At 48.0% G+C, this 239,216-nt stretch overlaps 9 protein-coding genes across 19 annotated transcripts; 4 read left to right on the top strand and 5 right to left on the bottom strand.

Moving 5' to 3' along the window:
* Nucleotides 1-5,067: 5,067 nt before the first annotated feature.
* Celsr2 (cadherin EGF LAG seven-pass G-type receptor 2) lies at nt 5,068-30,250 on the top strand. Of its 2 annotated transcripts, XM_057793093.1 has the most exons (34): nt 5,068-8,899; nt 13,814-14,461; nt 16,549-16,771; nt 17,133-17,248; nt 17,424-17,512; nt 18,065-18,222; nt 18,571-18,734; nt 18,891-19,016; nt 19,357-19,523; nt 19,813-20,100; nt 20,192-20,366; nt 20,578-20,719; nt 20,871-20,991; nt 21,378-21,561; nt 21,712-21,813; nt 22,494-22,588; nt 22,796-23,005; nt 23,490-23,673; nt 23,799-23,927; nt 24,028-24,208; nt 24,326-24,493; nt 24,593-24,719; nt 24,826-25,026; nt 25,350-25,524; nt 25,746-25,858; nt 25,991-26,070; nt 26,157-26,283; nt 26,371-26,493; nt 26,881-27,008; nt 27,203-27,291; nt 27,396-27,578; nt 27,720-27,887; nt 27,987-28,221; nt 28,569-30,250. In XM_057793093.1, exons 1-34 carry the CDS (start codon nt 5,587-5,589, stop codon nt 28,594-28,596), a joined length of 8,760 nt encoding a protein of 2,919 aa, XP_057649076.1. In that variant the 5' UTR covers nt 5,068-5,586; the 3' UTR covers nt 28,597-30,250. The 2 variants fall into 2 exon arrangements, with proteins under 2 accessions (XP_057649076.1, XP_057649077.1); XM_057793094.1 differs by lacking the exon at nt 27,396-27,578.
* Nucleotides 30,251-32,642: 2,392 nt separating this feature from the next.
* Psrc1 (proline and serine rich coiled-coil 1) lies at nt 32,643-36,777 on the bottom strand. Of its 3 annotated transcripts, none has more exons than XM_057793603.1 (8): nt 36,706-36,777; nt 36,296-36,345; nt 36,158-36,215; nt 35,103-35,541; nt 34,286-34,400; nt 33,951-34,193; nt 33,354-33,447; nt 32,643-33,170 (listed from the first exon to the last, which is right to left on the bottom strand). In XM_057793603.1, the coding sequence occupies exons 2-8, from the start codon at nt 36,312-36,314 to the stop codon at nt 33,167-33,169; spliced, it is 972 nt and encodes a 323-aa protein (XP_057649586.1). In that variant the 5' UTR covers nt 36,315-36,345; nt 36,706-36,777; the 3' UTR covers nt 32,643-33,166. The 3 variants fall into 3 exon arrangements, with proteins under 3 accessions (XP_057649586.1, XP_057649585.1, XP_057649587.1); XM_057793602.1 differs by having other exon boundaries at nt 36,665-36,725; XM_057793604.1 differs by lacking the exon at nt 32,643-33,170 and having other exon boundaries at nt 33,350-33,447; nt 36,665-36,725.
* Nucleotides 36,778-41,118: 4,341 nt separating this feature from the next.
* On the bottom strand, nt 41,119-55,577 carry Mybphl (myosin binding protein H like). Its single transcript, XM_057793962.1, has 9 exons — nt 55,385-55,577; nt 47,563-47,651; nt 46,832-47,027; nt 46,503-46,642; nt 46,214-46,373; nt 45,811-45,947; nt 44,119-44,305; nt 42,368-42,411; nt 41,119-41,166 (listed from the first exon to the last, which is right to left on the bottom strand). Exons 1-8 carry the CDS (start codon nt 55,530-55,532, stop codon nt 42,401-42,403), a joined length of 1,068 nt encoding a protein of 355 aa, XP_057649945.1. The 5' UTR covers nt 55,533-55,577; the 3' UTR covers nt 41,119-41,166; nt 42,368-42,400.
* A 2,865-nt stretch (nt 55,578-58,442) lies between these two features.
* On the bottom strand, nt 58,443-140,885 carry Sort1 (sortilin 1). 4 transcript variants are annotated; one of them, XM_057793087.1, is made up of 21 exons: nt 140,521-140,885; nt 114,281-114,340; nt 111,565-111,638; nt 96,565-96,667; nt 95,169-95,333; nt 93,254-93,327; nt 89,635-89,684; nt 87,247-87,377; nt 84,212-84,356; nt 83,174-83,329; nt 81,607-81,713; nt 75,238-75,340; nt 74,348-74,516; nt 73,407-73,597; nt 71,215-71,404; nt 67,850-67,966; nt 65,479-65,587; nt 64,180-64,278; nt 63,405-63,511; nt 63,047-63,158; nt 58,443-62,444 (listed from the first exon to the last, which is right to left on the bottom strand). In XM_057793087.1, exons 1-21 carry the CDS (start codon nt 140,818-140,820, stop codon nt 62,430-62,432), a joined length of 2,577 nt encoding a protein of 858 aa, XP_057649070.1. In that variant the 5' UTR covers nt 140,821-140,885; the 3' UTR covers nt 58,443-62,429. The 4 variants fall into 4 exon arrangements, with proteins under 4 accessions (XP_057649070.1, XP_057649071.1, XP_057649073.1 ...); XM_057793088.1 differs by having other exon boundaries at nt 87,247-87,374; XM_057793090.1 differs by lacking the exon at nt 64,180-64,278 and having other exon boundaries at nt 140,521-140,883.
* Nucleotides 140,886-144,070: 3,185 nt separating this feature from the next.
* On the bottom strand, nt 144,071-171,866 carry Psma5 (proteasome 20S subunit alpha 5). Its single transcript, XM_057793806.1, has 9 exons — nt 171,720-171,866; nt 168,354-168,420; nt 160,699-160,825; nt 157,733-157,800; nt 156,520-156,627; nt 156,330-156,388; nt 154,974-155,076; nt 152,394-152,480; nt 144,071-145,738 (listed from the first exon to the last, which is right to left on the bottom strand). Exons 1-9 carry the CDS (start codon nt 171,746-171,748, stop codon nt 145,661-145,663), a joined length of 726 nt encoding a protein of 241 aa, XP_057649789.1. The 5' UTR covers nt 171,749-171,866; the 3' UTR covers nt 144,071-145,660.
* Nucleotides 171,867-197,648: 25,782 nt separating this feature from the next.
* Sypl2 (synaptophysin like 2) lies at nt 197,649-211,313 on the top strand. Its single transcript, XM_057793805.1, has 6 exons — nt 197,649-197,914; nt 198,099-198,173; nt 206,155-206,279; nt 207,575-207,776; nt 208,547-208,738; nt 210,572-211,313. The coding sequence occupies exons 1-6, from the start codon at nt 197,861-197,863 to the stop codon at nt 210,716-210,718; spliced, it is 795 nt and encodes a 264-aa protein (XP_057649788.1). The 5' UTR covers nt 197,649-197,860; the 3' UTR covers nt 210,719-211,313.
* Nucleotides 211,314-214,705: 3,392 nt separating this feature from the next.
* On the top strand, nt 214,706-223,264 carry Atxn7l2 (ataxin 7 like 2). Of its 3 annotated transcripts, XM_057793289.1 has the most exons (12): nt 214,774-214,867; nt 216,125-216,303; nt 216,742-216,807; nt 217,190-217,294; nt 217,660-217,870; nt 218,156-218,442; nt 218,993-219,075; nt 219,399-219,649; nt 220,390-220,588; nt 220,696-220,817; nt 221,281-222,076; nt 222,967-223,264. In XM_057793289.1, exons 3-12 carry the CDS (start codon nt 216,771-216,773, stop codon nt 222,979-222,981), a joined length of 2,106 nt encoding a protein of 701 aa, XP_057649272.1. In that variant the 5' UTR covers nt 214,774-214,867; nt 216,125-216,303; nt 216,742-216,770; the 3' UTR covers nt 222,982-223,264. The 3 variants fall into 3 exon arrangements, with proteins under 3 accessions (XP_057649271.1, XP_057649272.1, XP_057649270.1); XM_057793288.1 differs by lacking the exon at nt 216,125-216,303 and having other exon boundaries at nt 214,706-214,867; XM_057793287.1 differs by lacking the exons at nt 214,774-214,867; nt 216,125-216,303 and having other exon boundaries at nt 216,382-216,807; nt 222,967-223,210.
* Nucleotides 223,265-223,346: 82 nt separating this feature from the next.
* On the top strand, nt 223,347-229,536 carry LOC130889508 (probable transmembrane reductase CYB561D1). 3 transcript variants are annotated; one of them, XM_057793290.1, is made up of 3 exons: nt 223,347-224,736; nt 225,169-225,206; nt 225,566-229,536. In XM_057793290.1, the coding sequence occupies exons 1-3, from the start codon at nt 224,589-224,591 to the stop codon at nt 226,067-226,069; spliced, it is 690 nt and encodes a 229-aa protein (XP_057649273.1). In that variant the 5' UTR covers nt 223,347-224,588; the 3' UTR covers nt 226,070-229,536. The 3 variants fall into 3 exon arrangements, with proteins under 3 accessions (XP_057649273.1, XP_057649274.1, XP_057649275.1); XM_057793291.1 differs by having other exon boundaries at nt 223,891-224,603; XM_057793292.1 differs by lacking the exon at nt 223,347-224,736 and adding an exon at nt 224,947-225,050.
* Nucleotides 229,537-230,160: 624 nt separating this feature from the next.
* Amigo1 (adhesion molecule with Ig like domain 1) lies at nt 230,161-238,997 on the bottom strand. Its single transcript, XM_057793570.1, has 2 exons — nt 238,697-238,997; nt 230,161-238,271 (listed from the first exon to the last, which is right to left on the bottom strand). The coding sequence occupies exon 2, from the start codon at nt 238,170-238,172 to the stop codon at nt 236,691-236,693; it is 1,482 nt and encodes a 493-aa protein (XP_057649553.1). The 5' UTR covers nt 238,173-238,271; nt 238,697-238,997; the 3' UTR covers nt 230,161-236,690.
* Nucleotides 238,998-239,216: the final 219 nt, after the last annotated feature.

The raw sequence follows: 239,216 nt of genomic DNA, 5'->3' as shown, positions 1-239,216 counted from the left end.
CAGAGACACTTAGTTGTTTTTTCTGTGGGTTCTGGGCTTGGAACTCAAGCCTTCGATGCAAGGCAAGCATTTTACCTACTTCCCTCCCGGCCCAGCTGCTTCAGAAACACCCTGCCTAAGTTAACATTAGAGCCAGGGCCATGCCTTATCCCAGTGTGTACTTGCCACTGGCCTAGAGACTAGTCTTCAATATAGTTCCCAGCACACCACACACACACCCTTTTGAGTTAGGGTTTAGCTATATTGTATGGGCTGACCTGGGACTCCGATTCTTCTGCCTCAGCATCCTACCTGAGCCTCCAAAGTAGCTGAGATTACAAACATACAGTATATTCTCTTAGGTCTGTCAGACTTCATTGGACCTGGGTAGGAACAGGTAGGCAGAAGACCCAGAGTTCCTTATACCTGAAAATTTCCATGAGGCAAGCAGCCCTTCTAGGGTGCTCAATACCAGGGCCACCCCATTTTGAGTCTCCTGGTGATGCATATAAGACTTTCAATTTTCCCTCCTGTTCCAGGAAGGTGGAAAAAGCTGAGGGGTGAGAGGAGGCAGTTGTCTGTCCCCCTAAGGGAGAGATTGAAGCTAGGGGGAGATTAAGTACTATTTGCCAGCTGTGTCCAGAGATGAAAGAAGGGTTCCTTACACACCCCAACCTGTCTTCCTTGAGCAGAAAGGCCACTTACTTGGAGGAAGAGCTGGAGGCCTGAGCCTTTCCTGGCAGCCCTGGCCTCCTGGCTGGGTTTCAGAACCATGGCCACATTCCAGGGTCCAAGTTGCTCTTTCCTCTACCCGAAAGCTCATTTTGGTAGCACAGGGAGCCAGATGAGCAAAGAGCTACAGTTTCTGCATGTGTTGGCTTGGGCCTTCATCAAAAATGAGTCTCATTACCCAACCCCAATTCAAAGGATAATTAACAGACGGTATAATTTCCAAGCATTCTCTGCACCACATGGCTATTAAATGAAAAGCAAAATGCCCACACAATCCCTGGATCCTCCCAAACCAGAGTCTGAGGAAGTCAGGAGAGGCAGAACCCTGGGCAGATCACTTATGCTAATCTGGAGGGACTTTGTCCAGGGGAAGGAAGTTCATCTTGGGTCAGAGTGTAGGTTACTCCAAGGGTCCTCCTCCAACCCTACCCACCCACCACTCCCAGGAAAATAGTCTAACACAGCCTTCTACCCAGCTTCTCTTGTAGTCCCTGCAGAGGAAGGAAAACTGGCTTGTCATTTTTGGCATGGCTGTGAGGCCACATGGGGGTTCTCTGGTCTATCTAGAGCAAAGGTGGGGATCCTTTACTGTGACCTTGCTGTGACCAGAGGGCAACCATGGAAGATGGCATCTGAGTCAATGCTCTTTCAAGCAGATCCCTGAGGATCCCAGAGCAGTCCAGGGATTCTCGGTTGGAGAGGCAGGAGAAGGGGAACACACAGGCTCCATTCTTTATCCCAGGCATCTGCTTCCTAGCTGAAGACTTGGGTCAGAGAGATGGCTCAGGGGAAAGTGTGTTCTGCGCAAGCCTGGCACTCAGGGCCCAAGGCCTGAAACCCTCCGTGGAAGGAAAGAAACAATTCTCAAAAGTTGTATCTGGTTATGGCACATGCCTTTGATCCTCAGGGGCAGAAGAAGGCTGATCTCTGTGAGTTCAAGGCCTGCCACGGTTACAATAGTGAGACTTTGCCTAAAAAAAAAAAAAAAAGAAAGAAAGAAAGAGCCGGGCGGTGGTGGCGCACGCCTTTAATCCCAGCACTCAGGAGGCAGAGACAGGCAGATCTTTGTGAGTTCGAGACCAGCCTGGTCTACAAGAGCTAGTTCCAGGACAGGCTCCGTAGCTACAGAGAAACCCTGTCTCGAAAACCAAAAAAAAAAAAAAAAAAAAAAAAAAAAAGAAAGAAAGAAAGAAAGAAAGGAAAAAGAAAAGAGAAAACAAAAATAAGAAAAAATCACACATATGCAATAAAACAAATCAGTGAAAAATTCAAAAACACTACATGAATACATCAAAAAAATTTAATTGATTAAATTAAGTAGGGTTTAAATGAAACAGAGATTCACTATGCAGCCTTGGTTGGCCTCCGACTCACAGAAACCCACCTGCCTTTACCTTCCAAGTGAGTACTGGGATTAAAGGTGTATGCTACCATGCCTGGCTAAAAACATTTATTTTTTTATATATAGGGGTATTCTGCCTGCATGTGTGTCTGTGTGCCATGCCAGTGTAGGCCAGAAGAGGGGATTGGATCCTCCAGGAACTAAAGTTACAGCTGGTAATGAGCCACCATGTGGGTGCGGGGTTTGAATTAGGATCCTCTGGAAGAGCAACCAGTGCTCTTAACCACTGAGCCACTCCAGCCCCTAAAGTTTTTTGTGAGAAAGATCTTCTGCTATAGTCCATCCTTCCCACTCAGTCCAGTACTAAGATAGAATCAAGAGCTTTGAGTAGCTAGGCAAATACTGAGCGCTATTCCCAGCTTGCCAAATACACTTTTGTTTTTGTTTCTGAGACAGGATCTCCTGCAGCCTCAATACATAGCCAAGGATGACCTGATCCACCCGCCTCTGCTTCCCAAGTGCTGGGATCTTAGGCCTGAGTCACCAGACTCAACTTAAACCTTTTATTTTATTTTATTGTGCGTGTGTGTGTGTGTGTGTGCTTGCTTATGGAAATATAGCAGTTGATATTTGTTTGATGTTGTTGTTGGTTTATTATTTGTGCTTTGGTTTGGGGGTTTGTTTTTGTTATTGTTTTGTTGTGCTTTGTTCTAGCTATCCTGGAACTAGCTCTTGTAGACCAGTCTGGCCTCAAACTCATAAGAGATCCACCTGCCTCTGCCTCCTGAGTGATAGGATTAAAGGTGTGTACCACCACTGCCCAGCTGGTATTTGATATTTTTGAGACAGAATCCAGTGAACCTTCACGGCATCAGTTAGGCTGACCAGCGAACTCTTAGGATCCTCCTGTGTCTGTTTCCCTGACACCGAGAGGACAGATGTGCACTACTGTGCCCAGCCTTTTAATTAATTCATTTCTTTTTATTTTAGAGACTATAATGTAATTACATAACGTCTCCATGTCTTTCCTCCCCTCCAGCCTCCCTGTATACCCTTCCTTGCCCTCCGACAAGCTCAGGCTTCCTTTTTTCACTGTTGTTGCATGCATATACACATTTATGTATACATGTATGTTCCTATAAACTACCTGCTCCATCTGTATAACGTGACTTGTATTTTTCAGGGCAGACCATTTGGTATTGAATAAGCACTGGTACTCTTCCCTGGCAAAGACCATTTCTCCCACTTGGAATTCCTTAGTTGCCTGTAGTTCTTTGTGTAGGGCTGAGGCCTCCTGGTCCTCTCCTGTCTACTTTGGCGTGTCTACTATTGTCCTCGTTCAGCTCGTGTTTGGGCAGTCGTGTTGGGGCTACTGTGCCCACCTTTTTATGGGGTGTTGGGAATCCAACTCAAGACCTCGTTCTTGCACAGTTGTAGTTGTTTGATGTTAAGCTCTTAGGACTCTTTCGGGGGGCCCACCACCCTGCTCCCAAATGAACCACACAAGACGTCATTCTTAGTTACAAACATCCAGCCTTAGCTTGGCTTGTTTCGTGCTGCTTTCCTTAACTTAAATTACCCTGTCTACCTTTTGTCTCTGGGCTTTTCCCATTCTCTTACTTCTGTAAATCTTACTCTGACTCCATGGATTGCTGTGTAGCTGGGTGGCTGGTCCCTGATGTCCTCTTTCTTCTCTAGCTACTTCTCCTTCCCTCTTCTCCCAGATTTTTCCTCCTATTTGTCCTCTTTGCCTGCCAGCCCCGCCTATCCTTGCTTCTGCCTCACTATTAGCCATTCAGCTCTTTATTAGACCATCAGGTGTTCTAGACAAAGTATCACAGTTTCACAGAGTTAAACAAATACCACATAAACAAAAGTAGCACACCTTAACACAATATTCCCGACACAGCAGTTTCTTGGCTGACTGAGCCATCTCCTGGAACCCGGATCAGATCGCCACCTACTCTAAGCTTCTGGAAATCAATTACTTTACTCACGTCTCATTCTGCGAAAGGGAAATTGACCAAGGTCACATAGCTAGCATGTGAGGGTTGGGGACAAGACTGGAAACCCTCAGTCTCCTTCCTCAGACAATCTGACACCCTCATTTCTCAGGGTGTGAGAGGGAGAGAGGCTCTCTGACTTGCCCTGCCTTACTTCCTGACTCTTTGGGACCAGATTCTTGTATGTACGCCTCTCATGGGTTTTTTTTATACCCCTTCTGGAAGAAGGTCCTTGGTCCTGTTCCATGAAGGGCTCAGAAATCCTGCACAATGTGAGTCTGTGTAGTCACAAAACTGAGGTAGAAGGAGGACAGAAGTTGGACATTGATCTGGAGGACCAGGGGGGTCTGACTATAGATAAGTGGAGACACATGTCCTAAGACCCAGGAAGCCGGGTCCTCTGCAACCAACTCTCGCTGGGCCTAGAAATCCGGTAGTGTTAGTGTATTTGCTGTTCTGGAGCTCCTCGTTTACCTCTCCTGAACTGCCCAAGTGGTACCCAAGATGTATCCAAGATGTGCTTTTCGGAGGCATCCAAGTAAGATTACAACTTCTGGGATCTGGGGGAGACTTTGTAAGTGTTGAACGAAGCCTTTTTAGTTCTGTCTGACCTAGGACCTGTAGGATGAGGCAGCAATGAGAGTTCTCATGAGTAGTAAATACTGGAAAGTCGCCTTGTGTGTCTGTCCCCCACCACCACCACGAAGGCCTTCAGAAGATTTTGAAAGCGCACTAGCTATAGAGTACGACGTGATTATCATTCCCTGTGTGGTTTCTGATTGCTCATTCCTCTTTAAGCTGTGGTAAGGATCCAGGATTGGCCGAGAGCATGTCTGATGAACTGGGAAGAAAAATGCTACCAGCGGCGGGAATCTTAGAGCATCTGTGCAGAAGAGGGCGCTGGGTGGGACCCACCTCTTCGGCGCGTTGGGCGTCGCCGCTTTAAGACGGCGGCGGCGCGAGCAGGTCTATGGTAATGAGCCGCCGCCACCGCCGCTCTGCAGAGCTTACCCGCCCGCCGGGGAGGCAAGGGAACGCCGGTCTGGGCCCGGGACCGCGGCGACCGGCAGTAGCCGCGGCGAGGACGCGGGGAGCGAGAGGGTGGCGCAGGGCGGTCGTTGGCAGCCAGGCCCGGGCCGGAGCGTGTGGCTCCGCAGGCGCAGGTGGGCGATCTCGCGCGGGCAGAGGGGACACCCTAGGTCTCGGGAACCGGGGACCCGGCAGAGCCGGGGGTCCTCGCGGCCCGCGGGAGCAGGTGGAGAGCGCCCAGAACGCAGGTGGAGGCGCAGCGTGAGCCCGCAGTGTCGCGGTGACTCGGGAGCCGGGCGGGCTTCGAGAGTAGGGTAGCCCGGCGCATCGTGGGGCACAGCGCGCGGCGCCGCCGAGCCATCTAGGTGCAGGCCCTGCGGGACGCACAGGTGGACCCCAGGGACCGGCGCCCTGGCCCGGGCATGAGGCGCGGCGGGGCCGGCAGGAGCCGGAGGAAGAGCCGCCGCGGCTGTTGACCCGGCTGGCCGGGAACAGGGAGAGATGCGGAGCCGGGCTGCCAGCGCCCCCCTCCCAACGCCGCTGCTGCCGCTGCTACTGCTGCTGCTGCTGCTGCTACCGCCGTCGCCACTACTGGGAGATCAAGTGGGGCCCTGTCGTTCTCTGGGGTCCGGGGGACGCGGCTCCTCGGGGGCCTGCGCCCCCGTGGGCTGGCTCTGTCCAGCCTCCGCTTCGAACCTCTGGCTTTACACCAGCCGCTGCAGAGATTCGGGTATTGAGCTTACTGGCCACCTGGTGCCCCACCACGATGGCCTGAGGGTCTGGTGTCCAGAATCAGGGGCCCATATCCCTCTTCCGCCATCCCCTGAAGGCTGCCCCTGGAGCTGTCGTCTCCTGGGTATTGGAGGACACCTTTCTCCACAAGGCAAGCTGACCCTGCCTCAAGAACACCCTTGCTTAAAGGCCCCACGGCTCAGATGCCAGTCTTGCAAGCTGGCACAGGCCCCAGGGCTCAGGGCTGCGGAAGGATCACCAGAGGAATCTATGGGTGGGCGCAGGAAAAGGAATGTGAATACAGCCCCCCAGTTCCAGCCTCCCAGCTACCAGGCCACAGTGCCCGAGAACCAGCCAGCTGGCACCTCTGTTGCGTCCTTAAGAGCCATTGATCCAGATGAGGGTGAGGCAGGTCGACTTGAGTATACCATGGATGCCCTCTTCGATAGCCGCTCCAACCATTTCTTCTCCTTGGACCCAATCACGGGTACTGTCACCACAGCTGAGGAGCTGGATCGTGAGACCAAGAGCACCCACGTCTTCAGGGTCACTGCCCAGGATCATGGGATGCCCCGACGGAGTGCCTTGGCCACACTTACCATCTTAGTTACTGACACCAATGATCATGACCCTGTTTTTGAGCAACAAGAGTACAAGGAGAGTCTCAGGGAGAACCTGGAGGTTGGCTACGAGGTGCTTACTGTCAGGGCCACCGATGGGGATGCCCCTCCTAACGCCAACATTCTGTACCGCCTGCTCGAGGGGGCTGGAGGCAGCCCCTCCGAAGTCTTTGAGATCGATCCCCGCTCTGGGGTGATCCGAACCCGTGGCCCCGTGGATCGGGAAGAGGTGGAATCCTACAAATTGACGGTGGAAGCGAGTGACCAGGGTCGCGACCCGGGCCCGCGGAGTTCCACGGCTGCTGTTTTCCTGTCTGTGGAAGACGACAACGACAACGCACCCCAGTTTAGCGAGAAGCGTTACGTGGTTCAGGTGCGTGAGGACGTGACCCCGGGAGCCCCGGTTCTCCGAGTCACAGCCTCGGATAGAGACAAGGGCAGCAACGCCCTGGTGCACTATAGCATCATGAGTGGCAACGCTCGGGGACAGTTCTACCTGGATGCCCAGACGGGGGCTCTGGATGTGGTCAGCCCCCTTGACTATGAGACAACCAAAGAATACACGCTACGGATACGGGCTCAGGATGGTGGCCGGCCTCCGCTTTCCAACGTCTCTGGTCTAGTAACAGTGCAAGTCCTGGACATCAATGATAATGCCCCCATCTTTGTCAGCACCCCGTTCCAGGCCACCGTCCTAGAGAGTGTCCCTTTAGGCTACCTAGTTCTGCATGTCCAGGCGATTGATGCTGATGCTGGTGACAATGCCCGCCTGGAGTATAGCCTGGCTGGAGTTGGGCACGACTTCCCCTTCACCATTAACAACGGTACAGGCTGGATCTCTGTGGCTGCGGAGTTGGACCGGGAAGAGGTTGATTTCTACAGTTTTGGCGTGGAAGCCCGAGACCACGGCATCCCAGCGCTCACCGCCTCAGCCAGCGTCAGCGTCACCGTTCTGGACGTCAACGACAACAACCCAACCTTTACCCAACCAGAGTACACAGTCCGGCTCAACGAGGATGCGGCCGTGGGCACCAGTGTGGTGACGGTGTCAGCCGTGGATCGTGATGCCCACAGTGTCATCACCTACCAGATCACCAGTGGCAATACCCGAAACCGCTTCTCCATCACCAGCCAGAGCGGAGGGGGGCTGGTTTCCCTTGCCTTACCGCTGGACTACAAACTTGAGCGGCAGTATGTGCTGGCAGTGACTGCCTCTGATGGTACGAGGCAGGACACAGCTCAGATCGTGGTGAATGTCACCGATGCCAATACCCACCGTCCCGTCTTCCAGAGCTCCCACTATACAGTAAATGTTAACGAGGACCGACCAGCAGGCACCACCGTGGTACTGATCAGCGCTACGGACGAGGACACTGGGGAGAATGCCCGGATCACCTACTTTATGGAGGACAGCATTCCCCAGTTCCGAATTGATGCAGACACCGGGGCTGTCACCACCCAGGCCGAGCTGGACTATGAGGACCAGGTGTCTTATACCCTGGCCATCACTGCTCGGGACAACGGCATCCCTCAGAAGTCTGACACCACCTACCTGGAGATCCTGGTGAATGATGTAAATGATAATGCCCCCCAGTTCCTGCGGGATTCCTACCAGGGCAGTGTCTATGAGGACGTGCCCCCCTTTACCAGTGTCCTGCAGATCTCGGCCACTGACCGTGACTCCGGTCTCAACGGCAGGGTTTTCTACACCTTTCAGGGAGGGGATGATGGAGACGGGGACTTTATTGTTGAGTCGACATCGGGCATTGTGCGGACGCTGCGGAGGCTGGATCGCGAGAACGTGGCCCAGTACGTTTTACGAGCGTATGCAGTGGACAAGGGGATGCCACCAGCCCGCACACCCATGGAAGTGACGGTCACTGTGTTGGATGTGAATGACAATCCCCCTGTCTTTGAGCAGGATGAGTTTGATGTGTTTGTGGAAGAGAACAGTCCCATCGGGCTGGCGGTGGCCCGGGTCACAGCCACTGACCCAGACGAAGGGACCAATGCACAGATCATGTACCAGATCGTGGAGGGCAACATCCCTGAGGTCTTCCAGCTGGACATCTTCTCGGGGGAGCTGACTGCCCTGGTGGATTTGGACTATGAGGACCGGCCTGAATATATCCTGGTCATCCAGGCTACATCCGCTCCGTTGGTAAGCAGGGCTACCGTCCATGTCCGCCTCCTTGACCGCAATGACAACCCACCAGTGCTGGGCAACTTTGAGATTCTTTTCAACAACTATGTCACAAACCGCTCAAGCAGCTTCCCTGGGGGTGCCATAGGCCGCGTGCCTGCCCATGACCCTGATATCTCAGACAGCCTGACGTACAGCTTCGAGCGAGGAAATGAACTCAGCCTGGTCCTACTCAATGCGACCACAGGAGAGCTGAGACTGAGCCGGGCACTGGACAACAACCGGCCCCTGGAAGCCATCATGAGCGTGCTGGTATCAGGTAAGGAAGATGCCTGGTGGTGCTGGGGTGGGACTAGTCCTGGGGAGAGGCCTGGGCAGCCACTGGAGATGGAGTATCATCCCAGGAGGAGCTGGTGACCCCACTCTGCCAGGTGGGTAGCCCAGAACTGAGAGATCAGGAACCAGCCGGAGAAGAAACCCCAGGAATCTTGGCGGCTGGCGCAGGCCCCGCCTGCTGCCCCAGGCTGGGCTGGGCTGCTTTGGTTGGCTGCCCCCTGCCTACCAGACTGTGACGTGGTGGGGGAAGTGTAGTGAGACTGCCCTGACTGTGGATGCCAAGAATTGTGAAAAAAGGGCGCGTGGAAGACTAACCGAGCTGGGGGAGGGGGGAGCCCTTGGCTGGGAGAGGGGAGGCGACTTGGCCCCTCAGCACCCCTGCCACCCTCATTAGGATGGCCCTGTGATCTCACACAGCCTTTGGCAGGTCAGAGGGCTCCAGGGACACAGGGTTCCACCAAGGGGTCAGGACCCTGCTCTCCTCTCTCCCGCCTCTCAGCAGAGCTGCAGAATCGGCTGACATGGACTTTGTCTAGAGCATTCTTTCCCCTCCAGGCAGAAAGAGCCTGGCTCGGCTGCCCCTTCAGAGCTCCAGGCAGGAAGTAGAGCTCATTGTCTTCCAAACAGACCTCACTGTCCTGAGTTCTTGGTGGCGGTTTTGGTTGGGGGAAGGGTCGCAATGAAGTCAGGGCAGATGAACCTTCTGGGCCCCTCAATTCCCCGTGGGTTGTTCTTGGGGCTGCTAGGCCTTCCTTGCTGTCATGATGGCCTATGCTCAGGAAAACGGACCCAGGGATCAGAGTGCACCAGGACTCCTGAGCGTTGAGGGCAGAGACTCCAGGGTCCTGATTTGGTGGGGGGAAGAGCAGAATTCTAGGGGCGTGGGAGCCTGGCCGGAACCCAGACTGGGCATTCCTGTTGCTTAGCCAAGCGCTCAGCCTGCAGACACCTCAGACAGCAGGGGTTGGGGAAGGAAAGCAGGCCTGGGTGACAGTATTCTATCCTCTCTGTCAGTTCTGGGGTGAGAAGCAAGGTGGGCGTGAGGCAGACTCAGTAGCCAAGCACCTTCCTGAGTCTGGGAGTTGGGACTTGGAAAGGAGGTGAAGGAGGAAGAGATTTTCCCAGGGGTGAACCCGGGCATCCCACTCCAGGAAGCTTTCACACATCGGGGAAGACGGCCCCAGCCCCCTTCTTGCTCACATTTCTTATGGGACAGATACTTCCCGGTCCCACCTCTCAGGGGCTGCAAGGACCAGGGAGAATGAGCTCTCGAAGGCAGTGGATTCGGCTTTGAGCCACCTGAAGCCTCAGTTCCCCTCCAGGAGGAGGAAGGCTCGTCTGGACCACCTTCATCTGTGCCTGGCACTAGAGGCAGAAGAAGGGGCCTGTGCCTCCTGCCCTCCATCCAGAGCCTTCTGTAAAGAATCTGCTTGACTTCTAGGGCCAGTGTGGAGGCCAGCCTTTGTTACCCTAGCAAGGCACACAGCCTCAATCCACAGCCCTCTTGGCTGGAGGGAAAGGCTGGGGCAGCACCTAGTACCACTGTGGCCACTGTGGCTGGCCTTTTTACCCTTACCTCCCTCCCCCATCAGCCCTGACCCTTGGAGGCAGTCACCAAGGCAACCCCAAAGTTCAGGAGGCTGGGTGAGGGGAACTGACGCCCACTGCCCCTTTGTCTTCCTTCTCTGGTTCTTTGTCTCCTCCTTCCTCCCACCCTGCCCATGGGGACCCTCCTGCACTGCCTGTCTGTCACCTTCTCCCCACTCCTGTTTCTCTTTCCTTCTCCCCCTTTTCCTCCACTGCTGGCTCTTTTCCTGGACCTTTGTTTTCCCCTGTTGGTCTCTGTGTTTAGATTTATCTTCCCTTCTTCCCTATGGCTGTAGCTGCCCTAGCCTGGGCTCCATGGCTCCCTGCAGCCCAAATGGTTCAGGCGGCTGCCTTCTTCAGACACACAGAAGATCCTGCCCAAGGCTTGCTCACCTCCCAGATGGCAGAGCCTCTGCCAGGAGAGGGAAGTCTGGGAGTCTGATTCTAGCATCCCCCTGGGTACAGCTGGCTGAGGCCGAGATCCAGGTGGTATTTCCTGCGTCAGAGCCTACCCCAGCTCTTCTGTCTAAAACAACTCAGGCAGTGAGTGCACTGGTTGCTGCTATTCCCAGCCTGCAACTGAGGGGAGACCCAGGTCAGGGCTGGGAAGAGGGACAAAGAGGAGGGAGAAAGAGCAATGGGTTGGTTGCTGGGGTGGGGACAATAACAGAGGGGCAGGTGGCCACAGATGGTGGGCCAGATGGGAAGGGACAGAAGCAGGCTGAGAGAGGGGCACAGGCAGGGCCTGGGCTGGTGGAGGGGACACAGGCAGGAGCGTTGGTTCCCAGGGCCAGGGGATGGCAAAGCTTCTCTTGCTCTGTGTAGAGTCCTGTGTTGCTTTCTTTTTTTTAAATATTTATTTATTTATTATGTATACAATATTCTGTCTGTGTGTATGCCTGCAGGCCAGAAGAGGGCGCCAGACCTCTTTACAGATGGTTGTGAGCCACCATGTGGTTGCTGGGAATTGAACTCAGGGCCTTTGGAAGAGCAGGCAATGCTCTTAACCACTGAGCCATCTCTCCAGCCCCCCTGTGTTGCTTTCTGTCCGGAGGGAGGGAACTTCCCATTAGCAAACACCGGGCTGTGACATCAGCTCCTGCTCAGACCTGGGCCCAAGTGCAGGCTTCTGAGAGGAGGAGGCAAAGGAATCCGATCATCATGGGGACCTATGGGCAGGCCAGAGGGCTTGGAGGACTGTGGGCTGTTGTCTTTGTACCCTGGGCAAAGCGGGAAGGCAGAGGTGAGCAGCAGTCAAGGCATCAGGCTAGTTAGTGAGAGCGAGCAGATCACAGCAATGAGGCTGGTGAGCCGGGAGGCAGGGGGCCCAGGGCACGGCTGATAAACACCGGGGCTCAACTAACTGCCCAAGGAACAGCCACCTGAAGTTAGTGTGACTTATACAAAACAGAGTTCCCTAAGTCTTTCCTACTTCCGCCTCAGCAACACTGGCTCCACCTCTTTCCAACCTGGGTGCAAATTTTGCATCTGATTGGAGTGTCTGTCTGTTTGTTTGTTTGTTTGTTTCCTTCCTTCCTTCCTTTTTCTTTCTTACTTTTTCTTTTTTTTTTTTTTCAAGACAGGGTTTCTCTGTGTAGCCCTGGCTATCCTGGAACTCGCTCTGTAGATCCTGCTGGCCTCGAACTCAGAGATCTGCCTGCCCCTGCCTCGGAGAGCTGGGATTAGGCATGCATCACCACTACTGGCTTGCTGTTCTGTTTTCAAGAGCCCAAGGGGCTCTCATCAGCATCTTAGTCTTTATGAACACTCACTGTGTGGAAGGCACTGTATTACATGGGACTTGTGCCTGTAGCCCTTCCAACCCATTTCCCTTTCTCTGCAGCCCAGCTTCATTTTTAATCTAAACCAAGTCCATTCCCTAGTGTGTGCACGTTCAGGTGTGTATGGCACTTCTGAGCACAGGGTGTGTGGGTGGAGTGAGACACCCGTGCATGTGTTAGTAAGTGAGTGTACTACCTGGGGGTATGGCAGGCCGACCTTTGGGTACAACTTGGTGAGCCAGGTCAGTGATGAGTAACTAGGTGGCCCTAGTGCCCAGTGGTGGAAGTGGACTCAGGGTGGAAGCCGCCCAGGCTCTTCTACTCAGATTCCCCACCCCCCACTTACTTTCTCCAGCTTGGAGCCGTGGGTGGTGCCACCACTGGCAAAGGTGGCTCAGCTGGATTTCCTGGGGTGGGGTCCCCCAGACTACCCAGAGTTGGGTGGGAAGAAGGCTTTGTGTGAAGGGTGTTGCCATGGGGATAGCAGGCTTGCATGGAAGCAGTCGGTCATGGAGCCGAGTGCAAGGGGGACCTGATGGCCCACTGACCCAATTCATCTTCCGCTCCCAGCCTGCGACAACATGATGAGAGGCAGGATTATAGAGGGATTGAGACATGCAGAGTAAAGGGGAAGGGGTCTCTCGTGGTACTCTGGGCCCTCTAGGAAAGTGAGCAAGGGCCAAAACACAGTTTGGGGGCAGAACCCAGGGACTGGTCCCAGGGGACAGGGCTTATACTGAGCAGGGTGAAAGGCATAAACACTGGAAGGCAGTTCATGCATCATGCCAAAGAGTGTTGAGAAAACAGGCAAAGAACAGGTAAGAAAAATCTCATTTCCTTATGCACACATGGGGTGACCCCTTAAGGAGTGACTGGCTCACAAGCAGCACGTCTCACTGGCCACTTTTATGCCATCTGGAAAAAAGGTTTCTTGGGTACCTTATAGGGTATGGGCTGGATTTTAACCTGTTTGTACCCTCTATTTCTGGGTTCCCTCCTCCTGGTGATCCCTCCTGCTGGTGATCCCTCCTCCTGATGCTCCCTCTTCTCAGTGCTCCTTCCTCCAGGTGCTCCCTCTTCTTAGTGCTCCTTCCTCCAGGTGCTCCCTCTTCTCAGTGCTCCTTCCTCCTGGTGCTTCTTCATCTTAGTGCTGCTTCCTCCTGATGCTCCCTCTTCTCAGTGCTCCTTCTCAGTGCTCCTTCTTCCTGGTGCTCCTTCCTCCTGGTGCTCCCTCCTCTCAGTACTCCTTCCTCCTGGTGCTCCCTCCTCTCAGTACTCCTTCCTCCTGGTGCTCCCTCCTCTCAGTACTCCTTCCTCCTGGTGCTCCCTCCTCTCAGTACTCCTTCCTCCTGGTGCTCCCTTTTTCTGATACTCTCTCCTTGCTCCCTTCACTCCTCCTCCAATGTAATCACACAAACTTTCTCCCTCCTCTGCTCAAAGCCAAGATTTGTGGCTTGGCACTTCTGTTGCTTGGCCCATCTGCTCTGCCTACCACAAGCCTAACGTTGATCCACGTTGCTTCTCTTCAGATGGTGTCCATAGTGTGACAGCCCAGTGCTCACTACGAGTCACCATCATCACAGACGAGATGCTCACACACAGCATCACGCTACGCTTGGAAGACATGTCCCCAGAGCGATTTCTGTCACCACTGCTGGGACTCTTCATCCAGGCTGTGGCAGCCACATTGGCCACACCTCCAGATCATGTAGTGGTCTTCAATGTACAAAGAGATACTGATGCCCCAGGCGGCCATATCCTCAATGTGAGCCTGTCGGTGGGCCAGCCCCCAGGACCCGGGGGTGGGCCGCCATTTCTGCCTTCAGAGGACTTGCAGGAGCGCCTGTATCTCAACCGCAGCCTGCTCACCGCCATCTCAGCGCAACGCGTGCTGCCCTTCGACGACAACATCTGCCTGCGCGAGCCCTGCGAGAATTACATGCGCTGCGTGTCCGTGCTGCGCTTCGACTCCTCGGCACCGTTCATCGCCTCCTCGTCGGTGCTCTTCCGGCCCATCCACCCTGTCGGGGGTCTGCGCTGTCGCTGCCCGCCTGGCTTCACAGGAGACTACTGTGAGACTGAAGTGGACCTCTGTTACTCAAGGCCTTGTGGACCCCACGGGCACTGCCGCAGCCGAGAGGGCGGTTACACCTGCCTCTGTCGCGACGGCTACACGGGTGAGCCTAGTGCAGGGACCGTGAGGGCTGCTAACCACGGGGGCAGCCCTGCAGGGCTGACGCTCTGGTCCAAGCCCAAAAGCAGGCTAATGATGGGGCTGCCCGGTTCTCTCCAAGAGTATAAACTCCAGCCGCACCAGACATTCTTAGATCCTGCTTGCTGTTTGACAGCTGCCTGCTTAGGAAGTCAGAATGAGCAGCCTTCTGTTCGCTGTGCAAGCCCACACACCCACACGCGCACTGGCACATGCACGCCTGCACACATACCCACTGAGACTGTGTAATTGAGGTCAGTCCTGCACCTGGGTTTGTGTTCCAGCTCTGCCACTAATAGCTGTGTGGAAAGGAGAGTTACTGAGCTTCTCTTCCCACAGTCTTTAAGACAGAGAGAACTCATTTATTTAGGTCAAGAGTTGCCTGTGAGGAGGACTCATGTAAACAATTTGACACGCAGAGAAAGCTGGCTTGTGGAAAGTGTTGGCTTTTGTTTAAATGCCGAGGTGAGGCGACTTGATCCAGTTAGAGGTGTTGCTGGCCTAGGTCCAGGACTTGGTCCTGCTGAGTGAATCCCTTCATTAACTTTCCCCACCCAGGAGCTGGAGGAAGGCACGAGGGAGTTCCAGGACACTGGCCTGTGGAGCCCTGAGCAGAGTGGCTCCATTTCTGCCTCCCTGTCGGCCTGTGGCCGCAGGTCTCTTCATACCCTGCCCCTCCCTATAGACGCTGTTGCTCCATGACTACAGACTCACTTGCTCCTTTTTCCTCCCAGACTCCCAGGCCTCAGGTCCTCCAGCATCGGGCTCACGGCTTCTGCCAGTAGCGTAGGCAGGCTCCCTGCCTCCTGCCGTATCCTCCTGCCCAGAACTTGCCAGACTTGACTCTTCTGTGCTGCTGCTGGGGGTGGGGGGAGAGGGGAGGGTGAGTTTGGGAGAAGGAAGGGGAGTCTTTGTCCAGGAGGATGGGGAAGGGGGCTCAGAGTAGGCGAACAACAGTTTCCATGGAAACAAGAGCCAGTCACTAGGCACAGGAACGGAGAACCTATCTCTGGCATCAGAATGGGGAGGGAGAGAAGGGAGTAGGTTTTCCCATCTGATGTCTGAATTTTCGCTCCCTGATTCCTCATCTGCCCTCAGACTCAGGCCCTATTCTCTCAGTATTGTTCAAGTGCGTAGGGAACCTTAGTTCAGACCCCAAAGTTCTGTTCATGGAGAAGCCCCAGCTACTTCACACCATTGATCCCAACCCATAACCCAAACAGAAGTAGAAACACAGCCACATTTCCAGGGAGGAAAGCTGATCTCCATGCCTGACAGGAAACAAAAGCACTGGTGGGGAAGGGGGAAGGCTCGGGGCAGGCACAGCCCTCAGACGGTTCTCTAGGTCCTTGTGGGCAGGCACAGCCCTCAGACGGTTCTCTAGGTCCTTCCTTTCTTGGCATTTGTCTCTGCAGGGGCCAGGGCCTTGGGACCAGGGTCCCTGACAGGGCTGGGGAAGGGCTAAAGAGCTCCTAGCGGCTTGTAGCAGAACATATGCGGAACCGCAGTGAGAAGGGTGTGGTGGGCCACTGAGAGCCCCTAAGGGGCTGGTGTGTGGTGGACTTCAGAGAAGAAAGCTACTCAAGGGGAACTGAGGGTGCTTGGGAGAGTCTGGGGTGGCCGCAGGAAATAGTCCCAGGGATGTATTAGATTTCTGTCACTGGAGATATCCAAGAGAGACAATTTAAAACAAGGAAGGTAAATTTTTGTCTCACGGTCTCGGCCAGTTTCAGTTCTAGCGGCTGGTTCCTTTGCTATAAGGGAATCAAAGGGGCAGAACATCACGGTGGCGGGAGTGTGTGGTAGCACAAAGCTGCTCACTGAGGAGAGAAGGGGCGTGGGACAAGACGTAGCCTTTGAGGGCACACCTCCAGTGACCTGCTCCATCCAGCTTGCTTCTCCTGACGTTTCTAATCCCTCCTGAAATAGCACCACCAGCCAGGACCAAGCCTTTCCCATATGAGCCTTTGGGAGGCGGTTCATATTCAAACCATAGCAGGGAGACCTCCCGTTGCCTTGTCAGGGTCTCACCCTGCTTGTCCTTTCCCCCAGGTGAGCACTGTGAAGTGAGTGCCCGCTCAGGCCGATGCTCTCCAGGTGTCTGCAAAAATGGAGGTACCTGCGTCAACCTGTTGGTAGGAGGTTTCAAATGTGACTGCCCATCTGGGGACTTTGAGAAGCCCTTCTGCCAGGTGACCACACGCAGCTTCCCCGCCCGCTCCTTCATCACCTTCCGTGGCCTGCGCCAGCGCTTTCACTTCACCCTGGCCCTCTCGTGAGTGACTAGGCCCCGGGGCGGGCGGCAGGGCCCTGTGAGAGTGTGGGTGCCTCCTTGTAGGTGGGGTAGCAGGTCAGGCAGTGAAAGTACCGAGAGCCGTTGTTGATAGAGCCCTTGGAGTGACCTGTAGGCTTTGCCAGCCGGCTGTCCTCACTCTCAGGATCTGCCTGGCACTCTTCCCCAGCCCTTGAGGGTGGGAAGCCAAGATGCCAGGGTGCTTGTTTGGGCTTATCATCTGCATTCTGACTCCATAGCCTTGGCCAAAGCATCAGCTTTGGTGTTGCTTGGGTGGATGGGGCACTCACTCGCATACAGGTGGGTGCCCGATTCCATGCCCCCATGAGACCCCCCTAAACAGGTTTGCTACCAAGGAGCGGAACGGCCTCCTACTGTACAACGGGCGCTTCAACGAGAAACATGACTTCGTGGCTCTCGAGGTGATCCAGGAGCAGGTCCAGCTCACCTTCTCCGCAGGTGAGCCCAGTGCCTCCTGGCCTTGCCCGCCTCTCGACCCCTGACCTCCAGCCAAATAGCCAAATACTTTCCCTCCCAGCCAGACCTGGACCTGGCCCCCATCCCTAGATGTGCCTGCATCTCTGTCACTCCCAAATCTCTTCCTGTGACCCAGCTTACCTGGTTCTTTCTCCAGGGGAATCAACCACAACTGTGTCCCCATTCGTTCCTGGAGGGGTCAGTGATGGCCAGTGGCACACAGTACAACTGAAATACTACAATAAGGTGGGTTGGTGAGGGGCACACAGTACAACTGAAATACTACAATAAGGTGGATGTGGTGAGGGGCACACAGTACAACTGAAATACTGCAATAAGGTGGGTGTGGGTGAGGGGCAGAGGAGCTAGTTCTTGGCTTATATATAGTTTGCCTAGACATGGGCATCTTTTGGGTTTTTTGTTTGTTTGTTCGTTTGTATGGTTGGGTTTTTTTTGTTTTGTTTTGTTTTGTTTTTCTGAGACAGAGTTTTTCTGTGTAGACTTGGCTATCCTGGAACTCACACTGTAGACCAGGCTGTCTCACAGAGATCCATTTGCCTCTGCCTCCCGAGTGCTAGGATTAAAGGCATACGCCATCACGGCCTAGCTGGCCTGGGTGATTCTGTGACTGGTCACAGCTCTCGTGTCTGAGAAGAGGGAGGAGAGGTGCCACTTGTCAGGGCATTTCCGTCCCACTGGGTAGTCCTTGATTGTGGGTGTAGGTGTGTGTGGAGGTATAACTCTGTGTTTGTATCTGTGCTGGGCTCTTTGTCTAACGCCTCCCTTCTCTGTCCACAGCCACTGCTGGGCCAGACAGGGCTCCCTCAAGGCCCGTCTGAGCAGAAGGTGGCTGTGGTGACCGTGGACGGCTGTGACACGGGGGTGGCTCTGCGCTTCGGAGCTATGCTGGGCAACTACTCCTGTGCAGCCCAGGGCACTCAAGGAGGCAGCAAGAAGTAAGCGGGGAGGGCGGACCCGTAGCTAGGGAGAGGGTGGTGCTGGTCAAGGGGGTAGGGCTCCAGAGTGGGAACCAATCAGATTGCCCCCCTCACCCTGGTCAGTGTTGGGGAGTTAGACTCAGGCCTTGGTGGGCTGTGAGTGGAAGGAGTGTGAGCCAAGAGCACACATCTATCTACATTGGGTGCTTACATAAGTACCCCGACTTCCAGGGCACTGCCCTATACGGCCTCTTGGCCTCGGCCAAGTTCTCTCTTTCTTGGGCCTAGTGGCGGGGTACTGGGCGGGGGCAGGTCGGGATGGGGAAGAACCATAAACTTAAACTAATGTCTCTTCACATTGTCTAGGTCTCTGGACCTGACAGGACCCTTGCTGCTCGGTGGGGTGCCAGACCTGCCCGAGAACTTCCCTGTCCGGATGAGGCACTTTGTGGGCTGTATGAGGGACCTTCAGGTGGATAGTCGGCATGTAGACATGGCCGACTTCATTGCCAACAACGGCACTGTGCCTGGTACGGAGGCCTGGGGGTAAGGGCAAGGCTGGGAGCCAGGCACTGAGAGGAGCGGCTGTGCGTGGCATGGGAACACCAGCCTGTGTGGTCTTCTAGCGGCTGCTGGTCTTCAGAGCCCAGCCCTGGGGTCCTTGAGTGCCTCCCTTTCCATTCCAGGCTGCCCCACCAAGAAGAACGTGTGTGACAGCAACACTTGCCACAACGGTGGCACCTGTGTGAACCAGTGGGATGCATTTAGCTGCGAGTGTCCGCTAGGCTTCGGGGGCAAGAGCTGTGCCCAGGGTAGGAGTGGCAGCCACTGGAGGCTGGGGCCAGGGTGCTCATGGTGTCTGGGATCGCCTGCAGAGCTGGGGCAGGCTCTGGGCAGGGCTCGGGGAGCTGGGCTGTGGGTGGAAAAGCGTGTCTGGGCAGAGCTAGGAGAAGGTGGGCAGGAGACAAAGGGCCTAGTCAGAGGCAGGCCCTGGGCACAATGTAGGGCGGGCCCAGGACAGGTAAATGCTCTGGAGGGTGGGGCAGTGAGGGGATTGAGTATAAGGAGAGCTGAGGCCCCATCTCTCAAGGAGCCACCACCGTTCCTACATCACTGCTCTACCCTTCAGTCACTTTTCATCTGCCTTCCCAGAAATGGCCAATCCCCAGCGTTTCCTGGGCAGCAGCCTTGTGGCCTGGCATGGCCTCTCTCTGCCCATCTCTCAACCCTGGCACCTCAGCCTCATGTTCCGCACACGCCAGACAGATGGCGTCCTGCTGCAGGCCGTCACCAGGGGGCGCAGCACCATCACCCTGCAGGTGATGCAGGGCACGTGGGAGTGTGGCAAGCCCTGGCCTGGCGCGGGCTGCAGGATCCTTCAGGGGGTTGGACCCAGGTGGCCGGGCAGGGCTTTGGGGGAAAGCGAGAAGTTAGCTGGGCCTATTCGGTGGGTCAGTACTGCCATCTACTGGGCATCAGTGGAATAAACAGTCTTTCCTCTGCCCACAGCCGGGCAGTGGTATATGCATTTGGTGTTAAGGAAGCAGGGCAAGTGGATTGGAAGAAGCTATTGAGGTGATCAGCTGATCTTTCCCCCGTCCCGTACAGCTTCGGGAAGGCCACGTGGTGCTGAGTGTGGAGGGCACAGGGCTCCAGGCCTCGTCTCTGCACCTGGAGCAAGGCCGGGCCAACGACGGTGACTGGCATCACGCACAGCTGGCACTGGGAGCTAGCGGGGGCCCTGGCCACGCCATCCTGTCCTTTGACTATGGCCAACAGAGGGCAGAGGGTAATCTGGGCCCTCGGCTGCATGGGCTGCACCTGAGCAATATTACCGTCGGGGGAGTGCCTGGGCCAGCCAACGGTGTGGCTCGAGGCTTCCGGGGCTGTCTGCAGGTGAGTCTCCACACCCCCTCCCCCACGTCCCATCCCATCTCCACCGGGAGCCCTGCTCGGCTGAGGGCCAATGTTGCCCTTATCCCTCCAGGGCGTGCGGGTAAGCGAGACACCCGAGGGCGTTAGCAGTCTGGATCCCAGCCGCGGGGAGAGCATCAATGTGGAGCCAGGCTGTAGCTGGCCGGATCCCTGTGACTCAAACCCCTGTCCCGCCAACAGCTACTGCAGCAATGACTGGGACAGCTACTCTTGCAGCTGCGATCCAGGTATGCTCAGGGTCCTAGGAAACGAGGCCGGTGTCGGGGCTTACACTCTGTCTCTAAGATGCGACCTGGAGCCAGTCACATCTCTGAGTCAGCATCATCTACACTTCAAGGGTTTAGCCATCTGGTGCATTGTTTGGAATGTAAGGAAGTTAGGTGGAAGAGAAGCCAGTAGAGGACAGGGACTAAACCTTTCTGGTCCTTCTTGTCCCAGGTTACTATGGTGACAACTGTACTAATGTATGTGACCTGAACCCATGTGAGCATCAATCTGTGTGTACCCGAAAACCCAGCGCACCTCTCGGCTACGTTTGCGAGTGTTTACCAAATTATCTTGGGCCCTACTGTGAGACCAGGTGGGTAGGTCAGGGCTTAATGTCTGGTGTCTCTCTGAGCCTTAAGAGTTTGGCTGAATGCAGCCAAGGTCAGAAGGACCGTATGTGGTTGAACCAAGTGCGAGAGGTAGTGGCAGAGGGGCCTCATGCCCGTTCGGGTTTCTTTCCGCAGGATTGACCAACCTTGCCCCCGTGGCTGGTGGGGACACCCCACATGTGGTCCGTGCAACTGTGATGTCAGCAAAGGCTTTGACCCGGATTGCAACAAGACAAGTGGCGAGTGCCACTGCAAGGTGACAGTCCCAAATAAGCCCCTAGTATGGCCACCCTGGCCTCTATCCTGCAACTTCTTGCCCTGTGAAAGCAGTAGAGATGGACCTTTTTACAGGGAGCTGAGGGCCCTGTGCCTTTGCCCTGTCATTATCTGGGGACAGGGGACCCAGGACTAATACTGAATCCGTGAGCCCTGAAATAGCTGTATGGGCTGTCCGCAGCCTCTTCAGAATGTTTGACTTCTCAATAATAAGCTCAACTCCAAGACATTATCTGCTGTTGAGAATGTTGAATCCTATACCCACAAGGACCCGGGTAGGGTCTCTCTGGGGAGGTCACAGTTTGAAGAATTCACTAACATCCAGGAAAGACATCTTTGATCCAATGACCCCTCCTCCCCTCCTAGGAGAATCACTACCGACCCCCTGGCAGCCCCACTTGCCTCTTGTGTGACTGTTACCCCACCGGTTCTTTGTCCCGAGTCTGTGATCCAGAGGATGGCCAGTGTCCATGCAAACCTGGTGTCATTGGGCGTCAGTGTGATCGCTGTGACAACCCTTTTGCCGAAGTCACCACCAATGGCTGTGAAGGTAAGGTTCGTAGGAGCGGTAGCTTCCCGCCTCCCTACAAGCCACCACGAGCGTTCATTCCAAAAGTCTGGCAGTGGGTTGGGTATGTTGAGGGACGGTTGGGGAGCCCGGACATAGCTACTCATAGGTGACCTTGTGTTTTCTCTCCAGTGAATTATGACAGCTGCCCACGGGCCATAGAGGCTGGGATTTGGTGGCCCCGTACGCGCTTTGGGCTGCCTGCTGCTGCCCCTTGCCCCAAAGGTTCCTTTGGTAGGTTTTAGAGGACTATGATGGGGTATCAAAGACTTGATCTTTCCTGTCAGTGGAGTAGAGACAGCAAGCCCCTGGCTTGTAGATGCTGGAGTCCCGCTTTCTGGTTTCTAGCTCCTGGAGAGGCCATGCCTCACCTTCCTTCACTCACCCCTCCAGCTAGGCTGACCACGAGTGCCTATGTCCTACGCTGAACCGAACTATTGGAAACCCTTTGTGTTCTGGGACCAGGGTTGGGTGCTAAACTCAAAGATGAATCGCACGAGGCTCCTACTTTTGGCTAACTACCTAGTACTGGGGTTTTTGCCGTATTCAAGGGGAGACAGTCCTGAAGAATATGGGGTGCCGGGTACCCTTCCAGCCACAGAATGGGGGTTGATGCTGGCCCTTAGATGAGCAATGAGCAGAATTCATAGGTAGGAAGTAGTAGAGCACAAGGTGGTAGCTGAGTGGAGGGGATAGTGATATCTTGGGGGTGTGCAGGGGAGGTTACAAACCTCTGTTCCCATGGCCTTTGCTTGTCCTGATTTTGAAGAGGTTTTGGGCTCTGGAGTTCGGTACAACTGTCCTCTTATTTCCTTATGAGCTGCTCGTCCCTGGCTGGCTCAAGAGGTCACGCAAGTGGATCTTGGGGCCTCCTGTGTCTCCCTAAGCCCCGCCCTCTTGCTTCTTTCCTCCAGGGACTGCTGTGCGCCACTGTGATGAGCACAGAGGGTGGCTCCCCCCAAACCTCTTCAACTGCACATCAGTCACCTTCTCAGAGCTAAAGGGCTTTGTAAGTTGACCCCCCTATCTTCTCCTCTTCTTCACACCTGCCCCCCTCCCCGTCTTTGGAAGTGGAGCTTCTGAATCCCATTCCTGCTTTCCTGAGGCTCCTATCCTCAGGGGCCACCTCTTCCCCACCAACCTGAGGCCCTTTTACTCCATAGCCCCAGTCCCCACCCTCCTGTCTGAGCCTCTGCCCTTCTGTCCCTCTGCCCAGGCTGAGCGGCTGCAGCGGAATGAGTCGGGCCTGGATTCAGGACGCTCCCAGCGGCTAGCCCTGCTGCTGCGCAATGCCACCCAGCACACCGCTGGCTACTTTGGCAGTGATGTCAAGGTGGCCTACCAGCTGGCCTCACGACTGCTGGCTCACGAGAGTGCCCAGCGGGGCTTTGGGCTGTCTGCCACGCAGGACGTACATTTCACCGAGGTGGGGCTTCAAGTAGGCATAGTAGGGCCCAGTGAGAGATCCTGCTCCTGGCCATCTTAGGGGACAGGAGGGGATACTCCCCTCCGTAAGGCCACACCCCTCTGGCGTGAGGCCTCCGTGACAGCCTGTACTCCATGATGCAACACAGGTGATTCAGAGTATCTGAATCAGCATCAGGACTTGAGTGTCCAGCAGAGGCTGCTTGTTTGAGGCGTGGGCTGACCTGAAGCAGGGCCCTGCCTGTTAGAGCAAGAGCTCAGTCTTCTCGGGGAACCAAAAGGGCATGCAACAGAAAGAGGCATAGGCGGGCACACTGGGTAGCTCTGATCTAGAGGGTGGGGAAGGGGTTTAGAGGCAGAGTACCCATGATGGGTACAGCGATACACTCCCGGAGAGGCAGCGGGGACTCCTGAGGAGAAGCACAGACTCACTTGGTATGAGTCTGACCACAAGCACATGCCACTCTGACCATGCCCATCTCCAGAATCTGCTGAGGGTGGGCAGTGCCCTCCTGGATGCAGCCAACAAGAGGCACTGGGAACTGATCCAGCAAACCGAGGGTGGCACCGCCTGGCTGCTCCAGCACTACGAGGCCTACGCCAGTGCCCTCGCCCAGAATATGCGGCACACCTACCTAAGCCCCTTCACCATCGTCACCCCCAACATTGGTGAGATGGCGCCGGACTGGGGAGGGGTGTGTGGAGGGAGTCCCCCTTCCAGAGGGCCACCATGCGGGGGTGGGGTGCCTACCTGCCTCACCTGGTGTCTGACTTGCGACCATATTCCTCTTTAGTCATCTCTGTCGTGCGCCTGGACAAAGGGAACTTCGCTGGGACCAAGCTGCCCCGTTACGAGGCACTGCGTGGGGAGCGTCCCCCAGACCTTGAGACCACAGTCATTTTGCCGGAGTCTGTCTTCAGAGGTCAGCAGGGACCGTGGATGGGGCACCCACCTGGCCTGGGGTACACACGCAGGTGGCACAGAAGGCAGGGCCAGCTGAGTGTAGCAGCACTTTCTTCCAGAGATGCCCCCCATGGTGAGGCCTGCGGGACCCGGCGAAGCCCAGGAGACCGAGGAGCTGGCACGGCGGCAGCGGCGGCACCCAGAACTGAGTCAGGGAGAGGCAGTGGCCAGCGTCATCATCTACCACACCCTGGCTGGGCTCCTGCCCCACAACTATGACCCAGATAAGCGTAGCCTGAGGTCAGTGGCCAGGACAGAGCCTGGGAGGTTGGGTGAAGCTGGTGAACATGGAGGCTTCTCCTAAAGATAACGGTGTCCTGTGGCTGCCCTGGTGACTGTGCCCCTTTCTGTTATCAGGGTTCCCAAGCGCCCAGTCATCAACACACCTGTGGTAAGCATCAGTGTCCACGATGACGAGGAGCTCCTGCCGCGTGCTCTGGACAAGCCCGTCACAGTGCAGTTCCGCCTGCTGGAGACCGAGGAGCGGACCAAGCCCATCTGTGTCTTCTGGAACCACTCCATCCTGTGAGCCTGTTACCACCCTTACCCCATGGTTTTGGACCGAGTGTCCTGGCCTCTGGCTGCTCACCCTTCTGCCTTCCTAACCCTGCCTTCTTCTCACAGGGTCAGCGGTACCGGTGGCTGGTCTGCCCGAGGCTGTGAAGTCGTCTTCCGCAATGAGAGCCATGTCAGCTGCCAGTGCAACCACATGACGAGCTTTGCTGTGCTCATGGATGTGTCCCGACGGGAGGTGGGGCCCCGGGGTAACCCAGAGCTGTGGGCAGGAACCGAGCTGGGGGCTGGGTGCCTGGGCCTTGCTCTTCCTTGACACCCCCCTCTCTGCACTCTTCCCTCAGAATGGTGAGATCTTGCCACTGAAGACTCTGACCTACGTGGCCCTTGGAGTCACCTTAGCTGCCCTGACGATCACCTTCCTCTTCCTCACTCTCCTCCGTGCCCTACGCTCCAACCAACACGGCATCCGACGCAACCTCACTGCTGCCCTGGGCCTGGCCCAGCTGGTCTTTCTCCTAGGGATCAACCAGGCTGACCTCCCTGTAAGATACTTCCTGTCCCAGAGACCTTCCCAACTTCCTGTCCCAGTCTAGGCTCCCTGGTGACCCATCTCTAGCCTTCTTCCATCCCTGCTCCCACCACAGTGAATTGCTAAAGAGCTGGGTCCAGGACATAGCCCACAGTTTGCTCTTCGCTAGCTCTCTTTCTCTCGATGCTCCAGCGTCCCAGGCATTCTCACATATAGCCTGGGCTTCCCCTGAGGCTGCACACACCACCAGGCCTTCCCACTGCCTCCCCACCCCACCCCACCCCCGCCCTGAGCGCACTCCTCGTCTGGGCTCCTGACCAGTGTCCTGGCCCTCAGTTTGCCTGCACAGTCATTGCCATCTTGCTGCACTTCCTGTACCTCTGCACCTTCTCCTGGGCTCTGCTGGAGGCCTTACACCTGTACCGGGCACTCACGGAGGTGCGAGATGTCAACGCCAGCCCCATGCGTTTCTACTACATGCTGGGCTGGGGCGTTCCTGCTTTCATCACAGGTACCCTGCCTCCATATCGCTAGGCCCTGGGTCCATGTCATGTACTCCAAACCCCTAGCTCAGGTCCCAGGACTCTCAGTCAGCCTGGCGTTGGGTGTCGGGTTGGGTTTCATGCTGAAGAGGGCTCTGCCCTTCTACGTACTCCACACCCGCTCTGGGAACCTCTAGCTGCAGTTTTGTCTCCTCCACCCTGAGAACCTTGCTTTGCCTCTGTGCTCCAGGTCTAGCTGTGGGCTTGGATCCTGAAGGCTATGGGAATCCTGACTTCTGCTGGCTCTCCATCTATGATACACTCATCTGGAGTTTCGCTGGACCGGTGGCCTTTGCTGTTTCGGTAAGTGCTGAGTTGGGGTGAGCAGGTTGAGGGTGTCCTCCAGATCCCCTTGAGGAAGAGCTGAGGCTTCTGGGCAGAGCAGAAACCTTGGTCTGTGCTCTCTGTTCCTCTCACGTACTCTCCACTGCCCAGATGAGTGTCTTCCTGTACATCCTGGCAGCCCGAGCCTCCTGTGCTGCCCAGCGGCAGGGGTTCGAGAAGAAAGGCCCTGTGTGAGTATCGGCAGGTGGCTGGGCACAGGGTGGGCACGGGTGAGGAGGGCCTCATGGCCGATCTCACGGATTGCCCTGCCTTCCAGCTCCGGCCTGCGTCCCTCCTTTGCTGTCCTCCTGTTACTGAGTGCCACGTGGCTGCTGGCACTGCTTTCTGTCAACAGCGACACTCTCCTCTTCCACTACCTCTTTGCTGCCTGCAATTGTGTCCAGGTACCTGGCCCCACCCTGCTGAATGGAAGGGAATGCCCAGGGGTGGGTTGCCTGGGTATGTCACCCATTGCTCTCTCTGCCTGCCAGGGCCCCTTCATCTTCCTTTCCTACGTGGTGCTCAGCAAGGAGGTCCGGAAAGCACTGAAGTTTGCCTGCAGCCGCAAGCCCACTCCTGACCCCGCTCTGACCACTAAGTCCACGCTGACCTCGGTGAGGGAGCGTGGGTCTGGGAATAAGAGGTGTCTCGATGGAAGGGGAAGCAGGCCCATAGAACCTGTCTTTCTCTGTACTTTTTACCTGGGCACCCTTATCTCCGCACCCCTTCCTCTAAGGGGTAACATGGCGTGTGTGGCCTTGGGAGGAGATGCTGTCCCAGGCAAAGTCAGGGCACTGGGTGTGTTCAGTGTTGCATAGCTGTGGCATAGCCGTGACCATTGCTCGGCCCTACGGTGAAGGCAGTATGCAAGGTGCCTTCCACTTGAAGACCTGGGCATACGGGAGGGAGAACCTGGGGCAAGTTCTTGGCACCCTTTACTTTCTAGCTTGGGGCCCATCCCTCCAATTCCCCGTCTCACTGGCCTCTTGTCTCCTGCCTAGTCCTATAACTGCTCCAGTCCCTATGCTGACGGAAGGCTGTACCAGCCTTACGGAGATTCAGCCGGCTCACTGCACAGTGCCAGCCGCTCAGGCAAGAGCCAGCCCAGCTACATCCCCTTCTTGCTGAGGTGAGCCCTGGAAACGGGAGTGCTGAGGAGGAGGGAAAGACCGTGCTTGCTAGAACCAAGGCTAGCCAGTTGCTAAGGAACTGTCTCTGACTGTGGCCAACACAGGTCACAGCTTAGATTAGAGGCAGTAAGGGTAGGACCTGGGAATTCCACTAGCGAGATTGACCCCTAAAATGTGGTCTTGCCTTTTTTAGGGAGGAGTCCACGCTAAACCCTGGCCAGGGTCCCCCTGGTTTAGGGGACCCAGGTGGCCTATTCCTAGAAGGTCAAGACCAGCAACACGGTGAGGACAGGAAGCCATGGCTGCCTAACAGGGCAGGGGCCTAGCTTTTGCTGAGGGTGGGCTGGGCAGGTGGGACAGTTGTGATCCCTCCCCTGACCTCCCAGATCCCGACACGGACTCTGACAGTGACCTGTCCCTGGAAGATGACCAGAGTGGTTCCTATGCATCTACCCACTCATCTGACAGCGAGGAAGAGGAGGAGGAGGCCGCCTTCCCTGGCGAGCAGGGCTGGGACAGCCTGCTGGGGCCTGGAGCTGAGAGACTGCCCCTGCACAGTACCCCCAAGGGTGGGCCAGCACCAGGGCTGCAGCCTTTGGGGGGCAATGGAAGCCCAAGAGGCTAGGGCTCATTGAAAAACAGAACTGGGGTGGTGGCTGTCCTGGCTGCCTACCCTTCTCTGGGACTCATCGACTTCCTTTCTTTGACAGAGGTGGGTCCAGGGTCTGGGAAGGTCCCTTGGCCAGGAGACTTTGGGACAACGAAGGAGAGCAGTGGGAGTGGGCTCCTTGAAGAGCGGCCACGGGAGAACGGAGATGCCCTATCTCGGGAAGGGTCTCTGGGGCCCCTTCCAGGCCCTTCTACCCAACCGCACAAAGGTGAGTGAGACTTCAGTCCCATATCCGCCGGCTGGGGTTCTGTCGGATGCCCCAGCGCCTCCCATCCGCAGTTCATGGTACCCACTTCCTCGCCCCCAGGCATCCTCAAGAAGAAGTGTCTTCCCACCATTAGTGAAAAGAGCAGCCTCCTAAGGCTGCCCCTGGAGCAGGGCACAGGGTCTTCTCGGGGCTCCTCAGCCAGTGATGTCAGTCGGAACGGACCTCCTCCCCGCCCACCACCACGCCAGAGTCTGCAGGAACAGCTAAATGGGGTCATGCCCATTGCCATGAGCATCAAGGCAGGCACGGTGGATGAGGACTCATCGGGCTCCGAGTGAGTCGGGTTGGGCGGGAGGTTCAGGGTGTCACCTGTAGAGGGCCTGGCTGGGGCACAGCTGCCTCTGAGCTTCATCAGGCTACTCTGTCAGGCAGTTGGAAGACAGATGGGCTAAGTGGAGTCTAGCTCCCTTGCGTGCCCAGACACCATGGTGCTCTGTTGGGGGGTATCCCAGACCCCCTGGGCTTTAAGTGCTGCAGCCTAGTCCAGGGCAGCATGAGAGGGTGGGAGCCGGGGCTGCTTTTCTGTTTCTTTCTCTGGTGGTAGCTGCTCACTGTCCCCTCTGCTGCTCCAGCTAACCCTCTGTCTGCCTTCTCTGCCACTCTCCTCTCCTGCCTCTCCAGATTTCTCTTCTTTAACTTCCTGCATTAACCCTGGGCCGGTGTTCCTTCGTCCCCCCGAAGCTCCCTCCCCTCCCCCTGCTGCGCTCATGCCCTGCTCCTGTCTTCTGCTTTATCCTGCCCCTGCTCCCCACTGCCCGCTGAAGCAGCGATGAAACGTCCATCTGAGGAGCCTGGGCCTTGCATCTAAGGCCATCTAGTGCCAAGTCCCTCCCCCCACCTCCCCTCTCACTGCACTTTGGACCCCTGGGGCCAACATCTTCAAGACAAAGTTTTTCAGAAAAAAAAAAAAAAGAGGAAAAAAAGAATTTAACAAAAAAAAAAAGGATCTCCACTCTTCATGACTTCAGGGATTAATTTTTTTTATACACTGGAAATGGACTCCCCTTCCCTTCCCAAAGAGGATAGGACCTCCCCGGATGTGTCCCGGCCTCTCTTCAGTTTCCCATCTGCTGTGCCTCTGGGAGGAGAAGGACTCTTGGGGGGCCTGCCCCTCGTTTGCCATCACCGAAAGGAATGGACAAAGCCACGTGCACCAGGGGCACGAGCCCCTGCAAGGCTGCACCGGACAGGCCTCAGCTGGTGAGGGGTCGGGACAAAAAAAAAAGGCCCTTTCCGCCGGCCAATTCCACCTCTCCCAGGAACTGAAAAGCCCTGTCTGGCCAGGGGCAGAAGGACTCGTCGCCCCTGGACCCCCCAAATGCTGCATGAACCATTTTAAGGGGAAGGGAATGACTGCCCCAGCCCCTCTCCTTCTCCTGGGCTCCGGCCATGTGCTGCAGCCCAGGCGTTTGCTCAGTTTGCTGACCCCAAAGTGCTTCATTTCCCCAGCCCGACCTTCCAGGGAGGGCCAGTCATGGTTAAGTTGGGCTTCTTTGCTGTGTGTGGCACCAGGAGGAAGAGTAAGCACAGCGCTGGCTTGGTGGCCCCGAGGAGCCGCACCCCAAGCACAGGTCGCAAGTCTGGGTTCTGGTGCCCACTCATCCCTCCCTCCCCAATCAGATGAATGCCATTTTGTCTGACCTGCTGTGGCCTCTGAGACATGTTCTATTTTTAACCCCTTTCTGGAATTGGCTCTCTTCTTCAAAGAACCAGGCCCTGTTCCTTCTTGTCCCCCTACTTGACCCCAGCTCCCTGTGAAGAGAGAGTTAATATATATTTTTATTTATTTACTTGTTGTGTTGGGATGGCTTTGTCCCAGGGGGTCTGATGTGGCCATTGCAGGCTGGGTGAGTGTCTAGCAGACCTGGATTTGGGGCCAACCATCCTTCCTCTTGCTCTGTTTCTCCCCTCCGTTTTGACAACTGCCGTTCATTTGAGTCGCCCTTCTCTCTAAGCATGTGTCCCGGACATGTCACGGACTCCCTTCTAAAGCAGGTGGCTAGAACAAAGGCTCCGGGCAGGAAAGATGTCCCTGCTCCTCACTTGGAAGGCTGACCTCAGGCTTTTCTGCCATGGATTCTCACCTGCCCCCTGGCCTCTCCCCTCAGCAATTCCTGTAAAGGGTTAAAAATTTAACTGGATTTTTTTTTTTTAAACTACTGATGACTTGAGTTAAAAACAATACAAAGATGCTGGATGCTCACTTGATACTAACCATCGGACTGTACAGCTTGATTGTTGCTGTGAATATGGTAGCGTTTTGGTTCTCTCCCCCATACTACTGAATAAACTAGTTCTGTGCAGGTGCCGCGTCATCGTTGCTGGCTTTTGTGTTGCAACCTGGGTGGAGGCCTGGATTTGGGGAAACAGGATCGGTAAAGCCTTGAAGCTCCCACGAGGAGGATGGGGAGACCAAGGCCGTATCAGCAAAGAGCCCCGAGCCTGGCTGTTTGAAGGATGATAAGGTGGGTGGGTAGGAAGATATCTTTTTTCCCCAGGATACAGAACTGGCATGGCCCAAGAGGCTCCACATATCAGACTGAGCCCCAGACAGGAACAAATTCTCTGGGGCAGAATTGAGTAGCTAGGGAGAGATGAGTGACAAGTGGGAATTTGTGGGCCTTTTTTTTTTTTTTTTTTTTTTTTTTTTAATCAGTTCTATGGGAGAATGAAGCATATCCTCATTCTGGGGATAAGTGTGTGCTTGGGATCATCTCTTCTGGTCCCGCATTTTTGTTTGTCAAAGGCCCGTCCAACCAAAGAGTACTGACTGTGGAGGCAGTAAAAGGTTGAAATTATGAGCACAACCCAGAAGCAGGCGGAGTGGCCTAATTTGTCTGAGCCTTAGTTCCTCCGTCTACAAAATGAGGACAGTGGTAACAGCATTCGCCTAATTGAGCTTTTATGAGGATTAAATAACTTAACACATGCAAAGTGCTCAAAGCTGTTAGCAGGTGCAGAGCAAGAGGCCCATAAACACCTGTCTTCCCGGTTGTCACTTCAGGGGATGGGTGGGAAACAGAGTACACAGACTGGAAAAGAGAAAGCCAGGCCAAAGGACGGCTGAACAAGCAAAGCAGCTGCGGCGGGCAGGTAGGCACTACCAAATGAATGTCAGCCACTTCAGCAGGTCTGGAGTAACGTTGGGTGGAGGCAGAAACTCAAGATCAACCCACCCAATGTGAGAGGGGAACATGCCTTGCCGGCTCCAGCCACCAGGTGGCAGCAGCCCAGGGGCCTGCGTCTGGCTTTGCTTCTCCGCACCCACAGGGACTTGGATCAAAAAACTAAACAAAAACCCCCCAAACAACAAAAACCTGCCCCGTACTGGCCATGCTTAGGTATGTGTTCTTAGGTTTGTTGATACTACAGATGCCAGTCAGAGCAGGTCACCCGCTACTCCTGTTCCCTGAGTTCTGTGTGGTGGCCTCTCTACTCAGAGGATGGAGGCCCAGACTGGAAACAGGACAAGCAAATCCTAGAAGACCTCAGGAAATCAGGGAACTCAGCTACTGACTGGTTGGTAAGCCTGCCCTCTCTATGGCCCCCCTAGTAGAACTCCCCCCAACTCTCATTAGCACCAAGCCCCGGGACAAGCTGACTGACGGAAGATGAGGTAGACAGGAGGCTGGGGAGCACACCTGAGGCTTTATTGCCTCATGCCAAGGTTCTCCAGGTCAAAACACATGGCACCTGTGTATCCTTACGTCCGCTACCAGTTCTTAGAATTTCAGTGACTGTCGGGGCTCGGAAAGGAGAAGGTAGAGGCAGTTGCCCCTGTGTGTGTAGCCCTTGTGTGCTTACTGGTGTGTTAAATGAATCTTAAAGTCAGTCATAAAAAGGAAAAGAAATGGAGGTCCCTAAATGTGGGGCCTCGGCATTTATGCATTATGGGAAAGTGCACCAAAGGCCTAAGGAGGACACTCGTGGGCATATGGGCACAGGTGGAGACAGTTGTCAGCTGTCCCCTTTTCCATGGCTCAGCTGTCTTTGGGGAAGCTTCTTCTTCATAAGGAATCGATTTAGTTCTGATTGCAAAAGTCAAAGGCTACAAAACCCTGGAGGTCCTAAGCTGGACTTGTTCCACAAGTGCCCACCACTGTGCGTGCGCTTATTCTAAATGAGTTCACTCCGTCTGAGTTACCACATAAGGGCACCATAGACATTTCTAAATTCTGTCGCCGGCTGTCAAGTCCAGTAGTGGAGAGGGAAGGGCAGGCGTCGCTGATGATGTCAGGTAGATAGGGCTAGGCCTTCTAGTATCTTCTGGGTGAGGTGGCCAGGGAAGCTGGACACCACCAAAAGGGCCTCTTTATCCCCTAAAGGACTCCATTGTCTTGGCAGAAATAATATTCAAGTTTAAGATATGAGTAACAATAGACTTAGGTCCTAACACAACAGCCTTGGATACTGTAAATGAAACTACAGTTAACCTGGATCTGGACTGTCCAAAACCATGAAACCGCAGAAAGGCAGCTTGATCCCAGTTGAAGGGCAACAAGGGACCAGTCACAGCAGGATAAACAGAGGGATCAAAACCCCAGGACCGAGTGCTCCAGCCCAGCTCACCTTACAGTTACACAGAGGTTTACTTCAATCTATTAGGATCTACTTTCAGATACACAGAAAAAATATATATATATGTATAAAAATTCATTTTATTGAAGAAAAATACAGACTGACGAGTAAGCTTCTCGTTGATTGACCTGTGAGGAGTCACAGAATTATTCACAGCAAGCAAATAAGCCTTGCGTGCTAGTGCCTGCCTGGCCTCTCCAGACAGGCCAGAATCCAGCGGGGGAAAACGGTTCAGAAAGACCTCTCCTAGAGACCATGGAGGCCGCTCACGTACGTGGCCAGTGAGCCACAGTCTGGGAAGAAGGTCGAGCTCTCTAGGCTGACCGCCAGTGGGGATGGGAGGAGGCAGGTCACTCTGCCCGCGTTTCTCATTTGGTTTGTGAATTTCTCCACCAGCAAGTGACTTCTCCTCTCTTCTTTCAGCCAGGGTGGGAGGGGGTTTAGTCTCCTCAAGCTCAACCCACCCCACACTCCATGGGCTTTACTTCGGAGATCAACCCTTGGAGGCACTTCTTCCTCCTGTCTCTGGACAAGAACCTCCTGGAGTCAGGGACTGCTGGGGGAGGGGAGGGGCAGGCTTCAGTGGCTAGGATGGTAGTGTAGTGGTTCCTTACTGAACATGTGCTTGCTGTCCAGTCTTTTTACCTGAAGAGACAGACGGAGGAAATGCTCTGTCATGCCCTCTTGGTACCCGCCAAGTTCAAGCCCCTCAGGATGGGAAGGGGCAGGCCCTCTCGCCTGTCTCTTCCCCACTCCACACAGAATTGAAGGATGCTGTGCACAGCAGCCTGGAAGCCCAGCTGGCGAGGGCAGAGGGACTGGTCTTACCTAGTAGGTCCGGGGACTGCAGCTTTCCTGAGGGGCTGCGTCCTGCCTCGGGGGGCTCTGGTAGTTGGAAGATTCGCTCTCTGGGGAACAGGAGCTTGGCGGAGATGAAGAGATGAATCAGAGCCAAGTTCTGCTGCCCTTCTCAAAAGGCAAGACTGGATGGAAGCTTGCGCCTCCTGAACCCCCGTTTTCCCGCCGGCAAGCGGGGTTGCAAGGACGACAGAATTACAGCCGTAGGGGGCGAAGGCCAAGCTGGGCACAACACGTTCTTCTACCTAATGTTTTATTTTGTTTGTTTTTTGAGACAGGGTCTCTCTATATAGCTATAGTTGTCCTGGAATTCACTATGTAGACTATGCTGGCCTTGAACAGAAATCTGCCTGTCTCTGCCTCCCAAGGGCTGGCATCAAAGGCATGCACCACCATGCCCAGCTCTTTGTTTTTTTTTTTTTTGTTTGTTTGTTTGTTTTTTTAGGCATGGTTTTAATAACTAAGGCTGACCTTGAACTCCTGATTCTCCAGCCTCTACCTTCCAAGTGCTGAGATTACAGACATGGCCACCATGCCTAGCCTGACCATACACCTATTTTATCTTACCTCTGTGCCCCATGGCACTTGGAAGCCCTTTCCGAGTTGAGAGAGACTCTGGAGTTGGGGCACTTTTGCTAGGTGGTACACTCCGGCCAGTGAGTGGCATTCGTGTGGCAGGCCTGGGGATGGCTGAGGGAACCGGTAAGCGACCGGAAGACTTAGCAGCTGCTCCCTGTAGTCGGGTTGAACACTGAGAGTTGCCGGTTGAGGGCTGTGGAGCTAGGACTGGTCTGACCGGGACTGGGGGGCCTGTGGAGGGGAGTGAAGACATTTCTGGGTGAGTCCCACCTCTCCTCTCCTCCATACCAGCATCACCCACATCTTGGCTGCCCGGGTCTCACTTGCTGTTGTCCGTGCATTGGGCCCAGTTTTCCGCCGGAGAGGAAGAGTTGATTGTGCAAGAGGAGAGAGCGCTGGGCTTCTGGATGCAGGGAACAGATTGCAAGTGGGCGATTCCTGAAACCGAGCAAGGAACAAGAAAGGACTAGAAAGGAGACAGCATGTGTTGTGAGAAGACGTGGGAAGCAGGCCGTTGTCTAGAACCAGCGAGGAAGAGTTCGCCGCCATCAAGATCTGCGGTAGGTGTTTTCTTTCTTTTAAAGTCATTTTATATTTATTGTGTGTGACATACACATGTATCCAACATACATGTAGAGGTCAGAGCACAGCTTGTGGGCGTCAGTTCTAGTCATGCAGGTCACAAGGTTTGAACCCATGTTCATCAGGCTTGGTAGAAAGGGCTTTTCTCACTGATCCATCCCATCAGCCTATTGCTGCTTTTTGAAACAAGGGAGTCATGTGGCCCAGGCTGGTCTCAAACTCAGTAGAGAGCCCCTCAAGGATGGCCTTGAACTCCTGGTCTTCCTGGCTCCACCTCCAGAGTCTTGGGATTACAGGATATATTTAGACATTTCCATTTATCATATGCATTTACGTGATGCTGGGGCTCAAACCCAGGGCTTCGTTTATGCTAGGCAGACACCACCCACCCACCTCCACCTCCAACCCAATTCACTTAATCCCAATAATTCCACGGGTAGATTAATTTCCTCCCTCTGACCAGTGAGGGAACCACTTCTGTGCCGTCATTGTCTGGGGCACCTGGTCTAGGGGCACCTTGACTAGGGGCACACATGCAATCCAACCCTCCACACTCACCTTTTTTGTGACAGGAAGCTTCTTTCCAGCTGCCACCCGAGCAGCCCTGGTTGACCCCTTCTTATCACTGCTTCGGAGTCCGGCTAGGCTGCTTGGGGACGGTGTGCTCCAAGAGCTCACAGTGGGCAGCAGATCCCGGACAGGGCTGTCCTTCAGGACAAACGTCTCCCGCCGAGGGCTGGGCTTCCCTCTGGAGCTGGGCTTCCCAGGGCCAGCACCTGCACCCTCCCTATCTTGCAGGGCACACTCCTCCAGCTGGGCTGCCAGGCGGTTGGCTTCATCAAGGATCTCCTCCAGCTTCTCTGGGCTGAGCGGGCCCAGACTGAACCTCACACCCTGGAGAGCGGGAGCTCCTGTGTTTGGGTTACTCCGGTGAGAGAGGCCCCGTCGGAGTGGTTTCTCTGGACTCATCAACACTGTTAGGTCTTCCTCCTCATGACTGAGAAAGCAAACATGGCACCATGCCACACAAAAGATTGCAGAAGGCATGCCTGAAGTAGAGCCAGGGACCGTCCCAAACCCCACTCCATTCTGGCTATGAGAACTGCCTTTACATGCAATGCCTGGTGCTGTGGAGGCCCAGCAAGCCTCTAGCATCTCCTATTTTCTTTTCCCAGCTCCCCGTTTCCCAAGACAAGGACTCAACTCTGTAGACCAGAATGATCTCAAATTCAAAATCCTCTCTGCTTCCACCTCCTCTGTGTGAGTGTGTGTGTGCATGTGTGTTCACACACGCATGCACACACACACACTATTCAGGTCTATCCTGGGAGGGGGGTGGTTTGCACACTCCATGCATTCCATGGACATGCCTCAACATGCCCAAGCACATCTACCTTTCATTTACATTAACCCCTAAATGTAACGCCATCTTCTCCCCACCAGCATCCAAGCTGTGTCCTAGAGGCCCAATTCCTCCATACTGGTGGTATCAGAGTGCACAGTACGCTGCTAAATTACCAACCCCAGCTCTAGAGGCCAATAAGTTAACAGTAAAGGGTTACAGTTAAAGGTGTATCGTTGGAGAAAAATAGTAAGGATAAAGGGGCTGGTACCTGTCAGATGGGGACAGCCCTCCAAAGTCCAAGGTCTCATCCACAATGAACTTGACATCTGAAGGGATGAGAATAAAAGTCAGCTATCAGTCCCTGCAGACTCTCGGGGCCTCATTCTCCCCTCCATGGCTTCATTACCTTCTTTCAACTCTTCCATGCCCAGGCAGCAGAAGCGAATCAGTTTAGACCTGAGCAGGAAAGACAACAAGCCTACCTCGAGTGTCTATCATCCTGCCCTATGCCCCCATCTAGCCTCAGGGTGCACTATCTGGGGTGGGGAGGCATGGTGGTGGTAAACTAAGATCCAAGAAACAGCACGTGTCCCTGAAACTAGCCCGTTGTTTTCGGGAAAGGTGCAGAGAGCTCGGGCCCCAACACCTGATTGATTGTGAATCTGCCTTTCCTCTTCACATTCTTCCTCCCCCTTGTTATTATCCGGGATTCCCCCCACACACACACACTTCCCCCGCCACCTTTCCACTTCCCGGCACCACATCCCCGCCACACCTCCGGCGTGCACTCCGTTTTCACTTCCCACCCCGCCTCACCGTCCACGCAGGATGCTTTTCTTCCACAACCTCCCAGTTCCCGGGAATAGGCTCCCGAGGGGCGGAGCTTCTTTCGAATTTCCTAGGCTCCACCCACTTCTGCTCCAAGCGCACAGCGATTGGCGAGTCCATGGGGGCGGGGCTGAGGCGGGAACCGTCGGGAAGACCGCAGAAGAAGGTTGTAGGTGGACCTAAGCGCAGTTCCCAAAGAGGCTCCATCCGGGGGGCTTCGGGGTGGGTGGGTGGGTGGGTGGGAGCGAAGCCGCAAGTACGCGCGCGCGCATGCCCGGGAGTGCCTCCTCCTGACTGCCCGCCAAGAACCTGCAAGGAGCAGCGACGGCGGGGAGCGGGGAACCGGGCCAACCAATGTGGGCTTGGAGCCCCGCCTCTTCCCCCGCCCCCACCTCCTGCCGTCCAGGCTGCTCTAGGTTTAGCGTCAGAGCTTTTCACCTGACGCTTTTCACCTGAGACCAATCCCCACCTCCCCACCCGCCCACCCCCTCACCCCCACCTCTGCCCATAGAGGCACAAGAATTCTTCACTTAGCATAAGACATTTCTCTGGGATAGCTGCTATTTCTCCTCCCTGTTTCAAACCCAAACGACGTGTATGAACAGCTATTTAAGAGTTTAAATAAATAAGGAAAAAGAATTATACTTCCAGGCACACAGTAAGTCTTTGCTAAGAAGGTATTCCTTAAGTGTCGAATTCATAAATAATAATAGTAAAAAAAAAATAAATAAAAGGATTTCAGGGTAGTGCTCCTTAAACGCAGAAGGCTTACATACGGCTAGAGAGCTAGAGATCTTGCTCGTGTGAAGATTTTATTCCGTTGCCAGGATGCTGGAGGTGAGGTGTGTGAACTTTAGTGACGGGTCTGTAAATACTTTAGCAAACAGCAGAGGCCGAGGTCTGACCTATCCTTAGGGCACAGTCCCTGTGAATATCCCACACCTTCTGTCCTAGGCCTGCTTCAGATGGAAGGAGGCCTCTGCTGTTGTGTTCGCTGTTGCCTGGCTATGGTCTGACCTCTCTTCTCCATTCACACACACACACACACACACACACACACACACACACACACACACTCCATCTCTGTCTCTTTCCCTTCTGTATTTTGTTGGTTGTTTTCTGGGACAGGGTCTCATGCTGACCTTAAATTCACCAGTAATTTTTTAAAATTTATTTATTTATTTATTATTTTATTTTATTTTGGTTTTTCGAGACAGGGTTTCGCTGTAGTTTTAGAGCCTGTCCTGGAACTAGCTCTTGTAGACCAGGCTGGCCTCGAACTCACAGAGATCCGCCTGCCTCTGCCTCCCGAGTGCTGGGATTAAAGCCCTGTGTCATACTCTGCTATATATAGGACCATCCTCTAAGCCAGCTGCCACCATCTCCAGGAGTTCCGTCGTGCCTGCTCGGGAAAAATCAGCACAGCTGGGCCTGTGGCCTGTTTACTTTCCCTCATAGAAGGAAGAAGTGGAAACAGAAAGGCATGGGACCCTCACCTGAGTGCGCAGCTGTAACAACGTGTACGCCATTCTGTCCTGACTGCACGTGGTTGGGGGCGGGGCAACGGGATATAAGTAGGGAGAGGGGTGGGAAGAACTTTTCTTCTGGCAGCCGTGGAGAAGCGGTCATCTCTGTCGGACTCAGACCTTCGGGGACGGCAGCTTTAAAGTCATGGGTGCTCCTGTCTGGAACCTTCAGCCGCTGCTCTGTAGGTAAGCCTATTAAGTTCCTTGTGGCCTCTGGGTAAGCTTTGGTGGACTCCTAGTGTTGGCTGTCATTGGGACCTTAGGAAAAGGGTAGACATTGTTTTATGTCTCTCCCAGGGAGGAACTTTCAGCAACAGCCACCATTCCTGGTTGGCTCTTGCCTACAATCTCAAACAGGTGAACCATGAGGACATTAGATGCTCATTGTTTTCTGAATTTCCCCAGGCTGACAGGAAGTAGTAACTTTCTGGGTAAAAAGCTGATCTATGACCTCGGTTAAGTGTTGTCACTTGGAAGCTTAATTCTCACAAAACTCCTGAGAAGGACTGGAGTAGACTCAGCCTCCAGTGATCTCATTTGTTTGGAAAAAAGAAAGCCTTTTGGATTCATCTCAGCCAAACCATGCCCCTTTCTCCTTAAAAATGTGGCCCAATGGGCTGGAGAGATGGCTCAGCGGTTAAAATGGAGCACTGGCTGTTCTTTCAGGGGTCCTGAGTTCAATTCCCAGCAACCACATGGTGGCTCACAACCATCTGTAATGAGATCTGGCACCCTCTTCTGGCCTGCAGGCATACATGCAGGCAGAACACTATGCATAATAAATAAATAAATCTTTGAAAAGGTGCCCCAGTATCTCCCCACAGCCAGAAATGTTTTCTCTTTTAAGCCCATGTTTCCAACCCAGACTCTCTGAGCGAAAGAGTTGAGAGAAAATGGAAAAGGCCGGGCAGTCAGTCCCCAGCTTGGCCGCTTACCGGACTTGGGGGGTTGTGGACTTAACCTTCTCATTTATAACATGAAGATTAAAAGAGAGACATCACCTCGCTCAGTTCCTGATGCATAAAAGGCTATTTCTGCAGGGGCACTCTCTCATACACTCTCTCCCCGGCTCCCTTCCTGTTCCTGCTTTCTCTTGCTCCCTCTAGCTATTCACTAAGGTTCCTGGGAACCCAGGGCACCAGAGGGGACAGGAGGCAGCTTCAGGCAGCAGTAGGGTTGGTCCCATGAGCTGATGAGAACCCTGTCCTTCTGCTGACACTCGCCGGGGCTGACTCTCACGGTCACCCATCTGCGGTGCACTTAGATCGACAGGACAGACTTCTCCAGGGCCTCTCAGGAAGATGCTCACTAGAGCAGGGCGTTGATGCTGAAGGGAACCAGCTGCTGAAGTTCGGCGCTCTACCACCGAGCTACACCTGTGTGACACAGCCGGCTCAGTTATCTAGCGTGTAACAGGCCACTTCAGAAAGTAGGGGCTTAGGAGCTGGGCCTGGTGGGGTGGCATGCCTGCCATCCCAGCACTTGAGAGGTCAAGGCAGAAGAGTCTCGAATTGAGATCTTGAAAAATATTTTATTTATCTTTATTTTATGTGTATGTGTAACATGTGTGTGCCTATTCCTGCAGAGGCCAGAAGAGGGCATTTGACCTCCTAGAACTGAAGTTACAGATGGTTGTGAGCCGTCATGTGGGTGCTGAACCCAGGCCCCCTGCAAGAGCAGCCAGTGCTCTTAACCACCGAACTGTCTCTCCAGTCCTGCGTTTGTGGCTGTTGATGATATGAATAAAAGGGCACACAGGAATGGGAGGAACTGTGGTCATCTATTATGAATTCCTTCGCAGAATATCTTCAATATATTATATGTTATAAGTATTTAAAAAAAATAGAAGCAAGCCGGGTGGTGGTGGTGCACGCCTTTAATCCCAGCACTCGGGAGGCAGAGGCAGGCGGATCTCTGTGAGTTCGAGGCCAGCCTGGTCTACAAGAGCTAGTTCCAGGACAGGAACCAAAAGCTATGGAGAAACCCTGTCTCGAAAATTTAAAAAAAAAAAAAAAAAAAATAGAAGCAAGAGAGACAGCATCCCAAGGCTCGGGTCCACGGGCTCTGCCTTTGGTTAGTTATGTGGGATCGTGTTGTGCTGCTTGCCGGTGTGTAATGGTTATATAGTTATACCAGTTTACAGTCGAAAGCTGGGGGAGACGACAAATCTTCTTTTTCCAGTGCCTCATGCTGTGTAGAACTGAATTTGGGTCTGTGATAAACGGTCTGGATAAATGATAAAGTCAGAGACCTCAGCGGACAGGCTGGGGATGTGACTCATTCTGTAGAGAGCCTGCCTCGCTTGCATGAAGTCCTGAATTCAGTCCCTAAAATCCCGTAGAGTCTGAAGCCTGTAATCCCAGCATTCAGGAAGTGGGGGCAGGAGTACCAGGACTTCAAGGACATTGTTGGCTTACGTGTAGAGTTCAAGGCTAGGCTGGGATATATAAAACTCCATCTCAAAAAGAAGTGTGGGAGGGGGGCTGGAGAGATGGCTCAGAGGTTGAGAGCACTGGCTGCTCTTCCAAAGGTTCTGGGTTCAATTCCCAGCAACCACATGGTGGCTCACAACCATCTGTACTGAGATCTGGCGCCCCTCTCTGGCATATGGGCATACATGGAGGCAGAATGTTGTATACATAATTAATAAATCTTAAAAAAAAAAGTCAGGTGTGAGAGAGGGACCACTTCTGTAAGAGAGAGTGTGTGAATATGAAGGAACAGAAGAAAAAGAGGAATCTTAGGGTTTTGGGATCATCTAGTCTGGTTGAAAGACTGCAACCTTCATGAGTTTTCCCTATGTAGAAAGGCTCAGAAAGGACATTTCAAGAATTGAGGATCTATATATTTATTTAGCTTAGGCCAAGCCAGCTAAGGCTCCTTCTTAAGAATACAGTCTTGTCAGTCATGCTTTCCAGAGGCCCTGCAAAGAGAGGCTATGTTAGTAACACCATACCAGACAAGCAGAGCGCATCCAGGATGCGCTGAGACCATCTCTCTTCATGGTCCCTGGGTCCAGTGCTATAAATTCACTGCCCACCATGCTTTGCTCCTGAGCACCAGCTGGGAGCCAGAAGGGAACCAAGGATAGTAAGGATCAACACTGACACAACACGGTATCGACAGAGAGGGCGGGGAGGGAGAGAAACGTCTATAAGCCAGCTGGCAGAGAAGGCTCTCCTGAGGAGAGTTTGTGCATTTAATGCAGCCCATAGGGTTTTCATTTGCTACGTATCGTTGATGGGCTTAAATAAATGGCTTGGAGGATCGAATTCGTGCTCAGTTTTCTTCAGCCAGGAGCTGAAAGTCAAGGGGAAACGTTGGGAGCTAGGTCTCTGTTGTTCTGCCATGGGCCTTTCTTTCACCTCAGCCATAAGTTTACACACAGCATTTTCCCTGTGAATGATGGGGAATTTGAAACAGCTACCACATTCTAGATAATGATCCAAGCGGCCCTTTGCCAATGATGAGCGGCTTGGAAACCACATACCCAAATGTTAAGTTATTGTTGACATTTAACAAAAATGATTTTCTTCTGCTGAACAGGGAAAAACGCGTAAAATTTAAAAGAATGGGGACAAGCCACTTTGTTTCTTAACCGCTTATGATAGTGAGGTAGGAACACCGAGCAGAACTGTCCCCTACCTACAGTGCGGGTCTGCCGGTGGAGACTCTGGTCTCTTCCTCTTAGGGTCCCCACCCAGCTCTTCCCACAGAACACCCTGATCAGGTAGAAGCTCACATTCTCCAAAGATTATTAGGCCTATCATTGACTTAAGTAGAAATGCACAGGCCATGACAAAAGTTGACTTTCTCTATTCTAGGTCCAAAGAGCTGATAGTGTTAGGACCTAAGGGGGGACAAGAAGGCGGGCAGTGGTGGCACATGTCTTTAATCCCAGCACTTGGGAGGCAGAGGCAGGTGGACCTCTGTGAGTTCGAGGCCAGCCTGGTCTATAAGAGCTAGTTCCAGGACAGGCTCCAAAGCTACAAAGAAACCCTGTCTTGGGGAAAAAAAAAATCACCATGGACACATGGTTGAGAGGCTCACATTCATCCCAAACTCAACAACATTTGCCTGAGCATGAACTAATCCATCCAGACACCATTTCCCTCCTTCCTTACCTTCCTCAAATTTCCCGTCTTCCTAGGACAGCCTTAATGAGGAGCTACAAAAACACAGACATTTCTCAGTGTTAACATTGCAGACATCTCTGGGAAACCTCCTCCCAGAGCACTGGGAATGGATGTCCTGCTTAACTTCGGGGGTGTCCATGAGACTAGCTGGGGAGTCTATACGTAGAGAACAGGATATATAAAGGCCACCTCACTCATGATTCGTGCAACAAATATTTAGCTACAAGCTTCTGTGTGACAGCAACTAGGCTGACACTGGGGACGAAGCTCCCATCGAGCTTATGGTTTAGCTGGAAGACAAATCTATAAATAGCCAAGTACAAAATAATGTGCTGGGGTGATATGATCATATTTACTGTATATAGGAATATAGGTATAAAATAACCCCCCCAACCCAATAATATGCTAGTCCCGTGATGGGGATTCTGACAAAGTAGCAGAAAGGATATAAATGAATGGTTATCTTAGAGACGGCGGGCAGTGCAGTGCTACCTAAGCAAGCCAAGGGGAAAGCAAAATAAAACCAGTAAACTTCTGCAGCATTCCTGTATTCGGACAGAATATCACAGGGCTTAAAGGAAAGGGATCTGAGCAAGGGGCCTTTGCCTTTGGTTATGGCATTCTAGAGAACCATCCCCAGCTAACCATCACTGTACACAGTTATCTCTGCCTTCTCCCAGCTAACCATCACTGTACACAGTTATCTCTGCCTTCTCCCAGCTAACCATCACTGTACACAGTTATCTCTGCCATCTCCCAGCTAACCATCACTGTACACAGTTATCTCTGCCTTCTCCCAGCTAACCATCACTGTAAACAGTTATCTCTGCCATCTCCCAGCTAACCATCACTGTACACAGTTATCTCTGCCTTCTCCCAGCTAACCATCACTGTAAACAGTTATCTCTGCCATCTCCCAGCTAACCATCACTGTACACAGTTATCTCTGCCTTCTCCCAGCTAACCATCACTGTACACAGTTATCTCTGCCATCTCCCAGCTAACCATCACTGTACACAGTTATCTCTGCCATCTCCCAGCTAACCATCACTGTACACAGTTATCTCCGCCATCTCCCAGATAACCATCACTGTATACAGTTCTCTGCCGTCTCCCAGCTAACCATCACTGTACACAGTTATCCTCTTATATTTCACACTGGTTCTTTTAAAAAAAAAAAACCTGAAAATAGTGATTCTTCCTACACTGTTGAATTGTGATGGATAGAAATGGAACCTTTGGTGGTAAATGAGCTCCTAGTGTATCTTAATGGTGACAGTGACACGAGGACCTCAGTCAGTGGTGATGGTTAATTGTCATGTTCTCTTGACTGGATCTAGTGACTGAGGCGATCACCTCTAGGCACGTGTGTGAGGGTGTTCCTAGAGAGTTTTAATGGAGGAGGGAAGACCCACCCTGGTCATGAGTAACATCACCACATAGGTTGGGAGCCTGAATAAAAAGACAAAAGGAAAACACGTGAGGAGCATCAGTGTTCATCTCTCTCTGCCTCCTGATGTGTGCAAGATGTGAGGGAGCAGTCTCATGTTCTTCTTCCTGCTACCAGGATCCACCCCTGCCCTATTGCGGTCTTTCCTGCCTTGACAGAATGTGCTTTCAAGCCATGAGCCAAACAGTCCTTCATCAAAAGGAGGGCCTTTTCTATCTCGGCTTGAGTTTCTCTTGGAGGATGGAAGGAGGAGACACTGGCACCCTAGGTACTGCTTCTCCATCCTTACCTTTAACATCCACCCGACAGTCCACGGACGCCTCCCCCAGGGCATTGATGGCCTTGCAGGTGTAGATGCCTCCATCAAAGGGACTAGGCTTGCGGATCTCCAGGGAGCAGATCCCCAGCTGACTGAGGGCTCTGTACTTGGGGTTGCCTTGGAGATCCATCTTGTTCTTTAGCCAGATGATCTTGGGCTGGAAGATGAAGGTGAGAGGCAGTAGAGCAGAGTAAGAGCCGGTCGTCCTTCCTGTGCTCCGTGTCTAGGACTCTGCCTGCAAGGCTTGTGGATGATGGCTCCTGCAAGGGTCCCTGCCCCCGATGTTGTGGGATTGGATTCCTCTTTCAGTGCCTTTAGCAATGGCTGGAGTTCCTTGGGTTTGTGTAGAGTGACTGAACCCTAGTCCACTCCAACAGATGTCCCTGACTTGGAAGAAACTGCTCAAGGAGCCATTGCATGTTATGACTGGACATCAAGATATATTTTTTTAAAATTAAAAAAAAAGTTTTAAAACAGGGTTTCCCTATGTAGAGCAGGCGAGGCAGGCTGGTCTCCCTGTGTAGCCTTGGCTATCCTCTCTATGTAGACCAGGCTAGGCACGCTGGTCTCAGACTCACAGAGATCCCTCTACCTCTGCTCTGGAGTCTTGGGACTAAAGGTATGCATTACCACACCTAGCTATGAGCTCCACTTAAAAGTGCATGTATAAAATATATGTATAAAACATATATTCCCTGGTGGTCTAGTAGTTAAAAATATATATATATATATATATATATATATATATATATATATATATATATATATTTAAGCCATCCTAGTGGCACATACCTTTAATCCTAGCACCTGGGAGGCAGAGACAGATGTATTTCTATGAGTTTCAGGCCAGCCTGGTCTACAGAGCTAGTTCTAGGACAGCCAAGACTACACAGAGAATCCCTATCTCAAAACAAATTTTTAAATAACACTTATGTGTATGTGGAGAGGCAGAAGGGTGCACTGGAGCCATAATGCATGTGTGGAGGAGGTCACTTGTTCCGTCTACCATGTGGGTCCCAGAGACTGAACTCGGGTTGTTGGACTTGGGAGCAAGCGCTGTTACCCGCTGATCCATCTTGCCAGCCCAGGGTCTCCATTTTTCATGTACATATTGTGATCCATTCATATCCTACCTATCCCACTGCTTGTGAGTGGTTTCTGTCGTCGTCCATCTACCCCCCATCCCCCGTTTCGGAAGTGGTTTTTCTAGAGTGGTTTTTATCATAATTCCCCTTCCAAGATGTTATCTCCACTCAGTCTGACCTGCGCTTGTAACCCGAGTTACTTGGTAACGGCTGCTACGGGTGTGGAGTACAAAGAACAGATTGCACGCAGAGCGAGCGGCGTGCATGTGTGTAATCCTGCAGACAAGGCATGAGGAGCGACTAAAGGGAAGCCAGTGGGAATTGGACACTTCTGCCAGATAACTAGCTGGAAGCGATGTCTTTGTACATGAGCACCTCAGGCTCAAAGGGAACATCGTTTGCATCCATCTATCTTGAATTACAGACACCCTGACAGTTCCTAAGTAACCTGCTGTCCCGGAGGCAGATGGTGGCACTGAGAGCAGATGTTCAATTAGAATGCCCTGTGACATAGCTCAGGATGGGACAGTAGCAGGAAACGGCTCAGGACACCCCATACCCCCAGCTCCCCACTCACCTTGGGAGAGGCGCGCACAGAGCAGAAGAGCTGGGTGTCATAGCCAGTGATGGTGGTGCAGTCTGCCAGAGGCTGGGTGAATGTGGGGGCTTCCGAGAGGTCCCGTTGTGCAAACCCTTTGGTCTTGTAAACAGGAGCTGTGGGTATCAAGAGGAACCGCGAGGGGGCTGGAGAGATGGCTCAGAGGTTAAGAGCATTGCCTGCTCTTCCAGAGTTCCTGAGTTCAATTCCCAGCAACCACGTGGTGGCTCACAACCATCTGTAATGAGGTCTGGTGCCCTCTTCTGCCCTTCAGGCATACATGCAGAAAGGATATTGCCACGATGTGGCATCTGAGAACCTTGCCCCACTTCAGGTCCTGTTCTTTCTCAGTCTTGGCAGCCCACAGTCCCAGCTTCCTTACCTGCTTTCTGGATGTGGGCAAGGTCAGCTGTAACAGGAGCCGTTTCACTGAGCCCACACTGGTTCTCCGCAAAGACGCGAAAGGCATAGGAGTTGCCAACGATGAGGTTGGAGACGACGCAGCTGGTGCGGTGGTAACGCTCCAGGACCGTGAACCACAGCTGTGGGTTTCCGGGAGACGTCGTGTGAGACACCACAGCTTTGGGCTTTTCTTTTTGTTTTGTCTCACCCCACGTGGAGCTTCTGGAAGCTCAGAACACCTCCCTCCCTCCGTCCCAGACTGGCCTCACCCCAGACTTCTTGTCAGCCTTCTGCACCGTGTATCCCAGGAGTGCTGTATTGCCTGTATCTTGTGGAGGTATCCATTCCAGAGTTGCATTGGAGCCCCAAACATCCACCAACTTAATACTCTGAGGAGGGCCTGGCTTCTCTGGAAGGGCAAAGCCATGGCAGTGGGCACCATGCAAACCGCATGTGTTGATCTCACTTAGAAACACCCCCGTCTCCTTTCTCTGTCCAGAGGCCTCCCATCGCCTGCCAGCATTTCAGCTACTCCCTGAGCTGGCTCCTGTTCATCCCGGAGAGCCTAGAGGCTACCTCTCCCATTACCCAAACTTACCAATCACCAGGATATTGATGGTGGCAGTGGCCTGCAGCCCACCAAGCTGCACACAGAGTTGGTAGCATCCTGAATCAGCACGCTGGGCTTCTCTGATGAAAAGAATGGAGTCCTTCTCCCCACTCCGTACACTCACACGACTGTTGTCCAGGGCAGAGCCATTGTGAGTCCAGGTGGTTTGAGGTTTGGGTTTGCCCTGAGCAGTGGGGATAAGGCTGGAGCATCCCCAAGAGGCTCATATATACACACTCTCTCCTCCTGTTGCTGCAGCAGCGAGTCTAACCCAGGCCCACAGGTATCTTGACATGGAGCTGCATTCTTTAAGTTAGAGGGGGTGTGCGTGCATGCATGCATGGGTGCATGCGTGCATGTGTGTTTGATAGACTCCTCCAGGGAAATCCCTCCTTTCAGTGTAGCCTCCAGACATAGAACTGGCTTTGAGTCTTTTAGGATACTCAGAATAGCTAGTTAGCTGAGTGGCTGACCCCAAACCCCTAAAAACCCTCTAAAACTGAGGACCTGGCGGCAGGGCCTGGCTTAGCTTTGCCTCCTCTCATGGGGCATATCTCTCTGGTCAAACCCAACCTTGGGCGTGTGGGATGGTGGTGATCTGGCCTCAGATTTCTGGTACTATGGTCTTCTCATCCAAGGCCAGAAAGATGGCCACAGCCCTAGTTCTGTCTCCATATCAAAGCCCTGACCTGGTCCCAACATGGGGTTGGTGTGATCACCTGGAATGGGATTAGTAGGTTCACTGTGTCCCCAACCTTCCGGATGTAAGTCTGTCTCAGGGCCCGAGGTAGCCAGATCTTGGGGTACTCTGAGTGATAAAGAGAGAACAGGAAACAAATACTTAGAGGAAGTGGGTGCTGGCCCAAGATTAAGCCCTTATCATAGGGGATGTTCCTAACCCTTCTGTTGCGCTGGGGATCAAACCCAGCAATCTCAGTCACTTTGGGGCTTGATCATTAGACCATACACCCACACCCGTTCCATTGCTGGGACTTAGGGGGCAGATGGCTGGAGCAACCCCAGGAAAGGCTAAGGTCTCCAGAAGGAACATGGGAGCTGGATGTGGTGACGCCCACTTGTAACCTTAGCCCATAGGAAGTGAGCCGGATGGACTGCACAGTGAGAACCTGGACTCTGAACCTGGTGCTGGCTTTGGTTTGTAACTCTTGACCACCAGCTTTCCATCTGTTTTCTTCCCTTCCACGTGCCAGATCCTTCGGTCTTCACAGCTGGTCTTCCCAGTGATGTTTTGCTTGGTCCTTCATAACATTGCTGTCCAAGTGAATCCTCTCCCAGGTGGTGCTGGCCTTGAGAGACGGCTTTCTGCTCTGCAGAGGAGTCGACACCCTGTCCTCCCATGGAGGCAGTGCTGAAGACATGCCAGAGGGAGCCAGTGCTTGGGTCCCTTCTCTTCATAGCCACCCTGCTCGCTACACTGTGTGGCATTCTCCCCAAGGGTGGTAGATCACTTCATACAAACAAACTCTGGGGAAGATTGGGTTCCTTCTTTGCCTTTGCTCTCCAGGCACACAGCAGGAAGCATTGGGAGATTATGTGCTTTTTGCTGCCAATGCAGGTGAGAGGTGCTCAGGGGGTTGCAGTGTTTGTTCTCGAGAGGATGCTGAGAGCTGTAGAAGTGTAGACATCTCACCTGGCTCACTTGAGGACCATTTTTTCCTCCTACCTTTCCATAGTGGCTGTTTCCTCTTTTCTCCAAGGCAGTCCCCTGCTGCTTTTGTCTTAAGTTAGACTGTGGCAGCGCCTCAGTTCCCACGACAACCCAAGACTTCCTGCCAAAACTGCTTCCTAGTAGTTGAAGAAATTCCACCCTGGTACATTCCTGCGGCCAGAGTGCTTGACAGGGCATTTCAAGTTTGCTGATAGCACACATTTCCCTGAGAGCACTCTCCTGTGCATTGAGCCCAACATGAGCATGTTTGCTTATAGACTGAACAGCTTGAAGGCACACATTGTATAAAGCAACCCTTTAAATGAAGCGAGTTAAAAGAAAATAATAGACAGAGGTCCCGCTGTGTTCTTCTTACGCCTCATTTTATAGACAACCTCCCATCATGATCTCCAACCACTTGTCTTCAGAAGTTAATAGAAACACGAACGCTTGCTGACCGTCTCGTTGATCTAGCTGCCTTGTTTTGCTGTTCTCACTTGGGTTGGACCTGATTTGGTCTGCACCTTTGGAAGCTGTGTGCTGAGGGGACATGAGTGTTCTCAGTAGGAACAGGGCAGGCATGCTGCCCAGACTGCCCAGTGACCCTGCTCTGTCTGCTCTCTGCTGACTTTGGTGGCAGGGGGGGTGAGGGGGTGGGAACAACAGAAGTGTTGTATGATGCGTTCCTTTTCTGTGGCCATCTTGGCAAGCAACCAAGGGGTTGAACAGAGGCGGATGTGAGAGGTTTTTTTTTTCTTTTTTAAGGAGAGAAGTAATTGAAAAGGAAGATCAAAAAACCTCATCTTGTTGTCCTTGGTTTTCCATTGTCGAGCAAGGAAATAAGCTTTTGCACTTGCCAAGGGACATGCTCCTCTGTCCCTGTTCTACCTACGGGCCATGGGAATTAAAAGGGCTGTCAGTGAGTACCCAGAAAAACAAGCCAACTGGAGGGGGCAAGGCTCAGAGAGACACTGACTTGCTGAGCTCCAGGCTAGGTGTGGAGTTGGGCCTGGCGCCCAGGACTCCCGCCTCCCTAGCTGGAACCAGAAGTCCGAAGGACCCATTTTCCAAGCATGACTCACCCATCCAGTCTCCTGCCCTCATTAGTGTCTCCCTAGACCAAGGAGCCAGAGTCAGGGCCTGGTATGACCTCCAGCAATCTAGAGGATGCAGGGAAAGAAGGGAGACAGAAGGGTAGGCTCAGGGACCAAGCAGGCCTGAGCTGTGAGGATAGGAGCCACGTTTCCCAGTGGGAGATGCATAAACTGAGTCCTGCCTTGCCGAGGTTTCAGCTTACAAATCTTCTCAGAGAATGTTAGCATCCATTCACCCACACTAGAGAGAAGGAGCAGCTCAAGTGTGCAGAGCTGGGGGAATGTGCAGAGCAGCCACCTTGGAGATGCTGAGGTGGGGGAGGGTCTCCCCGAGGCTCTTTATTTATGAGTCTTTGACAAGATGATCCTATTGAAGTCACCAGGGTGTCCCTGACTCTCAGGGAAGAGCCACAGGTGGTGCTGAGGGTGACCACACGCTGGTTAGTGAGAGGGTCTGGCAGCTAGCGGTGCCCTGTCAGCATTGGGTTCTGTCACCTTCCAAATTCAACCTGGTCAGCAACCTGACCCTCTGCTCAGAATGTTAACTGAGGGCTCCTTGGAGGCCTTCCTCTTCACGCCTCCGTGTAAATTGGACTGACCTTGGGGAGGTTTCCCCATCACACCCAAGGGCATTTACTCCTCAGATGTCAGGAAGCAACAGGACTCAGAACCCAGAGCTCTAAGGAAGAGCCTCAGTGTTCTCAGGCCAAGACCGATGGCAACAGTTTGATTTTCTCCCCTTGTATTCCTGGGGGGAAAGGATTTTGAAATTTCCTTAGAGAAACATTGACCTCTGAGCTGGATTGTTCTCATTCTTTTCCTCCAACAGAATATTGTCCGAGTCTCAAAAATGTAGCTTATTTCGAGTCCTGAGATCTTGGCTATCCTACTATCTACCCCAACTTTAATCTCCTGAAGCTCATGTTCCTTTTTTTCTATTCTCATAGGAAATAATTGGCCATATCCTCCCATAATTTTCTGTTACATGGCCAGAGACTTTCTCTCCTGAGATTGTATGGCTCATCACTGCTACTAACTATGGCTTGGGGAGAGAAGAAAAAGAGCACATATATCAGAGAGTGGTGTGTGTGTGTGCGTGTGTGAGCACGCACAAATAAATGCATGCATACATAAACACATACCTGTGTGATTAAGTGGTTACCAAAGCAAGGACAAAAGGTTCAAAGCCATCTATGGATTTGAAAGTAAATATTTCTAGGGATTTAAGAAGGAAGCAACAGACTTTCTCAGAGAAACATTTACACTTACACACTCTACATTGGTAGGGTATGGTTGGAAAAGAAAGAGAAAACTCTCCTTATAAAGGACAACCTTATAAACCCTTCTTGAAGACTATGAAAGCAAGGTTAGGAAAACCAAAAGGCCATAGAAGCAGAAATAACAGTTCTCTGTAATAAAGACTTGTCATCCCTTTTAGGTCTTGCTCTCATGGTTGGGGGCTTTGGACCCTGCTCACTGGCTCTGTCATCAACACGGCTCACTCATAAGTCTAGTCATCTCAGTGTCCATCCTTTTAACCCCTGCAGGTCCTCTCACTCCCTGGTTCACTGTTTAAAGCGGGGGTTTCAGCACCAGATAGATGAAGTAAGGACGTGACTGCTCCAAAGTATGGTCAAAGGGAAGGTCTTTATTGTCGATATGAGGAAGAGGACAGCCAGAGGCATCCGGAAGAGTGAGGAGCAGGGAGAGAAAGTAGGGCATTAAACATGACCAATAGACCAAACTCCTGTGAGGAGGAGGTGGAAGGGGGGGAGGGACGCCAAGAGAGAGCCAAGGGAACCAAGAAAGAGCATGGCCAAATTGGCGGGGTCATATGGAATGAGAAGGGAAGGGAGGAAGGGAAGCCCAGGAGCTGGAGAAGTTGAGGGTAGGGTGTAGGGGGTGGGGTGAGAAAAGCTGTTAGGAGCCACGGGTACTGGGTGAGCCTGGAGGCCAGCAGGCATGGTATATCTGGCGCGGTACCTCCTAGGGATGCTGATAGGAACTGCAATTAGCCATTTGATCTGAGTTTCTTTTGGACCTGACACTCACCAATTCAGAGCCTGCTTCAAGTGTTGGATCTTGTGGTCATTCTCCCCACCCATAAACTACAGCCTTCCTGTGATCCGGAGAGTGGTGTACTCTCTCCACACCTCTTTAACAAAGACAGCTCCTTGACCACCAACTCTGATGTTACCTGACGTCACAGTACATCTGAGCAGCGACTGCCCCACCAGGGACAGTGCTGCTATAGGCTAGGTACTAATTCTCTCTGATGTAGTATAAGTAGAGAGGATGGGGATTGTTTAAGTGCCAGGGCTTGTAAGAAATGACTTTTCTGTGCCCCCCAACTTCTGTCTGTAGGCAGATTACCATAGGACCCCTCAAGTGGCAAAACCCCTGTAGGAAAAATGCCAGTGTCTCTAAATTGCTTTGTGGAGAGTGATCTCCCTAAGAGGGACACTTATTTTCAGTCCTATACTAGCAGTAAGAAGCTCACGCTGTTTTCGAGGTATACTTGTTTCATCAGCTAGCACCCCTAATGGATAGACTCTCCATTTGCCTCTCATCCCGAATGCTACAATATCGCAATTCTGTCGCCACAGAGGCGTGTCCCCCACCCTCCTCCAGTCTTCCTAGTTCCCATCCGTGTTGTCTGTTCCTCTCTTCCCCATGAGCCTGGAGTTCACGGTCACGACACCCACTTTCTTGCATAATCACCCAGCTCCTTCTGTCCTCTCTCACTTCATTACACCCTCTTGGCAGTTCCTGATCCTGGTTAAATAAACCTCCACCCACACAATGTCTGTGAATGCACAGACAAGCATGCAGGAGAAAACAAAACTTCTGCTGACTTGACATCGAAATACAATGTCTATGTATGTGAAATTCTTGACAAATAACAATGCTGCATGTATGAGACATGACACCTTAGATAGGGGCGTCATAGTTCTCCCTTCCACGAATCCCCTCAGCCCCTGAAGATCCAAATGTGAAGTGTGAATAATAGTATGTAAGTGATCTATGAAAATGGAATTGATTATGTAAATGATTAAAATATATTCTGACTTGAGTGTTAAGATGCTTTCAGACAGACTTTGATAAAAAAATTTTTTTCTGAGACAGGGTCTCACTATGTAGATCAGGCTAGTTTTGAACTCAGAGATTCACCTGCCTCTGCCTCCCAAGTGCTGATATTAAAGACTTGTATCACTACTGCCCATCATCATCCCTGCCCTGGCTTCCCTTCCTCACCCCTGCCCTGGCCGCCCCTTATCACCCCTGCCCTGGCCGCCCATCGTCACCCCTGCCCTGGCCGCCCCTCGTCACCCCTGCCCTGGCCGCCCCTCGTCACCCCTGCCCTGGCCGCCCCTCGTCACCCCTGCCCTGGCCGCCCCTCGTCACCCCTGCCCTGGCCGCCCCTCGTCACCCCTGCCCTGGCCGCCCCTCGTCACCCCTGCCCTGGCCGCCCCTCCTCACCCCTGCCCTGGCCGCCCCTCCTCACCCCTGCCCTGGCCGCCCCTCCTCACCCCTGCCCTGGCCGCCCCTCGTCACCCCTGCCCTGGCCGCCCCTCCTCACCCCTGCCCTGGCCGCCCCTCCTCACCCCTGCCCTGGCCGCCCCTCCTCACCCCTGCCCTGGCTGCCCCTCGTCACCCCTGCCCTCACCTCAGTGGCCCAACCCATTAAGTACTGCTTCAGGACCTTTGCACTTGATCTATCTACCAAAAAAATAATCCACTTAAATATCTATTCTACTGATGCTCAAATCATACCCTGTTCGTGAGGCCTTTGCTCATCGTCCTATTTGGAACATGAAGTTTGCTTGCTTCTTCCCCGCCAGCACTTGGACTTCTTTCCTGTGGCACTTTTGGCACCACACTGTCTTCCACTTATCTGTCCCCTTCCTTCTATTAGAATATACCTTGAAGGCATTGTTTTAGTTAATTCCGTTTATTTTTCTACCTGGATACTGCTAGGATACTGTCTAGCATATACTAGGTAAAGAAGTCAGTATTTGTAGGGGGAGGAAGGAAACCACAGAGGCAGGCTGACTCCTCTTCGGTGTGAGATCAGCTCCCAGGCCTGGAAGACACTTGGAGGAGGTTCAGATGGGACACAGGTGCACAGCTGCTCAGAGCAATTCTGTTGAAATTAGTGGCTGACCATCTCTGTCTCAGGGCCCAGCTTCTCCAGCTCAGGAGTGTAGCTCTTCCCTAGCCTCTCCTTTCGATACTTCAGGTTTTGACTCCTGGACACAGTACCTTGGTGGGGTGCTGAGGATAAATGGTACCAATGCCAGCTGTGTCATCCTGCTGATTTGGCCATGCAGTCGGCCTGAATGTCTATTATTGGTCATTTGCAGCCTGTTCTGATTATGCCAGTGAATTTCTGCCCACTTGGCTGTCCCTGCTGTCACATGCTCTCTGCAGCACCCCTCAGATTTTGTGCCCTTTCTGAGGAACAGGCAGTGTTAGGAGGCAGTCAGTCTTCAGAACTCTGAGAACTTAGGAGTTTTAGGTCCCCCGCCAGGCATCCTTCAAGATTGCTAGGTGGGTTTCAGAAGCCCTGTGAACTTCAGCAACGTTTTTTTGGTTTATCTTTCCAGGGTTAAGAGTCCAAAAATGAGTAGCTGTGCTTTCGGGCCCTATTTGGAGACAGAACATGGTTGTCATCTCTTTTTTGGAAATGTTCCCATGTTGGTTTAGCCTCTTCCAATGCAAATCAGATCATTTCGGCAACCCTTCTAACTGTCCTGCTTGGGAGATCTTTAAAGTATTTTTATAGAGAAGAAATCGAAACTGAGCAGTTAAGTTGACTTGTCCAAGGTCACCGTGTAGCTTGAGGTCACCCTGGGAAAGGAGACCAGAACTTCGCCTGCCGGCCTAGAATGTCATTTTTTTTCTCCCACCTCTTTTCCTGAAGTTCATAGGTTCCTTGTGTGTGGTCTTCAAATCTCCTGCAAATTTAATTGGGTGTACCACTGGGACTTTGTTGGGCTAAAAGTTTAGCACAGCCACAGGGTGGCTAAAGACCATCACAAAGAAAAAGAAGGAAGGAGCCAGTTCTCACGTCCTGGGTCTGCAGACCCAGGCATAGTGGAGACACGCATTCATTTGGCTCCGGGCAGTTTTCCAGGTGAGCTGGGGGGGGGGGGGGGGCTCAGCCAGGACAGTTGGGGCTGGGGCAGTTAGCAGGGCGATGGGGCTGGAATGGGCACCAAGTAGAAAGTAGAAATGGAGTATTCCCTAAAAGGCTCTGCTTCCACAGAGCTCTGACTTTGAGAGGCCATGGCCAGGTGAGCTGGTGCAGGGCATTAGGGTACGGTCCTGACGCTGTAGCATGGCCCAGGCGGAGGTTACCTACGATGCTCAACTTCCTCATAGCCTTGGTTTGGGGATCATTCTTCCCCTAGAAATGTCCACTACCTCACCCCCACCTTCCCACCCTGTTCCCTTCCCAGTTGGCTATGAGTCTCCTGGGTCCTCCCGGGACTTGTGACTATTCTTGATGGCAAAAATATAAAAAATCATTGCTAGTCACTGTAAAGTGCTGCTTCACTGACTGACTTTTCAGCTAAAGAGCAAACCACAGAGATATTTGAGCAGCAAGTCCCAATTTGAGAAGGAATGTGAGGGCTCCCATGAATATTCCTACATTACTCTCAGTAGCAGTTCAGCCTGCGCACAGGGGTGGGTGGACCCCTAAAGTGTATCCAAGACAGTGGGAAGGTCTCACCTCTCCTCCCCTCCCACGCTTCTCAGCATCCCCACCCTCACCTTCAATAGAGGGCAGGAGCTGCAGAGAGGGGCTGGCTGCGTCCTGCAGATGTGAAACCTGGGCTCCTTCAGCATCCGCTGGGCCAGCAGCTGCTTCCACCTGCCGCTGGGAGCATGAGGCCGCCTCCAGTGTGGTGGCTGTCTCCATGCTGGGCTCCTGCCGAAGATTTTCTCGGATGCTGCTGAGGGAGGGGCTAAGCACCTGCTGTCCGGGCTGATCTCCTTGGGGTCCGCAGCCAGCCGTGGGCTTATGTAAGTGGACTGGCTTTTCCCCACCCACCTACTCCCACTGAGGGGTGAAGTAGGGGCCAGGGGAAGAGGAGGATCAGAGAGCAGCCCAGAATAGCTCCAGGAGGGGGGCTGAGGTGGCCCTGTTATCTTGGGCGTGAGATGACACCCCTATAGCATCAGGAGGGAGAAGGGAGCTGGAGCACAGGGAGCACAGCAGGGACTTCTGTCTTTGGTGAGAGACCTGCGTGATAACTCCTGACCTCCAGCCCATTCAACGGGGCAGTGTCCCAAGACCAGCGAACTCTTTACAGCTTTAGCTGCCCCCACACTTACTGAACAGCAGGTCCACACCTTGACCTTCATGGGCCCCTCCCTTTGCTGTCCCAGCCCCAAGGGCAGGGCAAGGCAAGGGTGAGGACAGTCAGTCAGTCCTCTGCAGCCAGACTACACTGGTCACACTTGAGCTCTGTCATCAGCTAGCTGTGTGACAGCCCACCCCTGTGACAGCCTACCCCTGTGTATGTGTGTACCAGGGGTCGTCTTGCACCTTCCCTCGTGCGTGCGTGTGTGTGTGTGTGTACTGGGGGTCATCTCCCACCTTCCCTCGTGTGTGTGTACCAGGGGTCATCTCCCGCCTTTCCTCATGTGTGTGTGCACGCGCGCGCATGCGTACTGGGGGTTGTCTCTCACCTTCCCTTGTGTGTGTGTGTACATGCATGTGTATGTGTGCTGGGCTTGAACCCAGGGCCTTGCACTTGCTGGACAAGCCCTCCCCCAGCTCCCCACCCCCAGCATCTCAGACGTTGGGTTTCATTTGTGAAGTGGAGATAATAATAACCATAGGGTTATGAGGATTAAATGAGGTAATCTCTCTAAAGTGCTTAGCAGAGTGTAGCTGACTAAGTGCTGGATAAATGGGAGCTATTTTTAGTCCAGATCAGCATTTTCCCCTTTGAAAGCTGTCAATGGCTCTCTTCCTACGAGATAAAGCACAAATGAAGTGAGAGGCAACCTAGTACAGAGAGGAAAGCTCCCCAGGGACAGGGACATGTGACATCTGGCTGCACCATTCAGCCACCAGCTGATGGCTCTGAACCTCAGGTCTGTGTAACAAGGGGCAGTGGTGCCAGAATGATCCTGGGATACAATAAAAAAGCTGGTTCATGGCCAGCCCACAGTGCTAGCTACACCCAAAAGTCTGATTTCCAGGCGTATCCAGTCATTCTGCTCCACGTTGTGCCCTCCACCCAAATTATTAGGTTTCCTATCACATCCCCTTCTCTACTCAGGGACCTGCAATGCTGTATTTATTTTAAATTTTTCCCTTTATTTTTATGTGTATCAGCATGTTGCATGCATGTATGTCTTTGCATCATGTGTCTGCCTGCTGCCTCTGAAGGCCAGGAGAGGGCATCAGAGCTTTGGGGACTAAGTGAGTTGCCATGTGAGTGCTTGGAACCAGACCCAGGTCTTCGGAGAGTCAGTGCTCTAACTGCTGAGCCATCTGAATGCTACATCCACACCTGAAGGTCAGAGGGCAACTTTCGGGAGTCAGTTCTCTCCTTCCATCTTTTGAGTCCCCAGGGTTAAACTCAGGATCGCCAGGATTGGTGGCAGACATCCTTACCCACTGAGCCATCTCATTGGTCCCATATTGTTTGAGAGAAGGCCTTCTGCTGAGATCTGAGGCCCATCGATTGGGCTGGGCTGGCCAGCCAGTGAGCGCCAGGAATCTTCTGTGTGTGTGATTGTTAAATGGGCTTGAGGCGTGAACTCAAGTCCTCTGTGTGGCCGGCACATTACTGACTGCTTTCTCCTATTTAGCGAGACCCTTTTTTATTCCGTACTTAGTCATGGTTTTATGGAAAAAGCAATCAGTCTGTAGTGTTAGCCCCTTTTTGTCCCTCATATGGAGAGAATGTATAAAGAATCAAATCTAAAAATAGAGACCCCTCAGGTCTGCCCCTTAGAAAATCCAATTCAGAGATGGGCACAGTGGCTCTCATGTGTAACCCCAGCACTCTGGAGGTAGAGGTAGGAGGGGTACCATCAACTTTAGGGCAGCCTGGGCTTTCTGGGGCAGAGTCTTAGAACATGCTAGAATCCCTTTAACCATTGATTTAATCCTGCTGAGGGGTGGCCCCTTCAAGAACAAGGCCTGTGCCCTAGCATCTCCAGACACAGATGTGGGAGCGCCGAATAGAAATATTGGCTCAAATTGCTCTCCCACGGCAAGGTGGGATGGCTAATGGCTGAAGGCAGGTGGGCAGGAAGCTCCTCCAGGCAACACTTGGAAATGAGGAGGCTGAGACGCTAAAGGACTGTGAGAGGGTACATTCCGGAAGCTGCCTCAGCTGACTCTCTAGAGTTCACTTGACAAAGTGACCACAGGGAACACACGATTCAGGAGTGCAACCACAAGCCACTGTGTCCACAAGTGTAGAAACAGACACTGGAGAAAGTGTGTGGTGGACTGCTGGGCTTCCAGGAGGGGAGATGGCCCTACGCAACCCATGGGAGACATCTTGATGAGCATAAAGAAAATGGAAAGGACGAAAAAGTCAGGAACCTTGTGGGCAGGCGGTCCGTGTGTCTGGGAGTTGTTTCCTCAGAGCGTCCGCCACCTTCCAAGCGAAAGTGCACTAGCTAGCTTCAAGCTGGAAGCATCTAATTGATGCTTCTCTGGTTGCCAGAGTTTTGATTTTTGAAGGCAGAAAGCTAGAACTCTAATAAACCGTAGCTTACTCATCTTAGTAGGTTAGGAACCAAAGTCCAGGCTGTTTTATTTCTAACCCAAATACCGCAAATATACAGAAAATTGCCAGTACAAAGTTAAACACATCCAGATTTATTTACACAGTGCTAAAGAAGTTTTGCGTTTTATTTCCATTTTGTGGGATTTTGTTATGGGTCTGGCTTTGCTGTATAAGTGACAGGTCTTTGAAACTTGATAATCCCATCTCACATGCAATGTTCTGTCCCAGGTGGGCAGACATCTGGAGTTTTCAGTGTACATGCAGTGGTGGTCACGATCCGGTTTAAACGCTGTCCCAGGAGGGCAGCTGCCCCTCACAGCCGGGGCGGGGCCGCATGCTCAGAAAGGGAACAGTGGACAAGAGGGGAAGATGACAGGCACATGGGGACCCTGAGCATTTCTGTGCATGAGGATAAAGAGAATGCAGCCCAAACCCTCCTCCCTGGAGCCTCAGAACACCAGGAAGTGGCAGAACCGCCGGGGGACAGGAAGTCACCAGACCACAGCTGAGGGCATGCGGAGGAGAACTGCACGAAAAATCCGGGCCATACCGATAAATCATTAACATGTACACTATACAGTTTATACATGTATATATGTACACACACATATATATATAAAGGTACAGATTAGCTTGTGTTATTCCATATAAACAGATACAGAAGAATGTACCGGGGTGAAAAAGTGCACGCAAGTCCTTGAAGAAAATTTCAAGTTAGTGCTCCAATTCTTACTGTTACAATGCATGGAACCAGGAAATCAAGCTGCACCCGTGGTTTCAGCGACTCCACAGCAACCCATACCTGGCAAAGCACTGGCCAACAGGACACAAAGTCTGGTACCTGCTTGCCAACTCTGGGCTTCCCTGTCAGTACATCATATGGCAAATCTTAAACTTTGGTTTTGTTCCAAAAGACATTTAAGTTCACATTACTTTCCCTCTGGTGGGAAGGTGATAAAAAATCGAGAAGCTGCATTCCATCCTTTTTAGCAATCTTTGTGCGTCCCGACTGAGCTGAGAGGGCTATGCCAACACATGGACGAACCCTTTGCCAGTGTGCAGAGGGATGGGTTCTTCAGAGCACTGGAGGAATGAAAGGCTCTACCCATATGGTTTACTTACAGAGCAATGAGTGACACCATACCAGGCCTCTCATCGTGGGGCTTGTGGAAGGGCGCTGTGCCCCTCTCTGCATCCTGGCATCCCGATGAAGGGATGGTTCAGTACAGTGTTCCCAGCCATGGCTTCTAGGCCTGACCAGCAAAGAAGCTGAAGGTGGTCCACAATACTACACTGCCAGAGAGGAAAAGCTAGGAAGCCCAAGAGCATGGGTCTGCACACCAGAGTCAGTTAAGACTGACAAAGCTCCTGAACGCCCTGTGGAGCTGCCAGCGTTCTCTGAAGGTCTCTCTGCTGTGACCAGTGCCCCATCCAATTCATAGCCTAGGCGCATCCAGCCCTGGCCTCAGGTCTCAGGAAAAACTCATGGCCCTGAGGTCTCGAGCAGAAAGCATGCTTTGGATTTAAAACTCAGACCACTAGTGACTTTCTGATCTGTCTGAGCTATGTAACAGCACTAAATCCTATGGCTCAAGTCTCAAGACTGGATCCTCTGCCCCCACAGGGCGGAGAGTAGTGGGGTGCCCACCAGTGACAGTGCCAAGGCGGAGCAGGACAAACAAACTAGAAATCTTGTTTTGTTTTGTTTTTGTTTTAAGACATAAAGAGCTTAAAAATCTTAAATCTCTGGCATATTTGTAAATGTGACTGATTCTGATTCTGAGAGCTACTGCAGGGGCAGTCCTCAAGCACACAGAGCCAGCTAGCTAGGGGGAGACTCACTTCCTGTGCTCCCAACAGTGACCATCCACCAAGGCAGAGGGGACACTCTGGATTGCCATAGCTTTTTATTTCAGTCATGAAGCAGAGGAATAAAGTTTTGTTTTCTAAAGAGAAAACAATGATCTGGAGAAACGCCACTGACCTGTCCTCGACCCCAGCAAGTCACACCGCTAGGAAGCTCCGCTCTAGATACTGAGCATCTTCCTGCAGAACCACGGCTCAGTCTGAAGACCCGGGTGACTGACTCAACTTTGGCTGCTGAGCTCTACGGCAAGAACAGTGAGCAGCTTACGAGAGGATGTAAGCAAAGCAAGCAGAGCGCTGGTGGGTTCTACAGAAACCTCTGAGGGTTTAGAGACCAGTGGCAACTCCATCAGAAAGTGAGTGACCACCGCCATACATTGCCTTATCTACCCACATCAGCCTCGGGATGTGCTGGAGGGATAATCAGCATGCGGTGGGAGAGGGCCTTTCCCTTTTGGCAGGAGGTGAGGATGGACAGAAACTTTGATAAATTATGAACTCATATCTTTGGAATCATAAATTTTAGAATCGTACAAAAATCATACATTCCGGATTCTCCTCACAGAAATGGTCCTAACTTCATTTTCTAGCAGAAGCTCCCCTGACTCATAAGCGGCAACACCTAGCGTCTCCAGGACTCTCCGTCCACTTCCTCCCTCTCTCCTGCTGCTCATTCTGGAGAGGAGTTAGCCATCTGCTCAGGCATTCTGACAAAAGTTTGGCACAGTTACTTTTTACTGACTTTCTAGCTACAAAATGAAGTAGCAGCAAAATGGCATCTACTCGAGTGTCCCAGTTGTGACGGCCGGGAGGAACCGCGATGAGTAAGGCAGGGACAAGGGACCAGAGCCCGCCACACCACTGCCCTGTGTGGCCAGTATTCAGGCCGTACTAAAAAGGAATCGTTACAGCTTTCCAATACCAGCTGGCCACCCCAAATCCACCCATCATATCCTATAACTTTCTTAATTTGGAAAAATATCAGATAGAAAAGGTCCATAAAACATGAAAGTGATGTAGCACACACGGCATCGCCTAGAAGCACACCTTCAGTGGGGTCAGCCAAGAGATTCTGCCCAGCAAATCATCAGAGGAAACATGGGAAGGCTGGGAGGGATAGTCTGCTCATAGAACTTTGATTTTTAAAATGTCCATCAATCTGGAAACATCCCTAGTCCTGGTTCTATGGACAGCAGCAACGCAGGAGGAAGGAGCAGGCAGCCGTGGTTGTTCAACACTGAGCCTCTGCAGTGGGTGCTAGGAAAATGGAAGGCTGTGACTGCCAGTCCCGGGGCTGCATTGTGCACTCAACAATGCGCTCTAGGAAAGGCATGGCAGAGCCTGGGCAGGCTTCCAGGCCAAGCCTGCATCCTGTCCTTGAGAGGCCCACTGGCCACACAAAGCACAGCTTCAAAGAGCTCAGAGCAGCCAGAGTTTTGTCTTTAATAGGAGTTAGGTCTAGTCGACTCTCTGTTGCTCCCTCCTCCTTGCCGCAAGTTAAAAATATGGCCCTGTAAGTTTTCCTGATTTAATGTCTTGGAAGCACGTGGTTAAGTTAGTTGCCAAAGGGCAATTAACAAGGGTATTGCCTAATTAAATGGGAACAGAAAAATCACCGTGGTCTATAGTCACGGTTGGTGGGGTGGGGCCTGGAAGACATAGCAGGTCTGGGGCGCAATGTTCTCTGAGCAGGGCTGTTCACAGTTGGGGAAGAGCCGGCCAGTCAGTGCACCCTGTTCCTTCTCTGAGGCTGCTTCCCGTGGCCAGCAGAGCCCAGGGACAGCACCAGGTACCACGTGAGAGCTGAGCTGACAGTGGAGTTGGGAGATGCCCTGGGGTAGGCACCACCCAGAACACACAAGAGTGGGGTCAGCAAAACAATCCCTTTGACTCCTATTTCATTTCCCTTGACACACAAACAAACCAACAGGAACCTAAAGCCCACAAGTTTACAAAGGACAGAACTTGAAACAAAAAGTTAAAAGAATTTAAAATTTCCCCCCCTTCTCAGAGCCAACTGTGAGATCAGCCAGGGTTCCCCACCCCCACCCTGCGTTCTTTAGTGTAGGTCCTTTGGGTTTGGATGAAGCAGCAGAAAAGAGCTGGGTCCGACGCACTGGGAAATTTATTTCCCCAAGTCTGTAGGAGGTACTGGGGCTCCACCCATGCTCGGTCCCAGCTTCTCCCAAGAGCTATTCCAGGAGGTCCTGAAAAGAAAGACACGTTCACTGACAAACGAAGAAAGCTATTTTGAAAGCAATCACCTACTTTCTCGGCTGGTCAGATTTTGTAGCCGGTTAGCGCTGCTTCTAGCTTATGCACAACTTGGTCCCAACTGTATCTTTAAAAACTTAAAATAGATTTATTATTTATTTTCATCTTACATGTATGGGTGTCTTGCCTGAATGTATGTCTGTGTACCATGAGCACACCGGGTACCTTTGGAGGTCAGAAGAAGGCACTGGACCCCTGGGAGTTAGAGACAGTTGTGAGCCACCATTTGCAGAGAATGGAACCTGCGCTGTCTGCAGGAGTAGCCAGCGCTCTTAGCCTCTGAGTCATCTTTCCGGAGATTGTCTTGATCACAAGTAGAAAAATAAATTTGTTTTGTTTTTTGAGACAGGGTTTCTCTGTATAGCCCTGAATGTCCTGGAACTTGCTCTGTAGACCAGGCTGGTCTAAACTCACAGAGATCCACCTGCCTCTGCCTCCTGAGTGCCTGGATTAAAGATGTGCACCACCATTGCCTGAGTGCAAAATAATTTTTAAGACTGAAATTTTAGGCTAATTTCTCAAGAAAGTGTCTCACCTCATCTGAATCATCATGATAACCGCTTTTAGTGTGGGAGGCTGTGTCCAAAGCGTCCACCCCGTCAGCCTCAGCATGCTGCTGCAGCACAGAGTACCGGTGGACCAGGAACCTGGTGAGGATACCGCCATTAGTTTCCCGAGCTGAGTAGGGAGCATTTTCTTATAGCATGGGGTTTCCTCCAATTTCCACACTCATGGCTGTGCAGCGTGCAGATATAATAAGATACAAGACTTGGGCCTCAATCTTGAGGGTTATTACTCCACCTAGCTTTCAGTCAGGAGAAAGGGATCACATGGGCCACAGTGGTGGTTTTTTTGGCTTGGATTCAGGACCTCTGATCCACTTCCCCTCTTACCTTCCGCCGCAGACATATTTCTTCACAATGAGCACTCCTGCTACAACTGTGACCAGCATCAGTCCCACGATGGCCAGGATAATAGGAACAGAATTCGACTTGGAATTCTTGATAAAACACAAACAGAGGTGCAGTTAGGCACGCATAGTCTAGGGCTTCAAAGAGGCTGCTCGTCACTTTGAGTGACCTACAGTCCAAGGCACTGAGTTCGGGCACTTCTCCACCCCCCAGATGAACCGTCTCAGTGTGACCAGGAGGCTAGCACACCAGCACAGGGAATCTGAACTCCAAAAGCCTAGGCAGGGTCCTCAGTGTCAAAGTTATAGTGGAAGCCTTGGCAACTGCCTCAAATCAGACATGTCTAACCTGACATTGCAACGTTGTCCTCTATAAACTTCATGTTTGAGAATTGCTCGATTATGTGTCCCACCCCCACCGCATAAAGAATTCACATTTTAAATAAGTGTACAATTTTGTGCTGGGTCACCTTCACAGCTATTCTTGGCTGCATGTTGCCCTGGGGTCACAGGGTGGACATGCCTAGAAGATCACTATGGTCCGGCTGACTATTCCTTGCCCCTTGTTTACAACTCCTGGAGCTGGACAGAGACTGAGAATAGAGGCTGAGCGAATCTGTACCGCAGCTAGCATCTTCGAAGGCGCATGTCACTGCTACTCCAGGAAGGCCACTATATGACACCAAGATTTCTGTTGTTACTTAACTTCTGGCATGTTTTTACAAATAAGCCTTATATCATTGTTTCGTGTAACCTACCTGCTTCTGGGTAGGAGATATGAAGTGTGTGTTTTCAGTGTATCCAAGAGGAGGCGGAGCTGGATTCTGGGACAAGCTGTGTCCCTGTGGGCGGGAGTCCTGTGCAATCACACACACACAAACACTCTGAGGACAGCCACCAGCAGTCCAGGGCAGGGGTGCAGAGAAGGAGGGACTTGCCCCCTTACAAATACACACACCCACACACTCTTCCCTCGCCGCCTTCGGGTCCCACCCTTGTCAGGGTCTCATCCCTTAGAACAGCACAGAGGAGGGGCTGCGGTTGTCAGGTCACACTGTGACGCCTGCTTCACCAGGAGGCCCTCCCTAGTGACCTCATCTCCAGGGCTCCACCTGACACAGCAGCACCACGCTTCCTAGGACCTGCTGTGAAGCGGTCCACACCTGATTGCTCTTCAGCTTCTCACTTGACACACGTGCAGGGCTCAGCTCAACAACCCTCCCTCCTGTGCAGGACTCAGCTCAGTGGGTGCAAATCTCCAGTCCACATCCCTTTATGTATTTTCTTTTATATTTTTTCCCCAGAGGCTTGTTTTTATTTTATTTTTAGTTTTATTTTTAAGACAAGGTTTCTCTGTGTAGTCCTAGCCTTTCTGGAACTCTCTTCTCTCTAGACCAGGTTGGCCTTGAACTCAGAGATACACCTGCCTCTGCCTCCCAAGTACTGGAATTAAAGGCATGCCCACTGCCCAGCTTTATTTGTAAGGTGTGTGTGTATGTGTATATATATGAAGGGTGTATGTGTAGCCATGTGTGAGTACAGTACCTACAGGATCCCTTGGAGCTGGAGTTGCAGGCAGTTGTGAGCTGCCTGACAAGGGTGCTGGAGGACAATCCGGGGTCCTCAGCCAGAGCCCATGTTACTGCTGACTGCTAAGCCATCTCTAGCTCCATTTGTTTTGGAGAGAGTGTCTCATGCAGCCCAGGATGACCTCAGACGAGCTATGTGAGAGTTCTATATGTGTATCCTCCACTCACTGAACACAACTTTTAAATATTTTCTTCTGAAGAACTCTGGGCCTCAGAAACGCCACAACCCCATGCTTTGAGACCTTCCTAACTTTACACAATACCATTTTCCCCAAGCACACACCAGCTCTTAGTGGGGTGACCTTGTCACTGGGGTACATGATGGGTCCTTTGCCCTGACAGCTTCCTGTGAACGTTCTGCAGAAGCATTGTGGACAACTCCATACTGGTGCCAAAGTGTAACTGGTTTTTCCTGGCAGAACGTGAAATCCCACCTATACCTGGAAATCAGATCTGTCTTTAACATACCTGCTTCTTGGGGTTCAAGAAATTGCTTGTGCATTTCTTTTTCAAGTCTTTTACTTCTCGGGCTGGATTCATCCCCCCTTGGCATCTGTCTCCTGGGATTTTCCGGTACCTGAAAGACAGGAGATTGTTCACCAGGGCTGGCAGGGGCTCTTGTTTTCTGGGGGAAGGCATAGAGTCAGCAGTCAGGGCCTCTGGCTGGGGTGCAGGAGCTGTGGCCATCTGTCTAGTGGGCTGTGGGGTATATGGAGCCTTGAAGAAAGAAGTTTGTGAAAGTCTCCCAAAATGTCGTCAGTGATGGCGACAGTGATCGAGGTGGGCACTAGGAAGCACAGTAATAACACAAGGGTCGGCTGGTGCCAACAGTGATGCCTGTCAGCAAACTGGGCTCCAAACTCTCCTCAGTGAAGAGGGTCTCTACAGAGTAGCGGAGAAGCCAAACGGCTGCTCTAACACATGATGTTTGTATTAGATGTGCAAGAAGCATCACACGATAAACACCACACACACACATCACAAACCACACACACCAGACTCCACATACACCACACATACCCACAGAACACAGCCACCCACAGACCACACACACACATACACCACATACACCTACCACACACACACATACATAAACCGCACTCAGACAAAAAAGGGAGGAAAGGAAGAGGTTTTTTTTTTTTTTTTTTTTTTTTTTTTAGAACATTAAAAATGGCAGAAAGTTCTCATCTCTGGGAAACAGAAAACCTTACAAGCCCTCGAGCTTCACTTGCTTTTGAACTGACTTTAAAAAGCACCAGTGCCGGGCGGTGGTGGCGCACGCCTTTAATCCCAGCACTCGGGAGGCAGAGGCGGTCTCTATGAGGACAGACTCCGAAGCTGTCTCAAAAAACCAAAAAGAACACCAGTCTCAGGGGCCATACAGCTGTTGCTGAGTCTTGGGGGCCAAACAGCTGTTCCTCACCAGCTGAGTTGTAGCGTGGTTGTGACAATCATGGCTGCCTGTGTTCATTTTCAGGGCCTTTTGTTGTTGTTTTTTGTTTTTGTTTTTTTTTTAAATATTTACTTATTATGTATATAATATTCTGTCTGCATGTATGCCTGCAGGCCAGAAGAGGGAACCAGACCTCATTACAGATGGTTGTGAGCCACCATGTGGTTGCCAGGAATTCAACTCAGGACCTTTGGAAGAGCAGGCAATGCTCTTAACCACTGAGCCATCTCTCCAGCCCTGTTTTGTTTTAAGGCAGGGTCTCACACTAGTAGCTCTGGCTGTCCTGGAACGCACTAGGTAGACTAGCCTGGCCTTGAACCCACAGAGATCCACCTGCCTCTGCGTCGTGCTGGAATTAAAGGTGCACACAATTTTCACGCCCAGCAATTTTCATGGACTTACAAGGCCACTTTTGTTGAAAACACAACTCAAGTGACCTTCTGAATGATCTACCACAATCCAGTGGGTGACCTTTGGCATTAAAGAACCCCAAACCTGCAACTTCAGACTATGGGAGCACTGTTTCTGAGCATGTCCTGTTCTGAGAGGAGCTATGGGGAAGCCACGCGTGTGCAGGGTACCAACTGTCTCGCCTCTCTTCACGTTTATTCACGCCCTCTTTTCTCCAGACAGGGTTTACCTAGGCAGGGCTGGCTAGCCTAGGAGCCGTGTGATGCAGACTGGTGGTGAACTTAGGCCGACCCTCCCGCCCCGGTAGCCTGAGTGCTGGGGTTCCACACAAGCACTGCCCGTCAACTTTCATCCTGTTCTTTATCCCACAAGTATCGCTAAACCCTGTCCTTAGGACTGAGGACTTAAAACGTGTTCTCAGGTTTCTATAAGCTTGGCTACCTCCTCGTGAAGTCCTGTTTGGCAAATGCATTGTTTTGTTTTGGCTGAAATTCTATGAGACAGGCAGAACAGGCATGGGTCCAGGGCTGGGGGTGGGGAGGGCACTGCCTGTGGGGTATTTTGTGTCGTTTCTGTGCCATGCTGGCCGGCGGCACATTGTCTGTCCTTTTCCACTGCACCCAGAACTCAGATCCCGAGAGAACTTATTAACAAGAAGCACAAGAATGGGAGAGGGGTGTCCATCAGCCGAGAGGGCTTCTGGGCCCCCTTCAAGCTGCATCTTCTCCTGTGGGGGCCACTGGAATATGAAATTAAAATGGAAAACGCAAGTTCCTCAGCTGCGCTGGGGTCAAGAGCCCCAGGAGGCCGATGGCTGCCATCTGGACAGGGCAGATGACACTATTTTATTATCACAGTAGGTCTACTAGATGGTGCTTTCATGAATGTTCTGGAATACTGCTCATTCAGAACTACATGGATATAAGCTGCTCTGGCCAGAGCAATGAGGACCCTGCCAGGGAGGGGCCATCTTACCCATTTGTCGTCAGGTGCTCCTCTTTGCCATACAGACAGAATTCTAACTCGTGCCCCTTCAGTTCAGGCTGCTCGACACACTCTGAGGCATTTTCTGGACGGAAGTAGCCAAAGTCACTGCAAGAATCAACAAGGACGCTTTTGAGGTTGTCTGCAAGCCAGCACATTGCCACTAGTCAAGAGGGGGGTTGACATTCCTGTCAAGGACGCTCCAATTGAGGTGTGGACAGTTGCTAAGGTGGTGGTATCTTTGCTCCTGAGTGTGGACCTTCACTGCCTCCCCAGAGGACTGTGTGAAAGACTTGGTCCCCAGCGGGGTGCTACCGAGAGGTGGCAGAGTCTTTCTAGGGGCTTAGTGGAGAGGCTGCAGGTACCGGGGCCCGGCTTCTTCCTCTTTTGTCACATTTTGGTCACAGGGACCAATCTGCTCTGCCTGAATGTTTCTATCCTGGAGCCTCAGGCCCAGGACAGTGGGGCCTGACCAGGGCTTTCCTTGGACACAGTTTTCCCCTTACTCTGGGCATTTACCAAAGTCACGGAAAGAAACCAGTCCCTTAGGAAAAGCCACAGAGAAGGCTTACTGATGAGGAAAGATGGACTTGGCCCCGCAAACTTGCGAACAGACAAGATCTCTGGGGTAGGGGACCTACAAAAGCCCAGGCTTGGGGAAGGGCCAGACTGCTGCTTACAGTAGGGCAGGGTCCCTAACAACAAAGGGGCCTCAGCGGCATAAGCAACAGATCCAGATTCAGACAATTCTTGCCTTCACCTCCACATGTCACTCATTAACTGCTGCTCTTGGGAATACATGTTCTTATATTTTCTCTGTCCCTCTTAGCTTCTTAGATAGCCCTAGGCTCAAATATGAACGCTCCTTCCTGCCCTCCACCTCTCTGTGTACGTGTGCATGCACTTGGCATGTATATATACATGTATATATGTCCACACCCATGCATATGGGTATGAGGACCAGAAGTCAACGTCAGGTGTCCTCTATATTTCCCCCTTATTTTTTGAGTCAGGGTCTCAAATGAATGTGGATCTCACCAACTGACTGAGGAACTCTGGATTTGCCTGTCTCTCCCCCATGTCACAGACGTGTGTCACAGGTCTTGCTCTTGTGCGCATGCTGAGGGTCAAAATTCAGTCTCACCTGTCCAGGAAGCTCTCAAGCCACTGATCCATCTCCCCAGCTTTCCCCTCCATTCTGTCCATCTCCCCAGCATCCCCCTCCATTCCGTCCATCTCCTTGTAGTACCTCTCGTCCACCCTCCTTTCTCCATGGCTGATCCTTTACATAGCATCCATGGTTTTGGTCCTGCTTTTCCCATCCACCCTTGCATCACAGAGAATATGAAAAAGGAAGTCAATCTCTCCACCACTTACTAGGGCCTTCTCAGCCTACATATGGTTCCCTAGAAATCATTTCCTTATCTCTCTCCCCCTCTCCCATTTCCCTTCCCTAAAGCTCTCTCTTGGGACTAAACTCAGTGCTTGACGAGTGCTCCAACCCTGAGCTATATACCCAGTCTCTAGCCATATTTCTTGTAGGAATTCTTTTAATTACTTTATTTTGCTCATTTAGATCATTAAACACCCCCGACACACACACACACACAGACACAGTGTTTGTGACTTAACCCAGACCCTCACCGCACATGTGCCAGACAAACATTTTACTGCTAAACTAAACTACATCTCTAACCCCTCGTTTATTTTATTTCATGCATTTTAGCTTTAATGCCCCCTGCAAGCTTGAAATCTGTCTAAGTCCCCACAAGGCTTACTGGTCGTCAAACTCAGTGTCTTCTCCCGGTCCCCGTCCCTCAGCAGTTCCACATCTGTGTACAGCAGCACTTTTCTCCCCCCCACCTGAGAGGGAAGTTTAGCTCAGCCGCCCTCCACCTGGACTCTGACTCAATCCTTCCTTTCTTTTCCTTTTGAAATCGTAGCCCTAGCAGGTCTGGGACTCCCTGTGTAGATCAGGCCAGCCTGGTGCTCTCGGGCTCAAGTGTCTCCCTCTGTATCATGACCTCCCTGACTGCTCATAGCTTTCCTGGGGTGGCGAAGCTCACGGCAGTGCACTGGCTTCTAAGCTCCACTCCCTTCCTTCCTGGATGCACAGAGACAAATGCCACCACTCATCGGCACTTAGCTCGATGGCACCCCCTCCACAAGGCCTTCTGCGATTCTGCTTCATTCCGCCACAGGGGAATCTCCTCCTCTCTTCACCTACCAGCTACTGTGTGTGTGAGTCCGCGGGAGACGGAGCTTCAAGGTGGTGCTGTCCGTCTTAGACAGTAAAGGCCAAGGGGATTTCCCAGGCCAGATCCTCCCCAGGACCAAGCACTCTGCAGGACCACAGCACTCTGGGGAACAGTGGCAGCTCAAGGGAGGGGTCAGGGTAGGAAGCCCTGTGTAAGTCAGAGGTGAGCGGAGCGAAGAGTGCTTCCTGTGGGATGGAGACAGGAGGAGCAACACGGGCCGGACCTGCATCTCCTTCAGATCTGCATTTTGCTGTCACTGTAGCTCAAGGAATCAAGGCTACATCCTCTTTCTTTGTCCACGTGCTCTGGGACCCGCTTTTACTTCCCGTCAGCATCTGTCACAAGCAGTTCCTATTTGCCCCAACTCATTTGAGTGACACTGGCCTCTTTCACATCAACACCAGAGCAAGGAAGTACTCTTCATCCCTAGTGGTTCTGAACTCTAGGGAGTCCATCATGGTGGCCTCTAAACCTCAGTGAGACCTAGGGACCATGAACAGATTGACGTCACCTCTAGTGTCAGGATCAGTCTTGCCGGTGATCCAGAACCTAACACCTTCCGGCAGGCTGTTTGCAAAGCCCAATCTCCTCCCTGTCCCAAACCACTTTTCCTGTTCGGCTCATAATTCTATATACTGCCCCCCACCCCCGTGCCCAAACCCTTCCTTTTTAAAACTTAATTTTTTTGAGACAGGGTTATTATTGAACTCACTATATAGCTGAGGGAGACCTTGAGCTTTCGATCCTCCTGCCTCTACCTCCTAGATGCTGGGATTATTAGCATGACTCAACACAATTTATCTGATGCTGGGAATTGAACTCAGGGTTTCATGCATGCAGGCAAACACTATACCAACTGAGTCACCTGCCAAGACCATTTTCCTTCTCATATAATTTCTGTCCTTCCCACTGTGTCCAGTGACTGACTAGCATGATAAAGTAACTCGTCTAAATGTTAGCAATGTTCGGTTCCCTTTCTTAGTGCTTCCCTTTTGTGGACAACAGGCAGGAGGCATCCAGTCTGGGGGAAAGGAAAGTAGTGTTCCACCTCCCCACACATGGGACAGGGGTGACAGAGGAATCGGGGAGTGCTGTTACCAGAGAAAGTCTTCCAAGGAACAGGGACAGAAGGAGGGCTGCTTGGCCGCCACATAGTCTCGCCCATTCTGACAGACAGATGACTTTCGTAGCCGGAGGAACTGTTCTTTATAGCCCAAAATGCAGCCATCTTTGTAATCTCCAGGGTCTGTGGAGTGTGCCAGCCATGTGGTATAGTCATCCTCTTCACCTAAAGGGCAGACAGAACATTCAGAAAGTCAGCGCAACACACAGCCCACCTATAAAAGAGAGAGGCAGCTGCCAGGAAGGAGGTGGAGACAGGTGCGGATAGCTGATTCAAAGTGACTTTAGAGCCTCCTACAGCTGTACCTCCTCGTGACAGAAGACAACTAGAGAGAAGACTAGCAGATGGTGAACCATCTTGCCTTCTGTTGGGATTAGAGGCAACCTCTGTTTTAAAGTGAGGCTGTATAGGGAGCACTAGGGTCTCCCCAAACCAAGAGGCTGCTGTCTGCAGTGATGGCCTGGGCACTCCATCCTGGGAGTTGTCGGAGACAAGCAGTCATGTTTCTCATCCTGGGGCTCTTTGTTTAGTATAAGACACTAATGAGGCAAGAGCCCGGCCTGATGTGACCACACATAGTTGGTTTCAAGCAGAAGGGAAAACAGCCTCTGCCCAGCTTTTTTCTAGAGGCCACTGACTCTGACACCAGATGTTGACATCTGTTTCTGCTTTAGCATTCCACATCATCTACTCCTAGGAAAATTGATGTGGGATGTCCTTTTGTATATGTGTTGCTTTTATTGATTAATGAATAAAGCCGTTTTGGTCAATGGCTTAGCAGAGTAAAGCTAGGCAGAAAATCTGAGCAGAGATGGAGAAAGAGTAGGTGGAGTTGAGGGAGACACCATGCAGCCACCGAAGGAGAAAGATGCCAGAACATTACTGGAAGGCCACAGCCTTGTGGCGATACATAGATTAATAGAAATGGGTTAATTTAAGATGTAAGAGCTAACTAGAAATATGCCTGAGCCGTTGGCCAAACAGTGCTATAATTTGAAGTTTATAAATTATAATTTATAACAGTGTAATTATTTGGGTCTGGGTAGTTGGGAAACAAAAGTGTGGTCTCTGTTTACAGAAAATCCTCACAGCTTGGAACCTAAAGGGTGGTGCCTGGGTTTTACCTTTGGGGCTAGAAGCCAGCCTGCTAGGGAGCAGGTACCTAACAAATATCTCAACGATCTTAATCTTGAGAGCTCATAGAGAACTCCCTGCTGAGGGACAGACTCGCAAGGCAGCTCCTTCCAGCCTCTTCACTGCAGTCTGAAGACAAGGGCTCAGATTTCAAAACCACACTGAATGTCTTATAGAAGGGTGAGGCCAGGCTGACAGCCCTGTGTCACAGGAGCTGAAGGGTTAACTGAACACTTGTCTCTAAAATGAGTCAGCCTTTAAGCTCTTGACCCTTGATTATACGACACCAACATGGAAATGGGGCTTTCCTTTAGCCTACATTTTCTCCCTGTGACGCTGTGGGGCACCACGCGCGGACACTTTCTTCCTGACGCCCTTGGTACCTGCCCAGTGTTCACTCTAGAGCCTCAGCTAGGGCCCGCATTCAAACTAAACCCTCAGCAAGACTCCCTCCCTTCAGTGTTCTGAGTGGCAGGACCAAGGAGCGGTCCTTGCGAACACTTCCCTTCAAAGCCGGCTTTCCACAGTCCCACTGCATCTGCCTACAGAGGGGCAAACGCATACAGGTATACTATTCTTACCAGCCAGAACACTGGCTATTAAAGTACTAAAGATCCCTCTTCAGTGCAAAGCTACACTGTCCTATACGGCAGCCCTCGCCCATGCGGCTGGGATGAACTGAGACATGCTAGGGTGTGTTGACTTAGAAGGGAGGAAAGTAAACTATCCCAGCAATCTTTCACACACTCACATGCTGAAATGATGTTCTGGACATTTATAGACAGTTCTATCACCTATTTTATAAGGCAGATAACAGAGTAACTCAAATAACACAGGCGCCCCTTGTATTCCTTTGCACAGTGCTAGCCCCAGGATGCTCTGCTATTCCACTGCTGGACTGCCCACACAGAACATCTCCCATCGCCTTCCGTGTGCATTTGACTGTCCTGGTTGAAATAGATTCCTCTGAATGTGTTCTTTGGGAAAAGGAGTTTACAAATCGCAACTGGGAAACCCTGAAGGAGATACTCACAATTCCGCTCAAGGATGTCTTTGAAGTCGACCGTGTAGGAGACCCACTGGCGGGTGATGAAGGACTCTGTGAACCCCCAAATACTGATGTTCATGGACCGGGCTCCAGGCTCCGAGGCCAGGCCGGTGAAGTAGATGGGCTCCTGTGTGAATGCATAGCTCTGCCAGCACTGGCCCTCATCTGTGGAGAACCTGCAGCCGGAGCCAGAGAAGGGTCATGACAGAGGACCAGCGTGGACTGGGAGATCAGGGACACATCTAGCTGTTGGTTCCCGGTCGGAGGAAACCCTTGTCTGACAATACCGCTAGTTGGCAGGGTCTGAGAAGGGATTCATTCATAGAACACATGGGAGAAAATACCTCTTTCCAAGGAAGAGAAAGGAGTAACCGAGGGAAGAACGAGTTTCTAAAGTAACAGAATCCAAATCAATGGGAATTTAGATAGACTTGAAATACCTCACATTTTTTGTATCATTTGTACTTAAGTCATTTCTAACTCAGAGTGCTTGGGAAATCTATATTGGGGGGGGGGGCAAAAGAAGATCGATTTTTGTCATTTAGTTGTGGTATGTGAATGCCACAGAGCTTGGGTTAGAGGACCACTAGCCGGAGTGTGTAGTGGTAGGGTCTGTTCTTTCCTTCCCCTATGTGGGGGTCTAGGTATTGAAAACTCTGATCATCAAACTTGGCAGCAAACACCATTACTTGATGACCCAAGGGGGGAAAATCATTTTCAGTGATAAAATACACAGCTAGGAGGAGGAAAACGCAGTGTCACCTGATCTGGGATGCTCTGAACATTACCCCCACCCCCCGAGCCTTCACTATAGTTCTGCGGAGTCTACCAAGGTAAATCAGGGCCCATGACTCTGCAACGAGCCCAGGAGCTTCCCCATCACTGCCCTCTACACAAACACATGTGGGAGCCGAGAGCATGCATACTTAATCACATTGATAGGACGGTTGCTGTGCTCAATGGCCACGATGATGCCTCCGGAGTCCAGGATGGTGTAATAGTGGGGCCCTTCCAGCATCTTAGCCCAGGAGTAACCCCCATCATCTGAGATGTACACGTCTGGGACCATCACCGAGATGGCGTCTCCCACACTACCTGCAGAGACAGTGACCATTAGCAAACATTAAACACGAAGCAAAGAGGATTTACTGATAAGAGAACACTACCGAATGAATTTACTACTCTATTTTTCACCAGATCTGTTATACTGGAAAGAAGGCCACCTCAACTTGGGTGTTGCTACTGCCAGTGAGGAAATTCCATCCAGTCATCATGTCCTAATTACCTGCAGCAGCTATCCGTGTGACACAGCCTAGTGTTGTCTGACTGAATCTTAAGTTGAGGGACTGCCTGGGTCAGACTGGCCCAGAACCACATCTGTGATTGTCCTGACTAGTGATTGACGTGGGAGGGCGCAGCCGACCATGGGCAGCACCAATCCTTTAGCGGGTAGTTCTGGGTTGTATGAGGAAGCATAAGGAAGAAGGCTAAGCATGAGCCTGTGAGATTCAGAGCCCGGGAATAATCCCCAAACAGGCTGCTCCATGGTCCCTGCCCTGCCTTCCTTCAACGATGTTCTGTGACCTGGAAGTATAAGATGAAATAAATCCTTTCCTCCTCAAGTTGTATTTGACCAGGGTGGTTTATCAAAGCAACAGAAAGGAAACTGGAACAGAGAACAGAAGCCACTTGCAGTGACTGTTTTTGCAGTGGGGAGGGGGGGCGGGGGGGGGCGGGTAGAGGTGTCTCAAAGGCAGTGCTGTCTCCCTGTGTTTGGCAGCTTCTATCCACAATGGCGCAAGGGAGGGCTCCTTACCATGAGCAATGACAATGCCCACAGCGTTGGGCTCTGAGAGTGGAGCCATTGGGACATTCAGCTTCTGGGAGATGCTGTAAGAAGCATGAATATGAAGGCTGCACTGTGGAAAGAAACCAAAGCGCAGATTAAAACCAAAGGCATAATGTCCTTACTCATTCCACAGAGACTCCCGGTAAAAGTCTGAGTACAACTCAAACCTCAGTGTGATGATGTTTATAACAAACAAAACCTGTGGTGAAGCTCATTTCATAAAATGTGCTATCTGGTTTTTAAGAGTATATACTTAAGCATATTCTCACTTAACCAGTCTTCAGAACCTTCTCACCTTGTAAAACTGAAACCATTACTTTAAAGCAACAAGTCTCCACTTCTGTCTCCCTGCAGCCTGAGAAACCACTATTCTACTGTCTGTCTCTAGATCTGACTCTGCTAGGCTCCCACGTATAAATGACATCACACAGAGTTTCTTTCTGTAATGGGCTCATTTCACTCAGCACAGTGTCTTCGGGGTTGACCTCTATTACAGCATTTGTCGGAATTCCCTTCCTTTCTAGGCTGAATAATACTCCATTGTGTGTGAGTGGAGGTGGAGGAGTGTATACTATATTTTATTGACCCATCTAGTATTGATGGAGTTTCTTCCATTTCTTTGGCTGTTGTAAATAATGTCATAAACATAGGCGGCAAGACTCTGCTCTCATTTTCTTCCCAGCTGGGCACTGAATCAAAAGCTTTACACATAGTATTAGGTAAGGGCTCTACAACTGAGATACATCCATAGTCCTTACTTTTAAATTTTTATTCTGATATTAGGTATTACTAATTTGCCTGGACTGGCTGGCAATTCTCCTGCCTCAACTTTCCTGGTGGCTGGGATGACAGACATGTGAGATTATTCCTAAGCTTAGTTCTTTTTTAAAAATATAGATATAGAGGGCTGGAGAGATGGCTCAGAGGTTAAGAGCACTGGCTGATCTTCCGGAGATCCTGAGTTCAATTCCCAGCAACCACATGGTGGCTCACAACCATCTGCAGTGGGATTTTGTGCCCTCTTGTGCCCTGCAGGCATACAAGGAGGCTGAACACTGTGTACACAATAAATAAAATTTTAAAAAAAATGCCACATGGTTCCCATAAGTATGTAAATTTTTTATGTTTTATGTATCTGTGATGGTTTGAAAGAAAATGGGCCCCAAAGGGAGTGGTACTGTGGAGGAAGTGTCATTGTAGGGGTGGGCTTTGAGGTCTCATATATGCTCAAGCCATGTCCAGTTAGACCAATTCCTGTTGCCCGTAACTCAAGATGTAGGACACTCGAACACTTCTCCAGCACCATGTCTGCCTGCTAGCCATCATGCCGCCATGATAATGGACTGAACCATCCCAATTACTTTTCCTTTATAAGCACTGCCATGACCATGGTGCCACTTCATCACAACAGAACCCTAACTAAGACATTATCCAAGAACCAATGATCTAAAAACTGTTGTAGGAGACTGTTGGCCAACTTGTTGTAAGGAGGTTGCTTGTTTGTTCCCGGCTACTCAGCCCAGAAATAATCACACCGAAACCATATTATTTGCAATACTGCTTGGCCAATCACTATAGCATATTCCTAGCAAGCTCTTACATATTAAATGAACCCATTTATATCATTTTATATTTTACCACGAGGCTTGTGGACTACCGGCAAGGTCCCAGCTGGCAGCTCGTGTCTTTCCTCTCTGGCAGCTACATGGCATCTCCCTGACTCCACCTTCTTTCTCCCAGCATTCAGTTTAGTTTTCCAGGCCTAGCTCTATTCTGCTTCTTTATTCATTAACCAATAAAAGCAATACCTATATAGAAGGGCTTCCCGCACTAGAAAACAACTTTTATACGGAATTGTTTTGAGGCTGGAGAGATGGCTTAGTGGCTAAGAGAACTGACTGTTCTTCCAGAGGACCCGGATTCAGTTCCAGCACCCACATGGCAGCTCACAGCTGTCTAACTCCAGTTCCAGGAGACCAAAACCCATAGCAAAACACTAATGCACATAAAACAAAATTGAAAAAAAAAATCCAAAAAAAGAGAATTGTTCAGCTAAGGATGAGTCCAGTCAAGGCAGTGAATGGTCTGTGTGGTAGGAACTACCAAACAAAGAAGCTGTGAGAGAAGCTGATGACGCAAACCCAGGGAAGGAGATCTGTGTGCATGGATCGGAGTGTCTATACTCCCCAAAGTGAGCTACGGACTTTACCTCTGAAATCCTGTTGGCATGGGTTGGGGGGCTGGGGCTGCAAAATTGGGAGTTTGGGTTTAGCCTGGGCTACAGAGCAAGACCCTGTCTCAAAAAACAAGCTGGGCCGGGCGGTGGTGGCGCATGCCTTTAATCCCAGCACTCGGGAGGCAGAGGCAGGCGGATCTCTGAGTTTGAGGCCAGCTTGGTCTACAAGAGCTAGTTCCAGGACAGGAACCAAAAGCTATGGAGAAACCCTGTCTCGAAAATCCAAAAAAAAGAAGAAGAAGAGGAAGAACAAGAAGAGGAAGAAGAAGAAGAAGAAGAAGAAGAAGAAGAAGAAGAAGAAGAAGAAGAAGAAGAAGAAGAAGAAGAAGAAGAAGAAGAAGAAGAAAGAAGAACAAGAAGGAAGAAGAAGAAAAAAAACCAAGCTGGGCAGTGGTGTTGCATGTCTTTAACCCCAGCATGTGGGAGGCAGAGGCAGGTAGATCTATGTGAGTTAGAGGCCAGCCTGGTCTACAGAGAAAATTCCAGGACAGTCAGAACTCCACAGAGAAGCCCGGTCTTGAAAAACAACAACAACAACAAAAAAAAAAAAACTCAAAAAACAAAAAACCCAACAACAACCACAATAACCAAAAAAAAAAAAAAAAAAAAAAAAAAAACCAAAATGGGGGGTGGGGGAGACAAAAATTCTGGCATTTTTCCAGGAAACAGTGAGAAAATCTTAGAATTATGTCTTTAAAGACTGTGAAACACCAAAGTAATCTTAAGTAAAAAACAATAAAGGAAAAGAAGGCCACACTACCTGGCTTTACAGTAGGGCTATGAAGCTACAGTCATCCAAACAGCATGATGCTGCCATAAACACTAACATACAGGCCATGGAACAGAACATCCTAGACATAAATCCATACATCTATGGTCAATGAATATTTGACAGCGGAATCAAGAACACTTGAGAAAAGGGCAACTTCAATAAATGTTGCTAGGGAAACCTTATATCCATGTGCAAAAAAAAAAGGATGTGAATTCTGATTTCATACCATCTACAAAAGTTCATGCCAAACCAGTGGTTCTCAACCTATGGGTCATTACCCCAATGGGGGTTGTATATCAGATATCTACAAATTATAGTTAGGAAGTACCAATGAAATAATTTTGAGGTTGGGGTCACAACAACATGAACTGTATTAAAGGGCTGCAGCATTAGAAAGTTGAGAAACACTGTTCTACACAGATTTGAATGTAAGACTACAAATTAAAATACTAGCAGAAAACACAGGAAAAATCTTCATGACACAGTCTAGGCAATAACTTTGGAAATGATCCTAAGGACACACACACAACAAAAAGCAAAACTGTACAAACGGAATCACATTAAACTAAAGTGCTCCTGCTATGCCCAGGAAATGCCCAAAGAGTGAAATGACCATCAACAGAACAGATGGTATCTGCAAACTACACACGGCACAAGGGGCTGGACAGCAAGAAACAAGTATCTAACTTCAAAATGGGCCATTCTTCAAAGGCAGTAAAGAGCCCAGGGTATTAGAAGAAGATTCAGCATTACTAACCACTGGGGAAATGCACACACAACCACAAGGCATCGTCACCTCCAACTCGTTAGAATGGTGACATTTGTATTAACAAAAAGGTAACAGTAACAAGTCACAGGGTAAGGGGAGCCCTTGTACTCTGTTGGGGAAACATAATTAAAGCCATCAACACACACAACAGTGTGCTGTTCCTCTCAAAATTTATACAACTGCCAGGAAGTCTACTTCTTAACATTTACCCAAAAGAGATGCAGCCAGAATCTACAGGCCACATCCACTGTGGCTCAGCTCAAGAAAGAGAGCCAGCCTACGTATTTTTAATAACAGAAAGATTTACTTTATATGCTTTCCTTTGCCTATGTTTTGCCTGCATGTATGTGTGTGTGAGGGTATCGGATCCCCTGGAGCTGGAGTTAAGACAGTTGTGAGCTGCTGTATGTGGGTGCTGGGAATTGTACCTGGGCCCTCTGGAAGAGCAGGCAGTGTCCAACCATCTGCTGAACCATCTCTAGCTCCCCCACCCCCGCCGTCTAAACTGCTGAACCATTTCTCCAGGCCCCAGACTATTGAAAGGAAAAAGAAAATGTGGTCTATGCGCGATGGGATGTTAGTTCTTCTCAACAAAGGAGATCAGATGGAAGTCAGCAGAGCTGGACTCTGCTGGCTCCCGAAAGAACCTGCTGTTTGCCACTACATGGATGAACCGGGGAAACTGCATGCTAAATAAAATAAGCCAGGCACGAAAGACAAATACCATTCAATGTTACTTGAATGTGGAATCTCATAAAACACTAAACTCATAAAAGCAGGGAGAGGTGGCTGCGAGGGATCAGGAGGCAAGGGGGAGGGGCAGTGTTGGCCAAAAGGTTCTGAGGTTTCAGTTACATTGGACAAGTAAGATCTGGGGAGCTAGTGAGCATCATATAAACTGTGTAATCTGCTGAGACTAGATCTAAATGCCCTTATCTTACACAATAAAAAGATAACTGGGTTAATGAATGTGTGCACTAATTAGCTTGAGTGTGGTCATGTATACCACAATACAATGTATACAATGTATACACACAGCAAAATGTCATACTGTACCTTATAAATATGTGCCATTTTAACTTGTCAATTATAAGTCAGTAAAGCGGAGGGGAAGAGTAAATGTCAGCAGGTAGGGGAAAGTGTGAAAGCAGTTTAACAGCTGGTGCCCTCCAAGAAGCTCAAGTGAGCCAGGTGTGATGACACCTGCTTGGAACGTCCACACTCAGGAGGTGACCTCACAGACATGGGTAACTCTGAGCTCAAGATCAGCCTGGTCCACACAGGGCCAGCCAGAGCCACATGAGAAATCCTATTAAAAACAAACAAACAAAACAAAACAAAAACTTTCTGGGCAGTGGTGGTGCACGTCTTTAATCCCAGCAATCGGGACAGAGGCAGGCGGATCTCTGTGAGTTCGAGGCCAGCCTGGTCTACAGAGCAAGTTCTGGGACAGCCTGGTCTACAGAGTGAGTTCTGGGACAGGCTCCAAAACTACACAGAGAAACCCTGTCTTGAAAAACAAAACAAAAAATTCAAAAACAAAAAACAAAAAAACAAACCCCTCCAATGGTCCCAATAGTAAAGATTATCCTTCTGTAGTTGCTAAAAGGCTAAGCCAACCACTAGTGGAAGGAAGAATGATGGTTGGTTCTCACTGGATGGACACTAAGGAAGGCTAGGATTTCCACAGACTGTAACTAATCAGGGTTTGGGGAGACAGGCCTGACTCCTGCCAGGACATGGAGAGGCCACAGAGGAGGAAGAGCAAGGGTGTGTGACCGCAAAGGTGTGTCTGTAAGGAGAGGGTGGAGAGAGCCAGGCAGGACAGAGCCTTCATTCACCAGAGCTCGGACTTTACCCAGATAGCAAAGCGGAACCAAGAGAAGGTTGGGAAGGGAGAGGCGGAGGACGGGAAAGTGTCACGGTAAGCAGAGGCCACCACTCCTGCCTTGGGTGGTGGGTGGTGAGAGGAGCAGGGGCAGGGCAAGCCCAAGGCAGAGGGACAGGAAAGGGTGAAGACGGGGGTAGACATGGTAAGCGTGGCTACAAAGGGAGCGTGTGAGGTGGGGATGGTGGAGGTGCCTTTTATCTCATGCCATGGGAGAGCACCACCAAAAACTCCAGGCTAGAGAAGCAGAGCGACCCTGTGTGGAGCAGGTCTGAAGGGAACACAGGAACAACCAGCTCTCCCAGGGGGTACTGGCCCATGCCTGTACCATGTTATGAATGACTGTTCTTCTAAGGCCTCTTCACCACCACGAAGACCCCTGGCTAACAACCAGCACATCTGTCCATTCTGTCTTTACTCAGAAATTTAACAACATATATAAATGGTTGGCATGCCATCTTTTTTTTTTTTTTTAAAGACAACTTGTAGTATCTTATCTTGGCCTCTCCATACCATTTCTAATTCACAGATTGTAAGTGAATTCATTGTTCTCGAGCTTTCCACCTTCACCTGGGACCCTGACTGGGAATGAGATTTCATGATGTCAAAGCTTAGTACTGCTCAGACTGCTGCTTTTCTGCACACACAGATGACAGCGGGCGCCAACAAACCTCATTCTTGTTCTTGGCGGTCGCGTCGCACTTGCTGTTCTCCGGCTTCCGCAGGTGCTCCCACCGTCCTCCCTGGTCAAAAGTGATCATGCTCTGAATAGAATTATCTGGACAGGGAAAGAGTGACGACGTAAGCCCGACACCCTGGAGGTCTCAGAGTCGGCCCACCATGCCAGTTACACATCTACGCTTTCACAGAGTACAGGTTCCATGTGTTCCCCTCACACCCCGCTCCCTTTCCTTCCCCCTCCCCACTCTGCTTTGACTCTGGAGTCTCCCGAGCTCTTAGCACCTTCCACAGGCTCAGCTCAGCACTGGTGAACAGCAGGCCTGAGGAAGCTGTGCCACTTATAGGACATCCCCGCTAACTCCAGATACCATCCGGAGTGCACACTCCCGAGAAACCCAAAAGCATTCCTTTATGCTGCAGTTTGGACCTTAAATTCCTCCCTCTTCTCTACTGCCCAGGTTCCCAGAGCGTGGCTGCCAGAGTGACAGAAGGCCAATGAGAGGAAGTGAGGTCACTGGCTGTGTCCTCGCAGGGGCATCAGGATTTAGCTTCCTTCTCTTCCTGTGTCTGAGGTGACTACATAGGATGCATATGTTAGAGACAGTGAACATGTGAACTACATAGAATGCGTACGTTAGAGGCAGTGAACATGTGAACTACATAGAATGCGTACGTTAGAGACAGTGAACATGTGAACTGCATGGAATGTGTATGTTAGAGATAGTGAACATGTGAACTACATGGAATGTGTATGTTAATCACATGGATTATGTGCTATGGAAATCTGGACATCTAAGGTAGATTGGAAATCTGTGTGAGGCAGGGAGAAGGTGTGAATTTAAAATGGGCTAATGCAGGCAATTCTCACTCAGAAAGTAACACCGGAGCCGACTTGAAGAAGTGCTCTACCTGGCAGACCTCTGAGGAAATGGAACGGCCAGGCAGATCTGTGATGAGTTAATGTGTGGCTGGCACATCTGAGGACTGACGGGGGGGGGGGGGGGTAGCTGAGTGCCAGACAGCAAATGAGAGAGAAAAGAACTGGATGTGCAGTCAGGGAGGGGACGCGGAGTCAGTGTCGCCCGGGACCTCGGAGGGCACTGAAGGTGTCTACAGAAGAGAAACAGCCCTTTCCGCCACCAAAATACAGACACAGAAAAAAGCTTTAAGGGTCTTTGTCCTTGGAAGTAATGTGTTTCCTCGCATAGAGCCTTGGTAAAGGGGAGCCCTATGGCAGAACCCTTGGAGAACTTTGGCTGGCCTAGCACTATGCTCTCTACATGAAAAACAGATACAATGTTAGCTCGGGCTCATTCCTCTAGGCCTAACCCTCCAAATACAGAAGACCCGTAATGTACACTTCCCTCTGCGCACCCCTCCTCCTTCCTCCTTCTGCTGCTCTGCAATGCTCTACTTTCTCCACACAGTGAGGCCACAACACACAAGGCGGGCTTGTTGGCAGGACAAGCACATCACTGGGGAAGGACCAGCAGGTTCCCGAGGACCTCAAACCCTGACCAGTTCCGCTGAAGGAGCCAGAACTAGGCCGAGCCTCACCTTCGGAGAGCATGCTCGTTATGTAGACTCCACGGAGGGAAGTCACGTTGGTGAAGTCAGTCTCTCCACCTGTGGTGGTGTAGAGATGTCGGTCTAGAGACTTAGAGTAGACGATGCCGCGGTCATCAGAGGTAAAGATCGTGCCAAATCCGGTATCTGATGTGAGAAAGCAAACGAAAACACTGAGTCTTGAACCAGAGAAAAAACAAAACAATAATCTTGTCATGCATGACTGGTCCAGCACATTTGTTGATCACAGCTTCACACGCAAAGTCTTCACGTTTGTCTTTAACCTGGCAGTCAGCTTAGATGCTGGAACCCAGGAGACACTGTTTGCTGTGTGACGTAATCAGAAAAGCTCTTCCCAGGTATATTTTGCTGGTACATGCATTGTATTTAGGTTCATATTTCACACATTTCTAAATCTTTGTACTTTAGAATGCTTCTCAAACTCTTTTGTGAAGAATTTTTAAAAAAATTCGAATATATCACAAACTGATAGTTTTATATAAAAAATTATCACTAGAAAAGTGAAATTGGAACGAGACAAAACGTCAGCCCTAACTTTCTATCATTATGTTCAAAAGACATAACGATGCTTAATCAAATGGCCGTGAGTTTCTTGGTTGGGCAAAGCGGCACATACTTGGAATCCCAGCCTCCCGAGTTAAGAGGAGGAGCATTGTGAGCTTGGAGTCACCTGGACTACAGTGTAAGTCCCCATCTCAACACAACATCAAACAAACCAAAGCCCGTGTCTGACTCTTTCCTGTCCTCACCTGGCCCGGACTGCCTGCACTTCAGTCCCACTGAGCAGTCTGCTCCGGGGAGCTCCGCCTTAAGGCACAGCCACCCTCACAGACCACTGGAGGCACCAGAACAAGCGCCTTTTAAAGAGGCAACACATCATCTCTGGGGTATTAATAAACCTCTTGGGGTAAGAAGAGGAGTTGACATGTACAAAAGAACGCTTCTCAGAGCAGAGTCCCAAGCTTACACCTCTGCGGATTCAAGGGTGGGCCACTAGACGGCTCTTACCTCCAGGTTCATCTACATGCATGAATACCATGTCATCATTGGCTGCCAGAATGGAGTAGAACTGCTCCTGTCCCACGGAAGGAAGCTGCGCCATGCTCCACGTATCCCCCTGGTCTGTTGACACGTGGATCCTTCTCGTTGTATCCTAGAATAAATATACCAATAACTGTATTTTTAATTTTCCGTCAAGGTGTCAAATGTTAAGGACATGAAACATTTTTTTTAAAATAGTTGTGTTAATCCTTTCCTCAGTGGGTACAATTGCAAGAAGTCCCATGGCAGTTCTCTAAGCTGCTCCCACTCATCTCCAGGCAATGAAGCGGTCCATTCTATCTTGGCTTTCTCTGGCTCCTCTTGTCCTCCCAGTCACTGGCACCCATCTCCTTCAGCAGACTAGGCTGATAACATTTGCACATGCTTGCTTGAAATTCTCAAAATGATTGCCACTTGAGTGTCTGGTCTCTTTGAGATAACCCTGGCTTTAGAGAATTAATCCAAAGAAATAGATAATTGATGGCCTAGAAGATGAAGATGAAATCCATGTTGGGAGACCACAGGAGAATCAAGATGAGACAGACATGCCTCTAAGGAATTCTCTCCATAGCCATGAAGGGGATCCGTGCAGGCTAGGAGGAGATCAAGAGTCCAGAACTCCTAGAAGGATATTGGTCAGTGAGAATTTGGATAGGGTCTGCTAAGAAGCAACTGCTCTGGTCTCTGCTCCTGGAGACCAGCAGCTGTGGTTCAGTGGCAGATGCTGTGTCTACTTCCCATCCCAGATCCCTCTCTTAACCTCACGACTTCTGAGTCTCTCAAGGTCACCCACAATCCAGTCTTCCAACCCAGTGGGTCATTCTCGGAGTTCACGAAACTCTACCACTCACTTAGGTTTGCCAAGCTGACAGCTGTTGCCTCTGCAAATGCTTTCATAACAACATGGTGTCTTGATTTCCCCGGCCTCAGCCCTCCCTCCCTCCCACCCAGGCTTCTTAGCTAGATTCCTCCTCTCTTGGCAGCCTTCAGTGGAGAGGTGCTTCAAACCCTGCTCAATCCTCCCATCTTTTCTCTACCTGCCCACTCCTCAGAAGAAAGCACCCAGTCACATGGTTTTAAGTGCCATGAAATTCTGGGAGATTTGTATACACAAATGCTGACTTGTCATTTCCTCTCAGATACATAATAGGCATTTCATATCCAACACACTGAATTCTTGGGTTTTCTCCCACAAACCTGCTCCTCCTATAGCCTTTGCTACTCTGGGAAATGGCACTGTCAAATATCCAGTTGCTCAGGCCAAAGACTCAGATGTTTCCTATGGCCTCACTTTTCTTCTCTCCCACAAGGAACATCTAAGGCACCGGCTCAACCAATTGGCAATACATTTAAATACACACATACAATCTCACCACGTCTCCCCTCACCCACTGTTACCAGTCTGCTTCCAGTTCCCTTGTCCCTCGAATACCTGACAGCCTCTCAGCTGCTCCTCTCACTACCTCCACTCTTGCCTTCTCTCACGCACACCTATTCTGCTGCAGTGGAAACCAAATCATACTACAGTCCACCTAGAGAATAAAAGTCCTAGCCAGGCAGTGGTGGCGCATGCCTTTAATTCTAGCACTTGGGAGGCAGAGGTAGGCGGATCTCTGTGAGTTTGAAGCCAGCCTGGTCTACAAGAGCTAGTTCTAGGACAGGCTCCAAAGCTACAGAGAAACCCTGTCTCGAAAAACAAAACAAAGCAAAGCAAAACAACAACAACAACAAAAAGCCCTGTGGGCTACATCTTCCCACTCTACCCCCACCCCATTTCCCCAGTGCTCCAGCCACACCTCAGGCTCCTTGTCTTCAGGAGGTCTGAGGGGCTGTATCTGTCCTTGCTGATTCCACCCCAGGCGTGCCCTCCTCAGGGCACATCACCTGGATCCAACCACGTACAGGGCCTGCAAACAGTGCTGCCAGTTTCTGCTGCCCCCCATGTCCCTGCTGTTTGGTTTTTCCCCTAGACAGATCTACTTGCTGTGGTGGTTTGAACAGGAACGGTGATACTTGACATGACTAGGAGGTGTGGCCTTGTTGGAGTGGGTGTGGTCTTAGTGGAGGAAGTGCATCACTGGGATGGGCTTTGAGGTTTCACAAGTTCAAGCCAGGCCCACTGTCTCTCTTGCTACCTGCCAATCTGGAAGCAGAACCCTCAGCTCCTCCAGCACCATGTCTGCCTGTGTGCCACCATGCTTCCCACCATGACAATAATGGACTAAACTTCTGAACTGTGATTCAGCCTCAGTTAAACGCTTTCCATTTTAGGAGTTGCTGTGGTCATAGTGTCTCTTCACAGCAAGGGAACAGTGGTTGAGACACTTGTTTAGTGGCTTCCCCACTTGAATACAAGCTCGGAGAGCAGGAAATGCATGTATGTATTCACTGCCATCTTATGGGATTTAGACTAGTACCCAGTACGTAACAGACCCTCAACTATCATTATATATTGTTATTCTGATTATAGAACAATGTGCAAATGAATGACTTTCTTCCCCCTCCAGATAGTCATGTCTGAGTAAAGCCAAACACTGGGCCTACAAATCCAAAACCAAGACTAGTCCCAGTGACAGAGGTCAACATCCGCAGCCAGAGGTTAACATCCACTGACAGAGGTTAACATCCGCAGCATCCCCTGAGAGTTAGTCTCTGCCGACAGAATCTCTTCTGAAGCTTTTCCTGAAATATTTAAAATCACAGAGTTGACAAGATGGCTCAGTAGGTGAAAGTGTTTTTGTCACCAAACTTGATGACGTGGGCTTGATCCCTCGGGTCTACACGGTGTACAGAAAGAACAGACTCCTGCAAACAGTCCTCTAACCTCCATACATCTGCCATGTCACGTGTAAACACACACATCACCCACAGACAAAATAAATCAGTCTAAACATTTTGTTTTTCAAATGCAAGAAGACAAGAAATGCTGTCAGGAATGCACAGGAAAAGAAATCCACATGTGTGTTAGCAGGGACATCAGACCCTGAGAAGAAAATACTCACCTTATCAGCCATCACAGAGGCGAAAAGGAAACGGCCCCCAAGACCAAATGAGTAGATTTTCACGCCAATGGTTTTGAAGGTTTTCCCCAAGTCAGACGTTCTCCATAATTCCAGCGCACCAAGGTCAGCTTCTTAAACAAGACAAAGTATCCATTAAAACTTCACTTACAGGTGCCTGCCATCCACAGGGCCGCTCTAGAGCCGCTCTTGTTTAATACAGAGAAGGCACTTCTGTATTAAGGCACATTCTGAGCAAATGACAGCCCACGCAGCACGGCATCATACACAGACTTACACTTGGGTTTGTTTGACTCAGGTGAGGTTTTCTAGTGTTCATGACTCACAGTGTTGTACAACAGCAGCAGTGATGATCTGTACTCTCTTCATGGCACTTTAAGATGACCTTATTCTGTTTTAAATGATCTTGCTTGAGACTTTCCTTTCTTATTTATCGTCTAACACGCTACACTACTGTTCCATGACAGTGGGCCCTGGGTGTTTTGTCTTCATTGCACTCGTGTGTAGTCTACAGTAAGTACTCAGGTATTTATTGCATCAATTAAAAAAAAAAGATGTTTTCCTTCTGCTTGGATAGTGAGCATGGATTGGGAGGCCAATAGTTCAGCCGACATGAAAGCGATCCATCTTCTACAGGAACCACTAGGGCTGTGAGTCTCCTACTGTTCATGGCCTACACTGTATCTACACTGATATTATGGCTTGGATATGAAATGTCCTACATGGGCCCATGGGTTTAAATGCTTGGTACCGTTTGGGGAGTTGTGGGATCTTTGGGATTGTGGGTCACTGAGGGCAGGACCTGAAGCTGGCATTTACTCCTGATTCTGGTACAAGCTCTTTGCTCCCTGATTGCCTAAGATGAGAACAAGCAATGGCTATGAGCTTTTACTCCCAAGCAGGGCTGCTAGAGACAGAGCTGCTTCAGCCAGCATGCTTTCCCCACCATGATGGACCAAACCCTTTAAAGGAAAGAGCCAAAGTAACCTCTCCTCCCTTTGGTTACTCCTGCTAGTGTTTTGTCAGAGTGATAGTTTGAGGAAGAATGGCCCCTGAGGCTCATATATTTAAATGCTTATAGTTCATCAGGGAGTGGCACTACTTGAGAAGGATTAGGAGGTGTGGCCTTGTTGGAGGAAGTGTGTTACTTAGGGGTGGGCTTTGAGGTTTCAGAAGCCTAAGCCAGGCACAGTGTCACTCTCTTCCTGCTGCCTGTGGATCCAGATATAGAACTCTGAGCTCCTTCTCCAGCACCATGTCTGCCTGCACATCACCATGTTCTGTGCCATGATAATGGACTAAACCTCTGAAACTGTAAGCCGGCCCTAATTAAATGCTTTCTTTTATAAGAGCTGCTGGGGTCATGGTGTCTCTTCACAGCAACAGAACACTGACTGAGCTAAGCAGGGATGAGAAAAGTAATTATTCCAGAGATCTGGTATCCAAGAGTGCACTCTAGTGACCGCCTGACCGTGTGGCTTTCAGTCTAGTTCTGGAATGAGTTCAGACTAGTTCAAGGAATGAGCAAGAGTCTACAGCTATGGGACAGATGGGCACCAGAATTAAGTACGGCTCAGTGGGCCATTCTAGTGGGAGCTTGTGAGGGCCAGAATTCTGAGAGAAATGTAGATGTGAAGGCCAGACTTAAGAGGAGAACAAGATCTCTGTTGAGAACTGGGTTAGAGAACGTTCATGTACACTCTGGTAAAGAATCTGGCTGTAGTCTGCCTGTGATTAGAAATGTCGAATGAGACACAACTGAAAACTAATGGATTAATTTACTTGGCAGAGATGTCAGGCAGTAACATTCAGATTCTGTTATGGGTATAGTCAGGATTGCAGTGAGAATTCAGAGGGCAAGTCGAGAAGGATGTGAAAAATCCTTAGTTTGCCAAAGAAAGGACTGAGAGCAAGTTTCAAGTTGCAGGCAAGGCAGGTGAGACAGGTGAGGCCAAGTGGACGTGACAGTTAAAGAGACTAGCCATGCCTAAACACTTGGCACCGGGGCAGCGGGAAAGGGGCCGTGAGGGCGAGAGCCCACCCGATTAAACCGGAGCCAACATAACCTTTCTCCCCTTAAGCCGTGTTTATCAGGTATTTGGTTACAACAGCAAGTACAGTAGCACATACGACCGCTAAGATGAACTTTGTCATCTGCGTGTATAGTTACACTTTTATTGACCTGGGCATGATGAAGGAATTTAGTTGTATTTTCAAGATTTGAAAAGTAATTAACTGCTTTGAATTTTCTGTAGCTACTGAATTTACAGAAGCATGGGAAAATCTTTTACTTCTAACCCAAACAACCCAGAATATTCTACCATGAATGGGCAGCCATGACACTCTTTTCTGGGACTACAACATACTTACTGCAGGAGCCATTCACATAGGTGGTAAAGAAGATGATGTTGTTTGCTCCCCTACAAAGAGGCAAAGACAGGGATAAGAAATGGAGTAAGGCTACTGAGAGACGACGTTAGGCTGGTCGCAAAGGCCCTGGCAGCGTCTGGCATGCTGCTCACTGTGCTTGGTCAGGTTCACAGTGAGCACTCAAGAGGAAAAGTGGGGAAGCCGCTCAGATGGTCCCCTGGTGGAGCTCCCCACAGCCTGCACCCCTTTGTCTCCTAGAGCCGTCTACCTCACTGTGAGAACTCTGCGGCCACACTGACGGACTTGCACTCCTACTCTGCCGCTGGACGCACACCATTCCCCGGCAGCTTCATGCTTCTCTCTAGTCACTAAATCATAACCTCACAACTCCCAGCACAAGCTTAAAAACTAGTCCTCTTGTGGGGCTCTCGTGGTCACTCTAACTGGAAGTCTTTCCTTTTCTGCTGCAAAATTCTAGAGCAGTGGCTTCTCAACAAGTTCTGCCTCGCTGCGGACACTTGGAGTGTCTGATGACAGTTCTGGTTGCCACACCTGAGATGGGGCGAGGAGGAGGCAGAAGTTACTCCCAGCATCTAGTGGCTACAGATAGGGACCCTTCTGAACACCTCGAAGTGCACAGAACACTCCCTCAGGGATGACTCATCCCGCCCAATATGTCATTGGTAGTGAAGGCAAGAATCCCTGCTCAAACAGCCATGGAGCCAGCATGAGGAAAGCCCCATTCTAGAGCACTGTGCCCGACGATACACTGTCTGCCGTCTGCCGCTATCTGTCACCTGGCCAGTTGTTTTAATTGTGTGGGGTGTGTCTCATTGCCTCTGCCACAGTGATTGCCTTCTTCGGGTCAGTTGCTTTGTGGTTTCCCATCTGAATTTAGCCTGGTGCTTTTTTTCTGGGGTCAGGCAGGGGTTTGAGACAGGGTTTCTCTGTAGCTTTGGTACCTGTCCTCAAACTCACAGAGATCTGCCTGCCTCTGCCTCCCAAGTGCTGGGATTAAAGGCGTGAGCCACCACCACCCCAATTTAGTTAGCTTGGTGGTTTTTATGAGCTAAACAATTTAGTTATTTCATCAAATAGACAACTAGGTCAGTTGAATTATCTAAATGAAATTTAGAAAGGTGGTTTGCAGGGAAGGAGATCCTAAGAGCACTTATAGGTTACCATCAGCAGAAGGTCCTGGGTGTAAGCATGCTTTTTAGAACTTCAGGCTGGACATTCCTAGAGATCAAAGGTCTAAAGGTGAGTTACCAGCATCAGTAGCCTAGCTACCCTGAGTTTAGAGCTAAGCAATTAAATATTGTACAAAAGTAAAATATCAGGGCTGGAGGGATGGTTCAGCCGTTAAGAGCATTTGTTGCTCTTGCAGAGGACCCGAGTTCGATTCCCAGCACCCACATGATGGTTCACAACTATCTGTAACTTCTGGACCAGAGGGTCTGATGCCCCTTCTGACTCCCATAGGTACCTCGAGCATGTGGTGCACATATATACACATAGGCAAAACTCATTAGAAAAAAAAATTAGGGCTGGAGAGATGGCTCAGCAGTTAGGAGAGCTGACTGCTCTTCCAGAGGTCCTGAGTTCAATTCCCAGCAACCATGTGGTGGGTCACAACCACCTATAATGAGATCTGGTGCCCTCATCTGGCCTACAGGCAGGACACTGTATAAATAAATAAATCTTAAAAAAATTAAATGTAAAAACCTTATGTAAATCTGGGTGTAGTGGCACATACCTTTGATCCCAACACCCAGGAGGTAGAGGCAAGCAGATCTCTGTGAGTTTGAGAGCAGCCTGGCTTCATAACATGTTTTAAAACAGTCAGGGCTACATAAAGAGACCCTGTCTCAAAGCAAAACACCACATATACATAATGAAGAAACCTTGCATAGGCAATAAAATATCATTCAAAACTAGCCTTTTATTATAAAGATGAATTTCAATGGCTAAGGTTACCACACCTTAAAATGATATGAATATTTTAGTTCTTTTAGAAGTGACTTGTTAATTTACAAATGACTTTCTTGCTGTCAAGAAAGTCCATGTTCAGAGTGGACCCAATGGACCCAGTGCCAGCACCACTGACTAAAACATGAAATCAGGTGTGGCCTGGGCACAGAAGCACTCCAAAATCCTCCTTTAATGAACGCTTTTAGAAAAGGCCCACCTCATTTAAGTAGCATAGCTAGTATTTTAAGTGCTTTGGGTAGATATATTTCAAATATGTATGATTTATTTCTTCTGGTTCCCTAAGTAGAACACATAAAACCCTGGGGATTTGGGGTCGTTGCCACGAACATTAATCATATCAAGCCATAATACAGTGTTCTCCCAGAAGTTGCTGAAGTGAGTGTCCTTCCTTGATCCAGCACAGTAATTTTGTCCTGAGTGCTGTCTGTTTTCTCATGGCTCTCCTGCCGGCCTCCAGCTTTCAGGTGTAATTCTAACATTGTCTCGTGCTTGCTGCTAGCGGCCCTGCAGCTCATCTCTGGCAGTGATCTGCTCTTAACTGGGGAACCAGATTTGTTGAAATGAGTTGGTGGAAAGGAAGAGACTCTGAACACGGACCTGAGCTAGCAGAATGTGGGAGGTCTGAGGCTGCCGACTCAAGGCTTGCTTCACCACCCTCCAGAGTCTGCAAAGAGGCCTCCTTTCGCCAAGGGGAACCTGACGCCCAGAGAGGGAAAAGCACTGACTAGAAACAGAGCTGGGCTGGGACAAAGCAACTTCGCTCCCAAGTTGGAGCTGCCTCTGGTACACGGTACACGGTCTTTGGGCAGGCACAGAGGGCAGGGCACGCTGCCAGCAGAAGAGAGTGTTTTCTTGCTGCAAATGGTGGCACTTGCGCAGTCTGGAAGCCCTTTTGGCTCTTCCTGCGTTCACACTGTTTTACGCAACTGAAATGGAGTGCTAGACGAGGAACTGTAAGCCCGGCTATAGAGAAGTACCAAAGACCCCGCATTAAAGCCCCATTTTATGTCCCAATTGATGTTACCAGCTACGGAGAAAAACTCTTTGTAGGCAGCAGTCACATGACTTATAACAGTCACTGAGACAAAAATCCTCTGCCAACACAAATAGAAGCTCCTCCAGGGTCAGGTCTGTGTCCCGGCTCTCTTCCTATCCCCTATGGAGCTCCTCCAGGGTCAGGTCTGTGTCCCGGCTCTCTTCCTATCCCCTATGGAGCTCCTCCAGGGTCAGGTCTGTGTCCCGGCTCTCTTCCTATCCCCTATGGAGCTCCTCCAGGGTCAGGTCTGTGTCCCGGCCCCCTTCCTATCCCCTATGGAGCTCCTCCAGGGTCAGGTCTGTGTCCTGGCCCTCTTCCTATCCCCTATGGAGCTCCTCCAGGGTCAGGTCTGTGTCCCGGCCCCCTTCCTATCCCCTATGGAGCTCCTCCAGGGTCAGGTCTGTGTCCTGACCCCCTTCCTATCCCCTATGGAGATCCTCCAGGGTCAGGTCTGTGTCCCGGCCCCCTTCCTATCCCCTATGGGACCCTGGAGAGCACTTGGCACAGAGCAAGGACTTGCTATTTATTCATGTGACTTCTGGCAGCACTAAGGTTTAGGGCTCTGCACAGATGGAGTCTTGTGTTACTCACCATTTGGCCAAACATACTGCTTTGTGGATTTCTTCCCACTTTTCCCCAAAATTCTTGGACACCCACAGGCCATTCTGAAAGATTATAAATGACTTATCAAAATTCCAGCTTTATTCTGTGCAGCTGTTTATATGACCTTTCATGATTCACTTCCAACCAGTCAGTACCGTAGAAAGACATACTGGAGTTGTCTGAGCAAAACACTCACACACACACACACACACACACACACACACGTGCACATATTACTTAGACTTGGAGTCTTGGAATTGAAAACAACAAATTCATCTAAAACACCCTGTGTGCCAGGCCCTGTACCAGACACTGCATTCCTGCCTCTCGAGGAGCTCACAGTTTAACAAGGGACACAAGAGAGCTCACTACCATATGGAGTTATGGATGTGGTCCAGCGTGGAAGAGGGGAGTGGAGGCACAACGCACAGCGACAGCTGACTGAAGAACACCGACTGACTGAAACGATGGGCAATACGATCAAAAGGATCAGGGGACGCTAGTGCAGAAAGACAAATGAAGACTAGCAAAGGCAGGAAGGGGACAAACATGGAGGAGCATGAAGGTCAAAGGACATCAGTGGTGCAAAACTCCAAGGTGAGAAGATGAGGAGAAGTGAGGTGCACTCGGGGGGGGGGGTGCTGAGGAGCCTGGCTTTTATGGGAGCTCTCAGCAGGAAGGTCACAAAGAGGGAACAACAGCGTCACCTTTTAGGTCACAACCATAGATGAGAATGGGGAAAATGGATTTCAGAGCATCCCAGCTAGAGGTAGGATATGAAAGCTAGAGGCCTTCAACCATGGCCTTGAGGAACGGGATCAGTCAGAAATGAAGCCAGAATAGAACTGACTTTTCCAATAGTTCAGTGTGTGTGTGTGTGTAAGTCAATAATGTCAGGTGTGGGGGATGTGGGGTACATGTATCGTTAACTACTATAAATATTGTAGGAACACGCCTGAGAGGGGAGCAGAGATGCTCAGCTGGGACTCAGTTGGAGCTGCCTGTAGGACACACACCTGGAGAAACCTGGGGGTTCAAGACAGGAACCTGCTGGCCTCTGGGAAAGCCAGAGCAGGAGGTAAGGATATGAGAGTCTTTACATTCTAAGCAGAAAACAGCAGGGGGGTTGCTTAGTGCAAAATGAACAGAAGTGAAGGAGTTTAAGAAAGAGACCACTGCCGGACAGTGGTGGAGCACGCCTTTAATCCCAGCACTGGGGAGGCAGAGGCAGGCGGATCTCTGTGAGTTCGAGGCCAGCCTGGTCTACAAGAGCTAGTTCCAGGACAGGCACCAAAGCTACAGAGAAACCCTGCCTCGAAAAACCAAAAAAAGAGAGAGAGAGAGACCACCAAGAAAGTCCATCTAGAAAGGTAGGGCCAAAGAGTATGAGGTCATAGAGTCAAGCAAACGGAGGTCGCGGGATGCGTGATTGGCCGCTGCTTTGAAATGGAGCAGTTAAGAACAAGATGTCTGTCAGTGTCAGGAGCCCACTGAGTAGCCTCAGTGGGGGAGGGACAGAAATACCCTGGCTCAGCAGAAATGGACTGGAGCCCATCTGGGCGGAATCAGTCTTCAGTGCTTTTCTCCCCAACTTCCTCTCCTCTGTGACAGTGACACTCTTAGGAGGGTGGCGAGTCACAGTGGCCTTTGCAGTTCAAGAATGGGGACTGCAAACGTTTCTCTCCTTCCCTATTCCAGCAGCAGCAGAATTCACTCATTAAAATAACATACACGGTAACTCTACATCACACGCACCTGGAACAGAGGGTCTGCAGAAGTCATTCCCAGACGGGAAGAGTGTAAAAACACACATTTCATTGTGAGGAGACTTAAGGAAAAAGTCCTTTAAAGCCGGTATATTATGGTGCTGTAGACCAGGAAAGGCAAGCTCGGCTGAACTCACCTCAGTGCTGAGGGCGAGCAGGTAGTTGGAGTTCTGAGGGCTGTACATCATCTGAGTTAGAGGATGAAAGGGGAGGTCTGTCTGCACAAAGTTCTTGGCGAAGTCTGAGGACCTGAACACTCGGCCTCCTCGGCTTCCACCGGATACCTCTGCTGTTAATATCACCTGGCCCGAGAGAGGAGAGGTCAGGGTTAGGAGAAACAGGGTGAGGGCAGAGGTGTGTATGTATTTGTCTGTCTCCAAGTTCTAGTCTTAAAAGAAAGATACCCTGAATTGAGCCAATGTATACCTGTTTTTTTTTTTTTTTTTTTGACTCCAGTTAGTTTTAAGATGTAGTTTCCCCAAAGACTACAACGTTGTCAAAGGGAACAACTACCACATAAATATGAAGGGTTTTGGTGCATTTTGGATGTGAATCAGGAAAAACAATCTGCACTGGTTTGTGACCAGTGTGGTAGTTTGAATGTAACTGGCCCCCATAAGCTCATAAGGAGTGGCATTATGAGGAGGTGTGGTTTTGTTGGGCTAGGTATGGCCTTGTTAGAGGAAGTGTGTCACTGCAGGGGCAGGCTTTGAGGTCTCCTTTGTTCAAGTTTTGCTCAGTGTAACTATCAGACCACTTCCTGCTGCCTGTGGATCAAGACGTAGGATCCCCATCTTTTCCAGCACGATGCCTATCTGCCCACCATCACGTCACACCGTGATGATGAGGGACTGAACCTCTGCAAATGGAAGCCACCCCAATTAAATGTTTTTCCTTTATAAGAGTTGCCATGATCATGGCGTCTCTTCACAGCAACAGAAACCCTAAGACAATCAGCATCAACTATGTTTAATATTAAAAAGCCGTAATACCAAACTAAAACGCTGTCCTAATTTCATTTATGCTGCTTGATAAAATACACTGAGAAGAAACACCTTACACCTTAGGGGAGAAAGGGTTTATTTGGCTTCCAATACTAGGTTACAGTCCATCATTGTGTGGAAGCCAAGACAAGGATTTGAAGCAGTTGGTTACATCCACAGTCAAGGGCAGAGTGTGAAAACACGCATGCCTGCTCTTGTTTAGTGTCCTTTCCACACTTGCATTCCCTATGTTCCTCTGCCTAGGAACTGTGCTGTTCACACTGGGCTAGGTCCTCCCACACTGATTAATGCTATCAAGACACCCCCCAGAGATATGCCCTCGGGCCAGTTTGAGCTAGACAGTTCCCCAGGGACACGCCCACAGGCCAGTTTGATCTAGACAACTGTCCACTGAGTGATTTTAGATTGTGTCATGTTGATAATTAAAACTAGCATCCCAATGCAATACTGTGAGACCGTAGGTCACTCCGACTCTGACAGCTTCAGATGGCAAGCAGTACCCACTTCACATCACAGGAATGAGTCTCACCTTTCCAGAGTTCTCAGGACCAATCGCCATGCCAAATTCAGTCCGAATGAAGGTGTTATTGATGAGGTTTGTAATATCCTTAAAGTTCTTTCCATAATCCTCACTGAAAGGGAGGAGACAGGAAAAAGAAGGATATTTAGAGTGTGGTGTGGCAAGCTTGCTAGACTTCTTGGCCTTTATTCCCCTTTCGTGACTTTCTCAGTCAGGGTGGAATTAGTCTGAAGAACACGATACTTTCCTTGCCAGTGACAGGTTCCAGAATGGGGGAGTGACCTAACGTAGAGCCAAAAAGAGAAAAAGGCCTTCCCAGGAGATTTTCTAGGAAGCACATTACAGATAAGATACTTGTTAAAACTGCTTGGCCTTCTTCCAGACCAGTGGTTCCCAAATGGGGTGGATTTGTTCTCCACTCTGAGGGATGTCTGAGGACAGCTTTGATTGTCTCAGTCCAGATACTCTTTATGTTGCTGAACATGCTGCAATGCAAGGGCAGTCCCACAGTAGGGTGTTATCTGGACCCAAATGTTGAAGCATCATTGCTGAGAAACACCACAATGTGGTATGCGAATGCAAATTAATTAATAAAGATGTTTTTCACAATGAAAGGGCAACTGAGGTAACTCTAGAATCCCAGAAAAGCAGAGCATACAACACAGGACGTTTCTCTGTATTTAGTTATGTGAATCAACAAGTTCCTTGTTAGTCAAGCTAGTTTGAATTGGCTTCTGCAGCTGAAGAATTCCTTACTAACCTGTGAGTCCACGTTACCATGGTAAAGCCAGTGATTAAGTGCTTGTGGTTCTGATGTTTTCCTGTGAGAGGTTAGCATCCCTAGCTCAGGCATAAACTACTAACTAAAGTAGTCTGAAAACTACAGTTAGAGAAAGCAAACTACCAACCCCAACTTTTGGTTTTGCAGTTTTCCCCAAAATTCCCTCCAATAAAGCTTCTGGGAAGCTGGAATCCATGTGTAGCCTTTTGAGAAGAGGATCAGTAGCTGTCTGATGATAGGCCTAATACCATGGACAACTCCCTGAAAATGACACGGAACACTCAGACTTAATCTTGATGCAATTTACAGGGACTGGACCTGATGCGGGAGCTGGGCTTTCAGCCTTTGTCGGAGAAGCTTGATCATAAAGTAGGCTGAGAAGAGACTGGATGCTCAGCCCTTACTGGGGCATCTTCATCAGCTCCCATCCTCTGCCAATGCTCGCTTGGGGAACATCACAGAAAATGCGGAAAGAAAGGAAAAGCTGGAAGATGGGGAGAGGACTGCTGGGAAATTCTGGCTGTGACACAGCAGTCACATTCATGAAGTCGCACCAACCATGGCTACCAGCACAAGATCAAGCCTGCCGAAATTACCATACAGATGGGGAGAGGACCCCCAGGCCCCACCCACCCTGTACTGAGGAGCTACAGGCAGATAGCTGTCGGGGAAGGGAGAAGCATGTTTCTTTGTTGGTATGAAGAGTGGTAAATTTCTCAATATTCTGGTCAATGAGCTCACATCCATGCACATACAGGCAGCAATCATTGGCTTCTGACTTATAAAAAAAAACAAACAGAAAAAGGGGGGAAAAAGCTAGTAGGGGGTGGCATTGGGAAGGATACGGGGGGCTAGAGTGAGTAAATGGGGGGTTATATGATCATTATATATACATATGAAATTATCAAAGAATAATATGTATATATAAAAGTCTGATTATCGCTGGGCGGTGGTGGCGCACGCCTTTAATCCCAGCACTCGGGAGGCAGAGGCAGGCGGATCTCTGTGAGTTCGAGACCAGCCTGGTCTACAAGAGCTAGTTCCGGGACAGGCTCCAAAACCACAGAGAAACCCTGTCTTGAAAAACCAAAAAAAAAAAAAAAAAAAAAAGTCTGCTATTAGTGAACACATTGCAAGCCAGGTTCTCAGAACCAGAGGAAATCTGCGTAGTGTTTACATTTATTACTTAATAAGATACTATAACTTTTGGGAGAAATCTCAGTAAATAATCAAACTGAGGAATACTAGAGAGGCAAAGTGTTGAGGAGACCACTGTGTGACCCCTGTGTTTCACAGCGGCTGTGCAAGGGGAGGCAATTTATCAAAAGTCAACTAGCTAATTAAAGACTAACTTGAAACCACAGTCCAGTCCTCTAAGTCTTAGCCCCAAACTAGAGACAACTTCTATTATTTGTGAGGAGTCTTTTCTTCTTACAACCTGAGAATTATTTCTCTGGTCAGTCTCTACTTGGCAGTAGAAGCCAGAGGCACAGGGACATGCCTATGCCTGCTTGAGCATTCTCCCATTCTCCAAGGATGATACAGCAAACCACATCTTGGAGTTACTAGGGTGACGCCTCTACATCCTACCTCTGACATACACACACACACTTCCTAGATAAATAAGACAGAGTGGGTACTATCCAGCGGTTTCCTTTACTGCCCTATCTCTGGCTTTGGAGCACAGGATCTTTCTTGTCTTCCAGGCAGCCAGCAGGAGACGTGCATAGCAGTGCACAGCTCTGCAGGGTGCACACCACCAATAGCTCAGACAACTGTCCAAGAGGCTGTGGTGGCTTGATTATCCCTGGTTTACAAATCTTCCTTCATAGCATCCCCAGGGAACCTTCACAAACCTGTTGGCACCGCTGCTTGCTTTTTAAGAACTTGGTAACAATAAACACATCCCTGCCCTCCAGAAAAAGAAGGCCACATGGGTGAAACAAACAAAAATCTCTGGCAACCCTCCACTACGTTCAGCTGCTTAGCAAGTGGAGAGAACGGGTAGAGCTAACCACTGGGAGTTCAGTGGGTTTCCATTGATGTACTTTATGCTCCAGCATGAACTGGAAATCAATAAAACATCCTGAAAAAGAAATCTATTTCTCAAACTCCATATGACAATATAATTGTAAACAGTAATCAAATGATTGCTAACCATGGAAACCCTGTAAAACCATCTGCTTTAGAAATAAGTCTTAATAACAATTCCAGTCACATCTTCTGGTTACCCAGAATAAGTAATCATGTTAGTCTATGTCTGTGGTGTGAACATGGGCGTGAACAGTTTCAGCGCAAGATGTCACCAAGCACAAATGTGTGTAGAACAGAACTTGTCTAAGTCATTTGGCTATGATAAAGGAATACCATATTCTGGAGATCCAGAAGCCCAAGATCAGGGCACTGAGAGATTCCATGTTTGCTGAGGTCCAATTCCTACATCTTTTATTTATTTGCTTTTTTTAACTGGGGGCTTGCTATGTAGCCAGGTTTGAACTCACTGTGTAACATATCCTCCTGCCTCAGGCTACCAAGTACTTTATGACAGGGATAAGGGATATGCCATCAAACTTATCTCTACACCACCCTCCTATCATCGTGACTGTGCAGGGCTGAAAGGTTAAGCAGATCTCTGAGGTTTCTTTTTTTTTTTTTTTGGTTTTTCAAGACAGGGTTTCTCTGTGGCTTTGGAGCCTGTCCTAGAACTAGCTCTTGTAGACCAGGCTGCTCTCAAACTCACAGAGATTCACCTGCCTCTGCCTCCCAAGTGCTGGGATTAAAGGCGTGCGCCACCACCACCCGGCCCTGAGGTTTCTTTTAAACGACACTAACACTATCAGTAAGGGCCTTGCTCTCATGTCCTAATCGAACCTACCTAAGGTCCCTCCTCATAGAGTTCTGGAACTCTTGCTTAAGGAATGGGGCCACTCACAGTGGGTTGAATCTTCTCATATCAATTAACCATCAGAAATATCCGGCACAGGCATGCCAAGGGCAAACCTGATCTAGACAACCTTGGGGAGAGGGGTTTTGAGATAGGGCTCTTGTCAGGAACTCGCTCTGTTGACCAGGCTAGCCTAGAACTCACAAAGATCTGCCTCCACCAAGTGCTGGGATTAAAGGTGAGCACCACCGTGCCAGGGATAAACAACTCCTTGAGACTTTCTTCTTGCTGGGTACGCCTTTATTCTAGCACTCAGAAGGCAGAGGCAGGCAAATTTCTGCCAGTTTGAGACCAGCCTGCTCTACATAACAAGTTCTAGGCCAGCCAGAGCTACATAGTGAGACCCTTTCTCAAAATGAGTAAATAAATAGGTTTTATTCTCAGGTGATCCTATTAAGCCAGGTTGACCATTTTAAATGACCACAAACATCTCAATCAGATATGGTAAGACACAAGGTACAGAGCATCCTGCAGCACACAAGAAGGGATAAGTCAAATAAAAACTACTACCACTGGGGCTGGAGAGATGGCTCAGAGGTTAAGAGCACTGACTGCTCTTCCAGAGGTCCTGAGTTCAATTCCCAGCAACCACATGATGGCTCACAACCATCTGTAATGAGATCTGGCGCCCTCTTCTGGTGTGTGGGAAGCAGAATGTTGTACACATAATAAATAAATAAATTAAAAAAAAACAACTATTACCACTAAAATATATAGGCTACCCAAAGTTACAGGCTCTTGCCATTTCTCTCAGTTACCCTCTAAAACTTTACAGTAAGATCCCATTGCTAAAGGCATCACATGCTTGAGTCACGAAGCATGGAGAGATACAGCCGGTCTTGACCGGGAAGCTTCACCTCTACAAGGCAGCTTTATTTTATTGAGCTGTACATTTTTTCTACTCCCTTCCCTTCCTCTCCCCTCCCCTACAACTCACTCTCATGGACCCCATGCTCCCAATTACTCATACTATCTTGTCTTTTTCTACTTCCCATGTAGATTAGATCTATGCATGTCTCTCTTAGGGTCCTCATTGTTGTCTAGGGTCTCTGGGATTTGTAGGCTGGTTTTCTCTGCTTTATGTTTAAAAACCACTTATGAGTGAGTACATATGATAATTATCTTTTTGGGTCTGGGTTACCTCACTCAATATGATGTTTGCTAGCTCCATCCATTTGCCTGCAAACTTCAAGATGTCGTTATTTTTTTCTGCTGTATAGCACTCAATTGTGTAAATATACCACATTTTCCTTATCCATTCTTCAGGCAAGGGGCACTTAGATTGTTTCCAGATTTTGACTATGACAAACAATGCTCCTATAAACATAGCTGAGCACATATCCTTGTGGTACGATTGAGCATCATTTGGATATATACCCAAAAGTGGTATTGCTGGGTCTTGAGGAAGGTTGTTTCCTAATTTTCTGAGAAATTGCCACACTGATATCCTCAGGGGCTATACCAGTTTGTACTCCCACCAGCAATGCAGGAGTGTTCCCCTTACCCCACAACCTCTCCAGCATAAGTTGTCATCAGTGTTTTTGATCTTGGCCATTTTTACAAGTATAAGATGGAATCTCAGCACTGTTTTGATTTGCATTTCTCTGATGACTAAGAATGTTGAGCATTTCTTTAAGTGTCTTTCAGACATTTTAAGATTTTAGATTCCTCTGTTGAGAATTCTGTTTAGTTCTGTACTCCATTTTTTAATCGGATTATCTGTTCTTTTGATGACCAACTTCTTGAGTTCTTTGTATATTTTGGAGATAAGACTCTGTCTGATGTGGGGTTGGTGAAGATCTTTTCCCATTCTGTAGGCTGTCATTTTGTCTTGTCGACCTGTCCTTTGCTTTACAGAAGCTTTTCAGTTTTGGGAGGTCCCATTTATTGTTTCTCTTAGTGTCTATGCTACTGGGGTTATATTTAGGAAGTGGTCTCCCGTGCCAATGTGTTCAAGTGAACTTCCCACTTTCTCTTCTATGAGGTTCTGTGTGGCTGGCTTTATGATGAGGTCTTTGATCCATTTAGACTTGAGTTTTCTGCATGGTGATAAACATGGATCCGGTCTTGATTTAATTTTGGTTAAGTGATATTTATCCAGAAAGTTGTTCATTTCCTTTAAGATTTTCAATTTTGTGGAGTACAGGTTTTTGAAATATGACCTGATGATTCGCTGGATTTCCTCTGTGTCTGTTGTTTATGTCCTCCTTTTCTTTTCTGATTTTGTTAAATTGGATATTCTCTCTCTGCCTTTTGGTTAGTTTGGATAAAGGTTTGTCTATTTTGTTGATTTTCTTGAAGAACCAACTCTTTGTCACACTGACTCTTCGTATTGTTTTCTTTGTTTCTATTTTGTTGAGTTCAGCTCTCAATTTGATTATTTCCTGCCCTCTAGTTCTCTTGGGTGAGTTTGCTTCTTTTTGTTCTAAAGTTTTCAAATGTTCTGTTAATTCACCAGTTTGGGATTTTTCCAGCTTCTTTATGTAGGCATTTAGTGTCATGAACTTTCCTCTTAATATTGCTTTTTTTGTGTCCCATAAATTTGGGTATATTGTGTGGTCATTTTCATTGAATTTTGGGGAGTCTTTAATTTCTTCTTTTGTTTCTTCCTTGACCCATTGATGCTTCAGGTGAGCATTGTTTAATTTTCATCTGTTTGTGGGTTTTCTGAAATTGGTGTTGCTGTTGAATTCTAATTTTAAGCCATGGTGATCTGATAAGATACATGGGGTTATTCCATTTTTTTTTTTTTTTTTGTATCTGTTGAGGTTTGTTTTGTTACCTAGTACATGGTCTTTTTGAGAAGGTTCCATGAGGTGCTGAGAAAAAGGTATATTGTTTTGTTTGGATGGAATATTCTATAGATGTCTGTTAAGTCCATTTGAGTCATAACATCTGTTCCTTTATTTCTCTGTTCATTTTTTCTCTAGCCAGTCCAGTGCTGAGAGGGGAGTGTTGAAGTCTCCCACTATTAGTATGTGGGGGTTTAATGTATGATTTAAGCTTTAGAAGTGTTTCTTTTACATATGAGGGTGCCCTATATTCGGGGCATAGATGTTCAGTATTGAGATTTCCTCTTGATCATTTTTCCTGTGATTAATATGAAATGCCCTTCCTTGTCTCTTTTGATTGATTTTAGTTTGAAGTCTATTTTGTTAGCTATTACAATAGCTACACCAGCTTGTTTCTTAGGTCCATTTGATTGAAAAATTTTTTTCCCAACCCTTTACTCTGAGGTAATGTCTGTCTTTGAAGTTGAGGTGTGGTTCTTGTATGTAGCAGAAGGATGGATTCTGTTTTCATATCCAATCTGTTAGCCTGTGTCTTTTTATAGGTGAGTTGAGTCCATTTATATTAAGGGATATTAACGACCAGTGATTGCTATCTCCTGTTAATTCATTTTTCATTGTTGGTGATGTTATTTTGTGTATTTTCCCTTCTTTGGGATTTGCTGCCGTGAGAGCATCAATTGTCTATGTTTTTGTTGATGTAGCCATCTTACCTGAGTTGGAGATTTCCTTCTAGTACTTTGTGTCGGACTGAGTTTGTGGCTAGGTTAAATCTTGTTTTGTCATGGAATATCTTGTTTTGTCCTTCTATGGTGATTGAAAGTTTTGCTGGGTATAGTAGTCTGGGCTGGCATCCGTGGCCTCTTAATGTCTGCATAACGCTTGACCAGGACCTTCTGGCCTTCACTGTCTCCATTGAGAAATCAGGTGTAATTCTGATAGGTCTGCCTTTATATGTTACTTGGCCATTTTCCTTTGCAGCTCTTAATATTCTTTCTTTATTCTGTATGTTTAGTGTTTTGATTATTATGTGGTGAGGGGACTTTTATTTTGTTACAGTCTATTTGGTGTTCTGTAAGCTTCTTGTATCTTCATAGGCATATCTTTCTTTAGGTTGGGAAAGTTTTCTTCTATGATTTTGTTAAATATATTTTCTGTGCTTTTGAGAACTCTTTTCTTCTATAACTATTATTCTTAGGTCTGGTCTTTTCATGGTGTCCCACATTTCCTGAATATTTTGTGTTAAGCTTTTGTTAGATTTAATGATTTCTTTGATAACTCGGTTTCCTCTATTCTATCTTCAGCGCTTGAGATTCTCTCTTCCATCTCTTGTATTCTGCTTTCTCATGATTTCTGTTTCTATAATTCCCTCGACTTGTGTTTTCTTTATTGTCTCTATTTCAGTTTTCAAGTCTTGAATAGTTTCATATGTTTGATTGCTTTTTATTGGTTTTCTTTAAGGGATTTGTTTATGTCTTCCATTTTTTTGTCTTTCCCTCCATTTCTTTGAGGGAATTTTCCATTTCCTCTTTAAGGGCCTCAAACATTCTCCTAAAGTTATTTTTAGGACATCTTCTTCTGCTTCATCTATATTTGGTTGTTCAAGTCTTGCTGTTGTAGGGTCGCTAGTTTTTACTGGTGTCATGTTGTTCTTTGTGGTGTTGCGTGTGTTCTTACCTTGTCTACCCATCCTTTCCTCTGATTGGTGCGGTTGGGGCTGTCTGTGACTCTGGTGATCAGTCTTCCAGGTGCCAGTGGATCCAAGGCTCAGATGGTTGCTCCTCATGGTGCAGTCAGGGCCATGGTTCCAGTTGCTCCGCTGGTCACTGTGTGTTCCTGAAGGTCGCTCTGTACTCCTGGGTTTTGGTCTGCTCCTGTGGATTTCACTGTCTCAGGCCTGCTCTGGCCTAGGTTAGGTTTTGATGGCTCAGTCCTGTCTCTGTCCCTGGTCTGGATCCACTACTGCTGAGGTCCCTGGCTTGGGGTTGGTCCCGCAAAGATCTCTGGCTCTGATCTACTGCCTTGGAGTTCCCAGACTTGGGTGTTCCCAGACCTGTAGAGGTCCTGGCTCAGGTCTATTCCCTCAGAGGTCCCAGTCTCACACCCGGACCCACAGAGGTCTCTGGACAAGGTAGCTTTTATAGTGCTGGAAAGTGCTATGCATCATCTTACCTGTCGTGAACACTACATGCTACAGCAATGACCAGCCCTGAACGATATGGCCACTGGTGCGACGGTGGCAGTAACATCATAGGAGCAACCAGCCAGTTTCCAACTGAATTTGAAGCCCACTCTTCAAGATGGAACCCACAGCACACCTGCACTGTCACTGGAGCCATGAACCTGCGGCAAGACAGGCTGTAGGGCCTAGGGAAGAACCTGCCACTAGTACTCTGCTGAGTGGACACAGGTTAACCCAGTTCCTAATGATTTCCTACTAAACTCAAAGACTCATGCACTTTGGAGATGCTTCCTTTTTCAGCAGATGGCAATTAATACTGAGACCTACAACTGGTCAAAGCGGAATGAATAAGAGATTGTGGAGCTCTCGGCCCTAAATGGAACATCTGTGTCACACCCCCTCTTCCCACGGTACAGGAAGCATTGTGGAAGAGGGGGTAGAAAGACTGTCACAGCCAGAGGTGGGGGATGACAAGGAAAGTGTTTCCTGTGCCAGCCTTTAGATGTAGGCTCAGTGTCGTTTTCACCACAGTAGATGGTAAAAGACAAAAGGGCCATGTGTTCAGCGCCAACCTGGGCTACACAGTGGGATTCTGTCACAAGGAACAAACATGTATATGTGTATATATGTACTCATATCAACACATATGTATGGAAAGTTTGTTAAAATATATAGTGGCATATTGCTTTTAACACAATTTCAATTCTATATTATCAAGAATTTTTAATCAAAGCAAAAGAAAGGTCCTAGACACTCAAATTCCTTTTATCTAACAGTTCTATAGTTTCTTTTTTTGCATCCATATTTTTATGATTTCCATAAAATATATTTTCCCAATAATTATAAAACACAACAAAATATTAAAAATAAAAACATGAAGTAGCATCAAACAGTGGGAAAAGAGATTAGAATAGTGAGAGTTAGGTTAATATGAATCAAATTCTGGCATTTTCACCTGGCTTCTGCTTTAGGTCCATGATTCCTAAATCATTTTAATAAGCTACATTCTCCTGACTAATAATTGAGATTTTTAACTGAATTGTCAGATTAGTTGTGACATTTATACTTTGTGAAGCTGTCACAAATGCTGACTCCACTGAGTATAGTGGCACACGCCTTTGATGCCAGTTCTCAGGAGGCAGAGGCAGGCGGATCTCTATGGGTTTGAGACAACCTGGCCTGCATAGCAAGGTTGAGGTCAGCCAGGGTTTCTGAGAAAAAAAAAAAAAGGCAAAACCAAACAAAAACAAAAACTGACCCAGCAAATGCTGAGTCACTGCTCCTACAGGAAATACTGTATGAGTTTTCTGTGAATATCTGGTCATAATATTCACCAACCGATCAGTATATAACCTTGCTTCGCTGTGTTTCTGTTCAAAAATAGCTGATTTAAAATGTGTTGCCGCTTCGCCAATTTTAATTTAGGCCAACAACTCTTACTCAAGTCAAGTTTTACCTACCATGCACTAACAAGTGTCTGCTTGGGACGCTTCTAAGTTTCCTTCTGTTTAAGAACAACAGTGCATCAACAATATACACGGAGGGCAACATCAAACTGCCAGCAAAAAGCACAAGAACGTAGCACCTTGCCCCTGTGAAAGGATCCTTGTTTATAGTGTGAAAGCGGACACCAGGGCAGAGCATTACTTGTCGGGGTTTTGTGGTGGTGGTTGTTGTTTGGGGGGTGGGGACTAGCACATCTAGGCAAACACCCTACACGGAGCTCTAGTCTTCCTCCAACCACCATGCTGTTAACTTCAGCTGGAAACAAATGACCAGGGTGGGGTTTTGTTTTGTTTTTTTGCTTATGTCTACAGTCACAGACGCAGCCTGAGTACTGAATTTGGAATTACAAATCAATTTAAGTACACAGGCAGATTGCAAATAAAGAATGCATGAGAAATACGCACCAACCATGAACCATGTAAACACTTCTAATCAGGGAAACTACACAACTGGACTTAGTTTTTAATTAGTCATCAGTCTCGCTGCTTTCATGTTGAGATCTGTTGTAGTGATTCAATCACAGGAAAATAAGTAAAAGAGATAGAGACTGGATAGCTTGAGGTGCCTTCTGGGAAAACCTGAACTGCTGTGAGTATGATTCTCTAAGTGATTCTATTGAAGGTCCAGAAAGAGAGTAGAGTTAATGTTCTAGAATGCTCTATACTCACGACAGAACGTAAACCACAGGCGGAAAGCCACCAGGATCAGGTCCCAGAAATGAGACATGTGTTACTGGACGGTGGAAAAGGTAATACTGTCTTCTGCCGTGGCAAAGACTGGGCTGAGTTGTGTTCATGAGTACTGTTGTACAAAAGGTGGCAGTTACTAGTGAGAATGGACTGGAAATACAGCCGAAGCTTGCTAAGCCTGACTTCCTGACAGCTGATAGCAAGGTGCAAAGGGAGAGAGAGGACTTAACATAGAATCGTTAAGAAGGAAAGAAGCAAAATTTAAGAATTAAGAACTTATAGCAGAAAATCCACAGTCCATTCATACTGTAGGGTTAAAGAGTCAGCCAAAAAGAACACACCTTGGCCCAACATGCACAAGACCTGCAGTGGACACAGAGTGGAGTCGGTCAGGCAGCCCCGTCCCTAGCAGAGGGTGGTGGTGGCCATGCAGCCCTAGCTGAGGGTGGTGGTGGCCATGTAGCCCCAGCTGAAGGTGGTGGTCATGTGGCCCTGTCCCTAGCCGAGGAGCTATTGGTAACTGATAGCTGTTGAAAGAGAGGAAGCTAATTTTCTCTAAGAATAGGCCAAATATGCTCCAGGTGGACTAGATGGTCTTTTTTTAAAAATGAGAACACAAAGTTGGGTGGGTATGGAAGTCAGGATAAGGAGGTGTGGGGGTGGGTATGGATCTGGAAGGAGGTGGGGGAGGGGAGTGAATACAATCAAAAGACAATGTATGTAATATTATATAGTATATATGTAATAATATTAATATATATTATATATATATAACATAGTAATATTCGATGGGCCTGATGATTCGGTGCTCTTATAACTTATGATCTCCTATTCCTTCAAGAATTCCTCCTCAGGTATCCTTCCTCTAAGGCTATGGAGGCAGCAGAGACCACTTCCTGTGTTTCTGGTGAGCCTTCACTCTACCCAGCAGGAGGCACACATTTCCCTATCCCATGATTTGCATACCAAATGCTTTCCTGAACAAAGGCAAATCAATAAACTATAGTCATCAAAACTGTGGAAAACCGAGGAGTGGAGGAGTCGCTAGAGACGATTCTGACAGCTCTAGTCTTAGTTCTGATTGGGCAACTGAAACATTCAGAGTCTCTTCTCAGTAGACGGCCCCTCCCTTTTCCATTCCTGAAGCAACAGGTGCCCTTTGGCTGGTGTGCTCAACAAATGTCATCTCAGGCCAGGCCAGCCCAGTGGAAAGGCAGCAGGGCATATTAACAGTTTCCTCCTAAACTCTGGAAGGGTGGACAGAATCCGATTTCACCTCACAGTGAGGAGAGAGAATGAATATTCAGAGTGACTGGCCAAGACTATGGCAGCAATATTGAAAAAAGCCTTGGTAACATGACACCATATCACAAACAAGCGGGGCTGCTCTCTGTTAGCAGAAGAGGGGTTTCAGCCAGGTGAAAGGCCTGAGTCAGCCTGCAGTGGCTGTGGCCGGGCAGCACATCACCCAGAAGGAAAGGACTGATTGGCTCTGCTGTTGGGACTCTGAGGTCCCACTCCAGCTACACGGTGCAAGACAAAGCAAACACAAACAAAAAGAACTCGTAGGGCAGAAAAGAAAACCGACTGGAGCATTATGTATGGAAGATAACCCGACGTAGAAAGGGAGGAGTTCAATAAAAAAGCCTTCAAAATATGCGGCCATCAGCAGTCGGAGAAGAGGTTTCCACTTGCTGCTACAGAAAGAACTGGGACCGCGCATTCCAGTGACACAGATAGGGAGGTGCAGCATAGAAACATTAGTTTCAGTGAGGGAATGGCTACATTCCAACTAACTGCACAACAGTACTGATTAAACTAACAGTCCCACAAAAACCAGAGTGACCAGTACAGGAGACCTATGGGCAGTTCCTAACAGGAATGGGAAGAGCCTGTGAAGTCAGGACTTAGCAATGCTGGCCTGCAGACAGTGGCTTCTCCGCTAACAGAAGTAAGGGAGGAACTGGAGGGCAGACAATCGCCTTTTATCAACCATTATGGGAGACTTTCCCTCTGACAACCAGTGCAGCCATGTCAGTGGCTGGCTACATGCCACCTGTGGTCACTAGCCCAAGCCCCCTTGCCCGCTCCATGCCAGGCATTACAGAGTCCTCACAGTGACCCTGAGGTGAACACTGTCATTGTCCTCCTTTAATAGGTAACAGAAAGGGCTTAGGAGGCCATGTGACTTGTTCAAGTTTATTCTATTTGCAGATGACAGTGTGGAGAGTCAACCTTCAGCCTGCTTGCCAGCTCAAACTTGGCAGCCTTTTGCTTTTCTTTGTTGTTTCCCAAGACAATACAGTCGCATGACAGATATAGCCCTGAAGGGGAAAATCAAGATAATAGTCTGTAAATAAACTAAGATGGCACTTGGCTGTAGTGAGCTGCTCTTCTCTTTAGAACTTCCAAACGCTTTCTAATATGATGATATCACTTCTACAGAGAAAGATAAGCTGAGGTGGTAAACTGTTCTGGGGGACATTCATCACAGCGAGGATTCTTGAATCCTAGAAACAGCTACTAAAATCAATGTAGAGTTTCAAATATACCTTTTCCTCCCCAGACTGAAGACTTTTCATCTAGTTGCAATTGTTATAGTTGCAGAAACAAAGGTGTGTGCTGTGGGCCCTTTTTACAGCCAGACTCTATAGTACACTGCTAATCTATCAGAAACAAAGTTCTCAGTATAGAAACTCGACAGCAATCAAGGCACACATACATGCATGCATGCATTCACTCACTCACTCACTCACTCACTCACTCACTCACTCACTCACTCATCTAACATTTATGCCTGCCAATTCCATATTAGTAACTTGGCCAGGGACTAGAGAGTCCCCAGTGAATGCAGTGTCCAACTTTCATGGAGTTTCTGGCAATTCCAAGATGCGACTTCTTCCTGGCCTAAAGGAGTATTTGCTTATTTTACATTGCCATGCTGAATAGAAAACTCTGGCTCCAGGCCATGGGGCAGAAGTCAAAGGTCACACCTTCTGGGAGAGGGAAGTTGGGTTGACGCATTGCAGAGTGTCAACCTCAGTTCCCTGCACCTGGGTCACAGACCAGCTGTGGAACAGTCAAGTGAAGAAAGCTTAGACCCTCGCAGGGCTCCCAGAGGCTTCTGGATCTTGTGGTGTTTCTGCGAATGGCTGCTGGGACTTTGTGATTCATTTAAGTTCCTTAGGAGGAGACGGGGTGATACACATGAAAAAGACGATAATCACTTAGGAGGAGACGGGGTGATACACATGAAAAAGACGATAATTACTTATTTTGGAGTGTTAGCTGTTCTCGATCCTGCTGAGAAAGAGAGCCTACTATGTAAGCTGCAGAAGATGTGCGGATGTCACAGATAATGTTTTCACCCTCATCTAGTATAACTGCAGTAATGAGGTAAACTGAGGGAGCATGATGTGAGCAGCTCCTTCTTATGCAGAAATGATCATCTTATATAGAAACAACCTGTTTAGACGTCAAAACATTAGATAAAGACATGTATATAGGCTGGAGAGATGGCTCAGAGGTTAAGAGCACTGGCTGTTCTTCCAGAGGTCCTGAGTTCAATTCCCAGCAACCACATGGTGGCTCACAGCCATCTGTAATGAGATCTGGTCCCCTCTTCTGGCCTGCAAGCAGACAGACAGACAGAACACTGTATACATACTAAATAAATAAATTTAAAAAAAAAAAAGAAAAAAAAAAGACATGTATATAGAAATATATAACATATATAATGTGATATATGTGTGTGTGTGTGTGTGTGTGTGTGTGTGTGTATATATATATATATATATATATATATATGCAGAAAATCCACACTGCCTTGCTGCCAGTAAAAACCCATGGGATTAAGGTGGACATGCACACCTGCAGACTCTCCCTTCAACTTGCCTTATTCTACCCCTCTGGCAGGTCAACTCACTGCCTTCAAGTTAAATTTCTCCTCATTTTCTTTAGGTTGCTAAGTTGTCATCCAAAAGTAGTGGGCTAAGCATCCCAGTCTGCTGGAATTTTAGAACCGAAGTTAACTGTTGAACTACTGTGACCATAAAAGGTGGAGCCTCCGACCCTAGAGCATCACTTGGTCAAATGTCCCTGGATGTCATCCATCTCACCTTCGATATAACTTGGACTGTCCAAAACTCACAATCACCAGTGGCACCTGGAAAGTAGTCAGGACGAGAATAACCTGGGGAGGGACAGAAGCACTGTCAGTAAGAAAAGAAAGACATGGCCACCACATGTTGATAGATGACAACGCTAAACTGTACTTCAAAGACTGATGCCAGCCCTGCTTCCTAGGAACCTATAATGCAACATATCCAAAAACCAGAAAGGACCACAGGCCAGGGTTGTGAGGTGCCCGTCTTATTCTGTGGCCTACAGTTGAAGCTGTGAGTTAAGAATGCTCAAATACATATAATAAAGGAAGGATTTATCTAATTTGTATTTATATTACCGTAAAATACACTCTCTTTTCTGCCCTCAGAGGTCAGCACACTGTGGGTGGTCACTGTATCACATATCTGTGTGTTTTTTTGCTCCGAGTTGCTAGTTCTTCATGGAATTCATCTTGTATAAAATTATTTTTCTATGCAAAAATATGCATGAGAAAGAGGTTCTAGATAAATTAGTGCAGGCATCTAGAAAGTATCAAGAGTCCAAATAATAATAAGAAATCTTAGCTAGGCATGGTGTACACACACCTGTAATCCCAGCACGAGGGGGTGGAAACATAGGATCAGGAGTTCAAGGCCAACTTAAACCATGCTGTAATTTAAGGCTACTGGGGCTACATGGAACTGTGCTTGAAAACAAAACACCTAGAGTTACCAACTTTCTCAGCTCAATGAATAAATCATAGAACTTAGGGCATAAGTCAAAATTGAGATACACTTAAGGACATTCTACTGAAAGCTGAAACGGTAATTATAAAAAACAGTTTGCTTTGCTTATGTATATATAGGGTGTATGTGTCTATGTTCATGTATGTGTGCATATGTACGCGTGTGGAGGCAACAGGTCAACATGGGTATCCCCTTCTGTTGCTCTCCGCATTATTTTGTGAAATAGGTTTTCTCATTGAACCTGGCACTGCCTGAGTAGATAACACGACCTAGTCAGCGATTTCTGGGGGTCCTCCTGCCTCCGCCTCACTGGTAGTAGGATTATAAGCGTGTGTGACCACATCCAGCCATTTCTTTCCAATTTTCTTTCCAATTTTAAATTAAGTGCGTATGTGTGCCTGTGTGGGGGTACAGGGACACAGATGTCCTCAGAGGCCAGAGGCCTTGGACCTCCTGCAGCTGGAGGCCTAGGTGTTGTAAACCCGCTGACATCACTGCTAGGGACAGGAAGCAGGTCCTCTGCGAGAGCCCTGTGTGCTCCTCACTGCTGAGCCATCTCTCCAACCCATGTGCAGCTTCTTCCATGGGTGCTGGGGATCCAAACCTGGGTCCTCAGGCCAGCACAGCACACCCTTCACCCACTGAGCACCTCTTCAGCCATGACAACCTGCTCTCCAAAACCAAAGCTGTACTGGTACTGTTCCCGTGTACCTCACACTGATGTAGGCTTTGATATCGAACACCACCCCCAAGATAACGGAGCCAGTGATGCCAAGCCCTGCTCAAAGACCCAAAGTTCCTGCATCTACATCTCCACATAGTGACCAGTGGTACATTTATTTATTTATTTTTTAAAGAGAGGGTCTCTGGGCTGGAGAGATGATGGCTCAGTGGTTAGGAGCATTGCCTGCTCTTCCAAAGGTCCTGAGTTCAATTCCCAGCAACCACATGGTGGCTCACAACCATCTGGAATGAGGTCTGGTGCCCTCTTCTGGCCTTCAGGCATACACACAGAAAGAATATTGTATACATAATAAATAAATATTAAAAAAGTATGAATTAAAAAAAAAGATAGGGGGGCTGGAGAGATGGCTCAGAGGTTAAGAGCACTGCCTGTTCTTCCAAAGGTCCTGAGTTCAATTCCCAGCAACCACATGATGGCTCACAACCATCTGTAATGGGGTCTGGTGCCCTCTTCTGGCCTTTGGGCATACACACAGACAGAATATTGTATACACAATAAATAAATAAATATTTAAAAAAAAAAAAAAGATAGGGTCTCCTATGTAGCCCACGCTAACCTTCAACTCCAGATCCTTCTGCCCCAGCCTCCCAAGTGCTGGGTTACAGGCGTGTGCACCAACACTATACCTATTTGTTTTAAGGGCAGACAACATGTCGAGCTGGCATGGGCCCACAGATACCACAGTCCTTCAATACACTATTGGAAAGGGCAGAGGAAAAATACAGACTGGAGGGAAAATGCCAAGATGCACTGTGTCCCCTTTTCTGCTTCTACGTGGAGGTTCCTTGAAAGGTTCCCTTCTCAGGTAACAGCAACTCCCTGCTTCCTTTTCTCACTCCTCTTGATGTTAAGGGATCCAGGGACAAAAGGTGTCTTTTGCTGCTATGGACCATTGGGCATCTTCTTAGCCCTGATAACCTGTGTTCCAAAACCAAAACCTGGGCTTCCACGATTTTCTGGTTTGCTGTCATGTACTCTGCACTAATGTAGTCATTAATTAATCTGTTAATTAATTCCTACCCCCCCACACTGTACTTATCAAGCAGGGTAACAGTAGTCTTAAGACTACTTTCAACTGCTTCCCAGTTCTTCAGCAAAGCCAAACCAACTACAATTTCCTGAAAGTCTGTCCTGAAAACACATTTTCTGTGACTAAGGCTAAAGACACGTTTAGAAAATATTTAGTGTACACAACCTACATTATCTGGGTTGACTGGAAGAGTTTAGTATATTACTTACCCCAGTGCTGTCTCCAACCCAGGATAAGGACACCGAGCCACTGAGGTCATCAAAGACATGCTATTAGGGAAAAGGAAATGAAATTTGTTTAGAAATGTCAACCTTCCCAGCAGTCCTTGCTTTCCTCAAATATTCAGACCTTTATTACCTTTTTACATTTGTTATTTTAAGAATGCCATTACGAGTGCTCTGTTTACATAATTTCCATTTCAAACTCGTCCCTCTCCAACTCTTTCTGTTTCCCTTATTCTGCCTCCCACCTCCCGAATGCTGGGATTAAAGGCATGCACCACTACCGCCCAACCCCTTATTCCCTCTCAACTTTGCAACCTCTTCTTTTAAGTGTGTGTCTGTCTGTGTGTGCATCCTGTTGAATCCATTTAGTGTTCCTCAACAATTGATCATGGAGTGCCCAACCCCAACTGATATATCTACAACACAACCCCCACACCTACGGCTCAGGGTACATCACCAAGAGGAGCAGAAAGACTGAAAGCTAGAAGACCAGGATAGTTGCTCCGAGGTAGCATCTTCTATATATGACCAGGCGTTGCACCACAAAATCTTAACATTACGTCCACCTAAAGGAGCCCTCCACAATGACAACACTGGCTGAAATCTCAGCATGGATGGGAGAAGTCTCATAAGGCCCTGTCCCTACAGGAAGAGCTACAGGCAATTGGTGACTGTTAAAATAGGCGGAATCCGAGATGAGCACTCTGATAGGCTATCCAATCCTTTATTACTCTTCTGCATAATTAAATTCATAATTAACAAGGGGACACAGATTCCAAGAATAAAATCTGGGAGAAATGGGATAGGATTTAGCTACTTCATCCAAATTGCAGATGCCTTAGAGACTTCAAGTCTCTCATACAAAGTAAGCCAAACAGATGAGTTAGTCTTCACTGCACCAGATGGGGAGGTGGGGAAGTCTAATTGCTTCCCCAACAGAGCTAAATATAAAGACATAGCAAAGTATTCTTAGGGCGCTTAAAAACAAGAGCTCAGAGCCCACACTGACAGACATAATTATAACCCAATAGGCATAACTGAGTTTGCTAAGCAGTCTTCACAGTGCAGCTGGACAGTTAGTGGTCAGATTCCTCCTGCTTCCAAGCTGAACTGCTAAAGTGAAGGGAGGCAGAAGCCAGGAGCAAGTGGCTTTGTTCTGTCTGTCCAGCCGACAACAGAGATTCATAATAAACCTTATGAGAGCTGTGCTGGGGACTGGGAGACAGAACAGGGAAAGATGGTGTACTACATCTAGACTACAGGAAACGTGCAAAAAGACAGCAACAGCCATCTCTGCGGGAGAAGTTTCACCCAAACACTTCCATCTTCTATTTATAAAATAACATATAGTCAGGTGATGGTACACACCTTTAATCCCAGCACTCAGGAGGGAGAGACAGGTGGATCTCTGTGAGTTCAAGGCCAGCCTGGTCTACAGAGGGAGTTCCAGGATAGGCACCAAAGCTGCAGAGAAACTCTGTCTTGAAAAACCAAAATAAACAAATAAATAAACCAATAAAATAAAATATGTTCGTTACTGAAAATGTAAACAGTATGAAGAAGTACAATAAAGGATATGAAGTCATTCAGAATCCACCACACGGAGATATTCCAGGTTAATGTTTAAACTCCTAGTCTTTATCACTTGAATAAAATAATTCAAGAGGCACTGTAATCATTTGAAAAGACTTCTAGGCATACAGAAATCACGATACACACACACACACACACACATACACACAACAAAATGAAAATGAAGATTCTTCCTTTTCCTGACATATGCCACTGCCCTAAACCCCACTATGTGGTAGCTCAGCACCTACTTCTGCAAAGGTTGACGACTGTGCCTTTTCCTTAGGAAGACATATCCAATTCCACCTATGCACCCTCAACGTGTCCAGTGTTCCGAGATGTGAGCCCAGTTTCCAGCAGAGGGGGACCTTTCTATTTCTTGGTGTTCTCTGTGCACACTCAATGAGCATTTGTTGAAAATGATTATAACATATCCTTCCCAAACCACAACCTCCATCTCAAAATAGAGCATGCCTATAAACGGTCTGATGCCAGCTCCTCGGTCATTCAAGACACCAATTCCAACAGAGGAAGAGGGAGAGGAAGAACCCTGAACACAAACCGCTTCGCTTATCTCCTAATTTTCTCTGTGGGCCTGACTGGGCTCTAAGTCCGTCTGTGCCATTTCCCCTCTGGATGCAAAGTGCTTTTGAGGTCAAAAGACCCTGCTGAACACGCTCCATAAATAGTACTTGCGCTGCGCACAGGGCTTGCTCAGTAAACGCTGGTTAACTCTCGGGTGCTCGGGCCGAGCTAGAAGCCACCGAGGGACAGAAGGGCTATTCATACACAACTCGCTGAGCATCTGGGGGAAAGCAGGGCAGCTAGAGACTCCTGGAACAAGAACCTCACAGAACGACAGTACGCCTTACATGTCTCACACAGAGCAAGACCACATGCTCTCTCGGGAGACAAGACAGTGTCTGAAATTACAGCAACGAGTCCCTTGAAGAGGAGCAGGGCTAGCCAGGGTACCACCTGTACTGATCATCACCTAAACATGAGTACCCCCCCAAGGGAGGGTCTGGTTGTAACAGCTGACAGAATAAACGGAAACTGTCATTAGCCACTGCACTGGAGCTCTTGGCTGTCTTCGTCAGACCATAGATTTGTTAGTTTGAGACAATAAGGGCCAGCGTTTGCCCTTTTTATACACTATTCTGCACACGACTCGGTGTGTGAACACACATTATCCACATCTTCTTACTGCTCAGTCTAGGAACAAGAGCTACTGGATGCCACTGGCAACCTTGCCCTCCTCTAAACAACTAAAATGGTAATTGACCTAGCTTATGTTGAAGAGCTCCCTTGAAAATACAGGGCAGACTTATTAACAGTAATTGTGGCTTTCTGTTACCCTTGACCTTCTGTCCCACTCCTTCCCATTAACCATTTAACATTTGCTTTTGAAAATGTACAAGCTCATCGAAACACTCATCTGCCAACATAAGATGTGACTCATCTATTGTACTCCATGCTCTAACATACTCATTACATCCCAAAATTAAAAGAGAAAACGAAATCAGATCTGACAGCAGGGCCAGAGCTCAAGCAGGGGAAAAAAGTTCCCATGGAAAGAAGGCAGATCCGGGAGATTGTCCGGGAGATTGCAGGCTCTGGTGGTCAGTTTTTGTCAACTTAACACAAATTAGAAACCCCTTGGAAGAGGGATCCTTAACTGAGGACTTGCTAGATCAGACTGGCCAGTGGGCAGGTCTGTAGGGGCAACTTCTTGATTGCTAATGGCTGGAGGAGGCCTAGCTCACTGTGGGCAATGCTACCCCAGCAGGCATTCCCCGGGTTATTAGAAAGGTCTCTGAATGGGGTCTGTTTCAGTTTCTGTCTTCAAGCTCCTGCCTCAAGTTCCTATATGGTTCCCTCCACCATGGGCTGGTAAGCTGTAAGGCAAAATGAACTCTCTCCTGCCCATGTTGCTTCTTTTGACTGTGGTGTTTATCACAGCCACAGAAAGCTAAGGAGGACAGGCACCCAGAGTCCGGATTCAGTCCTGCTCGTTCACAGGGAAGAAACACAGTGTTAAGGAAAGGCTGGACAACCTGGCCCTGGTTAGGGACTAATTCCCTGCTGTCCACAAAAGGCCACAGATTCTAATCTAATCATATCCTGTGGGTGGGTGTTACATGAGTGCCGTGTGTGTGCATGGATGGAGATCAGGGGCTGGCATCAGGAGCCTTTCCAGTCACTTTCCACAAGTCCGGCCCTGTCGTCCTCTCCCTGGGTCTGAAGCTCACCTGGTGCAGAGATGGAGCGTCCACGTTTTAACAGCTGACACAGACAGCCGAGTGTATGGGAAGTGCTCAACAAAGATGGACTCTAGTTTTCTTTTCTGATTTTTCAAGATAGAGTTTCTCTGTGTAGCCCTGCCTGTCCTGGAACTCACTCTGTAGACCTGGCTGACCTTGAACTCATAGAGATCTACCTGACTCTGCCTCCGGAGTGCTGGGATTAAAGACTCACCATGCCCGGTTCTTCTTTTCTTTTTTTAAAGACAGGGTCTCACTGTGTAGCTTTGACTAATCTGAAACTCAATTTGTGAACCAAGATTTTTAATTTATAGAGACCTGCCTGTCTCTGCCTTCCTTGTCCTGGGAGGCATGTACCGCCATGCCCGGCCAATCTATTCTCTTTAACAGCCCTTGAGAAGCCCTAAAAAGGAGGAGGGAGTGAAAATTTCCCCCCAATAATCATGAAGATGGAGATCAGACCTCTGCTCCTAAAGGGGTTTTCTGCGGCTGACCAAGAGGATGGCAGGTACGTTCACCCCCCTCGAAAACGCAGAAGAAAAGTCCATGTGAAGCAGGTTTACCAGCTACCACACAGCGGGTGAAGGACAACGGTCCACAGAAGGAGATAGACAGAGGGTCCTATGAAGTCCATAGCTTATGCCCTGGGATTTCCAGGTGTTAGAAAGGGGACCTATGCTGAAGACACACTGCGGAAATGAAACCGGTTGTGTGTGGAAACCAGAAACCATGTTAGCTGGGCAGTGGTGGCACACACCTTTAGTTCCAGCACTCGGGAGGCAGAGGCAGACAGACAGATCTCTGTAACTTTGGCCAGCCTGGTCTTCAGAGCAAGTTCCAGGACAGCCAGAGTTACACAGAGAAACTCTGTCTCAAAAAACAAAACAAAAAACAAAAACAAAATAAAAGCCATGTTATTGTGGGAAAACCAAAGGCCAGAGTTCATAGGGTAGAAGACTAGAGAGGAGAGAGATGTATAGAAAGAGAACTTGGGAGGGCTGTGGTGGTTTGACCACACCCCTGAGAGCTCTTCTAGGAGGTAATAAGAATTAGTAGAGTCCCTGTGGTGACATTAATAGCTCCCCAAGAATAGGACAAACTTGTAAGCCAGAGTAACTGCTCTGTTTCACTGTGAGATGAGGCCCTCTGCATGCTATGCTGCAGCAAGATGCAAACACCAGATGCCTTGATGGTTTCCAGCATCCGCAACTGTGTGCTGAATACGCATCTATTAAGAATATCCAGGCTGTGGCATTGAGTTATGGCAACAGAAAACTGACAGGGGCTAGTCAACCAGCCAAATCTTTGATGAAGACCAACCAGTATACATCTATGTGAGGAAAATGCCCAAGAGCTGGGAGTCAACTATGGGGTCCAGAGAGGATAGAATCTGGACCCCACTCAGAACCAGCAACATGTCTTGTCCCCCAGACTCACAGAGAAAGACTTAACATGGCAAGAGGATGGAGCACTTAGAAAACTTTACTGTAGCATGTGAAAACTACTGTGTCCCAGAACATTCACAGGACAGCAAGGTATCATCTCAGTAGGCACTGAGCACCAAGGGTGAAGACCTAAGTTCAGTCCCTGGGACCCACATGCTGGAAGGACAGATGGAATCCCACAAGTTGTCCTCATATTTCCCTACATACATGTGTTAAATATAACATTTTTAATTAAAAAGAATATAATACAAAAATGCCTAGGTCATTTATTAGATAAAATCCATAATATTTTGGGTTGGAGAAATGGTTCAGGGATTAAGAGCTCATACTGTTCTTCGAGAGTTCAAGCCCCAATATCAGATGGTCTGCAGCCACCTATGACTCCAACTTACAGGGCATTTGATGCCGCCGGCCTCTGTGGCCACCTACATGCATATACTCACACACACACACACACACACACACACACACACGCACGCACGCACGCACGCGCACAGAGAGAGAGAGAGAGAGAGAGAATTAAAAATTACAAAAATAAATCTTAGGAAAAAAAATCACAATATCCAGTCAGGCAGTGGTAGCACACTCCTTTAATTCCAGTACTCGGAAGGCAGAGGCAGATGGATCTCTGTGAGTTCAAGGCCAGCCTGATCTACAGCGTGAGTTTCAGGACAACCGGGATAGTTACACAGAGAAACCCTGTCTTGAAAAAAAAACAAAACAAAACAAATATCACAATATCCAAGATTCGATAAAAAATGCAGACATACAAAGAGCAAGAAACCAGAACCAGTAGTAATGAAAAAAAAAATCAAAAATACCCAGAAAAACAAGTAATAGAATTAGTATAGATGACATCAAAACAATTGTTAATTGTATTCCAGGTGTTCAAGAATTAATAAAGGCACACAAGCTGTATTTTAAAAACACCCAGATCTGCCAACTGTGGTGGCACAGGCCTATGTCTCCAGCACTTGGGAGATGGAGGCAGGAGGGTCTCAACTTTGAGGTCACCCTGTACTACATAGGGAGACAATATCTAACAAAAGAAAAAAAAAAAAAAAAGAGGAGAAAAATGAGAGTAGAGAACAGAAAAGGAAAATGCCCAAGCCAGATTTGTATAAAAAAGAATTACCAAGTGTACAACAAAAAATAAAACAGGGATAGGTGTTAGAAATATTTCTTAACGTGAGCTCCCTGACGACGCAAAAATTCCCAATCAAGCCAAATCAAAACAAGCCAAATTAAGAAATATCCAGGTTTAATGGGAGATCTGTGCTCTCGGGTGGCCCCGAGGGGGAACCGGGAAGCCACGGAACGTGACCCCCGGGAGGAAGAAAGGGAGACCATGTGTTCCTCTTTTGGGGGATCACTTAAATACCCTGGGGAGTGGTCCTAATCCCACCCCCAGTGAGGGGTCAGGACCTGGCCTGCTGGGATTTGAAGTCCAGACCAGGCCTTGGGGCTGGGATAGATGTGAGGGATTGGGGCCTATGCTCCTGACTTGACAACAGGATCAAAAGGTGACAATACAGGCAAGCTAAGAGAACTTGAGGAAATACCAGTATAATCCAACTGAGGTGGAAACAGAGAAATGAGGGTGGAGAAAATGAAGAGAGCAGCACTGAGCTGTACGGCAGCAGCAAGCAATCTGACAGATGCACTGACACAGGGAGTTACACAGACAGACCTGACATCCAGAGAAGGTTTGGGGTACAGGGACAGAAAAAAGAAACAAATAGCTCCTAATTTAATCCCGGAATTCAGGAGGCTGAGGCAGGCAGATCTCTATGAGCTCCAGGCCCGCCAGTGTTACTTAGCAAGACCCCATCCCAAAAACCAACCAAACTCCTTCATTTTGATTAAAGCTATAAAACCAGAGATTAGAAAAACTCCCAGACCCTCAGCACAGGAAAGATGATGAAAACCACATCACGGCACACCATTCTCAAATTGTCTGAAGCCACAGGGGAGAAAACTATTGAAAATGTCCAGAAGATGCCTACATACAAAGGAACAAGGGTGACAGTAGGTTCTTTTCCCTAAAGAACAAGACAACCCAAGAGCTGGAGGGGGGGGGTGCCAGACATGACAGCCCAAACCTTTAGCTCCAGTCAGAACGCTCTCTTATAATCTAATATATATTTAGATTATATATTATATATATGTGTGTGTATATAATACACACACACACACACACACACACACATGATGATGTGGGACAAGGTCTTGCTATAGTCCAAGCTGGTCTTGAACTTACAAATCCCCTACCTACAAATGGTCTCCTGAGTAATGTGATTACAGACAGGTACCAGCTTGCCCAGCTTCAATGTTTTCCTTTTGAAGTGATAAGGAAGGGTCTGAACCAGTGGGAAAGATCTGAAGGTACCTAAGTCCAATCTTTCTGAAAAAAAAAAAAAAAAAAAAACCAAAAACCTGGCTGTTCTAGTCCATAGCTACCAACACTCAAGGTGATCTCTTTCTAGATATTACTCCTATAGCTTGTATGATCATTTCTTGTATTAAGGCTATTTACATATTTGTTCACTTTTCAAATTACAATTTTTTTAATCCAGTTGGATAGAGGGCCTTGTATCTGCTAGGACAGTGTTCTGCACCCTCTGCGCTATGTCATGAATTCTTGATGCAGACATCACGATGTGGTACAAATGAAGACCTGAATACACAGAGAGGTGGGAATGGATGCTGGAAGGCAGGTTCACAGGCGGAACACACAGGGGCATAGATGCAAGTCTTCTGAAAACCTTCCAAAGGTGACAGGGAGGGTTCATCTCGATTGTCAACTTGATAGGATTTAGAATCGACGTGGCAACAAATCTCCTGGTCCTATCTGTGAGACATCTGTAGATGAGGTTCTTAGATGTAGGAAGAGCTGCCCACATGTGGGAGCCTCTATTTCCTGTACTTGGGCTAGGATGAAAGAACAAGGAGAAACAAGTGAACACCAGCATTTATCTCTCTCTGCTTCCTGACTGGGATGCAATGTAACCAAGCACCTGCTAGCCACAACTCCCCATCATGATGGGCATGTACCCTCCAATGTGAGGAAGGCCAACGCCACCTCCTCTGAGCTGCTCGGTCCAGTGTTTTGTAAGCAACAAGACAAATAACTGGTGTAGAAAACACAAGTGAAATGTTATTAATATCACCAAGTAGAGCTAAGCAGACAGTAAATGCTAATAACCACACGTTAAAATAATTTCAAGGTCAGTCAGAATAAATCACATTAAGTTTAAACCAGAAAGAGAATGAAAACACAGGAAAAAAATGTCTGATGCTTGAGATGCATTGCTGCTTAAAAGACCCAGTGGGAGCTGAGAGGAGGCCGTGTGTCATTCATCAGCCAGGAATGACGTTTAGTAGTGGAGTGAGCTGAAAATAATCGACCCATTGGCTCATTTACTCTAATCAAGAAAGGAATATATATATATACACACACACACACACACACACACACACACACACACACACGTATATATAATAGCAGAGAATAAAGTTTTGTAGCTAGAAAAACTTCAAAGACAGAAGAATTCTTTTTTTTTTTAATTGTTGTTGTTGTTATTGTTGTTTTTTTAGAGACAGGGTTTCTCTGTAACAGCCCTGGCTGTCCGGAAACTCACTTTGTAGACCAGGCTGGCCTCGAACTCACACATATACGTCTGTCTCTGCCTCCCGAGTGCTGGGATTACAGACGTGTGCCATCACCACAATAATTCTTTCAGGAAAACTCAAAAACTCTTATGGTATTCCCAGTGAATATTCTAGAAGTAAAATCCCAAACTTCATAATAACATTTAGGAGTATGGAAGCCAGCAAACAGAAAAATGAATATCTATCTTAAGCTGTATTGTAAAAAAGATGTCATGGCCACTGTGGTGGGCATAAACCTATGACAGCACTCTGGAGGTCCAGGCAGGAGAAATTAGTTCAAGGCCAGCTCCAGGTAGGTAACAAGATCCTGGTTTTAATATTTTTTTAATTTACATGTTAGTTGTACACAAGTCCCTAAAATGTAGGGCAAGCTGCAGTAACTCTCTCTCTGGTACACAACAGGTTATCAGTCTAACCTAGAATCCTGAAGAGGTAAATAATTCAGCACGAAGAGAACATGAGCTGTGTGGTCAACCAAATGCATGCTCCAGAAAAAGGCTAGAATAAATAAAATTTAAAACTTTGTAAATATGCTGTTTATTACTCAGCCAAAACTAGACTCCAGAGGAAGCACAGAGTAGTGGCTCAGGTACTCAACCGTACAGCACACTGTAGCCCACCAGTCAAGAGGTCAGCCCAAGATCAGGTTGGTTCTTTTAGGAGCAAGTGAACATGAAATGCTTGCAGCTTCCAGGAAGATTTATTCATTTCCTGTTCCAGCTACTGGCCTAGGAACAGATGAGAGAGATCACTGGGACGGGAGCAGAGCAGGAGTGGACACGGTTTCTTTTAGCAGATGACAAGGGTAGCACTTCCGGTCAGTGGCAAGGAGCTGGGGAATACGTAAAATGCTGACTCTTAACTTCCCTCTCCCGTTCTAAATGGAGCAGAGGCTTAAGCATGCTGGAACAGAGTGAATACGTCTATAATTCTTCAGAAGACTGTGGACAAAAATGATACAAAACCCAGAACCTATAAGGATTTACTTGGACTATTTTTGAAAATTATAATTTGAAATTATATATTTATATTCCAAAGAGAAGGTTGAAAAAAGCTTGGAAAAATTATTGGTGCTATGACAAAATATTGTTAGATTAGAGTTTTCAAATCAACCAGAAAAAGCAAGGATCTCATCAGGTATAGGGAGGTAGGCCTGTAACCACAGCACTTGCAAGATAGAGGCAGTAAGATCACAAATTCAAGGTCAGCCTGGGTCAGACAGAACCACGTGTTATCCACATGACCGTAGAAGTGGACATTGTGTCACCCATGAAAATTTTTTTTCACAATCCTTTCTTATAGAAAAAAAAATATCTGGAAGAATTCCATTTAAACTACGAATGGCGTGGGTTTGATTGCCAACACTCACATGGCAGCCCTGAAATGTCTGTAACCCCAGCTCCAGGGGACCCAACACTCTCTTCTGGCCTCTGCAGGCACCAGGCACATATGTGGTACACAGACATACATACTGGCAAGACACCCATATACATAAAATAATAAAATAAAATATGAACAGTAGGATTTATGGGACACGTTCCTCTTTATCGCTGTCAGTGCTATGTGGTTTGTGAGTCACCCAATATAGTGCTGGGAACTCAACTTGGATGCTCTGTAAGAGCAGCAAATGCCTTTAGAGAAATGAGCCATTTGTCCAGCCATGGCCCATATCAGTTCATTCTTATTTTGTCACCCTGGCTAACAGACGGATGCATCAGAAGACTTAAGGACAGGGTCAGAGAGCCCCTGCCACACGGAGTCTGAAGAACATAGGCAGCCTCCATGAAAGGCAGATTGCTGAATTCACTTCCTGACCCTGTCATTCACGGACGCACTGATCTACCTTCCTGCTCACTCCGTTGGAACTCTGGGAACCAGGGGAGCTCTGGGCAGCAGGAACTCACTGGCGGGCATCAGTAGTTATCATCTGACTGTGGAACAGGTTTTCAGGAAACCTTTCTAACCATGCTAGAAATTAGGGACAGTATGTTGCTCCAGTCTCTGACGATGCCCATCTCAGAGCTGATGATGCCAGCCTCACCCACCCACTTCCTGCCGACTTAGCTCAGGAGGCCCACACATCAGACCATGGGAAACACAATGTCCCCTTCTGCAGTCATGTGGATAATCCGTGGTTCTGTCACAGGTGAAGACAGACCTACAAAATACTTCACAGAAATGACTTCATCTTCACATCTAATTAAACTGGAAGCCTAATTAAGTCACTGTTACTATAAGCTGGGAGAACTTGATGCTGGTCCATAGAGTCATTTTGCTTGGCAAAACTCAATCATGAGAAATCTGTGCCTATCTAGTTACACCTGATTTAAAAGTCAAATGCTGAAAGATTTAACACTTGCCCCAGTGAGCCTGAGACCAGCTTACCAGAGTGGGCTGCAGGCTGAGGCACTTGTAGATGGCTCTGCCATTTTACTCTTGGCAAGTAAAGAGGAGACTCTCCTTCCTTCAACAAACCGTGCCCCATCAGTATCTGTGGGGGATGGACCTCTGTGGATAGCACGTCTATGATGCTCAAGTTCCTTAAATCCAATGTCATAATGTTTAGACACAATCCCACATATCCCCTGCTCCTTAAATCCACTCTAGATTACCTACATAATGTAAATGCTAAATACAATAAACAGTCGCCACCAGGTTACTGAAGACATCCTGACAACAAAAACATCTGTATATGTTCAATATAGGCAAAAAAAATTTCTGAAATTTTAAATTCAAAATTAGTTGAATCTGTGAATGCAAAGGGCCGACTATTGGGCTGTATGTAGCATTGGGCTGCAGCCACCATGTGCTCGAGCCTATTCTGAGCCCTGGGGGAGAAACAGGGATAATACAGGTTCTGGGTCTGTGTACTCGGATTCTGTAAACAGACTTATCTGCTGCAGAAATGTAAGCACTAGGGCTAAACATGTCAGACAATCTGCAGACGATGCCTGTCTGCATGGAACGCGGCTCTAAGAACGCGGCTCTAAGAATGCGCATCCTGCCTAGCCCAGGGAGGAAGGAGGCACAGATCATCCCTCCTGGGAATCCATTTCCTTGAGGGTGAAAATGAATCCTCCTCCTCCATCCAGTGGTGTAGCTTTCATGGGTGAGCCTGGGAATCCAGAGTCAAGCTCCCAAATGCCAACAAGAGGACGCAGGGACCGGATGCATGACATGCAGGAAAGGTCTGCAACCAACACTTTTGTGGGCAGGAAGACAATTTTTACAGAATTTAGTTCTGTCAAACAAGGCATTGCTAGAATCGGAAAACACGGGCCAAAAATAAGATCACAAATGTTCCAGTTCTCATGGAAGCTATTCTTAGAAATGAAAAAAAAAAAAAAAAAAACAACCTAGACATTAAAAAAAATGCAAGTTTTCAAAATCTATTCACTTACTCAGAGTTCTCGGAGAGGCAGGATGACAGGGAGAACACTGGGCTAATAATCGGGTGGCCCGGGTTTATTTTCAGCTCTGCCATAAGCCCTGTGAACTTGGGCAACACTGCCTAACAGTGCGGTGGGGGGAGGGAGCCGCAGTGGCAGTGGCGACATCTCTGCTTGCAGAGCACTGCTGTTCTGTGACTCAGCAACCGCATTAGCCTTGCGGTTTCCCTCCTACAACTAAGGAGCTGGGGATCTTTGTTTTTAAATCAACAAACTGGCCCCCTAATCCCAATACCCATGTTACAAGAGCTACCTGCATTATCTGGATACTCGGAGGAGCAGGACACTCTGAGATGGAAGTGGTGCAGACCTCCGGTGCAGCATAATGCATGTGCCATGAAGCTATGCATTAAGAAGTTCTGCTTTAGCCCTGCGTGGGAAAACCGCACACTATCATTCTAATTCAATTCACCTAAATCTGTCCTCTTTGCCTATGGAGGAAACAAATTAAATCTGGGGAGCGGGCACCTAGAGACGGCCAGGGACAGCAGCAGGAAGGGGCAGGATGTGGCAAGGAGAAGAGGGTTTTTGCAGAACAAACAAACAGGCAAACAAAATCTTAAGCAAGCAGACTGCAGTGCTCAGCCCGAGAATACAGGCCAGTGAATAGTGGAGAAAACAGCCCCACATCTTTGGATAGCCCTGTAGGCAGTAAACAACGCTCCACATTAAGGTGACATGAATTCTGGGGTAGCCTGATCCAGCTTCTTAATGCTCCAAGGCCATGAGATAGACTGACTAAAAAGGCCAAGAAATTTTAAGGAAAAAAAAATCATTAAAAAGAACAAAATCTTGGGCACTTCAAGGAGCAGGCTTTTTTTTTTTTTTTTTTTAATCCAATCTCTTGAAGCAATTTATTTCTAATCCTCCCCAGTAAGTGAGGGACATCTCACAGTGTTTACCATTTCGGTTTTTACAACCAAGGCCGATGAACGAGAGCCATGTGCTAGCTGGGCCCTGTTGGCAGGACCATAAAGCTGGCTGCTCCCACATGGGTGTGGGGACTTAGTCCCTCTCCCTCTGCCATGCCACCCTGGCTTTCTTCCAGATCTTCGGTACACCAAGCTCTTCCTTACCCCAGGCCTGATGAACATGCTGTTCCCTGCCTGGGGTGTTCCTCCTGGCAGAATCCCATTCATCTTCCGTATCAGTTTAAACAGCAGCTCGACAAGTCCTTAGAGTCCCAGATAAAGGGCCTCGGCCAGTTAATCTCCTGTGGCTGCTTCTTTGCTTACCATATTTATAATTATACATTGTTGCCCATTTTTTCATTGATTCATAAAGCAGAGATATAAAATATAAATATAAAGACAGAGGGCTATCTGGTTTTTTGTGTCAGCTCCCAGGATGTGGGATCCAGTACAGTGCCTAACACATGTATGCTCTTTAAACCACTGGTGACTTAAAAAAGCCGGGCGGTGGTGGCGCATGCCTTTAATCCCAGCACTCGGGAGGCAGAGGCAGGCGGATCTCTGTGAGTTCGAGGCCAGCCTGGTCTACAAGAGCTAGTTCCAGGACAGGCTCCAAAACTACAGAGAAACCCTGTCTTGAAAAACCAAAATAAATAAATAAATAAATAAATAAAGTGTTTTAATTTTTTTTTTTTTTTTTTTTAAATAGGGTCTCAGTATCCCATGTTGGCCTTGTTCCCTATGTATCCTGTGGTGCCCTTGAGCTTCTGGTCCTCCGGCCTCCACCTCTGGAGTGCTGGGAGGATCAAGCTGGGGCCTCACTCATTCACATCAGGTGAGCACTCTACCAGCTGAGTCACATCCCCTGACCCTTGACAGGGCATTTATTACAATAGTATTATATATTATTTATGTTTTTTTTAAATGTATGAGTGTTCTGTCTGCATGTATGCCTGTACGCCACAAGAGGACATCAGATCCCATTTCAGATGGCTGTGAGTCACCATGTAGTTGCTGGGAATTGAACTCAGGGCCTCTGGAAGAGCAGCCAGTGCTCTTAAGTCCCGAGTCATCTCTCCAAGTCCTTTTATTTTCGTATTTTTAATGCATATTATATTGTATATTATTATAAAGCATCACTTCTACTTTCTAAAGGAAGAAAGTTGCTCAGAGACGCTAAATAATCTGCCCAATGTCACACAGCTGGTAAGTGACAGGACATGGCCTCAAAGTCCTCTCTGTCCAACTCCAGGCAGCACACCTAAATGCTGCTTTTGCTACAACACTCTGTGAGGCAAAATGAACCCATGATACAGCCTTCAAAGGGTTACAATCAGGAGGAAAATGCCTTTAGAAACCAACTGAACACGAGACAGAAAGCTTTAGGTACTGCGCTACACGGTACAAGCGGCTGCTGCAGGAGGCCGCAGGCGGAAGCAGGCAGGACTGGGAGGCCATTCAGACAAGAAGAGAGCCAAGAACAAAGGCGGTGAGCAGCAGAGTTTAAGGTCACTCTAACTGGAATGGAGGATTAACGTAAGCCCAGAAGCTGTGACGTAGGTTAAAGAAACATGCATATAATAAACAAATTTCTTCAGCCTTCTGTTCTAACACCCTGCCAAGCACAGGCCTGAGAAGCACCTGCCTCCTAGTTGATATTACTCTAATCCTCGCTGACACCGTAGGGTGAAAAGCTGCCATGGCCGCCTGGCTGACGGAATGCTAAAAGCCTGTAAGGTTCCTATAGTCACTAATGAACAAACTCAAAGGAAGAGAAGTTATTACTAAACTACAAGCAATCTTTATACAGAATTGTAAGTTACTTCAAACTCACTATACACCTGAAACTATCTTAACCAAACAATGTGTATCTTGTTTGTATTTGATCACGATCCCCTCCATCATCCATAGTTTCAAGAGAGTCAGTTTGAGTGGGGTGTTGGGAGTGGACACAATCAGGATACATTATACACATGTATGCCAAAGAATAAATAAAAATATTTTTAGGGGCTGGAGAGATGGCTCAGTGGTTAAGAGCATTGCCTGCTCTTCCAAAGGTCCTGAGTTCAATTCCCAGCAACCACAAGGTGGCTCACAACCATCTGTAATGAGGTCTGGTGCCCTCTTCTGGCTGCTGACAAACACACAGACAGAATATTGTACACATGTTTGGTACATGGGTGTATATGTGTTTGTGAGTGGGTGCAAATGTGTGTCGCACGCATGTGGAGGCCAGAGGTTGATATCCACTCTCTTTTTTTCTTACTTAGTTTTTATTCATAATTATAAACTTAACTCTGCAATCCAGCTAGACTTGAAGGGGAATGAGGAAAATATGGAACCCAAAGAACTTCAGTGAGAGCAGAGATTACAGGGTACTGCGAGCAGATGGGGCTGAGGTGCTCTCCTGAGCTACAGAAGGAATGGTCTGTTGGGTAAGAAGCCGGCAAGTCAAAAGAATTAGAGTTGTCCACAGTCGGAAATGGTGATCTTCTTGCTGGTCTTGCCATTCCTGGACCCAAAACGCTCCATGGCTTCCACAATGTTCATGCCTTCTTTCACCTTCCCAAAGACCACGTGTTTGCCATCCAGCCACTCAGTCTTGGTGGTGCAGATAAAAAAACTGGGAACCGTTTGTGTTTGGTCCGGCATTTGCCATGGACAAGATGCAAGGACCTGTATGCTTCAGGATGAAGTTCTCATCCTCAAATTTTTCTCTGTAGATAGATCTGCCGCCAGTGCCATGGCGTGTGAAGTCACCACCCTGGCACATGAATCCTGGAATAATCCTGTGAAAGGAAGAACCCTTATATCCAAATCCTTTCTCTCCAGTGCTCAGAGCACAAAAGTTTTCTGCTGTCTTTGGAACTTTGTCTGCAAACAGCTCAAAGGAGACGCGGCCCAAGGGCTCGCCATCAGCCACGATGTTGAAGAACACGGTGGGGTTGACCATGGCTGCAGCAAGCGGCGAGAGGAAACAGCGGCGTTTGCAAAGCCGATATCCACTCTCTTACACACTCTCTCTCCACCTTATTTTCCAAGACAGGGTTTTTCACTGAACTGGAAGCTTGCTTGTCCAAGCAGATGGGCTGGCCAGGAAGCCTCAGGAATCATGTCTTTGCCTGTCCAGTACATCACACCTGGCTTTTCATGTGGGTTCTGGAGATCAAACTCAGGTCCCTGTGCTTGCCTGGAAAGTGTTCTATGGGATGAACTATTTCCCAGTTTATAGATACAATTTGAAAAAAAAATACTTTGAATTCATAGATATGGAATCTAGAGATACGGAGAATCCAATACACATATTTCTTAATACAGACTTGGCTCCTGTGAGTACCCTAAATTCCCCAAGAATACTGTGTATAAGTAAAATGTGTAAGTAAATAGTTAAGCATTTAAGTGGTAATGCATCAGAAGTTTGTAGAGATAACTACAAGACAATAAGAGGGGAGCTGGTCCCAGTGGCATGGGGGAGAGCTAGCCCTGCCCTTAGCCTGCGCCATGCAGGAGAGCTGGTCCCAGTGGCATGGGCACAGAAGAGTTGGGGGGCTGACCAACCAACTCAGTTATGAGGTCCAGATCCAGGGCTTTGAGCTGGCTCACCCCAACATCTACCCCACCAATGAGCTGCTGGAGCTGGGGAAGGGGCCAAGCTGCAGGATCTCTTGTGACACAGCAGGACATCCGAGAAAAGTCTCAGTGAGGGTCCAGTATTGATGGTGTAGCAGAAGCCAGAGGCCTCAAGCCAGACCAATTCGTTGTAATGATCATTCTCAAGTAAAGCCATGACACACTGCACACTGAAGCTTCCACAGCGAGATTTTTTTCCTTGTGGGGGCAGTGTTACAAGGGTGAGGGGGAAATGAGTGGGATTGGGGTGCATGGCATGATTCACAGAAAATCAGTTTTTTAAAAGTATGAAAAAAAGAGATGGATTCACACTAAATCTCAAATTATAACTGTTTAGAAATAGGTATTAGATTTTCTTTTTTAATCAATGAAAAAAAAAAAAACGAGGTTAAGAAAGACTGATGTGTTCATGGTAACCAGTGAAGTCCAAACCCAGGTCTGATACCTGGGATTCTGCACCACAGCCACCTTGAATCATTAACTCAAGTTAAAACTTGATGCAATCACAAAGGTAAGAAACAGAATAACGCTGTAATATATGCTCCTTACATTTTTGCCCATCTTGGCTCATTCCTGCTTGTGCCACCCACACCCAAGCCTGTCAACCAACCCTGCCAAGAGAGGAACGCATCTCTGTCTCATCCAGTTCCTTTTATGCACGTTTCTTGGGAGCTGGGTCGAGGACTGTATTTATCAGGATCATTTAGCTGATAGCTGGGCCCTGTGGAGGCTCTGACAGATCAACACGCTTACTAAGAAATTATACTAGTCACACTTACAGGGCACTTAAAGGTTTCCAAAATACATCCACTTGTGCTTTCTCTTCAAGCCCCATGGTAATTACCAAGTTTTATGCAAAGGGGACTGGAGGCTTAGAAAGACTGCGCACTCGCTGAGGGCAGTGTGACCTCAAGGAGCAGAGAGGGGCTCGCAGCTACACGACGTAGACATGGAGTCTACTGCCTTGCTTTACCTCTCTGATAGATGCACTGATTTAAAACCTGTTTGTGGACTTCCAAATGCAGCGTCACGTTGGGACATCTGGGTTCACTCCCAGCTCTCAGCCAGTGAGCATCGGCTGGCCTCCACAATAGAAGGAAAGCGTGTGACCAGCCAAGGCCCTAACAATCTCTGACTCAACAGGCTGGCCAGCTTCAACAGTAAATGCAAGGGTGGTGGCAAATTAACATACCTAACAATCCAGTCCAGCTGCGGAACACAGGGGCAGCTGGCATTCAACCCTGTCCCAGAGCTCATAAATATTCAAACAAAAGAGATGTGGTCATGGGCATCTAGGTTTCTCACGCTGTGGCTCCACAGCGTGATTTAAGGGTATCCAGCGTTGGGCTGGTGAGATGGTTCAGCAGGTAGAGAGAGGTGATTGTCCTCGGGCAAGTACCTAAGCTTGCACCTTTCTACAAGATGCAGGAAAGAAGAACTCTGATCTTCACATGCTTGCCATCGTGTGTGCGGTCCTGTGTGTGCGTGCACATGCGCACACGCACGTGCGCGCACACACCCACAAATTCAAAAATGATATCTAGAGTCCAAACATGTTCCTTAGAGCCCCTGAACCTCAGGGCCACCCTGCCCTCCATTCATCTCTCTGGCTGGGTACATCCCTTCAGCCCACAGTAATGGGTAGTCTCCGAAAGGGATGCTCTTTCTGGTTCTCCAGGGTCACCTCTGGCTTTTCTAGCTCTGGTCTCAGATCTAGCACTTTCTGGTAAAACACTTTCACGAATGATCTTCCCAAACGCTCTGCCCACACTGCCTGAGCCCCTCTCCTCTTCCCTGAACAGCTGTCAGTTTTACTTCTCAATGTGCTTTCGTGGAAACATTAGTCTTAGCATCATCACTCCAGAGCCGGCCTCCTATCTTCCTGTCTCAGGGCCTGCACAGATCTCTCCACCCTGCCTTCCCAGAGCACTGCTCTGTAGATCCCTGCCTTCCTGCACACCTCTGGGGAGCACTTCTGAACACGAAAATCCGTACAAAGGCATCAATAGTTTAGCTTTGTTAAGACACACCCTCGGGCTCTACTTAGTATATAGTAAGAGGCTCATGCACTGGGCACCTCCTAGTACATTACATTTAATATGATACTTCGATAAAACTTCTGATTTGACCCTCTGAACAATCAGAGTGTGTCTCTCTAGTTTCAAAAACCAAAACCAAAACAAACAACTATGATGGTCAAGAGAAGTAAAGTAATTCTCCATGATCATGGAGTCATGAATGAGGAGTTATGAATGAGAAGAGCCATAACTCAAGCCTGCATATTAAGATACATCTTGGGTATTTTGTATAGAACTAATTGATGTTTTGGGTCCCTCCTGCAAGGAGCAAGCGCCATATAAACATTTGATTAGAGCTGCTTCATCTGAGAATAATTAAACTGAAACTGCCTTTCCTAGTTCAGTCTCTTGGTCCTTAAGGGAGTTGAACCAAGCTTAAAACTGACAGGAGTAACATCAGAGCTTAACACACAGCAAAACCTTAACACAGGAGTGTGTAACATCAGAGCTTAACACACAGCAAAATCTTAACACAGGAGTGTGTAACATCAGAGCTTAACACACAGCAAAACCTTAACACAGGAGTGTGTAACATCAGAGCTCAACACACAGCAAAACCTTAACACTGGAGTGTGTAACATCAGAGCTTAAGACAGAGTAAAATCTTAACACAGGAGTGTAACATCAGAGCTCAACACACAGCAAAAACCTTAACACTGGAGTGTGTAACATCAGAGCTTAAGACAGAGTAAAATCTTAACACAGGAGTGTAACATCAGAGCTCAACACACAGCAAAACCTTAACACTGGAGTGTGTAACATCAGAGCTTAAGACAGAGTAAAATCTTAACACAGGAGTGTAACATCAGAGCTCAACACACAGCAAAACCTTAACTAAAGCCAACACAGGAGGACTAATAGCCAGACTCCCGCCCCATGCACGAGGAACCAAAGCACATTTTCTTCAGAGGACAACAAATCAAGTCAGCTCATCACAATCAAGTTTCCCCACGTGCGTAGGCTTAAAGTGAGTCTACCACATATTTGCAAATACTTATGTTGCTAGAAAGAGGACAAATGGGCAAAAAAACCCTCAAGTTTAGGAGAAAGAAAAAACAGAGCAGAACAAACCCCATGTTTCCCGCTACACAGCTGTTGGACCAGCCGTTTGGACTATTCCAACTAGTAGCTTTTATTAGCATTAAAATTCCCAGGCATCGGGGACAATAAAGTATTACTCCCCCTAAGATAAGAGGCAAAGGCACCCTCCTCTCTTTTGGGAATGCTCACACCTTACTGAAGCAAGTGGCTGAGCACCAGCTCCAGACGTGAACCCCACACTCTGTGCAAGCTCACAGCAAGCTCAACAGCCAACATTTGCCTCCAGATTGGGAATCAAGTAACACCTGTGATCGGAGCCTCTGACCTCTTCTATGTGGATCACAGAATTTTTTTTAAAAATGTTTCTATGATAGTCTAAAACTTGCAACATCATAGATGAGGAATTGGGGGACAGAGACTGAAACACAAAACACAAGATTGTATCACAGAGGGCTTTTTCAGCAGGGTACCACGGGTTCTGTTTTTATAGTGGTTTCTCGAGACTGGATTAAGGATAGAGAAGTATCAGCCCAGCCTTCACCTTATGTTGATATAACACCTATTGAATGCTTTCAACCAAACTAGCTCCAAACTACATTTACTAACCCATTTCTTTCTTTCTCCCCCCCCCCAGACAGGGTTTCTCTGTAACTGTAGCTTTGGAGCCTGTCCTGGAACTAGCTTTTGTAGACCTGACTGGCCTCGAACTCACAGAGATCCGCCTGCCTCTGCCTCCTGAGTGCTGGGATTAAAGGCGTGCGCCACCACCGCCCGGCCTAACCCATTTCTGAGTGTAGCCACCACTGAACAACAACGAAACACCTAGACCAGACACACACAGATTGCTTTGTTCTTCAAGCACCATTACCCCCGAAACCCCCCCACACTGACCCTGAAGCCGCGAAGTGCCATGAACAAGTTCCTACCAAATTTCTAAGCGGAGGGGGCAGAAGACACAAGAGACTTTCTGCTTACCAGAGCAGAGGACCGGAAAGCTGTAGACACTGACAGATGCAGTAGCTATTTCATAAGACTCCTGGAGCCAACACAATATAGCTCTTTCTAGAGGGGGCTACATGTCAAATTGGATGGATTTTCTGCCTCCACATTAGTTCCTCATCATATAAAACAGCTGAGCCTTGTTTCTCCTGCCTCAAAACAAAGCCATTATTTCCTGGATAGCAGAGACCGAGGCGGTGGGAGATTGGACAGGATTCGAGGAGGTGGAGGCAAAAAGTTCTCCAGCTGACGGCCACAAGCGGTGCTAAGCATCGCATGCCATATGGTAACCACACAGGGTGAGAGGTCACCTGTGCTGAAACTGAGGCGCTCAGACATGGCAGTTACCCTCTGGGAGTCCAATGACGGAGCTCAGAAGGACCTGGGAGCAGCCTCCGCGAGCCTGCCGTGAAAAAGCAGAGCGGAATAGCGGAGCAGGGTCTGCCGCTAACATTCCTATAGAAAGAAAAGAGCCTTTAGCCACCTGCCTCGAACTTCTAATTGAAAATTGCAGTTCACAGAGGCAAATATTGGAGTCAGCAGTGAACTTCCCTAACTATTATACCATATACCTTTTGAGCCATTTGTCACACCTGGCTAGCCTTTCACCTTCATGTCAACCAAAGCTCAGACCTTCAGATCAGCCTGAGTGGAAGAGAACTCATCACAGCTGCTGCGGATGGTGCCTCTGGGGATGGTGAGCATCTTGCTAACATCACCCTCAGTTCAGTCTGTATGGGAGAAGGCTCTACCTGAGGCCATGGCTTACTCTGCTCAACCAGAACCAAGAGGGGCAGTAGAATCCCCATGCCTTGACCCAAAACTGAGTGGAAAGGACCTTGGAAAAGTGAGACAAGCCAAGCGGATGCTGGAACATGCCTTTAACCCCAACAGTCGGGAGGTAGAGACAGGCAGATACCTGTGAGTTCGAGGCCTGCCTGGTCTACACAGAGTGAGTTCCAGGACTGGCTCCATAGCTACTGAGAAACCCTGTCTTGAAAAACCAAAATATAAATTTAAAAAGTGAGATAAACTAGAGTTTATCTAGTGGAGAATTGGAAGGTGGGGGTGGGGTGGGGGGCAGAATGGAAACAGGCTAATTCTGGGATAAATGAGGCAGCCAGGAAGTTCTGGGACAGTGAAAGGCGACAACAATCTTCAGATTTTCGGGTATTACAAAGGTCTGGTGATCTCCAACAGGCTGAGGGCAGCAGCTCTCTGAAGGCGCCAACAGACACACTGAGTTCCGTCAGCCCGGACCCAGCCCTGCCAGTGTGGCAAACAAGCACACGCATTCTTCTCAGGGCTGAGGCCGCACAACGGCCTCTCCACAGGGCCTGTTTGCTTAAGGAGCCCGAGGCTTTGATGTCCGGGCAGAAGTTGGGAAGTTCTGTGCAAAGAAGTAGCTCTAGTGGCAGGAGCAGAGGGAGGGCTCCCGGCGGCCCCCGGCCCTAGTAATCACAAGTTTAAGAACTTTTAAGGAAATTATCAAATGTTCTGTACACAGGAATGAGAAGCAAGGAAATTATGTCAGCCTCTGCTGCGACTCGGGCCAAGGCATTTCTACTGTTTCTTTAAGACAGACTTTCATGCCTGCCCTCAAAGGGGTGCTTATGGGGGAATGTTTTGAAGCAACCCAACTTAGCAACCAACATTAATAAAATCCTCTGGGCCTGCTCAGTTTCTCCCATGTACAAAGGTTATATGTGCTGTGAACATTCCAAGCATATAAAGGCAACAGTCGCTTCATACTGACAACAGCGTGCGGCTAAGAGCAAAGGAAGACGACCGAAGCTAAGGAAATCTGTGGGTGACAAAAGCAGCTCGTAACAGAGAGCTAAGAATCCTCTAATACATGTTTGTTTCTCCTAAGTATGCGAGCTTAGCTCCATTTTAATGATTAGGAATGAGACGTGGAGGCTTAAGGAACTTAGGGAAGATAACATAATAACACAGCGAGGATGCAAAGGCAGGCCAGGCTGGTCCAAAGCCCGCCCCCTGGGCTGCAGGGCCTTCCCATGGCATGCCAAACCCTCAGAACGAGATCAGGAAGTACAATTTTTGTAAGATGTAAGTGGTAATCTTCCACCTTTGTTTTCTTGCCATTCTTTTTGCTGTTTCAGTAACTGCCAATATTTATTTCCACTTTCTTCCGAATCTATTGTACTTACTGATAATACCATAAACTAGAAAAAAAGTAATTTTCTGCTCGCTCACATTCCATAGATCGCCAAACCATTAGGACCCCTATGTGAACAACACATGCCATCAAAATAAATACAACGCACTTGAAGCCAGCTTAAAACCAAGATCAAAGAGACAATGAAAGGAAACCTAGGGAGAAACAGGGAGGCTGGGGGGAGAGGACAACCTATTGAGTTTCATGAGTTAAGAAGCCCAAGTCACCGCGGAGGCTGAGAAGCCACACCGCAAAGGCATACACTTTCCTCTGTACATTTCTTAAGATTAAATGCTGGGGGCTGGGAATACAGTTTAGTGGTAGCGCAAGCAGTTCCCTAATATGAGCAAGGCGTGGGATTTAACCTTCAGCAACACCCCCAGCCCATGCAATGGTACAAGTTCTTATAAGCTGAAGGAGCCAGTCCAGAGACCTGCTAAAGCCGTTAGCAGTTGGGCATCGTCACGTCCGAATTACCTCTGTAACTTGGCAGCCCCTCCCCCTCCCATTTCTGGGACTTTGGAATGTATTCACAGACACTCATGACAGGACTGAAAAGAACACCGAGCTGTAGGAAAGGAGAACTAAGAACTTCTGTGTTGTTGTTTGTTTGTTTTGGGGGGGCAGGGAGAGATTGGATCCTTTCACATTATCCAAAAAAAAAAAGACTCCAAAGAACAGCTTCCCACTCCCACAGTCTGAGAACAGACAATGTCTTGACAATAAATAGTAAGTGTTCTGTGACCCTGATGCTTTTACTTCACCCTGTTATAACGGGTCCTCGAACACCAGATCTCTTCAGTCCAGTGCAGCTTGACGTTATCATCTGCATTATAAGACGGAGACTTGGGAAACACAGGAAATGCTTCATAATTCCCAGAAGCTGAGCTTTTGAAAGCCATCTTAATGATTTCTAAGGTGAAGGTGGTTAGCAAAGGCACCACTTAAAAGCAAAAACCAACAACAAAAAAACAGGCATTCAAATTACAGAAAGCATACTCTCCTTAAGAATCATGGAAGAGTAACGACTGGGGTAGGGGAAGGGACTCATTTTAAATAAAGACTGAAGGAAAAAAAAAACTAACAAGCTGTAACTAGATAAAATGAGAGAGAGAAACGTCTTTGCCTATGAACTTCAAAGAAGAGGCTTCTGAACCAGGTTTCTCTGTCTCTTCCTTTGAGGTCGGTATATTATTAATGGCAAAGTCAACCTGGGATTGTTGTGGACCTGAAGATGGGTTGTGCAGCGAGTGGAGAATCTGAAGTGTGGGGTAAGAATGCCGGGTCCGGCTGGTGCAAGGCAGCTGTGGGCCTGGCATAATTTGCATGAAATATCAATGTTGTAAATCCTTTCCCAACACCCCACCTAGAAAGGGAAGTCTACACAATTTTATTTTCCATTAACTAGGAAGATTTGCCAGTATTTACTCCACTCTATCTGCGCCCAGGCAGAACCCCTTAACGACCCTCAGACAGCTTGCTGCTTGGGCCGATCAGCACAGTTTTCCCTGGCTGGAGAATCATGTCACGCTAACAAGTATAGATCTCAAAAGAAAGTCCAAGGGAACGCTGAAGCTCCAGAGATCCTGATGGAATGCAAGCAAAGACAGGACAGATACCGAATACCAGCCACCCACTCCTACCTCGTGTACAATTTCTCTTTGAAAAAAAGGAAAAGAGATAACAGAGAAAACACATTGAACTGAAAATGCCTTTCCCATGTGTGGGTTGCAACAATTGTTAATTTTAGAAAAATAGAGGTAAGGTAAACGCCCTGGCTGTGCTGAAACCAAGACTTTCCTAACAGTTTCTCAATGCAGCAATGTGTCAAGGTTCGGATATTTGTACCCAAAAAAACAGAAGCAACACAACTTCTTGGAACATCTTGACCAAGAGCAGGCCTAAGACACAGTCTCTGCTGTATGTTTTATAGTTATTAAGATCCAGGAAATGAAAGCGCGGTCCTGATCAGGGTTCAACACTCGGTTAGAGGTCAGCTTTGAAGGAGTTAGGAAGATCAGAGGACCGACCGCAGGTCACACACAAAAGCCAATACCAGTACTTCTGCAGAGTCTCATCGTGGGTCCACTTACAAGGAAATATGGCACTCGGAGCCTATTTTCACAATGGGTTTGGAGTAAAGAAGTTCAGAGAGCCCGGGGTGCGTGGGAAAGAGTGGGGTGACAGGTTATAACCCCGACTCTTGTTTGGGACAGTTGGCAACTCTGTGAGGTCATCAGATGGATCTTCCGGATAATTCTGGTCCGTCCTGCAACTGCTTCTAATCTAGGTCCTAGAGGCCCTGTTGTGTTTTTTGGGCTCTACACACAGGATTTTGGTTTTTGGTTCGGGAAGCCTCTCAAGGTCATTTTGGGTCAGGTCAGAGGGTTCTGCGCTTGCATCCTGAGAAAACATCTTGAACCATTTTTTGAGGAGTAGCAGAGATGTCATTTTATGGCTGGGTTTCAATGTCATCGTCATTTACATGCGCGTTCCTTTAACTATGGAAACACAAGCCGTGACCTAACAACTGCTGTGGGATTTCTGGACGCCAACCTCGCCACCCCCGAAAGTACCGACCCTGAAGAGGGGCACACCTCTGCTTCTGGGTAGCCCAACTTCTCCTGCAATCACTCAAGGGGTAATTATGCCTCCAGCTTCCTGGTAGGTAACAGCGTTGGTGAACCCGATGTTCTTGATTCGGGGTGGGGGCTGGGGGCAAACGGGGCTGACCAGGAGATTCTGACAACTTAAGAAGCAGAAGCAAAGAATGTGACGAGTGAAAGTCTCGGATTGCCTCGGCTGTGACGACACACAGCCCGGCGGGCCGCAGCCACCCCGACCCGCGCCGCCCCCGCGCCCCGTCGCCCTCCGCAGCCGGGGTCTCGGCGCCAGCCTCTTAGCGTGCAGCGGGGAGGCCGCCGGGGGCCGCAGACAGGGAGGGGCGGCCCCACTGTGGGGGTCTCCCGGGCCCCGCGCGCTCACCTGGTGCGTGTTGTTGGTCAGCTTGGCGACGAAGTCCGGGAGATGGCCGCAGCCCTGGTCCTCGGCGGGCGCGCCGCGGCGCCAACGGCCAGCGCGGGGGACGGGGCCCCCGGGCGCGGCGGCGCGCAGCCCCCAGCTCACCCCGACCGGCCCGGCCCAGCGCAGCAGAGGCGGCGCGGGAGGCGGCGGTGCGTCCAGCCGGTCCTGGCCGACGGCGGCCGGCGGCAGCAGCTGCAGGAGCAAGAGGAGGCCGAGGGGCCAGCGCGAGAGGCCGTCCGCAGCTCTCCGGGGCCGCTCCATCGCCGCCGAATGCAGACGCCGCTGACACCTGCCACCCGGCGCGCCCGCCCACCCCCGCCGGCGCTGCGCCACACCCCCGAGCCCGGCCCGGCGCTGCTTGGATACGCGCAGCCGGGCCTCTCCGCCCCCATAGGCTGGCCGCCTGTCCTTCTTCCCCGGCCCACTCCTCATTGGCTCGCGTCGCCTCCAGCTTCGGGGGTCCTGGATTCGGATGCCAAGATGCGGGACTGATTGGCTGGAACGTGGCAGGGACGGCTGAGGTCATTCCCCACCGTCGCTCGGCGTCTGCGGGCTGGGGGCCCGGAGTTGGCCTGGGGGCTTCCCCCCTCCCCCGACTCGGCCCCCGAGTTCGCAGCTCCTCCCGAGACCCTCTGGTTAGGATTGAGTCACGTTGCCTTCTCTCCCCGCCCCCGCCCCCTGAAATGCTCCTCAAAATTCTGTCGAGGGAAACTGCGTCTGGAAAAGTCAGGGAATTCCTGAACTCCTCTCAGCTGGAAAAGGGGCTCCGACGTAAACTGGTACATCAGGATTTTAACCCGGCCCTCTGGCTCGCCCATTGTCTGCTGAAGGAGCCAAGAAGGTGAACGCGAAAATCCTATGGAGGCAAATGAACATCATTACACCCGTGACTCATGCAAGCCGCAAAAGTCTTTCCAACACGTTTGGCCTCAGTCACCTTCCTCGTCTGCGTGGAGGTAGTCCAGAAACGGAATTACTTATTACTTATTGGCTTCCCTGGACTTGGAAATGTAGGTAACTTTGCCATCAAGTGTAGATAAACTGGAAGAGAGTTGCCTAAAAGCCAATATATATATATGATCATTTCAATACAGGCACATTGTGATTTTAGTTAAAATAAAATACCCTTAATCCTGTAGTGAGTGCAGCGCACCAGTTCCTTTTCAGAATATGATGCCTCCTAAATTAGTACCCGACCTCCAGTAAGTAAACCCTCCACTGTTCCCCACGCCGCAGAAGCTGTGCACACAGCTTCCAGAACATGCACTGCTGGTAAAACCAGTTCTAAACCCTTAGCTTCACCTCTTCCCAACGTCTCAAGCTGTTTAGTAGGAACACACAAAGCCAGACAAAAAGATACAAAGTGCAAAATCTACACCAGAAAAGAAGCAAACGGGAAGTTACTTTTAACTTTAAAGAAACAGTAAATCCAAATGAGAGTTTTGCTGTACAGAGAAATGGTACCACCCAACTCCAGCATGTCCTTCAAAGTACTGGTTTATTTTTTGCAAACAAAACTATTTACATTATTTAGGGTTTTTTCCCTCCCCAAAACCAGAGTAAGAAATGTGAAGCCTTTGAATGCTGAGCAGGATGGCAAATCAACAGAAAAAGTCCTCCAGCTTCTGAGCTACAGAACAAGATGAAAAATGAATCTTTCTGTAAATATAAACATCACATTATTTTTTAAAGTACGGCTTATGTTTAATTCGTGCCAACTATGGATTAGGTCACAAGGCAGCCTGTTCCAGTAGCATGTGATCAGTTACGGAGGGGAGAAAAGGGGCTACAAAGGAATATTTCTTTGTTTGGGTGACGAAGATGAATGGTCTATTGTCTTACCATGGGGAAAGAACGCTAACTCAACAGTGCCACCTGCTGGAGAAACTACCAAATCCATCTTTTAGCTATTTGGTGCAATAAAACAGGTTTTTTGTTTGTCGGTTTATTGGAGGAGGGACTGTGTCTTGTTTTTGAAGCCCAAGGTGGCTTCAAATCTTTGATTCTCCTTCCTCAGCCTCCTACATTGTGAGACTTCGGGCATGTGCTACATACCACTCCTGGATCAACCTTCATTTTTTATTTTTTTATTTTTTTTTGGTTTTTCGAGACAGGGTTTCTCTGTGGTATGTTGCTTTTAGTTATGTACCTAACAGTGTGCTGGATTTCCTCAAATTGTTGATGTGTAATTTACCCATGCACCGAATTTTTTATTATTATTATTTTGCAACAAGGTGAATTAAACTCAGGATCTTGCCCATATTGGGCAAGTGCTCCACCTCTGAGGTAGAAAATACTACACATGAGATCTTTCTTTCCCTTCATGTATGTCTGTGAATGTTGGATCCCCTGGAACTGGAGTTACAGATAGTTGTGAGCTGCTATGTGGGTGCTGAGAATTGAACCCAGATCCTCTGGGAGAGCAGTCAGTGCTTTTAACCACTGAGCCATCTCTCCAGCTCTGAGATCTTTCTTTATTCCCAGAAGTATGTAAATTTTACAAACATGTAAAGCTTCCCAGCACCCGCATGGTAGTTCATACCCATCCAGGGTATTGGAACTAAAAACTATGCTTTTCACAAATATATTTGTAGCAAAGGTATTAATAGGCAATTATCACAACACCATTCCCTTCCACAGTAAGGCCATTTCTTGGAGACAAGTAACCTTAACGTTAAGAAAATGAAATGGCTTTCTCTTTAAACAATGCAGTGTTAGAGCTGCTATGGCATTTACTCTTAGTTACAAAGTGCAGACACGCGCCTTGGGAATGGAAGAACTGTAAGCTGGGAGAGCTACGGTTTTCCCTTAGCTTCTTTTCCTCTGTATACTTACGATTGATGCATCTCACCTCTTCAAAACAACACATCCATTTCCACTTCTGCATTAATCTAGTGTTAAAAAGAAATTACTGGGACTGGAGCAATGGCTCAGCAGTTAAGACCACTTGCTGCTCTTTCTGAAGACCCAGGCTTAGATCTCAGCACCCACATGGTAGCTCACAACCACCTGTAACTCCAGTTCTAGGGGATCCAATGCCCTCTTCAGGCCTTTTTAGGCTGCTCACAGGACTCAGGCTCACGTGTGCACATGCACACACATGAAAGGGGATTACTGTCTCTTTTCCTACTAGATGTAATTTTCGTAGACCGTATGGAGACCACAGATGGCATTTTCACAGCTATATCGCCAGTGCATTACTTAACATACAGTAGACAGCTTCCTCAAAAATTTCTTAAATGACTAAGTTGAGGGGCTGGAGAGAGCTCAACAGTTAAGACCACTGGCTGCTTTTCCAGAGGACCCGAGTTCAATTTCCAGCACCCTGTTCCAGTTCCAGGGGATCTAACACCTTCACATACAATTAATTTAATTATTTTTAAAAATCAAAAAATGACTACGTTGATACGGGATTTTAAAAAATATTCTTTATTAATTGAATTGATTCATTTAACATCCATAGTGCAGTATGCCCCTCCTCTCCTACCCCCTTACCCCACCTTCCCTCGGATACAGGATTTTTAATGTAGAAGTACTACAACTTAATACAACAGTGGCCAGGGGCTAACCGAATCTCACATCATACTTTATAACAGGATTAACATCAATAGATATCTGTGGAAGTTGATAATAAGCCTACGCTCTCTACTTTCATTGTGTGTATTGTGTGTGGCACAACTTCCTCCTTCTGTGAACTGCAGTTTTCAATGTACATCAGCACAAGCTACTTTGCACTACACTATGGATTTTGCATGAATTCAGCTACCCAAATAGTTACTATTTAACATCAAATAGTTCTAATGAAGCAGTACACAAAGTCCCAGCAAATAATTCTTAAGCTATCAATAAACGGTAATCGATTCTTTACAACCCTCAAGTTGTCATGTCAGACAGTGCAAGCACATCTCAAACTGATACTCAAGACCTAGTGATTTGAAACCTTAAAAATCTTAGATCAAGTCCCAATAGATTGTTTTTTATTGTTTCTTTAAAACAATTTTACATTATTTTTGTTTTCGAGACAGGGTTTCTGTGCAGGCCTGTCCTGGAACTCACTCTGTACACCAGGCTGGCCTTGAACTCACAATTTTAAAAATGTGTATGGATGCTTTGTCTGCATATCTGTGCACCACATGTATGCCTGGTGTCTGAGGAAGCCAGAAAACGGTACTGGAGTCCCTGGAACTGGAGTTATAGATGATTGTAAGCTGCCGTGTGGGTCCTCTGGGAGAGCAGTTAGAGATGCTAACCACTAAGCAACTCTCCAGTCCTCCAACAGTTCATCTCCTATGTCCACTGACATAGCCTTAGGCTCTTCATCTGTCAGCAGTGTTCCTATGGCCATTTCTGAAGCTTGAATGGAATGCCTGTTAATCTTAACCAATCATAGGAGAGCAGCTCCTTAGAGGAGTTCATAGTGCATTCCAAAGTCCAGCAGAAACTACTTAATTTTTTACGGTTCTTTTATACAGCTTAGTATAGAACTCTCATTTCTACTGAGGTGAAGGCCATTCCTTTGTTTTTTCATAGTCCTTAACTTCATAAAAGGGTACCCTTCCCACACGGTCCATCAAGATATACAAAGAGGGATAGCCTTAGGGATGACTTATCCCAACTCATCAATATTTTGCGGTGGCCCCCAGGACAGTCTTTTGATGGTCAATGAGCAGTGTCTTTATATAAAGGAAACAACAGAAGTGTTTCCTTAAAAGAGACTCGGACTAAAATGGATTTACAGTGGTATTAACACCTACTAACCACTAGGAGGTGCTGGACTAGTCTGAATTCATCTCTAGCACCAAAAGGCAAGAGCCGAGTGTTGCAAAGAACCACTACAATTATTTTAGAACAGACATGCTCACAGAATAGGGGTTAATCACTATCCTTTTTGCCTACCAACATAAGCATTTAAAATTATAAGAGCACAGACAATGAACAAATATTTTAAAATTCTTTTATTTCAGAATTGCTGTAATGTACAGACATCATAAAAAAACACACATATACTGGATATTTTCCATGACATAAGAGCTGGAAATAAAGTTTAAGGGCAATCAAGAGAACTGAAATTGTCCCACAGATGTCTGAGGATAGCTCCTCCTTAAATGTCCTTGATCACCTCCTCCAGTTCTTCCTTTGTGAACATGTGGAAATTCTGACCAGGCTGCACCGTGGCTAGCTGCGGACAAACAGGAAGGGGTTAGTAAGTAAGCTGAGTCGGGCTTCTTGCTGATGGCCCTAGCTTGGTCAGAAGTGTTGGTGAGGCAGCTGTTTATTAGGACCTAAGGGGATCTGCTGCCCTGGGGTATCCTTTACAGGCAGCAGGTCCCTAAAATAACTCTGACTCCCAAATAAAAATTCTCATTGACCAATTTTTCTATTTCGAGGTTAATCCACCATGTAACAGTTATGCAAACTGACATCACTGTTATCTCTTAAAGTTACTTCAGTAAGCATTACAAAAGCAACAGCATAGTACACAGAGCCGGGCCCTGCAGTGGTGGTGCACACCTTTAATCCTAGCACTCAGGAGGCACAGGCAGGCAGATCTCTGTGAGTTTGAGGCCAGCTTGGTCTACAGAGTGAGTTCCAAGACAACCAGGGAAACCCTGTCTCAAAGCACACTTCCCCCCTCCAAGAAAAAAAAAATCAAACGAAAAACAAAACACAGAGCTAGTACATTTGCTTTCAGCTAGATTCCTTTAGGAATAAATACGTGTGTGTGTGTATGTATATATGTATATATATATAGTGGGTATTTTTCATTATATATGAATATATAATTGTGCTTTTAAAAAAGATTTCCTTAATGTATTTTATGCGCGTGAGTGCTCTATCTGCAGGCATGAATGCAAGCCAGAAGAGGACATCGGATCCCATTATAAATGAATGTGAGATGGGAATTTAACTCAGGACCTTTGGAGTCAGTGCTCTTAACTGCTGAGTCATCTCTCTAGCCCCTAGAAGTGTCTTTAAAGTCCAGCCCAGCCCACAAAGATAGCTCAGGAAGTGAAGACACCTGTCACCCAAGTCTGCCCGAATCTGATCCTCAGATCCCTCTGTGGAAGGACAGACTGACTCTTTAAAAATTTTTCTCTAAACTCATACAAATACCATAGTATGTATGCATGCCTGCCCTTACACACATTACACATAGAAAATAAAGTACATGTACTCATACATGCGTACATGTGCATGTGCACACACGCACAAACACACACTTGAATGTAAAAATCAAACTTAGGGTCCAGCATTCCCTGCAAGCATCCTAACACTGGGCTATATTCCCAGCCCCAAAGAAATATATTTAAGGCACATTTGTAAACTTCCAAAATGAACTTGTGTGATATTGGATTACTTGTCCAGCCTGTGTCTCTATTTCCTCACCTGTAAAATGGAAACACTAAATATCCATAGAGTAGCAGAGAAGATTAAATTTTTTTTTTTTTTCGAGACAGGGTTTCTCTGTGGTTTTTTTTTGGAGCCTGTCCTGGAACTAGCTCTTGTAGACCAGGCTGGTCTCGAACTCACAGAGATCCGCCTGCCTCTGCCTCCCAAGTGCTGGGATTAAAGGCGTGAAGATTAAATGTTAATCCATGCAAAGTATTTAGGATGTTTAAAAGGACCAAACAATTGTTAGCAATAATTCTTTGTTAAGATATTTTCTCTACAGCTGTCTCTGTGGCAAAGGTGGTTTTGTTTAAGGGGAGAATGAAGAGCATCCAGCAGCACTGCAAGAGGAAATCATTTTGGGTACCAGTAATAACCCGCAGACCAACACTTCCAACCAAAAGAAACACTACACTAAAGATTTAAGTGACAGCATCATCTCTGAGCAGCACAGAACCCCACGATGGGGGCAACCCTGACAAACAGGTGTTAGTTCACATCGGTCTCAGATGGCTAAAGATTTATTTGGTTTTTAAAGTTTACGCTAATGTGTGTGGGCCTGAATGATTTTATGGGCACGTGTAGGAGCTTGTGGAAGCCAGAAGCAGGTGTCAGGTCACCTGAAGCTGGTGTTACAGGCAGCTGTGTGCCATCACATGGGTTCTCGGAAACTAAGTGCTCTTAACTGCCTGCCACCTTCCCAGGCCCCTGTGCTTGTTTTAAATGTCATCTTTTCCATTCTGTCTTTTTACATTTTAAAACTGTACACAGTGTATGTTGCATGTGTGAACAAGTGTGTTCATATATGCAGGTACATGTGTACATGGAGACCAGAGGACAAACTTGGCTGTTGTTCCTTGGGTGCTGTCTACCTTGTTTTTGTTCAGATCCGAACTCTACTTGCCTGGGAATTCACCAAGTAAGCTGGCTGGCTGATGAGCCCCAGGGAGTCGCCTATCTTTGCCTCCTAAACAGTAAGATTATAAGCACATACCATCATGTCTAGCATTTTTACATGGATTCTGAAGATCAACCTCAGATCTCTGTAAGCATTGTACTGACTAAACTATCTCCCAACCCTACTCTACAGCATTTAGAAATAGGATTAATTGAAAGCAGACAAAACTAGCACAGTCTAGTTCTATAATTATTATTCTTTTTAAATAAGTAAAATTCGGGAGGGGGGAAGACATCTAACAATCTGATCTTGGAAAAGATGAAAATAAATGCCTTCATCACAAAGCCTGTCTAGTAGATTCTTCCAAAAGATATATCCAATTATAAAAATGTCTGAAGAACTTCAAATATATTTTACTAATACATATTAAGCAATGTATTCTAGTCCAGACAGCCTATAAATGAGTTCTATTATTAGGGTACTATAACTATAACTAGAATTCCCACTTCTCTTAACGTATCTTTACTACTGCAATGTCAGTGAGAACAGAGATGCAGCATCAGTAAAAGGAATCAAGACTACAGGATAGTTCCGTGAGGTCACTCACACCCCAGGGGTAATCCTCCCAAAAGCTTACAGGGGCTAAAACCAGGAACTTAGCAAATTCTGAATAAAAAGATCCTACGAACCAGGAGGGAAATGAAAACTAACAGGTTTTGAACCCTGCACTGCCTTCAGGAAGCTACTCATCACTAGGCAAGTAAAAATAACCCATATAATTCACATAATGATATGCATTTACATAATGAATAAGACGCTTTATTATTTCACTCTACTCTTATAAAACCTCCATGAGGAAGGTGCACAGATGTCTTCTCTCTTTATCAATAATCCATGTATATACTAGAGGTGCTAGCAAACAGGACTTGAGCTAAAAGTCCTGCTCCTCACTTCCTAAGGACACCAGAGGCTCTCAATGTCACCCGACATTAGAACAGTGCTGAGTGTTTGGAAAGGAAGGCCCAGAAGTTCAGGGAGGAGTCAAGGAAGAGGACACTTTTGAGTTGTGTATCAACTGGACAATGAAGGAGAGAAAGTACAGACTGGATGGCATACAAACATGAATACAATATTTGCAAAACGAGGTAATTCTGTAAGGACAGGTGGAATGGAGGATGAGATGAAGAGTTATACTGCAGCAGTTTAAAAATCTAGAACCTTAGCTGTGGTGGAACACACCTATATAAACTCAGCACTAGGTTGAGTCAGGTGACTCAGTGGCTGAGTATAGCCTGGACTATAAAGAGAATTCCAGGATAGCCTGACCCACCTAGTAAGACCCTATTAAAAACAAACAAAACAAAAAACTTAGAACTTAAAAAAAAGCAGACCTGGGTACAAATCTCAACATAATCATACACCAGTCATTAAGTAAGCAAAGCCCTAGACTCTGGGAGGGTCTAGAGTGCCTCCCTATAAGGCATCAGAGACTAGGAGAGGAGGTCAAAGTCTTCTAGGCTTCTGCTGTGAAGGACAAGTACACTGGCTCTTATCAACCAGGATGAGAAATATTGGAAGGGGAAGCAGTTTTTCTGGAAAGATAATGTTTAATTTAGGACTGTTGAGCAGGGTGACAGCATTAGATGGTTCTAGAGCTGTCAGGAAATACTGACAAGCAGGAGTTACCACAGCAAGGGGCAGTCTTGAGAACTAAAAAGCGGAAATAAATGGTAATGACTAAGGAATGAGTAAGGAGACATAAGATACTGAATATAGCTTCTGTTTGGAAAAATAGACTTAGCAATACAGTTATAAAGCAGGCTCAAGGAATATCCCACAGCAGTAAAATCTAAGAGTCAACTGACAAGCCAGGTGCACATCAACAAGCTGAGTCAAAGTACCCACTTGTATGAAATTCTACAATGTAATACAAACCTACAGTCTAAGAGACTCAATGGGGCTAGAGGGAACTTGGGAGAGGAGGATAAAAATGTTTGTATTGACCATGGTGGTAGATACAGAGTTATAGTTGTCAAAGGTCAATGAATTCCATACCTAAATGGGTTGATGTTACTGTGTATAACTTATACAGAAAAGTTGATTTCTTTAAAAAGACAGGACACACATTAAGTGGAAGATGTTTTTGTTGTTTTTAGAGACAGGGTCTCACTATTGTCTTTCCTACACAGACTGGACTGGTCTGGACTCTTGCACCATTCCTGTTTCTGCTCCAAGTACTGGGATTACAGGTATATACCCCATGCTCCACGTGTCTGTTTTGCTGAGATAGTCTTGCTATGTAGCCCAGGCTAGCTGGGAACTCAAGCATTGTCTCCAAAGGCTGAAGTTACAGGTGCGTGCTACCACCTTTTTCTTTAAATTTGTCTCTTCTCAGAAGGAGCATCTTGTAAGGGACGGATACAAGTGCCAACTGAAAACCTGACCAGGAGGGAAGAAAGGCTTGAGAGCTGTGCCTCTCACATGGCTGGGGTTACTTCGGCCATCAGATCGGAGGAGCATTTGAAGCTCTAAGTCTTGGGCCTCTTTTCCAAAGACTCTCAGGCTGAGAGCTGCAGTAAGAGCCCTGCTGCAGTGGAAGAGCAAGGAGACTGAGAGTTGGAGGTCACTGTGCTCACTGAGCCCAGACACCACACCGAAGGAATTAGAAGTGTCTCTGTAGTGAAACTTGAACCAAGCAAGTCCGAGAGCCTTGACTGGAACCAAGACTACACATGAACTTGCTGAGGTGCCAAGACTCCTCCAGGACCAGAGGCTATCAGAAAGGGCTGACATCTCCCCCGAAGGGTCAACATCATCAGTAGTTACTGTGCCACGCATCTCTGAGACTGCCGAGAGGAATATTTTTAAAATGTTTGTTAAGGTAAAAGTTGGGGCTGCAGATGGCTGAGTGACAAAGAGCGCTGACTGTTCTGCCAGAGGATCCGGGTTTAATTCCCTGCACCCACATGGCAGCTCATAACTGTCTGCAACTCCAGTTCCAGGGGATCTGATACCTTCACACCAATGCACACAAAATAAATCAGTAAAAATAATTTAAAAAAAAGTGAAAGTCGTCAAGGAACTCCACAGCAGTAAAGAGACTACTGACACCGCCAGGCGAACTTCAGAACCAGTGCTGAGTCAATGAAGGCACAAAGCAGCACATATTATACAGCCCCACTTACGTGAGATTCTAGGGTGCAACTTCAGGGCATTTCCCACTGGAAACACAGTAAAGCTCCTTTCTACTTCTGCTCAAAGATAAGCCAGGTCCCTCTAATTCCTTGGGACTCTGCTTTCTAGTACCCACCTTTGCCCCTTTTGTGGCAGCCTCTGAAACCAACAAGATGCCAGGACTCTCCCTGCTTGCCTTTAGCTAACCAATCTTCCACCAGGGATTAACCCCACCACTCCACCCAGACACCCTGGTTGGTGCTGGTTTGATTTAATACTGACTTGTGATTTATAGCATCAGATATAATAGTGCTTTTCAAACTTCTTTAAAAACAAAATTAGCCCCATATTATATGTTCTGTAGCTCGGAATAACCTCTCCTCTAGCCTGAGCCAGTACTTAAGCGTAGTCCCGCATTTCCCCCATCCTTCCTATCTGTAATGTCTTGTTCTTCAATAGCCCCCATTCTCCTTAATTTCAGCTGCGTTCACCCACTCGGCAAATGACCTAACAATTCTTAGGCAAATACAGGATGTCTCTCCTTGTTTACTTCCAAGCCGACACGTGTACTCATCATTACCTCCTTTTCTCCTGTCTACTGTGAACATCCTGAGTAAGAACATACAGAACTTGACCTGTGGTCCCAATCGTGATTATTTGCCACCCCTCTATTCCACAACCCAGCAAAAGAAAAAAAGAAAAAAGAATTCCTGTTTGAGTTTTACTTTTTACAATGCTGAGGAGAGAACACTGTGTTAGGCAAGCACTCTACTGCTGAGCTGTACCCATGGCTCCAACCCTTTGATCCACTGCATATGCTATAATTCTCTTTCCTGGGATATATTTTGCCTCCCTCCTCCAGGATGCTTTCCTACTCTCGTCACATGTTACAGAGAAATCTGTTCTTACAGCAATCAGAAGTTCCGCCCACACCCTAATTATCTGTGCATCCTTTATACTGCACAGCACACTGCTTAGCTAGGGATTGGATTTCCTATATTCTTTGCCTGCATCCAGCATACTACCTAAAACAAAGCTGGGGTCTCAAGAACAATGCTGAATTAATTTTATTTTTTGAAACACTATTATCTGTGCTGTTTTCACCTTTTTACAGTTTTCTCTACATTAATTTTTTCTTGTTTCTTCAATGCTGCTTTTTGCTAATGTTAATGGGTCATAAGAAAGAACCCTGTTTTTTCCTTCACTCTTAAATTCACTGTTCTCTGGCTCCCACCACCTCATTAATGCTGATTATTACTCAAATGCTATCAATGACCTAAAAACAGTGCACGCAGAATGATTTCCTTGATCTACCCAGTCTTCACCAGTGGGAGCGATAGCAGTATCAAGTCACAGAAGAGCAGGAAAGTACCTCTATGTTCGTGGCGTTCAGCTTCTCCTCCATTACTTGTTTGAGAATGATGAGCGAGGACTTAATGGCTTCTTTCAGTGTCATAGACTTGAACAGAGTGAGATGAGCTGTTAGTGAACACATTCCTTCCTTCAGCCCTCTCCCCTCCTCAGAAGAAGCGGTTTTGCCAATATTAATAAACTTTACATTGTATTATACATTATATAATAATATAAATATTCAAGTATATGGCAAGTAGAATATACTGATTCAGAAAACAAATGTCTTACTTTGCGCTGCTAACTCCCACATAGCAAATGATCATTGAGAAAGAGAGAAAGGCCACACATCTCTAGTGTACACTTGAATTCCTGGACTTGGAAGATAACACGACCTGGGCAATATTCTAACAATGCCCAATTCACCTAAAAAGGCAATCCAATGATTCAGAAAATCCAGTTTTCATTTTATTTTACCTATCTTAGGATTCCTATTGCTGTGATAAACACCATGACCAAAAGCAACTTAGGAAGGAAAGGGTTTGTTTCCCCTTAGAGCTCTCAGGTTCCACTTTATGACTGAGGGAGGTCAAGGCAGGGAAAGAAGCAAAGGCTGTGGAGGAGTGCTGCTTACTGCTTCTTCCTCCTGCCTTGTTCGGTTTGCTTTCTTTGGGTTTTTTTGTTTCTTTGTTTTTGTTTTGTTTTTTCAAGACAGGGTTTCTCTGTAGCTTTGGAGCCTGTCCTGGAACTAGCTTTGTAGACCAGGCTGGTCTTGAACTCACAGAGATCCGCCTGCCTCTGCCTCCCAAGTGCTGGGATTAAAGGCGTGCACACGTCGGTTTGCTTTTTTATAGACTCCAGAAACACCTGCACAGAGACGGCACTACCACAGTGAGCTGGACCCACCCACACCAATCATTAGATCAAGAAAATGTCCTACAGATGTGCCTACAGGTCTGTGGCAACCCAATGGTGAACAAGTTTACTGGGGGCATTTTTCTAAAAGCATAAGATTAATTTGTGTCTCTGTGCTATTTCTGACTAATTGTCACAATAGTTTGAACTTCAATTTTTTTGTTTGTTTGCTTTTTTGAGACAGGGTTTCTGGGTAGCCCTGGTTGTTCTGAAACTCCCTCTTATACCAGGCTGGCCTCAAACTCGGAGATCCACCGTGCTGGAATTAAAGGTGTACACCTCCACCACCTGGCTTAACTTCAATATTATCTATCACCCTTCCCCCCCTCTTTTCTTTTGTGTGTGAATGTTCATGTGTGTGCAGAATCATGGGAGGCAGGGTTGAACGTGCATGCATGTGGATGGAGGTCGGAAGACAACCTTAGATGTTATTCTTCAGATACCTTTAAAAGTGGTTGAAACCAATCTCTTACTGGCCCGGAATTCACCAAGTATGCTAGGCTGCCTAGCAAGTGACCCCCAGTGATCCACCTGTCTTTGCCTCCGGAGCATTGGGAATACAAGCCTGTGCTACAGGATCTGGCTACCTTCCCCCTTTTAATGATATGTGTCTCTGTGTGGGTATACACACGAGAGCAGGGGCCCACAGAAAGGGTGCCAGATCCCCTGGAGCTGGAGTTACAGGGAGCTGTGAGTCACCTGTCCAGTCCTCTGTAAGAGCAGTGTGTTCTCTAACCACTGACACATCTCTCCAGCATTGCTGGCTTTTATTAATGAGGATTCTGGGTACCATGCTTTTAAGCACTTTACTAAGGAATATAGCAAGTCACCTTTGATACTGTTGCTGTAACTGCTCTGGGGTGCCACCAGCCTCACAGGCAATGCTAACACTAACAAATGTAGCAGTTGTCTGACGGCTCTACAGTCCATCTACTCTGGGGCTTCTCTATATTCCAAGACACAATAACACTAAAATGAGGCCAATTCATAACTGTAATGACTTCCAAGGATACCGGTAAAGGGAAGAGTCACATGCCCTTCACTTTAAATCAAAAACTCACAGTGGTAAAGCTTAGAGTTGATCAAAGCTTGAGTTGGGCTGAAAGTTAGCCCTCTTGTGCTAGACAGGTAAGCAAGCTGGGAAGGCAAAGGAAAGCCCTCTTTAAAAGTTATTTTATTTGTGTGTGTAGGTACCCAGGGGAGTCAGAAAAGGATGTTAGATCCCTTAGAGCTGGTGTTACTGGCATTTGTGAGCCACCAAATGTAGGTACTGGGCTCTGATAGAGCAGTAAGTACTCTTAACTGCTGAGCTATCTCTCTAGGCCCAAGAGGAAATTCAAAGTGCTACTCCAGTGAACATGTGACTGGTAAGAAAGTAAACAGTCTGGGTATGGTGGTGCCCGCCCTTAATCCCAATACTCAGGAGGCAGAGGCAGGCGGCTCTTTGCAGACCTTGAGGCTATACTGGACTACTCGAGTTCCAGGCCAGCCCCCACGGAAAAAGATTAATAAGTAGATCGTTTTGCTAGAAAAATAGTGTTTGATGTCTTGCTTTAGGTTGTGAATCCAAGGTGACTGTCAAAACTTAGAACAAAACTCTTCAGGCCTATAGTTTTAATTACAGAGAAGTTATAAGATTACAGAGACTTATAAAATGACAGTGAAATTTATAATAATGGTTGATTACCTTGTGGTAAACTTCTTGCAAGGAGCTCTGGGCACCCTCTGAAGCAGAGCCAATTGCTCGAGCATCACACTGTACAAAGGTCCCAGATGGGTCCATATGGAACCTGAGAAGGACAACAATGCTTTAGCGGGAAACATTTCATGCCACAAATGCCTCAATGAAAGAAGTCTGAGTGCTTCACCCTGCAGCCAGGACACACTACTCAAGTACTGAGGCATAGTTCCTAAAACTTTTTGTTTTGAGAAAATAGTTCTTTTGAAAGGTCCTTATTACTGATATATGCATCTGCACACACAGAAATGCCACAATGAGACCCACTTTGTGTGCTAATCAAAAAATTCACTTAAATAGTATTTTACTTTTAAAAAGAAGAAAATGTTAAGAAAATCTCTAGCAACTCAATGGACCACATTACAGCCTTTACAGGAGTCTTTGTTTTTGTTGGTTTGTTTGTTTTTGCTTTGTTTCTTTGTTTTGGGGGTTTTCTTTTACATTTTGTTTCTGGTGGGAGGTTACAAGCACAGGGAGCAGATTTAAGGGGTACGGTACTGGAGGTAAGTGGTATTGGGAAGAATAATGGGAAATCCACAAAAAAAAAAATAAAAGTTTAAAAAGAAAGAAAAGAAAATCATTAGCTTCCTCAGGGTCTTGGGAAGGAAGAACAGAGCAAGTATACATAACCCATGGCACTCATGTACACCCAAGATGTTAACAGAATGACCATGGTACTTATAACAGTCTTTTTTTTGGGGGGGGGGGGGGGAGGTTTGAGACAGGGTTTTTCTGTGGTTTTGGAGCCTGTCCTGGAACTAGCTCTTGTAGACCAGGCTGGTCTCGAACTCAGAGATCCACCTGCCTCTGCCTCCCGAGTGCTGGGATTAAAGGCGTGCGCCACCACCGCCCGGCTCAAGGTTTCTATGTATCCCAAACTGTCCTGGAACTTGCTCTGTAGAGGGGAAGGGGCCCTCAAACTCAGAGATGCCTGCCTCTGACTCGCGAGTGCTGGGAATGAAGGTGTGCGACACCACTCAGTTGTTTCTTTCCTTTTAAAGCAGAATGGCTCAAGACTGGTCTGTAACTTACTATGTATTCATGGACAAACTTAAACTTACTCTTCTGCCTACACCTTCAGAACCCCAGGAATATAGGCATGCTCCTCCACGCTGTTTTTATGTGGTAATGGGGTGAAACCAAGAGCTTTGTGTATACTAGGCAAGCACCCTACCAATTGAGTTATATTTCTAACTCTTTCTAACTCTTCAGTAAACTTCAGAGTTGATCTAAATGACTAGACCACACTACAAATCATAATCATCACCACTACCCTAAAGCAGGGAGGGTGGGAATGGTACTTACAGCTGAGGTCCTTTCTCATCAACTCCTCCAAACAACAATGCTACTCCAAAGGGACGAGACTAGAACCAAAAAGAATTCATTTAGAAGAGGCTACAAATAATGAGAGTGGGGAAAACATGGGCAGAGGACAAATGCCCTCAGTATTACAGAACAGCAAGCAGGCTCAACACAAGGATCAGAACTAACTCACCATGGCACCTGGATCTGCATCTTCTTCTCCAAACTGCAAAGCCAGATTGGACACAGCCTGAGTGACACTTTCCACCGTCATTGTCTCATTATAGGTGAACCAATGGTTCTAGAAAAAGGGCAAAGAATGATACTGCTTCCCTGGAAAAAGGAAACTCAAACAGTCCACCACTTCTCTACCAAGTGAAAATTGAGGTTCGCACATCTCTTCCTGTTTCTGAGACAGGGTCTCACTACGTATCACAGACAGACCTAGAACTTGCAATCCTCCTCCTACCTTAGCCTCCCAAGGGCTAGGATGACAGACAGATCACCTGCCCATATCAGCACCTTCTTGATTAATACTAGCCACTGAATACTTGGGACTATATCAGAGAGGGACTAGTCTGATTGCCAGATGCTATGGCATATGCCCGTGATCCATGCCATCAGGAGGATCATGAGCTCAAGGTGAGGCTGGGCTGTACACAGAAAGATCATGTCTCAAGAGGGAGCAGAGGAAAAGGAAAGCGAGAAGAGCAGGTGAGAGGGCACATGCGTGTACACACAGATAAGCTCTGAAAATAAGACAGGCTGCTAGCCTTAACATCTAAGAGTAAAGTGGCAAGTTCAGCCTTCTAACAGTCAATGTTAGTAACCAAGTGTCAATTTTCCTTAAATGCTCATCTTTTCCTGTTAGAGCTTATGTTAAATTATTCTTACATAAGTATGGAGAACAAGCATGCAAATAAAAGCAGAAACTTCTACCTTGCAATTATTTTTTTCTTATACTAGCCTATTACAGTCAAACCAGATACCCATCGATTTCTTTGTGGTTTTTTTGTTTTATTAAAGAAAATCAACATTCTTAAAAAGTCACCTGGTACAAATCATTGCTTACCAGATGAGATCAATTTTATAAGCCTGGCAGAAAAGGCCTTTTACTATGACCATATCCCACCATGACACTCCACAGAAAGCCAATCAGGGGATACCGTGCATGCTTTAAGTAAGGTAATCCTGGAAGAAGCTGACCAGAACCTGCTTTAAGCTGCAATGCCTGCAGAGCTAAATCCCAAGTCCCCAGGGTTGTAGCAGGGGAATCAACCCACAACGCTCCCAAGAGCCATGTCTAATAGTAACACAGACACCTGCAATATCACCCAAGAAGCTCTATCATCATTAAACAAGGAGCACATGCATCACAGTAAAAAACAGAGAAGATGCTGATTTACCTGTGTCTCCACTCTGGCTTTATCAATTAAAGTTTTAGCATCAGCAATTAGCCCACTCATGGCACAACCTGCAATGTAAAAGCAACAGTGACCAACCGGCCAAAACTTTCTAGAACTTTTCATCCACTAAGTAAATACTAAAAATCTGGCCTGGAACCATGGCAGCAATCTCACAGCAATCAACCCAACAGAATAAATGGGAAACGAAGACCACTGAGTACAGGTATAATGATCATACAATAGAAAACCAACCATGTTGACAGCCAAGTGCAGACAATAAGCCAGTCGAACATGAATGGCCACAGACTGCAGCCTATGAGTCCCTTTACAAATCTTACAGAGCACATCACACTTAACATACATTTTCATCATTATTAGCTTATCTGTGTGTACGTGTACAGTGTGTGTGAGCGTGGGTGCTCATGTCCCACAAACACGTGGAGACATCAGAACAACTCTTGTAAACTCAGTTCTCTTCCTTTCACCTTTTATATGAGCTCCAGGGATGGAACTCAAGTCACCAGGTTTATGCATCACGTGCCTTTACCCACTGAGCCACCTTGCTAGTCCCATGATGCACTTCTGAGCTAAGCAAACACTACAACCAAACCTGAGAAGATGAAACTATCTCACTCTAGACTGCAGCAGAAACCCTCAGGAAAACATCAAAAGCCTCTTCAATTCCCTATTCCAATAAACCAACTAGTTATTTTAGAGAGTTACCTGATGGATGAACGTGCCAAGATTACGGCTGTAATTGCTATTTCTACGCCATGACTCAAATCTCAATCTCAGTCTGTGTTTCTCTCCAAAGCTTCAGATCTATGAAGTCAAATGACTCTCAGTCCATCTAGTTGGATACTACAGTCTCAACTCACTTCCCTTGGCCTTCACAACCAATCAGATCCTAAGTTCTCTTTTGGCTACTGCCTTCATTGAAAAATTTCATAATTTGGCTGATGACCAAATACTTGAACTACTAAAAACATTTTTTTTTAGAATGCTTCATGAATTTACATGTCATCTTTACACAGGGGCCATTCTGTTGTTGTTGTTGTTTTGTTTTTACTTTTTTGAGACAGGGTTCCTCTGGGTAATAGCTCTGTCTGTCGTGGAACTCACTTTATAGACTAAGTTGTCCTCAAACTCAAAGATTCACTTGCCTCTGCCTCTTGAGTGCTGGGATAAAAGATGCGCACCACCATTGCCTGACTATACTAAAAATTTTCTTAACTATTAACTCCCCTTCCTCCATGCTCAGCCCCCATCAACCTATCTTCAAAAACTGCCAGGAGAATATTCTAAAACTACTGGGGTTGCAGTGTCCTCACTGTTTAGACCACTTCCTACCAATGCAAAAGTAAATGTCCAAGTCCTTTAGCAGGATTGGGGGGGGGACTTTCTATTCTCTGACCTCCAGACTTGTCTCTTGCCATACAGACTTCACTTTCCAATCATGCTAAAATGTTAATACCCCGATATTTCATAGCAGACAGCTTTGCTTTTCTAAGGCCTCATACATGAGCACATCCATTTCCAGCCCTATTCTTATTTTTAGTTTTGTAACAGAACCTTCCCTAAATTGCCCAGACTAGAGGCCTGAGCTACCAGGCTTGGCAAACTCAACCATGATGGCTAATCTTCACTTTCTACTGATAGAGTTTAGAATAGGGGAGACCGAGGCAATACCTCCTGGTGTGTCTGGGGCAGGTTTCCAAAGGATTAACAAAACAGGGAAGACCCATTAGAGTGTGGGTAGCTGGGCTGAGGCTACAGGTAGAATAAAATGGATAAAGGAGAAAGCCAAGGACTAATACAAGCAGTCTTCTCTACTGCAGGTCTACTATGATGTAAACACAGATGTTTACAATGCTTTCACCATGATGACAGTGAATCGTCTGAAACTGTGAGCGGGCCAAAGAAAGGTTCCTTCTCTTAAGTTGTCAGATCTTTGGTCACAGTGTAGAAAAAATAACTAATATCCATGACCAATGAGCCCAAATAAAACTCTTGTTTCTCCTTCATCTCCTCACTGATCACACTGCACCACACAAATAAGACTGCCTGTTCCTGGAAGACAAACACCATGTCTCCCTCTTGTCTATAGCTGTGGAGTCTAGTATAGCATTTTCTATCTTTGAATGAAGTGACATTGAGCTACCTCCAAAAGACAGTTGACCTGAGATACAGCAGACATGATGTTTCAATTGTAAAATCTGCTTCTCTAGCTAACAAAGAGAACACTACGCTCCCACAGTTACCATGGCATTTAGTTCTTATGGCCTTTAAGCAATTAATTATTTTGCAAATATTGTATTAATTAGGTTGAGTAAATAAGATAAGCAAATTTGAATAGCCAACTACAACACAAAGCAATAAAATGTAAAAGTACACATCGTTTAATGCTACAATGTCAAGAGCCAAAGCAGGAAAATTATACTGAAGACCAGAGAAAGGAGGTAAAGGTAGCCGGGAGAAAAACAATTAAGTCTAACACACAGGGATAGGGTTGATCTGGTCAGCTGTTAACACTTTGAACCTTAAACACTCCAAGGATCTTGGAGAATTATTCTTTCTCAGTGGACATTACAATTTTCCATACTATCTTGGCTCTAGCTTGCTGACTATCAGGGTAAAATGGCCATCACAGGAACTAGCTTAAGATCCAATCTTTTTGTATTTAAATATCCTATTTGCCAATGGTTGGGTTATAGTTCAGTGGTAGAACACTTGCCTAGCACCTGAGTGTATCTGGGTTCAATTCCAAGCACTGCAGAAAGTAAAATAAAGCAAATTTGAAGATGAAAAGAATTCCTGGTAGTAGGTCCTGAGGCTGCTCTACTGCCTCCCGCCTTGAAGATAACAGGGAATCAGAAGATAAGCATTTGCTGTATGAACCTCCCTTTGATCACAGAAGATTAATTAACCAATGCCAAATCTTCTCATAGCTTCCACTTATTACTTACCTATATGAGCATCAATCTCTACAATTTTCTCGATGCTGCTAGGCTCCATTAGTGGGGAGGTAATTCTCTTCTCCACAGCTAGACACACACCCTCTGATGTCTGGATGCCAATGGCCGTAGAACCAAGCTAAAAGAAAACAAGACAAACAAACAAAAACCATGCTGCAGTTATAATGCACAGCTCAAAGAAACCTCTGCATACCTAGTATGCAGGAGAACAGAGAACACCTAATAAACACTACACTGCTCTGTGAATAGCAAGAGCACTTACAGAATTCTGTACTTTGGAAGAGGAAGTCTGGGACGTGGGGGAGCATGGGAAGCTCCATGGCAGTGTTCACCTTCAATGAGCAAGGCTCTTCTGGTTCAGTCCCCAGTACCAAGAATGGGGTGGGCACCCAATAAGGTCTGAACACATCTGAAAACTGACCTATGTTAACACTAATCCTGGGAGGAGGAATTGTAAAGTTCTAATCATAGTTTTTCTTCTCTTTTCTTTTTTGTATTTTTTCCCCCTGGAATTCATGACTTTTACCTCTGTTATGTATACTGGTCTGTCCAATAGGTTATGCTCCCCAAACCCATGTCATCTCTGGGAAAGAAAAGAGGAAAGGAGAATGGGAAAAGAAAGGACCACCATCCTCACTCGGCACAGTCAGCTACTAACTTAATCCAAAGTCACCAGCAATCCACACTACAGTACGTTCACCTCCCCGTACCGCTCCAGTCACCCCCTCATCACTGCGTGTCTCAATTCTGTCTGCACAATGAAGACATAACACCTACATCAAGAAAGTGGTACCTACTACATAATAAACAAATGTCGGTCCTGCCACATTGCCACCCCACCTCTGAGAAAAGATCTTATCATGTAACTCCAGCGGAGCTGAAATTTGTTATGTAATCCGGGCTTGCTTCTGCCTCCCAAAGTATGAGCCACAACCCTGTCTCATCTCTAGTCTCCTGTTCTGAATGTATCTCTTATTGATACACTGATTTTAAAAAAAAAAAATGCTATCTTCACTATATTTCTCTCAAGAACTGATACTCTCTGTATTGTCTGTAAGTTAAAAACCAAATGAGGACTTGGGAGGCAGAGGCAGGCGGATCTCTGTGAGTTCGAGACCAGCCTGGTCTACAAGAGCTAGTTCCAGGACAGGCTCCAAAACCACAGAGAAACCCTGTCTCGAAAAACAAAACAAAACAAAACAAAAAAAAAAAAACAAATGAGGCTCTCATAATCACAATCTTTCACCTCCAACTTTATCACTCACTATTAATGGACAAACCCTTAGCACAGCTCAACCCTCAGCAACACTAGCCGTCTACCAGAACCCTTCTAAAGCTGTCTCCTGTAGAATATACTCTTCCTTCTGCCTCTTCAAATTTATCCACTACTCAAAGCCTCCTAAGACCACGTTTTATGCCCTGGATCCCCACTGTATCTACTTAGTTCTATAAAACAATGACCCACCAACTGTGAGCATCATACTTGATTAAGCCTGTTATGGTAAAAAAAAAAGACCCACAGAATTCCATGAATCTTTTTTAAATTTAATTCGTTTCTATTTATGTGTTTCTCTGTGTATGTGCACTGTATGAGGGTGCTGCAGAGGCCAAAAGAAGGCATTAGATCCCCAAAGCCTAGAATAGGCAGTTGTGAGTCACCCACAACTGAACCCTTGAAGAGCAACAAGGGCTCTTAACCACTGAGCCATCTCTCCAGTTCCTCCATGAAACCACACACAGAGCATGTTTAATATGTCTTTTGTTTGTTTGTTTGTTATTTGAGACAGGGTTTTCTCTGTGTCACAGCTCTGACTGTTGTGGAACACATTCTTTATTCTAGGTTGCCCTCGAACTTACAGAGATTCGCCAGCCTCTGCTTCCCGAGTACTGGAATTAAAGGCGTGTGCCACCACTGCCCAGAGTTCAACATGTCTTCAGACTAAATGTTATCAAAATATTTCTGTCTAATCTCTGACATGAAGCAACTTGCAGGAGGAAAGGTTTGCTTTGGCTCAGAGATGGAGGAGATACAGTTCATAATAGGAGGGCAGGGACGGTGACAGGAACAGGAGCGGCTGTTCACACTGCACAACCACCAGGAAAGAGCAATGGATGCTAGTGCTCAGCAAGCTCTCTCTCCTCTTTTTTAATTTTATTGATTTTTATTGAGCTCTACATTTTTCTCTGCTCCCCTCCCTGCCACTCCTCTCCCAAGGTCCCCATGCTCCCAATTTACTCAGGAGATCTTATCTTTTTCTACTTCCCATGTAGATTAGATCTATTAATGTCTCTCTTAGTGTCCTCATTGTTGTCTAGTTTCTATGGGATTGTGATTTGTAGGCTGGTTTTCTTTGTTTTATGTTTAAAAACCACTTATGAGTGAGTACATATGATAGGTGTCTTTCTGGGTCTGGGTTACCACACTCAAAATAATGTTTTCTAGCTTTATCCATTTGCCTGCAAAATTCAAGATGTCGTTATTTTTTTCTGTGTAGTACTCCATTATGTAAATATATCATATTTTCCTTACCCATTTTTGGTTGAGGGGCATTTAGGTTGTTTCCAAGTTCTGGCTATGACAAACAAAGCTGCTACAAACATAGTTGAGCACATACATGTCCTTGTGGCATGATTGAGCATCCTTTGGATATATACCTAAAAAGTGGTATTGCTGGGTCTTGAGGAAGGTTGTTTCCTAATTTTCTGAGAAATCGCCACACTGACATCCAAAGGGGTTGCACCAGCTTGCACTCCCACCAGCAATGCAGAAGTGTTCCCTTTTCCCCACAACCTCTCCAGCATAAGTTGTCAGTGTTTTTGATCTTGGCAGTTCTTAGGGTGTAAGATGGAATCACAGAGTTGTTTTGATTTGCAAGCTCTCTTTTTACGAAGTGCAAGATCAAAGCCCACAACTGTTGCCGCCCTCATTTAGGGTAAGCCTTCCCAGCACAATTAACTTATTGTGAAAACCCAGAGGTTTGCCTCTTCAGTGATTCTAGATCCTGTTAAGCTGACAATCATTATTCATGAGTACATCATGTCTCACATATATATTTTACTCTCAAATGTATAAAATTCTAACTTTACTTAGAAGTATTATTAAATGTACAACCAGCTTCTTATTTCATTTTGGGCAACTAATTTTGGTTCTGAGATAGGGTTGTCTAGGCTAGCTTCAAAATTATGATTCTCCTGTCTTAGTCTTTCATTACCACCCTGGACCCCCACTTTTTAAACAAAGGATACCTGTGAAACTCTAGCAGATTGCCAAAAACTCTTATGTAACTAGTGAATGCCCTAACGTCTTACTAAGGATGCAAACTGAACACATATATAAGGTCCACTTCCTCCTCAAATCTGTGACTATAATAAAGGTCTTCTAAAATAAACAGACATAATCCCATGAGGACAAGCAATGGAAGAGAGACTGCTTTAAGTTTGGTAGCTCATGCCTATAATCTCAACTACCAGGAAGGCTGAGTAAGGAGGATCAGAAAGTTCAAGGTTTGCCTAAGCTACATGAGTCCAAGGCCAGTTTGTTAATTTAGTGAGATTCTGTTTTTTTGTTTGTTTTCTCTTTTTAAGACAGCGTTTCTCTGTATAGCCCTGGCCATCCAGGAACTCTCTCTGTAGACCAGGCTGGCCTTGAACTTAGAGCTCTACCTGCCTCTGCCTCCTGATTGCAGGGATTAAAGGCAAGCACTACCATGCTCAGCTAGATTCTGTCTTAAACTAAAACTGAGGCTACTGATTAATGGTAGAATACACACCCTAGACCATGAGTCCACTCGCCAGTACTGCCAGAAATGAAAAAAGAAACCCATTCCCAGGCTACTTCTAGGCTACTTAAGGGTTCTGGTGTCTTCTTCTGGCCTCTGAAGGCACTGCATACACATGGTGTGAATACATACTAGTAAAACCACCCAAACACATAAAAATAAAATAAAATTAATCTAAAAATAAAGTTTAAAGTACTGCTGTAGGAAACTGAAAACAGATGGTATGAACCTTAGGGACTGTTTCTTTTTAACACAATTTATAGAACCATTTTAACTTTGACTCTAAAACTATACTGGTACATGCCCTAAAAATTAAAATAATAACAATAATAAATACAAAACCACTGCCTAGAAAATTAAACATAAGACTTATGTGTTCCCTAATTGCCATAATTTTTAAATTTGGGCACAGACTGAACCTCGGACCTCTCATTGGCCAGGCAAGCACCCTACCATGGCGCCACACCCTGGCCACTCTACTACGGCACCACAGCCACAGCTACTCACTACACAAAACAGAACCAAATTCACATCCACTTTTAATTTTTTCTAGTAAAGCAACTCTCAAATGGGGGCTCTCTTGCCCCTACCAAATTCAACAAAGTCTAGAGCATTTCGCGGGTAAGTGCCATTGGCATCTCACAGGTAGAGAAGGCCCCACAAAGTAAAGTTATTCAGTTCAATCACATAGAAAACTGGCTTCACAGCACAAAACACGTTATCAGTCTACTTAATTTGGATTTCAATTTTCTAATAATAATAATAATAAAAAGAGGTCAATATTTCTGAGCAGGTTATTTTATAAAATATATCAAGGTCAGCAAGACCTGACACAAAGCCTGACAACCTGAGCTCAGCTCCTGAATTTCCTGACTGAAGGAGAACCAACTCCTGGAAGTTGTCCTCTAATTTCATACATGCCAGACTGTGTATACATGTGTAAACACATGAACACACAGGGAATCAAAATCCAAGATTTTTTAATATCTGTATACTCTAATGCTTAAAGTTCTCTTCCTAGCCACCTCTGCAGACTGAGGAAAGGTAGGAGACAAGGCGCATCTGAACTACGTCTTGTGTGCTATTCCCTGAACATAACACAGTAATGCAACCAGTGTCAGACACCTAAGATAGTAACTTGATATTACCACAGGTTTGAGAACCCATTTTAAAGGTGCATGCCCTGCCAATGTTAGTTATATCTCAGTTTCATTATTTACAAAGTATTCCAAATGATCACTTCTAGCCAGAATTACTAGTCACTGTCTAGATGTGCATGTGCAAAGGGTGTTACACACATACCGATGTGCACATGGAGGTCAGAGGTTGATGCTGGGCATCTTCTTCCATTGTTTTCCACGCACTGAACTTGTACCTCACAGATTCAGTTAGGACAGCTACCAGCAAACTCTGGGGATCCACCTGCTTCTGTCTCCCCAGTGCTGGGATCACAGACATGCACCGTTACCGTGGCTATTTATGGGGTGCTGTGGATCCAGACTCAGGTCCTCGAGCTTACATGGCAAACATCTTGAGTGAGCCATCTCCACAATCTCACTCTCTAGGTCTTCTCAAGCTAGCCAAGCCTTCTCACTGGCATCTCACAAGACATCAAAGCAAACGGCAAATTAATTAAGCTCCAAAGCATCTGAATTTTCATAATGGTTCATCTTACTATTATGGGCTATATTACTATCTAGCCCAACTAAGATTACAGAGTTCAAATCCTATCTCATTATCTCTAGAGAATCTAAAACTTACTAGTCCTAAAGGTCTTCTAAAGCAGGACAGTTTTAAGCAGAACCATTGTCTAAATTGAAGCTCAAATCAATACCACAGCTTGATATCTGACAGTTTAGCACTTCCTACTAAAGCAACTTTCAATCAGAGCAAAGATCAGGAAGTACTTGCAGGTGGCCCTCTTTTTTCTAGTTCTTTATCTACAATGTTTCCATTTCACTTCTAAAGCTTCACCTAGTCACTCTTTCCTGCCTTTCCAGATTCTTACACAACTATACAGCATCTTCCTTCTATAAGTAACTGAGAGATCCAGCAGCTCTCCAGTCATGTGGGGAGTCACTCCATGGAACAGCTGTAAACAACTTATGTGCTTCAAAAGCAACTAAGCCCCACAGAAGGAAACTCCAGAAGGCTGAACTTCTGAGCTAATATGAACTGTTCCCAACAAAATGAGCTATCTCTTAAAAATGTTTTTAACTATATTTATTTGTCTATGTTTGTGGGAAAATACATGTGTGTGCGAGGGAACTGTGGATGTAGAAGGGCAACTCGAGGGACGACTTGGGGCAATGAGCAGGTTTGTGAGAAACAGAGGTGACTAAACAGACACTGGAGACAGATGACACAGACATGTGCTTAGGAGAGTTAACTACCTACGTGGCTCCCAGTCCTCGTTAGAGCAATTGGTCCTCCTGTGTGAAGCCAACCCCAGAAACCAAAATCAAAATTTCTAGTTTGGGACCCAGACATCTTATTCTTTCTTTCTTGTAAGCATTCCTTTTCAATACTTCAAAGATTACAGATATATGCTTCTTACAACCCTGGTTTTCTGTCAAGCTTCTTAACTATCTACCAAATGAAAAGCTATTTTAATTATTCATAATTCAACATATGTAGTTGTAACTTCAGGTATATATAGGTAGCCTTCTAATGTTTAGAATGCTAGCATAAACTACATGTTTGGGGTATGTGTGAGTGTAAGTGAATGGTTTTGTTGTGTGTGTGTATCTATCTGTCTGTCTAGAGATCGCATAAAAAACAAGCACTCTACCAACCAAGCCATACTCTCGGCCCTTCATATCTGATTTTGTTTCTAGATTACAGGGCACACCTCCTTTTAGTCCCCAGTATCTGCTACAAATTTACAATTTTACCAACAAAACTGCAGAGGGGATCAGTTATACTATTTGCTCAAAAACAAACAAACAACAACAAAAAATTATATATATATATATATATATATATATATGGCCTGACGAGATGACTTAGCTGGCAGTGTTTGTCAGTCATGCATGAAGACCTGAGTCTTCCCAGAACCAGTGCAGAAGCATACCCTGTAATCCTAGCACTGGAAGGTCAGAAGCATACCCTGTAATCCTAGCACTGGAAGGTCAGAAGCATACCCTGTAATCCTAGCACTGGAAGGTCAGAAGCATACCCTGTAATCCTAGCACTGGAAGGTCAGAAGCATACCCTGTAATCCTAGCACTGGAAGGTAGAGACAGAAAATCTGAATTTGTTGTTGGTCTAGCTAGTTAGTCATATCAGAGAGCTCAAGGTTCACTGAGATGCCCTGTATGAAAAATAAGGTAGAAAGCAACTGAGAACACCAGTGTCAACCTTGGTCTGGACATGCCTGCTCACACACACATACAAATACAGGAGCTAATTCTGGACTTCTACACTCCTCTTTAAAGTCAAGATTTGAAACAAAAACATGTCCCTCCATTCTCACTGAAGACAAAACTCAAACAATTATGAAGCAGTTATCTGTTAAAAAAAAAAAAATCTCAAAATGGATCTCAGAAATAGTATTAAAATTCTTATCAAAATAGTAGTTGGTCAAAGGAATGTAAAGAATAGTCTCTAGGCCGGGCGGTGGTGGCGCACGCCTTTAATCACAGCACTCGGGAGGCAGAGGCAGGCGGATGTCTGTGAGTTCGAGGCCAGCCTGGTCTAGAAGAGCTAGTTCCAGGACAGGAACCAAAAGCCACGGAGAAACCCTGTCTCGAAAAATCCAAAAAAAATAAAAAATAAAAAAATAAGAATAGTCTCTAAAAGAACAGCTGAAACACACTTATCACAAACATCCTTCTAGCAATGTGTGAGGGCTGTTTGCTACTGTACCTTGATAGCCTCAATGGCATATTCCACTTGAAACAATCTTCCTTCCGGAGAAAAAGTATTCACACCCCTGTAATCAAGCAAACAGACAATGGTATTAGAACTTGTCAGAAGTATACAGACAATATAGACATTGGCATCATGTTCCTTGACAACTAGCGCAGATGACTATGAGATATACAAGTTGCCAGTCATTCTGCCCACAGCAAGTTTTTCAATCTTTTGTTGGTGTTTTCAAGACACTCAGATCTATACAGAGAACACCTCTCCCCCACTCCTAAGCCTAACCAAAATCTTAACCAAACTGATTGAATGAAAGCACATGACCTGAATCAACCTGGATGAATTCTGAGCCAACCTACCAATTCCTTTGATAAATGCATCCCCCAAGGCTATCATACCATCTCCAAGAAAATGTCATTTTTTTCTTTTCTTTTTTCCCGATATGTGCATTTGATGTTGCTGCTTTTTTTGTAAATCAGTTAAGAATATTTATCTACCTATTTGTATGAAACAGCATTATTGTATCAAGAGACTAAGATCCATATGTTACTAAAATCTCTCTAGCTTCCGCACTATTCATGCCCATCACATGCTAGACTACTCTAAAATACGCTGCCCTCTTGTTTGCACCAGTGTGTTGGTGATCCCTGAGGAAAAGAGGCAAACATACCGTTAGCTGTAGACACTTTCAGTACACAATCACCATTTAAAATGTTTTTGAATGAATATATACAAATGCCTGTAATGCTCAGTTTATGAATTCTAAACTTCAACAGTATGCATAGAGCACAGTGTTTTCAAATTTTAAACAAGACGTTCTTCAGAAGAATTTTATGTGTGTGTGTGTGAGAGAGAGAGGGAGAAAAAGAGAGAGAGAGAGAGAGAGAGAGAGAGAGAGAGAGAGAGGAAATAAATTGCTCATAGTTGCTTAGCAGGAAAAGCGGAACTGGAATCAGAGTTTAAGAAATCTTATTTACAGAGACCAAGCTTTCAACTATTCTATTATTATACTATCTCTGAGAATTATTCTCACTAAATGAGCGAAGAGAATCTCACTACCCAGTTCCTCGATCAATATCACTAAAGTCATTTAGAAGGAAGTTCAAGGTTCTAAAAAACAGTCAATCACTGAAAGAAAATCTGGGGTCAAAAAGGTCTAAGATTGAATGTTCTGAATGATGTGACTTCCTACTTCCTACCCTCTTCTTTCCCCTACCATACGCTGTCCTAAGTTCACATTGACTCCTCCATGGTAGCATCACTTCCATCTCAATGTCCTTGTTACCTTTAACCTAACAATTGTAATAGCCTCCAAACTGGTGCTGACTTGTTCTTCTAATCCAACCAATTAATCTTATAAAAACAATAGTGATGAGGCAACCCCTTAAAGAAAACATTAAAGCCTGACACAGGGGCTTGTGAGTATAACCCAGAACTCAGAACACTGAGGTCAGCCTGGGATGGATGGTCAGTTAGCTTTGGTCACCTTGGGCTATAAATGATACCTTGTCTTTGAAAAGTAACAACAACAAAAGACCAAAAAAGGGAGCTGGAGAGATGGCTCAGGAGTTAAGATGGAGAGTTTGGTTCCCAGCACTGACACAGTGGCTAAAGACCATCCGTTACTCCAGTTCCAGGAGATCCAACCCCTCTTCTGGCCTCAAAGGACACCAGACACGTACACGGTACATGAACCCCCCCAATTTTTTAATATTTTTTTTTAAAAAAAGAGGAAATTAATTAGCACAGTTGCCTATAGAGACTCCAATCCTTACAGTCTATTAAATCCATCAGTATCTAGCGCCATCCCACTTTTCCTTCCCACACCCCCTACTAGCCGCAATATGCACCATACACACATGGATATCAGGCCGGACTTTTTCAAATACGCAGTACGCCTTTCCACTGGCCTGCCTTTGCTCATTCTTTACCATCCAACAACGCTGTTGACTCTCGCTGCCGTGATGAACGAAAATTCTACTTTCTCAGGACCCGTTTGAATTATCAGCTTCTTATCCCCTAACCATGAATGCAGCCTCTCATCCGAACTTCTAATGCGGACTGCGACTCCTTCAGTGCCGTTTTCTGGCTCATACTTCAGTTACTCTTGTACACAGGCAGGTAAGGGTCTTGATTTTTGCTCACTGCTGTAAAACCAGCATCCTGAAGAGTGAGGGCCTTGTACCGAGCAAAAGCCTGACATCACCTGCTAAAGGTCTCTACTTACACAGTCCTGAGCAAACACAAAGAAAATAAAATCCCGCAGAGCAGCTAATACATAGAAAGAAATGAACAACAAACAAAACTTAATAATAAAATCTTTCAGATGAGGACCACAATTTTCTCAAAATTTTACCACCTAAAGATGATTCTCTTCAATACCCTGGAAGCCACGAGTTAACGACCATTTTGCTTGACAGCAGGAAATAGTTTTAAAACTTCACATCTATCTTCTATGAGTCAGCAAAAGGATGAAAAAGGTCACTCCAGCTGCTACAATTTTGACAGGATCAGTATATACTTGCCAGGAATTTCACAGGCAACGCGGAACAAAGATGTCTGCTTTCCCTAACTTTTAAAGGAACTTAATATAGCTTGCAAAACTAATCAAAACAGAAACTGAAAGTTAAAACGTCCACAGCAATTACAGCAGCATTAGTTAGCATTTCTAACGCCTGAAAGGTTTTTGTTTTTTGTTTTTTAATAAACACAATCGCACACCTTTAACTTCACAAGACACTTGGCCTTCAACAGAACACTTAAAATACGTGCTTTCAACTTGTTTTTTTTGGTTTTGGTCAAAAGGGACCAGCATATTACAGCTCTTCTGAGAATCACTGTACATTCCAGTTCCTACACAACCAGATTGCAGGCAATTTATCCGGCACAGCTGAAACTGCCTTCGCGCTTTTGAAAAGACAAAAACGTACAGCACAGCATGTCTCCCAACAAACTCATTCAACAGTGGCTGGTGGCTTTTTATTCAAGGCAGCACATTTCACATTGGGAAAAAAAAAAAAAAGCAGTGCCATTTAGCTTGAAAAGATGAACGCAGAGCTGGTGACCCCCTAACCTTATCCAGGTTAAAGGTCGGATCCCTCCCCACCGCCTGCCCCAAGCACAAACCCCAGTTCTCGCTTCCTCAGGGAGTCGGGACTAGCGGTGACTCAGCGGTAGGACAAGGGCGCCGGAACCGCTCCAGTCCAGCCTGGGGAACCCCGCCTGACGCCTCGGGAACCAGATTCCCCGGGTCCCGCCAGACTTGGGTTCCCGGAGAGCCCCATGACACTGCAGAACCCAGGCCGCGGCCCGGGCCCCGGGCCCGCCCACCCAACTCTAGACCCTGCTGCTTCCCGCCGGACGAACCTGTCGTACTCGGACCGAGTGAGGAACATGGCGAGGACCAGAGGAGGCAGTGGTGGATACGCGGGGTTTTCAAGGGCCACACGACTCCAAGTAGCACCCTAGTCAACCACACCGCCACAGCACCAAGGAGCCTGCTCCCGTCTGCGCGTGCGCACGGACCTTTATGGCCCGCCTCCCGGGCCTCCCTTCTATTGGCTGATCGAGATTCTCGCCGCGGTGATTTGACCGACGCGCTTCCTCGCCGGACCTGAGTTAACACAGGGAGGGCGGGACCAGGCGCCCTTCCGCTTTCCATCTCCGGTGGTTGCTAAGGGCGCTGGGACTCGAGGCAAGTGGTGAGAGTGAACCTCTCCGAGGTGAGCCCGGCGCCAGATGGGCAGCTGCGAGACTCGGATTGATAGTGGGTTGGCGGGATCGTGACGGAAGTCCCGCCAGCTCTTCCTCCTCGCGCTCGCAGACCCAGCTCCTCGGATCTTCCCGGCTCTGTGGCAACCGGAACCGGCTTTGCTGAGGACTTTGACTTGAGCAGAGAGATGTGTGTGCCTCCGTGCGGAGTCTGCGCCCGCCCGTCCGGCGCTTCTGCCAGCCTGGGCTTGTTTTTGAAAAAAGTTTTAAAAGTTGATAGGTTTTGGTCTGCATGAAAGGTTTTTTTGGTTTTTTTTTTTTTTTTTTTGGTTTTTCGAGACAGGGTTTCTCTGTGGCTTTGGAGCCTGTCCTGGAACTAGCTCTTGTAGACCAGGCTGGTCTCGAACTCACAGAGGTCCGCCTGCCTCTGCCTCCCGAGTGCTGGGATTAAAGGCGTGCGCCACCATCGCCCGGCATTGCATGAAAGTTTTTAAATTCTTACATTGGGTAAGGTTATTTTGCCAGGTTCTCCTTGGATTCGCACACATCCCACCACACCCTAGCTATCCCAAGTTTCAGATCCAAAGATTCAGAACTCAAGACCCGAAATAATAGGTTAGTCACTGCTTTTTCATGAAGAATGAGTACCTTCTTGTCGTATTATGCTTCTTGTTCTTCTTTCTTTCTTTCTTTCTTTCTTTCTTTCTTTCTTTCTTTCTTTCTTTCTTTCTTTCTTTCTTTCTTTCTTTTTCCGAGATAGGGTTTCTCTGTAACTTTGGAGCCTGTCCAAGAACTAGCTCTTTTAGACTAGGCTGGACTCGAACTCATAGAGATTTCCCTGCCTCTGCCTCCAGAGTGCTGGGATTAAAAGCGTGCGCCACCACCGCTCAACTCGTTTCCTTTTCCTGAGGGTTTTAGAAAAGCAACTTGAGAGCTTTTTAGAAACATTGTAAATGAATTATGTATCAAAGAAAGATAGGCGACTAAGAAGTCCTGGCTCTCTAGGAATGTAACTCGGTGACAGAGTACTTGCTTAGCATGCATAAACCCCTGGTTTGAACCCATCTTGGGTGTGGGGGCATCCTAGATGTGGGTTGGGGAAGGAGTGGTCAGAGTACAAAGTTTCAGCTAAGATTAATACCTAGTGGAGATATGTTTTACAGCAGGGTGACCACCGCCCGGCACGAGTTTATATCTTTTACTTGAAATTTTCTAAGATCAGTTTTGATAACTACCAAAAAAGGTAGGAGGTAGTGAATGTTAGCTTAACTTAATCATGATATTATACATATATTAAAACATCATTCCGGTGGCTGAAGAGATGGCTCAGCAGTTAAGAGCACCATGTGTGGGCTGGAGAGATGGCTCAGTGGTTAAGAGCACTAGCTGCTCTTCCAGAGGACCCAAGTTCATATTCCCAGCACCCATATGACAGCTAACAACTGTCTGTAACTCCAGTTCTAGGGGATCTGACACCTTCACACCAATGCACATAAAATAAAGTTAAACAAATTATTTTTAAAATTATATGAAAAGCTGGGCGGTGGTGGCGCACGCCTTTAATCCCAGCACTCGGGAGGCAGAGGCAGGCGGATCTCTGTGAGTTCGAGACTAGCCTGGTCTAAAAGAGCTAGTTCTTGGACAGGCTCCAAAGTTACAGAGAAACCCTATCTCGGAAAAAGAAAGAAAGAAAGAAAGAAAGAAAGAAAGAAAGAAAGAAAGAAAGAAAGAAAGAAAGAAAGAAAGAAGAAAGAAAGAAATTATATAAAAAAAGAGCACCATGTACTCTTTCAGAAGACCCAAGTTCAGTTCTCAGCCTCCTTGTCTTCTCATAACCACTTTTATTCCAGCTCTAGGGGATCCACTGCTGGCACCTACACCTCTCTGTCTCTCTGTCTCTCTGTCTCTCTGTCTCTCTCTCTCTCTCTCTCTCACACACACACACACACACACACACACAAATGTCATTTTGGGCTCTGTGTGATGGTCCCTTTAATCCCAGCACTCAGGAGGCAGAGACAGGTATATCTCTGAGTTCAAGGCCAGCCTGGTCTGCAGAGTGAGAGTTCCAGGAAAACCAGGGCTACACAGAGAAGCCCTGTCTCAAAAACAACCAAAAAAGAAAGAAAAAAAGAAATACTGTTACTATAGCGAATACGTGGGGATGAAAGGCACTTGCAGCCTCTCCAAATACCCAGTGCGGTGATAAATGTCTCCCAGAATGCACCTCTCTAGTGCAATTTGCTTGTGCACATATGCCAGCAATACAGGGGATTGTGGGTAAAGAGGAAAGCAGATGTCTCAACCTCAGTGAGAGACCCTGTCTCAAAACTAAAGTGGGAAGCGATGGAGGAAAACGCGGATGTCGGATGCTCTTAACTGTTGAGCTGCGTGTGCTCACACACACATAATCATATCATTTCTCACTGTAACACTTCACAGAGCATCTTACCTGTGAATAGTCACTTTCATTGGCAGTTAAGTCAGGTGTCTGTCCCCCCCCCCCCAGGAAAATAATAAAGGAGCCAGAAGAAGGCAGACTAAAAGGTTCTTCGTAAGTAACAGAAAAAGGAATGATCAGTCTGAATCCCAGTCCTGAGCCCCGGATCATCAGGTCTGAAACTTGTATGGGGTGGTGGAATGTGTATAAATCCAAGAAATGCCTGGCAACATAACCTTAACCATGCAGAAGTTAGGTTTTTGTTCTTTCTTTTTTAAAAACGGTTTATTATATATTCAGTGTTCTGGTTGCCTGTATCCATGCAGGCCAGAAGAGGGCGCCAGATCTCATTCTAGGTGATTGTGAGCCACGTGTGGTTGCTGGGAGTTGAACTCAGATAGGAATATCTGAGTTCTTAACCTCTGAGCCATCTCTCCAGCCCCTCACCCTTATTTCCTTATAGGCTAAAACCTACCACCTTGGAAATGAAGAAAATAGGCTAGTGGTAAAAGGTGCCAACCACCAATTCTGACGATCTGAGTTTGAGCCCCAGGACCCACATGGTTGAGGGAGACAACCTAGTCCTGCACATTTTCCTCTGCTCGCCACACACACCGCCTGGTCACTCTTTGTCCACTACTTGACACAACCTCCACTGAAGGATTGCCTACATCAGACTGACCTGTAGGCATGTCTATAGAATGTTGTCTGATTGCTAATTCATGCAGGCAGGCCCAGCTTCCTTAGCCTTGTGGTCCTGTGCTGTGTATGAGAGCTGGCTAAGCACGAGCTGGTGAGTGAGCAAGCCAGCAGCTCCTCCACGCTTCGGCTCTAGTTCCTGCTTAGGTTCCTGTCCTGACTTCTCTCAGTGGTAGACTATGACCTGAAGGATAAGACAGAAAACTCTTTCCTTCCCAAGCTGCTTTGGTCAGAGTGTCTTATCACTACAACAACAAGACTACATCCCATGGCATTTGTGTCCACACATAGGCAAAATAAATAAAATATAATTTAAATTAAAATAAAATACCGAAACCTACCAACCTTTCTCAGCAACAAGCCAGGCAGCCCGAAGCACCCAGCACTGTGGTTCAGATGCACTGGACTGTACACACAGAGAAGCCATTAGGAAGACTCCCTACTTTGGATTCTTTTTTAAAAGCCTATAATTACCCAACTTGCAAGACTTTCTGACTACATGTAAGCTAGAAATTTTTATTGCCTTCCTTCCTTCCTTCATTTATTTATTTTTTGTTGTTTTGTTTTGAGACAGGATTTCTCTGTGTAGCCCTGGCTATCCTGGAACTCACTCTGTAGACTGAGGTGGCCTCAAACTCAGAGATCCACCTGCCTCTGCCTCCCAAATGCTGGGATTAAAGATGTACGCCACCATACCCTGCAAAATGTTTACTTTCAAATAGCTTCCAGAAACTATAATACTGTTTCAATAACTTTTGATAAAGACAGTAAAAGGGGATGGGGAATGTTTCTGAAACTTAACCAGGAAGAACACCTCAGACTTTGCATGGTTTTAACAAGCGGAGAATGGACAGCTGGGCAGAGAGTGGGAAGATAGACTGCCTTTTACAGGTAATTTAAAAACCTGAGCCGGGCGGTGGTGGCGCACGCCTTTAATCCCAGCACTTGGGAGGCAGAGGCAGGCGGATCTCTGTGAGTTCGAGACCAGCCTGGTCTACAAGAGCTAGTTCCAGGACAGGCTCCAAAAAACCACAGAGAAACCCTGTCTCGAAAAACCAAAAAAAAAAAAAAAAAAAAAAAAAAAAAAAGGAGTAAAAACCTGGTGGTTTCTGTCTTTCTTTTTTTAAAGCCTGGTGTGGGTAGTCATCTGTAATCCCATCACTAGGAAGGCAGAGGAAGGAAGACGCACTACTAGTTCAAGGCCAGCCTGCTCTACAAAGTGAGTTCTAGACAAATCAGAACTGTATCATGAGACTCGGTATCAAAAGTCAAACAAGAATTATCTATAATTAGTTGATGATAACATGTGCATATATACTTAGTCTTTAAAATAAATGAAACTCTGGGGCTGGAGAGATGGTTCAGTGTTTAAGAGCACTGGCTGCTCTTCTAGAGGACACAGGTTCAATTCTAGTACCCACATAGCAGCTCATAACTATCTGTAACTCCAGTTACAGGGGATCTGACATCTTCACACCAATAAATAAATTTTAAAATAAATTTATAATTTATAAATAAATTAGAATAATTTTATAAAATAAATTTGAATAGATTTTTTTAAAAAAAGAAATGAAACTGATATTTGCTACAACTTGGGTGTTTTGGGCAAGGCTGGGGTATAGTTCATTGGTTGAGCACTTCCCTAGCATGCATAATGCCCCGGAGTTTGATCCCCAGCACTGTACAGAGACTTGGGGAGAGGTAAGAAAAAAGAAACGCTAAGCAGGTATGCAGGACCCAAAAAGCCAAATATACGATTCTCTCTATGAGGTAGCTAGAATAGTCAGGTCATAGAAGGGACAGTGGTTCCCAAGAATAGGGATGCAGGCATAATTTAATAGGCATAAAGTTTTTTCTAGAAGAAAAGTTCTAGAGATAGTCAGTGGTGATGGCAATCCAATAACATGAATGCTCTTAATGCCACTGACATATGTGTTTAATAATTGTTAGGCAGGTAAATTCCATCTTACATGCAGTTTAAAGTTAAAAAGGAAAGTGATTGAAATGTGAGTCTTTTGAGGATCAATACTCCCTGTACTACCCAGTATGCCACAGAGACTGTAGATTGATACATTGAGAGAGGGAAAAAAAAAAGAGCTAATAAGCATTCCAATCACACAAAGATTAATGTGTGTCTTGGAAAAATAGAAGGCTTTTGTTGTGCCGGTTTTGACGATGCTGGTATCAGACCCAGGACCGTGCATAAGCATGTCCTCTATCACCGAGCTACATGCCCAGCTCTGACTGAAGTAAAGTGAGAAAGCACAGTAGTTCATAGTGTCACTTTTAATTTTTAGAGTGTTTTCTAAATAAACAGAAGTTTGTCAGTGTCCTGGCTAGCTTTTTGTCAACTTGACGGAAGCTAGAACTGTCTGGGAAGAGGAAAACTCAACTGAGAAAACGCTTCCATTTCTGGGGAGCACTTTTTGACTAGTGATTGACGCCGAAGGGCCTGGCCCACTATGAGCAGTGCTATCTATCCCTGGGCAAGTGTCATAGTATATAAAAAAAAAAAAGCAAGCTGAGCAAGCCAATACACAGCTTTTCACCATGACCTGCTTCAGCTCCTGCCTCTGGCTTCCTGCCTTGAGTTCCTACTCTGGTTTCCCCTCATGAAATAAACCCTTCTCTCCCCAGGTTGCTTTTGGTCGTGGAGTTTTAACACAAGAGAAACCTAACTAGGACATTAGATACATCCTTTGTAAATGGAATACTGCCAGCTGAGAGTGCTTTTGCTTCATGGAGAAATGCCATCTACACATTATAGTTCCATGTTCATCCACAGAATGAGAGTTCTTAAACATTCTGGTGCTTTTTTTGGACATTTTTCCAAAGAAAAGAAAGGGGCTCCTTAACTGAATGTTGTCATAATTATTTTATGAATATAGCACAAGATCTAAACTGTGTTACAATAAAGCATGTTACTTTTCCAAGTATGGTCTGGAAACCTTGTCTTTCCACAGGAAGTAAATAGTTTCTGAAGTTGATTGCTCAATAAATATTAGAGAAATAGAATTCTTTGTTAATAACAGGATTTCTTGATGTTAGACATTCCTGGGCAAAATGCAGGAAATATGTGGGGAATTTTTTTAAGTGATTTCAAATCAATTGAAGTCTCTTTGCTCTTCTTAAATATTATGTTCTGCAAATCCATCTGTCCACATTTATCTCTAGCAGCTACAATTTGTTATTTACATAAAAAGACATTTTAGATTTGGCTGCTTCCTTGTATGAGATTTTTTTAACCTCAATCATTTTGTAGGAATATTTAAAAATAACCACTTTTAATGCAAGGATATTGGGAGTTTTATCTAGCTTTGATTCTTGCAAGTGTCTCCAGAAATAGTAGTTGGCAGTCCTGGCTGATGACTGAGCATAGCAGGAGAACTCTTAGACACCGGGGGCTCCATGCTTTTGAGGCTGTTGCTTGAGGACAAGTAGCCAATGTTCATACTGCCTAGGGCTTTGCTCTGCCCATCATAGGAGTCAGGCTTGGATCATAGGCTGCAGCCTCTTGCATTTTCTGTTCTCTTCCCTTTTACCTTGTACAGATATTTCTCTCAATATGTACGTCTTAGAACTTGCGAACTGAACTGAGTTCTCAAAATTTAACTCCAGCCCTCAATAACTCAGAATGTGACTATATTTGGATATAGATAGGGCGTTAAAATGGCCTTCCAAGGAGCCAGTTAGGGTGGTCCCTCTACACTCTGACTGAAGACCTTAGAAAGAGAGTTCAATTGGACACACTCATAGTCACCAGGAAGAAATGCTCGCAGAGGAGAATGGCCGTGGGAGCATACACCGAGAAGATGGCTATCCGCAAACCTCAGAAGAAACCAAACCCATCATCACCTTGACCTTGAACACCTAGCCTCCACAACAAATTTCTGTTGTCCCAGCCCCCTGCCCTGTACTCTTTTGTTTTGGCAGCTTTTGGAAATCAGCACACATGTCAGATTCCAATTTGCTATTTGCTCGTTGGTGCACCCAGACTAACACCAGTGGTAGAAGAGATCCAGGAAAACACAAAAGTTTAATGCCTTTCACTCCTGCTCGCCAAAAAGGATGCCATGCTAAGTAGCGGAAAGATGAGTGGTTCCCAGCACGAGGTGGCAACCCACTTGCTAAAGGCTTTACCATTGTTGACCTGAGACAGACTAGCAGAGGGAAAGCCCTTGCAAGCATAATTTCAGGAATTTCAAATCCACTGGAAGATAATACTTATAAGAACAGCATAGCTGTCTGGTTGCTGCTAACCAGACTTCAAAGAAGGATAATAAAAAAGCCAGAGTCTCCTTCGGTGAATGACCACGTTTAAAAGACTGAGGCTCTCTTTAGTAGCTTACCAAGAGATTGTATCCTTGTAGCTGAAGAACTGACACAGATGAGCCACAGACTTGGGACTTGATAGTCACAGAGCTACAGAGTTAGACCCTTACACCGAAGCAATGGGTGGGACATCTAGGTAGGCATCCTTGAGGATCCTTGCACTGCAGGTCTTGTGTACTTTCTAAGGTGGCAGAGATTGTCTACCTCTATACAATAGCGTAATAAGAGGGACTACAGAGTCGCTCTCCCACAAAAAAACACACAGTTGTCTCTACCTCCTCTCCTGGCTGCCAGATTTTACCAAGCAAAACCCAGCTGGGACCTGATAAAGGAGATTTTATATCACAGAGCTAAATGAGTTAACTAGTGTGCAGAAAACAAAGAACTATTCTAATATCATTTAATTTTGAGGTTGCCTGATCAAAGAGGCTTGGATATAAAACTAGACAAGAGTCACCGACTCAGGGGCACTTCTTCAGACAGAGGGTTTAGTACCCTAACAAGGACCAGGGACTGAAAGTCTCTGCTGGGTCGTCCTAGAAGCCTGGAGAAATGGTCAATGCTGAGCAAAGTAGAGGTGTTTTTTAGTTGCCCCAATACCTCACAGAGGAACAAACAGCAATGTAGGAAAATTTGCTGTACACAGATCAGTACTTTATATGAGATCAGATCATTGTTTCGTAGAAGAGTCAAAAAGGAACACCCTTACCCAGGCCACCAAAAATGCCCAGGTAATAGGGGCAACAGTATCAGCTGAATGGGGCTGTCAACTGGAGAGTCCCTGACAGAGCTGGGACTCATTCATAATTGTGGGGATGAGATCACTCCACTGTCCATATAATGGAGTCAGATGGTGCTAATCAGGCACCAGATCCTATGCGGTCCAATTACCATAAAGACCAGCAAGATCTGGCAAGAGAAACAGTGGACATGTCCAAGGGATCCTGGTGTTTGTCAGAGACTGTCTCCCCCACTTTGGCCGTGATTTCCAGTAGAGCTTTCTATCGAAAGTTTCGGGGGTGAGAAAAGATGCACACTGGAGCTTGTGGCGCCTACTTTTGTGTTAATTTGACTGGGCTATTGAGTTCCCAGGTTAAAGACTATTCTAGGTGAGTCTGTGAGGGTGTCTCTGAGTAAGATAGCATTGAGTTGGCAGACTCGGTAAAGCAGTTTGCCTTTCCTCTGTGGTGAGCCTCAGCCCATCAGTGGAAACCCTGAATAGAACAAAAAGATTGATAAGAGGGAGTGCCTTCCTGGCCGCTTAGGGTGAGACATTGTCTTTTCAGGCCTTGAGGAGTGACCTGAAACACCAACTTGTGGGATGATCCTTTCGTACACCAGAAAGTTGAGTCTCTGCCTAAGGCACCTTGTGATTGGTTAATTAAAGAGCTAAATGGCCAATAGCTAGGCAGGAGAGAATAGGCAGGACTTCCAGGCAGAGAGAAACGCAGGGTTAGAATCTAGGTAGTGCAGAGATGCCAATGAGATGCGGAGCAAGTCGAACATAAGATGCAGAGGAGAAGTAACCGAGCTCCATGGCAGAATGTAGAATGATAGAAGCAGGTTAATGGGGCTATAAGAGCTGGTTGGGGGAAAAGCCTAAAGGCCAAGCTTTCATATTAATATTAAGTCTTTGTGTCATTATTTGGAAGCTGGCCATCCAAAAATAATCCAACAAGAAAGCTAGCTGCATGAGGTCTTCTTAGTTCTCAGGATTTCCAGCCTTCAGACTCAGACTTAAGCCATTGGCCCTCCTGGTTTTTGTTAATTTAGACTGGAATCAATTATACATCGCTTCTCCTGGGTCTCCATCTTGTTGACTACAGATCTGAGGATTTGTCAGCCTCCATAGTCACGTGAGGCAATTATTTTCTCAATTTCCATCCCTCTTCCTTTCCCTTTCCCTCTTGAGGGCCTAGGACTAGGTACAAAGACAAAGGAAAGAGGCTCTAAGAAGATTAATGTATGCTTCACTTAACATTTAAGATGGCTGAATTTTGGGTTAACCTTTCTTTCTCAGGCATTTGTTAGAATAATAAAGACTTAGTAAAATTGGAGACCAACTCTTGACCCTAATATGACACTATTACTCAAAGAAATCACTTGAGTAATATAGTAATATTAGTGACCGGTTGACTACATTGGATTGTCTTTATTCTGGAGGGGACAGTGGTCCCTTTTCACAGTGGGTATCACCTGTTCTGGGTATTGGTTTTCTTTTCCTACCCACAAATCTTCAGGTAGGACTGTTACCGTAACTCCCACCATCAGGGAGCATATGGTAGTCCCAACACACAAGCATAGAACACTGTGAAGCAGTGCTTTAAGATAAAAGAGCTGAGGTGCAAGAGTGGCCCCATGGAATCCACTGGCCATGCCATACCACGAAAGGAAGAGCCTCGCCTCGCAGAGAGCTAGAGTGATTTTCTTATTGCGAGAGTGAAGTTCAAAAGCAACTCTGAAGGAGAATCAGGATGTGGAATGTGTATTATGACCCTAGTGAGAAAAGGAGACACGCTCACTAACCAAGGACTGGATACTGGAACAGCCCCAGTTACCTTTCCTTCCAGAGCCCCACTATTTCTAATATCCCAAATCTGGGCTTGGCTGATCTAGTCCTCAACGGAACTACATTCTAATGAGCAAACACAGCAAGTGTCCAGTTGATCTGCAAGCAGTGACTGCTCCAGGGGCACTCTAGACTCCTGAAGTCAAGTGACCAGTTAGTAAGAAGAGGTGTCACTGTCACGACGGAGGACACAGACCACCTTAAAGCCCAGGTGATACGCTTAGGTGTCCCCTATTATTCTTACGGCCTATTGTAACTGCGCAAGTACATGGAACAAATACAACCAGAGAAGAGCTGAACTGTCCCATAGTTCACCGAGACCTGCCAAGGTGATGCTAAGGGTTAGGGAATTAGAGTCGGTCATAGAGGAGAGAAAAACACTATCAGCTGTGTCGTCTGAGATCAACTGTTATAGTTAATACCACTAACTTTGCTCTAGAAGTTTCCCTTTAGGAAGAGAAATGTATGGGAACTTGGAAAGGCTTCTCAGAACCTGCCTGAGGGAGTCGATCTGTGGGCAGAGACTGTGACGCCTGTGAAAATAATCCATCCACACTGTCTACTGCGGGGTCACAGGCAACTGGTTAACCTGGCTGCTGACTTTCAGAATCCAGCAGTGTGCCTGCAACTGAGACCATGCTTCTTACTGAGTTATTCCTAGCCAAGGACTTAACATGAGCTTACTAAAGCAGGCTCATTCCTGCAAGACTTAAGACCCAACTATTGTTCTGATTTGGTTAGGAACTACACGTAAGATTTAGATTTCAGAGGGGTATTTGAAAAAAGTAATAGCAATTTTTCAATTTTAGTGTATTATTTTATTATTTCTTTGAGACTTTCCTAAAATGTATTTTGATCATAATTTGCCCTTACTATTCCTCCAACTCCTCCCCGGTCCACCAACACCCGCCCCCCTTTCCCCATTCTCTCAACCTCATGTCTTTTTTTTTTTCTTGGTTACTTATATACTCACAAGTGTGAATGTATCTATTGGAGCACGGTCAACCTACCAGAGGCCACACCCTTAGAGAAAACTGACTCTCCCTACCCTGGAAGCATCATCTGTCAGTAACTGCGGTGGAAAAAGAGAACCAGCTCCCAGAGTTGTTCTCTGACTTCCACACATGCCCTGTAGCATGTGCCCACACATAAATACACACAGTGATAATGCTAAACGAAAATTTTAAAATAAAAGAAAATCAGAAACCAATGAAACAAAAACACATAAACATTATATTTATTTATTAAATATGTGAGAGAAAACCCAATGAAACAAAACTTAATAATCTTCTAAGGTAGTGAGGAATAAGAATATACTGTCAAGACTAGTTGAGAAAAAAAATGAGAAAATTACTAATATTAGCAATAAACAAAGTGACATCACTATAGGTCCTATATACATTAAAATGTAAGAGGATACTGTATACAATTCTGTGCCAATTTGACAAGTCACATAAAATTGAAAATGTATTACAAAACAAAACTTATCAGGACTGACACCAGAACAAACAGAAAATTTTATATTCTAAAGGAGCTGAATTCATAATTTAAACCACCCTACAAAGAAAGCTCCAGATGGCTTCACCGATGAATTCTTTCCAATGTATATACCGCTTTTAGAAAGGCATAAAAGATGTGTTCACACTTTCTAATGTTTACATTTTACTCTATCTGTGGCGTCCCATCCCCCACCCCCTTGCACCATTTATTGAGCACATCTATGTCAGGGCGTAGTGTTAACATTTTGGTTACAGTGGTGAATAAAGGGGTCTTCTGAGGGGGGAGTGGGAGGAGGAACTTGGGTGTTGTTTGAAGAAGCAGATCCATAAAGCAGCGAAGTAAGTGCTAATAGAGCTATGTATGCAGTACTCCGACAGATGGAGATGACACCCAGGGAAGGGGAGGCTCTCCAGGCTGGAGGAGGGACAGAACGGACAACAATATGTCTTGTGGTATGGGCATTCAAAATCTGGAAAGTAGATATTTCTTTTTAATTAATCTAACTAATCTAAATACTTCCTCTCTTAGGCTGATTTTGTTGGGCATTACGTCATAGCAGTGGGAAATATAATACAGTAATGGTTTTGCCGTTCATCTCGTTACTCAGTCCTAAAATTTTGGGGAACTACCAATTCTTTCATTTTCATGATATCTTCATTGCCTGCTTTAGTACATCTTACCAGCCCTGCCTTCTACTTTAAATCTTCTTAAAGAATTCACACGACCTTGACCATCATCATCTTTTAATTAGTTTCCTTATTTTTAAAAATGTGTGTGTGCACACGTGTGTGAAGGTGGGTGTGTGTAGGTGTGTGTAAAACCAGATTATCTTCGATTTCTCTCCACTTTTTTTTTAAAGACATCTCATTGAACCTGAAGCTTGCCTTTTTGTTTTGTTTGTTTATTTGTTTTGAGACAGGATTTCTCTGTAGCGTTGGAGTCTGTCCTGGTACTAGCTTGAACCAGGCTGGCCTCAAACAGAGATCCGCCGGCCTCTGCCTCCTGAGTGCTGGCATTAAAGGTGTGTGCCACCACCGCCCGGCAAAGCTCGCCATTTCTTCTGGACTGGCTGGCCAGAGGGCACTCTGGATTCTCCCGTCTCCTGACGGGCCTCGGGTCTGGGGTTTCAGTCCTGAATCACGGTGCCTGCCTTATACATGGACTCTAGGAGTCTAACGTCTTTGTGCTTTTACAGAAGGCTGTTTGCCCACACTGAGCCAGCCCCCAGCTCCCATGCCCCTTCCTGGCCACTGCTTCTACTCCTTGTCCAGTCCAGTCTGCAGTACATAAGGAGGTGTCATTCCTCTGTTGAAAATGTTCTCATGATTCGCATCTTACTTTGTCTCGGGTTCCTGTTGCTGTGATAAGACATCAAGACCAAAAGCAACCTGGCGAGGAAAGGCTTTGTTTCAGCTTATAGTTGTAGTCTATCACATAGGGAAGTCAAGCAAGAACTAAAGCAGAAGCAATGCTGCCTCCTGGCTTGTTCTCCATGGTGTGCTCAGCCTGCTTTCTTTCCACCCAGGACTGCCTGCACGGGTATGTCACTGTGCTTGGTGTGGGCTCTCCTACATCAGTCGTTACTGTTTTCTCAGTTGAAGTTCACTCTTCTTAGATGATCCAAGACTATATCAGTTTTAAAAAAAAAAAAGCAAACAAACAAACAAAAATAACCAGCTCACCGCTTCAAAGTTCTTCCCATGACATCAGGGCCCTGGTGCCCCAGGCTCTTGCTATGTTGTGACCCTCTCTCCTCCTAGCCTCGCTTTCTTTTCTCAGGGCTTCAGTTACCATCGCTTCATTGCTGCCTCTGGATTTGCACTGACTCTTGGTGCTGACAGAAGGAGGTGCACATGGCTCATTCCCTCACCTCACCCCGCTTTCTGCTGAAATGCCACCTTTTGGGGAACCAGTCTATCTAAAATATCCATTCCATTTGCTATTCTTTTACTTTGTTCTGTATATTTTGTTTCGTTGAGACAAGGTGTTGTTATGTAGCCCAGACTGGCTTTGAACTCACGAGCCTCCTGCCTTGCATCTCAGCATGTTCCGCTCTATTTTTCCAAGTTTATAATAATGTAGGCATTATCTCATATGTGCATTTACTTATTGGATGTATGATTTGACTACTAGAATTGAGCTGCACATTAGCCAAGTTCTGCTTAGTTTACCTTTCAAAATAGTTGTTATCACAATCTTCACCTCAATTCAGTTATGATCACTTGCTTGGACCACTTTGATATTCTACTCCCCTCCCCCCAACTCCCACTACCAGAGTGTGATAGCATTCTGGTTGATGTCTCCTTATATCTATTCTCTACATAAAACCATTTTGTGAGGGACCCTGTCTCTGCAATATAGATAAAACAACCTCTTTCTACAACATGCAAACCTTTTCCAACCACATCGCCCACCACGGCCTCCCTCTAGTCTCCGGGGAGTGCCCAAGGCTTGGATCATTTGTTTCTGCCTCTGTCCTGGAACACGCTCTGGCTTCTACTATGGTGCCGTTTCCTGGCTCACAGAGGGATGAATATTTCCTCCTCTGGTGATGCTTGTGTTGTATTTTCATACTGGACTTAATTGCTTTTCTTCAGGGGAGAAGTTACAATATACAACTTCCTGAAGAGAGGACGGCTGGGTCTTAGTCATAGAGCAGCCCTTGTCACATAGGAAGTGGAGATGGAAATATGGTGCAGGGTGTTCAGAGAGTAAGGAGTTGTGCGTGTGGATACTACGAGGCACACATGCACAAGAGCTTGACACGCTGGGGAAGTAGAGAATCCAGTGTATCTGCAGCTTCGCAAACACGGGAAAATGACAGAAGTTGACTGGACAGACCTGGGTGAAATCACAGGAGTCTGGTTAGGATGTTTTAGGTAAGATAATATCAAGGTAAAAATTCCTTTGAAATGTCATTAGCAGATAGCAGCGAGTCATGAGCAGGGATAGAACAATGGCTCCAAAGTTAAGCGCACTGGGTTGGGTTTCCAGCACATCTGATGACTCACAGCCACCTGGAACCCCAGTTCTAAGGAACCTAATGCCCTCTTCTGGCCTACATGGTCACCAGACATGCAGGATGCACACATGCACAGACATACATGCAGGCAAAACGCCCACACATATTTTCTTTACTGTCATGGGTTTGGTGTGGTTGGCGTACTTCTGTAATCCCTACACTCAGTAAATAAAAGCAAGAGGATCAGGTGTTCAAGGTCATTTTCAGCTGCCTATCCAGCACAGGAGACCATCAAAAAAAAAAAAAAAAAAAAAAAACAAGCAGATGGTCATGATGAGCTGGTTTTGGTGACTCACATCTGGAAATCTTAACAGGTGGGAGGCTGAGATGAGAGAATTGCTGGGAGTTTGAAGCATGTTTTACATGGCAAGTTCTAGGCCAGCCAGGCAAGTCCCTCTAAAACGATTAATAATTGGTCTTAGTAATAAAAACCCAGAGTCGGATATGGGGGCGGGGGTGAGTGAAAGCTGAAAGATCAGAGAAGCAGAGCAGCCAGCCGCTAGTTCTAGCTCTTGCCTCTAGGAAATCTTCAGAGGAATGAGGTATCCTGTCTCTACAAGTCCTTAGACTGGACGTCCTGAGATCCTGCCTTCTCCCGCCTTAGATTCCTCTCTCCGCCCAGCCACATCCCTTCCTGTCTCCACCTCCCTACTGTTGGAATTAAAGACGTGAGTCAGTACTGTTTCTCTTTGAAACTGGATCAGTCTAGTGTAGCACAGGGTGGTCTTGAACTCACAGAGACCTGTCTGCCTCTGCCTCCCGAGTGCTGGGATTAAAGTTGTGTGCCACTACTGCCTGGCCTCTATGGCTAACTAATGGCTCACTCCAAACTCTGATCCCCAGGCAAGCTTTATTATTTTTTTTATAGCACAAACAAAATATCACCACAAGGCCCTGTCTCAAAACACACTACACAGGGCCGGCAAGGAGGCTCAGCTGATAAAGGCACTTGCCAAGAAGCCTGACCACCTGAATTTGGTGCCTGGAATTCATATGGTGGAAGAGAACGAACTCCACAAAGTTCTTCTGTGACCCCCACACATACACACATCATAGTACACATCCCACAAATAAATGTAAAATTAGAATACACCAAATCATAATGACTACTATATAAAAAATTGGATTAAAAGGATATAAGCATGAATGGAGAGCCCAGAAGGGCATTACAGCAGTAGGCCCAGTAAGCGGTAAAGGTAGGCTGGGCTTAGTTGGGGATGGTAGGAAGCAAAGGGATTCAAGGTCATCTTACAGGTAAAAGGATAAGACAGAGTGAGTGATGGTGAGGGAGATGCATTTGCACAACTTCATTCAGGGGAATCACTTACTGAAATGGATTTGTCAGGGTGAGGCTCGAAAGAGTAACTGAGAGTTGAGACTTCAGATGCTTGAACGTGAGACGTGTAATGTAATAAAGAAGTATATCAAAAAGACATTGAACATAGGAGTGCAGATTTCAGAAGAGAGATGTCTGTCCTGGGATGAGAGAGCCAGGGTCTTTAAGAGAGGAGCAGATCTGGTGTGGAGAGTTGGGTTGGAGCTAATAAGGACATGGAGATGAAAGGCCATTGGACTTTGAACGCCTCCAGATAAAGACAGAAGATGAGGGAAAAAGGACTAAACACCAGGTGCTTAAAGATTGTCCGAGAACGGGGGGGGGGGGGGGGGGGGAAGAGGCCAATAGTTTGGAAGATAATGGCACCGGGAAGAGACTGAGCTGATTGGACCAGTGACAAGGATCTCAAAAGGCAGAGATTTTACAGAGACCGAGGAAGCGGTGGGGAGGAGCAGCCTAATCTCTCCCTTCTCTGTATTCTTGGTGTCAGAAAATGAGACTCCAAAGAGCATCTTTGGGTTTTGCAGAATAAATAGAAAATAAATAGAAAATAAATAAATAAATAAATAAATAAATAAATAAATAAATAAATCTACCCTGCTTTCTCAAATAAAGTCAATCTCATGTAGGTTTAAACAAGGCAGGAAATCTGGCAGAGCGGGGCCACAATGGTGAAAGCGTGACATAGGTAAGAAAGAAATAACAGGTAAAAGTGTTCGAGCTGGCCAGGTGGCAGCACTCGGAGGCAGAGGCAGGTGGATCTCAGAGTTCGAGGCCAGGCTGCTCTACAGGGCAAGTTCCAGGACAGCCAAGACAGGAAAAACTAAATATTCATACATACATACATACATACATACATACATACATGTATTTTATTTGAGTGATTAGTGTCCAAGTGATTAGAGGTAGAGGGAGGAAACGTAGTTAGAAAATGAGTCCAATTAGCTGGCTGAGTTAATCGACCACTCGTACATAAGGATCCGGGTGAAAACCCCGAGCATTGAGGTTTAAAGGAGTTTCCTGGCAGGAAGTGCACAGGGAATGTAGCGCACCCCAGCACCCCAGCGAGGGAGCGTGAACACAGCATTCAGGCCCCTCCCAGAGCTCACGGTGTGTATCTTTTTCTGACCCTGAGTGATATCCTTTCTCATCTGTAATCACAGGGTCATGCTTTCCTTAGTTCTGAGTATCATTCCTGATGTTTACCAAACCTGACTCCCTCATAGGAGCCTCGGGGTTCGGTGTAGCTCTATTTCACATTCAGTTCTCTAGGGTTTTTATTTAATTATTGCTTTATGTGCACTTGTGTCTGCGTGAAAGTGAAACTGGAACTTGAGTGACAGACAGTTGTGAACTGCCGGGTGGGTGCTGGGAATTGAACCCTGGTCCTCTGGAAGAGTGACAGTCAATTCTCTTAACCATTGAGCCATCTCTCCAGCCTCATAGTTTTCTAGGGTTTAAGAGACTGGTGTCACCCATAAGGCCCGAGGCTGGCGACAAGCCCTTGGCCATTGTAATTGATTCTGAAGCCTGTGGCTCAAAGATGGGCCATTAGGGACCCTACCCAGAGCTTCGTTTAAAGCTTTCACGGGCATGCTAGGATCAGAGGTGAGCAGTAGCAGGTGATTTGGCTGGCATGCATACACAGGGCCCTAGGTTCAATCCCTAGCGTGTCAGGTAGGTGGCATGCACTCCAGGGGCGACAACAGGGAACGCACTGGTAGATTACTAGTCCTGGGTTCATCCCTCAGCACTGGGGCAGGGCGGCCCGTAATGATGTAAATACAGACTAATGCAGGTAACCTGGGAAATGAGGCCAGCACAGAGAAAAGCCAAGCAGAAAGAGGAAGATTAAAAATAGAGAGGCGGAGACCGAGAAACAGGCAGAGAGCCACACAGAAAGGCGGAGAACTGGGATCTGATGGTGTGATCTGAGTCCTTAGAGACAGTCGTCATGAAAACTCCTGGGTTCTTCAGTTAGAGGAGGCAATCAGTTGCTTTCTTTGCTGAAGCTCATTTAAGAGTCTGCATTGATAGAATTTTGATGAATCCGCTTGGTTTTCTGGTTCAAACAGATTTGGAGCGACAATAGAAGAAAGGTTTTGTGTGGAGAAATATGAATCAGCAGTAAGCTCACTGGTTTTAAAATGTTAGACATTCTGAGCATTTAACTAAATGAAATGCAGCAATTTGCTATTTGGAGCTAACACCAAAAGTAGGCAAAAAGAAAGAAAGAAGGAAAGAAAGAAAGAAAGAAAGAAAGAAAGAAAGAAAGAAAGAAAGAAAAAACAAAAACCCCAAAACCAAAAATACCAAAAATCTATCTCTGTCTCTCTCTGTCTGTCTCTGTCTCTTTGTCTCTCTGTCTATCTCTCTGTCTCTGTCTGTCTGTCTGTCTGTCTCTCTCTCTCTCTGTTGGCTTTTCAAGACAGGGTTTTTCTGTGTAGCCCTGGTTTCCCTTGTACTCTCTCTACAGCCCAGGCTCGTTTCAAACTCAGAGATCATCCCGCCTCTGCCTCCCAAGTGCTAGGATTAAAGGCAAACTTTCTCTTTCAAAACAAGAAAGAAAAGAAAAAGAGGTTTGCTGTTTGCTTTCTTGGTCATAACACCTTACACCTCAACACCGTACAGGGTAGGATGATGTTTTGTATTTGTATGTTTTTGTGTGTACATGGTGAGGTGTGCACATAGCACAGCTGTGTGTGGCGGTCAGAGGACAGCCTTGTGGGGTCCGTTCTCTCCCTCCACATTTATGTGAGTTCCAGGGATTGAACTCAGGTCATTAGGCTTGCTCAGCAAGCGCTTTTCTGGCCCTCAGGATAATGTTTCTAACCCTAATAACATTTCCTATTTTTGTAACTGACCTCAGCTCTCTCACACTTAACGCCACCTTTGGGCTCCTCCCTCACTAAGTAGCTGGAATGTTATTAGTGATGCCTCTGTTTTAATTCTCTGCGACACTAAAGCACCGGACTTTATTCTGATATATTCTACATATCCGGCATTTATGCTTTTAAAATTAAAACCTAAATATTACTTAACACATTTGAAAGCAAGCATTATGAACCTTGCATGGTGGTAATGCCTACAAGCTCTGCACTTGAGAGTGAAGACAGGAAGGAGGGTGGGAATGCAAGATGACACTCAGTGACATGAGACCTGCCCTCCACCACACACAAAATTCCAAACATTAACAAAAACACACTTTAAAAAGTCGGTACAAAATAGCATCTGGCCATTGCTAGTTCTGCTGCTTTCTGACAAGCTCCCTCTCCCTTCCTCGAACTCCCCTGTGGGGTTTCAGGAGTACTGTCTCTGACTGAAGTGATCTCTTGTGAGGCTAAGATAGGGGGTCACAACTCCTGTCTGACTCTTCCCCATCCCCTGTGGGTAGATTTCTTACTTTGAAGCCTCCTTGAGCCTGGACCTTGCTGGCCTTTTTGCCAGGAGAGTGTAGTGAAGGAGGGTGAATCTGAGGAGTTAGAGGCTTAGAGGGATGGGGCTTAGAGTAAGGGTTCTTGTGAAAAGGAGGGCATGGAGGGGGGAGAGTGTGAGGAAAAGAAGCTGCTGGCTGATGTGTAAAATGATGGCATCGTGGCAAAATACCCAAACCTGGGGCTTAAAAATAGCACAGTGTATCAGAACGCTGACATGTACAAATACTACCGTGCAAGAATGACTACAGCCCTGACCTGCAGGCAGAGTGGCTTCTGAATCTTACTAATTTCACTTCAGGGATACATCTTCCCACCGAGAGATTCTGCTTCCTGTAGTATCCTTGGCCTCAACCTTGGCAGGCTCTGGCTCTGAGCTGGGAAGGAAAAGCCATTTGCTTAACTAGCTGTGCACTCTGCAGCTTAGCCTTGCAGACTTGTAGCTGTTACTTGCTAGGTTTTAGGCACCACACTGTGCATTGTGTTGTGGTATTTAAGCTTCACAAGAGCCATTCCTGATGGATACTCTTATCAGCCCCATTCTTTAGATTAGAAAAAAATGCTTAGATAAAAAAATCTTTTGCAAAGGAAACACAGTTACTGAAGAGCAGAACCCTCTAGTGACAAGTCGGAGCACTTGGCCCTAGAGCCAGCTCAGCGCCCAGTCTCATCTAAATGCCGCATGTTCTGTTCAAAGCTTAAGCTTAATGGGAGACTGAGGGTCACGAGTTTGAGGCCTATTTGGGCTACATAGTAAGATTCTGATTTAAAAACAACAACAAAAAAAAAAAAAAAAAAAAAAAAAAAACCAACCAACCGACCCAAGCCGTGAGTAGTCAGTAAAATCTAGGCGTTTCTCATTTAGGCCTTTACCCTCAAGTGCCACTCAAAGATTATTTCCTACCACTTGGCTTTCATCCATCTGATTTCCCGGGTAGATGGAAGTATTTGCTTATCATCCGTATACACATAGCTCATACTTTACATCTTTGTTTATGTAAGAATGCTTTTTCTGTCTCATTTCAGAAAACAATGGAAATATTGAAATCGTTGCTTCATACAATTATCGCCATGATTTTCATTACAATATGAGGGCCCAGGAGATGGCATTTATCCACGCCTGGAGAATTGTGCCCCTGCACTCACTTGTCCACGCCTGGAGAATTGCATCCGTGCACTCACTCACTTATCCACTCCTGGAGAATTGCACCCTTGTACTACTAACTTGTCCACGCCTGGAGAATTGTACCCGTACACTCTCTTGTCCACACCTGGAGAATTGTACCCGTACACTCTCTTGTCCACGCCTGGAGAATTGCACCCGTACACTCTCTTGTCCACGCCTGGAGAATTGCGCCCGTGCACTCTCTTGTCCACGCCTGGAGAATTGCGCCTGTGCACTCTCTTGTCCACACCTGGAGAATTGCACCCTTGTACTACTAACTTGTCCACGCCTGGAGAATTGCACCCGTGCACTCACTCTCTTGTCCACGCCTGGAGAATTGCGCCCGTGCACTCTCACACCTCCTTTTCTCTACATGCACAGATAAGAAACAGAACTCTTTTTGGGAGACAGAGTTTCTCTGTAGCTTTGGAGCCTGTCCTGGAACTAGCTTTTGTAGACCAGGCTGGTCTCGAACTCACAGAGATCCACCTGTCTCTGCCTCCCAAGTGCTGGGATTAAAAGCGTGCGCCACCACCGCCCGGCATTAGAAACAGAACTCTTATTGAAGACAGTGCCACTGGTTTTCATTCTCATAGAAATATTGTTCTTAATCTGTGTTCTGAAGGATGTATAAAGATTCTGGGCTTTTGAAATGTATTGTTTTTTGTTTTGTTGGTTTTTTTAAAACAAATTATTCATAAATTCAAATCTTTCAGAAGTAGAATTCTAAATAATAAAAGATATTTTGTCCAAAGTAAGTATTCGTTTCCTTATTGGGAGACAAAGTCTCGCTATGTGTAGTCTCGGCTGACCTAAAATTCATGATTTACTTGCCTTAACCTTCCAAGCCCTGAAATTACAGATGTTATTGTGGTCAGCCCAAGAAGAGTTGTGGTCTTCAGGTTACCTAAATTAAAAATAAAAAAACCAACCAATAGGCAGAAATTTGGCAAGAAACTCTCTCTCTCTCTCCCTCTCTCCCTCTCTCCTCCCTCCCTCCCCCTCTCTCCCTCTCTCCTCCCTCCCTCCCCCTCCCTCCCTCCCCCTCCCTCCCTCCGTCCCTCCGTCCCTTTCTCTCTCTCTCTCTCTCTCTCTCTCTCTCTCTCTCTCTCCCTCCCTCCCTCCCTCCCTCCCTCCCTCCTCTCTCTCTCTCTCTCTCTCTCTCTCTCTCTCTCTGTAATTACATGTGCCTCTACTCCTAACAGGCAGGCATAAACTATTTGCTGGAATATCTGTTATGGGACAACTCCACAGGTTTAACGAAAAGACAACAAGCTTGGTCGCATGTCCCTGCACTGCCGGCTACTGGGGAAGCTGAGGTAGGAAGATGGCTTCACCTAGAAGTCTAAGAACAGCCTGGGCAGCATAGGCAGACACTGTCTCAGTAAGTAAACAAAACACTCAGAGAGTGATGTGCCCTTGAGTGTGTAGTTGGTTTGGCCTCAGTGTGTGTAGTGTGTAGTAGTTACTTTATATGCTGATGGAACAAAATTAAAAACCTTTGTTCTTCATACATAGCCTTAGGAGAATGCAAAGGGCAAACTAAAGACTGGGAGAAATGTGCATAAGTCATATATATATATATCTTTCTTAATTGTGGCCATCACCATATCACTCCCCAGCAGCAAGAAGTCTGTACAGCCATCCCTTGATTTTCTTCACAGAGAAGACAGGCACGTTTTTGGCTCCTGTATTATTGACAAAGTTGCTGAAGCTCCTACGGAAAGACCCAGGGAAATCTAGAATTTACACCATGTCCTCCCATGAACATCTTGAGACCCAGAAAGTTAGAAAAACACGTTTCATTTTTTTTTTTTTGGTGACAGAAATCAGGATAAGGACTGCCTGGAGAGTGAGTGCAAACTCTTTGAAATGAGTGGCACATATCATGATTATGGCGGTGGACACGGGCGCATACATTTGTTGAAGGTTGGAGTTGAAAACGTTCACATCTTATTGCTTTTAAGTATACTGCAGTGTTTATCAAACTGCTGCTAGAGACCCACTGTGAATGAGCCACTAAAGGACAATGAATCATTATCCCGAAGGTAATGAGGCCCAGGCTTCTTACTCAAAGGCTTGATTAATTTTCTATAGAATTTTGTGGGCTGGACACGTGGTTTAGTGGGTAAAGGCACTTGCCACTAAGCCTGATGACCCAAGTTTTACTCCTAGGACCCACACAGTAGAACCAGAGAACTAACTCCCTGCAGGTTGTCCTCTGGCTGCCATACACTTGATATGGCACAAACACACCCACACATGAGTGAATGTAAAAACCTTTAAAAAATAACTTTACACTGGACAGTGGTGGCACACACCTTTAATCCCAGTACTTGGGAGGCAGAGGCAGGTGGATCTCTGTGAGTTCAAGGCCAGCTTGGTCTATAGAGTGAGTTCCAGGACAGGCTCCAAGGCTACACAGAGAAGCCCTGTCTCAAAAAAGAAGGAAAAGGAGGAGGAGGAGGAGAAGGAGGAAGAGGAGGGGGGAGGAGGAGGAGGAGGAAGAAGAAGAAGAAGAAGAAGAAGAAGAAGAAGAAGAAGAAGAAGAAGAAGAAGAAGAAGACTTTACCACAGTACAATTTTGAAAAAAAAAAATTGCAGTAATTTTAGGCTTCATTAAACCTGAATCTGCTACTAAGTAGCCAGAATTTCTTAATGAAATGGAATAGAAAATGTGAGTTTCACAAAATCTTTGCTTCAGTTTACTTGTAAAATTGTATTTACAAGATGGGCTTTTAATCTCAGCACTCAGGAGGCAGAGACAGGCAGATCTCTATGACTGCAATGTCAACCTGGTCTATAAAGTGAGTTTCAGGACAGCCAGGGCAGTTACACAGAGAAATCCTGTCTCTAAATAAGGTAAAATAAAATGTTAAAACAAAATAAAATTGTATTTACTATTGGTCTATGTGTCTGCTGTGGGAGTCTGTTGTTTCCTTCAACTGTGGGGTTCAGAGATTGAATTTAGGTCATCACGATGGCCTGGAAAGAGCTTTGCCCCCTTGAGCCATCTCGTCAGTCTAAGTAGCCAGAATTTCTTAATGAAATGGAATAGAAAATGTGAGTTTTACAAAATCTTTGCTTCAGTTTACTTGTAAAATTGTATTTACAAGATGGGCTTTTAATCCCAGCACTCAGGAGCCAGAGACAGGCAGATCTCTATGACTGGAAAGAGCTCTTTCAATTTGTACAATGGGTCAGGTTGAAACATTTATTTACAACCAAGGTGTGTGTCTGGATATGCACACACATGCACACATGAGTGCACACACACAGACATCAAAAACTCAGTGCTGTGGTGCTGTGTAAGAAACCTGTATTAGAATATATATATATATATATATATATATATATATATATATATAGCAGCAGTGTGCTTGAAGAGTGGACTTTTGAAAATAATCCAAACACTATGTTTGTGGTGAAATTCTCTATAGCAAAAAACAAACAAACAAACAAAAAAAACTAAAGCCACAAGTATCAGATCATATGATTGTCACAAAACAAAAGCAAGTCAAACAATCATCATATTAATAAGGTAAAGTTTCAAGCAATTTGAAAAAATTATGATGCAATGTCTGTGTACTGTTCCCAGATATAGTATATTGGGGGGAGGGCAAGGCTGATAAACACAGGATAGAACAACAATGAATTGAGTCTAACAAGGCTGGCCAGTGGGCATTATACTATATATAATAATATGTTTCATTTCATATCTGTGTGGTTTGGGACTTTACATCTCAGTTTTCGTGGTGGCTTCATGAAAGCAAATGGAACAGAAATGACAGTAGATCAGGAACTTAAGGCAACAGAATAATTTTCTAAAAAGATATATTTATCCTTACTTTCTGTGTATGAGTGTTTGCCTGTGTGTATGTATGAGCCTCTGATTGCATCTAGGCAATGGAATTACAGATGGCTGTGAGTCTCCATGAGAGTTCCAGGAACCAAAGCCTGTTCCTCTGAGAAAGCAATGTTCCTAACTGCTGAACTATCTCTCTTGTCCCCATGATTTATTAAGGGCATATCTGCAGACTCAGCAATTCCTTATTTAGCCCAAATTTGCATGTAAATCCACGGCAGAAGTTTCCTTCAAGCCCAGCCTTAGCTGCTTGTCCCACCCACTCATACCTAGGTTTGGGAAGGCTCTTATTCAGAGGCTGAATTATATAAACAGCAGAATATTTGATCAAAAAGCACTGGTTTTGAAATGCTGGAAGTAGGGAGTAAAGACATATTATCAAAGAATGACGTTGACGGATAAAAGTTAGGAGCAAAGGAGAGAGGCTGGTTTCCTCCTAGCTTCGACCATTGAGTCACTGAGAGGCTTTGGTTAAATGGTGTCTGTCACCTTTTACTACTTAGATTTCCATTCCGTGTAAACCCAATGTGTTCTACGACTGCTCACTTCCGGCTCCCACAGACCGCTTTTCAAAACTGAGGCCCATTCAAAGTCAATCAGAACGCAACTTTGCCTTAGTTTTCCATACAAACTCCAATCTCTGCGCCCACAGTTCCTTGATTCTCATTTAAATCGTGTTGGATTTAAATTAAAAGGAGATCGAGTTCTTACGTTTTAAATTTTGATAACTTCGAAACTCATTAACATCTAAATGCCGTTTGTTGTTAAAAAGTAAAACCTTGTCTACTGCGAAGTGAAAGTCTATAGTTCAGGTCTTTCTCCCTCTGCTCTGGCTGGTGGAGCACCTTTACAGCAGCACTGAGAATGTCTTGGGAAAATCTTGTGTGCTCTAGTTACTACGGTACGGAAAAAGAGAAGAACCCTCCGACAGAACGCAGGAAAACTGGGAAAGCTGCTCTAGAAGTCCACGCATCCCGGGTGGGTTCCTGTCCTTGGCCCTGGTGTTGGAGCGGCTGCGCTGTTTCAGTGGGGACCCGCCCTGAAAGCTTCTAACGAAGCCCCGGAGCCTCCTGGCAGCCCGACGGCTACCAGGCTCCACAGGTCCCTTTAAGGCACCCTACGCGCGGAAAAAGGGGAGCGCAGGGGGCGGGAGCAGGGTTCGCGACCGCACGCCACGTGACTCAGCTGCACACTCGGCCAGAGAGTTTGACAGAAGTTTGAATCGGACTCGGGGGCTTTCTGCAGCCGGCGGGGCAGTAAGGCGGACACAGCCTCCGAGAGCGCAAGCAGCAGCGCCCCCACAACCCAGCCCGCCAGCCAGCCTGGAGCCCGGCCTGCCCACGGTCGCGAGTCCGCCGTCCCCAGCGCCCCCGCGCGCCCCGCAACCTCCCGCCCAGGGAGCCGAAGTCCCGCATTGCGCCCCGCCGCGCCACCATGTCCTCGACGGAGAACCCCAGCCGCACGTCGGACAAGTCTCCGCGCCCGCAGGTACGCCCCAAGCGCCCTGCCCGTGGACTCTCACCAGTCCCTGTCCACCTAGATGTCCTACCTGAGTCCGATTCCTTCCGCTACCCCCTCCCAGTGTGAGTAGTGGAGGACCCAGGTCCCCCCTATCCCGCTCTCCCCCCCCCCCCCCCCCCGCCTTGACCGGCTGCTGGCTCTGTCTCTGCAGGTGGACCGCCTGCTCGTGGGACTGCGCTGGCGGCGCCTGGAGGAGCCGCTGGGCTTCATCAAAGTTCTCCAGTGGGTGAGTCGGCCCTAGGCCCGGGCTATTTCGGGAGCCTGGATTGTGACGCTGACCCGAAGCAATGTGGCCCCGGAGGAGGCTGGGGAGATGCCCTGGGCCCTGCTACTGCGGAAGGGTGGGGGGTGGCGACAGGTGGGCGGGGGAGGGGAGGGCCAGGGCTGCTTCTCCAGCAGTCGGTGGAAGGAGGGAGAGGAGCCAGATCTTCGGAGTCCCGGATTCGGACCTTCTATGTGCAAGCCGCCTTTGCCCAGGGTGCTCACATTTCACTCGGGCGAGAGGACTCGGGTGTAACCTTTCCAGAACTCTGATCCTGCACATACCACGATTCAGTGGCGGGAGGGGTGAGGAGGACAAGGAGGGTAAAGGTCCGTTTTGCAGTGAGAGCAAAGCCACTGAGGGCACCGGAGGGAAGGAAGAGGGTTACAGAAATTATTCTGCCCAGAATGCTCTAGGACCTGGATGATCCGAGGGGTGGACTCAGGAGACAGACTCCCAGCCGAGGTCACTGGAGTAATTCCGGTACCTGTAACCGAGTAAAGAAGTGGATGAATGAATAAACAGTTGGTTTCTCAGTCCTTCGATTAAAGAAAACAATTAAGATAGAAGAAAACCACAGTGTGATTAAAATGTGGCAGGTGTCATAGCAACACTGAGCCCGGAAGGTGAGGAGGTAGATCGCAGGCCTAGAGCTACCTTTCTGAGCTTTGTGACCTTGGGCAAGTCACTTCTCTGGACAGCAGTTTCCAACACTAGCCACTAACTTGGATCAAACCCATCAGCATGCTTAGACTAGAGCTCGACATTAAAATTGCCGGTGTTCTTAAACTTATCTCTGCCCATGGCCTCAGTTTCCCCTGCTTTGGTCTAGTAGGAATAATGTCTTCTTTCACTGGTACTTTAAGACATTGGCAAGCCCTCTCTTCTTAGAGCCAGTACCCAAGATACCCAAGATGGTCATATATTAGAAATGTGGACAAGTGCTGTCAGTTTTTCAAACCATAAAGACTTGAGGGACGTTTTGTACATTCTTGCAGAAATGATTCTGTTAGACAACCCATGTACCAAATGCTATATGTGGTTATTTTTTCCCCTTGGTTTTTCTAGACAGGGTTTCTATGTGTAGCCTTGGCTGCCCTGGAACTCCCTCTGTAGACACACACACACACACACACACACACACACACACACACAGAGAGAGAGAGAGAGAGAGAGAGAGAGAGAGAGAGATCTGCCTGCCTCTACTTCCCCAGTGCTGGGTTTAAAGGTGTGTGCCACCTCTGCCTGGCTTATATGAAGTTATTAATATACCCTCCACAGTGGACTTAGCTAGGGCACAACTATCCATTGCTACGTGGGAGGAGTGAATTGTGAAGAGCTTTGCATTCACGGGAGAGAGGGATTAGCATGATGTCACCAAATCCTACATAATCATGGTTGGGACGGGAATCGTGAAATCTGGAGTTCAGGAACAATAGCGCATTTGGGATTGTCTCTGGGTATCTGAGACCCTGACTGGCTGCAGACCAGCCTGGGAGTCCCAAGTGTAAATAAACTCTGGGACTTTCCACTTCCCTACTGCCTCAAGAGGGGGACCAATGTTGACTAAACTCTTTCACCTTCTGCCCTTTCTTGTTCTGACTTGAGCACCAGAGAGGATTGAGCAGGAAAAGGGAGGCTTCAAAGGAACTGGCATTGAGAAGGAAGGAAACGTCCTGAGCAACCCAGAGGAATGGGACGTAAGTGCTATCCAAGCTAGACAAATGGTTCTAAGAGAAGATTGAGACAGACTGTGAAGGGGTGGAGACAACGAGGAATGACCATGGATTTGCTTTCCCCAGGAAGATTCTGGAAGACTTCCTTCTTTAATCTTGCCATCCTTCTCACGGCCACTTCCTACACCATTCTGCACACAGCGATTCCTAGCACGATGGTTCAGTCTTCTAAATCTAAGTCTTAGGCTCTCAACCTTCCTAGCGCTGCAACCCATTGCATACAGTTCCTCATGTTGTGGTGACCTCTAAACATAAAATTATTTTGTTGATACTTCATAACTGCAATTTTGCTGTAAATATCTGATATACGGGATATGTGACCCCCATGGGGGTCATGACCCACGGGTGAGAACAACTACCCTCAGAATTAAGACCTGACTTTTATGATCTTCAAATTTACAGAGAAGGAATTGCACAGAACAGGGGCCATCTTCCTCTCATCCTGCTAAATCAGGTCTCTGGGGAAAAGCTTGGAACTGGCCTTCATTTGCAGGGTAGCATCATAAGGAGCCATGAGTTGCTTTCAGGGCTCTCCCAGGTAGCCTTAAACCCGGGTGGTGGATTTGGCTGGCTTGAATCTTTGCAGATGAACAGAAAAGCACACAGGAAGCAGCATGAGAAATACTCCTCAACAGAGGGAAAGAGAGCACACAGATCTTGTCCTTCTTACAATGGCAGTTGAAAACTTTTTATTCTTACCCATTGGCAAAAGTTCCACCTGTGACAAGTTTACTTGTGCAACCCTTGTGAGAAGAAAGTGATGCAATTCTGTCGTGAGTCAGGACTTACAGTGTCTTTAAGATTTGGAAATTAATCTGGCCGTACTGGCACACACCTTTAGTCCCAGCAATTAGGAGGCAGAGACAGGCAGATCTCAGTCTGGTCTACCAAACCAAACCAAATAAACAAAGACTCAGAAATTAATCTCACCTCAGTTCCAATTCAAGAATCTTATCAGGTCTATATCAAGCCAGCCATATCCATCCATCCATCCTTTTTTTAAAGACAGGGTCTTTCTACATAGCTCTGGCTGTTCTGGAACTCACAGGACTAGGCTGTCCTCCAACACACAGAGAGATCTGCCTGCCTCTGCTCATGAATGCAGCCAAATAATGCTGAAGTAGGTTTTCGTTGTTCTTTTTTTTTTTTTTAACTTTTATACTACCATTATTGTGGGGTGCATTACATTATTATATGTGCATTATTGTGCACGAGTGAAAGTGCCTGCCATTCATGTGGCGTTTGAAGGAACTTGTTTTCTCTTTTCATTTTTACGTAGATTTTAAGGATGGAATGCCAGGTCACCAGGGTTACATGACAAGTGCCTTTGAGTCATTTCCCTGGCCCTAAAAACTAGCTTTAAAAGAAAAGAAAGGGGAAAAAAAGAATAGTATTGGATGGAGTTTGACTTAACTTCAGTGTCTTTTGATTCCCATCCCTCAAAACTTGGTTAATTGGTGAAATCTTTACGGCCTCATTTTCCCCATCTGAAGCTAAACTGTGTGATGTAGGTTCACTGGGAGGACTGTGTGAAGTAAAGTCTACAGGGCATGGAACATTCTTGAAGATCACGGTGGGCGGATTCCGTAAATGTGTGTTCCCTTCCCTCCCACCTTCCCTAACTTTCTTCCTCACGCAGACGGTCTTACTAGAGTCCTCCTTTGGTGAGATTGCTCAGTCACCATTGCCGACCCTTCCTTTTGAATGTGAGGTACAAAAGAATCCCAGTGACTCAGTCATATGGGATTCCATTTCCTTACAAATAATAGATCATATTAATTTTATCCAAGTACTCCCTCCTGGTCAGGACAGATGATTTTGGAGTTGGGGGGAGGGCTTTGGAATCTATAATATGAAGAAGCTATTTCATTGGCGGAATTTGGTTTTTCATTTATTTGGTGTACTTTTTTTTCTATTGGAGATTTTGAATGGACACTAAGGATTTGGACCATAACACCAAGGAAAGGTTGTGAAGTAAGACTGGGGGGAAGAACCCGTGTTGTTGTACCTTGCATTCCCTGGGGGCTAGTGTTCTTTGGGTTGACATGGGATTATAACTAGTAAGCCAGTCAGCATCAGAGTGGAACCTACCCTTAAACTGGGAAGGTCATTCTATCTGTTCAGAGAGATGCAAAGACAGCGGATGCAGAGGAGGAGGTAAAGGGCTAAGTACGACCCTCACCATTCCCAGCATCAGAGCCCCAGACATTCCCTACTATCCACTACTCCATCTTCCTTCTTTATGATCAGTGTGTTATCTCACAGCCTTGTGTGTGACAGAGGCTTGGCTTCAAGTTCTTCTCCTCTTGGTCCTGGGGCTTTGGTCCCTACCTGGTTATGGCAGGAAGCAATCTGGTACAGGAAAGTAGAAGGTTTGAAAGCTGTGAACGGACTGGGCTGGTACCTCTGCTCCTGCAGCCCGGGGCAGAGTACCTGACTTCCTCCTCCTGCCATGCACAGCACAGAAGAGACCTCCTCTTCAGCCGTAGGAACTCTATGGTTCAGGGTCTCACTCATCTTATCTTCTTATCTCTGGCATCAGGGCACAAGGCAGATGCTTAGTTTCAAATGAAGGAATGAAGAGGAAGGAGCTCAGAACAGGCAATCGGGAGTTGTGATTTGGAAACCCAGCTCACACATTATCTAAATATGACCTTGAGAACACCACTTAGAGTAAGGAGGGCTTCTGTTCCCAGAAGTGAAAAGAGACCATTTGTCTAATAATGTCTGAGGTCTTTCTGGTCCCACTGCTCTAAGAACCTATGAGCTTCTCAGATTTTCCAGTTATCCACCAACTCTGCTATCTGGCACCACACATTGTGGCGTTCTGGGTTTGGAGGTATGGGATTGTGGTAGAGTGCTTGTCTAGCATACTTACGGTCCAGGGTTCACCAGCGGACACCACAAAATGAATAAACAAAAGAACACTCTGACAAGTAAAAAAATATCTACTCTAGATAATGTGTAGATAGATATTCCTAACTTTCAGAAAATCAAAACAGAGAAGAATAAACAGTTAATAGCAAAGTGGTTGTAAGTATATTTCACTTTTTGAAAGTTCACAGCAGGGCTCGTAATTTTCAAACCTGAGCATCACCATTCAGACTTAGATTTTTCATAGTGATGGACAGCTCTGTAATCCGTGCTGAGCAGTAGAGTAGTGCTTTGCCACACATGACTTCTGAGCACTTGCTCTGGGGCTGGTATGACCAAGCAACCAAAGCTTAGCTTGGGCTTCATTTTATTTGAAGTAATTTAAATTGCCGTAGTTGGCTGATGGTAGCTGTTGAACAGTATAAGTCATGCGTTCCATAAGGACAGCACTCCTCTATCTCTCTGTCTCTCTCTTTCTCTCTTTCTGTCTCTGTCTTTGTCCCCCACCCACCACTAAAGTGACTGGTACAGGTACATACTTGAGAAATGCCACCTTTTGGCAGATGTTCAACAGTGCCCAGGGAAGGAAAAGTTCCATACTTGGTGTTCACTGCCCTGAGGTAGGAATCGCTACGTGCTTCCTTATACTCACAGGCTAACAAACAACGACTGGAAACAGACCCAGCCATGCTGCCCTTCCTCAAGTGCGACACCCCGATTGTGTCCTGTTCTAGGCACCAGAAACCAAGAGGAATAAGGACTTCCGTGAGGAGTCAGAGAGTCACAGAGTGGATGAAGATAGGAAAATCCCTCTGAGGAGGAGCTAGTGAAGGCCCCTTATTTTGCTTGAGAGCCAGCTTTGAGTGTGTGAAGGGTAACGATACAAAGGCGTCTGGTGACTTTTCTCTGTCCCTGGCTCTGCAGGAAGGTGAGCCAGCAGTGCCATGGTGCTGCTCTTGGAGCTTAGCTCAGATGTGGAAGCTATGTAGGCACTGCAGGCCAGTTCCTCTGTTTTCCTTCCTGGGTCTCGTTACCTATACAGAGATTCTCACTCCTTTGGAACAAGTCTACTGAAGACAGGGGCACACATGACCTTTAGAGAACGGTCAATGGCTCCAGCGTTGAGCTCTGCCAGGCCAGGCCATGCAAGGCAAGGCGGTAGCACTGGATACCGCCCAGTGGCAGAGCACAGCTGTTGGTAAACCCGGCCAAGGGCATGCTCTGCTCAGAGCATTAGCTACAGAGGGTGGAAGAATTCCAGAGCTGGAAGCAGCCTTTAAATAAACCCCAAGTCCTTATTCTAAAAATGAAGAAACCGGGACTCAGAGAACCAAGCCACCTAGTGAATGAGTTACAGGGCCGAGACCAGACCTGGGTTTCCAGATTCCTAATCCATGTCTCTTTTCGCCTTGATCAGTATTAGAATAATAATGCATGGGCTGGAGAGATGGCTCAATGGTTAAGAGCACTGCCTGCTTTTCCAAAGGTCCTGAGTTCAATTCCCCGCAACCATATGGTGACTCACAACCATCTGCAAGGAGACCTGGTGTACATGCAGGCAGAATGCTGTACACATAATTAACAAATAAATCTTTTATTTATTTATTTATTGGTTTTTCAAGACAGGGTTTCTCTGTCGTTTTAGAGCCTGACCTGGAACTAGCTCTTTTAGACCAGGCTGACCTAGAACTCACAAGAGATCCGCCTGCCTCTGCCTCCCGAGTACTGGGATTAAAGGCGTGCGCCACCACCTGGCCAAATAAATCTTTTAAAAGGAAAAGAAAGCCGGGCGGTGGTGGCGCACGCCTTTAATCCCAGCACTTGGGAGGCAGAGGCAGGCGGATCTCTGTGAGTTCGAGACCAGCCTGGTCTACAAGAGCTAGTTCCAGGACAGGCTCCAAAACCACAGAGAAACCCTGTCTCGAAAACCCAAAAAAAATAAATAAATAAAAGGAAAAGAAAAGAAAAGAAAAATAATGCATACCTCTATTCTTGAGCGGATGCAGGCCTGGAAGATAGATTACTGTCTTCTTCTTGCTTAATGTCCAGAACACTGACTGAGTGACAGAGAAGCCGATAGAAGCAAACAATTAACAGAATATATTCATCATAAAAACACTAGTATCATGCCAAAGGTAGGTGCACAGGAAATGGGCTGAACACACAATACAGGAGAACAAGAGATTATAGTTTCTTACTTTCTGATCTAATCAATGTGATTAGAAGGAAATGTGAGACTCACAGGACGGGGACAATTTATATCCCTCAAGACAGAAGGTGCAGTCAGCTGGGCTGAAAGGTGGAGCAAATAATCTGGTGGTCTGAATGGAACACTCCGCTTCTTCCCACTAGAGAATAGCAGCACAGGCAGATTACAGAGAGGACAGCCGAGGGAAACAGAGGCCGATAAGGAAAGTGGAGGGTGCTTTCCCCTGGACATGAGCCAGGCCTGTCAACATTTGCCCAGCCGGCGCTGCTGCTGGAAAGGGCTGTGCTCTCGGGGAAGAAAATTCAGGCTGGCAGTGCTGCAGAACAGCTTCGTAGAAGCCTCCCCCATCGTCCCGCCGACGAGGCAAAAAGCTACTGGAGCTTAGAAATAAAGTAAATGCCAGAGTCCACGCCTGGTCAAGGAGGAATGAAAATGAAATCAAATGGAAAACATTCCAGGCTGGCCTGATCTGGCTGGATCTATTTCTGATCTCTTCTTTGGAGGTGGGGGGTGGGGGGAGTCTAGCTTTGAAACAGACATTTCCAAAGCCAGAGTTACAGAGGTTGGAGAGATGGCTCAGATGTTAAGAGTACTGGTTTGTTCTTAGAGAGGTCCTGAGTTTAATTCTCAGCAACTGCATTGTGACTCACAACCATCTGTAATGAGACCTGGCACCCTCTTCTGGCCTGCATGCTTGCACGCAGACTGTTCACTGTACACATAATAAACAAACAAACAAATAACAAGCCAAACACAAAACAAGCAAACAAACAGAATTACAGAGATTTTGTGTTAGTCATTATCTTACAGAAGCTATATGTGGTCTCAAGTGCCAAGCCCAATAGAAAGTTCTGGAAACTGCTTCCTCTCACTTCCTCTCCCTTGAGACCACACTCAAAGTTGGCCATCTTCATTAGGTTACTTGGTCCAACGCTTTGCTCAGAGAATACAATATTTGGAGTAGGAAGAAGAATGACAGCTGAGGGTCCCTACCGGGAGGAACGTAATAAAAGGAATCCTGACTCCCTACCCGCTAAGCACCTGCACCCTCTGGAGTCGAAGGGTAGCTCTTTACCTTGGACAGGTGAAATCTTCCGACTCTCAAAGGGGCTTCACTTTCTCTCAGCTCTTTGCTATTTTCGCCTTCGGGTCCTGCGGCTCTTACAGCGGGGAGACGGGAGCCATGGTTCGCTGCAACAACGAAGGCAAGGATGTGAGCTCCATCATTGTCTTGTTCGGCTATCCCTTCAGGTGAGTAGGGCTTGGCTGTGGCCCCGTGCCCTCCTCTCACTAGGTTAGCAGGGCTTTCTTCCTCCTCTGCTCCTACCAACCTCTCCTCATTTCTTCCTGCTCATAGGACATGTGCCTTGTGCTGCTCTAGATCAAAATAGAACAAGACCTGGCTCATTCTGTCTTGTAGCCATTTCAGACACTGAACAGAGTGAAAAATGGCTATATCATTGTTACAATGTTCCAGTCCAAACTCCAGCAATGGCACCTCACCACAGCTCAGAGAGAAACCAGCTGTTGGGGTGGGGGCGCTGGGGGACACTAGGGGTCTGGGCCAGTGACAACTCTCTCTGCCCTTCTGCAGATTCCTCAGTGCCTTGAAGGAAGGAAGCTTGTTAGAGTTTAGATGTTAAATAATAGATGTGAAATGTTCACCCAATGTCACCCAAATACAAGGAGGTGCATTTTTTTTCCTAGTTTTTTTGAGACAGGGTTTTCGAGACAGCTTTGGAGCCTGTCCTGGAACTAGCTCTTGTAGACCAGGCTGGCCTTGAACTCACAGAAATCAGCCTGCCTCTGCCTTCCAAGTGCTGGGATTAAAGGTGTGTACCACCACCACTGCCTGGCAAGGAGGTACATCTTCACTCACCCCTGAGTATTTGGGAGCCTAAGGAGTGGGGAAATGACTGTTCAGAAGGGGGTGGAGGCAGAGCTCATCTTTTCCGGATATCTGAAACCATTTCAGCCTCCAGTTTAAGTTAAGTATCTCTTCTACACAACAAGTTGTATTTTCCACTCTATTCTGTTCGTTGTAGCCAAATCAGGGAGGGCTAAATCAAATCTGTGAATGGGAATTCAAACCTTAATGTGACCACCGTTTAATACGGGCTTGTGTATTTCTAAGGGCAGAATGAATCTGACTTGTCTAGTGGTTTGACTTTCAGAAATAGTTGGGCTGTCTATATGTTAGTGACTTAAAGGCCCCTCAAGATATATAGAGATTCAGGATGACCATTTCTGGCCAGATGGATGAGTATGGTGTGGATACTGATGGAGCTTGTCAGAGAATCTTAGATGAGGGCTGTAGCTTAGTGCTAAAGTCCTTGCCTAGCATGTGAGACCCCATGTTCAAACCCCAGTACTACCAGGGGATAAATGAGTGGAATCTTGAGGTAGCTCCTGTCTTGACTGCACAATTTCCTCAGTTCTTACCTACATGACTCCTTTCCCAGGGTGAGAGCCAACACAGGGGCCCTTCTTGGGCAGGGCGAGAGGGGCTGACCCTGGCTCAACATGGCTTCCATTACCACCTGCAGGTTGCACCGGGTCCAGTATGAGATGCCCCTCTGTGATGAAGACTCCACCTCCAAAACCATGCACCTCATGGGAGACTTCTCTGCCCCCGCCGAGTTCTTTGTGACCCTTGGCATCTTTTCCTTCTTCTATACAATGGCTGCCCTGGTCCTCTACCTGCGCTTCCACAACCTCTACACAGAGAACAAACGCTTCCCCCTAGTGGTGAGTGAGTACAGCCCAGAGGATGGGGCCAAGAAATGGAAGAGCTCTTTGTTAGAAGGCTGAAGTCAAGAGCTGAAGGGGAGGTCAAAAGTGATGTCTTTTCCGAGTCCTTGATACCTGTGTGTGAAATGGATCTCTGCCCCTACCAACCTCGCTCGGTTTGTTTTGCAGCCAGAGGAGGCAGGATCTAGAGCTAACTGGGTTCAAATCCTAGCGCTTGCTCATAGTAGCTGTGTGACATTAGACAAGTTACTCAGCCTCTCTCCACATGAATTTCCTTGGCTCTAAAATAAAGGTGAAGCAATGGGCAAGTGTTTTAGGAGGATGAAATGAGCATTCACATACTGCATCTAGCATGCAGTCATTCTCAATGAGAGCTATCTATTATTAGTAGTATTTCCTTCCTCTATATTTCAGACATTCAAGATGGGACGTAGGCTTTAGAGACCTCAATTGTCTTCTGAATCTGCCTTCTTCATTACTCATAGTTTGAATAGTGGTGTCCAAAGGGAAGTAGAAAGGAAAGAGTAGGGAATTTAAGTCACTAGGCTTGCAAGGAGGGAGGGTTCTCAGCTGTTGCCCTGGCAGCTCCTTGCCTGACCTTAATTCTAAGGGCAGGGGCATGGCAGTCTGAATGGCAGCATTCCTTTGGTGGCACTCACTGAATAGAGGCCTGTAGGATGGGAAGGGACATCTGTCTTGGGACCTCAGGATTCTAGTGTGACAAGATGGTCACTCTGAACATGTCTTCTTCCCTCCGCTCTTCCTAGGACTTCTGTGTGACTGTCTCCTTCACCTTCTTCTGGCTGGTTGCTGCCGCTGCCTGGGGCAAGGGCTTGACTGATGTCAAAGGGGCCACGCGGCCATCCAGCCTGACCGCAGCCATGTCCGTGTGTCATGGAGAGGATGCAGTGTGCAGTGCCGGAGCCACACCTTCGATGGGGCTAGCTAACATCTCTGTGGTGAGACCCGTGTCTGAGAAAGGCGTGCTAGCCCAGCTGTCCCAGCTAGCTGGTTCTGAGAGGAATAGAGAAGGTGTCCCCAGAGCCGACAGGCTGTGCAGCTAGACTAGTAACCCCTGTATCTGACATTAACCTGAGAAGATATTTTTGGATGAGAAGGATCTGAGTCACTCCTTTGCCACTCTTAGCTGCCCTGGAGGTTACCCCTTCTTGGCTGTTTGGCCACGTGTCTCATGAGAGCATGTGCAGAGGGAGCTTAGGGCCATGATGGGGCTCAGAACTGTGAGTGGAACAGTGTGTGAGAGAAACTGCCCCCTTGTCACTTAGTGGGTGTGTGGGGCAATGGTGAGTTCCGCTGGCAGGAGATCCAAGCTGTTACGGTATTGAGAGACAGCCACATAAGCAGGTAAACACCCACCTACAGTACTGAGCTGCTAAAAATGCCCCTTGTCACCTCAGCCGTCCCATACCCCACTCAGAAATTGCCCCAGACCTCCTCAAGGCCCACAGCTAAAATGTTTCACTGCCAGTGCACCAGGGAGCCTTCCGAAACCATGTACATAGGTTTCTCTTCCAGTTTCTAATTGTAAACATTTTCACATACCCAGCAAAACTGAAATTTTTTTTACAGGGATGGCCTACATAGTCACCACCTAAACGGTAACATTTCATTGTACCTGCTTTCTATGTATTTATCCATATTTCCTATCTACTATTTTTGTTTTGATTTTTGAGACAGGGTCTTGCTGTATAACCCGAGTTGTCCTTGAATGCATATAGCCCAAACTGCCTTTGAATTCATGATCCTCTTGCCTCAACCTTCTAAGTACCGGGATTACTGATTCGTGCCGCTACACCCAGCTTTTCTTTTCATTTGTGTTTCAAGATACTCACTGTTGGGTGACTCAGACTGGTCCAAATTCACAGTCTTCCCTCTTGAAATGCCTAAGTGCTGGGATTGCACAGGTGTAAGCCACCATGCCTGAATTATTGATCTTATTATTACTATTTTGGGAAAGAGCCTTACTATACAGCTGCGGCTGGCCCGGAACTCGCTATGTAGAACAGATGGGTCTCCAACTAGTGGGGATCCACATGCCTCTGCCTCCCAAGTACTAGGACTAAAGATGTGCACCACCATGGCTAACTTGACCCATGTTTGAAAATGCTTTTCAAAGTGAATTGCGAACATCCGTTCTTTTGTCCCTAACCACCTTTTGTTAGGTTTTTGTTTTTGTGTTTTGAGACAGGGTCTCTCAGTGTAGCACTGGCTGTCCTGGTATTGTCTTACACCAGGTTGGCCTCAAAATCACAGAGACCCACCCGTCTCTACCTCCGGAGTACTGGGATTAAAGGTGTGAGCCACCACCCCTGGCTATGTTGTCAGTTTTTCAAAACATTTAAAATATTTGAATGGATCTGGTGTGGTGGCACGCACCTGTAGTACCAACAGCCTGTCAGGCAGAGGCAGGAGGCTTCCAGGTTCTAGAACAGGCTGGGTACACAGAGAAAGCAAACAACAGCAACAGCAAGAACAACAGATATTTGAACAAAGCCTACTCCGAATCTCTAGCCCTAGAGGAGTACCTTGGACAGCTCCAGGCGCACTCACCTCAAGCAGGCTGCCACGTGTTCCTTGATTTTCTTTAGCATTCCTAGGGCCAGATTCAGCTAGCGACTAAGCTACACTGCGCATGAGCAGTTTTGCCGCTTTCGCTGGAGCATGGCCTTGAACCCTGCCTCTATACCCTGTTCTCTGTGCTCTTCCCATTCCCGTTTCTCCTGCTGCTCCTCCTTGACTATTCTCACAGACGCTCCTGATTTCTTTTGTAGCTCTTCGGCTTTATCAACTTCTTCCTGTGGGCTGGAAACTGTTGGTTTGTGTTCAAAGAGACACCGTGGTACGGACAGGGCCAGGACCAGGGCCAGGGCCCCAGCCAGGAGAGTGCCGCAGAACAGGGGGCAGTGGAGAAGCAGTAAGCAGCTGGCTACTCCCGAACTGGACAGCACCTCTTCATCTCCTCCGGCTTCCACAGGACCTTCCTCCTCCTCCAACTCCCTTCCCCCGTCCTTCTGGTCTTTGAGATTTGAGACAATGGATGGGTAGGCAGGCATCAGCTATTGGTTACCTGGGCAGCCCTCCACTGGCTCCCTCATCCCACATCCTGCTGAAGCTGCACATGGCCTGGAACTCGGTCCTTCTTGTCTACCTGCCTGGACTCAGGTATTTTACTGGGCTTTAACAATTTGTGCCCTCAAGCCTCCGAGAGAGAGCCTGTGCTTGCTGCAGGTGAGGGCAAGAACCTAGAGTCCTGATACTGGTCTCTAAAAGCTGTTCTCTGTTATCCTTTGTCCAGTCTCAGTGCAGTGAGGAGGGGGAAGTCAGCTGGCAGCCTTGCCCTGATTCCTGTCTGGAGAGCCCAGCAGTGGTCGGATAACATCTCCCCATTGCTGTCATCTAGTCTCTGTATCTTATCTCTAGCCCTGCCCCCGCCCAGCCCCAATGTGCTCCCCAGTCTCCTCTCTGGCCTCTCTTTGTTCATAGCTCCCACATGTGTGAAACAGGGAGACCCATTCCCTATCCAAGGGCCCTCTAAGGGTCCGCACGAGGCCTGGACTCAGTGGGAGCAGACAGAGTCGTCGTTGCGTGAAGAAAGCCAGGGAAGTTGCTGACGGAATACATTTTCTGTTCCCTCCATGAGGCCGAGGTGCCCAGCAGTCCCAGGACAGATAGGCCCGCTTGTCCCTTACTGTCTGCTCATTTTCTCAAACCAGCACCTTTTCTAGGTCTTTTATACCTCTCCTTCCTCACCTTTGCACAGAGGTGTTCTCTCTCCTCACCTCTCGAAGTCCTCCCTCACTTCCATGTGGTAGCGGACTCTACCCCTTCCCCAGTCCCGGGCAGCCCGATGCTATTGGTGCTTCTTCACTTCGGGACCCAGTTCCAATTTGTCTTTGGTGTGTCTCCCTTTCCTGACACTCCCATCCCTTCTCAGGCCCCAAGGTCTGAGGGTACCACTTAGGGAAATACCATCTGCTCCCTACCCAGGTCAAAACCCCTTGGTCTACCCTGGCAGTAGGGCTGCTCAGGGAAAGATGAAGAAGGAAGAATCCAGCCATTTACCAATTTAGTGCCAATTGATCCACCTAGTATACTAAAAATGAATGTGTCCTGTGCTAACCTGTTCTCAAGACAGGGTCAGCCCTCCAACCTCCTCACCTTCCCCAATGCTACCCACGTCAGGTTGTGTATTACTTGGGTCCCTAGGGCTTAGAACCTTAAACTTTGGGACATCCATTTCTTCTTTGGGTTATAATCCCCCACTTGATGGGGGAGGGGGTAATGATATTTACACACATCTAGATGTTTCCAAGCCCTTCAGTAAAAGAATTTGGAATTTTTGTCTTCTGTTTTAGATTTTACGGAAAGAGTTTAAGGAGGGAAAAAGTTGATGCGGGTGAGAATGTTCTTAAATCTGAAACTCTCTATCCTAAGTTGTTCCCATGGTTAACTAAGGACAAGGGGGACAGTTTTGCCTATAGTTCTAGAGATACAAAGAACAAAGGGGTGACCTTTATTTTTCTTCAAGCAAGTCCCTGTGGGGATGCGTGAGCAGCTTCTACTCAAACTGTGTTTGGGTTCTGTATCTATATTTATAATTTATTTGAAATGTGATGGATAAAGTGTCCTCAATGGGGCCTTAGGTTAGCAACTGGCCTATCAGCTGCTCTAGAACGGGAGCTGTCCATGCCCACTGAGCCCTCTCAGCCCAGAGCTCTCTCTAGGGCTGAGAAGGCTCTTCCTCACCAAGAGCCTGGCTGGTTCTTGGCCACCCTAAGAGGGAAGACCAGTTCAACTTATTACCTCTAGGGGGCGGAACAGGGGTAAGTGCCAAGGGTAAGGCTGTCCTCACAGGACTCATGTCCTCTCCAACCAGAGCTGGCATCACCACTTTGCCTAGTCAGGCCTGAAGTAGGAGAGGGTTTCTGGTTTCTCTAGCTGTTGCAGGAAGCCAACAAGCAGGGCACTTGCCCTTTGCCCTGGTAGACTCTGACCATGTCGAGGTGCCCAGCCAGGCCCTTTCTTAGACATGAGTTCCCTTCAACATCTTGACCATGGGTCTCCTAATGCTGCGACTGCAGATCAAGTATGGGGGGGGGGAGAATGTTGCATGTTGTTTTCTGGTGCTTGTTATTACACATTTGAATAAACAGTGCTGCGAACATTTGCCACTAAGAAGCCAAGACAGGAGGCTCTCTGGGAATTTCTTTCCTGTCCTCTCCCCTTGTTCTGTGTTTTTGGGTGAGTATCAGCATCTCTACCAAGACGTCATGTGACTCTTCTCTACTCCGCACCCCAGGCGATAGTCTGCTGGCTGAGCAATTGTTCTTGGCAAGACCCAGTCTGGTGACATCGACTCTTTTGGTGGCACCCAATTAGTCCAAAGAAACTGAGACTCATTAGCAAATTTGGATCAAACTCAAAAGGCAAAATATAGTGGCTTCCACAGTGCTGTCTCCATTTGCTCTCCTACCATCTGTGACCCAAAGGAGGAGTCGGGGGCCATATGCTCCCCTCTCTACTATGAGGTTCACACGGCACAAGCTTGCACCTCCATCTCCCTCAGATAGACAGCCGAGTGCTACATTTACATTCCCTAGAGAAATGTGCTTGGACACAGTTTTACATTTAATCTCATCAGATTCCTGGGTCTCTGAAGGATCACCTATGGGTGAGCCTTTGCTTTACAACTTCTGCCCTCAGATATTATTCTTTATAGAGTTAACTGTTCTTCTACGGAAAGCAGAAAGTCTGTGATCTTAAAGTCACAGACCTGGACTTATTTGCTTCCAAACTTGCAAAATAAGTCAAAGAAAATTTAGGAAAGGGGATGCAATATGGCGTGAGGTGTGAGGTATTGAAAGAAAAAAGAGGATTGATATTTTATTTCCAATGAGAATGGGGAAGGATGTGGAGGCAGACTTTCGTCTTATGTGAGGGAAGAAATATTATCAGCTGAGAAGGTGGGTGATTAAAGTACTTTATGGGTCTTAGAAAAAAAAAGACTTGATGAAAACCCTCCCTATGCCAAGGCTTCAGTAACAGCTTTTCCAGCGGTGAAAAATATTCATTAAAAAAAGAAGCCGAAATGATGGATGGAATCAGGGTTCAGTCAGGATTTGGGAAGAGGTGATGCAGGTTATTGATCAGAGTTCCCAGGAGGAGAGAGATGATCAGCAGAGACACTGCAAACACCAGAAGCCTCGGGGCCATCCCAGTTCCGGGGCTGGTTCTGGCTCCGAGATAGCCTTCTGTCATACTGACAGGTGATCTTGGCAAGCTCAGCCAGGTCCTCCCAAACCCAGACAACAGCATTCCAACCCTCCGTTCTGCATCAAGTCAGCGTGGGTTTCCCACAGAGGAACAGCACTGGAGCTGCGGCCCTCCCCCCATTCCAACCCCTGTGTCCTTCAGCACGTCCTGCAGACTCCCTCCCCTTGCCCTTCCGATTCACTGCGCCCACCTCCCTGCACCTACCCCATTCGATCTACAGGGGAGCAGAGTCGCTTCGTGGCCGCCAGCCCAGGAAGGGGCGCCAGCCAGCTGGCGGATGCACGGCTTTAGAGGGGTATCTCGGGCAGAGAGAGGTTTAGGGTGTGCGTAGTAAGCTTGGGAGAGTGAACTAGTGGCGCAAAGAACGTGTACAGAGGGGTTGGAAGAGGTATCCCGAGGTTCTGATCTCTCCGTCCCTGCGCGCGCGATTGTGCATTTTGGAAGGAATCCCTCGGCTAGCTCCGTAGGCATCCCCACCCCTCCGCAACTACACTTCCCAGAAAGCTATGCGGGAGTGAGGAGGTGGTGGCAGGAGACCCGAACTGCGCTTGCGCAAAGAGTGAACTGGCAAGGTAGGGGGAGAGGGAGGCGTGCCCCCGGTCGGGGAAGGGTGGGGGAGGGGGCCGCGCGGCGGCGGCGCCGGGGCGGGCGCGCGTCCGCGGCGGTGATGGCGGTGCGTGAACGCGCGGTGGCAGCAATGGCCGCTCTGGAGCGGCGAGTGCCGAGTCTCGATGACTTCGCGGGACAGAGCTGGAGCTCGTGGGTGGAACGGGCCGACCTGCATGCGGCAGATGGTGAGTGCAGCCACACTAGAGTCCGGGGACCCCATCACTACCTCCCCTCCCCCCCTTAGGGCCCCCTCCAGCTGAGGGGAGCCGCCGACTAGAGCCGCCGTCCGGCTCCCCGGCCCCCCAAACAAAGGACCCGCCGGGTCCTAGTGCCCGCCTTCTCAGACACCTTCGCGCCTCCGGGTCCTAGCGCCGGCGCATCGCTTGCTGCCCACCCTGCCCACCTCTATCTCTGCGGGTGCACAGTACCTGCCCCCACTTTACGTGCCTTTATCTTTCGTCTTGTGCGCTGGCCTCCAGCTCCCATCCGTCCTGCACCTTCTTTGGCTCTACCCATCTGCAACAGTCCTCTCCACGTGTTTCCCACGCACCCCACTTCTGTGCCCCCCTCCCCACCCCCTTGATCCTTAGCCTTTTGCCCCGCACCTTAGCTTTTTACCACGTTTCCCAGCCTGGTGCAGTATTCGTGAGCCCCCGCCCCCACCCCCCGCTTTAGTTCATCAATCCATCCTCCATCCATCCATCCATCCATCCATCCATCCATCATCCTCCCTACCTCCCTCCAGTTCATCCATCCATGCCTTCAAGCCTCCATCCTTTCCTGGGCCTCTTGCCCTGCCCCTTGGCTCTCTCCCTTGACCCCTATTTTCTGTAGGCCCTTTGAGTGCCTTTGGTGAGCAGGCCTGCAGCCCCTTCTGATCTTTGTCTCCTGGGCCCCAGGGAGCACCTGGCCTCGTGGCCTTTCGGGGTGACAACAAGCATCACACCCCTGAAGAAGTTTGCAAGTGAGAAGAGGTGAAGGAGGAGATGGCTGTAATGACACTTGTTCTCTTTTGAGACAACTGACTTCCAGCTCTGTTCCCTCATTCTCCACACTTGGATTTGAGGGACTTAGAGGAGTAGGAGCTGCCCCTTGTCTTTTGCATGCCTAACCCACTACCAGTCGTGCCTGGGTGTTACGATTGCCAGCAACCATCTCATCCCAGAAAGGGGCAACTCCTTAGTGAGCATTAGAGAGCCAACCTAGAAGGGAGTCCAGGCCACCCTTGGACAGCCCCATGCTAAGTGGGCTAAGATGGGGCCCTTGGCAGGGTCTAGGTGCACTGAGAACCGGAAGTGGAGTCAGACGGATTTGGTGACTCAGAATTGATCCCCCCCCCAAGGGACAGGGAGGGGGCTTAGAGGAGGGGGGGTGAGGAGTGAGGTAGGGGGATGGGGAAAGAGCTGCTTTGCACAGCTAAGATGTTTTTGTCATTAACCCAGAAACTGAGGTACAAGGGCAACCCCTGGACAAAGCCCCCCTAAGAAGGGGAGGGGCTTGCGTAGCTGATCAAGGAGACTTTGAAGATGCCCAAGGGTCCAAAGACAGCAGTTTCTCTACTCTATGGCCATCCTATCAGTGCAGGACCTGAGAAGCTGAGTGTAACTTTGATGATACTATGGTAACTTGGGTGGAGCAAACTGAGTTTATGGGGGTGGGGATCTGGGAGGGTACTTGTCTGGGATGCCACAGAGTAGCAGAAAGGACCCATGTAAGCAGTCTCAAAAAGGGACTCAGGGACGTGTAGAAAAATTTTAGAACCATTTCCCTTTTAAATGGGGAAGCAAGACCCAGAAAAGAGGCATTTACCCAGAGTTGCCCACCTAGTCAGCAGTGGAAGCCTGTACCGTACCTGGGAGTGAAGGGTCTTTATCCTTCTTATGGGGTCGTGTCATCTCAGAGGGGCACATGAAGGAAAAATGGGCACTTGTGAATGACCCATTGTCAGTTTCTCCAGGAACTCTGCTTGTCAGGGAGTGTGGGCTTCATACCACTGGGCTACAGGCTCTGCTGGGTGCAGGGAAGGGGATGGGCCTTCTGAGCTGTGCTTCTCCTCCAGGGGCTGAGCTGGAGGAGAGTAGCAAAAACATGAAGAAGTTGGACGCCATGACCCTTATTAAAGAAGGTGCGAGTCAACACACATCGGATTGGGACTTGGGGAAAACTGGGCCACCTTTTCCCTTTCACTGGGGGAGGTAGCTTGAAGCAGCAAGACTGAGGGGAAGCCTCATTTTGATAGGTGTGAGTCGGCCAGTCAGTTGTCCCGGCTCCAGTGACCTGTTGTTGGAGACCCTAATCATAGGTGGTTGGTGACCACGTACATGAAGTCCCATGCATCTGGGGCCTGGTTAGATGGGCCTGCGGAAGCTGGGAGCGTCCAGCAGAAAAGCCTGTCATGTGTGAGCAGGAAGGCAGGAGTGCCTTCTGAGCGGTGGGGTGAGCGTGCTCGTTGATCTGGAGAAATCCTGAGTCCTTAACCCCAGTGATCAAGGCTTCTATCATTGCAGACATGTCCATCTTCGGGCACTGCCCCGCCCATGACGACTTCTATTTGGTTGTGTGTAACCACTGCAGCCAGGTGGTGAAGCCTCAAGCCTTCCAGAAGCATTGCGGTGAGGGGCGCTCCAGGGAGGTGATAAGGGGATAGGAAGGTGGCACAGGGAACTCTTAGGACAGTGTCAGTTGGGAGGCCATGTGGGGTAAAGGAAAGTGGTGCTGGGGACGGCTTGAGGGTTGTAGGTGTCGGGATTATTCTTTGAACAAGCTTGTAGCATCCAGTAGAATTCAGAGGTTCAAGAAGTTTGCTCTGGAAGTTTGAGTCTTGAAGGCTCATTTTTGAATGGGAAGGAGACAGACGCACAGCCCAAGCTCTAGCAGTTCGGGCTCTGTAAAAGAATTGGCTGACTGATTAGGAGATGGGGGGAAGAGGCAGTCAATACCACTCACTTCAGTTGCTCTCTCCACCTCCTGGTGACAGAAAGAAGACATGGGCCCCTCAGCAAGCTTTATGCCCGGGCCCCACCCCCACCTCCAGCCCCTGCCAGCTCTCAGAAATGCCATGTAGTGAATGGGCAGGGCCCAGCTTGTAGAGCCCCAGGTTCTACCAAAACCTCCTCCAGGGAGAAGGGCCAGGGGTCCCGGAGCCGTGGCCATCAGCCTCCTGAGAAGACCCAGAAGGACAACCTCTGGTAAGAGGCTGGAAACCCCCAGAGACTAGCCCTGACCCTGATCTTGACCCAGGGAAGGTTTGACACTTAGCCCTGGGTTGCAGGATACTGCTCATAGCAAGAAATAGCTAACCCAACTGCAGTTCCTTTCCATATATTCCAGGAAACATGGGCTCCCCATTTTTCCACGCCTCTCTTGGAGCCCACCCAAGTTCCAGAGCTAGGGAGGAGATGGCTCTGGGCTAGAGTCCAGACCCCAGTCCCAGCCTCCCCACCCCCCAGCCCATACCCTCTCTCCACGTGTAGCCTTTTCGTGCCTGTGGTGAATCTGGAGAAGATGTCCAGTCTCCCGAAGCCTGATGGACAAGGAGTCAGGGTGGCTCCACCCTCTGCTTTCCTCAGTCAGCCAGGAGGCCTCCCCAAGGACTCCCCTGGAAAAGTCCCCACGGCCCCCTCTCCTAAAGATCCTCCTGGCAGAGAGAACATCGAGTTAATCCCTGGTGAGGGCTCCAATCACCGGGCCGAAGGCAGTACCCCGGAGAAGGAGCCCAGTGGAGCCAGGCTGCCTCCTAAAACCCACCGAAAGATGGCTCGTGAGTAGTTATAGATATGAACTCAGACGGAGTGGAGACTTCACTGGGCTTCTTTGTTCTTGGGCCAGAAAGGTTTGAGGTCAGGAAGGAGTGGACATGGCTAGATCTGGCCATTACAGCTTGCAGGATACAGAAACCCCATTACCTCCTGCCCTGCTTGTTCCCAGGAGGTTTTGCTGCTCCAGGTGTCTGAGCTAGCCTGAGAGGCCCTGTGCCCAAGTCAGCAAAGTCATTCATTCTCACCTTGGGCTGTTGACCATTCTCTCCTTCCTCACATCCCATAGCTGGTTTTCCTGGCATCTCAGATGCCTGTGGTTGCTTTTGCTTCTTGGTATGGGCTGCCCTGCTTTGGGCTGCTAGTCTTCTAAGAGTGCCTGGGCCAGGGATGGGGCTGAGGTAGTTTATACCCAGCAGGTAGCAAGACCTGAAGGTGAGGCTCTTCAACCTTAGTCCTGCTGTTTCTTGGGCCCTTTGCAGGAAGTGACCAGATTCTTCCTTGGACTGGAAAAAAAAATGGACCTGAGATTCATTAGAACCTCTTTCCCCACAGGTAAAGAGTTTGACCTCAACAGGCAGTGTGGGGTCATAAATCCAGAGACCAAGAAGATCTGTACACGACTACTGACCTGCAAGGTAACCCCATCCCTCTGCATGGTGATGGGGGGGGGGGGGGTCAGCATGACACAGAATCTTGAAGCTCAGTTCAAGGAATGGGGCTAGGCATATACCAGGGAAGGGGAGAAGAGGCTACCCATGGTGGACACAAGGTAGGATCAGTGGATAGGGAGTACCTTCAGATCTCCCTACCCAGCAGAGAGTTTTGACCCCATGAGAGAGTAAAATGGACACACAAACACCCCCACCCATAACACACACACTCTCTCTGGGTCAAAGGCCAATACCCCTCAGTCCTGCTCAGATTACACCTCCCTACCGCTCTCTCTGCCCTGTTCTAGATCCACTCAGTGCACCAACGCAGGGAGGTCCCAGGCAGGACCAAGGACTTTGATGTGCTAGTGGCTGAACTGAAAGCCAACTCTCGCAAAGGAGAATCTCCCAAGGAAAAGAGCCCAGGACGAAAAGAACCCACTCTCGAGCGCCCCTCCCAGGAGCTTCCCTCCGCCATCCAGGGTGCAGCGGTAGCAGCTGCCCCCAGCAGCACCTCTGCTCGTTCTAAGCAGGCCTATCCATACTGTGCACTTCCCAGGTATGTACAGAGTCTTTACCATACCTACTGGGGGGTACTCAGTCCCTAAGGTGTCAGGGAGCCCTGGAGATAGACCCAGGGTGTTCTGGAGGTGTGCTCACTTCCCCTAAGCATGAGAAGGTAACTAGAACCCTACCAGTGGTGTGAGGCAGGTGACTGCCCTTCCGCCCAAGCACACTGCAGCACTCCAGCCTCTGTGAGGTATGCCAGATACAATACCCGGGATATGAACTCCTTTTTTCAGCTACTCCCATCTTGTCATCGGAGCTGAATGGGCCAGGGCCCTGGGTGAAGCAGTGCTACTGGGTAGTCATCCACTGGCCCCTTGTGTGCAGAGCCTGCCTTATAGAAGGAGCCTCAAACGCACCTCCGTCTGCAGCAGGAGGGGTAGACATGGAGCACAGGCCGGGCTCCTAGACAGGCTCACGGGAGAGCGTGATAAGGAGGAGGGTTGAGGGAGTTGACTAGGCTGAGCGGTGCTGGGAAGATTTTGCTGAGGAAGCAGGTCTGAAGCAGATTTTCTCCCTGAAGATGCAAGGCCGAGGAAGGGGCTGGGAAGAGAATCCCTTGGAAGCTGTGGCCCTTGGTTCTGTCTCTCACTTAGTGAGCTATTTTGTACTTTCCTGTCCCTTCCCAAGCCCTTCCTCTTCCTCTGAGTGCCCTGACTATTTGAGTGTGGACACCCCCCACTCTGATCCTGCATCATTCACATCATCCTTGTGTCCCTTTGGCCCTTCCAGGTCCCAGGCCTCCTCTGAGAGTGAGGTGGATGATGAAGGTCCCTGTGGTGGTGATGGGGATCCAGGCCTGTTCCCTTTCCCTCTGCCCCGGGGTGGGGCCCAGGTCTCCAGCGAGGAGAGTGAGGAAGAGGGGACATCTGATGACCTCCACCTTCCCCCAGACTGCCATTATGCAACCCGGCCCCCTAGGCCACAGGCGGTAAGGACACAGGACAGGGAGCTGGGATGGAGGATGGCTGAGTCTTGTAGGCAGATGCCTTCCTGTATCTCAGGTTCTACCAACCATGTTCTTTCGTCTGCCTCCAGTTTTGCACATTTGGGAGCCGGCTGGTGAGCCCAGGATGCTATGTGTTTAGCCGCCGGCTAGACCGGTTCTGCTCGGCACTCAGCTCCATGCTGGAACGGCATCTCAGCTCACACATGTGGAAGTGAGTTTCGTGGACTCAGAGCTTAACTTCTCAGGCTTGAGTATCTATCCTTGGGCTTCAGAAGCCCCAGTCTGCTGTGCTTTGGCTGATTGCTAAGAACCCAAATTGGGTGTGGCATGACCGGGTGAGACTTGGTAGCCTGGAGGAGGGCATAGGTGGGTGGTCAGGGTCAATCTAGAGTCTTACCCATTACTTCCAGTACCTTTTAGTAATGTGGCCTGGGGAAATGCTCAAACTGAGACCAAAAATGAGATTGTTAATGGGTCAGCCTGTTAGTTCATATGCCTTGTACTGATAGGTCATTCCTTCTCTTGTGCCTTCCTCGGCTCTTAGTTCCAGTGTTTCCCAGCAGGGGGCAGCAGCTTTGGGGCTTTGTGGCCATCTGAAGGTGCAGAGACTGGTGTACATTAGGGAGGCCCTGGAGTTTGCTCAGTATCACAGCGAAGCTCTCTCTTTGCTGCAGGAAGATCCCACCAGCGGCTGAACCTCCATCCCATCTTGTCAGTCCCTCCTTAGCTGATCCCCTGAGTCCATCCTCTATGGGCAGCTGCCCCCGACTCCCAGGCCCATCCCCCCGACCTGCCTGCCCAGCCTCCATACCCCCCATGAAGGACAGCCTTGTCCCTAGCTACCCTGCAGGCTCCCCCAGTGTAGCAGCTGCCTGCAGCCAGGCAGAGTGCATGGGCGGTAGCCAGGCTATTACCTCACCACTGCCTGCCAATACTCCATCTCCGTCCTTCAGCAAGCTGCCACCTTCCAAGGCCAGCAAGTCGTCCAAAAGCAAGGAAGGGGTGGAGATGGAGGCCCCTTCTCGAAAGCGGAAGTTATCCCCTGGCCCTACCACTTTCAAACGGACCTGCATCCTGGAGCCTGCTGGAAAAGGCAAACCCTCTGGCTGTCGGGGTCTCTCAGCCAAGACTAAAACAACCCTGAGCATGGGGCTTAATGGAACAGTGGGGCCAAGAGTGAAGAGAGCAGGTCCCCTGGACTGTCGGGGTTCCCCTCACTCATCCCCCATACCAGTCAAGGCTTCTCAAATAGAGAACCGGGGAGCAGCTGGACACCCAGCTAAGGTCCTGCCAACCAACTGCCTCTCCGAGGAGGAGGTAGCCAAGAAGCGGAAAAACCTGGCCACTTACTGCCGGCCAGTCAAGGCCAAGCACTGTCAGGCGGGTGTCCCTCCTGATGGGACCTGCTCTGTTCGTCGTAAGAAACCAGGTCCAGCCCTGCCCTTTGAGGAGAAGTGCTCTACACTGAAGGTACCAGTCCAGCTTCCTGAAGGACATGGGCAGAGAGGGGTCAGGAGGGCTGAGGCTGGGGAACACAGTAGGTACGTGACTTGGAGAGGGTGCTAAGATGACTCCAGAAAGGGGAATAAAGGGGAAACTGAGAACTCCTGGGCCATCTACGCTAGGGAGAGGTCGGTTAGCTGTTTCCAAGGTGACCCCAGCTTCTGCCTGAGGGACCTTTGCTCTGCCCAGCCTCCCGCTTTGGGCTTAGGACATGCTGTCCCATCCCACCTTTACTTGTGCTTTAGTCCAAGGACCATTTCTTCTTGAGCTGTGACCCTCCCTCCAGGACTTGGAGCTACTTCTCCTAAAGGGGGAGGGAGTCTGGGTCCCAGCATCCTGAGTAGCTGATGGGTGGGCTGCTGTAGTTTGGTTCTTCCTCTGGCAATAGGACATCAGAAAGCAAGTACTCAATTTAAGGTCCACAGAGTCATTTCAGATCATAGTAGATTCTCCAGGTTTCTAGTAAAGCTTGCAGTTAGGTTTATTTACCTTTCCTGTTGGAGGGTGATTTCATCTATCCCTGTGATCTCTGTAAGGAAGGATTCCTGGGAGGTGAGACTTAATCCTAGGCTCTTGATTGAGGCATGGATTAGGTGCATGCTCGCTGTCCTGGCACCTATGAGGGAAATCTGATAGTTGGTAAAGGACCTGCCTCTGTGTGTACAGGTGTGTGTATGTGTGTTCTCCAGGTTCACGACCCAGTCTGCCTCTGTTAGGCTGGCATTCTTTTTCCCCTTGCTTAGTCGTATTTATCAGGCCAGCAGAAGGAATTCAAGAGTTAGCCCAGATGTTTACAGGGAAGGATACTAGGTAGGCCCCTACCCTGACCCTGTCTCTTACCTCTTGTCTTCCTGCAGTCAAAAGCCCATTAACGAGAAAGTGCCTGCCCACTGCAACGGAGCCGCCAGCACCTCCTCCCCTCCAGATCCGGGCCCCAGGCTGCTGCCGCTTTTTATAACTTTATATTATTTTTTTTAAGAAAAAAAAAACTCTTTAAAATACCTCAAGACTGTCTCCCTGTTCTGTTGCTGCTAAGAAAATATAAAAACAGAAACATAGAAAAGGATGAAAAATGATGTAGCTGAACGAGTGTCTTTACTCTCCCCAGCCCCGTCCCGAGAGGCTGAGACGATAAGCAGTACACACTCGTGCACACACACGCACACACACACACACACACAGGGCACGCAACCTGGAGCTGGTGTTAGTAGGCATCTCCTTCCAGAGAGGATGAGAAGGCATATGGCCCTGAATGAGCAAGGCATCCCAGAGAGACAACTCTGGCTCCTCTGGGAAAGGAAACGAGGAAGGGAGGGAAGTCACACTTTTGACGCTGCCCTGGAGTTTTTGTCCTGAGGATTTGTGGGAGTTAGTTTACAGCCCTTTTCTGATTCTCTAGCAACTCGGTTTCCATCCCTCTACAGATTATTTCCCTCGTCTCTTCGAGATTATTTCCTCGGTCTCTTCAGCTCTTGCCCTTCCCACTTCTAAATGCAGCCTTAGTTTGTCAACCATGTTGAGGTTGAACTTGGTGATAACTGCTCTAGAAGTCCTGGCCCAATTTTTTTTTAAAAAAAAATTTCTCTAATTATGTGTGTGTGGGTATGTGCATGTGATGTCTGTAGAGGCCAGAAGTGTGGGATCCCCCAAGCTAGTTCCAGTAAGCTGTGAACCCCGGGACCTGGGTGTTCGGGTCCTGTACTAGTTCTTAACCACTGAGCCATCTCCCCAGCCCCTGCCTCCTGAAGAACGGTATAAAGCTTCTCTCGGATAAGCTGGGCCATACCTTTTTGGAGGTAATAGTGTTATAGAACTTGAGGTTGTGGGGGGCCCTAGTTCCTCTGGATCACCCGCTCCTCAAGGCTGCATAGCTGGTGTGGAGGTGACAAAAACTGAAAGAGCCCCAGGTCTTTGGAATATCTCATGGGGACAACTACTCCTGTAAATAGGGATGAGACTACGTCTTTCGGTTCTCATTTTTTAATTCACCAGGTTTGGGTCACTATGTTTTGGCTTTTTCTTTTCGTTTATGTTTGGGCAGGGAGGAATCTCGTACCTGAACAAGCTAGAAATGTCTACAGAGTGAGCAGCCAGGGGAATCCAGTACTTCTGGAAAGCTGCTCAAAACACTGGGTCACGCTCTTGGGTCAGCAAACCAAGTGTGTGATTTGGAGTTTAGCTGCTATCAGTTGCTACGGATGTAATTTTCACCGGCTGCTTGAGATACCCTTGTAGATACAAAAGTAGAAATGAAGGTGGGTTGGGAGCTCGGTTAGGTCAATGGAGGTTTCCGGGAGCCGCCCTTTGGGGCCCGAAGCGCTTCCCCCCCAGTCTGCAGAGGGCGCTGTAGGCGCCTCCGCCACACGGCCCCGAAGCCTCCCCAGGGAGGAGCCTCTCCTGTAGCCGCCGCCGCCTCCGCGATCGAAAACCCGGAAGAAGCCTCTGATTGCTGGACTGTACCGGCCGGCTTGGCATTGCCATGCAGCTCGAGGAGGTAGGTCTGGTTCCCGCTCCAGCGAGGGAGCCGAGACTGACCCGCTGGCTGCGGAGAGGCAGTGGGATCTTGGCGCACCTGATAGCTTTGGGCTTCACCATCTTTCTGACTGTGCTGTCCCGGCCAGGAACCAGTGAGTGTGCGGGGAGGGGCGGGGCTATGAAAGGGGGCGGAGCCTAGGTGCTGGAGGGGCTGCTTTGGGCGCGCTCCGATACGAGAAACCTAGACCCTCAGCTGAGGAGGGGCGGGTCGAGGAGTGGTTGTAAAGGCGTAGTGGGTGGGTCCCCGGAAATCCTGGGAGGGTGGGACTTGAAAAGACAGAACTGACACTTCCTTAGAATGAGGTCCCTTATGGAAAGGCGCGAGGAGGGTCTCTGGCAGACTAAGGTCTACTCTAGGACTGGGCTGGCAGCAGATGCAGAACCCCTTGGCTGCTACCCCTTTGCGGTGAGTTCCCGATTCTTGCTTAGGCTTGAGACGGCATGCTGACCTTTCCCTTGTGGCCAGATTTTTGCAATATCAGTGATGTCCAGCTGTCAGCCTGTTCTCTTTGATTCTTACTTAGGTCTTTTCTCCTGGCACCCTGTGTTCATGGCCTTGGCGGTGAGTTTGAATATACTTACCTTAACCCTTGGGGAAGCATTCAGTTTTTCAGCCTTTCTAAAGATCAGAGAGATAGGGTCAAAGCAGGCTTCATCTTTCCCTGAAACCTATAGGACTGGGAAAAATGTAGTAAACTATCAGCGGCTTGAGGTTGGGGAGGGGCTATTTCTCCTCGAGGGTCTGAAAGGAAGAAGTGAGAGGGATGTTATCAAGGTCTTGCCGTTCTGTGGTCCAGAAATGGCGTGTGTGAGGCAGGAAGTCCCTTTAAGCTCCCATGTTTTTCTGGATGTGGGATAAGACCTCCTTTTTCTCGGGCCGATGCAGACCAGAGGTTCACTGACCTTCTCCTGTGTTTACAGTTCTGTCTCTGCATGGCTGAAGCTATCCTTCTCCTTTCACCTGAGCACTCCCCGTTCTTCTTCTGCTCTCGAAAGACCCGGATTCGACTCCACTGGGCAGGGCAGACCATGGCCATCCTCTGCGCTATCCTGGGTTTGGGCTTTATCATCTCCAGCAAGATCCGCAGCGAGCTGTCCCATATGGTGTCCTGGCACAGCTGGATAGGAGTTCTGACACTCGTGGCCACTGCGGGACAGGCACTGTGTGGGCTCGGCCTCCTCTGTCCGCGGGCAGCCCGGGTCTCAAGGGTGGCTCGTCTCAAGCTCTACCATCTGACATGCGGCCTGGTCGTCTACCTGATGGCTACAGTAACAGTGCTCTTGGGCATGTACTCAGTGTGGTTCCAGGCCCAGATTAAAGGTGCAGCCTGGTACCTGTGCCTGGCACTACCGGTATACCCGGCCCTGGTGATCATGCACCAGATCTCCAGCTCCTACTTGCCAAGGAAGAAAGTGGAAATGTGAATGCCTCCAAACTCTGAGCCTAGGCGGGATTCTTGGACTTCAGCAGTTCCTTGGCACACCTCAGAGGCAGACGATGTTTTGCACTGTGTGGTTGAGCCATAGGGTGCAGAAACCCTAGCTGCTACTGCTGAGGGATGATCTGGTGGGCTCCAAAGGGGGAAATGTACTACTAGGTGCAAGTGGAAGGTTCTGGAGAACCTGAAGCCTCACCTTGATGGGACACAAAAGTATTAGGTGGTGGTGCTGATGGTGACGGTGGTGACTATTTGCTGTGTGCCTGATGAAGAGTTGAGTTCCTGTTGGTTATGAATGACAGCCACAGGCAGATATCGGGGTCCCTTTGAAAAGGCGGTACTGTGGAGAGCCCGTGGTCTCTTTGGCTGTGCTATACAGTCACCCTTAGACAAGCTCCGTATCTCAGGACCTCAGTTTCCGCATCCTTTAACATTCAGTGTCCGGCAGATTGATGTCACTGAATACCCCCTTAGCTCTGGACCATGTGAACAGCTCAGGATGTAATTCTTTCCTCCATTCTTCCTTCCCTCCCCTGGAAGGACATCTCTATGCCTGTACCCTTCAGAAGTCTGTGCTGGCTCCACTCCTGAACCAAGGAACAAGGGCCACGAATTATGGAAAGAAGGGACTGAGGTGAGGGGCCCCTAGATAATAAGATAGTAAAGGCACTAAAGTCACTTTAAAATTCTTTGGAGGAACCAAGCCCTGGACTCTTGGCCTCCTTAGCTCAGCTAAGAACTTCCTTCAGGCTACCTCTGGGTCTAGATTGTAGAGTCTGGGCATTCTCTGAACATCCATTCTCAGGGCATCTGACACTTTGCCCATAAGACTTAGAGTATTTACTTAGCACATTGCGCAGGGAACTATTCTTAGGCTTTCGGAACAAAATAAAAATCAGGGAGTGGGACCCTCTTGATTCAAGGAACACAGTGTCTCCCTGGTTGTCCTTCCCTTCTTGTCATTGCCAGCCCCTTGGCTTAAGAGTGGGATGATTTTGGTACCAACTGGGCTCTCTTCCCTGCCAAGATACCTCCTTGGTCCAGCTGAGTTCCTCAGAGCATCCTTAGCAGTGAGGGCTGGATGTCAAACCGCTTAGCTGTGGTGTGGGTCAGTCCAGAAGACAAACCCTTTATAGATCCTAATAAGGAGTAGATTGCTGAGCCAGGAAATGTCCTCGCCCAGCTTTCTCCCTGGGAGGCAGAGCCCATCAGAAACTATGGGAGGCCTGCAGTATAGGGGCTTGAGCACAGACAAAGGAGACGTATCTGTTCTATGTCTCGGATCCTCTGAAGATTTAAGGCCTCTTCTCCAGGTAGCTCAGAAATTAGGCGGGTGGGATTCAATAGTATGGGGATGGAGACCATAGGGCTGAAGTGGCCTCTTAGTGGCCCTCACTGTGCTTTTCCTCAGGGAGATAGCATCTCTCATAAGCTGTCTAAATACAGCTTACTGAACAGAGGCTCCTGCAGCGCAGAAGGAAACCATTCTTGTCTTTTTCAACGCCCGCTCTCCCTCTCAAGCTATCCAGTGTGCTGTGAGCTTGGAAGGAATGGTTACTGGGCCACATGAAAGAGGGTAGGGCTCTGTCTCCTTCCCATATCAAGGCTCGTGCTGGGGGCTCCCCAGGGTGGGCCAGGTAAGATTCAGCAGCTCGTTCTCAGAGAGAGGCGATGCCGGAAAGCCTGAGCCTGCCTGAGGTGTTGCCTCCTCCCAGGTGGTGCGGGGGCTGGTGGGCGGGCGGGCAGGCGTGCTGACAGCCGGCAGTTTGCGTGGGCTGTGCCATCTGATGTCTATTCCCAGCCCCAGGAGGAAGGGGAGTCATTTATATTCTGCAGGAAGAAGGGACCCAGCTGTCGCTTCCTCTGACCAGTGGGCCTGGAGGGCATCGGTGCAGAGCAGAGAGGAGGGCACAGGTAGCAGTGGCCTCCTGCTTAGGGATCTGACCGCAGTATAGGGAGCAGGTCACCAGGATGAGCCCTTCTTGCTGGTAGGCCAGATTTGGGTGGGGGGCGGGAATTCCCTCCCCTCCTATCTTCCCACTTCTCCATCACCACCTGCCCTCACATCCTGGGGCAGCAGCTGGATAACCATTAGACCTCAGTGCCAGGGGCCAGGGTACTCTTCCTCCAGCTGGGATCTGTGGCTCCGGCTGCATATGCCTGCTGGCTGTGTGCTCCCTCTTCCCACTGACTGCCCCTTCCTCTTTGTATCTTCCAGTGTCTGGATACTACCTGGGCTTCTTGGCAGAGACCATGGGGGGGGGGGGTGGAGGACACATGACTGTCCTTTTCCAGTGTTCCTTGACTAGGGGAAGCTGCTAGCAGTCGGCCTGTTTTGGTTTTGAAAGTGGGGTGGGGGGATGATACTCAGGATGCTCAAGATTTAAAAGTCACCCATCATTTGTACAAATTTCCATATCATGCTAAGTCCTGATTCCATATTTGATTGTGTTCCAAGCTTGATTATACTCAGATTCAACCTTGAGGGCATTAGAAAGATAGTTTTGTATTAAATCCAAATGGTAACAGGCATACTGTTCAGGTTTGGAGCCTTCTCAGAAGCCCCTTTGTTCCTGTATCCTCCTTTGGAGTCCCATTGGGGCTGGGGGCGGCAGTGAATGAATGACAGGAGTTCAGCCTCCGAGAACTCCTGCTTCCTTCTCTGGCTGGCATCCCCATGCAAGCCAGGCTGCTATCACTCGCCAGCCTGTGCTTGCTCTCCCCCTCCCAAGGCAGGCCACCTTTCCTCCGTGACATTGGCCTGCCCTGTCTCATTGTCCCCACCTTTCCACCCCCATGCGTGGCTGCCATGGGTCTTGTTTTTCAAACCTCACTGTGGGAGATCCAGGCATTCCCCCTGAGCCAGCTGGCTGCTGTGCCAAGGCCTGTTCAGAGTTAATAATAATCATTAGTTGAATGGTGCTGGGGCCTTTCAGCTCCAGATCTCTAAGCACTTGCAGGCTGAGTCAGCCAGCCTTCACCTTTCCCCCTCTTCCTGGGTTTTGGAGTGTAACAGCATGGGAAGGCGCTGTGGGAGAGGGAATTGGGATTCTTGCTGCCTGACCATGCCTGAGGATTTTCTCTGAGAGTAAGCAGTGAGCCAGGGCACACAGAGAAGGCAGAATGCTCATCTGAGACTACCATGGCTGTGGAAGCTGATGACCCCAGACCTCTAGAACTTTGGTGTACTTACCTTGACCTCTGTGGGACACTCCACCTGAATACCCTTAAGCAAGTTCAGAGCACAAGGAAGTCTCTGGGTTAGTACCCACCCCCAAGACCCTTGTCTGTGACTGGCACAGAGAACCTGTGTGTCGTGAATGGAAAGGTGTGCCAGCCCGGATACTGGCAAGGTTGCTGTGTGAGTGTCTCAGCTCCTGACACTGGGTGGCACAGGCAGACTGTTTGCTTCTCATCCTACCTCACAGGGATGTTGTGAGGGCTAGACAAGGGAACAAGGTTCAAAACATTAAACAAATGGAAAGCAGATGGGTTGTTCTGTCCTTTTCTCTCCCTGAGCCTGGCTTTATGCCTCCTAACGAGGCAATAAATTGTGGGAGATGATGCTCAGGGGGACCCAAACCTCGGGGGCTCTGGGGGCCATGTAACAGTCACGTTTCTTACTTTTGGATACAAGGTCATCTACTATCTCTCCCTGCGAGGGGGGCCACCACGATCATGGTTATTGAGGTTTGTCTTACATAGTGCTTACCCAGTGTGGTCAAGCCACAGGGCTGATGGCAGATCTGTGTCCCTACAGCTTCCTCCAGGTCTAATCGGAAGGGTAAGGTCTCAGCCCAGGGCTTTGGCTGTAACTTATCTAAATCACTCCTTCCTAACTCTGCCCTTCTAAAGAAAGAGTAGGGCACAGAGAAAGGGAGGACCAATAGTAGTGATCACTACAGTCAGACATAGTGGTGCACACCTTTAATCCCAGCACTCAGGAGGCAGAGGCAGGCAGATCTCTATGAGTTCAAGACCAGCCTGGACTACGAAGTGAGTTCCAGGACAGCCAGGGCTAAACAAAGAAACCCTGTCTCAAAAAACAAACAAACAACAACAAAAAATAGTGACCACTGCACAGTACCCTGCCGGTTTCCCCTCTGTAGCCTCAGGCTGATGTGGGTTCCCCTCTGTATGCTGTTAGTTGACGCAGTTTCTGTGTGGTTATTCCGGGAGTCTGGGCAGCGGGGAAATGAACAAGCAGTGTCCTACAGCATCAGGCCTATGCTCTAAGGACTGGGGATGTGGTACTGTGAGGCACATGTCTTCTGGCTTTCAGGGGTCCACAGCTTAAGGTTCCCTTTCCTGTCTTAGGCTCTTGGAGTAAGACCATAGTCTCCTCTCCTGAAAATGCTTTGCTGGAATTATCACACAAGCACTCATACACACGTGCGCATATGCACACACACATACACACACAATGCACACACGAAGCAGTTCTATGTAAACTTTCAGTTAAGAGGAAGGACACTTCCCATTCCATTTGTCTGAGGGCAAGCAGCATTTGGCCCAGAGTAGAGGAAGGCAAGTAGAACCAACAGTAGCACGCAGGCTTGAACATTTGTCTTTTTTATCTTAATTGTTTTTCTACCCTGGGATCCAGGAATGAAACACTAGTCTAGCCTTAGCCATTCTTGCCAAAATGGCACAAAGAAGCTCAAGGTGGGAGGTCAGGGCCCCCCAGAACTGCCCTGGAGGGAGGGTTGGAAGTGGATTGGCAGCACTGGTCAGGGCTCACACAAATAAATGAACTCTGATGAGACCGCCTTATCCCAGAAAGCTTGCTAGTCACAGATGTGCTCAGAGAACAGCCGTCCATTATTAATCAGCCAGCAACCGTCAGAATTTCCCAACGAGGCTTTTGGTCCATCTTGAAGCAGATGAAGGACCATTTCAGGCTAGTCTATGGTATCTGGGGGTTGGTTTTGTGTCGCTGGTGACAGGAGTGGCTGCTGGCACCCTGTCTTTGGAATAGGTTCTCAGTTATCTAGCAGTGTGGCCTTGGAGTGATGCTGAGACCCACACCTAAGGTAAACCAAACCAAGTGAGGGAGCCGTGGGCCTGAGGGGAAAGAAGTGCACAGCACTGCCTGGCTCCAGTCCCCTCTTGCCCCGGTGCACATCACCTTATCTATGCCAGTGCCCACGTCGCCTAGCAGGACTGTGTCTCCTGGATCACTGAAGGATGGCGCTCAGGCCATAGTCCTGTGTCCTCTGTGCTCCAGGGACAGTAATCAGGCTGGCACACACCGGAAGGGAAGGCCTCAGGACACTTCTAAGGATCTTGGCCATTTGATATCTTCTGCCCGTCAGTGTCTGAGCCTGATGAAAGGGCCTGACTGACAGTTTTAGCCTTCTCTTTCAAAGCCCTGGGAGAGGAAGCAGCAAGCACAGACTCCCTGGGGCCTGACCAAAAAAGCCAACTGTCCTTACTGCAGGGCCTGAGCTTTTTTTGCCATGTGGGTGGGGAAAGTACAGCATCACCATTGGTTGCCTAGGAGACAAGATAAGTGGTACAAATACAGAAAGGGGAGGAGTTGAAAGACTAGGCTAGCCCATGTACTGGACTCTCATTCCGGCCCATCAGTCTTCTCTGTTCCCCCTGAAGTGCTGTCTGAGGGGATGAGGCAAAGTCTTGCAAGACCCGACAAACTGCATATCCTAACCACGATCCAGAGAGCTTGGAGCTTAGCAGTGGGATGAGCAGAAAAAGCAGAAGAGATACAGGTTTGGAAGGCGAGAGAGCTCAGAAAACGTAAGGGGATAAGGAGAACGCAGTCAGTCTTCCCAGCCTGCTCTCGACCAGCACGGTCCTATCATCCAGGGGCTCAGCCAGAACAAAGGCAACTTTGTAAAACAGAATACACAGAGGTGGACTATGGGAGAGCTCTGACCTCAGCATCTGTATTTCACTTACTGACTTGATGGGACTGGCAGTGTTCCTCCCAAAGTGAGAAAGACAACTTCCCAGACAGAAGAGGGCTGCAGTGGTTCAATTTCATACATAGAAGAGGTTAGGGTGATTATATCTCTTCTCCCTCTCTGGTCTCCCATCCAAGTACAAACCAGGACTGACCCTACTTAGCTTCTAAGATCAGCTGAGATCCAGCACGTGTAGGGTGGTAAGGGCCTAGACCTCACCCTTTTGGGATCTACCAGAAGAGTCCCTTACAGAAGCCCCAAGAGGCCTAGTCAGAGTATAATCCAGTTCAGTTTCTAACAGGGTATGTCTATAAGAAAAAGTAAAAGTTCCATCTTTTCTTTTTCTATTCTGCAGAATACTTACTGCTCGTGAAGCAGTCATTGAGTATTAACATACCCATTAGATGAATATGCTTTTAGCCCAAGATGAAAATATCCTGGTAATAATCAAAATTTTATGAAAGCGAGCTGTTTCCCATCGTTAAAAAAAAAAAAAAAAAGCCACCACCCAACCTGAGCATTTTGCCATTGTACCAATTAGGAAGCTTGATCTGGCCTTTTAAGAGAAGCCTGCAGGGAAGCAACCTCCTCCTTGGGCATTTATCAGCTTCTGCCTTGCAGAATTCTTTTTTGTCTCCTTGGGCATTTAGACAATCGTCATATGTACTAGCCCTAGCCCAGGGTATGTGCACTCTCGCTTGCTCGGGCACTGGGACACCGCTTCTGAGGCTCTCTGACTGTGGGGCAGAACCCCTGCCTGGTTTTTGTGTGGTCTGTAAGACTGGTAACTTTGACTTCTTTTTAACTTGTTGAAACAAATTCAAAAGACGTTAACATTTTAATGCCCACAAGTAAAATTTCACTGGATGTTATATTTTGGCAGCAATTTGAATGAGTACCTGAAAGATTCATGTCCTAGATGCTTGGACCCCAGGGTGGTATAGCCCCGAAAGGTGAAACCTTTACGACAGAGGGTCTAGTGAGATAATTAGGTCACTGGGGGCATCCCCCTTAGAAGACATTACTGTAGTTCATAGGACCCTGGCTGGTTCTTACAAGAGCAAGCTGTTATAAGAAGAGCAAACCAGACCCCTGAATCTCTCTTGCCTCCTGCCTCAGCACGTGATCTCTTCTGCATGCCCTCCCATTACTGTGATGTCATACACCATGAGGCCCTCCTGACATGCACAACAAAGACGACCCCAGATCTTGGGCTTTGATCCTCCAAATTGTAAGCTAAGTACACCTTTTTTCCTCATAAGTCACTCTGTCTTGGGGTTACTCTAACAGATCACTACACTGGGACAGAACCACGGCCGTTCATCTACTTACTGTTTGTGCACATTTGTCTGCTAGAGCCGTGCAGTTGAGGCTTAGTAAATGGTGGAGCCTCTAAAGCACAAAATATTTACTGTCTGGCCTATAAAAAAAAGTCTGCCATTCTCTTGTCTATCTTAACGCTTGGATGACACCTATTTTACATTTAATTTCTAGACGATGCAGACAGCAACACTTAGAAGATTCTCTTTAGATATGTCACGCCCTTTTGAAGTGTGCTGCTCCCGCCCACAGGCTAAGATAAATAAACCATCCACAAACTGCCAGAGCAGAGACTCAAGCCAGGTTTAATGGTCACTGTCTAGTTACAGAGCCTGTCGGCTCCAAGGTTTGCCAGCCTGGTATACACAGTGGGGGAAGAGTCCTAGACAGAGGAGAGAGGAATTACAGAGGCAAGAACACACACAAAACCGGAAAGTTGGCTTTCTCCCCAGATGGGTCTACCCTTTCCTGGCCTCTTCCAGGGGCCCCATACATTCAGTAAAGAAAAAGATCACAGACTGTAGAGCCTTATGACACCGTCTCCAGAGACACCTGCATCTCCTTCCTGGGAGACAAAGTTTGTGGGTGCACGTGGGGTGAAGGTCAGCCTTTCTTGTGTCTACACTTGGTGGCTTTCTTTCCGAGGTTTAATGGGATCATACATGTGGGATACAGATACACATACATACCCCCTACAAGGAGTGAACTGAAACCACAAGAGACCAGTCAGTTAAATGTCCTGGTGGTGTCCAGACATGTCCTCCAGGTGTTTTGACCTAGGGCCCAAGTTAGCCGGTGTAGTAGGGAGAGTTGGGGCTACAGAGTAGGACTTACAAAGACAATGGCTCTCCTGGCCCTCAGGAGCTCAGCTGGAATGCCCCCAAAGGAAAATTTCATTTGACCTCCATCAGAAATAGTTTCACATCCCAGATGGTATCAAGAGAGGAAGCTGCCAAACAAGACATTTTCCCATTTCCTGATGAGTCTGAGATCAGAGGTCTGGTTCTTGGACCTCTGGTGACAAAGTCCCCATTAGTCTTTGGAACACAACCAGACAGCATTCCTCTCCAACCCTTGTCTATCAGGACAGGTAACAAAGGAAGAACAACTCAGAGCTGCTTAGCCATGACCAGCATCCTTTGGGGTCCTTCACTGCTCTGGTTCTAGCTTCCTGTCTCATATATGTGTAGTCTTTAAGGAAGGTGTCTGAAGAGTCTGACGAAAGCTGAGGCCTCCCCACCCCTTCTCCCAAAGGCTTCAACGTGTGGTTCCCCTAACTCTGACCTCTGCAGAGGAGTTATTTAGAGCCATGGAGATATGGGTAAACTTCAGGGTGTTCAGAAATTAAAGGACACTCTTGTGCAGTGGAGAAGCCTGGCATGGTCACCGTCTCTCCTACAGTGCAAGAAACTTGTGCGCGAGAAGTTGTGCACATGGGTGGAGGCCATTCTAGAGGGGGCCACAGACTCACTGTCCTGGTGGAGGTCAAGGTGCTGGTGTGCATGCAGACCTACGAGCATGCAGACCTACGAGCATGCAACTACTTAAGGGGAAATCGCTGCACCTCTCTCTTGACAAAACTAGGTTACTAATAAAGGATGGACAGCAGCCTTGAGATCCCAGGAGCAGATGGGGGACAATGTTTACTTCGGTTTCTCTTCCCCGGTCCTTATAGGCAGCCTGGCAGGCCCTCCTGGCACTAAGCAGCCCACACCATAGGTAAACAACACCTCTTAGAACCTCAAAAGCAGGTCAGGAAACTGGAGGACCTGGACAACTTCCAACTACAGGAAACAAGGGAAAGGAAAGACACTGAAAAAGACCAACGCTGGGCAACACTTTCACCTCTGCCCTGCTCACCCCCCTTCCAAAGCTCTGGGGCTTGCAGGATGGTCAAAGGGTGCTGGGCATAGTCATCTTTGTACCCAAAGCATTTTGCAAGCCTGGATGGAAGCTAAGGCTGGGTTTGTTTTTAAGTCTCTCTCTGACAGCCACAACTGCACTGATCCCCACCCCCACAACTGAGAAGGATGGTTTGGGGGAACTTCCTTTTCAAAGTTTTGTGCCCCTTACACCTCTATTGCAAGACTGGTGTGGAGGGCAGGCCTCTAAGTCACACTCTGTAGCGCCATTCTGGGACAAACACGACTAGGTTCTAACCTGCAGATAATAAAATCCCACACTTCGGCTCTGCAACAGGAGGGAGGCAGCCTTATCGGCAGCGAGACATAAATGCTGGGCCCTGTCTAACTCCAGACCTTGTCTAACTGAGCAGGACCAGACTTTACTGGACTCCTCCCTCTGTGGAGCAGCATAACGTAGAAGGCTCAGAACCCCACCTGAGTTGATTAGAAGGTTGACTGAAGAGAGGGCACGCACAGAAAATCAGGTAGGTCTGGCTGGCTGCTACATCGAAGAGGCTGGTTTTCCTCATCCTGTCAGGGAGAGTGGCCCTTAGGCCACACTGGCAGCAGGTTTCCACAATGCTCTGCCTTCAGCATCCCCTACTGTGGTCCCAACAGACATACACTGGGAGTCACATACTAATCAAAGCTTTCCCCCAGCCAGGAAGTTCGCTTACCTGGAATTTATGTCCTATCTACAAATTTTATGCTATGACAGGAACCCCTTAATTCATTCTGTACCTATCTGTGCCACTTGCCCTGGGACAAGGCGTAGATACCACATTCCATATTGCTGCCATGACTAACAGGCAAGAGGCCAGACTCCTGCAAAAATCCACCTACTCAGGACTCCCAGGGAAAGAGGACGGCTTTCGCGAGGAGTCTCACAGCAGCTTTAGGCGGTGCTATAGATCCAGGCCTCCATCTTTCCCTGACTCATTTTCCAAAGGTTTCCAACCCCCACTAGCTCTGAATGTGACTTCCTGACCAGAGAAGATACCGCAGCATCCCAGCATGGCTCCTGTGGAAGCTCCCCCAACACACACAACTTCACAGGTGTGGGTGGGCAGAGACAGAAAAAAAATTTGTTTTTCAAATGGTTTTCTCTTAAGGAGCTAGGGATGACCTCAAAAAAGTTTAGGGAATCTGCTCTTCCCCTCACCCCTTTCTTCATTCCCATCCGACTCAGACGCGTCCCTCCTCCTCTACCACACTGAGAATAGCCAAGGCTTTGGGTAGGGGTGTGGTGTCTGCCTGAGGATTAATATATCCGTATGTGAAACTCACGGCATCCACACGGTCACTGGGGTCTTGCCTGCTCTTGTGCCCATGACCAATTCCCTGGTGGTCAGGAAGAACCCACTCCCTTGGGCAGCCAGCCCTCTCTTCCATCCCCTCCTATCCCTCAGGGGTAACACGACCTCTCCTGGGGCAGAACCTCCCCACCAACCTATCCTGCTCACACCACAATGGGCGTATCAGAGAAAACTGAGCTGACCGACTCAGGATCTGACATCCTCCGTTGGCCCTTGCCTGTTGCCTCAGGCACCGGCAGAGTGTTGCCAGGCTTGAGTTTGCCATTTTGACCCTGCCCGGGTCCAGCAGGTTCCAGGAAGGCCACCCGCCGGTCAAAACCATCATCTTTGTCCCCACCAGCCATGGGATCATGGTTGGGTGTGGTACTGAGCATGGAAGAACTGAGACTATCCCCTTGATGGCTGGAAGGCTTCTCCACACCCCGGCACCAACAGCGGCAAGGGGTGAGGTACAAGTATATGAGAACCAGAACCACACTGAGGATACAGCCCACCAGGGTGGTATAGGCCGTGTTGAGGGTGTCATGGTGTCCGTGCAAGGTGAAGTTGTACACTTTCAACTCCACGGACAGTGTCTCGTTGAAAGTCTCCCCCATGGCGTAGCAGGTGTACACACCACCATCCTCAGCCTGCACCTTCTCAAAATGAAGGCTGCCATCCTCGGACACGGTCACTGTGCCGTTGGCCCCCTGGTTTAGCACCTGTTCATTGCTTGGCGTCACCCACACTTTGGTCATCCCTTGTTGTTTGGTGTCACACGTGATGGTCAAGGTATCTCCCAGGTGGGCCTCCCAGGCGCTCTCCTTGTACTCGCTGCAGTTGAAGAAATCCAGACTAAAGACATTGTGCAGCTCCTTGGAATACATGCAGTATAGATCCTCCTGGAAGTCAACCACGGAACTCAGCTGCCGGTACTGCCAGTGCGAAAAGAGCTGGTAGAGCTTGCAGTCACACTCCAGGGGGTTGTTGTGCAGGTACAGCCCGTTCTTGACCCACGCTGGCAACTTCTGCAGGTCGGTGAACGGCAGCTTCTTCAGCTTGTTGGAAGACAGATCCAAGAGCATAAGTTTGGGTAATTTGTTTCCATCCTTGATCAGTTCCAGAGGGAAGCGAGTGATCAGGTTCTGGCTCAAGTAGAGTTTCTGCAGCTGGGCCATGTCCTCGAAGGCATACTTGTCCACCACCCCGATGCGGTTGTTGTAGAGCAACAGCACTTCCAGGGCGTGCAGATCGCTGAACAGGAACTCATCCAGCGTGTGAAGATGGTTGGAGGAGAGGTCCAGGTACCGCAGGTTGGGTACCGGGATGAAGGCCTCGGAGGAGATAAAGTTCAGGTGGTTGTGGCTCAGCAGCAGCGAGTGCAGGTTCATCAGACGGGTGGGGGTCCACTCTGCCCGCAGCCGGCTCAAGTTGTTGTGGCTGAGGTCCAGAAGTGCCGTGTAGCTGGGCAGGGACTGGGGTACATTGGGCAGCTGCTGCTTGGAGCAGCTGAGGATGTTGCTGGCGCACAGGCAGTTGGCGGGACAGCTAACCACAGATCGGCCAGCCCTGGCTACCTCAAAGAGGAGCAGGAATAAGGAGAGCAGCAGGAGCCAGAGGCCTCGCAGGTCACGCTGGGGTTGCATAGTGTCCCTGGGGAGAGCGAAGAAGGCCACCGGAAGATCTGGGAGGAAATCACCCCGGCATGTTCTGGTGGAGTATGGAAGGGTCACTTTCACTACAGGCTTGAGAGAAAGAAGATGGGTTTGTAGTCACCAAGGACTCAGGAGGGGTGGACCACCACCCCCACTTTCCCCTCTTACCCCGGCTCCCACCCCCTTGGTCTAACAGAAAGAGGAAGCGATCCCAGGTAGTTCCCAGGCACAGTGCAAGCAGAACGTGGGCTCAAAATACTAGGCATTAGAGGCACTGGCGCAAAGGCCCCGTGGGCTGGGGTCGCGGGTTTAGACTGAGGGTCTGCACAGCGTGTCACCTGCGGCGGTAGTGGTGGGGTGTCACAGGGATTGCACACTCGAGGTTTGGAGGCGGGGTCATTAGGGCCTTTCCCGAGGAGCCCAGGGAAGGTCAACAAGGTACCGGGCTAGGAAGGGCCGAAGGTTTCCCGGGCCTGTGGCGCGGGCTCCCTCCCCAGAACCTCCGGTCACTGCACCTGCTCTGCGAAGATGCGTCTCAGCCCATGGCCAGTCCGGGAGCTCCGTCGCGGCCTCCCCCGTCCGCGCCTCCCCGGCCGGCCTGTCACGGCGCCCGGCGTACGCAGGGGCCCGCGCCCGGCGACATCGCCTGCGTTGAGGAACTTGCTGGGTTCCGCGCTGTCCACCCGCGCCGCCGCCTCGCCTCGACCGCCGCGCCCGTCCGCCCGAGCCCACGCACGACTGCCGCCTCCGGACCCACCGGCCAGGCGTGGAGCAGTGCGGCGAGCGGGAGACGCCGCGATCCCAGCCGAGGGAGCAGCGTGGGGGCAGCGAGCACCGCGCGCGCGCCCGTCGCCGCCGCCAGAGCCTTGGGGCGCGTGCGCGCGCCGGGGGCGGGGCGCACGTGCGTGTGTTTGTCTCCGGCTCCCGGCGGACACGCGGGCCTCTGGCTCAGGGGTCACTTCCTCTGCGAATCTGTGCTGGGCACAGAGCTAACAACCGAGGCTCCTTAAGCACCTCTCCTCTCTTGTTCCCCTT

This window comes from Chionomys nivalis, chromosome 18 (assembly GCF_950005125.1).
Source record: "Chionomys nivalis chromosome 18, mChiNiv1.1, whole genome shotgun sequence".
Taxonomy (NCBI): Eukaryota; Metazoa; Chordata; class Mammalia; order Rodentia; family Cricetidae; genus Chionomys; species Chionomys nivalis.
Note: the sequence above shows the minus strand (reverse complement) of the source record. Positions and strands in the feature narration are given on the sequence as shown.

What these genes read in the sequence shown, in the direction of transcription:
- Celsr2 (XM_057793093.1), top strand. Translation starts at nt 5,587, where the DNA reads ATGCGGAGCCGGGCTGCCAGCGCCCCCCTCCCAACGCCGCTGCTGCCG. An exon ending in GCAGCACCATCACCCTGCAG is followed by an intron (nt 19,524 to 19,812) that starts GTGATGCAGGGC and finishes CGTCCCGTACAG; the next exon opens with CTTCGGGAAGGCCACGTGGT. An exon ending in CCAGATAAGCGTAGCCTGAG is followed by an intron (nt 24,209 to 24,325) that starts GTCAGTGGCCAG and finishes TTCTGTTATCAG; the next exon opens with GGTTCCCAAGCGCCCAGTCA.
- Psrc1 (XM_057793603.1), bottom strand. An exon ending in AGCTTCCTGTCACAAAAAAG is followed by an intron (nt 34,401 to 35,102) that starts GTGAGTGTGGAG and finishes GCTCGGTTTCAG; the next exon opens with GAATCGCCCACTTGCAATCT. An exon ending in CAATGCACGGACAACAGCAA is followed by an intron (nt 34,194 to 34,285) that starts GTGAGACCCGGG and finishes TCCCCTCCACAG; the next exon opens with GCCCCCCAGTCCCGGTCAGA.
- Mybphl (XM_057793962.1), bottom strand. Translation starts at nt 55,532, where the DNA reads ATGGAGACAGCCACCACACTGGAGGCGGCCTCATGCTCCCAGCGGCAG. An exon ending in ACCTACTAATCCCATTCCAG is followed by an intron (nt 47,028 to 47,562) that starts GTGATCACACCA and finishes CCCACTGCTCAG; the next exon opens with GGCAAACCCAAACCTCAAAC. An exon ending in AGGCTGACAAGAAGTCTGGG is followed by an intron (nt 46,374 to 46,502) that starts GTGAGGCCAGTC and finishes GGAAACCCACAG; the next exon opens with CTGTGGTTCACGGTCCTGGA.
- Sort1 (XM_057793087.1), bottom strand. Translation starts at nt 140,820, where the DNA reads ATGGAGCGGCCCCGGAGAGCTGCGGACGGCCTCTCGCGCTGGCCCCTC. An exon ending in GGGTTGGAGACAGCACTGGG is followed by an intron (nt 111,639 to 114,280) that starts GTAAGTAATATA and finishes GTCCCTCCCCAG; the next exon opens with GTTATTCTCGTCCTGACTAC. An exon ending in CCTCTGTGATGGCTGATAAG is followed by an intron (nt 84,357 to 87,246) that starts GTGAGTATTTTC and finishes TATTTATTCTAG; the next exon opens with GATACAACGAGAAGGATCCA.
- Psma5 (XM_057793806.1), bottom strand. Translation starts at nt 171,748, where the DNA reads ATGTTCCTCACTCGGTCCGAGTACGACAG. An exon ending in AGAGATTGATGCTCATATAG is followed by an intron (nt 157,801 to 160,698) that starts GTAAGTAATAAG and finishes TTTACATTGCAG; the next exon opens with GTTGTGCCATGAGTGGGCTA. An exon ending in GATGAGAAAGGACCTCAGCT is followed by an intron (nt 155,077 to 156,329) that starts GTAAGTACCATT and finishes TGTCCTTCTCAG; the next exon opens with GTTCCATATGGACCCATCTG.
- Sypl2 (XM_057793805.1), top strand. Translation starts at nt 197,861, where the DNA reads ATGTCCTCGACGGAGAACCCCAGCCGCACGTCGGACAAGTCTCCGCGC. An exon ending in TCATCAAAGTTCTCCAGTGG is followed by an intron (nt 198,174 to 206,154) that starts GTGAGTCGGCCC and finishes ACTTTCTCTCAG; the next exon opens with CTCTTTGCTATTTTCGCCTT. An exon ending in GGCTAGCTAACATCTCTGTG is followed by an intron (nt 208,739 to 210,571) that starts GTGAGACCCGTG and finishes TTTCTTTTGTAG; the next exon opens with CTCTTCGGCTTTATCAACTT.
- Atxn7l2 (XM_057793287.1), top strand. Translation starts at nt 216,591, where the DNA reads ATGAAGGAAAAATGGGCACTTGTGAATGACCCATTGTCAGTTTCTCCA. An exon ending in AACCCACCGAAAGATGGCTC is followed by an intron (nt 218,443 to 218,992) that starts GTGAGTAGTTAT and finishes CTTTCCCCACAG; the next exon opens with GTAAAGAGTTTGACCTCAAC. An exon ending in CCATACTGTGCACTTCCCAG is followed by an intron (nt 219,650 to 220,389) that starts GTATGTACAGAG and finishes TGGCCCTTCCAG; the next exon opens with GTCCCAGGCCTCCTCTGAGA.
- LOC130889508 (XM_057793290.1), top strand. Translation starts at nt 224,589, where the DNA reads ATGCAGCTCGAGGAGGTAGGTCTGGTTCCCGCTCCAGCGAGGGAGCCG. An exon ending in GCTGTCCCGGCCAGGAACCA is followed by an intron (nt 224,737 to 225,168) that starts GTGAGTGTGCGG and finishes ATTCTTACTTAG; the next exon opens with GTCTTTTCTCCTGGCACCCT. An exon ending in CTGTGTTCATGGCCTTGGCG is followed by an intron (nt 225,207 to 225,565) that starts GTGAGTTTGAAT and finishes CTGTGTTTACAG; the next exon opens with TTCTGTCTCTGCATGGCTGA.
- Amigo1 (XM_057793570.1), bottom strand. Translation starts at nt 238,172, where the DNA reads ATGCAACCCCAGCGTGACCTGCGAGGCCTCTGGCTCCTGCTGCTCTCC.